General features: G+C 38.1%; 2 protein-coding genes across 2 annotated transcripts in view; both read right to left on the bottom strand.

The window, feature by feature from the left end:
• Positions 1 to 20,662, bottom strand: part of LOC122802037 (collagenase 3-like) — a 121,217-nt gene extending 100,555 nt beyond the window's left edge. Inside the window, exon 1 of the mRNA XM_044071769.1 lies at positions 20,482 to 20,662. Coding sequence (XP_043927704.1) covers positions 20,482 to 20,598 — 117 coding nt within the window. The 5' untranslated portion in view covers positions 20,599 to 20,662. The remainder of the gene's footprint in view (positions 1 to 20,481) is intronic.
• A 25,849-nt stretch (positions 20,663 to 46,511) lies between these two features.
• LOC122802036 (collagenase 3-like) lies at positions 46,512 to 154,823 on the bottom strand. The gene is made up of 6 exons (XM_044071768.1): positions 154,678 to 154,823; positions 123,453 to 123,682; positions 99,435 to 99,583; positions 92,136 to 92,261; positions 61,078 to 61,239; positions 46,512 to 47,065 (listed from the first exon to the last, which is right to left on the bottom strand). Exons 1-6 carry the CDS (start codon positions 154,783 to 154,785, stop codon positions 47,049 to 47,051), a joined length of 792 nt encoding a protein of 263 aa, XP_043927703.1. The 5' UTR covers positions 154,786 to 154,823; the 3' UTR covers positions 46,512 to 47,048.
• Positions 154,824 to 282,819: the final 127,996 nt, after the last annotated feature.

The following is a 282,819-nucleotide window of genomic DNA, read 5'->3' as shown; positions in this document are numbered from 1 at the left end:
CAATGATAGTATGAACAAGCACATTTCCCAAGTTCAGAGAGTGACATGACATAAACTTTCAGTTAGAGCTCCTGTACTTGACTTCACAGACTTTTCCTTACTCAGCAATAATTGTAACACATATACAACTGATGTCTACCTTGCATTTCACACTGTCAGTACACCTCCAACAACCTCAGTCAGCTACTCTGCCCTTTTATCACAACCACTCCAGTATAATGAACCTCATATGGAATATGCTGATGTACATATTTCATACTGGACCCAACACTTGCAAACCCTGACTACTTTGAACTACAACTTCCCAAAATGGTACCCCCCCCCCCCGTTGCTTGTCTTGTTTCTCATTGAAGACGAACAGGCGGGGTAGTTCATGTATATGCTTTATTACAAAGAAATACAAAGAAACACATTAGGATGGATAGCAGCAGGAAAAAAATATAAGCAAACTGATTAACTGACAGACTACAGAGACATACATGCTTACATCTCAACAGCTTACTACAAAATGGCCGTCAGACTCACACATGCTCAATATTTATACACTTGTGCAAGCCCCTAGAAAGCTTCTTAAAGGTATATATACATATTGGTCTGCATCCATCCTTTAATGAATTGCCCACAATACAATCACATTTGAAAAGAAACATGCAATTGTACAGACAATAAGAATAAACCACAACATTCATGCTCAAGTTGACGTGTATCTGGAAGATGGTCTGAAAATATGACCTGATCTAGTAATATAGCAATCCGAAGTGGGGTTAGCAACAGGGGTAGTCATTGCTGAGCAACTTACCTCATGAGTTTCGGGATTCTTTTCAGGAATAGGGATAGTTACTGGAATATCCTCTGGAACTGGACCTGGAATGCTGGATAACTCACTCTGAGGTATAGAGACTTTCTCACAGGTATGATACTGCAAAACAGGCTCAGACATCAGGATTAAATGTTTCTGAATCCACCTAAATTCTGTTCCTTGCAATTCCACAGTGTACCATCTCAGCTTTGGACATGTACTTTTTATGGCACCAATCTGATCAAAACCTTTGGATGTTTGCATCCTCACTATCCCTCCTCGTAATGGATTAAGCTGTTTAATGATCTTATCATAATAGGACTTCTGGGATAAGCGCTTCGTTAACAGATTGGCTTTCACTGATCTGTTATTCTTGACACATGGAACCGATAATGAACTACTAATTGGTAGTGTGGTTCTGGTTTGTCTTGACAGAAGTCTCTGTACAGGTGAACCAAGATATCACACCACAAGTTCCAGGCCAGATGTTTATCACAAGGAACATTTCTGAGATTCAAGAAAACATTGCTATTGTCTCATTTCGACTTCTCTAGTAATTGTTACGCACTTTGAACTGCATGTTCTGCAAAACCATTTGACTGGGGATACTCTGGGCTACTCATGACATGAGTAAAGTCCCACTCATCAGCAAATCTTTTGAACTGCTGGCTTGTAAACTGTGTACCATTGTCAGAAATAACTTTGTGTGGATTACCATGGATTACAAAATGCCATTTCATCTTAGTAATGACAGTACTGGACACTAGATTAGGAAGTAGGTCAGTCTTGAACCAATTTGAATAAGAGTCTACTAACACCAAGTAATGTTGACCATTCCATTTGAAAATGTCTGTGGCTACTGTCGACCCAGGTAGTTCAGGAATCTGGTTTAGCTGAAATGGTTCTTTCTGTTGATGTGGCTTAGTACTATTACATACAGAACACGATGAATGTGCATTCTCTAAATATTCTGTGGCATAGAAGGCCAAAATACTAGGTCTCTCACTCTTCTTTTGGTAGAATCTGCTCCTGGGTGGCCACAATATAAGATGGTCATGTACTCTTGCTGCAAGGACTTTGGAACAATTACTTTTGTACCTTTCATGATGATACCATTGTCAAACAAAATCTCATCTCTGTAAGGAAAATAAGGCTGCACTTCCACTGGTAAGCAAGATTACTTTGATGGCCATCCTCAACTGATAAAGTGGTTGAGCTTCGGAAGAACCGAATCTGTGGCTGTATGACTTCTAAGCTCATCAAGAAGTGTGGAAGAAAAACTTCTCACTTCCATGACTTCAAAATCAAGTTTCTTATTTTCATGCTGTTCAGTGGTATTTCTGGGTGATCTAGATAACATATCAACAAGATAAAGAAGTTTGCCTTTCATGTAGACAAAATTGAAATTATACTTTTGCAATTTTAACATCATGCATGACACTCTAGCTGGAGCTGTATGCATAGGCTTTCTCAAAATAGTGACTAGAGGTTAGTGACCTGCCTCAATCTGGATAGGTCTACCATAAATCTATTCATGGAACTTTGAACATGCAAACACAATTGCCAAGAGTTCTTATTCTATCTGTGTATACTGCATTTCAGTTTGGGTTAGAGTTCAGGACACATAGGTTATTGATTTATCCTCTTGAAGAATGACTGCACCAACACCAAACTTTGAAGCATCACAAGAAAGAGTAACTGGTTTGTGAACATCATAGTATCTGAGAGGTGGTGGACTGGCAATTCTCTGTTTCAGGACATCAAATACTCTCTGGTGTTGTTCTGACCATGACCAAGATACATCTTTGCAAGTTACCTTTCTAAGTAGTGCTGAAAGTTGGCTCAAGTCTGGAATGAACTTGCCTAGGTAGTTAACCATGCCAAGAAAACAATGTAGGGCATGAATATTGTCTAGAGCTAGCATCTTGAGAATAGCAGTTTGCTTGGAAGGATCTGATCGTAAACCTGAATTGGTAAAGAAATGACTAACATAAGCAACTTCTTGTAGCCTGAATTTGCACTACTGAAGAGTCAGCTTAAGATTCACTTCACAAGCTCTTTCCAGAACTTTCTTAAGGTTTCTGTCAGGCTCAGCTTCACCATTACCTCCTACTAGAATATCATGTACTATAATAGCACATGGATACCCAGAAAAAAATTGTTCCATTGCACGCTGGAAGACTTCCTGGCAGAATTTATCCCAAGTGGCATTCTCAAAAATCTGTACCTGCCAAAAGGAGTACTGAAAGTGGTTAGCAATGAAGATTTTCAATCAAGCAAAATTTGCCAAAATGAATTCTTTGCATCCAAGACAAAAAAAAACAAACAAAACAGTGGCATTTGGCATAAGAGCAGTGACTTCTTTGACTGTACTCATTGGGTGATGAGGTCTTTTCAGTGCCTTGTTCAAATCTTGTGGATCAATACATATTCTGATGTCATCTGAGCTTTTCTTATGAGCTACCACCATGGAAGATACCCATTCAGTAGGTTCTTCAACTGGACAAATTACACCTTGTTACACCATTTTATCCAGCTCAGCCTTGACTCTATACTGCATAGCTACTGGAACTTTCTGGGCAGGCCTAACAACTGGACTGACTTCGGGGTCTAGCTTCATGAAGTACACAACTGGTAGTTTGCCTAGCTTGCCTTCGAAAAGATCAGCATGGATAGAAAACACAGACCGGGTGAAATTAAAACAGCGGTCTTTCAATCTTACATGGTGGACTTCCTTATTAAATGAAAGCAGTCCCAATTTCAAACTGTCTCTGAGGCCTAATAATGACTGTACATGCCTTTTGACCGATTAAATTGCAAGTCATAGCTGTTCTCAGCAGAGTAACATGAAAGTACTAACAAACTTTTGGTTTGAATTTCTTCGCCACCATAAGCAAGAAGCTTTGCACACTTCACCAAATCAAGCTCCTTGCCTGCACATACTCTAGCAAATGTTTCTGCTGACATAACATTGCAGTTTGAACCTATGTCAGCTTTGAGCTCTATGAGTCTTCCCAAATAGTACAAAATACTTCATTCTTTGCCCATAAATCTACATCAGTGACTGTTTCATTAAGGAGAGACACACTATCAACATAAAAAAAGTAGGGTCACAGCTTTCTAATTGATCAACTTGTCTTTTTGAATGTTCTTTTTTAATAAAAGAATGGCCCTTATTTGATTTACAAAACTTTTTGTAATGATTCCATTTATTGCATTTGTGGCACTGTTGACCAAAAGCTAAGCACTTTTCTCTTTTGGGTTCATGATTTGCACCACAATTATGACAGTTGACTATGAAATCCGGTAGAGACACATTTTTTTGAGTTTGCTGACTCACTCTTGTGCTTCACTGAGACTCTGGAATTTTCTAGATAAGTATGGGGTTTCCCAGTGACTGTTGCAGTGCTTACATTTGCTGCCATGTGCTTGGGCCTTTTTCTTTTAACCATGTGCTGCATACTATCAACATGAGCAATGGAAGATACTGGAAGCATGCATTTCTCATTTGTAAGCATATTTGTGTGCTTTTCTGTGAGCTCGTATATCTGACAAATCTCAATGGCCTTATTCAAAGTTAAATCACTGTCACAAAGCAAATTCTTTCTCACAGCATCATCTTTAATACCACACACAAGTCTGTCTTTTATCAACTCGTCCCTTAAATCATCAAATCTGCATGTTTTAGCTATATTTCTCAAGTCAATTATATATGCTGCAAACGTTTCCCCATGCTTTTGATCTCTTGTGTAAAATAAGTGCTTTTCCATTGTAATATTAATTTGGGGGTTACACATTTCTCTAAACATATGTTTCAAGCATTCAGGGTCTTCCCTTGACTCAGCCGGTACAACTATATGACAGTTTCCCCCTCCGCTGCAAACACAGCAGATTCATACACAAATGAATGCTCTCTTCCTATGGCTTATGAACCAGCTAAATTGAGCAGAATAAATACCTTTGTACAGTCATCTTTATCAGAAAATGCAGCTTGTATGAAAATATCATACTCTTGCTCAAACACTCCCCAGTTCTCTGCAATATTATTATCAAAGACAAGTGGAGCTGGTCTATGAAATCCATCAGCCATGCCAACAAATTATAGTAAAACACAACAAAAACCAGGTCCACTGCAAATATGGCCCCTGTAATTATGTATGAACTGCACACACAGCCAGTACTTGTAATAACATTCAAATGCACAATAAACTCTTCAAAATACTGTACTTTGTGAAATATGCTTTGAAATGACTGTATTTTTGTGGAATAACTATACTGTAATACTGCACAAACATGGAAACACTTTATACACCGGATATCTTGAATAGCTTTAATTAATGTGAAAAAGTACATGCTATGAGCTACTTTGAAAAAATTGTAGTTGTTCTCCTTATTTCATTAATTTTATGTGATTCGGACTTTATTTCAAACATTTTCCATATTTATTTGAATATTTTCTCAATATGTCAAAGTTTCGGACATTTCATTTACTTAAAAATGTGTTTAGAGCATTCTGAATGCTTTGTTTTGTATCTTGCGAATAAGAAATCATTTAAGTAAGCTTTGATAACTGAAGTACGTTTTTGAACTGTTTTTGCAGACTAAACTTGCAGTCGGGGATGATCCATTCCTCTGTATTCCTTCACCTTTAACTGAGTGCCTTCTCAGTCTAGAATCCAGATTCCTGGATCCCATTCTGACACCATGTCACTCATCTTGTTTTTCATTGAAGACAAACAGGTGGGGTAGCTCGTTCATGTGCTTTATTACAAAATACATCAGGATGGATAGCAGTAGTACAAAATATAAACAAACTATTTAACTGACAGACTACACAGACGAACATGCTTACAGCTCAGTGGCTTACTACAAAATGGCAGTCAGGTTCGCATGTGTTCAGTATTTATACACTTGTGCAAGCCACTAGAAAGCTTTTTAAAGGTATACATACATATTGATCTACAGCCTCCCCCCCAAAAAAACTTACTATTCTCTCCCTCAGCCCCTGTGCAGATTTCCATTTTATCAACTGCTTTCTTTCTCACCCTCCTGTCTACAGATCTAATCTCATTTTCATTTAGCTGTAAACCTCCAGCAGTCTAGTTTTACCTTCAGCCCGTAGACCATTGTATACACTTACCTTATCTAGAGTACTCTTTTCTACATTCTCTTAATCTTCAATACAGCAAACAATCTTTTATAAGCATCCTGTCTTTTAAATGAATCTCTACAACGCTCATCAGATCCATCATTCCTTCTTCCTCATCCAGAGTCCTCTGCCTATACATCCCACCAAGGTTCCACCTCTTCAGTAATCTGATCACTACTTTCTCCTTTAAAGACTTCATGCAAGACCATTTCTCCATAGTGCCTGTATTTCAATAACCAACCAACATGCAAGCTTTCATCTCACTTCATCTAGAAAATATATTAAAGCTGCCAGGTGAAAGGCTAATATTGCCACAAATTGATCTTGTAAATTGATTAATTGAGCTGGAAAAAATAATTTAAAGAATATTTTAAAGAAACAGTTCAACATTATAAAACTTCATTAAAACACATATAAATATATTGGATAAAATGTTAATGTGTTAAATAAAAAGTGTATATTGAAAATTAATAATTATTTTTTAAAAATATAAATACCATGATAAATATTTAAAAAAATAACTGACCTTATATTTAACAAAGGTTATAAGGATACATATTAATTTAAGCCAGCGTTACCTTCCTGTGTTTTAGTTGTTTTTGTAACGCTGCACTTTGTATTGTAAGTTGTTTTTGTGGCTGTGTTCAGGAGATGGATTTAATAGACAATATCCCTTCTGTTTTTTTGCCTGTGCAACGAGCAGAGATTGATTGAGTGCAATCCGAGTTGGCCATTGTAAAGGGCGAATTAACTCACCTTATTGAGCTTTTCACCCAACCAGAAAGAGGATCTGCGACAAGGTGGGACTTGCACGCCTCTTCTGTGTTAGCTCTGAATGGAGGACACTGCACTGAGATCCCAGGTGTGGAGGCTGGTGCTGTGGAAGCAAACAACTTAAGCAGTATGGATGAAAGGAATGGTGAATTTATAGTTTGCATCACGCAAACGGGAAAACCTGATGAATCTGAGTGTTCAAAGAGATGTACTGTACCCTAAAAAACGTATGAAGCAGTTGTTTCTTCTGGATTTTCTCTCCAATCTAAAACTGGTCAAGATGTAACTCAAATTAATGGCAATGAGATTACCAATGGTTATGGTACAAATAACTTTAGTAGCAATAATATGGCTCGGCAAGCTGATATTTTTGAAGGAAGAGACGCTTCTAATTTTCAGCAGATTATTGACAAAACTTTTGACTTTTCTTGTGGTGTGACTGGTTTCGAACAGCTTAATGTCTGTCTTAAGTGCAATATTGGTAGTTCACTGAAAGAACGATGTATAGGCTAGAGAAGAAAATGGTGAAAATGTAAATGTTACAGATTGACAATGGTTACTTACGAAGGGGGTTATTCCTCAGGGACTTTGAGTGTATACATTTCCTTTTGGGATTCATTATAGTGATGTTAGGTATGATGATTTCATACAGATGTTTATACAGATGTTTGATCATCACAGCTTCGAGTTGCTGGAGAAAATTATTACGTTTAATGAAGCCAATTTGTGGCAATATTAGCCTATATAAGGGGACGGAATTTGTATGTAGTCCTGATGAAGTCCTGTTTTTAGGATGAAAGCGCTCAAGCTATATTTTATCTTGGTTTTTGGAATGAAATAAATTATTTACAAGGGATTCAAGGTGCTGAATCTTTTGTTCTTGCCCACTAGTGTTACCTTCCTGTGTTTTAATATGGTAATAACCTACTACAGATGCTGTATGTTAGGGGCACTGTATATTAGGGCTGCTGTATATTAGGGCTGCCAGGTGAAAGAGTACCATACCAGTGACTGGCACTCCAATATGCAGTCTCTAGAATATGATTCCTGGATTTTGCTTTTAACTCCATCGATAGATAAATAGATAAACTGATTTTGGTATTATTGTCTCTCATGGATTTTTCTTTACACTAAGACTAGTGTCCCTAGCCTTAAGCAGCATTCTACTGTCACCCAGAATAATGCCTCAATACAAATAGAAAATTATTGACTTTAGTTTCTGGTGTCATTCAAAGGGGATTCAGTACCTGACAGCCTGGGATGACATGATTTACAAGCCACAATGCTTTGTCAGAGATGGCCTGCATCTGTCTCCCTTGGGCTTCAGGCTCCTGGCAAAGGGTCTTGCCTCTCACTTAATGCCTTTTTTAGGCAATGCCATGAGGTCAAAACTACCAACATGAAAATTTCATCAAAACAAAAATTAAAGGTCATGCTGCTAAACAGGAGTCTAAACATGAAACTGCACTCATTGCAAGCATTCTTAAAAATGGAAGAAGCTGACATTTTGCAGTCACAGAAACCTGGTTCAAAGCTGTGGAGAGCACCCCAGCCATACCAGGTTACTCATCCTATCATTCATTCAGACACCAAGCTGTGGGCAGCAAAACAAAAGGAGGTGGAGCTGCAATATATATAAAAGACATACACACCTCTAGGCTGGTCAAACAGTATGATGCACAGGAAATAGTCCAGGTGCAGTTAACAATTGACAAGACCCCTATTCAAATCTTAGCTAGCTACAGGCCTTCAAATCTGATTCAAGATGCCCACTCCACCTATCTGGACTTCTTTGAATCTATCAAGATTCAACCCTTTACCCTGATCCTGGGTGACTTTAACTATCCAACCATAGATTGGAAGAAATACTCATGCCAAAACACGAATGTCCAAAGATTCCTTGATTTTTGTCAATGAAAATGCCTTGGACCAATTGGCTGACACCCCCACAAGAGGTGAAAATATCTTGGACTTGGTATTAATTAACATGAGTAACCTCTGCAGCATCCTTACAGTGTTTTAATCACTGGTAAGATCGGACCACAAAGCAGTCACTTTCAAAGTCACCATTTCCCCCCTCCCCCAGCTAGGGTCAAATAAAAAAAACTTCTACAAAGCTGATTACAGCCTCCTGAGGGAAGATATAAACAGCTTTACAGCCCCCTCCCCCTCCACAGAAACTGGCACATATGTCCAAACTTACACCAAGTTATTTTTATAGTTTTTTTAAATTTTAAATATTAGTGAAATGTTGTTTACATTATTAATTAATCATGTAATTTTGCAATTAAGTATTTAACGAGGGGGATTAGAACCATGATTTTGTCTGAAGAAGTTCATTTTACTGGAGTGAACGAAAGCGCTTATAAACGGTTTTTGGATTATCTCTTTTGCCAGCACCTGTTTTCTTTAGTTTTTTATAATGATGACTTTGCTAGTTCGGAGACCTGCACTAAACTTTTCTATCTATAACTGAACTGTTAGCCTTACACTGTTCCTAAACCAAGTCCTTAATTCTTTTTTGCAGGGATGATCTGAAATCCTCTGCATACTATGTGAAGGGCAGAGCAATACAATTAAAATTACAAACTGCTGAAAATGAAAAACTGCTAATCCACACCAAAGAATCCTGAGTAGACTTGTATCACACACCAGTTGAGTCCAGCTAGATCCACAAAAAGCAGTATTTATTAAGCTCAAAAATGATGACACTTTTCGTTAATCCACAATAGATTTTAGACTTGGTTAAAATGTGTGTATTTGTAAACACTTGTTATATCAAATTTTAGTGTAACAGTAACATGGTTGCTTGTTTGTTTGAAAAACAGTACTTGTTTTAAGTATTTTATTGGTATTTTAAATATGTATTGATTATTTCTGTATTTTTGAACTGCAGTGTGTTGCATTCAGTGAATCTTTCACTTGTATGCATTTATATGCATACATTGACACATTTTTATTAAACTGGATATTTTTTTTTGCGTTACAAAATTAGCGTTTGTGCTTCAGAGGGAAGGGTTCCTTTTAGGAGTGCTAGCTGCCACACCCAACAATCTTTGGTTGTAGACCATGTGGTGTGACAAGTGGGTTATTTAAACTCTTGCTTCTAAGGAAGTGTGTATCTGATGAAGTTAAACTATTGTGGATTAACGAAAAGTGTAATCATTTTTGAGCTTAATAAATACTGCTTTTGTGGATCTAGTTGGACTCAACTGGTCTGTGATACAGGTCTACTCACAATTAAAATTACGATAACCTGTAGAACAGCATTCACAATTCCATGATTCTCAAACACGGCAGATCCTAAAGAAAAGTTAAGAAATAGAAGCTCTGAAAAGCATGTCTTCATCTGAGTCCCTTTATGATAACTGGGACTAAAGATAATTTTTGTAGTGAGGACTTAAAAACTTAGCATTAATAAATGGCTGCCAATATGTCCAAAACACTTGAAATATGATTCACATTTTACAGTAATCCATACTGAGTATTATATGGTGCTAAAACATTTGTTGGCACTGAAGAGCTGTATAGATATATTAAAACTGTTCCAAGTTAGAAAATGACTGAACCTCTATAGTTCTGTCTTTGACTGGATTTTTCAGGGATTGTAAGAGGTCTATAGACACTGTGCTACAAAATATATATCAAAATAAAAATAAAACTCCAAGTCTGGACAGCACTAAGGCATGAGGGTACCTGAACGCAGTCATTACTTTAAAAAGGATAAGTACTAAATAAAATTAGATGAGGACTGCACATTAGTTGTGCAAGTCTATTTTGAATGAAAAAGAAAATATTCACAGTATTATTTAGTGCAATGCAGAAAAATAAATATTGGTCACTGAGAAAATTATTATATTTTCATTCAGATCATAAAATAAATGACACAAATTATCAATATTATTCATATTATGACAATGAAGCCGCGGTGGTACAGCAGTAGTGTTGTTGCCTCACAGCAAGAGGTTTCTCCTGTTCGATTCTCGGCTGGAGTGCCTTCTGTGTGGAGTCTGCATGTCCTCCCCGTGGTCGAGTGGCCTCCGAAAGACATGCGCAAATGGCATGCCTTCGCTGAAGGTTGGGTGTCGGGCTGGCAACTCGGCACCATAAAAATCTACTGCCAGTCATTAGCGGACTGAAGTTCTGCTGTGGTGACCCCTAACCGGGAAAAAGCTGAAAAGACAAACATTCATATTATTCCACAATAACAAACAGAAAATAAAATAAGCAGAATGTATACAACAAGAAATGTTGACATTTCTGCTACCGAAGTACAAATGGTCAAATTATACTAAATGGGGCACTATATTTTAAAATTAGTGCTTTCATCTTGATTTGCTGAAGAAATGAGAAATTCAAACATTTGATACTTATAGTATAAAATTAGGAATTTGCCTTCTTTTCAAGTGCTGGCAATCTTGGAGATTAGCTTAAGTAGCAGCATATCTGTTAGCATATCCCCACATGTGGCATTTTATAGGCTCATAGGTAGGTACTAGGCTATCTGCCTGAGGGCATTTATAAGCCTAGCCAGAGTGTGTCGGCTTTCACTGCCCCATTGATTAATTAACTGAGCCTCTGTCAAGCAGAGCCAATGAAATGATCCCAGGGGTGTATTTTCTGTTACCCATCCACTCGTCAAGGCTTCTCTTGAAGAGTGTTAGTGAGGGGCTCTGCCTAATGTAGTTAGGAATTTTGTTCCTAAGCATGGGGAGTCTCTGTGACAGGAGTCTATCCCTCCAGCATGTTCTATTTATTGTTGTGGCGAGGTTTAGCTCACTAGACCGCGTGGCTCACAGTGACTTGGATTTCTTTAGGTGGAACATGCCCTTCAATTCTGAGTTGGACATGGCTTTGTAAGTCAGGCAGAGATCACCTTTGAGTAAGCGATATGCCACTGAGTACAGCCAGAGTTTTTTCAGTCGGGCTGCATAGGACATATGTTTGAGGTCAGTAATCCTCTTGGTGAGGTGCTTTTGTGGTCTTTCCAGCTATTGGAAGTGTCTTGTGAGGTACACCCCAAATGGGGCATTGTACTCTATGATGGGTCTGATGAGTGACGAGTAGAGGAGCACTATAACCTCTTTATTTCTAGATGTGAACCCCTTTAATAATTAGATGGGCCACATAGAAGGATTTCCTAACTACTTTGGCAATATGATTGTCAAAGGAGAGATTACCATCTACCTGGGTCCCCAGATCTCTTATTACCTCTTCTGTATTAAGAGGGCTGCCGCCTATGTGGTAATTCATGGGTGTTTTGTTTTTCCCAAATGGGATGACATTTTTTTGGCATTTAGCTTGAGGCCATGACTTTGACACCAGGTGTCTGTCTCAGTAAGGCCTTTTTGAAGGATGACCGTGTCAGCCGGAGAGTCAGTTATGGCTCCCAGTTTGCAGTAATTAGAGAACTTGGTTAGCCATAGTCCTCTTGTGTTTGCCTGTACTTCTGAGAAATATATGCCGAACAGTAGGGGTCCCAGAACCGAGCCTTGCGGGACACCACTTGTGACTGTTTTAGAGTCGGACCTGGAGCCCGCTATTCTTACTGTGTGAGTTCTGTCTTTTAAGTGCTTTGAACTTTATAAAATATGAAAATTTGCTTACATTTCCATTTTCAGTCTGCTGTTCATAATTTTGTGCATTCATGGCAGAATTGTTAATATTTAGGGAGCTCAAAAATTGTATAAGCTAGATAACAAATGCTGGAAATGTGATAGAAAAGAAAATGGTAACTGTGAACATGATTTTGGTTGTGTAATGAGCTAAAAGATTTTAAAATGTGTCTCCTAAATATTCTGTCAGAAATTTTGTGGGAACAAATGGCTGATAACTGACAACATGATTCATTTGAGCTGTGACACAAGATCTGAACTGCCTATACCCAGTCAAACCTTACAAAATTGAATGCTATTGGCTGCCAAAAAAGCAATTACTAAAAAATGGAAATCAAAATCTAAACCAACTGTAACTGAAGTAGTGAGAGTTGTAAAGGAAATAAAAGAACTCAAGGCGGTATCTTTAGAAAAGGGAAGAAGCGAATTACACAGAAATAAATGGAATTTGTGGGAAGAATATGTGTAGGATAAAGCTCCAGAAGAGGAGTCCATTTTAAGGCATGGCAGAAATGTCATTAGTTTCTTTATATTAGCTGCTTTGTTGTTGCTTGTGCATAGTGCATCATCGTGCACCACCTTGCAGAGGGGGTATCTCTTGTTGCTTATTGACACAAAAGCACCACTAGAAGTATTTTCCCTTGGAAGCAGCTGCTGTCTAGCAGAGCAGTTCTTGAATAACTCTCAGCTGTTCAAAGGACCACCCAGCAGAGATTTTACCTCTTACTTACCAACATCAGACCCTATAGAGCCCCTCTTTTGTAGACCTCCTACTATACACCCCATAGGTTAGTCACCCTAAAATACCTCCTTGGTTGATACCCCCATCTTTTTCTCCTTATTTGCTGAGATACCAGGTTCAAATCTTGCATTATGGACTGTCAGTTTCTCTCTGTTTCACCTGCCTGCCTGGTGGACATGGGTTTTTAGGCAGTGCAGCAATTGCCTCATGTACACTGACAATTCCTTACTCCTAAATCACACAAGTACAATTTGGCAAAGGTGCTCCTACACTAAGAATCTGGAATCAATGCTCTCTTCAAGGCTAAGAACACAGCCTCCATGGGATCAGATGAAATTCTGGGCTGCATTCTTAATGTTCTAAAACAAGAGCTAGCGCTTCCATTAGGCACTCTATTCAACCACAGCCTGAGTACTGGCTTTGTCTCCACTGAATAGAAAACAGCGACTGTTATCCCCCTCCACAAGGGTGACTTGACAACATACCCGGGTAACTATAGACCCATAAGTTTAAACAGCCTCATTTGTAAGGCAATGGAACAAATCATCATGGACCTCATAAATAAGGATATAGGTGACTTCCAATCCCTGGATCCATCCCAGTTCAGTTTTGTAAAGGGTAGGTCATGCCTTCTAAACCTGAGTGTCTTCTTCGAGAACATGACCAGAGCCATAGACAAGGGAAAAGCCATGCACACAGCCGATCTTGAATTAGCCAGGGCCTTTAACACTAGCCCACATTCAGGCAACATTGATAAACTAATCCAGTTGACTATCAATGTTGTCAGGTTGGTTGCAAACTGGCTCACAGATTGACAACACATAGTTAAAGTGGGAAACTTTACCTCTACCAGCAGACCTGTTAACAGTGGGGTCCCATAAGGGTCAGTGCTGGGACCCAAATGTAATGGAAATGCTGCACATTCATAAGCCAAATGGGACTAGAGTCACCTGTTCCAAGGACCTCAATCTAGTCTGCAACATAAACAAGACCTGCTGGAGAGACAGATACATCTCTGTACTTGTGCGGACCATTTTCTGCTCCGCACCAAATGCCGCAAAGCTTTACCAAGATACCCAAGCAGCCTTTTCCTCTGTGGAAACTTGGCTTCATACTAATCATCTCTCTCTTAACCCACAAAAAACTAAACTTATGATTTTCACCCCCAAAAAACACTCCCATATAAATAAACCCGATTTCAACATCTACTCTGTCAACACGACAACAAATCAGTTAGTGGCCCACACCAAATTGATAGGAGTAATAAAAGATGAAAACCTCAGATTTGATTTACACATTCAAAATAATATATCTAAGAACCATAAGAAGCTAGGTATGCTCTATCAGCATAGTAAGTACATCTCCCTCACATACAAACTAACTTTAGCACAAGCATTCATGTTGCCTTCTCTAACTTATGGTGCTCCACTGCTCATCAATCTGCATTCTTCCCTACAATTAAAATTAGAAATATGCTACAATAAAATTGCTAAATTCACTACAAACACCCACCACTTAACTCATCACTGCATTGCCCTAAAAGGATACAATGGTCTGAATTTCCTCAATACCTACTATTCCTCCAGCTTACAGTTGTTCATAGACTTATTTACAAACCTCAACTCTGCCCCACACTACATTTGCTAGTCACCATCTACAACCCCACTAGACCACTACGCTTGGAACAACAGCAGCTTCTACAAGTCCTTAAACCTAAATTACCCACAGGACAGTTACTATACTCTTGGTCCAAAATCTTAACTACTTTAAAACTGCTCTTCAAAACCACTTCCTCACCAACTAGATATGTAACTGCTCCAGTTCAACTTTTGCCATTACGTAATTTGTCTACTGAACTCAGTCATTCTTCCTCTAGCCTGTGTTAATATCTTTTTTTTTTCCTGCACTAAGTTATTTTACCATATTCCCTCTAATCTACCTCCATTCTCAACCCTAATACCTTTCCTAAACAACTTGTACCTCTGCCTGTCTGCTTCTTTTACATGCATTCTAACTTCAGCAATTTTATCTAGTACTTTAATTTAATGCTGTCTTTCAACCAATCCATACCTTATCATTCATTTATTTCTAGTATTGTCTAAAACCTATTGATGTCACTCAAATCATTACTCCATTACTGTAAATATTTTCACCTATATAATTGTACCACAACCCTTATCCATCTAATTGAATGATTTTTTGTATACTATTTCTTTCAAGCAAATTATCTTATGTTAGTCTTATAAAATGTCTTTAAAGAATTGTATGTGTTATGTACAATCTTGGAGCTTCTCTCCCTTGGCCTCCCGAAAATGGGCTTTTCTTAGCCCAGTGGATTTTCCCGGTAATCAAATGCCAATAAATAAATAAATCAATTAATACAAATCTCTCAGAGGTTGACACTCCTCTGGAATGGGCTTCCAATTCATATCAAGCAGAACACCTCCATGACCCTCTTTAAGCCCAACCCGGATGACTGGATGGGAAACTGTAAATTTCTGCCTTGGATTGCCACAGCTTCCCTCCTGGGCACTTGTAGTGCTTGCTAGAAAAACCCTGGGTATAGATTATATCTCTCATCTAGTATTATATTGGGATTTAATGGCTAGGCTTGTAAAGACCCCCAGGTCAATAGCCTAGTAACATCTTATGACACTATGAACCCACGAACCAATTTTTGTAATGTTAGAATGAATAATTTTCAAAAAGAAAGCAAATGTACATGTAATGATTAATGTAAGAATATGACAAGTGTTAACTATGGCTTGTTTATTTTCTAGTAATGTATGTGTGCCTATATCTTAAGCATACCTCTCAACCTCTTAGCACAAGAAATCTGGATAAAGCCAAATATAATGGAGGGATAAAGGCCCAAAAATAAAGATACAGTTTAAATATTCTCATATAAACTTAGAAATATGCTAGATTAAAAGGAGTAGGGTTATCATGCATTTTCTGAAGGATCTAAAGTTTGAAACTCAAATGCTTGCCATAATTTAGTGACTTCAGTCCTCAGTGATTTACCAGAAAACCACAAATTTTATGAGGAACAGGCTTAAAATATGAGGCAAAAATCTGGACATTCTGTGAAAATCTGGACAATTGACAGGTATGCTGTAAAGTCATAATTTAATAAAGGTATTTAAAAACAAAAAAATATATATTCAAATAAGAAAAAATATAATAGAATAAAAATGTTAAATTTAAATAGTAATAAGTAAACTGTTATTGAGTTACTGTAATGTTTAAATCATTCAGGAAAAGAATGAAGCTGTTCTGGCCATTGGGAAAGATGTCAGAATCTTAATGTTTTTCAGATAGTACAATATAATGTGAAAGATTTTGGAATGCACACCAGAAAGTATAAGCAAATCAGTGTTAATGGTGTATTGCCAAGCACCAAAATCATTGTTTAGGGAAAGATATGTAGGCATTTACAAGTGCTCCTCTCCCAAATATAAGGAAATTACCCTTGCCTTGGATGAGTGTGAATCAGATAAGGTTGTAACTTGATGAGTAGAGATCCAGTATTTCAAATTGCTCTTCACTGTTTCGCACTGAAAATTACAAGTTGGTATAACTGTTCTATCCATGATTCAAAGTTTGTGGACTTTACAGTTTTTATATTGGTTATGTAACGATGGAGTTAGTATATTTAGATAAAAGGTGTGCAGAGGGCAAATCCTTCAACAAAAAAAGCTGTACAGGGGGATTGCCCCTTGTAAAACATGTGTATTGTGTTTGTCATGCATTTGAAGTTTTGATTAATTTGTGTTATCAGGCTTCTGCCTCAGCCAGATGTTACTTAATTTGCCATTAGGAGAACCATAAAAACTCACTGCTGTAAGTTGTGACAGTAACTGACGCACTCTTCCATTTCACAATCTCTGTATGGAATAAGGACATACAGCAACTATTTGTTTCATATTTACTCTTCTTTTTTAATTGAAATTCATGGTGTTTTCCATTTTCTGTACCTATGCCACTCATTGCTCTATTATTCGATTCTTTTAACATGTATTTGCTCACACTTTTTAAATGCAGCATTGGATAATGATTTAAGCGATTATATATTATGTTTGGGGCCAGCATCTGCTCTATGAACCTTCCTTCATCCAGATGACTCATTTGTTCCTCTATCATGGAGAGAGCACTCTGACCCATTCATTCCTCAGTGTAGGCAAAAATGGGGGGCTAGTGAGTAGGTCAGTCTGTCAGTTCAACAGACATTTCTTTTCCCACACATTGGCAGCTTATGTTTTCCAGAACAGTTACCTTGGAAGGTGTATGCATGCTATGTCATGTGTGACCTCCTGGCTAAGTGGCTCACTTCCATTCAGAATTATTGTACATGCACAACTTCTTGGATAAACAGCTCAACATTTTGCAGTATGGGTAGGCTAAGCTCCCTGTTGTGGCTGATACATGCATTGAGTCCAGCTGCCTTTCTTCCCCAAGGTGGGCAAGTTGCTGGTTTCCCCTTAAACCCATCTTCCACCCCTTTGTTCCTCTAGTGTCCATGCCACTAATGAAACATTTCACATTTTCATCACAATCCTGTCTTAATTGCCCTGCACCGTGGGTCATTCTGTCAAGTTTTAGGTGAACATCTACTTGTAAAGAAAACATAAACCATCCATATTTATAGTTTTCAAGCTATAACATGACAGTAATAGAGGAACACGCTTAATTACTGGTACTGTCCGGTTTGTGAAAATGTATGATCTGTTATTGCCTGAAAGAAGAAACAATTCTGATTTTAAAGTGACCTCTCTAATAAACAACTCAAAATGGAGGATCTGACTTGATAAGCAATTAACATGGAAACTGCTGCATTTTTCTGTTTGGCCATTCACAAGAAGAGATATGTTGTGTTCAGAGGACTGTTTTATTTTTGTTGGAATACAGGTGTGCTATATTGGAATAGTCTGTTATAAAACAATGCAGTCATATTTCATGATTAAAAGTATTCATTAATCATTTTTTAACCAGGCAGAAAGACTAATCGTCTTTTATTCTGATCAGTTTGCTTACCCATTTAATAAACAATTTAACACCAACATCCCTCAAGCTTGATTGTATAGCCATAATTTCTAATACAACATGAATGACTACTACAGGGGCAAAAAAATATTTTGTATAGCACCCCAGTATCCACAGGTGAAAGGGTAGTATTTCATTTGCTTCATTTTCTTATGCCAGTGTTTATGGTACCATAGACATGATGAAATTTTTTCAGAATAATAACATTTTAAATACTGGTAAAGAGCAACCTTTTCTCCCCCTCTTGATGTACATGGGAGTGATACTGTGACAGTAACACAGTTTGTGTTTCCTTTAATCTTTATCAGAATAATTTTCTTTCATTTTCAGTCCTTCCATGAACAGGCCTCATTCACTCTGGGAAAATAATGCCTACTCAGAAAAAAAAAAACAGAAGATAGAAATGTGTATAATAAGAGCAGACACCTGTGACACAGGACGGTTATAATATGAAAGAAAAAAAAATAAAATACAGGGCTGTGACAGAGCAAACTGAAAGGGGAAGATGGTATTCTGGTATAAAAATCAAAGTACATAATGTGAGAAAAGAATGAAAGACAACAAAGCCTTCATTAGAAGAAGAACACCAGTAAGGCTGGATTTGTTTAACCCAGTGGATTAGAAAATAATAATATAAATAACATTTTCTTCAGTGAATACAATAATGATGAGCTGTTTCAAGTCAAACGATTTATAAAGGAAGTCGTAAGAAGCATCTGAGCTACTAAAACATCACTGGCATGTAAAGCGAGGATTCGTGGCTACACTTTAATGATGTAGTAAGACGTAGAAAATGACAGGGCAAACGAAAAACTGTATTACTTTTTATTAAAGTTTAGAGAAACCAGCATGTATCTCTGCAAATACATCATCAGGAAAAAAAATATCAGTTGGAAAAACTGAATTCCAACTGCCTAGCCATATTGTTAAGGTGTGGTTGCCAGAAATTGGCTTATTATTACCTGTGGCACAACTGCATGTGATGAAGAGGAACTAACAAATCAGAAAGCTAGATTTGGCCCTTTTGGTTAATATGAAACAGCACTCAACCTGGAAAATTACATATTTATTTATATTAGCCCCCTTTGCCATCATTTCATCACTGTAAATGCATTTTAATGAAATTATAAATTCATACAGTTCTCTTACATACGGATAGCATCTTGAAATGTAGTTTACTACTCAGGCAGCACCTCCTGCATTTCAGCAGGAGTTTCTTTCTAAAGTGGCATTAAACAGAACAGCATATAATTTTTGCAATGAAAGATATTGCCTTATTCTTCTCCTTTCAGCTTCTCCTGTTAGGGGTCGCCATAGGGAACAATGGTCTACACAACGATTGGCAGTGGAGTTTTACGGTGTTTAGGTGCCAGCCCAATACCCAACTGTCCACAGAACACACACACATGCACACACTCACACCTAGGGACAATTTAGAGTGTCCAATCTACCTGCAGCATGAATACAATACCAAATCGTATTGGTAAGAATTCATAAAATAAGATCTCTATACAAAATTCCAAATATCTTACTTAAATATCAAACACAGAGAAGTACTACTAAAATATTTTATTTCTAGCACCTAAATTTTATTGTATTTACTGATGCCAACAGATGCCATGCTGTAGCATTACAACGGATTTCATAACTACCCAATTCTAAATGACTGCCTTATATTATCGTACTTATTAATTTAATGTATCGTATTTTTTAATTAATTACAGACTCCTTTATAATATACGCATTTAGATATTTCCACAGAATATGTTAATGCTTAAGTTAAAGTCTTTTCAGAGAGAATGGGACTTGACTTTTCTCATGTAACATTGCACCCACAGGGACTAATTAAGTCACACATTAACAAAGGTTTTAGTTGTACACGATTTTTGTATAAATACATCTAGAAATATGTTTTTGATTATCAGTCTAAAATTAATGAGGATAAAAATTTATAGAGCTGTGCTGGTAATGGATAGTTGAACACATGCCACACAAACACACACACACACACACACACACACACACACACACACACACACACACACACACACACACACACACACACACACACACTATTTCAAGGAAACACTAAGAAATCAAATTAAACTTGCCTTGTTTTGCCTAAAACAATCCTTACAGGCAATAGTTAATATTATCCCAGAAATGTGAGTCTTGTAATCTCAGACCCTACTGTTATGGATTTCTCTGTGTGATGCCCCTGTCAGACAGTGGCATAGGTAGATAATCACAGCTGCTGCATATGAAGGATATAGATATTAAACTAATGGCTGCAAACAAAATTTGTGCATCATAAATGAGTAGCAGTTTTAAATGGTGGAGAATATAGCCATACAAATACCTCTGCAAAATAATTTTTGTTCTCATCTGGTCTGTCATATCCAGGGGAAACTGGTGCAGCTGATAAGCATTCCGCAAAGAACACGATAATCACTGCAGACAAGCAAATGACTGCCATCTTCTAAAATCGGTAATTCAGCTGATATATACTGCTACACACTGATTCCACTTTTGCTTTTGTATACTGCAAGTAAACTTGGTACTTTGGGTTACCTTTATAAGGCTGGCAATGACACCTGTCAGTTGTTGATAGTTGCATTTATTAACATCAAGTTGACTCGTGTTTGCATAATGCAAACTTCTGATCTCTTGAAAGCTATAGAATTACAGGACACACAGATTTCAGAAGATTAAACATAATGAGATGATGCATCATGTACGCATCCTTGACAATATATGGAGGAATGTAAATATATTAATACTATTAATGATATGTTGTGAAACATATGTTGCTCAAACTGCATTATGTGAGGTTTCTGACTCATTATTTCATACCATTAGCCACTGCACAACAGTATATACCACATGTGTAATATTAAATGGAATGAACAGAAAACAATCCTGGAATGATGTAGCTACAGGTTATTAGGCAAGCTAAAACACCAAACAATAATATGTAATTAAAGTTACTGATAATTTTAGAGCCACTGTAATAGTTTTGTATTTCGACATGTTGATTAAGTCTGAACCTCTCCAATCATATTTAACTCTAGAAAACAAACTCTACCAGAAATCAGTTGTGATTTATTTTCATTAGCTCATAATGCTCAGGCAAATGTATATTTACTTATTTATTCGTCAAATGTGTTGAATTTTTCGTATAGTAAAAAGCACATCAATTATAAGACAAGGGAAAAAAGGGTAAATGAACTGTGCTGGAGGATGTACAAAACAGAAATATTGCTCTTATATTTGCTTAAAGAGAAAAGATGTTAAGTGAACAAAATTTTATTATTAAAGTAGAATACAGAAATTTCACAGGTTCACTATAAAAAATGCTGCATTCAAAGAAGTCAATATTGAAAAAATAATGCCTGACTGAAATCTCTTATACACATCAACAAATTAAATTATAGTACAGTTTGATAAATCTATGTGACAATAAGGTTATCTTCTAATAAAGTCAACGTAAGCTCGTTAACTCTGCCAGCTAAAGAAGACATTTTTATATCCACTTACAATACCTAACCATAAATGACTAAACAAAAACAACTACCACTTTACAAATGATACATGACAAATCACAAAAGTATGACATAGTGAATATTAAGATGTCTCAAAAAGGGCTCTCTCATTAAGTTAGGCTGAACATTCCAGAGACTACAAACAATAATATATGGGATATTTCCTACTCAGAAATCAGGCTGGAATCCGAGAAAAGATTGCTGGAGTGCCATTAGGGTTTTGTGGAGGACATTATTAGCAATACAAGGATAAAAAAACAGTTCATTAGCATGTCTTTGACCTGAACACTGCAAGGTCATCAGTATCTGCCCTTGAGTTCATTCTACCCACCCATGCAACTCTGTTGCACAGGTACCTATAAACACTTACACACAAACACACACACACACACACACACACACACACACACACACACACACACACACACACACACACACTTGCATGTGTGCTCGCTCTGACACACAACACACACACACACACACACACACACACACACACACACACACACACACACACACACACACACACACACACACACACACACACACGCACACACACACACATATGTACACATATATGTGCTCACCCTTACACATACACACACGTGCATGCGGATGCACTTGAGTATGCTCACTCGGACACACACACACACACACACACACACACACACACACACACACACACACACACACACACACACACACGCACACACAGTACTTACCTGCTGTGACTCCAACAGCCCCGCTCCTGCCATTGACATGACTGGGTGTACACTGTCAAAAGACATGTGATACATGTACTTGTAGGGAGATTGCTGGTCAATGTGCTGCCTTGTGTAGCAGTCTTCCCACCCAGAGGTAAGGTTAGGGCATGCAAATTCCCTCACTGACAGGATGCTAGTGAGGGTACAAGCGATCCTCATAATTGCCGGGATCTGTGTCAGAATGTCAACTACACAAATAGTCGACATTCAAAACACTGATCTCACAATATTGAAATGATCAGAACATTGCAACTGAGCCAAAAAGCATAAAATGCCATTTTTTTCTGGGGGGGGGGGCTAAGCCCCCCATGTAGAGAGCAGTGCCCCTAACACCACCCCACTATGTATGTATATGAACTCTGAGATTGTACTAGAAAGTGGAAAGATAAAAAAAATGCTCTCAGCTGTACTGTGATCTCAGAAATGAGCTACCAATATTTGTCAGCCTACCAAATTTGATATTTTTAATTTGATATTCTGAAGGTCAACATTTTCATTCGTCAGTCATCTTACAGGGAGCTGACTGCCTGTGTAAAAGCTCTTTTGGATGGTTTCCACCCCACATTGTGCTAGGATAACCCCCTAATATGGCAGAGTGAAGCAGTGTAGTCTGATTCAAAGAGTCTTGATAGTCAGCAGGCATGACGGCAAAAACTGTCTAGAAAAAAATAAGGAAGTCTTTTAAGTGAAATTTCACTAGAATACTTTAGACCACTTCCCCATAGTCTTTGCATAACCTCCCTATCTCTCAGTCATACACTATAAATCACTGACAATCACACATAGTCTAGCTGCACATATTGTCATCTTTCACTTCAACTTAATGGTGGACTTCATTGGGAATACATTGGTTACCTTCTGAGAGTAAAAAAATATAAAAGCTTCCAGTCCATTTACCTCTTCAGGTTTGAAACTCTTCCATAAACAATTCTCTGTCTAGTCCTTATATATTGACTCCTGGGCTGTTTTCAGTGAGTGACAGAAAGTTATAGGTTTAGAGGAAGGTAAAGAGACAGAGCATTCATTAAAGAAAAAAAGGTCTTTTTCTTAGTCTAACCCACTTAGACATTCTTCAAATGAAGTATCTCTTGTGTAACTAACTGATAATTAAGTGTCAGAATTGCAGGTGTTTGAAAGGGTCTACTTCAGTAGACCAAACTTTCACTTACCCGACTTTCATAATGCTGAGATGAAAACATTGACAACCCCACATCATGAACGTCCCAGAACACCAACTTTGCACTCCAGGTAAGTAACCACTTGACCACCCTAAAAACAAAATGAAACCAGAGCAAAGCAAACCCACCCATGTGGGGGGCTTCACCCCCACAGCCCTTAACTAAATATACCAAGTCCGAGATCACACTACTGCAGGGGTAAGGGGCAAAGTTCAACATGGTGGCAAAGTGGTTACTTACCTGAAGTGGAAAGTTGATGTTTTGGGACATCTGTGATGTGGGGTTGTCGGCGTTTTTGTCTCAGCGATATGAAAGTTGGGTAAGTGAACGTTCAGTCTACTGAAGTAGACCCATTTGAAAGTACTGAAAATCCCAATATTTTATATTAAATTCTTGCTAAAGGTCAATAAAAAACTGAAGTGTAGCTTTTTTGGTTTTGACCTGCCCACGAAATGATGAATTTAAGAATACTGCAATCCTGATGACTCTCATGTATCATTTTATTTCCTGATCAGGAAAAGTGATATTAAAATAAATATGTATATTGAACTTTAAAAAGAAAATCTTAGGAATCTATTGTGAGGAACTGTAAAGGATATAGGGAAATATGGGATAGACAAGCAGAAAATTAAGATAAATGGGGATACATATATCAATCAGGAAATAATGACAGATGAATTCTGATGTAAGTAATAGGAAAAGTTTACATATGTTAATGATTTACTATTGAGTATAAGAAATGTAATAGAGTATCATGGAAGTTAAAGGGATCAAAGCAGTCAGGCATACCTGAAAGTCACAAAATAAGGTATCCTATGGGTGTTAGAGAGAAGGTATGGTTCTGTAAGTAGGCATGATATAAATAATAAGATGGGCTAATATAGTTATTCACAGGAATCCTAGGAATCATAGGACACACAAGGCAACTTAGTGTTTGACCATTTGCACCTAGCCATTGCCTACCCTTAGACTGTACCTCCTTTTTTGAGTATGGCTAGGCCAGACAAACCAGGGTGAATTTGTGAATACTTATCCAGTCATCCAGCTCCCATATGAAATAAGGTAAACTATCACACTATTTGATTTGCAGCAGAAGTCTATTCCATAGGTGGGAATGTACTGCATAATCAACCTATCTCACCACCATGTTATATTTATTTACTGATGAAAATTTAGATCCCTGGTGTTCATATTTGTGGGACTATTTGATTTGCAGAGATGCAAGAGATCCAAGACCACTGTGTTGGTAATGTCATAAAAGAAGGCAAAGCAAAGATTTCCCCTCAGAAGTTTATAAGCTACTGAATAAAGGGACCAATTTTCCATTGTTTCGTATAGTGCACAGTTCTTAAGCCATTGATATTCTTATTTAGGACACCCTGGGGTCATTCTTGTTGTTTGATGTGTCTAATGAAGTACATCCCAAAGCAGGTATTGTATTCAATAACTGGCAAATCAATAATTAATATAAAGGTGAGAATGACATGTAGATCGGAATTATATTCCTTTGGCAAATAACATCACTAAGTTGAAGGACTTTCTGTCTACTGTTGTTACATGATGATCAAATGAGAGGGAATTATCAACCCAACTTCCCAGGTCTTTAACAACATTTTCCTTTCAGAGTGAGGTGTTGTCTATGTTGTATGTTGGGGTATGGGTTGTTGACAAAATTTGATAATATTTCACTTGTTAGTATTTAATTTGAGCTCATTTTAGTACACCAGTTGTTTACAATTATATGTTCTTGCTGAAGGGCTTTGGCATCAGAGGAGACATGACAAAGACTCCTAGTTTACAATCATCTCCAGACTTGTTAGCCAGAGGTCTTAGTTCCAAGTCTCCTGATCACAAAAGTAAATGCTTAAGAAAAAGGGTCCCAACACCAAGCACTGTGCAACACTATGTGTCACCTTCATACTCTCTAAGACACCTGCTGCCTGCACTTTATGGGTTCTTTCTTTTAACCAATTTGCTATCTAACTTACTACATAGGGATCTATTTGTAATGCATAGTGATCTGTTTGTAATGCATTAAGCTTGCAAACTATTATAGCATGGGGGATGGTGTCAAACACCTTGGACACATCAAGGTACTCTGGACAGCATGACTGCTGACAACAGCCTGTGTTTATCTTTCAAAAGTTTTGTCCAGATTCATTAGACTATGCTTGACAAAGCCAAACGGCTGTGGGTCTAGGCTGATAAAATTTTAATATCATAGTTTATCAGGTCAGTTGTAATATGTTTAATGGATTTGCAAATAAGACTTCTCAGGCTGATGGGCCTATAATTCCTAGAGTCATTGGTGGGGCCAGCCTTGTGCTGTAGTATCACTGCTATGCACCAAATCTCAGGGACAAAACCAGTAGCTTAACTCAGGTTAAACATTTTAAGGAGTGGCTATGCCAGGGTTTGTTTAGTACTGTTTTTAAAAAGCCAGAAAAATTGTTGGGTTCCATAGAGGAAGTTGTTTTAGTCATAGAATCACCTTCAATACATGTTCTTTAGTGATGATAGTGGGGTCTGAGAGATTCAGGGATAAGTGGGGTTTGGATGGTTATTTAAGGGGTTAACATTTGCTCAGTGGCAGTTCTTGCTATTGGGCTGCAGGACTGCAGCCCCCCCCCCAGCTGTGAAGAATGAAAAGAACATTTTAACAATAAAAAATAAGTATTATTAATTATTTAAATGTTACTAGCTGTCTAGCTGGCTGAAAGCTCCAAATGAGTCCGACTTGCAAAGTCCCCGAACTCGAACTGCACATGTTCACCAAGTTCCGGGTTTTTTTTTTTTAATTAGCCTCTGTAAATTAAATCTGGACTGCTGTAAAAGTAGTTTAGATTAAGGAAAAAAGGCATCGGTGTGATGCCCTGAAGTCTATGCGGTTTAATCCACACAGTTAAATGGAAGGGGATTGGACTGCCATGTCCACAGTTACGTACATGATGTGGACAGCCTGGATGGCTACTGATTGGTTCTTGCTCTCTTCTCGAAAAAAAGAGCGAGAAACAATCGGTATTGTTACAGTACTACTAGCACAGTTGGTTTGTTGTTGGTGTTACATGGAGTCACAAGTTAACTATTGCTAAAAAACAACTTTTTTGGCTTGCCTAGTTGCCTTGCATGTGTGAGATAGTCAGATTATCAGAGGGAGACAGATGAACAATCACTCAACTTATTTTTTTAACTTTAAAATCGAGGTAAGTGACCGTGTTGGTTCTTACTTGAGTTACGTTAGTTACTGCAGCATGGCTGAAGGTTGTTTACCTCTCTACTAGGAAAGTAAGGAAACACGTCCGTACAAAGCAGTTGTACACACTTGTTTTGTTTCCTGTGCATTTTCTGTATGTGCCTAGACACCTGTTGGCATCCAGTGATGTTAAGAACACACACACACATTCATACACAGTCTCTTCTCTTCAGAAAATGCATTCTATTGCAAAGCCTGTTCTTCTAGCAGCTTAAGTGCAATATTTAAAATTCGTCTCTAATCTGGGTTGTTTGCCTTCATTATTTGTTGGATTTGTCCCTGATTCTTGTGGTAAAAAAAGGCTGATATCTAGTAAGTAGCAATTATGACAGTGGTCATTTGCATTTTTACATATAGTAGGAACATTAGTACAACCTTTACATTTTGATAGCTGTTGTGAAGTTGAAATGAAACCATGCTCTTTTCAAAAACACTAACCTTCAGCACTACGTGGAGGGGATTTCTGGATATGTTAAGATGGCATAATTTAATTAGTTTAGGAATGTCTTGTACGTTTGCTTTTTTATATGTTTAATTAACATTCTACTTGTATGTGTGTAGCATATATTTTACTTGCACTTTCTACATGGTGCAAAAAAATAAATGTGGCATATTTAAACAGTTGAAAGCTTCAGCAGTGTCTAGCTAATTTTTTGCGGCTTATATAATGGGTCCTAATTTTAACGGTAGCACCTCCCTGAGACAGCAAATTATCCATTATATCCCTAAGCCCCAGAAGCATGAATTTCAACATAAGCACATTTTAAGTGCTATGATTTTGGACCTTCTGCTAAGGTTTTTGATGGTCTCCTGTTATGATTTTGTCAGCTGCTCAAGTTAACAGTACTAATATTACAAAAGTGTCCCTTCTTTGACAGGTTCCCAGCTGTATTGTGTGGCTAGTTTATATTTTTGCATCACATTTTTGGTCCACTTTTCATAAAATTTTGGTTTTCTGACAAATTAGTGGCAAATCATTAAAGATTGAAGTTAAAAAATATGACAGACATTTGAGTTTCAGATTTCGTACCCTTCAGAAAATCTATACTAATGCAAGACCTACTATTCTATTATCTTTCTAAGTTTATAGGAGCAATATTTAAAAAATTGTCCTTATTTTTGGGCCTTTCTCCCACTTCCATGTATGGCTTTGTCCAGATTTCTTGCTGTGAGGTTGAGAGGTATGACAAATGTGTCAGGGTCATCACAGTCAGCCAAAGACATTTCAAATTGTGACATACTTGTTGCACGCCACTCCCCCATGTAGTGACTCTGGGTATGTCCAAGCAAGGCAAGGAGCAGTTAAGTGTGCACAAGTACTACAGTGGCTTTTCATCCGTCCTTGATTTTGCAGAATGTTCTGGTTTTCTGTCATATTTTTATACTGTTGATTTATGCTTCTTATTATTCAGAAAGTGCCTGTTGCTCTGTGTTTAAGAAGCAATGCTTTAATGACCATCAGGTAAGCTTGTCTGAGATTGTAAGATGCAAGTAAGCTTTAATAAGCATACTGTTAAAGAATTACCAACATTGAAAGCCTTTTTGTTGTTGCCATGCAGAGAATACTTACATAACTAGATAACGTATAAGCCTTGGGTATTGAAATGCATATGACAGTATTTGTAATAAAGGACAGGATTACAGTATTTTAAGAAGCTCATTACATTTGTTGGAGACTTGCAGTCATCTTTGCAGGCTTTACCTGTAAACTAAACAGAATGCCAATCTATGATGTGTGGTCCATAACCTGTGTAGTAATCCTTTAAGCAATTTATCTTGAGCTTGTTTCTTGTTTGCTATTCATTTTTTTGCTTTGATCATGTTTTCTCCATGAAACATGTAGATAGTTGTTGTCAGGCAGCAGGTCGTTTTTGGATAAGAACCATTTTTACAAGTGGGGGTATCACAGAGATTGCTACTTTCAGCATGTTACTTGGTAGTTTTATAAAGCTGAATATAAATTATAATTAGAACTGCAGTGCAAGGAGATGTGGTTTGAGTTGAGTGCTGCTTGTTTTTCTTATATTTGATTTTGACTGGCATTCCAGTAATGTATTTAAAAAGTAATTTATTTTTTCATGCCTCACAACCTTTTTGTTTCCATCTAGATATTAAGTAAGCTGTCATGAAGCCAATGCATTGAACTATTTTTTTCTTCTACACTTCATTTTGTCTTGATTGGACTGTCATAATGACAGTTTGGTACCCAGGGCAGCGTATTTAATTAAAGTTCCAGTTTTTGTGGTTTTGAGCATAGTTCCACCCCTTTCTAGTTGGCTGTACACCTTCCCATTGACTCCACTCATTCATCTATCTTCTGCAGCCCCACCCCCTTTAATTTGAAGTCACCAGCCGACACTGCATTTGCTTGCTATTATACTGGAAATGCCTACTGGATCAGAGCACGTGGTGCCTTTTTTGAATAATTTAAGAAAACAGTTGGGTGTTATTTCTTTGCTTTCTAATACATCTAAAGAAGGATTTGTAATTGTCCATAGCTTCAGATGTTAACCAAAGTTCATGGGCTGCTTTAGTATACCTAGTAGTATTTTTCATGCTTGTAGTCAATTTCATGATATTATGCTTGATATGGGGGTCTCTGAACGTTTTTCTTTTACTTGAGAGTTTATTTATTTATGTTATTGGATCACTAAGGAGGTTTGCTTTTAAATTCTGCATTATTCTAGATCTGATTGGATTGCTAGTTCTACAAATTTATCTAAGTGGGTACAAAATTCCTTTATGAAAGTACCTGCCATGGCAATGTCTGGGGTAATGCTGCTATAAGTCAATTTTGAAACTTCAGCATAGCATTTGATGAGATTAGTACATTTAAGATCCTTGAATTCAGGCTGAGATACTGATTTCAGTAGGGCTAGATATTTGGAAAGTGAAGGTAACTAGCCTATGATCGGACTTAACTGGAGAAAGAGAAACCAGGGGAATAATTGATGAAGATGCTTTAGTAATACAGATCATGGCAAGCATACTATGCCTTCTGGTAAGTTTGTTAAAAATCTGATCCAGGGAATTTTTGTTTATTAAATTTAAGAACGTTTGAGAATACCCTATATTGGAGGTATAGGATCTCCCGTTTACTAAGGAGGTAGTTTAAGTCTCTCAAAATAATGGAGTTCTTGTTTATAGAAAGTACATCGAGTACATTTAAACTTAAATTATTTTCAGGGTACAAACTGATAGTTGGTACTGTTTAGTGTGATATGGAGTTCCATCAGTGGGTCTCTGGGGTGATATGGTGCTTAACAACTAATGAGATGCTACCACACTTCCATCAGGTCTGAAAACATAGTAGGTACAAAACCCAGGTACTGACAGAGTACTATATAAACATTTAAACCATGTTTCAGTAACTACACAATATGAATGCACATTAGAGTGTCAGGATAAGGCAGTTTGCTACAAAGGAGGGTAGCTTTTAAAGAAACTTATGAAAATATTTGGCATGGAAGATGTGAATTTAGTACTAGGAGTTTGGAGTGAACTCACATTTTATTCCCCAAGATACAAAAACTGGGCTGGGCTAGACAAAAGTAGAAATTACTTAGGAGCTATTAGAGAAGATAGAAATTTCTTAGAAAAATATAGCTAGGAAGTGCAGTAAAATTAAAGATGAGCTTAAAAATAGGGTGGAAATAAAAGAAAGGGAGATATGGTTCAGAAGTAACAATAATTGTTTAGAGGGACTGACACATGTTCAAGATTTCTCGCTTGGTGCTCTTGTCGACACAGTACCAGTCTGCTTTCTTGGTGTCACAGAGGGAATACAATTCCTACACCTCCCAGGGCAATGTTGCACACTGTCAGCAAAGCAGCTGCAAGAGCTCCTCTTACAGATGCACAATTACAATGGCTCTGGCAACCCCAGGCATATTTACACAATGTACTCTCCCTGAACACAGGCATATGGCTGAGATCAAAAGTAAGCTGAGCATAGAATTGTTGTGTGGCCTTTAAAAATTTCTGAACTGCTCTGCCATGTTTTTTGCCTCATTAGCACACAAGACACTTCATTATACTGTCATTAGCATATAGCACAGCAGACTACATTATTTGCCCTGGCCTTCCCTGTGAGCTGCACCTCATTGAAGAAATTGCTTACTGCAATGCAGCATAATATTCTGAATTTGACCCATATTAATAAATTCTTACCATGATTTTTAGCGACATATTTTGTTAAGTGTCTTTTTCAGAATGCCTGAATTGGGACTTTTTGTGCTTAACTTTGACATTTCAGGAGATTTTGGGAGAAAGGGGTATACTTGTGTGAGATAAAGCTATATTCTTAAAGCTGCAGCAAACTTTCAAAAATCATGGTTATGCCTCTGCTCAAGTAAGGATTTTTGCTTTGTTTCAATTTGCACACCTTTGCCTTAAATACATTCATTATATTTTTGAATTATATACATTATCATTAAAATTGTTTCTCAGTTGAGGATATCTGTTTTGTGCATCTGTAAATGTTCTTGAGCCAAATGCAATTCATCTATTTTCCTGTAAGATCACATCTCTTGTTTCAACAGGATGTAACACAACTCATTTATTTATATTCTTGTTTCATAATGATTGTTGTTGTTACTAGTTTCTTAAGCCTCTTAAAATGCTGCCTCTCAAAATGCTTGTGCTGTTCTTAGTGCCACTATCAGACTATGTCTTGCTCCAGCAGGTTTCTGTAAAGTATAGTTATATCAGACATAGCTTGTCAAGCATAAACTTGGCAAGAAACTGTATTATACCATGACCCCCCATTAATATTCCAAAACGTGCACGCTGTTTGGTCAGCGTGCACATTGTAAATCGACTTATACTAATGGAAAAAGGTCCGGTCGCCCGGACTTTTTCCATTAGTGTAAGTCTCTTTTAAAACACTGTCTCGCTATGTGAAAAGAGTTTAACATAGCGACACAGGTTTAAAAAAAGCAACGGAGATCTCCGTTGCTTTTTTTAAAGCTGTTTCGCTATGTTAAACTCCTTTAACATAGTGACACAGTGTGTAAAAAGCAACGGAGATCTTGCTTTCTCTGTTGCTTTTTTTTTAAACCTGTCTCGCTATGTTAAATGGGTTTAACATAACGAGACAGCTTTAAAATAAGCAACGGAGATCTCCGTTACTTTTTTAAACCTGTGGGTAAATCCTGCATTACCCACACCCAGGCGTGGGTTATTGCTATATTATCCACCCACCCCCAAAAAACTCTTAATGCCTGTTTGTCTTCTGCCTTTGTTGACTTTATCTCCTTCTAGCTTTAGGCCCTCTGAATTAGAGTCTTTATAATGTGGCTAATATTTAGATTCTTATTTTACAATTGTTTTTATTTAATTCAAGATTGCAGTATCTCATTTGATTTAGTAGCTTAACTGTACCAGTCTCTTGTTGTGCTCTTCTTATGTTTGACTGCACACTAATTATGTTCATAATACCTTCTCAGCCCTCAGTTATTTTTGCAGCTATATTTGAAATAGTATAAGATACTCAATGGAAGTCTTAGACATTTGTCTCTTCTAAATGCTTGTTAAATGTACAGAACTTGAAACATTTTTATCTAGAATTATCTGCCAGAATCCCAGGTTTTCATCAAGCACAGAAAAGAACTTCAGATTTGGAATTGTATCTACTTTTTCATTTCTAAACAGTGAATAATGATCTCCTTTAATAATCATTGCAGATAAATTTAAATGTGAATCTTGTTCTCCTTAATATCAGTGGCTATACTATTCAGCCATTCAGTTGACTGTCTCCTTCTTAGAAACACCTCATTTGCTTTGCTTCATACCGAATTCTAGTCCCCACAGCTACTGGGATTTTCATCAGAATGTTAATTGGTTGAATAATATCCGGACCCAATTTGAAATGGTAGTCTCCTAACAAGCTACTTAACTCCAGGTGCAGCTGAGTATAGTCATATAATTCTCATTTGCTGTTTATTTTTATGTGTCTTAAATAGTTTTTTTTCCCCATTCTTGGGAATGTGAAATCTCACAGCAGGTAGGGTACTGTGCATACACAGAGTTACATTTTTTTCAAAATAAAGTAACTCAATCTAATTACTGTCTGGTCTGTTTTTAAAACAGCCCAGCATTTAGGCATGATTCCCCTTTAAAAATGAGGCAGTTACATTATTGCACTTTCTCTTGATGTTTTGGGGTAAAGCAGAAAATTGGATTGGGTGGGTTGCTCCATTAAGGTATAAAAGTTACTACTACAAATGTAGATGTTAGATGTTAGGGATCTTGCTGCAGTCCTGACATATGGGTATTCCGCTGTCCACCATCGTCCACCGAGAAAAGGGCTAGGACAGCGTCGGTCATCGGCCGAGAGACTGACGTCAGTGCGTGTCAGTAAAAAATGCGCATGACCCGACGCCATAACCTCAGTCTTTCGAGATACCATTGTAGCTTCCTCATATGCAGTTTGGCATTGGCAGAAAGGCAGAAGAACAAAGAGAAGTAACAGGGCCCTGAGAGGAAGCCCTACCCTCTACCCCTCCTCGACCTGCCCCCTAGATGATAATCCAAAGAGGAAAAGACCATCCCTTAGCAGGCCAATTCCTACTGAACAGGAGTATCTATCTGGTACGGGGGGGAGGCAGAGAAGAGAATCTTAGGGGCAGCCTCAGAAAACACACATCCTGAACAACATCCACAGGAAGGAATAGCCAAGGGCCTATGCTGAGGCAAAACAAAAATTCTTAGTCTTTATGAGAGAAGAAGAATAATAATCCCCTCCCTCCCATTTTGAAATGTCATGGAATGCAATGTCTCAGAGAAAAGAAAAAATCTTCTGGAGGGGACGAGGGAGTAGAGTCCTCAGCCCATCTGTTTTCAATTTCCTTAGGCTGCATCATGTGGCTGATGCCTCAGGCATCCTGCAATCAGAAGTGAAAGAAAAATGTGAGTATTTGGGTTTACTTTTAGATGGAGTAACTTGCTTTTAAGTGGAAGGACTTTTTTTTTTTTTTTAATTGAACAGTACTCTGCAGTGATATGTGACAGCTTGTAAGGAAATTACATATATTTTCAAGTAATTTATTCATTCATATATGGCAGCAAATAACACTAAGTGGACATGCTGAGGTTTTGCATGTTAGTGGGCAAGCAACAATATAATGCATAATAACTAGCACTGAATCTGAATGCTGAACAAGCCATAAAACACATAAAGCAGAGTAATAACATTTAACTTAAGTCACTGTACAGTAACATAAGAATTAATGCTCATGGAATGCAGTAACACATGTACTAGTCAGTAGCAAAGAATGGTGCATAGTTTAGGGTTTTGTCCAGAATGATATTATGAACTATGTATGTATGCTGTCTTATTCTTTGTATTGCTGTTCTCATATCCTAGTCTATGTTTTGTTTAAGGATGAAAACATCAATAAAATAATTTAAGAATTAAAAACATTGGTTCCTGGTAACTAAAACAAACCATGTTGTGAAGGGGATGGCTAAGCTAAAGAAAGTGCAGAGAACTAGAAAAAAAGACACTGGATGGTCGGTATGAGCTTATTTTAAATCTTACAGTTTTAAATGGTAAAAGTAAAATTTTTTTACAGAACTGAAAGTGAACAGGTTTTAGTAATCTTTATTCTGTTAATGAGTTCGGTAGAAAAGTGAAACAGTATGAAATGTAATGCATAACAGATAATGTGAATCAGAAATGAAACTGCATAGTATATTTTATTTGGCTTCAAAGAGGATTTGCCTTAGTCAGTGATGCCTTCCTGTGAACTTTTTTTAGTTTATGCCCTCCAAGTGACAACATCTGAAGTGCAGGCCAAAAAAATTCCTTTAATATGTTCAGTCTTTTCATCATCAAATGTCTTATGAGGCTTCCTCATACAAAGACATAATGATAAAACTCCATGTTTTATATTGGTGAATGTGAACATGTAAATGGAAAAAAGCGACATACACAAAATATATAATCACTTGCTTAAAAATAATACTGAAATGTTTCATGTATTAAAAAAAAAGACTCTTTCAAAATCTATTCATTCTTACCTGTGCATCTAATTTCAAAATACATCATATAGAGACCAAGTCACTGATACCAGGATGCACAGTGGCATTTACAAATTTTGCCATTCTAATGCTCATTTTTCCAAAATGGAAGTAAAGTCTCCACCGCTGGTATCTAAATCAACACTATCTAAATAAACAAAGAGAAATTTCCTAAAGTCATCATATGTCTTTGAGGACTATAAACAACATTATCTACCTGTTTATAAATCCTTTGACTTACTTTACGTTTAGTCTTATCCTCACAAAATGCCTCACATTTTTAACACTTAAGTGTACCACTCCTTTTGCTGTATAAGGGAAATGTTGATTAGCCATTATAACTTTGTAGTAACCTACAATGGTGATATATGGGAGTTCATTGACAAAACATCATTGTTGACAATATCACAGTTACGTGTATCTCTACTTTTCTAAGACCAATCTTTTCTGGTGTCATTTCTTTCTAATAGATTTTTAAAATTTCAAGTTTTTTTATGGCAAAAATTGAAAAGCAATTAACCACTTCAAACAGATCTCTGTGCTCTATTACAAGATCCCCACTGTCCTAACAGTATTTGTAATATATATGTGACACCATCACTATATGTCATAGCCATTGCTGAGGTCAAAGGCCTTTGATTTTTGCTCTTACATGTTTTCAATAATGTTGGAAATAGACAAAATGGGGTGGTACCAATGGTTCCTTTTCACTTTGTTGAAAATGGAATTAACCACACTTTCTTTGTAGTCTCTTTCAATAAACATTTATTTGAAAACATCCAGGTCTTTATCAAATATATTGTCATCCAAAATTAATTTAGCATATCTGACTGCCTAACTTTGTATAACTTTGTTCTTTATATACAGTGGACAACTACTTGAAGCACTTGGTCTTTCTTATGCTACAAAACAAAAGTGTGAAAACCGCATTACTCTGCAACTAACAATTTACACAAGGCCCGAAGCTGAGTAACACAAAGTACCAGGGTTATGTGTCATCTCTATAATATATGGGTCATCTTACAACTGCTTATGGGGTTACAGCCAGATGCTAATAAAACACATGCCATTGTAAATACGTGAGCTTTCATAGACAAAACCCTCATTAATGTGATTTTTGAGGATGGTATGATACCTGTCTCAGTTTATACAACAATTGTCAGATATAGCCATAGGTCTAAGGTCAGTAATTGCACAGGGTGGAGACTGGAGTTGGTCAGAAGATCAAGAAAGTTAGTTTGAACTACTAAAGAGACTGTCAACAGCTGCATCTACACTCAAGAGTTATCACATAGCCTTAGTAATGACATTACAAGTGGACAAGTGGATGGAAGTCAAAAGGGGTTAGAAGTAGTACTAAGGAGGATAGGCTTTTTGCCTACACATCCAGAGCCCTGACAGTTACACAGACAAGGTATGCACAGACTTAGAAGGCAAAGCTCACAATAGTCTTTGGTTGTTAGAAATGTCATAAATGTGTATTAGTATCGAAACATGCAGAATTGCATTATAGTGCAAGATCTATCAGTGACCGATTAACTGAAATCTTACAAATATTTTCAAGTAGTCACTTCACAAAACACCAGCTAGACTGAGTAGAATGTTGGTAACTCATTGAAAGTGATGCTTGAGGACAGTATAAACCTGAAAAGCGACTAAAGCTGATCAGAATGACTGCATTGACTATCTGCCAGAATGTGTCAAGTTTAGGGTGAGTGACATTTGTGGGTGTGTGAAGTTCACTTGAATTTTGAACTTTCAAAGCCCAGTTCATTGAAACAAACTGACTGAACCAGAAGCTTTTTGCAAACTGGGACCCTGGAAATACTGCAGGTTGTTTTTGCAAGAGGCAGGGGCAATTTTGTACCTCTTATTTAAGGCTTTGTGACCCTGGATTTGGTATACTTAAAGCAGCATGACGGTGCAGGTCACTTGTCCCTCTAGCAGAATTACTTTTTAGTGATACCACAACACCTGTTTTGAAGAAATACACATCTCTTCAGTTAAGTTTAATAAACCTGGATTCTGCAGTGCATTGTTAAATGACTCATTCGTAACCCTTTTTTTGCTGGGGCTTAAATGGTTCTCTTTCTTGCATGTCTCAAATATAGTAGTTTCAGAAAATTTTGTTTTTGTATAGTACATGTTAAAACAAACCATACTCAGAAAATAGAAAAAAACCACAGTAAAATATTTTTATAGGAGGCAAGCTCTTTTCAACTGCATCATGGGGAGATGCACCACCACTAGACCTGCACTGCTTATATATGCCAACTCTAAGACCTCTGAACTGTCCCTGTTTTGTGGGGATACCATTGATGTTTCTCAAATTTTTGTTCCATTCCTCCTAAAACTGGAAACCATTTTGAGAATTTCTAAGATAATAGTGCCGACATTTAAAATGTCCCTAATTTGTGGCCTTTTCCTTAGTTCTTTTTTACATTGTTCCAAGTTCTGTTGGTAAAATTTGAGAGCTCTTGTATCTCAGGAAAAGGAGGAATCTCTGCAATATCACTACCTTGATAAATGTAACAGCAAGTATTCACACATTAGGGATCACATATAACAGTATTAATCACTAATGTGTTGAATACAAGCCTGACACCCCTTAATATGTTATTGTTTATCTTTGTGAAGTTATCAGTTAATAAATGGTGTCTCAGTCTCTCACTGCTTTCAATGGTGAGATTAGACATTAGACACCAATGAATCTGGAGCTAAGGTATTCTACAACTCTTTTACCAATACGAATGGATCGAATTTGAGTCCAATTACGTAATGAAATAATTCCCAACAGGGTGGGCATTGCAGGGAAAGATCAGTTGACCCTGAGGTGTGTGAGACTTTACTATCTCCTCACCCTTGAAATGCTTGTTATTTTCTTATAACTCCCACCCTTAAGGCATTGTTATGTTTAAAAAAGACTCTGCGTTTCCTTTTTATTGTATATTCTTTTTCTTTAAAGGGTGTTTTTCATCCTTTTTGTTATTTATTTACAGTTGATTATCTCACATAATATGCTTTAAAATGACTGGATAGTTGTGACTGAATATTTGCACCTAATAGCAAATCTGCATGAAATATGTACTTTGTTTCTGTTTGCCCATACATATATCCATCTGTTTACTTCTGGGTGTCTGAGTGTGTGTGTGTGTGTGTGTGTGTGTGTGTGTGTGTGTGTGTGTGTGTGTGTGTGTGTGTGTGTGTCTGTGTGCGTATGTCTGCAACAATGACATTCTATTTTGTATTTTACTGGACAGAACACACAGTTGACAACATTGCAGTATTCTGTGGTAATAATCATTGTTCTGAAATAACCAGTTGTACTTCTGTAAATGGAGCTGTAACCCAGTCACTGGGGATGCACAAGCCAGTGCAGTTCTTTGTGCCAGTCCCAAGCCCGGATAAATGGGGAGGGTTGCGTGCGGACACCAGTAAATATTTCCATACCAGATCGGTCGTGGCCCGGGTTAACAACAACCGCCACCAGTACTGTTAGCCAACAGGGTGCTGGCAGAAATTGACTACTGTTGACCGAAGGAGGAGAAGAGGCAGAAGGCATGGCTGAAGGCAGGAAGAGAGGAGAAAGGCTAGGACTGTGGTAGTGAGGGTCGGAACTTTGAATGTTGGCAGTATGACTGGTATAGGGAGAGAGCTAGCTGATATAATGGACAGAAGGACAGTTGGTATATTGCGTGTGCAAGAGACCAGATGGAAGGGGAGTAAGGCTAGGTGTATCGGAGGTGGGTTCAAATTGTTTTATCATGGTGTGGATGGGAGGAGAAATGGTGTAGGAGTTATCCTGAAGAAACAGCATGCTAAGAGTGGAGGTGAAAAGAGTGTCGGATAGAGTGATGTTTATGAAGCTGGAAATTGATGGTGTAATGATGAATGTTGTTAGTGCATATGCTCCACAAGTTGGGTGTGCAATAGATGAGAAAGAAAATTTTTGGAGTGAGTTGGATGAAGTGGTGATGACTGCACCCAAGGGTGAGAGAGTGGTGATTGGAGCAGATTTCAATGGGCATGTTGGTGAAGGGAACAGAGGGGATGATGAAGTGATGGGTAGGTATGGTGTTAAACAAAGGAATGCAGAAGATCAGATGGTAGTGGATTTTGTGAAAAGGATGGACATGGCTGTGGCAAATACGTATTTTAACAAGAGGGAGGGGCATAGGGTGACATACAAGAGTTGAGGAAGATGCCCACAGATGGATTATATCTTATTTAGGAGGGCCAGTTTGAAGGAGATTGGAGACTGTAAAGTGGTGACCGGGGAAAGTGTAGTTAGGCAGCATAGGATGGTGGTTTGTAGGATGACGTTGGTGATCAAGAAGAGGAGGAGGAGTGTAAGGGCAGCACCAAGGATCAAATGGTGGAAATTGAAAAAGGGTAATTGTAAGGTGGAGTTCAGGGATGAGTTAAGACAGGCACTGGGTGGCAGTGAAGAGTTACCAAATAGCTGGGTAACTACAGCAGAGCTAGTAAGGGAGATGGCTAGAAAGGTGCTTGGTATGACATCTGGACAAAGGAAGGACAAAAAGGAGACATGGTGGTGGAATGAGGAAGTACAGGAGAATATACAGAGAAAGAGGTTGGCAAAGAAGAAGTGGGATTGTCAGAGAGATGAAGAAAGTGGACAGGAGTATAAGGAGATGAGGTGCATGGCAAAGAGAGAGGTGGCAAAGGCTAAGGATAAGGCATATGAAGAGTTGTATGAAAGGTTGGACACTAAAGAGGGAGAAAAGGACCTGTACCAATTAGCTAGACAGAGGGACTGAGCTAGGAAAGATGTGCAGCAGGTAAAGGTGATAAAGGATAATGAGGGAAACATACTCACAAGTGAGGAGAGTGTGCTGAGGAGCTGGAAAGAGTACTTTGAGGGGTTGATGAATGAAGAGAATGAGAGGGAGAGAAGGTCGGATGATGTGGGGATAGTGAATCATGAAGCACAATGGATTAGCAAGGAGGAAGTAAGGATAGCTATGAAGAGGATGAAGAATGGAAAGGCTGTTGGTCCAGATGACATACCTGTAGAAGCATGGAGGTGTTTAGGAGAAATGGCAGTGGAGTTTTTAACCAGATTGTTTAATGAAATCTTGGAAAGTGAGAGGATGCCTGAGGATTGGAAAAAGAGTTTTGGTACCAATTTTTAAGAATAAGGGTGATGTGCACAGCTGTAGTAACTACAGAGGGATTAAATTGATCAGTCACAGCATGAAGTTATGGGAAAAAGTAGTGGAAGCTAGGTTAAGAAGGGACATGATGATTAGTGATCAGCAGTATGGTTTCATGCTGGGAAAGAGCACTACAGATGCCATTTGTTCTGAGAGTGTTGATGGAGAAGTACAGAGAAGGTCAGAAGCAGTTGCATTGTGTTTTTGTAGACTTAGAGAAAGCATATGACAGGGTGCCTAGAGAGGTGTTGTGGTATTGTATGAGGAAGTCAGGAGTGTCAGAGAAATGTGTAAGAGTGGTACAGGATATGTACGAGGGTAGTGTGACAGCGGTGTGGTCTACAGTGGGAGTGACGGATGTGTTTAAGGTGGAGGTGGGATTACATCAAGGATTAGCTCTGAGTCCTTTCTTATTTGCAATGGTGATGGACAGGTTGACAGACGAGAGCAGACAGGAATCCCTGTGGACTATGTTGTTTGCAGATGACATTGTGATCTGTAGTGAGAGTAGGGAACAGGTAGAGGAGACTCCTGAGAGATGGAAATATGCTGTAGAGAGAAGAGGAATGAAGGTCAGCAGGACTAAGACAGAATATATGTGTGTGAATGAGAGGGAGGATAGAAGAATTTTGAGGATACAAGGAGTAAAGGTGGTGAAGGTGGATGAGTTGAAATACTTGGGATCAATAGTTCAGAGTAACGGTGAGTGTGGAAGAGAGGTGAAGAAGAGAGTACAGGCAGGATGGAGTGGGTGGAGAAGAGTGTTAGGAGTGATTTGTGACAGGCGAGTACCAGTAAGAGTGAAAGGGAAGGTCTACAAGAGGGTAGTGAGACCAGCTATGTTATATGGGTTGGAGACAGTGGCATTGACAAAAAGACAGGACTTTAAGCTGGATGTGGCATTGTTAAAGATGTTAAAATTTGCACTGGGTGTGACGAGGGTGGACAGGATTAGGAATAAGTATATTAGAGGGTTAGCCCAGGTTGGAAGGTTTGGAGACAAAGCCAGAGAGACAAGATTACATTGGTTTGGACATGTGCTGAGGAGGGATGCTGAGTATATTGGGAAAAAGATGCTAAGGATGAAGCTACCAGGTAAGAGGAAAAAAGGAAGGCCTAAGATAAGGTTTATGGATGTGGTGAGAGGGGACATGCAGGTGAATGGTGTGACAGAGCAAGATGCAGAGGACAGGAAGAAATGGAAACAGATGATTCACTGTGGTGACCCCTAACTGGAACAGCTGAAAGAAGATGATGATGACTTCTCTAAATGGAGCTGTGGCATGCTATAACATTTTGTATTGTACTTTTTTGGCAACAGGAAAGAAGAATGCATAAAAAGGGATGTTATTTGGATGTTGCCTGGCAACACTGAAACAATTTGCTAATTTTTTTTTTTTTTGGCAACTGCAAGATTCAGCATTTGGAAAACATTTTAATTACAGTTGAAACATCATTATTAGGGCAGAATAATTCAAACATATATGTGTGTTTGTCTGTGTGTGTGTGTGTGTGTGTGTGTGTGTGTGTGTGTGTGTGTGTGTGTGTGTGTGTGTGTGTATGGTGTGCACACACGTGCATGCAGGTGTCGCTAGGTATGCATGACTGTGAGTGGAAGGTGGATGAGAGTGGGTACTGTGAGTTTAATGGTGTGCTAATAATACAAATCTTGAATTAAAATAAGTATGGAAAACAAAAGCAACCTGTCCATTCTAAAGACTGTATTCCCAACAGGGGATGTTTAGCAACTCTTGTCACTTTAGCCAGACTTCTATATCAGACTTGACTGTGGAACACATGCAGGATATTCTTTATGATTGATATCATGTAGCAGGATCCCGTGCCTTATCCCTGTGCCTGTCATTTATATTCTGCCACGTATACCATCCACTTCTTGTTATTGCTGTTTTTCATGGAGAGTTCCCAGATTCACTGGTAAGAGGTTTAAGCTGTCAGATACAATCATGTGGTTTACAAATCAGGACTCAAGATCTGGCATTGCCTGTGGGCCAGCACAGTGTAAAGCACTGTCACAACTCCCAGTGTTTCTACCCAGCCACCCGTGGATGCAGTAAGAAGACAGTCCAAGTCTACCTTCTTCTTTATAAGATGGCAACATTTGAAAGTGCTCACCACATACCAGATCATCATAGGAATTTAACCCTTTGGGGTTAATAATGTCTGTGAGATGACCTTACCTGTTGCCACTTGCCTTTGTCTTTTGAGAGAAAATGTTAGATAGAATATAGAACTTTGTGTGAATGTTAGGGGGGAGAAGGGTACACCATACTAAATGCTAGATGGCATTGTTATAGGGAAATGGCAATGTATGGTGTTTGGCTGTTTGAATTATTTAGGGAAGATGAGGTACTTCTAAGTGATTTAATTTCTTTGGAATCCCTAAGCCACATAAAAATAGAGAAAACCCTCCTTACAGGCCAGTGTTGCAAGCGGGGGGTCCCTGGCTGAAGCTGCTACCATCTACCTTGATTTTTTTGTTACAGCCTCTGGCTGAGAAGAACATTTCACACATAAAAGACTCTAATGATTTTTTAAGGAAAATAAAAAGTATTACAATTGATGCTGACAGCATTTTATTAACAACAGACGTTGAATCATTATACACTGTACTTCCACATAATTATTTTATAGAAACAGTGATTGATTTGTACAGGAAAAACAGCAATGGCACACCAGCCCAACATGAAAGAAAAGGTAAACTTTTAGATATGGTGTTTAGCTACAACTTTTTTATGTTTAATGGAAATTACTATAAACAAAAGACTGGTATAGGCATGGGGCAGCTATGGCCCCTTGCCTAGCCAACATAGCACTAAGTAAGTGAGAGGAGGATTATGTTTTTAACAACCGAGAATATGTGCAACATATCACAGTGTATCTGAGCTTTATTAATGACATCTTTATTGTGTGGAAAGGAGACAGTGCTAAATTAGAAGATTTTATCAAATATCTGACTCAAACCACCAGCTTCCTGCATTCCACCTCTTCCTACAGCCTCACCTCGGCAGTCTTGTTAGATATGCAGATTGCTAAAGTCTTGGATCAAGGGAAAATGGACACAGAACTTTACAGAAAACCTACCAGAGTAAACCTACTCCTACATAATACGAGTCGCTATTCCAATAGGACAAAATATAACATTGTTAAGTCCCAGGACTACAGGTTGGCTAGGATCAGCATGCAAATGGAACCCTTCCTTAAGAACCTAAATGATCCTGAAAATGATTTTTTGGTAAAGAGATATGAGAGCAATATGTTAAGAAGCATTCTGGAACCTATAATTGAACTAAAAAGTACAAATGCACCAGCACTTAACAGTCCTTATAGGAGGGTACTAAAGAAATCTATGGACAACAAATCTAAAGACAGTTGTATCTTGACTTTTACTGTTGACTACCACAGCATCATTAATATTATTAGAGAGAACTGGGCCATAATTACTGAAAGCTCGTATTTAATGGATATCCTTAGAGAAGCTCCTTCCTTTGTGTATATGAAAGCCAGCGATATCAGGGGTTGGGTGAAAGCAAACCCAGACCATTGGATGCATGCACCAATAAATGTGGAGCCAACTATGTCTTTTGCCAGCACATTCAGGGGGATGCATGTTTTTCTGTCCTTATTTAAAAAAAAAGTGATTAAAACAAAAGCAGGAGATGACTGTAACTCAATGCAGCTAGTTTACAGAGAAGCTACAATGATTGTGAAGCATTTTATGGAGGAAAATGCTCAACAGATTTAAAAGAAGGATTTCTGTCCATCTTTCTGAAATTAAGTACAAGAATAATGCACTGGCTCAGCACCTGCAGCTTCACAAAAGACACACTGGCTTTAAATTTCAAATTACTGATCAAGTGGACCTTTTGTAACTGGAAGGAGACACCCCTAATCTTTTAGAAAAGCGTGAACTACTGTGGTAGCTGAAACTGAACTCTTTTAGAAAAGCGGGGCTTAATCATTATTGCTCCATAAAAAGCATACTAGAACTCAGAAAACTGCCCCTCTGTTGAAAAGACTATTAAAAGTTTGATATGGGACTGATTAATGCTGACATTACATGCTAATATTGTTAAAAACAAATATTAAACATTGTAAATAGTTTACAATGAAAATAACTGAAATTGGTGCTGTTTTCTGATACTCTTGTGTGTACTTTTATTCATTTAAACTAAGTGCTTTCTTAGTTGCCACACTTGAACAGATCCCCAGGGCCTTAATACTTTATTTTTACAATTTTTCACTATTTTTCCACCTTATCAATTATAGCTATGATTCTCTGCCTACTTAGGTGTTCACTTGTGGATTTATACACGTGTTCATTCATATTATGGTACGTTTTTTACACACAAACCTGATGAAGTATTTATTTGGCATGAAAGTGATCTTTGTTAATAGTGTTTTGTTTGTATGTATTAATATTTATGCTGATAGATGTCTAGTGGTCGATATTCTTGTTATTTAATTAGTCATTTTGTTAGTAAGTTAGTTTCTTAGTTAATAAAGTTTGGATTAGTAGGTTAACCAGTATAAAGTGTTAATAAGCTGTTCTTATATTATATATTTTAATTTGTCTCTATCTTTTTAGTTTCACTTTTATGGTAGCACAGTCTATGGTGTTAAGGAGGAAGGGGGACTTGGCTAAAGGAATGATTTTAATGCTTTTATTGCTCGTAACAGAACCACCCTCTGTAACCACTCCCTTGCTCCAAACAACCTGATTATATATAAATAAGGAATATTTTTGATACTTTTCATTATACTCAACTAGGATTGCTTGTTTGTGTGCTTCAATAAAGGATATTCCATTTTTGACTCAGCTGTGGACTACCTACTATTTTCTATTTGATTATTTTGTAGCACATATTTTATGGTTTGATTTTTATTAGTGAGCAAGGTGCATAACATATTTCAAGGAATAAACTTCATACCCTCCACACTGAGAAGTTTATGCTTGGTTTGTTTATGTTTAATACTGCAATGCTTAATGTTTTACTTATTTATTGCAAATAAATGTATAGGCAGGCTAATGGGGTATGCTTTCATTTAGAATAACATAGGCATTGTATTAAAAATAAACAGTTCTGAATAGTTATGTTCTAAACCTGTATACAAGTCCACACGTAAAGAATAAAATATACCATGAGCAACCACATCTCATTTATGTATGTGTGCATGTATGTATTTATGTATGTATGTACATATGTATGTATGTACTTATGTATGTATGTATTTATTTATTTATTGGGTTTTACAAGAGAAAAGAATAGAGTGCAATATAATGTGTTCATATATTTTCTTGTTCTCCTATGTTGCCCACATGCCTGCTGAAAATCAAACTTCCCCCAGTCAGACATGCCCATTTGTTCTCCATCCACTGGGAATGTTGACCAATTGTTGGGGTCAGAAGTGATAGGAGGGTCATTTATTTAGGCAAACATTACAGTACATTCTGCCCTTGTTTAGATATTAGTTATGAGGATATTTTGTATGCAGCCAAACCCCCACTCCTGAGCAGGTGGACATGTTACTACCATCATTCTAGTGGCCCACACCACCATCTTTTTGGAGGTGTATGCTTTAGTACACATGATGCAGAGGCTTTCAACAAGTGGAATTTTAGTTAGCCAAAAACCTACCCCATTGATACTCCCTGGCATCACCCCTCCTCTAAAGGAATGTAGCAATATGTGACTTGGTATCCCCCACTGCTCCAACAAACAGCCAAACACTAATCAAACCTGAGACACTGTGGCTTTACTTAGGATTTTATCCCTGCATGCCAAAAGAGTTGTTGAATTACACTGTTCTAACATTAAGTAACTCTAAATTTGATTTTATATTAATTAAACTTTTTTATTCTTTTTTCTGTCGTCATCATTTTATACTTGTGAATTAATGACAAGTATAGTATGATTTTGTGTGTGTGTGTGTGTGTGTGTGTGTGTGTGTGTGTGTGTGTGTGTGTGTGTGTGTGTGTATGTATGTGTTATGCTGTAATGGCCAGAGCTGTTTTATAGATTTGTTATAAAATGCATTCATTTATTCCTTTCCCCGATATCACTTAAGCCTGTTCAAGGTCATGGTGAACCACATCCTATGTTGGCATTCACTGGGCATAAGTTAGAGAAATTAATTCTGGATGCAGCAACAGTCCAGCACAGGATGCATGCACACACTGCACACAAACTCACTCACTTATTGTATGCACACCTATGAGAACTTTGGAAGCATGGCTTTAGAACAAGGGAAGGAATGTAAGCATGTAGTGAAAACCTGCATGAGCATAGTGGGAGTACAGGGACTCCAAATTAATGACAACCGTGTAAGAGAAAGAACCGAAGATCCAATGTTTGTGTCAGTAAAAACATGACTCAACTAACATATTTTTTCATACATTTTAATGATTTGCACATTCTTTTACAACAACTAGACATTTTGTTTTATACAACATTACTCTGCACATTATTTTTTCATTTATTTGTGCTTCTGGGAAATAAGTTGTACGAAGTTTCATTTGATGGCTCTGACACCAGTCATTTCACAAAGACAGTCATTGTAAACTGACAAAGAAGTAAAATGAATGTGCAATACTACAAGTGGAATACAAAACTAACATATGTATTCCACATAAATCATGCACTTGTGATACTATTCATTTAAAGAGAAATTATCATTTTAATTAACATTTATGGGTGTGGCATTCTTTAAAATGTTTCTAATAGCATTTTTTGCTATAGTTAAAAGAAGATCTAAGTTAAGAAATGTTACATTTCTAAATTCTACATGAAAGATGAACTAGAGAAAAAAAGAACTTCAGATGCATTTTTATGCAAGATGGAAGCATAAAGGTTCTTTCTGCTTTATTAAGGTTAAGGTCGAAGGTTACGTTTCCTAGTTGATTCATTGCTGAGTTTTCATGTCCTTGTAGTATTTCTGTGCATGCTAATGCTGCAGTGATGTGCCATGCGATTAACCAGCACGTGATCCTAAAAAACACAGAAAATATTAACAAGTTAGGATATGACGAGGTAATTAACATTCTTCTTGTACTGAATGTGTTATGAAATAATAGCCATAAAATCATATTGAGAAATAATATTTCAAAGGATCATGCAGATTTTATTATATAGTATTTACAGTCAGCCTACTTATATGTCAAAGTTTATGAATTATGTTTTTTTATCTATTATATATGCAAACATACAACTGACCTGGACTTTTCATTTAAGTCCAAGTTACAGCCACTAAATTGTGCTTATTTGAATAAATAAATATTTTTTTAGTCGAAAGTACAAGGAGAGAATCTTTTTTTTTTTCTGGGAGAGCCCTCTTGTAAGCAGCTCATGATTATTTGGGTTCTTTTGTTTACACTGGATGTCACAGAGGATTTGTATAAAGTTTCTACAATAACTCCATCATATGGTTTCAATTATGACATCCAGTTACTATCTTTGCACAGACTGCATGTTCTCTACATGCATATATGCACTTTATTCATCACATTTCTTTCTTCCTTCCTCTTTAAATTATGCTTGTTGAGAGAGTACTGTGATCTGCCTTATACCCAGAATATGGATAAATGTGTTCCACAAAGAAAAAATTTTCATCTGAATAGTTAAAAAAATAAGTCAAGTGAATAAATATTCAATGGGGGTATTTACCAACTGTTAGGTGCAAACTTAATTTCCACTGCCGAAAACCTATTGAGAATATGGTTTCTTATTAACAGATTTATGTGTCTGTTTAAGCCAAACATATGCACATCTCTACTTTCTTTATAATTATTTCATGCATGTAGCTGTTATTATATTTGTTCTACCTCACTTGATTTTAGGTTATAGATTATTAATTGCTGAGTGTTTATAAAGGTTTGTGTTTTTTGCTATGATACATTAGGTTCTGAAGAAGTTAACTGAAGTATATAGTTGAGGAAAGCATTTAATCTTGTATCATCTGGGCTTTGTATTTCTTGGACAATAGCTTGCAGATATTGCTAAGCTTGTTTTTTGTCTTCTCCGCCCTTGCTTGTAGGTGAGATGTGGATTTACTGCATTGAATATTCCAGTGAGGGATTACTTCTGCATATTCTATTTTTCGATTATCTCAATATACCCTTATCTAGAACATACAATGATTAAAAGCATTATAAGCAGAGTATATTTGGCTGTTGTACTTCTTCTGATGACCATTAATTTGTGGATGCATCAGTGTAGAGCTGTGGTCATACAAGGCTTGTTGCCAATGACAATTCAATATCTGTGTTGATTCACATCGAGACCCACTATTTATGTGTGTGTGTGTGTGTGTGTGTGTGTGTGTGTGTGTGTGTGTGTGTGTGCGTGTGTGTGTGTGTGTGTGTGTGTGTGTGTGTGTGTGTGTGTGTGTGTGTCTGTGTGTGTGTGTGTGTGTGTGTGTGTGTGTGTGTGTGTGTGTGTGTGTGTGTGTGTGTATGTGTGTGTGTGTGTGTGTGTGTGTGTGTGTGTTTCGGAATAGAAAACTGGACTGTTGATATCATGGAGGTACCACAGAAGGAGTCTATCGTCAAGAGCACATGACCCATTTATAACCGACATAATGACATTTTATGTTCCCTTGCTAAGTACATATACTGCCTGGATTGATGCCACGAGCATGCTCACACTGAACACACTGTCTGCTATTCTTGGCAAATGGGCTTCTGGTGAAAGAATGTTATGTGCTGACTGTACTTGCCTGAACCCTACTAACTTGCATAACTACCTGGCTGTCAGAAAGGGTCTATGTTATATTTTCCAAAGTTTCAAACATCGAACACCATATGAGCGATGTTTGAATTTCAAAAATATATTAAAAAAATAAAAATAAAAAAACTATACTTACCTAAATGCCCCCCCCTGCACCCCCCACACCCTCGCTACTTAAATATTCCTACTCTGAAATTGCACTGCATTGAAGTAAAGGGAAAATATTCCCTAGTGTGATTTCCGTGTTACGTGCACGACGTTTTGACCAATTGGGTTCGCTCAATACACGCTCGCCATTTACAATTTTCGATGACGCAATAGGAACCCGTCAGAAACCCTTCTGTCTGGTAATATTGCCTGAATGACTTTTGATATATCTGTTGTTGTGCAGGGATAGGAATACCCGTTCAGCACTAAGGAAACAGTAACTGATTATTTTGAAGTGGGGTAATGTCATATGATGTATTCAGTAAAATAAATACCTCTGATATAGCCTTAGGCAAGCCAAAAAATATGAAATATCACATATGTATCGGAACAAACTTTCTGGACTCATGTTTTTTGTGTTTTGCCAATGTTTATTATGCTGAGCTCCATTAATAAAGGAATTCATTACTTTTACTTGTATTTGAAACACTTTGCCATTCCAACTGCTTGTACTCTTGGAAGCTGAATGTGAAACAATTTAGCATTGATCTTGGGATAAGTAATAGCAGTTCATGTAGTCAGGAACTAAGATGCTGATTGCAGAAAGATGGCACAGATTAAATGTCCTGGTGATCTGGCCACCAGAAAAGACCACACAGACACATGAGAAACTGCTTAACAGGTGACAAATGGATTGCAAAAAGTTTTCTTAATATTAAGAAAAGCAGTTTTTTAGTATGTTAATGTATACACCCCCCCATTTTGGGGGGAGGGGGCTGTGGTCACTACACCACTGTTTGTTACATATACTAACTCTGAGATGGAAAAATAGGAATAAAGGGACACAATTGCTAATATATAAATGTAGGCTGTTGGGAGATGGTATAATGGTTAAGGTGTTAACCTAACAGACACCAGATACAGGGTTTGATTCTCACATTTGGAAGGGAAATTGACTAGGCTTAAAATGGCCCACAAAGGCAGCTAACCTAGTACTTACCTATGAGCCTCTGTAATAGTAACTATTTCCCTTCATCATGCATGCACTATTTCCAAGTCAACAAGCTAATGGTTCAGTCATGCTGGTTAGTAATTGTGACTTAAGTATCACTAGATGCACTTTGCAACAGTGACTTTTGATAGGGACCAATGAAATTGCATTCACTCATCTGGATGGTATTCCCATTCAGCACTATAAACTAAGTAAAGCATTACTAAAAAAAAAAATATATATATATATATATATATATATATATATATATATATATATATATATATATATATATAAAATATAGGTTTACTATCAAAACTTGGAAACTGTATCATTTGACCAGCATGTGGTGGATTTGCAGTTTCCAAGTCAGCAGAATGTTGAACCACAATCGATCAACTACACTAAAGCGAACGGGTAGTGTAGGTCGAATGTTTGGATTCAACATTATGCAAGGAGGTCACGGTTCAGTGAGGAACAGGGAATTAGCCCATTTCCTCACTGTAGTGTTATCTCAGAGTTGGGGCATAACCCCACTGCAAAATAGTAGAACGAACGTACCATTGACTGTAGAGTTCAACAGTAAGTTAATGTGCATAGCAGGACATGAGTGACATCACCTCCTGCTATGTCGAATACATCGAACCATGGTGGTCAATGTAGTCATGGTGGTCAGTGTAGTCATTTTTGCTTTGGTTTACTTTTCAGAATTTCAAATTCAGCATTTAGGATCGACATTTTAAACGATCGACTGAAGCTGATTCGAGATTCCAACAGTAAACCATATATATATATATATATATATATATATATATATATATATATATATATATATGCATATACATACATACATACATACATAAGTATTGCCGTGTGCCTCCTAAACTGGAAACATCAGCCATTCTTCTAACTCAGAAATCAACAGGTACAAAATGCAAAAGATCATTGCCAGTAAGTTAAATTAATTAATTTGCTCATTTTTATATATGTTTTCCTTTTCCTCTGCCAATCAGTGAGCTATCAGAGGAATTTTCCATTTAAGACCTGACATTCCCTGGCACACACCCAAATCAGTCTAAGGGGTGATTGTGTACAGGGAAATTAAAAGGGCTTTGTCACTATCTATTGCAAGTGATATTATCACCAAAAGCCTGTTCTTCCCTGGCTGGTAGATCAAACCACGAGAGCTAAAGATTTAAACCTCAGCACAAATATGAATAGGACATGCTGGAGGGACAGATTCATAACTCAGAGGGTTCCCATACTCTGGAACAGAATCCCATTCATGTTAGGCAGAGCCCCTCACTGACTCTCTTCAAGAGAAATCTTGACGAGTGGATGGGAGATCGTAGGTTTACCCCAGGGGTCATCTCTGTGTCACTACTAGACAGAGGCACAGTAAACTAATTCTATTATGTAAGGGGGTCTTCACTGTGTCACTACTAGACAGAGGCACAGTATTCTAAATCTATTCTGTACACTTTTGTACCATTACATGTGGTGGCGAAAGCCACATCACTATGGCTAGGCTTATAAATGCCCCAGGGCAGATAGCCTAGTACTAAACTATGAAACTATGAAACTATCCCTGGTCTTCATCAATGACTGGCACATCACACTTTTCAAGACAAACCCTCTCCCCTGACAGAATGAGGCACTTCATCCTTGTCATATATCTCCCTGTTTAGCTGGTTGAGCTAGTATCCAGGCACCTAACTGAATCCTGGTGATTGGGTCATACTCAGAGGTCCATATTGCTATGAAAGAGTGTGACACAAATTCATTCATTCATTCATTCATTCATTCATTCATTCATTCATTCATACATTCATTCATTCATTCATTTGTTCAGTCATTTATTCATTCCATGCTGCCTGAAAACAGATTTGCCTTTTTCAAGTTTGTGACAAAGTGGATATTATCCCAACAATCAATTCACATAAGGTAGCAAACCAGTTTTGGGTGGCATGCCAATCCCTCATGATACTCATATATATATCTATATCTATATATCTATATATATCTATATCTATATCTATATATATATATATATATATATATATATATATATATATATATATATATATAGGTCTAGGACACATGCTCGACTAGCATATGTCTGAATCACAAAACATCGAACACACATAGTCGGAAGCTCTTGTCGATGTTAAGCACTTTTGTGTATGTGTGTTCGATGTTTTGTGATTTGAACATATGCTAGTCAAGCATGTGTCTGGATCCCATATATATATATATATATATATATATATATATATATATATATATATATATATATGTGTATATATGTGGGTCTACTTCACTTCACCTAAAACTCATTTGACCGACACCTAAATTACCTAAATTTCAAATGACTGATGATTCATTTGACTGACTCTTATTTCACAGACAGCTTACAATGCTAATTTTCAACATACTAAATCTTAAACCATAGACATGCACACTTAGAACACCAATAAATAACTCTTTCCAGAACTTAAAAACTACTTACTTACCCTCTTAACAGAAACTGGACAATGTACAAACAAACTAGGTGGGGGGCTGAGCGTACTAACTCCAGGATCGCACTACAGTGGGGAAAGGGGCATATACCTTTAACTTGCCTTACAGTACTCTGCATGCCACAACTACTGCTGGGAATGCACGAAGCATTCGCAAAATTACTTTAGATACTTCCCATAAAAATTTAAAGAGACAAACCCACATTTACAAACACTACAACTCTACTTTCTACAAGACTATCGGTATTCTGACAGTCAGCACTGTTTTAGGTGAAGTGACGAAGACCCATATATATATATATATATATATATATATATATATATATATATATATATATATATATATATATATATATATATATATATATATGGGTCCCCTTCACATGGTCAACATTTCAGAAAGCCAAAGACCATATCGCTGAGACTATATGATCGACTTTTGAAATGTCGACCACACGGAATGGGCATGGCAATCTCAGAGTTGGTATATTTAAGTTCCCGGGTGGTGTGGGGACATAGCCCCCCATGGGGGGTGCAGAGGGCTTGCATCCCTGCTAGCAATGTGAAGGTAAGTGATTGTTGTGTTTTTTTTTTTTTATATAATCAACATTTCAAAAGTCAATCATGTGGTCTTGGCCATATGGTCTTCGGCTTTCTGAAATGTTGACCATGTAAAGTAGATCCGTATATATATATATATATATATATATATATATATATATATATATATTTGTGTGTGTGTGTGTGTGTGTGTGTGCATCTGCCAGACATTAAAGTAAGGCAGATAAAGGTGAATGCACAGCTTTTGTTGTATAATTAGATTATTTTCTAATATATTCTTAAATGTTTATTATTAATTGCATTCATAGATAAATCTTCAGTGCTTACCAAACAAACACAGAAAAATACACACGTCGGTGTCAGGTAAGTAAAACACATTCTGCATTGTCTGAATATTTGTTAACCAAAAGGAAGAGCTGCAGATCATAGTTAATCCACAGGATAATTCTGCAATTACCTCCACAAGAATTTCACAGTATCTTGTTCATGCATTTTTGAATTTCCTTATCATTGTAATCACTTAATATTGTCAGCATGTCTGATTCATGAATCTGTCATCAACTTTGTTGAACAAAGTTACCTTGCTCAGTGAATGACACATCTGTTGTTCATTTTTGAACTATATCATCTTGCTTTTTTTATGCATCATATCTTCAGGAAGACATAGACTCCTGTCAGATATCTACCAGTTTTTGACATGCAAGTCTGTTCCTCCTTTCCACAGGTGATCATATTAACAGTTTGTAAAGCCTATAACTAGACTTATGGCTTGTATCTACAGTTTACACCAGGTGAGTTGCTGTCTGTTAAGCTATATCCATCCTATCGAGATCTTTATGAAGAAGAGAGTTTTAAAATGTACATAACATTTCAGAAGACAGCCAATAATTTTAGCTTATTGTGTACTTTCTATACCTCTAACTAGATATTTTAGTATAGTCCAAGAAAGGTTCGTGCTATGCTGAAATCCAGTGGATCGTAACAACCAAAAGAGAATCCAAACTAAAACAAAAACGATACTGGATACTGCTGTAGTCAAAACTTTTAAAATTTTATTGTAACAAAGAGCATGTAAAAGATGAGCGCTTTCGGGCTAAATATAAGTATAGGCATGTTAAGGCTAATCCAACACACAGTTTTAGGTTTAGGATTATAGTTAATATAAAACTCAACAGCAGGGGGGGGGGTGATATCAGACAGGTAACAGAGTTAGCAGAATCCAAATGGATCCTGGAATTAACAGCCCATAGAAATCCAGGGCTGAATGACATAGTACCGCTCAAGCCAGCCCTCAAAAACAGGCAGGTTTTTTATTAACTTTTCATTGGTCAATGTGGCTTTTAAAATAAATCTGTTTGTAAGCAGAGTTTTATCTGAGGAAGGGCTTAGCCCGAAAGCGCTCATCTTTTACATGCTCTTTGTTACAATAAAATTTTAAAAGTTTTGACTACAGCAGTATCCAGTATTGTTTTTGTTTTCGTTTAGATATTTTAGTATTCATTGCCTTCTTGGCTGAATTTATTTACATTGTTTCCTGTTTTCCTCTCATATTTTGCTATCATGCCTCATTACGTTACTTGTGTTGTCATTCATATTTCTTCACTGCTCCTGGAGCTGTTTCTGCCTTCCCTATATATTACTTTATACTTCTTTGTATTGAAGCAATGTAGTTATATTTCTGACACTTCTTCTAATGTTCGCATATTCCTTTTCATTTTTGTTAACATCCTTATGCATCTGTCGTCTTACAAATATTTCTTCTGTCAGCATAATTGTTACTTCCTCATTAAAGGTTGTCTTTAGTGTTGCTTAGAATTACATTAAGAAATATAGTTAGTATGGTTCATTGTTGTAATGGTAAGAAACAATTAGCAGCAGCATGGAATTTCTCATCAGGGTGGAAACATACAAAAAATGAGATATACTGGATTAGCTCTGACAAATAAATGCCAGGTATGCTATTTACGGCCCCAGGTTCATTAGCCTAGTAACAATCTATGAATCTATGAATCAATGATGACAAATAAAGTGATTTGTACATCAAAGAATGAGGGGTCAAAATGATGAAAAAGGACAAGTTAAGTGATACCTTTGGTGGTTTCTAATTTTTTATACTTCAATTTTGATGCCCTTTCCACAGCTATCCCCTATCTGCTGTATGCTGGTTCTTCTCCTAAAACTTCCTAACACAGCTGAGAGGGGAATATTGGAATACAGTACCACCCTGAAGCACAAGGAAACTTTTCTACATTTTGGCCTACTGTTAAGCGTCATCCTCCATGCACATTGTGCAATAACATCAGTACAGTTTACATGCATATATCCCATGCTTACTCTCTACTAAGGTTGTAACTATGATTCTTGGACTTGTATGCTAGCTTTCTGAATTACTCCCTTTCTCTCGAGTTTAACTCATGAAAAAAAAAACTAAGTGTCAAACTTAAGAAAAAATACTTTTGGCTAACTTGACATTCTGAAACAGAATATCTATATCTATATCTATATCTATATCTATATCAATATCTAGACAGCTATAAACCATGACAGATATACATATATGGCATTTTTTTAATTTCAATTGTAACATATCGCAGAGCACAGAGTAAGTAAATTATGTTTAAAAAGTTTACAGTCTGATGTGTATGGTGCTTGCCTGGCTATGTTCACTTCTGCATGCTACGACAGATGATTTTCCTTGACTTAATATATACTTTTTGTTTGTCTGAGATAGTATCACTGAACCCCATTAGCAGCTGTAGCCAGGCAGAATATGTGCCCTTCTTCCAAGAAGGGAGCATTTAAGCTACTGATTTACCAGGACAGCTCCTCTTGTGTCTAGACCCGTTACTCAAACCCAGGTCTCCTGTGTCTGCCTATTTATTCCACTGGTTTCTGATATTTTTACCACAAAATGTTCAGCATACTTGTTTTTCAGTGATATCCCATAAAATAAAGTAATGAAAATTATATTATTTTGTTTTGATTTTATGACTGCAGAAAAAAATGCCTTTTGGCTTGTCAGAATGTAATTTTTGAACAGTAAACAAGCAAATGTCAGAGGTAATCAAGTCCAAAGATAAATGATAATGCAGCTTTTCATGTAATTATTTATTAAAATCATTAGATCAAAGAAGACATCCTGTCAGCACTAAATTACTTCAGGCTCATTACTTTAAGTGAGACTGACGTAACCATAGACAATTACAGACAAACAAGACTTACTGCCTTGTTTTTCCTCATAATACATGAGCTTTTATTATCCAAAATTATCCCTACACCTGAGTGCTAATACACTTATACATGTATATTAATATTGGTTCAAAATATTACTTATGCTACACAGTCCAAATGAATTACTCTGAAAAAATATTTCATTTCAAGATTCTGGGTGTTTGAAACATACAGCTTTTTCAGGGCTGTAAAACAACAATAGGGTATACCCAACTATAATGATTTGTTGGCTGATAACGCACTCAAGAGGCTGGATTCAGAATTGATGAACAAAGAGAAAAAACTGTTTGAAAAAGAAATACAGTAACTTGGTGTAAAGTAATTATAAGTTGCCTTCAAGGATCTGTTTGAATTAATTATTGTTTATATTTCACTCCTTACCAGTGTAGCACAGCCTAGAATAATGCAAGACAATACACCAGGCTTTTAACCCTCTCAAACTAGTTTTCAGTTTCCCCTCCTTTGATTTCTTTCTTTCTTGTACATATCTGAATAAAGGCTTGTTTTTTTCTCTTAATGTTCCTACCTTAACATTACTCAATCTAACAAGTCTCCTTTTTAACCTGAACAACAGATGAAAAATCCATTCAATTTATTATACCTCTAGCGCTTCGGCAAATGCCTTCAAGGAGTATAAAACATACAAAATCAGCTCAGTTTAAATACCATAGCAAACAAGACAACCTGCCCTGCTGCCTTTCTTCTAACTTCCATTTATGCTTCTCAATGATTCATTCCTTGTTCTTTCAGTATTTGAATCTCCATTTATTTATTTGACATTATTCTACATTATTTTACATCATACCTGACCTCACATTCTTGGTGAAACCCTCTGGCTTTCTCCAACTATTAGCCTTAACCACATTCTTAAGTCCATTTCATCCCTCCAGAGATTGATTGTCTCATTCATAGTTTCTCCTAGAATCCTTTAATGAACAGCCTACTACTTCAATGATTTGCCATACACCTCCTATTTTGCTATAGTAGAGTCCCTTACAGCTTTAGGCCTTATTGTTATTTTTCTTTGTTGTCTTCTTTATAGCCAAGGAAAAGTAAACTACCGTGTGATCATTGTTAGATGTGGATTCCTGTCCAGTAGATCTCTGTTTTCATCCATTAATTCCATTCAGTGAAAAACTTTCTTTTCTAGTTCTAACCTGAACAATTGCTAAAAACTTCCAGGGAAAATATTTCAGTCAGTCTGTTCACTGTACTTACCATGGGTATAGGGATATTAATAACTGCATCTAGAAGGCTCGGGTCCACCATCACAACAAACTTATTTTTCTCATCTCCATCCCTCATTTTAATGATTAAATAGTTAATCATCTCTTATATTTCCTGTTGGTGTTCTCGAGTGGCTTTGGTTTTCTCCCTTTACTCTGAGCAGTATTATTACTAAGACATTTACTGTTAGTTCTTAATGTCCTTCTGCTTCGTTATCTCATCTTATATATATTTTTTATCTCTATAACATGTCATTTTTATCCTTCTCTTTAACATACTGGCACCCATCTTCCATTCTTGTCCAGTTTCTCCTTTTTGACTTTACTGAACTCTGATATTACAGTGTTCCAGCCCTTTTGTGAAGGCCCACATGTCTATCTCACCTTTAAAAGGACAATAATCCTATTATATCTTTCCAGCCCCTGGATTAGGCATACAGGTCCATGGGATCTGAGATGACGGTTGTCCTATTAAACAACACTTCATCCTTTCATACTGTCTTTACAACTTGTCTACTAGCACCATATATATCACTGTTCTATGCTGTTCACCAAATTTCTGAATCAGCAATTAAATGGCTTGATGCTTTCCTGTTTCCAAAGGCTGTGTTTCAGTGCTAGGCTTTTGAATTGATAGCGTACTTAGGTTAACAGGTAAATGCCAGGCAATCAGTCTGCAGACTATTATACACTTAGCCTATATCCAGATAGGGCGGCCGCAGTGGTGCAGTGGTTAGCATTGCCGCCTCACAGCTGGGGTGCCTTCTGTGTGGAGTCTGCATGTCCTCCCTGTGGTTGCGTGGGTTTCCTCCGGATGCTCTGGTTTCCTCCCACATCCCAAAGACATGCTGTAGGTGGATTGGACACTCTAAAATTGGCCCTAGGTGTGAGTGCGTGCATGTGTGTGCCTTCTGTGGAAGGTTGGGCACCAGGCTTGCAACTCAACACCATAAAACTCCACTGCAAATCATGAGCAGACAGGTGATCTGCTGTGGCAACCCCTAACTGGGAAAAGCCGAAAGAAGAAGAAGCCTATATCCAGATATTGACAAAAGGGAGAATCAAACTTGTACCTTTTGTATGTGAGGTAAATGCCTTAACCACTATGCCAAGTCCCAACCTCCCTTAGCAATAATACTTCACAAACACCAGAAAATGCTGTTGTCTCGACCTTTCTTTACTATTGTGTATGGTTCAATCAGCCAGTTCATTCATTCTCACATGGAGCACTGTATGTAGGCATTCCTCTTCCTTCATGACTTGCTAGTCATTACAGAATCCCTTCTAGTAAAGATTAAGATTTTGAAAATATCCACCTTCAGTAAAATTTTCCTTTAACTTTTATTCTAAAATTGCATCAAGTGAGTGAATCTTCGAGGACTAGTACCCCTTTAGCCCCTCATATGTTTTGGTAACTGTCTCTCTTCTCATTCTATTATGCCTGTTGTGCTTTTCCTCCTATCTTGATATTACTTCCCCTTCAGTCTCCCTTTTGTTACTTTCTTCCCAGTCTCCCTCTGATGTTTGTCTTGCTAGGTGTCCTCTAATTCTGGTTTATTTATTTTAATTTCTTTCATTTTTCATCAGGTACACCTGCTTAGCCCAAGTGCTCTTTTCAGGGACAACCCAGAAATACTGTCTGGTATGACTTCCTCAGATGCCCTCGGCTTACAAGTAAAGACCAACTGGATCAAACTGTGACTACACGGTGAAACCCATTAGCTTACTTTTCCCTTTGTCATTGGTCTGACCCTACCATTCTGTCATGGCTGTTCCTTTTTTTAATTCCATTCCATCACATATACCTTTGCCTGCCTTGTGTATCCTTTTGTGTGAATTTTTTTTTGCAGTACACATATAATTACACCTGTTCATGCTGTCTTTGCACTACTTCCTTACCTTACCTACCTACTTCCATCTTCTTTGTTCCAATCCTGTTGTCTTCTTCGATCTTCCAGTTATTAAACATTTTCTCTCTAATCTATCAAATCACTGCCTTCTGCAGCACCTGAGTGCTTCATAAGGGCCTCCAGTTCTATTGCAAACCCAGTATCCTTATCCACATCAAGGTCCTTTAGGTCCGCCACTTCCCATCCCACATACCAAACATCTGTCCACCACTTTCGTTATCTGATTTCTCGTCTTCTGTCTGACACTCTTCCCAGTCTTCCTGCATACTGATTAGTGAAGCTTGTTTACATGCCCTCTTGGTTCCCCTCCTTAGTCCTTGCCTTATTCTCTTCCTTTCCTAAGTCTCTCCTTTCTTCTCCTATATGCCCCATTTTCTTACTCTATCTTCCTTCATTCCTTTGAGCTGTCTTGCTCTATTGCATGAAGCCGTGTTATGACTGACCTTTTCTTTGCTCTGCCCTAGATCTTGGTGCTGGTCTGTACTACCTTGTGTGGAAGACTGCTATGCAATGATATGCTGGCCATTCCTTCTCCTGGTACAGATAAGCGCTTATGTTCCTGTCATTGCTAGCTGTTCTCCTGACAGCCCACTTTGCCCACTTGATTCTCTTCTGTTCACTACACAAGCAGAGACTATAACCCCCTAAAGGGCTACTCAAAGCCCTCTGCATCTCACCTATCACCTTATCAAAGCTATTGCACCCTATTGGTCACGTCTCTTACAACCTTTGTACCTGTCTTTGCTGGCCCTACTAGCCTCTTCTGTCACCTAAGTTAAATCCCACTTGGTGCAGCTATACCTCTTGATTTGCCTGTTTGAAGTCCTCAGCTCTTCTCCTAAAATCTGCTAAAGCACAGAGAATGTGGCCCTTCTTTGTCAGCCTACTCCTTCGCTCTTTTGATCTTATGAATACTGTTATTGCTAAACTTTTAGCCAAGCACTGAACAGCACATTACACGTCTCTCTGTTGTTCTGCTTATTTTTTGTATTTCTCCTCCTTTAACCAAATTTGAGGACAACGTTAAGCTGGAGTTAATAATCACCAGCATGTTTGCAACAGGAAACCTTTAAAAATCTTAATCTTCTTATTTTGTTAAGTAATCTGACCATGTTGTTTTAATCCTAATGCATATAACATTTGTTAAATTGAACTAGTTCTGATTTTCTAGAATTCTGACACAACTCACTGTACTTTCATTACTAAGATAATTCAGGATTTGTTCCTCTGTAAATAGACTAGTATTATTCCCAGATTCCACCGTGAATTATTTATTGATTTGATTTTCTATTTAATATTTTTTTACTGGGAAAGAGCCCATTTTCAGCAGGGATCCAGGGAGAAACACTCTAAATGCATATTTTTTTAATGTGGGAGGAAACTGCAGCATCTGAAGGAAACTCATGTGAATACAAAGAGGACATGCAGACTCTGCACAAATTGCGCTCCAGCTAAGAATCACACTGGGAGACCTCTTGCTTTGAGGTGACAATGCTAACTACTGCACCACTTCTCCACCCCATGGTGGTATTATCCTTAAATTCCAGTATAAGTGGAAGTATTATCCCAAAATTTAGTATACTGTTGTTTATTGGTTTACAGATATCTCTTATTTACAGCACAGAATTAAAAGTAAGTATAGCTTCATATCTTATAGTACAGTGTAATATGATATAATATAATGTCTTACCATACAGAGACTGTATTCCGAGAATATCATCATAGGAAAGACGGAAGTTTGACTTTGAAATATACTGGTATATAGGATACATTATACTTGTTGTATAGGATGAATGATCCAGCCCCAGTGAATGACCAAACTCATGGACTGCAACATCAAAGAAATTATAGTCTGAAAAGAAAAAGCAGACAGGTTGGTTAGCAATCCTTCTCTTTAAGGAACTTGCAGTGTATATTTATGAACATTGCAAATTGTAGTAACTGTTGCAAGAAAGGCAAAAAGAGATAGCTTTGTAATCGATCTAAGTGCAGTTTCAATTATTTATTCATATAAAATACTGATATAGAATGTACCAATATCCCCAAAGCAGAGTTAAATTCACTATATATTATATCAAAGAGATTTGTTATGCTAAAACACAAGTCCTCATATTGTACTAATTCATGCACTGTGTTTCTAAAACTGTATTTTTCTTACACTTTGCATTAGAAAGGAGAAAGGTGGCCACCTGAGCTTTTTGTAAAAAAACATGTATTTTTATGTAAGTAATGATAGAAGTAGAGGTGATTATATTAATTCGCAGGAGTTGTTTAGGTTCATAGGTTCATAGGTTCATAGATTACTACTAGGCTAACTACCCTTGTGAGCCATTTTAAGCCTAGCCAATTATCCCATTTGAGAATCAAACCCTGCACCTTGTATTTGTAAGGCAGGCTCCTTAACCATTATGCCAAACCTAACCCCCTTTAGGCCAGGGGGTTAGGGTTGCCACCTTTTCAAATGGCCAAAGTGGGACATTTTTGGTACAAACATCAGATTTTACAGGCTGACACATACCCACGGTCAGTGCAAAGGTTAGAACTTAACTTTTTTTCCTAAATAAAAGCTTATTCTTGTAGCATTTTAAAAACAACAAAGTCACCGAACAAACAGCTTTTACCTCTGCTGAAAAAATACAATCCACATGAAAATCCAAGCAGCAAAGGTATGGCTCCAGTATAAACAGTCACTAATTCCAGAAGGTATGTAGTTCCAAAGAATAAAAGGCAGAGAAGATAGTCTTTGAGCTCAGCTTTAATGACACTAGCGCTTTCACATACAGCTTCATCAGGTGTTTAACATTTGCTGACATAAACCACCTATATATACCCATTCAAAACATCACGTGATCAAAAAGCAATTCAAATTTAAAGTAACAGCACATTTAAAATATATGAATACCATAGTTAAAAATACAGATAAAAAATATAGTACATATCACTTGCGTAAAGGTCTCTTATGTAATATAGGTTTTATAGGGACATGGTCATTAAGACCATGACCATGATTCGCCCTAAGTCTGACTGTCCAAGTAGCCTCCAACTCTTCCGTTCTGGACCTAATATCCCCACGTCTCACATTATCATATGTCCTATCTAAAACTAAAAATTTAAAAGTATGTAATTCATTTGTATTCACTACATGTTTAGCAAGTGCATTAATAAGGTTCTTTTTCTTAATATTATATAGGTGCTCTCTAATTCTTTCTTTTAATGAGCGATCAGTTTTACCTACATAATATTTATTACATAATGTACATATAGCAAGATATACCACATGCATGGTATTGCATGTTGCACCGACCTTAATATAAAAATCCTTGGTTGTATCTGGATGTTTAAAAACTATATCTGTGCAAACATAAGTACAATAATTACAGCTGCCACAAGGCTTAGTTCCAGGGACACTAGCTACTGGATTTTTAGATATGTTATAACATAATCTTTTCTTAAGTGAATTCTTATTCTTAAAAGAAAATTGTGGTCTCACACCCACAATTGTCTTAATATGTTCATCAGTTGTTAAAATATTCCAATGAGAATTGATGATATCTATATACTTAGCTATGTCCCTAGTATAATGTAAGGACATTCTAAGTTTATTATTCACTACTTTTCTAGTCCTTGGTCTGCTCTCAGAGAAGTAAGGTTTAGCTGTAGTAGACCTTAATGTATCCACTACACCAGAGGTATTTTGAATCAAATGTTGTTCATATCCTCTTTCAAATAATTAATTCTCAGTTTGAGTCCTAAATTTCTGATAGTCTTCGTCATTAACATTTAGTCTTGATGCTCTAAAGAATTGATTCTTAGCTACATTTCTAAAAACAAAATTAGGATGCATGCTACATCTATTAAGTAGCTGATTAGCATGACATTCTTTCCTATACAAACTACTAATCAATTTACCACTAACATCTCTAGAAATATATACATCCAAGAAATTTATACCTATGGTAGAGAAATTCAAAGTAAAATGCAAAAAGTTAGATGATGTATTAATATACTCCATAAATTCAAACAATATTTCTTCACTTCCTCTCCATAGGATAAACAAATCATCTACAAATCTTTTATAAAAGGAGATACAAGCAGTGAAGGGACCATTTACTATATATTTGGTTTCCCATATACTCATCACAGCATTTGCATAACTGTTGGAGCAAGAGCTCCCCATAGCAACTCCATTTCGTTGCCAATATACTTTCTGGTCATACACAAATATATTATTACGTAATACAAGACTCAATAGAGTCTGTGATAAATATATATCCTTTTCATTAAAGTCTCCCATCATATTCAATAATTGTACTACATACTCAATACCTATGTCATTTGGTATGACAGTAAAGAGAGATGCTACATCTAAAGTAACAAATATGAACTTATCCAAGGAAGTAATATCTCTTGAGTAATTATACAATTCACTTAGAAATTGTTCTGTGTCTCTTAATATTATACAAGATTTATTCATTATTGGTTTAATACGCTTATCAATATATATAGACAATGACTCAGTACACCAATTATTACCAGCAACTATTGGTCTCATAGGAGGCCTAGTATGATTTTTGTGTATTTTAGGCAGTCCTTGTATAACTGGAAGAGTTGGAGGCTACTTGGATAGTCAGACTTAGGGTGAATCATGGTCATGGCCTTAATGACCATGTCCCTATAAGACCTATATTACATAAGAGACCTTTACGCAAGTGATATGTACTATGTTTTTATATCTGTATTTTTAACTATGGTATTCATATATTTTAAATGTGCTGTTACTTTAAATTTGAATTGCTTTTTGATCACATGGTGTTTTGAATGGGTATATATAGGTGGTTTATGTCAGCAAATGTTAAACACCTGATGAAGCTGTATGTGAAAGCGCTAGTGTCATTAAAGCTGAGCTCAAAGACTATCTTCTCTGCCTTTTATTCTTTGGAACTACATACCTTCTGGAATTAGTGACTGTTTATACTGGAGCCATACCTTTGCTGCTTGGATTTTCATGTGGATTGTATTTTTTCAGCAGAGGTAAAAGCTGTTTGTTTGGTGACTTTGTTGTTTTTACTGCTGTGTGCTTTTGTTACACCAAACAACTACTTGACTATGGCTGCAAGTAATGAAATCTCTGAAATCTCTGAAATTGCTGATGTTGAGGAAACTAATGAACGATTACTCTGGTCTGAGGTGAATGTTCATACTTTCATCTCTAGAATTGTTGAAAAAGTGAATCCTCTCATGACTGATTTTACACCTACTTCAGGGGAAGTAGATGCTTCCTTTGATTTTTTGGCACTGAAAAGTGACTTATTACTTCTAGAGAAGGATTTGTGTAAACTTAAAAGAGTGCAATATGAAAAATTCCATTTACAACTTTGTTTGCAAGAACAAATTATACCTTGTGGTCTGAGGATTTTGAAAATGCCTGCACAAATTGACTGTGACTCCACTCTATTATCAGAGTGGCAACAGCTGAATCTTTCAACTAGCATGGGTTATTTGAAGTTACTAACTGCCTTGGCGAGTAGGCAAGAGAACAAATTTCTGGATGGTATTCAGAGTCGATACCTAGCGCTTTGTTCCAAGTATCGCTCAACTGTTCTAAATAAACCTATGAATGATACCTTGGACAATGTTCTTGGTTATGGCAGAAAATTAATTCAGACTAAAATGAATAAAATTGTTCGGGACTGTAAGGCTTTTTCAATGGGTAACATCTTTACTTGGCCACGTGATACCGATGACCAATCACGTAGCACGCTCTAACCACGACGCACTAACATCACGCAGCATGAAGCTGGAGAACTGTCGGAGATTTCAAATCAAGAGTTGCAAGCTGGTAAACTTTTTTCTGATGTTATAAATGTACAGTCTTCTACTAATGTTATATCCAATGCTCCAGGAGCAGTAGTCGACAAGGGTACTAATAGAAAAACACTTGTTACAACGGCGGAAGTACATAAAACCGCTGATGCGGCTTTTCCTCCACTGGTATCACCCTGTGAGCAGGGAAATGTCTTGAACTTTGATAGAAGTAATTTTTTACTAGCCACAAAAAATATGGGACTCAGTTTTCCTCTCCCAGTGAGGGAGAGATCTATAAGTCGAGTGAGACAAGGACAACAAAAGTTACAACAGAGAGGCAGAAGTGCCACGAGATACAAACGCAAATTGGGCGATGCTTCTACAAGCCCTTTAAAGATAAAGAAAGCATTTCAACAAGTGAAACGTTGATTGTTAATTTATCTGCTCATAGTTTAACTAAAGATGAAATGAGTGTGTTGAGCAAAGGTTTAATGTTTATTCCCTCTGTGGACATGCAAATATCTGATATTGTTTTTGACATTAAAATGTTTACACGCAATCTTACACTTAGAAATATGTACAATGATACTCATGTGATGTCTGATAACTCTTTTAGAAGACCTAGCTTGTTAATTCCTAAGCAGAATTCTTTAATTAATGCATTTGAGCAACTGTGCATCTCTAGTATGTATGAAGTGTATAATAAGCGAAACATCAACAGCAAATTATATAGGAATTACAATTTAACTAAGGAAGAACATGGAGCCTTGATAACATTACAAAATAATGAAAATTTGGTTATCAGACCCGCTGATAAAGGCGGTCAGATAGTGTTAATGGATAGATCTGATTATGCTAGAGCAATGCAAGATATGTTATCTGATGCTAATTTTTATGAAAATATTACAACAGCTAGAGTTGATTCTATGATACAGACTGTCCAAAATACTATTAAATGGCTACAATATACTTCTGTTATTGACCAAGATCTGGCTAAATATATGTATATATCTAATCCCACTATTCCAGTTATACAAGGACTGCCTAAAATACACAAAAATCATACTAGGCCTCCTATGAGACCAATAGTTGCTGGTAATAATTGGTGTACTGAGTCATTGTCTATATATATATTGATAAGCGTATTAAACCGATAATGAATAAATCTTGTATAATATTAAGAGACACAGAACAATTTCTAAGTGAATTGTATAATTACTTGAGAGATATTACTTCCTTGGATAAGTTCATATTTGTTACTTTAGATGTAACATCTCTCTTTACTGTCATACCAAATGACATAGGTATTGAGTATATAGTACAATTATTGAATATGATGGGAGACTTTAATGAAAAGGATATATATTTATTACAGACTCTATTGAGTCTTGTATTACGTAATAATATATTTGTGTATGACCAGAAAGTATATTGGCAACGAAATGGAGTTGCTATGGGGAGCTCTTGCTCCAACAGTTATGCAAATGCTGTGATGAGTATATGGGAAACCAAATATATAGTAAATGGTCCCTTCACTGCTTGTATCTCCTTTTATAAAAGATTTGTAGATGATTTGTTTATCCTATGGAGAGGAAGTGAAGAAATATTGTTTGAATTTATGGAGTATATTAATACATCATCTAACTTTTTGCATTTTTACTTTGAATTTCTCTACCATAGGTATAAATTTCTTGGATGTATATATTTCTAGAGATGTTAGTGGTAAATTGATTAGTAGTTTGTATAGGAAAGAATGTCATGCTAATCAGCTACTTAATAGATGTAGCATGCATCCTAATTTTGTTTTTAGAAATGTAGCTAAGAATCAATTCTTTAGAGCATCAAGACTAAATGTTAATGACGAAGACTATCAGAAATTTAGGACTCAAACTGAGAATGAATTATTTGAAAGAGGATATGAACAACATTTGATTCAACATACCTCTGGTGTGGTGGTTACATTAAGGTCTACTACAGCTAAACCTTACTTCTCTGAGAGCAGAACAAGGACTAGAAAAGTAGTGAATAATAAACTTAGAATGTCCTTACATTATACCAGGGACATAGCTAAGTATATAGATGTCATCAATTCTCATTGGAATATTTTAACAACTGATGAACATATTGAGACAATTGTGGGTGTGAGACCACAATTTTCTTTTAAGAATAAGAATTCACTTAAGAAAAGATTATGTTATAACATATCTAAAATCCAGTAGCTAGTGTCCCTGGAACTAAGCCTTGTGGCAGCTGTAATTATTGTACTTATGTTTGCACAGATATAGTTTTTAAACATCCAGATACAACCAAGAATTTTTATATTAAGGTCGGTGCAACATGCAATACCATGCATGTGGTATATCTTGCTATATGTACATTATGTAATAAATATTATGTAGGTAAAACTGATCGCTCATTAAAAGAAAGAATTAGAGAGCACCTATATAATATTAAGAAAAAGAACCTTATTAATGCACTTGCTAAACATGTAGTGAATACAAATTAATTACATACTTTTAAATTTTTAGTTTTAGATAGGACATATGATAATGTGAGACGTGGGGATATTAGGTCCAGAACGGAAGAGTTGGAGGCTACTTGGATAGTTAGACTTAGGGCGAATCATGGTCATGGTCTTAATGACCATGTCCCTATAAGACCTATATTACATAAGAGACCTTTACGCAAGTGATATGTACTGTGTTTTTATATCTGTATTTTTAACTATGGTATTCATATATTTTAAATGTGCTGTTACTTTAAATTTGAATTGCTTTTTGATCACATGATGTTTTGAATAGGTATATATAGGTGGTTTATGTCAGCAAATGTTAAACACCTGATGAAGCTGTATGTGAAAGCGCTAGTGTCATTAAAGCTGAGCTCAAAGACTATCTTCTCTGCCTTTTATTCTTTGGAACTACATACCTTCTGGAATTAGTGACTGTTTATACTGGAGCCATACCTTTGCTGCTTGGATTTTCTTGTAGCATTTTAGTTGCTTATTCTGTTTTTTATAACATTTAGGTATTTTAGATACAGAATAACTGTTTCATGCAACTATTACATAAAATATAGGAAATAATTTTGTCCTAAAATCTCAGGACATTTGCCATTTTTACAATTTTTGTCAGGACATAACTGCCCAAAGAGGGACTGTCCCTTGCAAAGTGGGACAGGTGGTAACCCTACAGGGGGTGTCTTGCCTCTCCATAAACTATTAACTATAGGTAAATATTGAGTAATAACCTTCTAACACTTTTGTGCCTTTGAGATGGAACATTTGGCACTTTTTGGAAGCTCCACTCAGGAGCCTCATAATCCTTCCCATTGCAAAAGCTGAGGCATTAATTGTATCAGGGAAGAATATATGTCAAACTATTCAATGGATTTGAAGTTAAAGTTGTGTTACAACAGTGGAATGTGTAGATAGTACATGTTGCCAAGTTGTGGTGTGGTTGTGGCAAGGTATTTATCTCACAAACACAAAATGCAGAGTTTGTGTTTCATTGTGGGCAGGCTGTCAATAGTTTCTGTCAGTTACTACTGATATTTAGCCATGCTCTGTTCACTTTAAATGACATCTACCATCATATTTTCCTGGGTGTAAATATTGCAGTGATAGAGACTGATCTAAGCGGAGAAATGATGCCTTCTAAGGTATGTAAAAAATAAAAATAATTGTATGCAAGGCAAGCACTGACAAAACCATTGTCATTGTCTTACTGCTTAACCATTCCTGACGCTACATCAAAAAAAGTGCCAACACTTACAGTGTACAAAAGTAGTATATGCACACCAGCAGCACAGTTACTCTTTCTCTTCCCTTCTCACCAAGTGTACAACTTTTCACACGTAATGATTGCGGCAGACAGTGTGTTTATTCTTCCACCTCAGTTGTTCCTGTTGTGTCAGAGAACATTTAATACAATTGTGTATCTCTTCCAGAATAAAATTACTCCTACATTTCTGTGAACTCACTTTGATGAACGAACTTGATAATTACAATTTTTCATGCTATCTTACAGAAATCTGGTTTAAGGCACAATAATGTGTGGACTTGATCATTTTTTTCTTGCTGTCTGACAGAAATGTATTTTAAGGCATAAGCCACAGCATGAGTTGAGCGGTCAGGTGTCATAGCGTTGACCACAGTTACAAAGCGTAAGATTATAATGTTTAACTAAATATCCCAGCTACATGGTTAATATTAAATATTATAACAGCGGGTATCTAGTGGCAGAATGAAGTTTAACCACAGTCTGACAGAATGCTTGAATGTCTCAAACACAATGAAATTTCAGTTACCATGATTAGTGCTATAAGTAAAACCGCATGTATCAGTTGCAGGAACAAAACAATGGCATTACATGTATCAGTTGCATGAACAAAACAATGGCATCGTAGTTCTATTTTGGCTTACATGAGCTGTTAAGACATTAAGGTACACATCACTGAGAAACCACTGCAATACATTGCAGCATTCACATGATGTTTCACTAAATTTCACTTTGATAGTAGGACAATTATCAACCTATTTTAATAACATTGTAATGTACAGATGAAACCAATGAAATTCAGTAGATCCAGCTGAAAGCGCCATATGACTGCCTGTTTTTTATGAAATGTAAATTGTAATATGAAGCAGGAACTTATTGTCTGTAGGTCTTAAAATCTTCATTTTTTGGGAACCAGTTTCACCAGACAGCATATTAAGCACACAACAATGCCACCACAGGTGGTAGTTGCAGGGAAGTAGCAGACTGCCTAGTAGTATTGTGAGGCCTAACACCACATGGGGAGGGCCTCACCACCCCAGGAACATTTAATATTTCCTTGTCACACCGATACGGGTTGGTATTATTGGGTTTAGAAATATTAACTTATTTTAAAGTTGCTTTGGATGTATAGGTGTTGGGTTACTGGATGTCAAGCATTATCATGTTTGCTCCACAGTTTTCATGCAGTATACCCTTGTATATATTATAGTTTTATTTGTAGGTTTATTATAAGATGTTAGAGGTAACGTTACTCCAGCAGATTTAATTTCTAGGTCAGAATTATTTAAGAAAAAATATTCTTTCTCACTACAGAAGGAAAATCCTTAGATCCATCATATTGTTCACTAAGTAGTAATGTTGGGATGAATTAAAGTATCTTATAAGAGCACTCTGAATGGGATATCTTACAAGTGTTAAAAATGGCTCTTTCAAAGGTTTTGGATCACATGCCATACGCAGGTGCTCCTGTGTTTTGGTCTCTTCCTTACAATAATCCATTCCTTTGGAACTTTGAGTAAACATTTGGATTGTAGTTTTTAAGAGAATATTTTCTAAACAAGCAATTATGTCCTTCAGGAAATCATCATCATCATCATCAACCACATTTTTCCCATTTTCTACATTAGGTAGGGGTGCCACTTAAACTGTTGTCATCTCTTGCTATTCAATGACACTCTCCTGCCTTCTTCAACACTCATACCTGACTGTCACAGGTGCTCTCTCACACAGTCCATTCACATCTTTGCTGGATGCCCTCATTTCCTCTTGCCTTCTTCTTGTCTGTCCCAAATCTTCTTCACCAAGTTGTCTTCTGCTTTTCTGCACATGTGCTCAGACCACTGTAATCTATTCTCTTTGACCTTTTATGCAGTTGGAGCTACTTTGGCTTCTGCTATGTCCTCATTTCTTCATGTATCCCACATTGTGCATCCTTCCACCTGTTTTAGGCACTTCATCTCCATCACCTCTAGCTTTATAGTTTCATAGTTTCATAGTAGTGTACTAGGCTATCTGCCCGGGGGCATTTATAAGCCTAGCCAACAGTGATGTGGCTTTACACCACCCCATACTATATAGTTGCACCTCTCTAGTAGTGACACATGTGGGACCCCATTATTTAGTAAACTATACCTCTGTCTAGTAGTGACACTGAGGTGATTCATCTCCCATCCATGCATCGAGATTTTTCTTGAACAGTGCCAATGACGGGCTCTGTCTCACATGAACAGGGATTTTGTTCCAGAGTATGGGTAACCTCTGTGTTATGAATCTATCCCTCCAGCATGTCCTATTCAAATTTGTGCAGAGGTTGAAATCTTTAGCTCGTGTGGTTCTGGTGGATTTGGATTTTTTGAGATGGAGCATGTCCATCAATTCCTGGTTGGACATGGCCCTGTATGTTAGGCACAAATCACCTCTGAGCAGGCGGTATGCTACTGAATAGAGCTGGAGTTTCTTTAATCTAGCTGGATAAGGCACATGTTTGAGACCTATGATCCTCTTGGTGAGGTACTTCTGGGGTCTCTCCAGTTGCTGCATGTGTCGTGTGAGATACATCCCAAATGGAGCATTATATTCAATCATGGGCCTGACAAGGGAGGAATATAGAGGTACAATGACCTCCTTTGATCTGGATGAGAATCCCTTCATGATGAGATGGGCAAGGTAGAATGTCTTTCTGACCACTTTGGCAACATGGTTGTCAAAGGAGAGGTCACTGTCGACTTGAGTCCCCAGGTCTCTGATTACTTCTTCCGTATTAAGTGGGTTATTGTCTACGTGATAATTTGTGGGTACTTTGTTTTTCCCAAAGGGGATGACTATACATTTTGGCGTTAAGTTTGAGGCCATGATTCCGGCACCAGTTGTCCGTTTCAGTGAGACCTTTCTGTAGGATGTGTGTGTCAGCGGGTGAATCAACTATGGCACCCAGTTTGCAGTCATCTGCAAACTTTGTCAGCCATAATCCTTCCATATTTGCTTTCACATCTGAGAAGTAAATGCCGAATAGGAGTGAACCCAAGACTGAGCCCTGTGGGACACCACTTGTGACTGGTTTTGAGTCTGACATGGCTCCAGCAATTTTAACCTTATGGGTTCTGTTTTTTAGCTTTCTTAACTACTCTGCCTATACTGCCCAGGTTTCTGTGCCATACAGTAGTACTGGTTGCACCACTGTTTTGTACACCTTTCTTTTCAGCTTCTTTGACATTATTCTGTCATATACTACACCTGACACTCTGTGCCAGTTGGCTGCAGCTCCTCTGATTTTAACACTGACTTCTTCATTCAGACTTCTTTTCTCCTCAGTACCCCTTCCAGATACTTGAAGCTGTTTACCTGTTTCACTATTTTCCCTTCTATCTCAATTTTCAGCTTCTTCTGAACTCCGCCATTTGCTGCCATTACAACTGTCTTATCAGACTCATACCATGTACCTTACATTTTGTATTCCAGTCCCCATATCCTTTGCTGAAATTCTTGTTCAAGTCTGCCTGTAATACCACATCATCTGCATACAGCAACTCTGTTGATCTGTCTTCTCTGACCTGCTTTTTAATGTAGTCTGTTACCAGTATAAATAGAAGTGGGATCAAAACTGAAAACTGTTGCACCCACACCAACTGGGAACAACCTCTGTGAAACAGTGTTCATACTGAGTCATAGGGTCCTTGTATATTGCTCAATGTTTCTAGGACTTAGAACCACCACTGGACTGCCCAAATCAGCTTTCATGGGACTTTGTTATTTGCTCTCTCTCAGTCTAGGAATGCCCAGTTGGTGTCTTTCTTATAAATCTCTAGCTTCTTCTCAACTATCTGTCTCACTGAAAACATTAGGTCAGTTGTTCTATATCCTGATCTGAATTCAAACTGCCCATCTCCCATCTTACTTTTGACTACTCTGGATATTTGTTTATCAAACACCCTCTCCGGAACTTTCAAGCAATGTGACAGGAGTTTGATACCTCTAAAGTGCCCACAGTTGTGAAAGTCCATTTTTTCTTCAATACTGGCACTAGTGGGCTTATTCTCCAGTCATCTGAGATATGCTTTTCTCTCCACACTGCTCTGTGTGTCCTCGGGAGCCATTTGTACCCCATTTTAAACCAGCATCTTTATCATGTCTGACTTAACCTCATCTGATTGTGCTGCTTTCCTTGACTTCTTTTTCCTTAGTACTGTTCTTGCTTCTTCTAGGGTGAGCTCCTCTTCTTCTTTCATCATAGGCTGTGTCTGGGACAGTACAGCTCCTGTGGGGTTTTCTTCATTTAGAAGCTGGAGGAAGTACTCCTTCCATCTGCCTTTGATATCTTGTGGACTGGTGAGCAGGTTGTTGCTGGCACCCTTATGGAGTGTCTCTGATTATTTCTTTATCTTTATGTCTTTGCCTTGCAAACTGATATAGTTTCTTTGTGTGATCTACTGACTTACTTTCCAGAAGCTGGAAGAGTGCCTGTGGTGCCTTGCTCCTTGCTACTGCAACTCATTTCTTAGCTTCTTTGTTTGCCAACCAGTATTTCTTCCTAGGCTGGTCTGTCTTTTCTATCTTCCACTTTTTTCTACACTTCTTCATTCTTTTGATGAGTTCCGGGACTTCTGCATTCCACCATCAGCTTTCATTGTGTACCTGATTTCCATACCTGGCTCAACCATTTTTCTGATCTGTCCTGTAGTCCTCACACATGCTGTTTTGATGAGCTGCCATTCTTCTTCAAGTCCACCTATTTCCGCTTCTTTTGTTTGTGCTTTCCCTCCAGTTGACTTTCAGGTTGTTCTCTGTTGACTTTAAAGCCTTCTCTGACAACTGCTTGCAGCTGATGAGGCAACCAGTGGTTTATGCTGTGGGATGACTGTTTCACTGTGGATGACCTTACAATCACTGATTCTATCCCACCATCCTTTCCTTACTAGAAGGAAGTCTACCCGAGTTACATATTGGCCAATCTTATATGTGATCTTGTGACTATCTCTCTGAACTATGTCTTGACTATTATCACATTATTTGCCAAACAGAAGTCTAGAATGGTCTCTCCTTATTTATTTCTGTTGCCCCACCCATGTGGACCCAGGCAATCCTCATCTCCTGCTCTATCTGTCCAGATATGTGCATTCAAGCCATCCATTATCAACATTAATTCATGTTGTCCTGCTTTATTTACTAGGTCCTGCCACTGCTGCCTGAATGCACTCTTTTTCTGAATATCACAACCGTGCTGTGAGGCATATGCTGAGATTATGTATATTGCCCTTTCATTAGGCTGGAGTCTGATTGCCATGACTCTGTTATTAAATTGGATGATCTCCCTTTTTGTCTTCTGAATAGTCTCCCTCAGCAAAATTCCCACACCATTTTTAGCCTGAACTCTTCCTGAATATTAGACTCTGGATCCTAAGCCAAGTAGTTTTGCTGAACTGTCCTAACATCTTGTCTCCTGGATACACAGGATGTTCAGTCTCCTCCTTATCATTATGTCATCCACTTCCAAGCTGTGTCCTATCAGTGAACCCAAATTGAGTGTAACAGTTCTTAGTTTATGTTTAGCAGGTTGATTGATTTTACAGAGCTATCTCAGGTAAACCAAGCTAGGCAACTGGACACTGGGCCAGCCAGTGGCTTATTGACCCAAGACTGCTGGGCTTTATGACAGGCACACAATGGCCAGTATGGGGGCATACACCCCTTCCATCATTAGTATAGGTCCCTGGCAAAGGTTGGAGTAGGCTGGGTTCTCAATCCACTTATCACTGACAAATACCCATGCCCATTTTGCAGTATTAGTTAACATAACTGAATCACTGTTGATTGGCGAGCCCTGTCACGGCACACAGTCTATGATCCATGTTTTCCTATCAGGAGGATACTCCACTCCACAGTAGATACTGCATATCACAGTAGATGCCCAAAGCAGTTGGTTTATACAACTATTCTGCCAAAAGTGCATCATGTAAACACTCAGCATGTTGTTTTTGGAGGTGGGAGGAATCACAGAGTGACAAAGGGAGAATATGCAAACTCCAAACAGGCAGTGGCCAGAGGTCAGGAACATTGTACTTTGTGCATGTGATGTGAAGACTTTAATCATTATGGTCTCCATGAATGGTTCACATAGGAGTGTTGTAATGCCTAACATTACAGAACAAAGGGGATCTCCACCCTTGGAGGTTTATTATTTCTCTGCAATAACCTGTCTGGGGAACATTTTTGTGATTAGAAAATGGGTTTCCTGTTGCCTTTGTTTGCTTTCTTCTATTACTGTTTGTATGTACATAAAATAATTATTTAAGCAAATGTTCAAGTGTTCGAAAACTGGCGTAGAATGCATATTTGGTGAAGTAGTTTAATACACACACACACACACATACACACACACACACACAAACACACACACACACACACACACACACACACACACATACACACACACACACACACAGATGCACGCACACACACACACACACACACACACACACATGTATGGCTATTTGTGTATATATATATATATACATATATATCACACACACGTGTATGGGTATTTATGTATGTATGTATATATATATATATATATATATATATATATATATATATATATATATATATACATATATGGTCTACTTAAATGGATCAGAATTTCACAACATCAAACCTCTGATCATCAAAGACCAGATGATCGATGTTGTGAAACAAACAAAAAAACTAATAGCTAAATATGCCTTCTTTCACATTTTTGCAGGAGATCAAGCCCCTATGCACCCTCCCCCGGTCTTCACAAATCAGAGGTTTGATGTAAAATTGTGATCCTTATATATATATATATATATATATATATATATAATATATATATATATATATATATATATATATATATATATATATATATATATATATATGTATATATATATATATATATATATATATATATATATATGGTTTCACTTCATAATCTTGAAATGTTGAAATCTCGAATTTTAGCATTTCGAGACTATAAAGCTGAAACTGTGCAAGCCGAAACTTCACAAACCTGAAACCATAAACTTGAACACATAGCCTACACCACACCACACACAAACCACAACATCCATATAAAAAAAAAATACACTCAAAAAAACAAAACACCAAACACGCAAATACCTACACTACTTATATATACTATCTCCGAGATTGTACAAATAGTAACAGACAGAACACTCACACAAAAACATTCCACAGTCCCTCGCACGCACACACACACACACACACACACACACACACACGCTCGCGCACACACACACACACACACACACACACACACACACACACCAACACATCCAAGAATTACACACTCATACGTTAACCTACCTACCCTAACCCACACATACAACTTAAAAACAATCTAACACACATTCAAACTCCCACCCAAAACCCTTAAAAAACAGTCACTTACCTTACACTCCACACAAATCCATACACCACATCAAACTGCATCCAACGTAAACACCGCACATCACGTAACGTAAAGCCATAACCGCAAATTCGAGATACTTGAATATGTGATTATGCACTTTCCACATTTTGAAACTCGGCTTTATAGTCTTGAAATGCTGAAATTCAGGATTTCAACATTTCAAGATTATAAAGTCAAACATATATATATATATATATAGTTTACTATTATTTGTTCGAACAGCAAAACATTTGCCATTCGAAACAACGAAAAGTAAACCGGAAGACAAACATTCCAACCGGTCACAATGTCGACCCAAATGATCAACACATTTGAGATCATATGATAGCGCTGATGTAAATCAGACTCCTATATGACATATCACGTTTTTGCAGGGGGGGTAAGCCCCCCTGTGCCCCCACACCCACCCACAAATATATTTTAACTCTGAGACTGCTCTACAGTGGGGATATGGATGAATTTCCAATCCCCACTGTACTGCGATCTCCGTGCAGACAGTCGAATTCACTTATGCGAATGCACTACTGCATTCTCCATTTATGTTTTGTGTACAACATTCTGATTTTCAGCAGCAGTGCTGCTGACGGACTGTTGTTCACACAAACCATAGTAAACCAATATATATATATATATATATATATATATATATATATATATATATTTATATAGATAGTGTGATTCATCAACATATAATTTAGTAAAGATTGCAAAAAAAAAGAAATTGCTTGAAAGAATGTTCCTGTGTTCAGTGGTTTAGTTGTGATTTAATATAGATGTTTGTATAAAAAAAATCCTTCTACTGATTTTTTTTGTCTGTTTTACCTGTCTGAAAAAGCAGGCTTACTTCTTACTTCTGAAATCTTTTGCTTCATCTTTTTTATATTAATTAATTCTAAAACTATTCATTTTATGTGTTATAAACGTCACCTCACTCATTTATCTGTTGAACTCTACCTTCATCACTTTCACCGTTATCTACCATTCTAGTCTAATATTAATATCTTTAAAAGTATTCCAATTTCTTATTCTTTTCATGTACTCACTGTTCTTTTAGTAACTTTACATACATGTAAAAATAAATAAATTCTGCAGGCTCTGTTCTAATTCATTAAATTCCCCTTTACAAGTGCAAGCAGTAACCAGTATTTTCTGTCTCATTCATCTTTCATTCAAAACATCCTATAGGCGTGTATCACCAAAGCAAGATGTTATATATAGGGATACAAATGCATGTATCACAGAGAGTACCACATCTATGGAACTGTCTTCTATTCCACATAAAGCAAAATACTTATTTTACTCTATTCAAATGTAATTTTGACGGCAGGCTGGGTAACCACAAATTCTCTCCTTGTTTAGTACCCTTGTCCCTCAGGGGTAAGTTAAACTTATAAAGATCCCAACATATCACTGTTTGGTCCATTTCTGTGTTATTCATATGCAAAATATAAGGATAAGAAATTACCATAGGAATGTCAGACTGTCTTCTTAACGTACTCACTGATCCATAGTGAAATAAGTACCTATGAACCTATAAGGGCTAAGTGAAAATGTATTAAATCAAAATTAAAAATTGTACCATTGCTATGATTTGAAAATGGATCCAGGTAGTGTGAGAGTCTGGCATTTATAGGGCAGGGATCACACAACTCTACTGTATCATCACTTGAAGGAAAGCAGGAATGGCTTGGAATATGCAGTCATGCCCATGGAAAAAAGGAAGGGAGATGTCCAGAATTTCTACAATATTATTATTATAATACATTTATTCATAATGTGAGAGGGCCATGGAGGAATTTTATTTCTCATTTCTGAAGGATACCTTGTAATGATACCACATATAAATCTCATGTAGATCCTGATTATTTCCTGAGACCTTGTGCCATTAAACTCAATTTACATGCACATGTTATGGTAAAGGCATCTTCATATGGCCTAAGTGGGACATATGGGCAGGAACTGTTTTTTTTTATGTAGAAGGACTTAAACTTGGGTACAAAGTTTGATTTGCATTTTTTGTAACTGTCTTTTTACCCAGTCCTAACAAACTTCAAGACATAGAATACTACTTATTTGATATTGCCTGAGGAATCTGGGCATTTTTAAGAATCATTACTCTCTCCAATTTTCAATTATTAGTCCATAGACCTTTGAAGAAGTTACTAATCTCTTTCCAGAAAGCTCTACCTTTTTTTTTTACAAATTAGAAGCATATGTACCCAGTCAGCTTTTTCTGTTTCATTGCATCTTGAACAAATTGTATTATCTTCTTTCTTATGTTTTTGAGATTTTTATGAGGAGTATCAAAGACTCTGTGGATATATTTCCACATAAATATTCTCCACAAACTTGAACTTTGACAATTAACCTTAACAATATACTGTTATTCTTGCTGTTTATTAGATCATTTAAATGATTGGCTTCTAGGAAGTTTCAATAATTCTAATCAAAGTTATTGTTTGAGTGAATCATTTTATATTGTTTAGATAAGTTTTCTTTGTAAGAAATATTACCACTTGGAATTGAAATATATATTCAAAGAGTTTTGGAATACATTTTTCATTCCTGTTCTAACTAAACTAATAATTATTTAACATGTTTTACTGTTAAAACAGCAGTGTATGAGAATTATCAGAGATTATTTCTTTTAAACCTTTCACCAATGGGATTATTACCCCAATTTTATTCCATTATGCCACATTAACCTACCTATACTTCATGTATCTCCATTGTTTTATAAATGAAAGATTCCAACTAACCTAAAGCGTACACTATAGGAAAGATAATGAATTTTTATTTTTTTAAGTTGGATTCTTATAAATATAATTTATGAAGGATTTCCTGCTTATTGTTATAAAAAAAGAGTTCATTTAATAAATAGATTGTCATTCAAAATAATTGAACTGATTCTCAAGAAAACTCTTAATTATTTATTTCACGTTAATTTTGATTCACTAAAATATAGAGGGCTTTACCAAAATATAATCATACTTAAGTTTTCTGCTATAGAATATGACTCAAAATCACAAAAGTTAATTACTCAACATTTCCATTGCCTGATATGATTTTTGTATGATTTTTATTTTGTTTTGCAGGATGCCATAAAACATTTTTTTCCTTTTGATTATTTTTTTTCTCAGGAATTAATGACATTGATTATAATAAGTAGAGAATATTTTGGGAGAATAATAATCTTAATGAGCAACAATCTATCCTCAAATGTAAAACACATGTTGTTCCATTGTTTGATGAGACCAGATATATCTTTAATAAGATTTATATAGTTATTATTAATCTTCTTCTGGCTTTTCCTGGTTAGGGGTCACCACAGAGGATCACCTGTCCGCTCATGATTGGCAGTGGAGTTTTACAGTGTCGAGTTGCCAGCCCAGTGCCCAAACCTTCCACAGAAGGCACACACACAAACGCACTCACACCTAGGGCCAATTTAGAGTGTCCAAGCCAACTAATGCATGTCTTTGGGATGTGGGAGGAAACCGGATCACCTGGAGGAAACCCACACAACCACAGGGAGGGCATGCAGACTCCGCACAGAAGGCACCAAGGATTGAACTGGAGAACCTCTTGCTGTCAGGTGACAATGCTAACCACTGCACCACCATAGCCGCCCCATAGTTATTATTAATAATTGAGTTAATATCACTATGGATTTTTATTTCCAAATGTTTTATTTGTTATCCCACATAAATTCATGTTTTTGTTTCTTTAATAAGTGATTTATTTGCTGATTTATTAAAATAGTTGTGGCTTTCTTTTTATTAAACATCACAAAGGAAATCCACTGGACTTTAGCTCATCAATTAAATTATTTAAATTTCTTTATGTCAAAAGAATGTCATCAGCAAAAAAGTTGGATTTTCAAGTCTAAAAGACTATTTGTTTTGAATGCCTCCATTTATTTTGATTTGATCTAATGCTGCAAGATAATGTTTCAGTTACACTGGCAAATCATAAAAAGGGAAACTATGCTTAGTCACTTTATTCAAATAAATGTTTGGAAAATAAAAGGTACTATCTGAATAAATGCCTTAGAATCCACATATAAATTACTAATAATTTTAATGAATTCATCTGGGAATCCAAGCAGTTTTGCATTTGAAACAAATATAACCACTCAACAGTATCAAATGCTCTCTCAGTGTCTAAGCTTATTAACACTAGATCATTGTTTGTATTCTTAGCCATCTCAATTAATGTTATTACTCTTCTACTATTATCAAATTTAAGACTATTAATAATGAAGCCTCTTTAATCCTTATTAATAATATTATCCATTATATCTCTTATTGATAAAATGAATGTAAGAAGATTGTAGTCTACATTATGGAGAGTTAAGCTTGTCTATATGAAGAAACTATTTTTTCTTTCCCTTATTTATGATGTATACCTCTGAGTGGGTGAAATATGGTTATAACATTGTACTAGTTGAAATATTAAATGCATTAAACATATAACATTGAGGGGAAATTCTTATATCTTGCCATTCAGACCTGGAGCATTAATATTCTGCAAAATTTTATAACATACTTAATTTCTTTTAGTGAAATTGGTTTAAGATTATCCTTTGATATTCATTAAGTTTAGTATTTGTATTTTGTAATAAGTAATTAATAAGTAAGTAATCTTGATGTTTCATTGCTATTTAGTTTTTCATAATAATATTTAAAGATTAATAACAGTTCATCAATGTCTAAAGACTCATTTTATATCAAGGTTTAAGAAATTACTAATTTTATCCTCTTTTTAATGTTTTATTCCAATTATCTAATATATGAAAATGCATTAGTCATTAAATAAGTATGTAATTTATGATTTTCTAATCCACTTCATTTTTATGAGATAAAATATTTTGACAATCTGCAGTTATTTTTTTAAATTATCCAGATTATCTATTATTATTTTCTGAAGTTCTAGTTTAGAATTTTGCGAGTTTTCTTGAATTTTTAAAATTTCTATATCTCATTCCCTTATTTTTTTCTAAATCATCTCCTCATTTTGCTACTGATATGTACTTTAATGGAATGCCAGAGTATAACCTTGTTAACCAAAAAAATATTAAAGGAAGGGAATACTTCAATTTGATCCTTAATGTATTTGCAAAATGATTTTAATTTGGTCATAAAAGTTTGAATTCTATATACAGTATTAAACTTTTTTCCAAACATTACTAAGCCAATGCTTATTGAGTTTTGAATAAAAATAGGCAGATGATAGTTCTGAAATGTAAAATTTTCTCATCAGATCTAATGAAACATAGATTATATCTATCTAATTTTATGTCCCATGAACATATGAGTAATAAGTATAGAATAAGGCATCATTACCAAATTTACCTGTAAGATCTTTTAGGTTATTTATTATCCATATGCTCATAATCTTTGCAGATGCTGATATTTCAAGATTTTGGCTTAAACTGAATCTGATTTGCTTAGAATACAATTAAAATTACCTGCCAAAGTTAAGCTATCTTTCCATATAGTTTGAATAATTTCCAAATGTTCCTTTATTACATTAATTCCCATATGAGGGATCCAATAAAAGTTGGCTAGAGTGTACAAATTATTATTAAATGTAGTCATGATGCTGGAATATATTCCTTTAATGTTAATTTTACTTATAATTTTAGGTACAATCTGAAATGTTTTCAATACAATAGCTGTACCTCTTCTATTTTCCTTGTGCATAAAGCAACTATAATCTTATAACCAGTATTGGTCAGCAGGTTATCCTCCTTTTCTATCAAATTAATTTCTTGCAAATAAATAATAACCCTTGTATTTGTCTTTCATTATCTCATCAATGCATTTATTTTATTACGAAAGTTTAATCCATTAACATATCTAGATTAAATATTTATTACATTCATACTTTAAGTATAAGAGAATTAAAATGTGTTGAATAATGCTGGGAGCTGTAATCATAGTTTTATTCACTATTGAATAATTTTGTAATATAAAGATTATTTGCACATATAGATACAATACAGTTTTATGTTCTTTTTAAAATCTACTAATAAAAAGACAATTACTAACTTCTGAAACTAGTATTATGCTATAACTATTTACACTGTCAAACCCAATAAACATGGATACCACCCTTCCAAGCTCACATATGTGTCTAGACAAACTATCTGTCACAAGCAATGTTAATCATATTGATCACTGTTGAAGCAGCGTAAACTGTATGGATTATATCTTACATAGGATATAACACCTGACCAGCTTCCAAAGCTTCAGGGCATCTTCCACACATGCAAACCTTTAGCTGACTAAAAGACAGACTTGAGTGTCAAACCCTTCAGAGCTTCCCTGAAGCTGAAGAAAGGGCACCTCTGGAGGCTTTCAAGGGTCATTGGTTAGCTTGTGGTGACCCCTTTGGGGAAAAATCTTCCACATACCAGCCCAGCCTCCAGTGCCCAATGTCCATGCTGGGTCTTTCCCAGGAGTTACTTCATTTTTGCTGGGGCCAGTCATGGATACTGAGGGTGCCCTGAGGGCTAGCCTCATGTGTGCTCCCATCCAAGGATTTTTTTTATAATCTACCCATTTCCTTTTCCCCATGCACCATGCTCACTCTTTACATATGAGGGCAACTTCCCTTTCTGTATCACACCTCCCTTAGGGAATGTATCAGTTAGCATCTTCCCAACTGGAATGGACATGCCCATCCCTTTTCTGACACTCCATGTCTGTCACCTGAGCTGCTAATCATACCTGGGTTAGGCTGGGCTGTAGTCAGGGCTTTATCCATCTACACCACCACAGCAGCTTCTACATATAATTTTAAGGCCTAAAATTAGTTTCCTGTGCAGGAAAGTATATTTTAAATTAGGAATATGTGTTTTTATTTATTGTCATGTGACTTCACTGCATCTTTAAACAGGAGAGCATTTTTGTTTCTGACAGTTTAAAAATCAATTTAGGCATTCTAAAACATATTTTGTCTGTTGAGAAACTGTGTTTAAATTACTTTTGAGGATGAAAAGTGTGTTAGAGTGATTTTTATTGTATTTCTACTGGGAAAAGTGACTTTTTAATACTTTTAAATGTTAGCAGTGTGTGCTGCTTAGTTTCCAGGGGAAATCAGCACCATTTCAGCTTAATGATTGAACAAACTACCTGTTCCACAGCTGGTCTTTCTTCCAGCCACAAATAGAAAAGTTAACTTAGCCTTTATCCCACACAGCAGGCTAGCAGTTTGCCTTAGTAGTAGGTGGGGTGACTGCTGTGGCCAAAACTGGCTCCTCAGGCCATTCATCTTTTTCACCAGATCCTTGTATTGATATCCAGACAACCACTATGGGCCAGAGGTTATCCACATCCTCTGCAGCTGTTGGGATCCTCTTAATGGGCAATGGGGAGACACTGATATCAGTATTGGGAGAAGTGTTAAGGAAAGTGCCCCTGCTTAGCCAGAATGCTGTACCCATCCCTGAGGAAGCTGCTGTTGCCATTAATAATCATGTTTTCCCAACTTTCCTGTCAAAAAGAAACAGAAAACTAAACATGTATATTTTTCTGCACCAGCTTCCCTGGACAGGAGTAATTTCTTAAGTCTATCACAGGGTCTTGTACAGACTATTGACCTTTCTTATCGGGTAATTTCTGGTAAAAGAAAAAGGGATTATTCTTTTCCTAAAGATATTCAAGAAATTGAAACTGGAAAGGAACATGATGGGACAAATATAGTTTTTTTTCTCAGATTTCTGATTCAGACTTAGAGGAAAGCATGTTGTCTGAATTTCCTTGGCAATGATTCTCTTTCTTTGACACTATTTCAAGAAAGTGTTAGCATTTTCAGTGGGAGAAAACTGAGGTTTCTCAGGCCTTCAGAAAAAAAAACTATGAATTGTTTAAACTGGAATTCCCAGAACTTCCTCCCAATCCCCAATTCCCCCTGTCAGTATTAGAAAAAAAAGTGAATGCTTCTGCAACTTTAATTTTTAGAATTTTGAATTGCCAGGCTTATGTGTCAAAGTTTATTCTGACTAATTATGAAGGTATGAGGAATGTTTTATATGCAGTTCCCTCCTGTGAGAAAAAAATACACTTTATGTGGCTGAGTTTCTTTAATTTCTCAGGTCACTACTCGTTGTTCAAAGTGTGTTGATAACTATGTGGATACTACATCCAGGGCTATTGTCACTGATACTATGTTGAGGAGGTTTGCTTGGTTCCATTCTCAGAAAATGTAAAAAAAAAATGATATTTTAAATTCAACTTTGGATAGAGATTTAGTTTTTGGAACCTCTGCTGCCGATGTTATCAAAAATGTGATGAGATGGGTAAGCAAATATAGGGAATGTGAGACTTTTCAGTTTTCCTTCTCCAAATTTTCCTAGGGATTTTCTGCTTCCTCATCTAATCAATCTCAGCAAAATGCTGGTAAATAGATATTTAAAAATTTCAAGGTGGTTTAAAAAAGAAAAACAGTAACCCCCAGAATAAAGGGCAGTCAGATAAGGCAGAATGCCTGTATACGGGACCTTACCCTGCACCCAACCCCAACAGTCCATTTTCCCTTCCAGAATGTCTGAACCTCCACTCCTCCCTTTGACAACATATTGTTTCAGACAAATGGGTCCCAAGATTGATAAGCAGGGTTACAGATGGCAGTGGGAAGAAATTCTTCCCTCCCAGGAAATTATTACACATCCACCAGACCACACCCCTCTGTTCCCTACTGTCCTACAGCACATGCTTTCACAGGGGGTAATAGAAACAGTTTATCCATCCCAGTTGGGAAAAGGTTTCTATTCAAGAATGATTTTGGTGCCAAAGATCAAAAAAGCCAGTAGACCAGTTCTGGATCTTTCTTTCCTAAACCAGTGAGTGATAGTGCCCAAGTTCAAAATGCTTTCATCTCACTATCTATTATCCCCTTCTACCTCATTTGAGTTTTTTAGTAACCTTAGAGTTAAAATTTAAAGATGCTTATCATCAAATTCCTATTCATCCAGATTTCAGATGATTTTTAAGGTTTTATGTGTCAGAATGACATTAGCTATTTTCTGCCTTACACTATCTACTGCTCCAAGAGTGTTTACAAAGTGTCTAGCCCATCACAAACCGTTGCAGACTGCAGGGAATCCACATTTTTTTCATATTTAGATGACCTACTTATCCTGGCAGAGTCTTTTCAAAGTGTCTGACACAAATTAAAGATCATGTGACTTTTTAAACTTTTAAATTTTTGTATTTAAGGTAACGGTTTGAGGGAGACACTGTTTTATCTGTTTTCTGATGAAGTTGGAGTGTGTCCGATGAAAAGCTTGTATCAGTGCTTAAAATAAATTTTTTTGACTTTTGAATTTACGGACAGTGTGTTTTCGCATATTTGAACAACTTGCTGGTATTGGAGCGTATCCAGTTTGTTTTTCTTCAGTTTTTCCTGTTTTACCGAGTTTGTCTCTTTTCAAAGTGTCAAATATCTCTCACTTGGGTGAGAGATCCCTATGCTGGCTGGAATTCCAAGAGGAAATTCAAAAGTCTCTTTTTTTACTCCATCACACAAGATTTTGTTCCTGGGGTGTCTGCTAGACACCTCACCATAGAGCATTTCTTGCACAGGAAAAAACAGTTCTATATTTAGATCCTATGTCATCCATTATACTCATGATGCTATGGCAAGAGTCCACATGAAAAAAATACAGTGGCAAATGAAGCCCCTTTGGTCCCAGCACCAGCACCTATTATCTTTTCAGAATCCATTACTAGAATTTGTGAGACAACAAATCACTTGATGGGGACATCAAATATCCCTGAATCCAGGTGTCCCCTTCTCCCTTTCTGCTGCATAACAAACACCACAAACGCCTCAGACTTTGATTGGGGAGCAGTGTCAAGAAGGATAACAGTGCAAAGGTATCTGGGACAACAAAGATGGACAGAAGTGTATAAATATAAGAGAGATGCTCACCCTTACCAAGGCACTCAACCTCTGTATCACCTCTGGTCCTCAAGACCAGTTCAAGTTGTTACAGACAATACCACAGTGCACTTCAAGTTGTTACAGACAATACCACAGTGCACTTCAAGTTGTTACAGACAATACCACAGTGCACTTCAAGTTGTTACAGACAATACCACAGTGCACTTCAAGTTGTTACAGACAATACCACAGTAATGTGATACATAAATAAGAAAGGGAAAATCGATCTTACCTCCTATGCAGACTCACCATGTTAGCATAGGGTATAGCTTCACAGCACTGTCCCACACTACAGGCTTCCTACATTCCATCAGAGAAAAACTGTACAGCAGACAAACTGAGCAGGACAAAGACAGACCCTCGTGAAGGAAAGTAGATCAGGGGGTCTTCCAAGATTTGATCTGTTTGTGGGGAGTTCCTCAAGTAACCAAAAGCACAAGGCTGTAGACAAAACCAAAAGCAAAGCAGATCCGGGAACAATAAAGGTTGTCTTCTAGATTCCAATGTGTAATACCAAACAAGTCCAAGACGAATAATCCAATGGAGTAAAAAAGTTTAATAACACACCAAATAAATCGAAACAAAACAAAAAATAGAAATATATATTATATATTACATCAACTGATTAAGCGCTTTTGTCTCCGTTCGGAGACTTCTTCAGAATCAATTAACAAGAGTCCTATCATCTTTTATATTCAAAAAATGGGCTGGCAATCAAAATTGAATAATCAGTATTAGTTATCTTAAAGAACCACCTTATATGCAGGTCCGATCAATAGGTACATATTAATATTCTTGAACATATCATAGATAATGGATAAAGGGTAAAACCTACCCAGGAATTGCAGACCGCCACAGGCCAGATGACGTCAGATGCCAGGAGCGATTGACAAGGAAGGGAGAACATACAGAATAGCGTCCAAATGGGTTCAAATGGCAGGTCTACACAATATTGCTACTAACAAAAGTAATAAAAGTTATAGAGGCCAGGAGATACCAGATATTTACAAGGACTTGGATTTTCAGACATGGTTCAATCAATTGCTTAGACTTAGTAGCAAAGAGAAGATAAATGAAAATCATGGAGGTTCAACATATAAAGAAAAATGTAAGACTTTCAAATCTTTGCTATTGAAATACAAATCCTTGGCCGTTAATTGATTCTGAAGAAGTCTCTGAACGGAGACGAAAGCGCTTAATCAGTTGATGTAATATATAATATATATTTCTATTTTTTGATTTGTTTTATTTGGTGTGTTATTAAACTTTTTTACTCCATTGGATTATTCGTCTTGGTCTTGTTTGGTATTACACATTGGAATCTAGAAGACAACTTTTATTGTTCCCGGAGCTGCTTTGCTTTTGGAGTTCCTCAAGTAGACCGTTTTGTCTCCTGTCCAAGCAATCAGCTGGCAAAACTCTACTCCAGGACCCCATACAAGAAAGTCTGGAAGACAGATGCCTTTTCTTTTTCTTAGATAAGAATGCTCCTGAATACTTTTTAACCCTTTCCACTGATATCTTGGGTACTTCTAAATATTCAGAAGGAGCCCCACAAGAACATTGCGGTGACTCCCTTCTATCCCAGGAAACAGTGATTCTGTCTTTTTTTGGACTTGGCCAGGGGCAATTGCCACAATCTTTCTCAAATAGTAGGTCTATTCACACATGAACAGAGATGTTTGAAATATCCTGAACCCAAACAACTTCAACTGACTGCCTGGATGATATAGCGGTTAATAATCTTTAGGCATCTGTTTACTGAGGATGTGCAGCAAGAACTAATGAGACAAGAAAATCTGCTACTATAAAATCATACATAAGCAAATGGTTTCTAGTTGTTGCCAGTGACATAACCAAACACCTATTCTGGGATAATGTTTCTATGGTTTCACAATATTTGTGTGAGTTACTTTCCTATGGCCTGTCTTAATCCTCTGCCAAGGTTCATTTGTCAGCTATTTCAGCATGTCTGCCCATAGATCCCCCTCTTTCAAGGCATTCTCATCTCAAAATGTTTTTGAAAGTGGTTTGCATAAAAGCCCTCCCACAAAATGGTGGCTCTTTCTAGGGATCTTAATTTTGTGTTAGGAAAGATAACACTTGCTCCATTTGAATCAGTTCATCTGGCTGACTTGAGGTTCTTAACATGGAAAACACTTTTACTGATTGCTCTGACCTCTGCATGCAAAGTATCTGAGTTGCAAACTCTTATAGTGAGTCAACCTTGTTTTCCAGGGTTTCTTTGACAACTAATCCTTCTGTTTAATGCAGTATCCGAGTTAATTTTAAGCCAAAATATCCATCTCACGGTGTTCTTTCCTAAAACCAAAACTGAAGGAGAATGGATACTTCATACCTTGGATATCCTCAGATAATCCAGGTACTATTTTGACAGAGCAAACTCTTTTAGAACTTCCAAACAATTATTAATTTCTTGTGAAGGTAAGAAAAAAGGGACAATCTGTGTCAAAACAGATTGTTTCCAAATGGCTGTCTCTTTCTGTTAACTTTTGTTATTCCTACCAAAACAAAACTATTCCATGCAGGGTTAGAAACATTCTACTAGGGCCTTGTCTTCATCTATGTCTTTTTGAAAAGGGTTGGACTAAGCAGCAGCAGTTTGTGCCCTTGTACCACTTTTACAAAGCTCAACAAGCTAGATTTATTTTCCAGGTCTATGTCAGATTTTGCAAGGACCATTTTCTGGACCATTCCCCTTCCATCTACCAGTTTTCAAAGCTTCTACACATATAGCTTAGGGCATTGCAGCACTGATCAATATGATGAACATTGTATAGTTGTACTGCAGCAGTAGCCTCTCCCTCCCTCACTGCCCCCTTGTTTTTTTTGTATTTTTGATGCAAGAGTGTGGACATTTTATTTTGTTCTTAGCAATGTGTCTTTTCAGGCTGAGCATCCCTCTCTCAGTTGGCATGAAAACTCTGAAGAGTTTTGCATCCAAACTTGTCTTTTAGTCAGCTCAGCTTGTGCTGACTAATGGTTTGGACTCATGGAATGTGCCCTAATACTTTGGAAGATGGCTAGCTGTTATATCCAGTGCAGGATATAATCTATATAGCGCTGTGATCATCTTGACATCTACTGTTATGTTAACTTTACTTATACAACTGCACTTTCATCCAACAAATGCAACTGTAACTTAAAAATAAATACTATAACAACTAATCAAAATCAGAAATTACAAATGGTTCATTCTGAGCAACTTTGATATACTAATACTATTGGAATGAAAAAAAAAAACAATCATTATGTAAATATATACCATATTATCATTTCATCTAATTTCTATTTATGATTAAGTAAGAAAGAGTTGCAATATCTATATAGTAAATAGCTGTTTATATATATATATATATATATATATATATATATATATATATATATATATATATATATATGTATATATATATTAATGTGATAGTAGATACAAATAAAGAAAAATGTTGCTTAGTTACTTATTTATGTATTAAGCAAAAGAAAAGGAATGTATCATATAAGTATAATAATTATATTAATAATTATACAGTCAATAAATAATTCCTTTATAATAAAGATATGTTGATTGAAGGTTCAGTAGTATATTTGTATGTGAAGGAACAGAAATAAACCTTTTTTAGACCTTGTAAGAATGCAAATTTAAAACTTCCTGTAATGAAAAATGTCTAGTAGTATAGTGTACAACAGTTAGTTGCTAAAACTGTTTTAAAGAAGTTCATGACTATTTAATAGATTTAAGTAATAATATAAATTGAAAAACATAAAATCAAACAGTTTAAAAGTGAAATGTTTACCTCTAGAATCAATATAGTTTACCAGTCTACTTATAATGAAATGATGGGAGCCTCTGTTATTATTTATACAAAGTGAAGATTGACATATTGTCAGTAAAATTAGAATTATAGCATGCATATTTAAGTTTAGCTAGCAGCTTTCTAATAGTAGCAATTCCTTTCCAAACTATTTTATATTGTTACAACTTTGAGAGAAATTTATATTAAGACTGACATTGTTCTGCTTAAAGTTGTTAAGATGTAACATGTATATAGCATTAGAATATTGGATTAAATTTAAAAGTAATACATAAAGAAAGTGTTAATTGGTAATAATTAGAGGTAAAGATATGCTATATTCAATCATATTTTAGCATCAGATGTCATTGATAGGTTACATATATACACAGAGATTTAATAATTTGAAAACAACTCTTTTTTTTCCAAGATTAGAACTAAGCTAAAGTAAAATCTAAACATTAAATCAATTAAAAGTTCACAAATGCATGCTACATAAATCTTCAGTCAATCAAAATACTAATATAATTATAAAAAATAAAGAAATGTAATATCTATTATTTAAAATAGCACCAGGAACATTTATCACCTAGAAGATAAAACATCAGATGAACTTCAGATATACTGCTTATAAAATGAGTACTCATCCTTTCTTTGCTACAGCACAAAGAATAGTTCATTGTTGTCTATAGAAGGATTTCAACCTTTATATAGCATGTATTCATATAAACATGCCTTAATGATCAACTTTTCTCTTATAGAGTCTAATTAAGATTTCATTTAATGTCCAATGTTACCTTAGAATTTTGAAGGAAAGGTTAATGTAAAAATATTGGTATTAACTTGTTAAAATACATGCAAAGAAAGATATCCACAACAACAATGAAATGTCATGGCTGAATGACAATTTATATAAAATTCAGAGTGGACACATTACAAATGCTTACCTAACAAATTTTTCATTAAATCGCCACCAACATAATTGAGATGTATTACTTTCAAATGCATTTTCCCTTTCTATTTTACTTTATTTTATAATTTTTATATAATTTACTTCACTCAGCATGAATGCTAGACTAAGTTGAAAGAAAAAAACATGCATCAAAAAATGAAACAGGGTGACTGTCCTTTTATCCTTGTTTGTCATACGTAATGACCTTAAATATTTCCAATGTAGTTGCTCAAGTAACCAATCTGCTTGAGTTGCTCATTCTAATGGTAAGAGAATCATTTTATTTTTTATTTTTTTAATTAAATCACAAAGCAGACTTCATCTCATGTATGCATGCATTATAATAGTCAGTTACTGAAGCAATGTACATAACAAAGAACCCAAGTTCCTCATGCTGAAAATATAAGGTCTAGCCAACCATTCCAGCAGCAGCAAAGTCCAAACACGGCTTATGTTAATCACTACCATTTTTAAACCTTTGACACAAACAAAACCATCAAGTGGAATACAGGAGACATCAAAACAACATGTTAACCAGTTGTGCTGTATTGTACCAACAAACCAGATTATGCCATAACAAATATCACACAGTAAAGCTATATCACCTCTCTTTCCCATTCAGACTAAGTATCCAGCTCCGTCACAACTAAGGGTCACAATATAACATTATTTAAATAAACAAAATGACTAAAGTTTAATCAGCCAAACTTTAAAACAGAAAGAGAAATTGCAGGGTTTGCCTCCCAGTTTCAAAACATTAATTTCTAATACTTTTATATCAAAACTAATACATAAACCATTTATTTTATATCAACTGCTACATAAGCAATGAAAGTAAATGAATGATAATCAATTCAATAGTGTTGTTACCTATTTAATCAAAATATTTAACCAGGCTGTTTTTAATGCTAAGTCTTTTTTAGTGCTAGTAACAAGCTTGAGAAATTACCATCATATATATATGAGCAAATCAGTACTATAATCACTCCTCGAAATGCTTACTTCTTGAATCTGCTGTCCATGTCTCATCTTCATCAAAATGGGCATCACCTCCAATTCCAGGTCCTGGGGCAAAAGCATGAGCCAAGGTTCCTGAAGGACCATCAAACGGATAACCATCTCCATGTTCTAATAGGAAATAAAAAAGGTATGATAAAAAATAAAGTATTGAAGTAGCACTGAGAACAATATATGGATGTCATCATTATTACTGGATCAAGCAATGTTAGGAACTGGGGAACCTATCATGTTTCAAACTGCATACTGATGAAACTCAACTTTGAATATGAAATTATAAAATGTTTACAACCTTAATAGACCTACTGCTCAAAATCAAATGCTTAAAGCTGTAGCAGTTTATAAATTATCTGAAGAAAAGTTTAAGACATACTTAAACCTTACGTAGCTTCACAAGTATAACAAGACACTGAATTAGAACTGTCAATACAATGTAAAGTGAACCTAGCCAGGAATATAACATTTAATCAATTGCAGTTTATATATAATAGAGCAGCTTCCAGTTATAAAGGTAATTAGTCATGTCCTTATAAAACAGAGGCTTAAAAGAGATGTAAAATATGCTGTTGTACAGACAGTACTGGCAGTGTACAGTAAAAATATTGCAGTTTAATAGTGGCCATAAAAGAAATTATATATCTTTTCTCATGGGCACTGCCCTGTCTGTCCCCAAATAAGTGAGTCAATGTCCACACAATTTAGCTAAGTATACTATTTCAAATATTGTACAGTAAAATGAATATCTGATTTGATGACAGACATTATATGTATTCTAAAGAAATATGACCTTGGAGTTAATATTTTAGTTAGCAGGTTGGGAGAGTGGTAGCTGCAGAAGACTGCAGTCCCCCTGAAAAATTAACTTTTAAACTGTAACTTGTTTTTTGATGCAGTAACTTCATTATTTTACTGTACGAGGCAATTCATCATTAAGTTAAAATGGTTTAAAATCATGAAATGCATCTTTTCAGACTTAATATTTGATTTTTCATAAACAGATGACTTTTAGATATAAGACATATGGTACAACATGACTTAAACATTGCTACTGCCTAGGATATACCTCACTACCTAAAATTGCCGATATCTAATTACATAAAGTTTAAGTTACAGAGTGTGTGTTTGTGTGTGTGTGTGTGTGTGTGTGTGTGTGTGTGTGTGTGTGTGTGTGTGTGTGTGTGTGTGTGTGTGTGTGTGTGTGTGTGTGTGTGTGTGTGTGTGTATGCAGTGGGTGCCTTTGCAAACACAATGCATTGTGCTGCTAGAGAGAACACTACCACTCTCAGGTGTGACAGTGATAGTGTTTGTTACACTGCAATTCAGAGACATGATAATGATCCAGTAATGAAATTGTTCTCATTGTGGTCATTGCTGTCTCTGAATCATGTTTTCTCACTGTTGTAGTAATTGACCTGCCTGTGGTTGGCAGTGACCACAAGTGGTGAAGTTTTTTTCTAAATTCCAGGGGAGGAGTTATATCTAAATGAAGTGCAAAGAACTAGAAGATGGAACAGAAAGTCAAGATATCTCTTCAAATAGAGGGCAATGTTAAGAGAAAGTACAAGTTGTTAAAAAGTGGTGACAAGAATATGAGATTACTATAAAAGGAGGATCCTAACATCTCAGATAAATACAGTGATATGTTTTCTGATCTAGAGCTGGACATCCTACAGAGTGAAACCAAATGGCCCTAGAAAACCTTGCTAATAACAAGATAACAGGAAGTGATGGCAGTCCATCAGAATTGCTTAAAATCCTTCAAAATGGCATAGTTTGTGAGCTGTTTGTAATCTGTAAGCAATTTTGGAAAATACAGCAGTGGTCATTGGATTATAAAAAGATCACTTTGTATTCTAATCTCAAGAAAAGGCAATGTTAAAGAGTGGCCAATCTATCAAACAATTGCACTTGTTTCACTTGCTAATAAATTAATGCTTAACATCCTAGCACAACTGCACTTGTTTCACATGCTTGTAAATTAATGCTTAACATCCTCACAAGGTGGACTCCATCAATATTCACAATGAGAAATACCAGACATGTAAGTTAGTTTTAGAAAAGGTAGAGGAATCTGAAATAATATTGTCAACATTTGCTATTAAATATTGAAGGCAGGGAGGTATTTCAAAAAAATTCCTTTTCCTTTATTGATTTATCCGTAATTGAATGGACTATAATACTCTATGCCAAGTTGTTAGAGAAATGGGGACCCCAAATTACCTTATTTAGCTCTTGAGGAATTGATATGCAGACCAAGAGGAAACAGTTAAAGCCAACTATGGAATAACTAATTGGTCCAAGATTTGGAATGGCACGCAATAAGGTTTTCTATTGCCACCCTACTTATTGAAATTATACTTTGTTTCATACAATATGCTACATATGGAGAATCAGATGTTGGGATCAAAATTGTCAGCACAAATATTAATAGCTTTGCCACGCTGATGGCTAAAAGCACAGAGGAGGTAAAGAACCTGTGGATAAAGGTGAACATAAAAGGTACAAATACTGATTTGCTACTCAGAATTAAAAAGTATATACTTATGTCATCTAGCTATATCAGCTGTTTATAAATACATGACAGAAATGTAGGCAATGACATATTCAGTTTTCCCTGGGCTCAACAATAGCACAAAGATCTAATGATCTCCTAACAATGTGGACATCCTACAAAAGGGCCTGACTGAGACAGATGCCTGGTGTCAAAGCCATGGCCTCAAGCTCAATGCCAAAAAGTGCATTGCCATCCCTTTTGGTAAAAACTCTGTACCCATGAACTACCACATAGGCGGTAGTCTACTTAACACCAAAAGTGTGATAAGAGACCTTGGGACACAAGTGGACAGTAGTCTCTCCTGTGATAATCACATAGCCACAGTAGTCAGGAAATCCTTCTACATGGCACACCTCATCACAAAAGTTTTCTCATCCAGGAAAAAAGAGGTCATTGTTCCCCTGTTCTCATCACTCATTAGACCCATTATAGAGTACAACGCCCATTGTGGTATGTACCTCACAAGACATCTACAACAACTGGAAAGGCCACAGAAATACCTCACAAAGAGGATTACCAGCCTCAAACAGATGTCCTATGCAGACCATCTCAAAAAACTCCAGCTTTACTCTGTTGCATATCGCCTACTCAGAGGCGATCTCTGCCTAACATACAAAGCTATGTCACACCCAGAGCTGTTGGACATGTTCCATGTAAAGAAATCCCAATCCTTCCATGCTACACGCTCTAGGGACCTAAATCTTGTCACCACAATAAACAGAACATGCTGGAGGGATAGATTCCTGTCCCAGAGACTTCCCATACTCTGGAACAAACTACCTATCTATATCAAACAAAGCTCCTCATTAGCATTCTTCAAGAAAAATCTTAATGATTGTATGGAAGATAGGAAATCCACCCTGGGGATCACTTCTGTGGCTCTGCTTGACAGGGGCACAGGAAAATAATTTTCTTGGGTGGCAAAAGCCAGGATACCATTTGGCTAGGCTTATATAGGCCCTAGGGTCAATAGCCTAGTACCTACCTATGAACCTATAAGATTGCTACTGATGGTGAATGTAACCACCTGGGTAGGAAAGCTTTAACAAATTTGAATAAGCTGTTAAAGTGCAAAGACTTCATGTTGTCAAATAAGGCCTATTTTAGCAAAGCAGTGATTTTCCATGTAATAACGTATGGTTGTGAGTATTGAAAATTAAGAAAGGTTTCGAACTAGAGAACTGATGTTTTTGAACTATGGTTTTGTGAATAACTATTGAGAATATTGTAAACTGCAAGACCAAATCCGTCAATATTTGAAATAAATCCAGACTATTTATTGGAAGGTATGATAGGCAAATTTAAACTCACACTCTTCGGCCACATAATGAGAAGCCAGGATTTACTGGAAAATGTACTGATAATGGGAAAGACTGAAGGCAAAAGATGAAGAGGAAGCAAAGATTAAGGTGTATAGACAGTATTACTGTGGTAATGAATGTGAATTTACAAGAATTTTTGGTTATTTTTTTCTTTTTACATCAGCATCCATCACATGCCTCCTCTCTGCATGCTCACTAACTCATTCATTTCATTTATTTGTTCCTCGAAAGAGGTGGACCTGAACACGGGACCTGAACAGCAGAGAATGGAGCCATTGCTTAAGCAAGGTCAAGCAGCTTGTACTTTAAGGCTTTTCTCTTCCCACCATGCATGACCAGAATTATCCCAAGCTTCAACATGCAGTGATGGTTTGCTAGTCACTTATAGAAACAAGGTAATCTTTCTCATGACAGACTTGACCTCATGAAACCAGTACTCCCTTAGGATGTTCTGTCTCCACTGAAAATTCTGCAATAGGGTTGCACATACACCTATCCCCCTCCCCTGAAATGAGAAGCAGTACAGCAAACCTATGTCACTCATCTCTTCTCCCCCACACCAGCTCCAACAGGTGACTGAGCTAGTATTTAAACCTGGGTCATATGGATTTGATTATGGATTCCCCTTTCTATAACAGTGGAACTGACTTAAGTTTACAAAAACTTGGAAAATCAGTTGTAGCCTGAGAGGCATAGTGCACTAATGTTCTTGCGATCACAAAAAAGTTCGACTCAGCTGAATGACTAATCAATAATAACAACAGCAATTCACCTAGCAGCACTTATTTTGGATGTGGAAGAAGAAGTACACATCTAGCAAAACCCTCTCACATATAAAGAGGACTTGGAGATTTCGCACAAGAAAAGTCTCATAGCTATAAATGAACTGGAAAAAGTACTGTTGTGAAACAGCACCAGTAGTTAATGCAGAGTATAAAATAAATAAAAGATAAAGAAACAATATGAAATGTGTGAATATAAAATAAAGGAGGAATGGAGAAACACTTTGAAAGAATAATAAGGAAAATAAACAAATAACTGTAGAGACTAGATTGCGCATGTATGTAATAGGCATTTTAGGTGTTGGGACCCTGCTTATGTGACTAAACGCTTTATCACTTGCCTCATAACTTTTAACATACCCTTCCACCCTTATTGTATCAGATATTAAGCATTTCTCTCACCTGACTTGTATATTTAATCTGTAGTTCTGCTTACTTGTATTATAAATAAGAAATATATAGGATATATGGAAACTGATTTAAGCTGTTGTAGACGGAATGAAAAACAGAGAATCTTTCAACCTAATGACATTTAAATACTTAGTCTTCTGTATCAGCTGCTAATTTCACTGCCATATTAAATGGTATTCCCTGATCCAAATTCTGGAGAGGAAACTGATAAATGAATAAGCAGAGTAGTAGAAAGTAAGATAAGAGATCAGCGGTTTAGCTTCAAATCAGGATGCAATGCAACTGGCTCGATGTTTTTATTAAGACGGATAGTTAAACAGAAGCTAGAGATGAGGAAAGAATCCAATTGGCCATTCCTAGACTTGGGGAAAGCTAATGACAAGGTCCCAAGGAAGATGATTTGAGCAGTTATGTGATGGAGCTAAGTCATGGAAACATTGGCAGAATTAGTGTAGGCTATGTACAAGAACCCATTGACATAAGTACGAACAGTGTTCAGACTCACAGAGGTGTTCCCAGATGGAGTGAGTGTGCATCAGGGGTCAGCTCTCTGTCCACTGCTGTTTATTGTGGTGTTGAACTATATTAGCAAACAGGTCAAAGGGGACAGACAACAAAGTTGCAGAATGCAGATGATGTGGCATTGCAGGCAGACACCGAACAAGAACTTCAGCAATGGATAGGGGACTGGAATGCAGAACTGTAGGCACAAGGAATGAAACGGAGTACAGATAAGACAGCTGTAATGGCAACCAATAGGGGAAATCAAAAGAAGCTAAGAAATGAGACAGAAAGGAAGATAGTGGACCAAGTTAACCACTTTAAGTACCTGGGAGGGGTGGCTGAGAAGAAAAAAAGTCTGACTGAGGAGGTCAAAGCTAGAATTATATGGGCTACAGCCAAATGGCACAGAGTGTCAGGGTTAGTATATGACAGAGGAATGCCAAAGAAGCTGAAAAGTAAGGTATACAAAGCAATTGTGAGACCAGTATTACTGTATGGTACAGAAACTAGAGCAAAATAGTTGAGGAAGCTAGATGTGATGGAGATGAAGTGTCTCAGACAGGTATCAGGATGTACACTGTGGAATAGACAAAGAAATGAGGACATCAGAGTAGTAGGCCAAGTAGCTCCAATTGCAGAGAAAGTTAAATAAAACAGATTACAGTGGTTCAGGCACATATTCACATATGATTTGGGATATACAGGTAGAAGAGACGAGGAAATGAGGGCATCAAGCAAAAAGATGGATGGATTTTGTGAGAGAAGACCTATGACAGTCAGACATGACTGTTGAAGAAGGTAGGAGGCTGACATTTAATGAGATAGATGGTGTCAGTTGACATAACATCCCAGTCCCATGTAGAAAAAAAATGGGAAAAAGGGGATTGATGATGGCGACGATGATGATATAAGCAACATCCTGTATCGAGTCCGCCATACTTTAGTGTTCTCGTGCTTTCTCTTTAGCTTCCTTAATAGCTCATGCCATTTGCCGTTACTATTTCCTTGTGTGGCATTATGTTACTTTAGCTTGTAAATAAACTTGTCTTTCTACAATTTAACAGTACATAAAAAAACTTTCAAAGTTGAAATTTTAGGACAATAGCAATTTACCCTTTTCAGAAGTACAATATCTCTCAAAATATTCTTGGCAAAGTTACTATTATTTGTATAGGATTGAGTGCATTATTAGGATCATTTCATCATAGCAATCCTCCTCCTCCTCCTCATCATTATTATTATTATTATTATGATTATCATTAATAATAATAATAGTAATAATATTAATAGTATTACTATTATGACAATTGTAATGTCATTTCTAGCTATCCAGAACATCCTGATTTGGCTTGTCTACAATTCAGCAAAGCACTTCCTGACAAGGAGGCCTTAGTATGATTTTCTTCTGTCGTTCATCGAAACCACAGTTACTTGTATGTAACAAACTAGCACCAACCACAGATTTTTTTTTACTTTTCTCCACCGGAGTGTAATAATGGAATTAATATGTATTAGAGGGTTGTTGGAAGAAGTTCTTCAAGTGGTAGATACAGCAATATTTCCTTTTATTTTATTTTTTAAGTTAAACATGCTCAAAAATGAAAAACTGTTGAAGTGTGACTCAGCTGTGGATGATTCAAATAAACTTAGGTAAAAACCTGCTTTCTTTATTAATAGTCAACAAAAAATTTAAAACAGAAAATATGCCTACCTCCTTGTCCAAAGGAGATATAGATGTCAGCAGTTCCAGAAAGAACTCTGGTAAAGGTGATTGGGATCATATTACTCCAAACCTGGAAGGCATCCCTTATGTCTTGGATAACAGTGCTGGCTGAAATATCAGGAGTGAAGTTCAGAATCCTATGAAAAAATACAGTTTCAGAATACAAATATTTACATACATTTTTATTTATATATTTTTTTCTAAAAAGGAAACAATATTTGAGGCATTAACTTTCAATAATGCTAGAATCCAAATAAAATACATTTAATATCATTTTTGAAAGATTTTGCAACTACTAAACACTATAAAGTAAAAACAATATAATAGTTGCAAGAAATCCACATCATGTAAAATGCATGGTCTGATAAAAATAATCAAAAGAAAAAAAGTTGTTGTTAACAGAATTTACAAATTGTCCCAGTAAAGAGAACAGTAATAAGTCATAGTAAAAATGTATTTTAAGAAATTGAATAAAGTTGTAGTTTATTAAATTACATTTTGTTTAGGTTTTTAGGTATAAACCCTAGAATAAATTTGAAATAGGGCTTGAATGATTTAAAAATTCTTTAATCATTGATGTGGCAATGTCTGTATGTGCCATATATTTATTTTCATAGGTTCATAGGTTCATAGGTTGGTACTAGGCTATCAGCCCTAGGGCCTATACAAGCCTAGCCATAACAATTCCCTGGCTATTTCTTCCCACATTATTTACTTTCCTGGACCCCTGTCTAGCAGGGCGACTGACGTGATCCCTGGGGTGAATTTCCTTTCTCCCATCCAATCGTCAAGGTTCCTCTTGAAGAGGTCCAAAGAGGCACTCTGCTTGACATGTATGGGCAATTTATTCCAGAGTCTGGGGAGTCTCTGGGTCAGGAACCTATCCCTCCAGCATGTTTTGTTTATTGTGATGACAAAGTTTAGATCCCTGGAGCGTGTAGCTCTGAGGGATTGGGATTTCGTTAAGTGTAGCATGTCCAACAGCTCTGGGTTTGACATGGCCTTGTATGTTAAGCAGAGATCGCCTCTGAGTAGATGATATGTGACAGACTATAGCTGGAGTTTTTTAAGGCGGTCAGCGTAGGGCATCTGCTTTAGGCCTGTGATTCTTTTAGTGAGGTATTTCTGAGGCCTTTCCAGTTGTTGCAGATGTCTTGAGAGGTACATACCAAATGGGGCGATGTATTCTATAATGGGTCTAATGAGGGATGAGTACAGTGGGACAATGACCTCCTTTTTTCTGGATGAAAAGCCCTTCGTGATGAGGTGTGCCACATAGAAGGATTTCCTGATTGTTGTGGCGATGTGGTTATCGAAGGTGAGACCACTGTCCACCTGTGTCCCTAAGTCTCTTATCACACTTTCTGTGTTTAGTGTACTGCCACCTATATGGTAATTCATGGATACATGTTTTTTCCCAAAGGGGATAACAATACATTTCTTGGCATTGAGCTTGAGCCCATGGCTCTGGCACCAAGCATCTGTTTCTGTAAGGCCCTTTTGTAGAGTATCCACATCATTTGGGGATTCAATAATGGCTCCCAGTTTGCAGTCATCTGCAAACTTTGTTAGCCAGAGTCCCTTAGTTTTTTATTTTTGTTTTATTTGACAATGACTCTTTTTTAACAGTATTCTAGCAATAACAAAAATAAACAAACACATTTATTTATTTTTGTATGTATACATTTATGCAGTTTGTTTAGTGGAGTTGTACACTGATCAAAATAGATCATTTGCAGCTGTAGCCCAAGTTATTAATACATTGATAACTAGAATTGATTAAAACAAAAGAAAAAAAAACTGCTATAATATAACAAAGCTGGCATAGTGAACAACCATAATTTGCTGTAACAGACATAATATAGTTTGCCTAAGAAACAAAAACATTAATTACCATGAGTGGAAACAAAATCATCATGACTGCCAGAGCTGTCAAAGGGTAACTAGGATGGATGTCTTTCAGGGAGACTAACTAATAACAGATGTTGCAAATGTTGCAAATGAACAAATGAGAGTAAAGCATAATGTTGAAATGCACAAAACAACTTGCAGAATAGTGTTGTAGAGTGGTCTAGGTGAAGATGTTTATATGCTTTTCCTTGTAGGCGAGCACCTATTTCTTCAGTACAGTGACACAAACAAAGGGAACATTGTTTAGTATAATGCTTCATGTGCATTCTTGTTCCTGCTACCTGCCAAGTTCCTCTTCCTCTTAAAATCAGATTCATGACATTAACCATTTTGCTTTTAGTTTTTTTTCTCTGCTCCCATCTTTGAAACCTTACTTATAAATTTCAGTTGCCAAAAAAAAAAAAAAAATTCAAGGGGGTATACTGCTTATTATACCATGACCCCCCCAAAACGTGCACGCTGATTGGCCAGCGTGCACATTGTAAATCGAGTTATACTAATGGAAAAAGGTCCAGTCGCCCGGACTTTTTTCCATTAGTATAACTCTACTTTTAAAACACTGTCTCGCTGTGTTAAATGGGTTTAACATAGCGAGACAGTTTTAAAATAAGCAACGGACAACTCTGTTGCTTATTTTAACACTGTCTCGCTATGTTAAACCCATTTAACATAGCAAAATAAAAAGCAACGGAGATCTTGCTTTCTCCGTTGCTTTTGCCCACAACTCTGATGTACTGCGCAGGCATGCAGTACATCAGAACTGCCTTGGATGCCAGACATCTGCGGAAGGGCAGTAAACAGGCATTATACTATGCCATTATTTAAGAAAAGTAATAGTTTCTTTTCTTAAATAATGTCATATATAATAGCAATAACCGCCTGGGTGTGGGTAATGCTATGTTACCCACGGTTGGCTTTGTTTGGTCCCTCGGGCTTCATCCTTGGGACCAAACCATGCCAACCGTGGGTAAATCCAGCATTACCCACACCCAGGCTTGGGTTATTGCTATAATGATGCATCTGTTTAATCAGTGCATACTTTAATTTTACTCTTTGCAAATTAAAACAAACAGAAATTTTGTGGCTTAAGAAAACTTTAAACATATCATATAAGTTGTCAGCTTCTCACATTAAAGTGATTCAATGGTGTAATGCAGTTGTTGAACTTACAAATAAACTAATACAATAATGATAAGAAATTGCTAAGTCTGCCTCAGCTTATATTAAACAAAACTGGTAAAAGTGGAGGAATGATTCTTTGCAGTTACAAACAGAAGGATAAGTGGATGAAAAAGAGTTAAATAAATAAATAACAGAGTTAATACAATATAAAGCTGCACCCTGCAAGAGCTAACCCAGCATTTATGGGAGAGCCATAATATCCATTGTTATACCCACATTTTTACTAGCTTTGTTGGGGAAAACAATTTCAATAAAGAATATGAACTGAAAAAAATATTTGCTTAAGAAATATTGCTGGATGGTATTAAAGGGTTTAAAAGATTTAAATCAAGGTGCATAAAAGCAGAAATATATTTAATATGTATACAATTAAAAGGCTCTGACAGACATCACAGGCGTTACTGGCTGTAGATGTTGATCTTGTAACCTGAATATTATTTTACAGTACTGTGGATATCTGAAAACACCAAGCTATTTAACATCTTCTTTTATTAAACATACAGAACAATGTACTATCTCCTCAGAATAACTTGTCTGATCTCTCCACATCCACCTATGATGCATTCCTCCCAGTTTACTAATGTAACAATAAATACTGATGTAAATTCCTGATACACCTTACTGATTCTTTATGTAATGAATTTCTTTTCTTCAGCTTTTGGGTTGATAAAGTGTCACTTCACTGACTCACATTTTAATATTTTTTTTTTCATTTAAAATAATCAAGATTATCAGGTATTCATCCTTATTACATCTCTTCCCACGTTATATGCACCAAAAGATGTGGATGACCGTAGAGCTATAGCCATTTTCCAAACTTTAAATAAGCTTCCTGAGGAGCTGGTTTGTATCTGCTTTTTAATGTATCATGGTGAAAGTGTTGTTGGGGTTCAGTGCAATACTGCTGCAGAAAGTCTATTGCACTTTGGTCATCAACGGTTCTAACAATACTTTTTGTGTGCTTGCCGAGTCTCTCATTAAGCATACTTGGATAACAAATAGTGACTTTCCCTAGTTTAATGCAGGCACCGTATTTTCACACTAGGTTTTTTAAATATGCTGGTACAGCTCAAAACTTCATCGGCCATATCCGCTAATTTAGAGATCCCTCTAGTTACAGTTGATGCTGCTATATCACCCTTCATATTGCATGCAGAGCAGGTTTTCTTAATAGTTGTGATCACTTACTTCTAGCTTACTGCCCCATAACCCTCTCATTCTCAATCTCATTAAATAATGGGGTCACTACTCTCATAAGGTCTGTGATAACTCACAGTCTAGGAGAATGTTGTTTCTTTGTGCTTTAGGCCTACATTGGAACCTTGCACTATATACATTAAGGTACACTCAGAATCGCTTTCCTTTTATATCAATTAAGGAACAGAAAAAAAAACAACTATTACTATCAGTGTAGTGCTCCTGATTGTATGCCTTTGTAAACAACATACACAACAATCTTATTTCTTATTACTGCATAATATTTGTTGCTTCATATTGGATATTATGGGTAGAATACACATGTTTTCATTTTCATTTATTCTTCTGCTATAATGCCTTCCAATAAAAGTTTATTAGGGACAAAAGAGCTATATGCACTATGCACTTACTTAAGCTACTTAAAATTAGTTATTTTCTTGTATGACAGAGAGGAAAACATTGTCTGAATTTTGCAGTTCTCTGCACAGATGCTTGAATCAAAATACAAGTGGAACTAGAGAGCATATTGTCTACTTAAGCTAGGCATATTTATTCATAGCTTCCCTGTATCTGGCTTGGACACCTGTGACTACAAGACCTTGGGTTCATCTAAAACAATCTGTGGATCTACAAAACTGATTTAAGTATTTTTTGTTTGCACTTGCTTTAAAAAGTGCTACTTAACAGTTCTTTGCTACATGTATTTATTTATACATGTATTTATCTGGTTGAATTTGTCACTGTTTTAAGCCTGCACTTGATAAAGAAATACCATAACACCATCTGTTTGTTATTATACTGCTCTTAGGTTGTTTGAACAGTATTTTGATATCCTCTGATACCTCAAATTTTTGAGTTTCTGCCAAAATATTTTTTAAGTTTATTTTTTTTTTTTTTTTTGTTGTGTTTTCTCTTATGTCTCTTGTATTTTTTTTTTTTTTCATTGAACTTTTTTCAGGGTATATGAACTTATTTCCAAGGATTCCTGATACTACAGGAGTTCTGCATTTTGTTGTAAAGCATTTGTTACTGCACTAGATTTCAAAACCAGTTATTTTTTTACATTAAGAAGGTTTTATTCTGCACTATGGTGGGAACAGAGGGCTGATTCAACCCATCTAAGTTGGAAACTACTGTCTAAAAATCTAAAGGATTGCTGATACTGCAGGAGTTCTGCCTTTTGTTGTAAGGCATTTGTTACTGTACATGAACTAAAAACAGTTGGTTTTACTTTAAGAAGGTTTTTTCCACACTCTTGAGGGAGGAGAGGGCTGATTCAATCCATCAGAGTTGGGAACTGCTGGTGGAAGGCTTAATGTGTGTTTATCTGATTGGCCTGAGGGCTTATCTGTGTAAAAGGCTTTCATCCTGGTGATATAAAAGTCTCACATTTGTGCATCATGCAAGCATGGTTATCCATGTCTTGAATATTAAGGACATCTCTCCAGTTTAAAATCCTGCATAGGAAAAACTCTCCATAGTCTCCCACTGCTCACAGCTGCTTGAAGAGCTGCCAGTTTGCACAAAGGGCAATGCCACTGTGGGTCATTTAATAGTATACTACTAAACACTCTCACTTAGACCTTTAAGTGACTCTCCCCTACTCATTCCCATCTACTAAGGATCTTCTATAATGGACATGTGCTTCCATGTCATCTCTGTTAGTGGCCTGGTACACATGGCCCCCTGAGGCAGTGTAGTAACTGCCTCATGTTCACTGACAACAATTTTATTTTAGAACAGACAAACACAGTGTGTGAGAGATGTGGATATACAATGTCATTGGAGGCAAAGCTTTCACATACACACACAAAAATGCAAATTTGTTTGTCAGTGTTACACCCAGAACACTCACTACCAACACTAAGTAACAAACACGTAGACCCACATATGTGGAGGTACTCACTTGTAATTTACCCAAACCTCCAAGATGTCCTACAAGCATCTCTCAGTAGCCCCAAGCACACTGAAAAAAGACAGCACTTTACACAACACCTAACTCTGAAAATCATAGTAACCTCGCTTCCAAGTCAACAATGCAGCACACCACACAACCAAACATTCTAATTATTGGGAATTCCATTGTAAGACATACTGATGTCCCCCTTACCAGGCTAAACAAGGAAAATATCATAGTAAGCTGTCCATTTGGAGCCAGGATCTGCCAGATCGCACATGCACTTAGGTCTTTAAACCACAAGTACCAGTATGACACGGTCATAGTCCATGTGGGCATAAATGACCTAAGACATATCTCACTGGACTATATGAAGAGAGGGTTCCCTATCAGAAGCCTGAAACACTATAAGCTTGAAAATCAAAATCCTGAAACCAAAATCCTGAAAACTCAAAATCCCGAAAACCCAAATCCTGAAACTCAAAATCCTGAAAACACAAATAATGCTAATATGCCAATATAAAGACACTAATATCTACCGACTGACCCTGACCCTAACCCTAACCCTAAGGTCCGTCACTATCGCACACTCACCTGACCCGCGCCCTAACCCTAACTCACTTAAACCGCCCCTAACCCTAATTTTTGTCACTATTGCATACATGCCTAACCTGCGCCCTAACCCTAACTCACTTAAACCGCCCCTAACCCTAACATAAAACCAACCGCACACTTACCTGAACCCAACGCATGACCTAACACCACAGGGCTAACAATAGCAAAGCCACAATGACGTCAGTATGTCTATTTTGTGTTTTCAGGATTTTAAGTTTCAGGATTTTGGGTTTTTGGGATTTTGAGTTTTCAGGCTTTTGGTTTCAGGATTTTGATTTTCAAGCTTATAGTGTTTCAGGCTTCTGATAGGGAACCGAAGAGAGACATGATGGAGTGCTCTGAGTATGGATCCCAGACAGGTATGAATCTATCTTTCAGTAGCATCCTACATTCACCAATGAAGATGCCACAGTACCAGCAAAAAATGACTGACTTCAACAAATGGCTTAGTTTTAAGTGTCATAAAAAAGGATAAAATATCTGTCAGCCTGGGGAGACACAATTGATAAACCACAATGCTTTGTCAGAGATGGTTTGCACTTGTCACCACTTAGCTTCTAGATACTGGTAAAAACTTTATCTATCCCCATTGTGATTTGTTTAGGTCATCCCAAGTTGTTAAACCTGCCAACATAACATAAATGACTTACGACTACCTAAAGGTACTGATATTCTGTGGTAAGAGTTTAAATAAAAAAAATGCTCTCCCTGGAAGCACTCCTCACCCTGGAGAATGCAGACATGTGTGCAGTCACAAAAACATGGTTCAAACCATGGAAATCATCCTGGCTATCAAAGGCTACAATCTCTTTTATACATTTTGATCCCCTTCAGCTTAGGATAAAACGAAGGGAGGACGTGCATCAGTGTTCATAAAGGACAAGTACACTGCTGGACCTGTCCATGCCCAGTTAACCACAGGTATGACCCCACTATCATATCTTTGCTAACTACAGAGCATCTAATATGAGTCTAGAAAACCACAAATCCTAAGTAAACCTACTGGAATCCCTTAACATTCAGCCTAACACCTTACTTATGGATGACTTCAACTACCCTTCCATAAAGTGGGAGATTTATACTACCCATAATTCACTTGTTCAGAGTTTTTTGGACTTTGTCAAAGCAAACACCCTCGAACAATTAGTTAGCTTCCCAATCAGAAGTACAAATATCCTAGATCTAGTACTCACGAACATGGGGGTATGCTACTCCCTTCCATGCATTAACTCTTCCCTGGTAAGATCTGACCACAAAATGATTTATTTTAGTATTAAAACTAACCTTGCACTTCCATCAAACTCCAGACCTGTTAAGAACTTTGCTAAGGCCAATTACCTCAAAATAAGTGACAGGTTATTAAACTTGCAAAGACAAAAGAACTCATAAACTAAAACTGCTTAAAAACAATGCATTTTTGTAAAAACAATAAATGTATATATTAAAGTTTTGAGACAACTCTTCTTCAATGCTTTCAGCAATTATAAAATTCAATCCCTATTTAAACATCACAGGTGACAACATTTAACCAATCAGAATGCAGCCAGAATAATTCAATAAAACACTGGACACTGTCCGATGTTATGATTATCAATTTTGTAAATACATTAATAAAAATAATTAGGTTATACATCCAGCCACTAAGAAAGTTTTTTTGTTGTTGTTTTGTAACTTGCAAAACTGGGAATGTTTCATATTTAGCATGTGAGAATTGTTTCTTTTTTATGTAGGAAAGACTAACAGGATGATAAATGAACATATTGCAGAACATCATTCAGATATACATAAGAAAGTTGATAGTAATGCTTTAGCAAAGCATATACTAGAGATGCAAGAGTACTATAGATTCACTTTTAGAGTGATTAATATTGTAAATGGAAACATTTGAGGGGTGATATAGTATTAAATATTGAGTGTATTAAATATAAATGGATCGGCTATTTCCATGCAGATGCCCATCCAGGGCTAAACGAGACTGTTAGTATTAAACCTCTTTTAAAGAAGAGAACTTTCTAATTTCAGTTTGTTAGTTAATTTATTGATTGTTTTATTGAATTATTCTAGCTGCATTCTGATTGGTTGCCAAAGCAAACTATGAGGCAAAGATAGCCTCCCAGGTGAAAGATAACCATAAGGATGTCTTTAATTATGTCCAGAACCTCAAGGGAAACACTGAGCAATGTACCAAGTTAATCATGAAGGGAAACATTTACATCCAGCCTGAAACTATAGCAAACCTGCTGGCCAACAAGTTAATTTCAAACTTCTCCTCCCCATCATCTCCCACCACACCTAAGAAAATACCCACTGTCATCCCCCTACTTGCCATGATGAGTGAGGAGGTCCTCACTGCACTCGCTAAAGCCAAAAACACAGCTTCTATGGACCCCAACTATGTTCCAGGATGCTTCTTAAATAGCTTAAAAGAGAATCTATCAGGGTCACTAGAAAACCTCTTTAACCACAGCCCCTGGATGGGCTTTGTCCCAGAGGAATGGAGGAATGTAACAGTTGTCCCTCTGTACAAGGAATGCCCATCAACTGACCCAGGGAACTGCACACCCTTAAGCTTACCCAGTCTTATATGTAAAACCATGGAGAGCATTATCATGGACCTGATCAATAACAATATAGGAACTCTCCAAACACTAGCCCAGACCCAATTTGGCTTTGTTAAAGTGAGGTCTTGCCTTCTTAATTTGGTGGACTTCTTTAAGAAAGTCACCAGGGTCATGGATGAGTGTAAACCAATACACATGGCTTATCTAGACCTGGCCAAAGTGTTCGATACAATCCCCCACATGGGGGTCATGGATAAACTTTCTGTGTTAAACATAAACTTTACATAATCAGATGGATAGCAAACTGGCTCACTGACAGGAGACATGTTGTCCGGATAGGTAAATACACTTGTTAAGAAATCTATTACTAGCATTGTCCCACAGGACTCAGTGGTGGGATTCCTCCTGTTTGGTATATACTTCTCTGAAATGAAGGGCAATGCTGGTGGCCTCTGGCTCACCAATTTCACGTATGATTATAAGCTGGGAACAATCATTAAATCTCCTACTCAATGACAAGCAGGCCTAAAAATAACAAAAGACAAGTGCCAAAACGACGGTCTGAGACTAAGTGGTAAGAAATGTGCAATAGCCTTTGGTAAGTCAGATATCCCTGCAAATTATAATATTGATAGCTGACCCCCAATAGCAGACCCAGTGATGAAGGTCATAGGAACACAGATAGATAGTAACCTAAACTTTGACCAGCAGGTAGCTATGGTAGTGAGGAAATCCTTTTATGTGGCTCATTTTGTAAGTAAAGGCATGGCATTGAGATTAAAGGAAGCCATAGTACCATTATACTTGGCTCTCAACAGGCCCATAATTGAGTACAATGCTCCTTTCTGCATGCACCTAACCAGGGACTTACACCAATTGGAGCAGCCCCAGAGGTTTGTCACTAAAAAAATACAAAGCATAAGACACATGTCTTATGCAGACTGACTAAAGGTGCTATCCCTTTACTCTGTCTCATATCGTTTATTGACAGGTGACTTATGCCTGACCTACAAGGCATTGTTTGATCCAGCCCTGATGAAAATGTTGCATATTATATGAGGGTTACTTGTTCCATTGACCTGGACCTTATCTGTGACTTTAACAGAACTTGCTGGCAAGACAGATTCATATCCCAAAGGATACCTTGTCTGTGTAATAAACTTCCCATCTTCGTAAAACAAAACCCATCTCTCACTCCCTTCAAAAAGAATATGGTCAAATAAATTCACTCTTGGGATACTGCCCATGTCCATTATGGACAAAGCCAGTTTGTGAAATGGCTCAGAGCTCCAAGAACCCAAAGACTCACTACCCTGATACTACACCATCCCATATCAGGGGAATTAAGCTATAATACTGTCATATCCTGGGCATTTTTGACTAGGCTTGTAAAGGCTCTTGTGCCATTAGCCTAGCAGTCACCTATGAAACTATCAACCTATGGACATAATTTCTTTTATAATTTATTTAGGTTCATAGTTTCATAGGTACTTGTCAGGCTATTGATTCACAAGGATCTTTAGAAGCCTAGGCCTGCATTTAGGGTTGCCACCTTTTCAAATGGCCAAAGTGGGAAATTTTTGGTACAAACATCAGATTTTACAGGGCGACACATACCCGTGAGCAGTACAAAGGATAAAACTTAACTTTTTTGCCTAAAATAAAAGCTTATTCTTGTAGCATTTTAGTTGCTTATTCTATTTCTTATAACATTAGGTATTTTTAGATACAGAGTAACTGTTTTATGCAACTATTACATAAAATATAGGAAAGAATTTTGTCCTAAAATCTCAGGACATTTGCTATTTTTTTTAATTTTTTGTCAGGACACAACTGCCCAAAGAGGGACTGTCCCTCGCAAAGTGGGACAGGTGGTAACCCTACCTGCATTCCAATGAAGATTTTAGCCCTTATAATTTAAGTATGAAAACCCAGAGCTGGAGAGAACATTTGCATGTTACCCCATCCATAATGGACAAGGATGCTAAACCAGGGGAGAATTTGTGGAATGCAATTCATTCATCTTAATTACATTTGAATAGAGTAAGGGAAGTAATTTGCTTTATCTAGAGAGGAAGGCAATTCCAAAAAATGTGGTATTCACTGTGAGACATATATATCCTTCCAACATGTTCTGTTTATGCTGCAATATAAATTAAGATCTCCTAAGTGAGTGTTTATGCCACCATGGACTTGTAAACATGCAGTAGATCTGAGAAGGATAGGGTTCGCTAAGGCTCTGTACGTGAGGCAGAGATCACCTCTTAGTAGTCTGTATAAGACCATAAATATGAACAAAGCTCATGATCAGCATAGTTTTCATGATTCAAACCCTTGATTTATTTGGTGAGAAAGTATTGTAGCCATTCAAGTTGTGTTAAATGTTTGGACAGGTACATATCAAAAGGGGCATTATACTCAATGACTGGCCTAAAAAGTGCCAAATACAGTAGAATGAGCAGAATGATCACATCCCTGGACCTAGACACCATATCCTTGTTAATGTACTGTGTAATGAAAAAGGACTTGAGGATATTTTCTTACAATATTGAGTACATGGTGACTGAAGGACAATTTGTTGTCCACATAGGTGTCCATGTCTCGAACTACCGGATCGATTTTCAGGGGGGTGCATTGCCAATATAATAGTTACAGGGGATTTGTTTGGGAAAGGCCCTATTTGAGGATCTTGGTGTCTTCTGGAGAGTTTATGATGGCACTAAGTTTACAGTCATCTGCAAACTTGGTCATCCATAAACCCATAACATTATATTTAACCATAGAGAAGTAAATGTCAAAGAGGAATGGCCCAAGCAATGAACCCTGGGCTACATGACTAGTGACAAGTCTGTTGTAGGAGGTAAAGTCTCCTACACCAATTTCCTGGGTTTTATTTGTGAGGCAATTTGATATTCAATGAGTTACATGGGGGTTAACATTTATCTGGGAGAGTTTGTCAACAATATCTGAGAGTAGGATGGGGCTGAACACCTTTATAACGTCTGCATATGTGGCATGCCATGATTTTCCTCTCTCCATTCCTTCAGTAACCTTTTTGAAGAAGTCATCATAGGATCATGGTATCATAGATTAGTACTAGGCTAACTGCCTTATGGGCCATTTTAAGCCTAGCCAATTACCCCATGTAAGAATGAAATCTTGCTTCTTGTGTCTGTAAGGTAAACACCTTTACTATTATACCAACCTCCCCCCCCCAAAGGTGTGGATGCTGCTAGATTCAAACCATCAACACCATCACCCATTCTAATGTCCCTAGCCCACTGAGGAACACATGCCGTCATCCAGGTTAAACAGGTAGGATTTGCCCTTGACAAATCTAAATTGGCTTAGGTCAAGAGTCTGTAGGTTATTTATATATTTAATTATTATTTCTATAATAATCCTCTCCATAGCCTTATAGATGAGGCTGGTTATACATATTGCTGTAGAATTACCTAAATCTGTTGATGTTGCAACTTTGTGCAAGGAAATGATTGATGCTGTCCTCCAATCATCTGGCACAAAGCCTGTTTGGAGGCTGATATTGAATAGTCTGTTGGGGCAGTTGCAGGTCCTATTTTAGACTGGCCAGTAGGCAGCCTGGTATGCTAGCTGACCCCTTAGAAACAGTGTCCTTGGCCTTGAAAACTGCTTTGAGAATTTGTTCTTGGGAAATATGTGGTGGGGTGTAGATGCAGATACATTATCTGGGAATGTGGTTGGGGAGAGAGAGGAGTGAAATTAGAGCTAAATTTATCTACTAGCAGATATGCTATATTGTCAGGGTCTGAGTATGTGACATCTTTTACTGTTATCTCTTTGCACTGTTGGGCATTTTTTTTGAAGTTTCTCATACAGTTAAAGAATGCTTCATTGTTGCCTTTTTTGCTTGAGTAGCTATTTTTACCTCATATCTTGTTTTGGTTAATTTAATCATGGACTGAAGTTGTTTGTTAAGTTTAGCAAGAACATTTTTGACATCTTGAGAGTTAAATGTATTACTGCATGTAATGAATTTTTTTTCTTTCCTTTTATTGTAGAACCTGTTTATATTTTTGTTCCACCATATTGGTTTATTTTTTAAATTTAGCATTATATTTACTTTGAAGAGGGAAAAATACATTTATGCAGCTGCTCATATGTGCAAGGGATAGGGACGTAAAAGATTCAGCACATGTAGTACAGTCATCAGATTGGAAGGGGATGTTGAATTTCATCAGGTCATCATTCAAGTTTAGATTACCTTTGTCATAGTCTCTGACTACTGAGGTATTTGAAGATGCTTTTAGCTTCAATCTTATGGTGAATGTAACTGATTTATGTTCTGATATGACTACTTAGGACATTACAACTGGTGGGAGCAGACCTGTTGAGGACCAAGTCCAGGATTTTGTCTCTCCTAGATGGGGTGCAGACTAACTTGTCCAAAGTGTTTGTATTTCTTAAGTCCATAAATCTCTGGGCATACTTGTTAGGGGATATATAATTCTCCCAGTTGATGGAGGGATGAATGAAGTCCCTGAGGAGAATAGTATTTGGCCTAATGCATAGAGGCTAATACTAGTCAGGTAGGAAGTATGGGCCAGACAAGGCATATAGTTGGGTCCTATAGTTAGTTATGATGCATCAGTGTTTTTATTAATGGTAAGCTGGACATGCAAGAGATCCGGGTCATTATTCTGCCTCATGAGCATGGAGGTGAGATTTTGTTTTACAAATATAAAGACACCTTCACCTTTAGTGCCTTTTCCTAATGTATTGGCCTGAACATGTGGTAGGTGTTGAAACCCTACATTGATGGGGTGTTCTCAATTGTTTTGAACCACATCTCCATGATGATGTCTATATAAATGCATTCTAGGGTAAGCAGTGCCTATAGGGAGTGTAATTTTTAGTTAAGGCTCCTAGCATGGTGCAGCAATACATTTATATTATCTTAATACTGTTGTGTTAAGTTGGGAGCTTTTCAAACCTGACATTGCCTAAAGAGGCATTATATACGTAGACAAGGTTTTAGCCAATAAATGAAAGCATCGGGAAGACAGGTGCAGGCCATTCCGGGCAAAAAACTTATGACTGTCTACCATCTCCTCCCAGGGTGATATATATTGGAACTCCCCTTGAATGACGCTAGAAGATAAGCCAGTTGTTGAAGTCAATAATCTTTTGTTTGTATTGCAGCATCATTCTTGGTGATGGTAAAATGCTGTTCAAGGCTAGGTTTATTCCAAGAGCTCCATTATGTCTTGCTTCATGTAGTCAACGGGGTATGTCTCAAGTCGTTTACTCTCATGTGTACTATGACTGTGCCATATGTGTATTTGTGGTGCACAGATCTTTGTGCATGTGTTATATGACAAATTGTGGTACCCAATAGGCCACTAACAGCGATATTTTGCTTATTTATTCTGGTCGGTGGCGCATCAGTGTGTCTTAACATGGAGTCACCTATGAGTAGAATGCTGGAATATCTGCAGGTTTGCCTCATGGGCTTTTGAGTTGAGACACAGCATATGTTGGTCTACTTGATTTGTCTGTTCTGTGTGTGATATATTGCAGAATGGTTTTGTGTATTACTGACAACCTGTTTGCTGTTTCTAGTAGCTGTATAAGAGTGCTCTCTCTCCCATAACTTTCTAAAACTGCATCATCTCACACATGGTGTCAGTTTGTTTACGTAGTAGTATGTGGTAGTCAGTAAACATGAGACAATTGCTACTTTGTTTCAGATTGCTAATTCCAACCAGGCTGGCTATAGAGGTAGTTGGAAAGTACAAATCCAACACAGTTGCACACTGCTAAGAATCAATGATGCTTTGTTCCTTCTCTTGCTAGAATTAAAAAGCAGTTCTAGTTAGAAGCTACTTACTGAGAAGTAATATTAATCTAACTGGTGGTGGGTTTAATACACTTTAAAAAGTCTTCTCTTGGTAGATACCCTGTATAGAACCCACAACAGAAAGCCAAACTATACAAAGGCCCTGAGGAGGTTCTCAGAGAAACTGCAACAGACCACTCAGTGAAGTATGTCCTGCACATACTGCCCAGTCCGAGACCAGCAGGAATCAGTGCACCTTTGCCTCTTCAGTCCTGGGGTATAGTCAGTGTATTCCATTTTGTAGTCAAAGATGCTTACTGCTGCCCTCAACCTATCTGGAATTTAAAAAAAGTGGTCATTCTACTCAAGCTGTTGCCCCCCTCCAACTTAATGTATGTAACATTTTCAGCTGCTCAGTCAAAACTATTAGAGGTATTGTTTTTAGATTTGCAGTCCACTCTGTAAGCAAGCTATGTACATATTGTTAGAGGCATTAATTTAGATGGTTATAGACATATGGCTTGATAAAGGCCCAATGCTTCTAACATGCTCAGAAAAAACTATACTCTTTAGACTACAAAGTGTAAGGCTGGTTACACCCTTGCTTCAGCTGCTAGGAGCAAAACAGATGCACCAGTCTAAAACTAGTCTCTGAAAAGCAGTGCCTCGTCTCTCCAGTGATTAGTGTAGACTAGTCTATATGTTACAGACTTTAAAAGTAAGATGGCAAAAAAATATACAAACCTGAATATTACAGTGAACAATAAATGAATGGAATTATATGAAACAGAGGCTAACTCAAGCTTTAAGAGATGAAAGGGTGGGCCTTACCAGTTTCATCTTTCAGTGCCCAGTAGAATGAATAGATGAGACTGGGAGGATCTTTCAAAGCTAGAAGGGAGGCCAGCTCAAAAAACATGAAGTTTAAGAGCACAACAGGGACAGGGCAGGTGGGTGTATGAGAAAAATCACCAGCAAAAAGAAAAATACTGATTACATGTGATCATGTGATGCAGGGTTATTGAAACCTAGCTAAAGACAAGACCAAGCTATACTCTGTGTAATAAGCATCACTCTAGGGCACAAAATACCCAAATGAAAAGCAAGTGAAATCTGAAGCCAAAGTACAACATTTTACCCAATATCTGCCATAATCTGTATATCTCTCACTTAGAACAAACCATGATTTAAATCCAAGAATCCCAAAATAAATCAGACCGAAGAGTTTCATCGGAACAGAAAATAAAATGCATAAATAGTAACAGGCAATGCAGAAAACACTTCTAAATGGCTATTATAATCTTGAAGAAGTGGTTTGTGGGACAGGACAACTCAATGTGTGACCACTAGGTGAGCAGTTCTTTTGTTTTGATTTTTTTTATTTCTTCATCTGTACACATTTAAAATGTAATAATCCTAATTGTAATACCTATCAAATTTATTTCCTAATTTGACTTTGGTTACCAGGAAAGTCTGTCTGGATAAATACCCCTTTCAGTTGAGGCGAAGGGAAAAAAACTTCATATTAGATATATTTGTACAGGTGGTTAGCATGAGACTGCAGTATAACATGTATTTTATAACTGACACAAAACTCACAATTTTTCTATTCAGTAGAGTTATGGGATCATTTTAGCCTCATCCTCTCTCTCTCTCTCTCTTATAGGAATTGTGAAGGCTGCCAGCCTAGCTAGATATAATTTTGTTGATAATTTTGTCATTTGTAAATATTAATATAAGCCACAGGCTTGTTCTCTTAAATGTAAGAAAATTGTGTTAAATGTTGAACGTCAAAAATGTAACAACAGTGCACTCTGCTGGAAGAAAGCTGATAAGTCAAGCATTGTATGACTGATCTCAAACTCAGAGCCGTGATGCCTGGACCAACACATTCTTTATTTTGCTTTGAGACTAGAGTTAATTGTTAGATTTTACATATATAATGTTGTGGTTTCCTGACCAGGTGCAAGATCAAAGCTATGTTAAACTCTGAGTTTCTGTTAGCCTGGGAATCAGAGAAGAATGATGTAATCTAAAATGAGTCAGCAGTGATGTATTATCAATTTAAAAGACTGTCTGAGAGAGAGGGAGAGAGAGAGAGAGAGAGAGAGAGAGAGAGAGAGAGAGAGAGAGAGAGAGAGAGAGAGAGAGAGAGAGAGAGAGAGAGAGAGAATTTTTGGATTTTGTCTAAAGATGACAACAACTCACCAGTACTCTGCTTTTGCTCTATATGTAAGTTTATTTAGAACAGTGATTGCTCTTAGGAAAAGTTAGAAAATAGTAAGTTTAGTCTAGCCTTTTTATATATTTATGTCAGAACTATTCTACAGTATTATTTTAAGCATTTTCCTGTGATGTCTGAACTCTTGAATAGCACTGTGTAGTAAGAAGTATTGTCTTGTATTTTTATTATTTATTATTAAATATTTTCAAACCATTCAACTGTGGCTGTTTTGTGCAGAGATAATTTAAGCTCTAGAGTACATTGCATGTATATAATGATATTGTACAAAGCCACTCCAATAGTTTTGCTCCTCAGTCACACTTACTATTTGGATATCAGTAATATTACATAGTGAAATTGGTCACACTTTGGGAAGGGCCTTAGAGTAGCTGATAAGTAAGGGTCCTGGTGGCAGTGATTTTTACCTTATGGTCTGGGGAGAAGGGCCATAGCTGGAGAACCTGTGCCAGACTTCCCCAGGAGGGTTTGTGTGTTTGTATATAATTAATTTCTCAAAGTGTGTGTGTGTGTGTGTGTGTGTGTGTGTGTGTGTGTGTGTGTGTGTGTGTGTGTGTGTGTGTGTGTGTGTGTGTGTGTGTGTGTGTGTGTGTGTGTCAGCTACTTGGGCAGGGACATGAAGCACTGGTTGGACAGAGAGAGTGCTATGAGGACTTGGCTTGGGACCCTGGCTAAGGACCCCACTCTATAGCTGTGCCAGTGGGGAGTCTTACTGGGGATCTGGAGAGAAAGGGAGAAACCAGCCCCAGACTAACTGTGATCTCTATGTCCCCTTAAGGGAAATTGTACTTTACTGTGTGTGTACTTGTTATCCTTCCCAATGTGGATGCCCCTCATGGGTGTTAGTGGTGAGGATTGAGGCTCCTTGATTACTGGGCCACTGCACGGGTGTCACAGGAATTTTAACTTACAGGTTTTGTCACTTTCAAGAAAAGGGTCTAGAATTAATTAGGCACCTGCTTTTTGGTAATCTATGAGTTTCATTAGTTAACTGAATGCCATTAAGCTTTGACATATATGTATATAATGTATATAAATGTATTTGCCTAGTATTCCTATCTTGTATTTTTTTTTCATATGTCACTATGACTAATGATCTGATGTGATATTTTTATGTATCAGCTCATGCTGTGTTTCGTACTCGCTGCATGGTTTGTTTTTACATGTTTATGGCTGCTCCTTTTTCCAACAAAAAGTTATAAATAATAAACTTTAAATAGTTAAAACAGCACTGGTGTCATCTTGCAGACAGCAATTAAAGATCAAAGTTAGAGCCAGATACCGTCTGGTGAATGAAAAGTTGTTACACTTAAAGTATCTTCTGGAAATCAAACCATAATATATATGTGTGTGTATACGGGTCTGCCTTGTTTAACTGAAAACACAAATCTAGTAAATAAAAATAAGTGGTCAGTGTGCCCAAACTCACACTGGTAAACTCAAAAGACAGGCACAGCAGATCAGCAAGAGATGTTTATTTTCACTCCACGAACAAACCTCAGTACAGAAACAAAAACAATAATGCTGCTACAGTTCTCAGCGCGTTTTTGTCGACATGCACTTCATCAGAAAAGCTAAACAGTGTTCAGTGTGCTAAATATAATACATAAAAATGTACCTGTGTGCAAAATGTTTGAAAAACATATAAAACATGTAAAACATTTTTTTATGTATTAATTAAAATGGTTTTTAGAGCATACAATATTTATATACATTTTACTATGTATTCCTGCCTGTAAAGTTTTTGTTGCACCACTAGATGGTAATATTGTTTCTTTGATTTTGTTAAGAAATCTGTAATTTCAGTAACAAGGATGTTAACATTTTAATTAATTAGGAGACACCATTGGTAGATTCAAATAACATCTGACTTATAAATTTATTGTTTTTGTTTCTGTACTGTGAGGTTTGTTCGTGGAGTGAAAATAAACATATCTTGCTGATCTGCTGTGCCTGTCTTTTGAGTTTTTCACTGAAAACACACTTCACTGAAACTCATTTCATTGAAAACTCATTTCACTGAAAATCAGTTGCCTGAGCACAATTCACTAAACGCTCACTTCACTGAAAACTCATTTGACTGAAACTCATTTTGTTGAAAGGTATATGCCCTATTCCCCACTGTAGTGTGATCCTGTAGTTAGTATATATATAATAAGAGGGGTGTGGGGAGCACGGCCTCCCACACTGGGGGGCTGTGGGGAGCATAGCCACCCACCTATTTTAAACGTTGGAAACCATAGACATGGATACTTTACAAGCTGAATGAATGACTTTTTCCAGAAAATAATATATACCCAAACTATGTGGGTGGCTATGCCCCCCACACCCCCCAATATGGGGGGCAGTGTCCCCAACACCACCCCTTATTATATATACTGACTCCAGGATTGCACAACAGTGGGGAACAGGGCATATACCTTTCAACAAAATGAGTTTCAGTCAAATAAGTTTTCAGTGAAGTGAGCTTTCAGTGAATTGTGCTCAGGCAACTGATTTTCAGTGAAATGAGATTTCAACTAAATGAGTTTCAGTGAAGTGTGTTTTCAGTGAAATGAAGTAGACCTGTGTATACATATATATAGGTATTCACCTTGTTAAAATAGCGTATATAGTATTTATAGCACATTAAAGTCATACACATCTGCAGGACATTCAATATTATAGTGTTTGTAGATAGTTACATTGTAGTTTTTGCACACAGACATTAGATGAAGCTTAAGCTTATTTTATCTAGACAGTTACTCACTTGGGATCTGCAAACAGAAGACAAAGTATACGAATCTTACTAGATTTGTTTGATTTGGCTGTAGAAGGAGAGGGCTTAGTACTGGGGATACTACAAGGTAACACCGTTTTGCTGACAGATATTATTTACTTTACTGAACATAGAGTCCATGATTTACTACTTCAAAGAAATGCCTCACATAAACAGTGATATTGGTTTGAAACTTGTTACTTTGTAGCAGCTGACAAAAGATAACTTGAATGAATGAAGTTATATATGTAATGACATAAGTATAATAATATTGTTTAGAAGTCAGGTTGATTTTATCAAATATGTTCTTCATTTCTAAACAGTGGAAATTAGATTTAACAATTAAGCTGTTTGCATAAATTGTTGCTGGGTGTTGCCATCTGTAAACAACATAACTGAATGTTTTTGCATTCAGTGTAGAGAATTGGTCTACACTTTATAATAACACATAATTAAGACAGCATATAGAGACATCTTTTATTTACAGAAATGGGTACATATATGCACAGGTAATATAGATATATGTTTATAGTTGCATTTGAGACTTTGGGTAGGTGCAACGCAAATACAGTAAATTAATTCCAAGTGGTATATTGGTTAATATCATTGTATGCTATTAGTTTTAGGATGATATATAATTACCTATTAGCTTGTTTATTTGTAGCTGTGCTAGTTTTTAGTATATATTTTGAGACAGACCATTAGACTGCTAGTCCCGTTCTTTACCCTTTGTCGTAGGAACAGATAACACTTATTGCCCTCTGTTAATTGCTGTTTAATTTGGTTCTTTGATATTTTATAATTGTGTTGCTTTCTAAGATACCAATGCAAAAAATACTAAAGCTGATGTCAAAGTTCTCCAAGGTGATTTATAAAAATGCATGCCTGAAGCAGTAGCAGAGATGTCAATTTTGATGTCAGCAAATATTTCTATTGAGAGAATTAGCAAAAAATGAAATAAATTCTAATTACAAGATAAATTATCATATCACAAAAATGATGTCACCATTAATGATCTAAGAAAATTTAAATTTCAGTCAGTGTATATATATATATATATATATATATATATATATATATATATATATATAAAAGTCAGAAGAACATGTTCTATAGCTTGTCTAATTGTAAAAGGCATGACTAATCATTTCAGGGGGAGCTCCTTGCCATTTTATTCTTTAGGAGTATAACACATTATTGAAAACAATATTGAATTTTGTAGCTTATGAATAAATCCTTAAAAATAATACTGATTCCCACACCTCTCAGCTGTACAGATTTTCACAAAAACATCCATATTTTTGCATCATATTTTTTGTCTGTTCCTCATTAAAATTTTTTTTTGACAAATCACAGGGATAATCTGAGGATTAAAGTCATTAAATAAATTATATGCATTTGAATTTCTGACTTCATATCCCTCAAAAATGCACGCTAACACAAATCCTGTTGGTCTAGCAACTTTCTAAGTTTATAAGAGCATTATTTAAAATGTGTCCCTATTTTTGGGCCTTTGTCCCCCCATTATGTCAGGCTTTGCCCAGATTTCTTGTGCTGAGAGGTTGAGAGGTATGCCGGTGATTCCTTATTTAGAAAAATCAATGTTTTTTTCATTATACTACTGGGGAAGGGGATTCAGGAATGTCATTATATTCTGTTCCCTATAGGTAAATCATATGACATCACTGCTTAGCTTTTAAGGCATGTCTGACCTAATACTGTCTGAAAGAATATGTTTGGAATATACAACTGGGGAGCTAACATCATACTGGGTGATATAATATTAAATGCAAACATCAATAATGCTAAAATATATACAAGCAGCAAAGAGGAAATTATCCATCCCCACAGTGCTTTTTCAGGCTTTTTCAAATTCCCTAACAAAAAGAAATGAAAAAATATCAGAAATAGAATGAGTGCTAAACAATACAGCAGGTAATTTAAATGCTTTTCTCTGCTTCATAGATATTGATCTCTATTAAGATAAGATTTCAGACTAACATTTTTCTAATGTTAAGCACGACAAAAGTACAAACAATATTTTTATGTAGGCATCATTAGTAACATCAGTTAATTGGTAGACAGTAGCTGAAGGGATTAAATATGTTGAAAAGCAACTGAAAGCCATATTATGTAAGCAAAAAGGGAGTGAGGGTAGTCAATATAAACGCAATTAAAAAATAGAAAAAGACACTACTGGTGTAACACACATTGAATGGATTGTTAGTGGATTAACTGAAACCCTGACTAATCACAGATGTCTTCAGAAAAAGCCAATTTTTTGAAAAAGAAATGTCATTTACTGAAGAAAAAAATGAATAATAAAATTATTTTTAATAGATGGATGAGCTCAAAAACTCCGCTTACAATTTTATTGCAGCCAGTTATGTATTATAACTTTGGGGTAAGGTAAACTCCAAGCAAGGCAGCAGCTATATATTTTGATCAGCTATGCCTCTCTCAGGAATTATGTGATCAAATGCTGTGTAATAAACTGAATGACCCCTTGCATGTTCCATCTATTTACATTTACCAATTAATTTCAATGAAAAGCACACCAGTGCTATATATTATGTCTCACAATAAATGGTCTAGAGCATGAAAAGGTCAGATTAAAAGATTAAATATGTAAGCAGTTACAAGGTGGAAATTACCATGTTTTCTGTTATTTATGATGAATGAATGAATTTTACCACTGATGATAAAACTCACCACAATGCTCTACAGTGACAAGAACTTTTTTGATGAGTGAATGAATGAATGAATAATACCACTGATGATAAAACTCACCACAATGCTCTACAGTGACATGAACTGAATAATTTACATTCTTATAAATTTTGGTATTCTTTGTATTTTATTTTACATTTTGTAACATTTTTGTCCTGTGGTCAGGAAACCCCCCCAAGAACAGGTTTTACCAGTGTCAAACTTATGACAAATTCTAACAGCCTTAAAATCAGCCTCAGATATTATTTTTTATGTTATGTTATTTTTTATTTTTATTTATTTATTTATTTTTTACTTTTTATTTTTTACTTTTTCTTTTTTGGCCCTACTCTTGATGTCTGCCATCGCCATATCCCAGAGTCCTCAGTTATCTGCTGTTCTTGCATGTTAGGTACCTGTGCAGCTTAAGGAAAAGCTTAGTGTACCTGAAAAGCAGAAAGATGGAGAGGATATCAGGGCATCTTTTAGAGTGACTTCCTGACAGTTGTGAATGGCCTTTTGTTAAGGCCTTCCCTCTGTCTTACTCAGTATGTAATGCAGCTGCCTCCAGACTGCTGTCCTGTATCTCAACCAAGAACTGTTAGCCCTTAGATGGAAAACCTACTCTCTCCCCCTGAAGAAAGTAAGCTAGCAAACATGCTGCTCAATCCTTATTCACTCAATGAAGCCCTCAGAGACTTGGTTCACTAAATGGCACCAAGTTGTCTGGGCTGCAATCAGGGCTCCATCTCTATGCAACATGGAGCCAGCAGCCTCACAGATTCTGGTTGGTGGAGTGTGCTGACAACAGCAGAAGGCCTTTAACTAAACTGTTTGAGAAAACTACCTTTCAAACAAACATTCCATTGTCTGTATTAGCATCTATGAATGAATAGTAAATACTTTGCAAAAGCTTCACATTTGCAGTTTATTTAATTTGTCTTCTAGTTTAACTATATACATAAAATTAAAGCTGTGAATATCTGAGTACTTCCATATTGAGTTCTGACCAATATGGCTGTGCAGATTATTGAATAAATATTTTTCATTGCTTCAAATCACAGATGTAATAAAATACATGGCTATCAAAAAAGTGATGTTGCCTGATGATAGTACCTGTATGTAACTGTTGACTTTGACCACTTAGGACTATTGGGGAATGTGGAATATTGTCCTTTGTCTGGCATACCACATCTTGGTTTCTTCATAGCATTTACTGTTTCATTATCCAACTTTCCAGTGACATTCAGTTTCAAGAACATTTGCATTTCTTTGAGTTTATCTTCCATGACTTTGTCACTTCGGCCTTTGGTTGCATCCATACCATAATATTTTGTCAGAAAGTCCTGGTAAAAACAATAGCACAAGTCAGATTGTTTGATGCAAACTGGTGATATATTTAAAAAAACAGTACAAAACGTATCTTTCTGAATTTGCAAATATTGCTATAGCAGAAAACGCGCATTGTTTTTATTTACATTTCTTTCTCAAGGGAAACTTTATTCAGTGTGTCAATTGCACTAGAGTGTGGAGCCACAGTTTTCTAGGTCAAATCTTTTACTCTGACTTCAGCTTTTCTAAACGCTTTTTCAATAAAATGCAAAATGTACAGATAGTTAAATAACAGAAATGAAACATCCCACTTTCTTCATAGACATTGGGTGCAGTCACATAAATGATTTGTGCTTGTTTGGTGGTATCCAACATTCACACATTAGAAAGATTCAAAACAGAGAATCAAGCTCATGGCATCCAATTGATAGCAGTACACCATCTGAGTATACTGGAATCAAGCTCATGATAGCTAGTGGATAGCAGTACACCATCTGAGTATACTGGAATCAAGCTCATGATAGCTAGTGGATAGCAGTACACCATCTGAGTATACTGGAATCAAGCTCATGACATCCAATGGATAGCAGTACACTATCTGAGTATACTGGAATCAAGCTCATGACATCCAATGGATAGCAGTACACCATCTGAGTATACTGGAATCAAGCTCATGATAGCTAGTGGATAGCAGTACACCATCTGAGTATACTGGAATCAAGCTCATGATAGCTAGTGGATAGCAGTACACCATCTGAGTATACTGGAATCAAGCTCATGATAGCTAGTGGATAGCAGTACACCATCTGAGTATACTGGAATCAAGCTCATGACATCCAGTGGATAGCAGTACACTATCTGAGTATACTGGAATCAAGCTCATGATATCTAGTGGATAGCAGTACACCATCTGAGTATACTGGAATCAAGCTCATGACATCCAATGGATAGCAGTACACCATCTGAGTATACTGGAATCAAGCTCATGATATCTAGTGGATAGCAGTACACCATCTGAGTATACTGGAATCAAGCTCATGATAGCTAGTGGATAGCAGTACACCATCTGAGTATACTGGAATCAAGCTCATGACATCCAATGGATAGCAGTACACCATCTGAGTATACTGGAATCAAGCTCATGATAGCTAGTGGATAGCAGTACACCATCTGAGTATACTGGAATCAAGCTCATGATAGTTGGTGGATAGCAGTACACCATCTGAGTATACTGGAATCAAGCTCATGACATCCAATGGATAGCAGTACACCATCTGAGTATACTGGAATCAAGCTCATGATAGCTAGTGGATAGCAGTACACCATCTGAGTATACTGGAATCAAGCTCATGACATCCAATGGATAGCAGCACACCATCTGAGTATACTGGAATCAAGCTCATGATAGCTAGTGGATAGCAGTACACCATCTGAGTATACTGGAATCAAGCTCATGATAGTTGGTGGATAGCAGTACACCATCTGAGTATACTGGAATCAAGCTCATGACATCCAATGGATAGCAGCACACCATCTGAGTATACTGGAATCAAGCTCATGATAGCTAGTGGATAGCAGTTCACCATCTGAGTATACTGGAATCAAGCTCATGATAGCTAGTGGATAGCAGTACACCATCTGAGTATACTGGCAGAAGGAGTAGCACTTCATATATTCCATAACCCAGATATAAACACTTAGGACATTTGTAGTATGAAGGTTGTATAACTGGTGACAACACAACAGAAAAGATGTTAATTTCATATTCATCACAAAGTTTAAACTGTAGTCTAAAGACTCATCTGACATAACCAGACATCTGCAAGTATTGAAGAGACCACAGAGGTTTCTCGCTGAGATATTACAGGGTACTCAAAACAAGTCTTATCTGGTAAGATTGGAAGCACTTCACTGTATTCTCTCTCCTACAGGTTCCTAAGGGGTGACCTGTACCTGGCTTACAGGGTAGTGTCTGACCTGGCCCTGATAGAAAATGCTACACATACATAATTCAAACTGCACAAAGGTCATTCGCCCCAGGGATCTTAACCTAGCCTCTGACATGAACAGGTCATGCTGGAGAGATAAATACATCTCCCAGAGACTGCCACTTCTCTGCAACAAGCTTCCAGTTCACATGAAACAGAGCCCCTCTCTGACCCTCTTCAAACACAACCTAGATCAATGGATGGGTTACCGCAAATTCCCTCCTGAGGTAGTGCCCATGTCTGTCCTGGACAGAGGAAGTCTTATTAACTATCATAGACCCTTACCTGTGCAAATTTTGCTCACCTAGCCACCGACAATTGAGGCAACTCAGGATAAATATGGCTAGGCTTGTAAGGCACTAGGGCTGTTAGCCTAGTAACCGTCTATGAACATATGAACCTATAACATTTTATCTTCTTTGCACATTACCTATGATTATTGTCTTCACTGTGGACAATTTTTCTTTTTTCACCATAGTTGTTTGACTCTGGGGTTGGTTTATATAAGTAAGCGGGAGGTGTAGCCAGGTCATTTTTCATCCTGGCCAGTTTCTTATGCTGGCACCCTGCTCAATCCAAAAAAAGATTTTCCCAAAGTTTAGGATCAAAAAGAAAACTGTAACTGCAACAAACACATTGCTACAGTCATCATTCATTTAAGATTTTGCAATATCACTAGCTACTTCTTGCAAGGATACCAGTACTACAGTTGTACCATATTGACAACTGCTCATCATGTCCCTTAACAATGTATTTAGGGCAGCTGTCCCCCTTCTCTGTGCCCTATTTACAGATCTGGTCTAAGAGTACCTACCGCCACCCCACCCCCCCCACGCACACACATACACACATACACACATGCACAACTTACTCCAGTTTTCAAATAAAAGTTTCTTTGTCATTTTTAACTTTGTAAACATTTTGATAGTTTACTTTTGACACTGACTGAGAGGGCAATTCAAATCCCGTGGACATTCCGTATTATGGAGAGCATCCCTTAATTGTGTTGAATGCAAAAGCAAAAATAAGCTCTATATGTGCAAATAATGCAAGATTTCAGAGCATTGTTGATGAAACAAACTCTATATGGTTTAATGGCAAATCGGTCTACATCTCATTTTTAAAAAAGTTTTCATTTCCACTTCATATTAGAGCTCCTTTAGATTCAAACTCAAAATAACTTGCATATATGTACCTGAATATATATGTATACAGACACATACAGTAAAACAGGCAGTTGTTAGTATATATTACTGGGCAATACAGCTGTTGGTGAAACAACTTATAGGTTCATAGGTTCATTGGTTTTTACTAGGCTAATGACCACAAGGGCCTTTTTAAGCCTAGCTATGCATCCCAAATCTCTGACAAGTCCTGATTCCCTTGATAAGTGTAAGCATGGGCTTGGGAGATGAACCACTTACAGATTACCTGTTTGCATTAGAGGCATAGGTGCCAAATCAGGGATGAACTTTTGAGTCACAATCCAGTTGTCCAAGTTGCACTTGAATTGGGTTAGGGAGGAACTCTGCCTCACATGGATGGGGAGCCTGTTCCATTGATGGGGTAGTCTCTGGGATGCATACGCAAGGTTTAAGTCTTTAGAACTGGTAATTCTTGTGTTGTTAGTTTTGTGGATATGCAGGAGGTTCATCAGAATGGGTTCTGACAATGCCCTGCACGCCAGGTATAGATCTCCCCTCAAAAGCCTGTAGGAGACAAAATACAGGGATAGGGCCTTGAGGCAGTCTGCATAGGACGTATTACTTATGCCCTGTATTCTTTTAGTAAGGAACCTCTGTGGATGCTCCAGTTGTTGGATATGCCAGGTTAGGTACATACCAAAGGGGGCATTGTACTCAATGATAGGTCTAATGAATGCCAAGTACAGTTAAACTATGACTTCCTTGGACTTAGATGCCATACCTTTGTTTATAAGTTGCGCAGCATAGAATGATTTCCTCTTCACTGTAGACACATGATGATCAAAGGCTAGATTACTATCTATGTGAGTCCCTAAGTCCCTGATTACTGGGTCAACTCTAAGGGGTGTGTTGTCAATATGATAGTTACCAGCGATGGATGACTTCCCCAAGGATACTATTACGCATTCCTTGGCATTTAGTTTTAATCCATGGCTCTGACACCAGTTGTTTGTCTGTGTCAGCCCCTCTTGGAGAACATTTGTGTCAGTGTAAGATTCAGATATAAATATAGAAAATTGCCATTAAGCACATTGAAAGCTGAATGACAAAATGCTGAAGTTCCCCACTTAAAAGATGCAAGGGTTTGTCCTCGTCTAAAAAAGCCTTTATTTTTCTCTTTTTTCATGTGGATGAAACTGCAGTTGGTTATAGCTTTGACTGGATTTAAGTCAATGAACCATGGCAAAACTAACTGTATCATTAGTAAGTGTCTGTACTATTTGCGCTTCCACAGAAGAACATTTAAACAGGTTCTAGAAAAAGAAACATTCCCTTTCCTGCTTATAATGCCCTGGTGCATGTTTGCTGTCAGATCTAAATGTTGAATCTCCTCTGGTTAAATTATATTATACAACGACTCCCGATTAATATTCAAAAATGTGCATGCTGATAGGTCAGCGTGCATGTTGTAAATCAGAGTTATAGTAATGGAAAAAGGTCCGTTCGCCCAAACTTTTTCCATTACTATAACTCTTTTTTTTAACAGCAATGGAGAATGCAAGATCTCCATTGATTCAAACTGTCTCGCTATGTTAAACGAGTTTAACATAGCGAGACAGCTTTAAAAAAAGCAACGGAGATTCTCCTTTGCTTTTTATAAAGCTGTCTCGCTATGTTAAACTCCTTTACATAGCAAGACAGTTTGTAAAAAGCAACGGAGATCTTGCTTTCTCCGTTGCTTTTTTCAAAACTGTCTCGCTATGTTAAATGGGTTTAACATAGCGAGACAGCTTTTAAAAAAGCAATGGAGATTCTCCGTTGCTTTTTTTAAAGCTGTCTCGCTATGTTAAACCCATTTAACATAGCGAAACAGTTTGTAAAAAGCAACAGAGATCTTGCTTTCTCTGTTGCTTTTGCCCGCAGCTCTGATGTACTTGCATAGGCATATGCATGCGCAGTACATCAGAACTGCCACAGAATACCAGACAGCTACGGAAGGGCAGCAAGAAGGCATTATACAATGCCATTATTTAAGAAAAGTAATTTTTTTTTTTTTAAATAATGTCATTGTATAATAGCAATAACCCACTTCTGGGTGTGGGTAATGCTGGATTTACCCATGGTTGGCTTTGTTTGGCCACTCGAGCTTCATCCTCGTGACCAAACCACACCAACCGTGGGTACATCCAGCATTACCCACACCCAGGTGTGGGTTATTGCTATAATAAAACATGGTCCAAATATTCCAGGTTCTCAGTTCAACTTGGCTAATGGTGTAGGTTAGGCGGGATAAGATATAAGATAACACTCAAACTAACCACAAAGACAGAATGGAGTACATATGGTATAAAAAATAATAAGAAAACCCAAATCATAGCCTAGATTAATACCTTAAATGACAAAAACAGAATTTATTTAAATGCATTATTTTAATTTAGCATATATGTATACATGCCCTGTAGAATTATTTTGAATAAGCATGTTCGATATACATGATATATACTTTTAAATATTTCCCTTTTAAATGTAAAATGAGTTGTTTAATTGACAGTGAGATTTGTATATATATAGCAGTCCTTGTGTTATTCCATATAGACCTGAGGAAGCTAGTTATAGCGAAAGCGCTTGTCTGAATTTGTTTAATATCAATAAAGAAGTATTTATTCACCATTGAATCAAAGAGGTATCTGTTCACTACAGTATCGAAGTGTTCTTTTTGGAATTTGGACATTACACTGAAGTCAACTGTTTGCCTCGCTCCAAGCCAGCCTTTCTTGCTTAGTTTTTACTTTATTTCCGTTTGGCTTGTGAGCGTTCATTCGCAGAGGTGACTGATTTTTCATTTTAATCTGACTTTTAGTTTTATAGTCACCTCACGGAGCAAGCAGTACTTTAATATTTTACCGGACAGTTAATGAAGCAAGCAGCACTCTAATATTGGACACTAATATTGGACAGTTATTTGGGACACCAACACTTGAACATTTGTTTGAGTTATTCATTGTTTTGGCACTTTTTTGTGGCAATTCCTACAATGGCAAGCATAGAACTTGATTACGTTCCTCGTGGTGAACACCAAAGGAACGGACCACCACACCAGAGGAACGGACCATTACACAATCGCTTTAAGCAATACTTGAGCTGCACAGCTATTTCGGCTTGGCGCCTTGAAGCATTGACGCCGAGAGATGACATCAATCTGAGGGAAACAAACATGGAGCGTCTACACCAACTCTTGGATAGCATGGAATGGAGTTTTTGCAAACTGAAAAGATTGCAGGTACAACGCATGCACTTGCGGTACTGTTTAGATGCTAATATTATACCACGAGGGCTACGCATTTTTAACATGCCCAGTCAAGGGCGTGATTATCCTGAACTTTTATTGGCGTGGCAGAAATTAAATATTGAATTTAGTCGCAAATATCTGGAGCTACTAATTAACTTTTTCATACCAGAGGAAGAAGTGCTAATACAGGACATAAATAGTAAACATTCAACTATATTTGAAGAGTTCCCTGAAGGTATTGTTTCTTCACTTTTTGAAAATGTACTAGATAGTGTATCAGCTTTAGAGAGAAAGCTGATACAGCAGAAGAAGCATAAAATTAACAGGGACCTTAACGACTTTAAATTAGGTCATGTGTTCACTTGGCCTAGGTACAATCATAATAATAATCGTGGTGATGATGTTAGTGCCACATTTTGTAACCATGATAATGCTGTCAATGTTAGTGCCACAGTTTGTAACCATGATAATGCTGTCAATGTTGAATATATGCCTGCAAATGCAAATATGAATATGTCTGGTGTCATAGCACATAGTAACAGTAATGTAAATACTAAGCATTCTACATTAGATAATGTGGGCACATTAGGGCCTAATAGGAATATGAACTCAAATTATGCCAATAGAACAACAGGCAAAAGTGGCATTAAATACAATAATGGTAATGCCAAGGTATGTGATCATGATTTAATTAGTAGAAATGTCTCTAATACTCATGGCATTATTCATGTCGATAATAGTAGTCAATGTGATAAGTTAGACACACCTGATGTAGATAAGAGCAAGAGTGTGAATTATATAAATAATAGTAATAGTGAGCTGAGAGTTGCAACAGATGAACACTGTGTCATTGAATTAATGAATTCAGACGGAGATAATATAGACACACAAGTCACTGTTGTGCAGGAAGTTCATCCTAGAGACAGTAATAAAGATATGAATAGTGAGAACCATATGGATGACTCTAATGATGTAATACATATTATGCATCCTAGTATGCAGGAAGAAATTAATTTATATCCTGTAGTAAAAGTGGTTAAAAACAAACCAACTGTTGATAATGTTGACAACAGTGCAGTTGTTAGACGGAAAGTTCAAGGTAGTCAGATAATGACATACCATGATACAGACTTGAATGTTTCTTTTCCCCTCCCTGTGAGGATGGAGAAAGGTCCCAGGCGTATGCGATCTATGAGTCGCGGACGTCAGAAATGGAAATATTCCGAGGAGTTCCCACAGAATCAAATGCTGAAGAAAATGTGGAAAAAATGAGTCAATCAGTGTATAACTTATCTAACAGAGTATTAACTGACAATGACATCAATCTATTAAGTAAAGGAATGAATTTCATACCCAGGAGTAGTAGTACTATCACAGAAACAGTAACAGATCTTAAAATGTTTTGCAGAAATGTCATGTTGAAGTTAATTTTCAAGGATGATGTTTCTATACCACACACAGACAGAAAGTTCACATTTAAGAAACTAAGTGACTTTATTCCTGTCAATCATCCAGTTATAGAGACATACCAGCGCTTGACTGAAGAAGAACTACATAAATATTATAATGAAAAAGGTAGTAAATATCATTTCATTGATAATCTTACCCATAGTGAAAGACTAAGTCTCAAGAACTTGCAGAATGACAGCACTATTGTAGTCAGGCCTGCAGACAAAGGAGGACGAGTGGTAGTCATGGACATTGACCACTACCATACAGCTATGAAGCAGATGTTGGATGATAGTTTTTATCAAATTATCCTACCATCTACCATAGAAAATATAATTAGGTCAATTAGGAACATGTTACAGGATTTGTATCAGGGCAAGCTAATAGACGAAGATTTATATGGGTATTTGTTCATCAAAGATCCTCTCATACCTATCATGCATGGACTTCCGAAAATCCACAAAGATTTAAAAGATCCTCCCATGAGACCGATAGTCTCAGGACGAGGATGGATAACAGAACATTTATCTGTGTATATTGAAAAGAATCTTAGACCAATACTAAATGACAATAGGTACGTCCTTAGAGATTCTAAACAGTTTTTACTTGACTTGTATGGTTGCATTGGTGAACAAATTGAAATAGAGTCATGTATATTTGTCACTCTTGACATTCAGTCATTGTTCACAGTTATACCGAATGTGTTAGGCCTGACTTTTATTTCTGAGTATTTAAAAGAGCATAGTAACTATGATTCAATGAAGATAGATTTAATTCTACAATTTCTGGAACTAGTACTTGATAATAATATTTTCATGTTTGATGATGTTACTTATAAGCAGGTGGATGGTGTTGCAATGGGCACACCATGCGCTAATAGTTACGCAAACATGTTTTTGGCCCGATGGGAGGAAAATATCCTGTACAAGACAGAGCTATATGAAAAATATGTAATATTTTTCAGACATTTTGTAGATGATGTTTTTATTTTATGGAAAGGGACAGTGGAGCAGTTAGAGTTGTTTTTAGAAACTATAAATACTTTGACTGATTTTCTTAGATTTACCATGAACTATTCTATGAACAGGATAGAGTTCCTGGACTTGTATATTGAGAGACTACCAAATGGCTTGGTGAATACTGGCATATTCAGAAAGAATTGCTATTGCAATTCTTTATTAATGAGATCAAGTATGCACCCCTCATTTGTCTTCAAAAATATTGTGAGAGGACAGGGAATAAGGGCATCTAGACTTAACCCTACTAATGAAGGTTTTGGTAATGAACTTCATAGTCTGAGGGACAGACTATTTGAGAGAGGCTATGATAGACAAGAAATAGATAGTAATCTAAAAGATGTACCTAAGTTAAGATGTACTACTGCCATACCATATTTTGGACCACAGGCATATGGAAGTGAACAGGATATGAGGATACACAATACCGCCAATGTGAAATTTATGACCTCATATACATCAGATTGGTATATAGTCAGGAACATTGTAAGTAGATTTTGGACTGTTTTTCAAATAGATGAGGATATCAAGAATATTGTAGGTGATACACCGAAATTCCAGTATAGGAACAAAAAGAACCTTAAGAGGATGTTATGCTATACCAATGTGAGCAGTAACAGTAGGAAGTTAGGTAATACTACACCGTGTGGTAAATGCAATTTCTGCATGTATATAGATACCATTTCAACCTTTGTACACCCGGATACAGGAAAGAATTTTAAAACAACAACCATAGCTGATTGTATGACCTGTAATATAGTGTATCTTGCTGTATGTCAAGTATGTGCCAGCTTTTATGTAGGCAAGACTAACCGCAAATTCAGGGATCGTATCAGAGAACATATTTACAACATAAGGAAAGGGTCCCCTAATAATGCCCTAGCTAAACATGTGATTGATAATGACCCATCACATAATTTTCTGTTTAGAGTATTGGAAGTTATACCCATCAATGTGAGAGGAGGAGATATTAACAACCATACTGAGGATAGAGAGAATGATTGGATCATACGCTTAAGGGCAGATCATGGGTCAGGTTTGAATGAAAGAGTATCCATTAAACCAAGACTAAGAAAGAGGAGGAAAATTAAATAAGGTGTTTTATATAACATGATATGTATCTAGGTATAAGTAAATATGTACATAAATATTTGAAAATTTTTATATATATATATATATATATATATATATATATATATATATATATATATATATACATTTTTTATCATATTTCTTAGCATGTCTTAGACATGCTATTATTAGTACTCATACAAAATGCACTTTAATATATAGTCATATGTAACATTTTTTATATATTTTTTATGGTTTTATATATACATGAAACATTGAATTGATTTTAACAAAGTTAATTTATATTATACCAGTACTATATTAAATCTAGAAGCTTATTATCTTTTATTAGGTACGTATATATTATTATTATGTATTATTGTTGACTTACATATATGAATCATAAGATACTATCAGGAATGCATCATATTAATATACATAAATATAAGTATATGCATAGATATTTACTAATGTATTATTTATTCTGTATAAATGCATTATTTTAATTTAGCATATATGTATACATGCCCTGTAGAATTATTTTGAATAAGCATGTTCGATATACATGATATATACTTTTAAGTATTTCCCTTTTAAATGTAAAATGAGTTGTTTAATTGACAGTGAGATTTGTATATATATAGCAGTCCTTGTGTTATTCCATATAGACCTGAGGAAGCTAGTTATAGTGAAAGCGCTTGTCTGAATTTGTTTAATATCAATAAAGAAGTATTTATTCACCATTGAATCAAAGAGGTATCTGTTCACTACAGTATCGAAGTGTTCTTTTTGGAATTTGGACATTACACTGAAGTCAACTGTTTGCCTCGCTCCAAGCCAGCCTTTCTTGTTTAGAATTTATTTAGTGCTTTCATCCAACTGTTGAAGAACTTCATCAGAATAAAACTTACATTGTACAGAACGTGAATAAATATCGAAATCTTAGAACATTACATTGTCAGTTAGGAAATTATATCATCAAATGCTATACAAACTGCATCTGAAAGGCTTAAATCTGTCATTTATCATAAACCAACTTTTTATGATGCGTATTTGCATTTGAATAGCAGCCATACTTTTAAACAAAAACATTATATTGTCAAGGGGCAGATGGTTAGATCATCAAGGCTAATTTTTGAAATTTTGATGACAAGCTATTTTATCATAAATTTGACATTTTAAGCGGTATATTTTTAAATAGAAGTTATCCACTTGACTTCATTAACAGTATAAAAAGCATATTAGTGATTCTAGGATTTTAAATATGAGTTTTAGTGGTAATTGATGAAATAACAATGTTTTATCCATATACATAACAGCTATAGTTTTCACTTTTTCTCTAGAATCACATAAAATAAGAAGCATCATTTCCATTAACTGTTAATTTGGTATCCAATATTAAGGTGGCTGTAGACAAACATGATTTAGTACCACACTTTACTTATAAATTGAGTGAGAATATTTAGGCCATGGTCAAAACTGACACTTCTGAGTGTTCTCTGACATTTACCAGTAATTATATGATCAGATGTAGTTCTTGCCTCGAGTGTCAATTTATTCACAAGGGACCTAATATCAGCCTAGATAATTAATATAAAGACATTCTATATACCAGCGACTATAATTGTAAAACCTCATGTGTGATTTATGACGTGTAGCACCTGTGAAGCAATTTATACTCGTAAGCTGGGAGGAGATACAAAGTCAAATATAATGAACATATTTGCATCTTTAAAAATCACAACATGAGCAGTGTAATATGATTGGTTAAACAGGATGACGCCCTGGAGCTCATCCACATCCAAGTCTCCACAGGCAAGGTTCCCTACCATGTTCTGGCCAGCTACAGGTCACTCTCTATGACCCATGAATTTCACAACTCTTACCTAGGGAAGTAAATATTGTGGGAAGAAATAGCCAGGGAATTGTTGTGGCTAGGCTTGTACAGGCCCTAGGGCTGATGGCCTAGTACCAACCTATGAACCTATGAACCTAGACCTACTAGAGGTGTGCATCATCCAACCAAATACCCTATTCATAGGCCACCTTAACTACCCCTCTATAGACTGGGAAATGTACACTACCTCTAACTCACAGGCACAATGTTTCCTGGACTTTATCTAATGGACAGAGGTCAATAAGGTAATCCTCAAGTAACATACTCGCCCACATATCATTTAACTACTGCTTTACTTTCATAATCCACCATATAAGCATCCAAGGAACTTGTGGACAAAACTGGGTTGGGTTTCCCAACTAGGCTTGTAAAGACCATGCTGGTTGTTAACCTAATATAAACCTATGAACCTATGAACTTATAAACACACCAGGGCACGTTCAGGGTTCTAAATTATACACTATTTTATTTTGGAATGTGAATATGGAAAACTACAATCCACCCTGTTACAGGCCCCATGAGGAGTTCAGTGTCTCTCCAACCCAACACCACTTTAAGTATTCAGCTGCGGTACCATCTTTATCATTCTTATAAGAAAAGCGCAGTCCAGGTCTGAACTGTCTGCAAACAGCTAAAGTTAACTTTGAACCTAACACCACTCTAAGTATTGAACTGCGGTACCACCTTTATCATTCTTATAAGAAAAGCGCAGTCCGGGTCTGAACTGTCTGCAAAACTTTGAGAACGTGTCTACCTGTTTGATCCAATATTCATTATCCCCTGGAGAGCCCTCTGCCTTGGCTTGTAAGGAGCCCCCCCACACACATACACTCATCTTCCATTTTCTCTCTTATTCCCTTCTGTTAGCAAATAGTATCCATAACTGATAAATACTGTGTGTTTGTTAATTTAAACTGAGACCACAGTAGCCTACTGATACAAGGTTATCCTGTTTTTCCACCTGAGAAATGGTTAAGAAATGACTTACAGTTTCAGAGCAGTCCTTGGACAATTCTGATTGTTTCTTAAACACAAACTTGTCTTTGCTTTGGCTCATTAGCAGAAGTACAAAAGAACTGCCTGCTCACACCCTTGTTCTCCCCCTCCCCCTTCCCTGTTTACTACCTTAAGCCAATCCCAAAGTTAATAAATATTACCTGTGGCAGACACCATTTTTAAAACTACAACCACCCTTTGAGCACCTCATGCTCGGCTCTGCCATAAAACTTATTAAAACTGCCTGAACTGGGGCACAGCTAACTGATAGTTTGTGGAAATACAGGGTACCTACCTGAGTCTCCACATTCACGATCATATGTTCTTTTATCAGTTTACTCTGTTACCTGATTGTTTCCAGCCCCCTATTCTCTCCCGCCCCCAGTGGTCCTACCTTTATTACACTCACAAACCCCTCCCATCTTTCCAATAGCCAACCACGGCACTAAACCTAACACTACCTCCACCATTTCCCGCTACTATCACTCCTCCTCAGCTAACATGTATAAGCATACCACACATATGCTCACTGCATGCACTCTCCTTGCATATCTTACATCCTACCAAAACTCCATCTTTCCCCCACTCAATCACTACCACTGTACTACTACTCACACCACCACTCATGTCTCACCCTCACTCAGCTCCCCTCCCATCAACTCAAGAACCATCCCTATGCACCCCTCGCATATTCTAGCAACTATATTACTCAAACATAAAGCATCCCTACAACTTAACATAGTAACCCTCCCACCATACCTATTACCCACAGAGCACAATCATAAAGTTTCCCTAGTAAGCAAACACATTCAAAAACTGAGAAGACTAATAACCTCATTCATATCAAAACTAGCCCTAAGTGGAGACATACACCCCAACCCTGGCCCTACCATCTCCAACCCCAATCTTCATAATCAGACTAGAATCCACAACTTCTTCCATATCACAGCCAATAGAAAGCCAAGTGACTTCCTTCTACTAAGCCTAAATATTAGAAGTATATCCAACAAAATCCATGAACTCCATGCCACCATAGACTTGTATTCCCCAGATATAGTCACCTGACAGAAACTTGGCCAAAACCTCACATTACCAGTGAGCAGATCCTCCCTACCGGTTACGGCATACTAAGAGTAGACCAGTTAAACAAGAAAGGAGGCGCTGCAGCTATAATATTTAAACAGCATCTAAACAGCCAGATCTTAAAATCATCAGCTCCACAAATAGGCAATGAAGAAATAATATATACCAACCTCAAAATAAACCAAAACAAAACCATCAACATAATTGGATGCTACTACCCACCTGGCCAAAACATCCCTCCACTAGAAAACCTCCTCAGCTGGTCTACCCACCATCTTCCCCAAGAAACTATAATTTTAGGTGATTTCGATATTGACTGGCAATCCTGTTCTGGCAACCATCCAACCCATCATGTAAACCTTCTTGGCTTCACCCAACTAATCCAGTTGCCAACCAGGATAAATAAAAACTCCAACAAGCACACTACCCTGGATTGGATACTAGTCAGTAAGAGACCCCAGTTATATATAACAGGCTGCATATCAGATAGCCTCAGTGATCACTCCCCAACATTCCTACTCAAAAAATACCTATACCAAGCTAAACCTGTCATCTACCATCAAATACGTAAAAAACTAAACTTTAACCAACTCACATTCATCTCATCCCTCAAAAAGATTAACTGGCATCCTCTAAAGTACCTCAGTCTTGATGACGCAGTTGAATTTTTTAATACTGCCTTCCTGAGCATCCTTAATTACCATGCCCCCATAACGCTTTCCAGAACCAAAGCACAGCCCTCCCCATGGCTACAGAAAACCACTAAGTCAGAAATGAAAAACAGGGATAAAGCCTGGGAGCACTGGCACAAAACCGAAACCTCCTCAACTAGATAGAAATTCCTAGAACTACGCAATAGAGTCAAAAAGCTAATAAAACAGGACAAATTCCAATACTACCAGTCTGCCCTAGACTCCTCCCAACACAGCCCCAAACAATTCTGGTCCTCCATAAACTCCATCCTCCGCCCAGGTAAAGTCAGTACCCCTCCTCCTAACATCCCTCACTCCTCCAAAAATATTGCTACCTCATTCAACACACACTTCACACAAACCATACTCTTACTAACTACACAACACAACCCCCCTCCCCTCCAACCCACACCTTCAACTAGTAATCTCCCCACTGCCTTCTCTTTTTCTCCTGTGCCTACCTCCAACATAAAAAAACTCTTAACTAAACTTAAGCCCACCAAATTAGCAGCAGACAACCTCCCAAGTGAATAGCTGCAAATCGCAGCTGATGATCTGGCCTACCCAGTATCCATCTTGATTAACCAATTTCTGTCAGAAAGTTACATTCCCACACTATGGAAAGTATCACATATAATTCCCCTCCACAAAGGTGGCCCCTCCACAGAACTAACCAACTACCGCCCCATAGCTATTCTCTCTCCACTCTCCAAAATACCAGAGAGATGCATTCACTCTCAGGTCTCAGACTACCTCCTTACTAACAACATCCTTTCCAATACTCAACATGGTTTCCGACCAAACCATAGCACCACCACTGCCTTACTCTCCTTTACTAACACTATCCTTCAGCATAAAAACAATGGCTATCTCTCCTCTGCTACTTTCCTAGACCTATCTAAAGCATTTGACATGGTCCCACACAAACAGCTCATCTCTGTCCTCAATAACCTATCCTTCTCTCAATCAGTCACCAACTGGTTTCAGAGTTACCTGTCTGACTGCCAACAATCCATTGTTTGGCAGAATGACATATCTCCCCAACTACCCTGTCTCTATAGGGGTTCCCCAAGGATCCATCCTTGGACCCCTACTCTTCTCTATTTTCACCAATAATCTAGCCTCTGCCACCAAACATGGCACACTCATACAATACGCAGATGACCCAACCATCATCTGCTCAGCCCAGTCCCTACCCAAACTGCAAAAAGTCACACAGGAAGCCTTTTCCTCTGTTGAAACTTGGTTATCCGATGCCCAATTAATGCTCAACCCAAACAAAACTAAACTACTCATCTTCCAACCCACCAAACATACTCAAAACAACTCTCACCTTAACATCACAGTAAAAGACACCACTATACACCCAACAGAATACACAAAATTGCTAGGAGTGGAAATAGACAATAAACTAAAATTTGACATTCACATATCCATGACCATAAAAAAGTCAACAAAAAACTAGGAGCATTATACAGAAATAAGCAACTTCTCACCAAAGCAGCAAAGATTTCAGTAGCAAATTCCCACCTTATCTCCACCCTACTTTATGCCTCTCCAATATATACCAACCTAAGGCAATGCGATCTAAGCAAGCTAGAGACCTGCTACAACTAAATCGGCAAATTCGCCACAGGGGCATCCTACCATAGTCACCACTGTCTCTCACTTGCTGAACTGGGCTGGCTTGAACTCCCTCACCTCCTTCAATGGTATCAACTCACACTCGCCCACAAACTAGTTAACCATCCACTAAATGTCCCATCCCTCCAGAATCTACTCCAACCCTATCGCACCAACAGACCACTAAGATCCAGCAACAAAAATCACTTGCAGATCACTAAGGCCAATAACTCCCACCCACAATTACCTCTGTACCATTGTGCACGCACTTCAAAACTTTACTAAAAACGCACCTAAAAACATGCTGGCTATGCCCTTGCAACTCTCACTCTAATATCACCCACCCCATCCACCCACCCACTACCTTTCTTTCCACCCCACTACCTACCTTGATTATAGCAAGCTTGGATGCTCATAAGCCTACTACTTATTATACAGCAGGAACTTCTTATTGTAACAATTGTTAATGTCTGTTATGTACTTCGCAGATAAAGATTCTAGTTGTCTACTGATGTACTATGTTCTTCATCTGTAACTATGTTTGTAATTGTTAATTGCTATGTTAATCAAATTGTTAATTGCTATGTAAATCCAGTGTAACTACTGTCTGTATATTTTAACTGTGGAGCTTTTCTCCCCGGGCCTCTGCTGAAAATGGACCTACATCCAGTCGGACGCTCCCGGTCAACAAATGTAAACAAATAAATAAATTAATATGAAATATAAGGGGTGGAAACTGAGTGGGCATTGCTGAGGATAGAAAAATGACTTGGCGATTATGGCTCAGTGACAGATCTTCCCCAGGGTTGAATTAATATATCTCTATTAATGGTATTCTGCTGTTATATTCACTTAGTTTTTATTAGTATTCTTGTATTTATCTGTTTCAAGATGTATTATATAATGTTTGCATTTTTGTTTAATATTTTGATGATGTAATTTCCTGATTGATGACATATTTCTTTTGATTTTGAAATATTTTCATGCTTTGTAAATTAATGATCATTCTGATGAAGTCCTTCAATAATTGGATGAAAACTCTAAATAAATTATTTTTCTTGCCATTCAAAGTATTAATCTTGGCTATGATTGCTGTTGTGTTTTGGTGTTCAGGATAAGATCATACTGTACACAGTCCTTTTTAGTTCACAGCCTCAGCATTGTGAAAATTTACCTTTACCACTGAAACATTGCTACCTGATTAATAACAGGCAGCAGTCAGGAATTTCAGTGAAGTGTAAATATATCTATGGAGCTCTTTTCTTTGTTGCTTGCTCTTCTAATTAGCCAGTACCTTCTACACTATATTTGGCAGCAAAGGTATTACATGGAATTGCTGATTCCATAAGGAGCTCATGTGTGACAAATATCTTCTTGTTTGCAACACAAGCCGTGCCCCTTCACAACCCCCCTTCAAACGTTTCAGACTTACCTCACTGTCAATTCACCTATTTTCTCATAAACCTCATTCCCAACCTCCCCTCTGCCTTCATCCAGTCACAGATTCCATTTTTCAAACATTTCCTAAACTTTGTAATTTTTCTGTTGGGAAGCTGATGGAAAAATGTTTCTCAGAGCATTGCAGGTAGTCAGCGTCACATTTTCCGAAACTGTGATCTACCTAGTTTCTGATGAAAATGAATGAGATAGATCTGCAACAGGAAGGGGTATCCAGTTGGCATAGCATATAGTAGCAGGATGTGGCAGATGTCAGAGGCAAGCAGATAAGACAAAATAAGGGTAAAAATAGACAACTGCAACTGAACAGGCAAGGTGTTCAATTTATGTATCTTATCATCTAGGACCAGTGACTGTACCTTCCCTGAACTTAATACAGCAGCAGGTTTGCTAAGAAACACTGAACACATTTATTAAAAATGCATAAAGTTAGCATTCCCTCATTTCCCTGTCAGTATCAAGTATCACAGGAATTTCAAAAACAAATCACACTGGTTGCCTATCATAATACACAAACTATACAATAAAAGAAAGAAAGCTCTTAAATTATTTAGCATATACACCCTATCTTTTTAGTGATGATATCAAAAGCATTACAAAAACATCTGAAAACCACTATGAGGTCCATTAAAGGAGTCCATGAACATAGGGTGGCCTCTGAAGCCAAAGGCAATTATAAATCCTTCTTTTTCCATGTTGGAAAACTAAATAACAATACCCTGCATTACTCAACAAGTATTCATAGTGATTCCTTCTATTCTGACCCAGTTGCTATTGCCAATATTTTTCCCAAAACAATTGTGCCAGCTTCATCCCAATGACTTCTATTCAAAGCCCCAAAATGTCTGAATCCCTTGTTCTACATCTAACTCTAAAGATAATTTACTGAAAGTACTAACCAAGGACAAAAATACTTCCTTCGTGGAAAATGACAATATACATAATTGCTTAATTAATAGGGTTAAACTTGACCTTCAGACACACACCTCAAACTGTTTGAGCAAAGTTTTCCTTTGTTTTTTGTTTTTTTCACTGAAGAGTGAGTCCCTGCAGAGGTGATGTCACCCTTGCAACCAACCTTGGTAATTACAGACCTATCAGCCTTGCAAGCCTTATCCACAAAGCCATTGAATGTATTATAACTGACATCATGAACTGCAATATCAAGAATTTTGTTAGACTTGACTCCCAACAGTTTGGTTTTATGAAGGGTGAATCCTGTCTACTTAATCTAATAAACTTCTTCTAAAGGGTTATGGAGGCTGTAGATGATGGCTATATAGTGCATATGACACATGTTAATCTGGTCAAGGGCTTTGACACCATTGCCCATACTGACATCATACAAAAGCTAAATGCTTTAAAAGTTGACTCATATGTGGTAAGATGAATACCAAACTGGCTGAAAGACAGACCCATCCCACACAATGTGAGTAGCAGGTATCTCATTAGAAAGTATGAGAGAGACTAGTAGTGTCCCTCAAGGCTTGGTGCTTGTATTTACTCCTTAGATCTCAAAACAAAGAGACAAGACTTCTGGCTAACAAAGTCTACAGAGAACTGCAAACTTAGAGCTATTGTTACATCTCACTATGATACTCAAGTCCTCTAGAATGAACTCTCCCTAGAAAACTGTTGTACTGAAAATTTGCAAAAAATAAATGCTAAAAAGTGTAGTATCATCAGTTTTCATAGACAAGCCTGCCCCTCATCATATTGTATAGACATCCGATGACTATAATATGAAAACGTACTTAGGGACTTAGGCATCTGGGTTGATAGCTCTCTCCTTCACTTCTGACACTCGTGACAATGGTTGTTAGAATATCCTTTGGCTTAGCCCAAATAATTGCCAAAGGAATATCATCAAGGTCTAAAGAGGTAATGCACACAATTTAAAAAGCTACTAACAACTAACTTAAACAATGCTTGGCTATGAAACTGTAACTCTCCTGGCTAATACTAACCTCTGTATAGGTAACCATATACTGCACATTGTGTGGTATTATACCCTCTGTATAGGTAACCATATACTGCTCATTGTGTGGTATTATACCCTCTGTATAGGTAACCATATACTGCTCATTGTGTGCTATTATACCCTCTGTATAGGTAACCGCATGCTGCTCATTATGTGCTATTATACCCTCTGTATAGGTAACCATATACTGCTCATTGTGTGCTATTATACCCTCTGTATAGGTAACCATATACTGCTCATTGTGTGCTATTATACCCTCTGTATAGGTAACCACATGCTGTTCATTGTGTGCTATTATACTACTCTTCCTGAACTCACTTGCGCAGCAACTTGCTAAAATCTAATTTAGTTTTGTTCTGTGTATAATGTTGATGTTACCTCTGGTAAACTGTATTTCTCCTCATTGTATAAATACTATTATTTGCTTATAGCAACAAGCAAAAAAGGGAGAAAACACCAAAAGCAATAATCCAAGCACAGTTCCAGAATGTCAGCCTGATGTGTTAGTGTCCCCAGAGAGGAGACATGTTCATTACAAAGTACCCAGATTAGTTGCCAAGTCCAATACAAGAAAAAAGATAAAGACCCATAAGATGGTATAGGTAGGTACACCACCGCCACAGGAAGACACACAAAACAGGGAAGATACAACAAACCTTCATCACATTTCGACAGCAACAATCCCAATGATATTGGAATATTATTGTATATTAATGGACAGGAATGGGAAACATTCAAGGCATTTCAACAACCTGCCCAATTGAAATGCAAAAGAAATTCAAGTAGGGCAGAAATATAAGAGCTTGTTGGAGCAAGCTTGAGAGAGCAACAACACACAACACATAAGGGGACATATAAATGTGACATATAATCACGGTGCCAATACACAATGCCCTTACATAACACAAGATGACAAAGCCTTGAAACAATAATTTCATCAGAGTCGAATATATAGGAATATTTCCAACTGCAACAGTCAAGGAGTAGTATATCTGGACAGAATGCCATCATGCCATATCTGCAAAAACAGAGCCAAGACAGATACTACACTTATAGGATATTAACATATGCAATACCACATAGAAGCTAAATAAAAACAACGCTTTGTACAAACACACAAACACCAGATACAGCAGATATATTTTTTTTTGTGGGAAGAAAGTATACCTAGGAACAGGGGGGGGGGGGGGAGGAAAGGTTGGAACAAAAGGAGACTCACTGGCAAATTTTCAAAAAAAAAAAAAAAAAAAAATTAAAACATTTACATTTCCATATTACCTTAATTATTAAAACTTTATATCTATAATAAATATATATATATATTTTTTTATTTATTTATTTTTTTTTTTTATCAAGTACTACAGTTCACTGTTGGCTACTGTTGGCATTAGTGGTAAACCTGTATAAGTATTTATAAGTATTTAGTATGTATGTTTAGTATGGTAGAGTACACAGAATACAGTTTTTTTTTTATTTATTTTATTTTTTTTTTATTTGGGATTTTATTGATTATGTTAGTGCATTTTAAATTTGATACTCAAGAGTTTTTATTGTTTGAAGAAGAAGAAGTTTGATCAAAAAACGTGTATTGGTTACCTGTTGGACCAGCTAATAATAAAAAGTTTTATTTTCAGTACTTTTTGCACTTTTCTCTTGGATTATCTATTGGCAATCCCCCCGCTTGTGCTTGGATTATTTGTATTATTTACTTATGTATTGCCATTGCTAGTTTGTCAATTTATACAATGATATTTTTGTGCTTTTCTACCCTGGCCTCCACTGAAAAAGGACCTGTGTCCAATCAGACATTCCCAATAAACAAATGTAAAATAATAAAATAATAATAAAAGTACATGTTAAGTTACCTTGTTCTTGTCTTAAAATGTTTTAATAGGAAGCAGATTAACCGTTATATTGCCACATCCTTAAAATTGTAGGAGATGTCATTTTAGCAAAAGTAGACAGCATTTTCGGATAGAACTGAGCAAAGGATATCACACTTAACAAATAACATTCTGGGACTTTTTATTATGCTCTGATTAAATGTAAAATGTTTATCCTGAGTTTACTGAAGGGATGTACTATTCAAATCATTTGGTCATTGTCAGTAAACATATGGTATGCACGGTTTACTCGTGGAAGAAGTGGATAGCTCGTACTTTAGCTGAAGAAATGCATAGTTACATAAGATGATTCCAGCAGGAAATATATGCTCCTCTAAGTCTATTAATATGTATTTAATCCAAATGAAACTTTTCTTTACCTGATGGGGTCATTACTTCCCCTAACTGGCTCATTACTTTCCATGACTGTCTCATTACTTTCAGTGACTGGTTTATTACTTCACCTGACTGGCTCTTTGCTTATTCCAGTGGTTGTGGCATACGTGAGTACCTGTGTTGAACTGCACGCTACTTCTGAGAATGGATCCCCATATCTGCTGCTCATTCTCTGATTCAGTTTTTTTCTTGAATATGTACTGAATTACCCCCTCAGTTTGTCTGCCACCCATATCCCATCTTCTCCCCATCTTTTATTCAATCTCTACCTTTCCCACCTTGTTCCTGAAATGTGGCTTGTTCATTTACATTATTGGTTTAATTTCACTTTTATCAGAAATATGCGTGTAAAGCATTAGGAGCCTTCCCATTCCTTATTTCCTCCATGCCTTTCAAAATTTTCATGTCATCATTTCATGCTGTTTACTAACACAGTTCACTTGCTTTCTAACAAAATGGCTAATGCAATAAATGTAGGTACTACTGAGTATGCTCAGATGAGATATATGGACATACACCAGGCAATGCCTTTCTGTACAGTTAAAACAATAAACAGCACAAAACTTGTTTTCTTGTCTGGTGTGTCTTTATTTAATATAATTTTTGTAAATGTAACCAAAGTCAGATAGAATTCATTTCACGAAATGCCAACTAGGCACATTGATGAATGTCACCAACTCCAAGCAAAAATCTAAGATGGGTAGAGTCAAGAAAGCAAAAATCATTTTTCATCTGGTAGAATAACTGTCATGCTAGCAAATATGGAAGCTGGTGGACTGAGTAATATCTATGTTGGATGACAGAGATCATCAGAAGCAAAGTTTTGGAATGGCAAAAGACAATTTAAAAACTCTGCTGGGGAAATTAATCAAATAAGAGAAAATAGTGCACAAATAAGTACTTGCATTACTGCATTTTGTGTTTAAACCTTTCTCCATACTTACATGATGAGCCCCCATTCGCCTGCAGAGGCCCTGTAATTAGAAATGTGACATGAGCTTGGCAGAAATCCCTGCCCATTCTCCAGCATGGTCACACCCATCCTTCTTGACTGCCCCCATGGCATTAGTTGATGTCAGCTGACCTAGGCTATATTCAGGGATTTAGCCCTTTATGCCACTGGTGCAGGCTTAGAGAAGCACTTGTTTGACAAAAAGCAAAATAAGTTGTACAAAACTACTTACATTATGTACACTTTGTGTGAAAAGTAGTTTCGCAAAACAGTGCAAATATATTTGCCATATTCAATGAGACTATATTTTGAATATATCAAAATAAAATATGTGTTGATTTTTTCCATAGCAAGGTAGTATTTATATAGGGGAAATTGTTCGCTGCAGATACAGTTTGTCAAAACTGAAACTCATCCAAACATTCCTTTATCCCTATATGTATATATATATATATATATATATATATATATATATATATATATACATATATCATGTGTATGTGTGCATTTATATAGTATTTGTAAACGCTAAACTGATCATGGAGCAAACAATAACTTGTGCATGTGTGCATTCTGGAAACCTTTGTGAGCAAATAGTCAGGGTGTTGTTAACTGAATTGCACATTTTGCAGCATGATAGTATGATTGTAGTGTGGGTGCATTTATTATCAGTGTGGAACACTGATAAAGAGATGTGAAAAAATGTGGCTCTACTACATCTGCAAAAAAATTTATGTCACAAAGATATTGTAATTTATACCATGTAATCTAAGACGGGTAGTATTTCCCATAAGTTAGGCTAACTTTAGCTTCCTTCAAAACTGCATGTGTTTTGCAGAACCACTTCATTCAAGACCATCCATACTAAAAATGTGTTGCTATCACATTTGAAATAAATATAAAGTAATTTTGATTATGTAGTAGAGCTACATAGATTGATAAAGCATTGTTAGGTTCAAGATGGACTGACTAAGACACTTAGTGACAGGTTAGTGTGTGGCACATACCTAAAACATTGCTGCTGAAATCAAATATAAGCTAAGATAAAGCAATAAAAATTGCAGTGCCCTTGAGAACAGCTGTGAAGGTTGCAAAATTAATTATAAGACTGAATTGTCAATGCTGCAGATACTGAGCTTATTCAAGGAGCAACATTGATTTCTTTATTGTCTCAAAAAGGAAACACTGACAAGGCTTATAGAGGTAGACATGGTGATGATGACTGTCCTGGTACTTTGTTTGGAAAGGCATGCAAAAGCAGCACCTATAAGTAAAGATGTGAAGGAAATGCAGAAGGTTTGTTATCGATTTGTACAGATGGGAATGTTTCTTTCCTGCCTAGTTTGTAATGAATAATCATTTTCCTGAAACACTCTACTGTCTCCGTATTTTTAATACTTCACCATAGTTTTGTCAGGACCAACTGTTTCTGCTGGCTGGTTTGCCTCTTTACTAATAAAGGTCTTGGCTTCTTTCTCATGGACAGATTTGGAGCATACACATGGTATGCCCTTTCAGTTAACAATCCCTGCTGTGGAATACCAGTCCAGTTGCTTATTTGTGCCCTTATAAATTTAGGTTTATAGATTCGCACTAGACTAACCGCCCTTGTAGGCCATTTCAAACTTAGCCAATTACTCCATGTAAGGATCAAACCCTGTACTTTGTGTCTACAAGGTAAATACCCTAACCATTATGCCAAACTCCTACATTTGGTGCCTTCTGGTTTCTCTGGAAGGACAGAAAATCTCATTTTTTCCATATGTGCTTTCTCTTCTAATGCTACCATGTGAAGCATCTCTTCTTGAGCAGTCTCATACTCCACCAGCCTTTTCTTCATTTCAACCTCTGATTTTTGCAGTTTTATCAGCTCATCTGAATATCTGTTTAAAGCTTCTTCCATTGTTTTCCACCTTTTGTTATCTGAGTTGATATACATGGTCAGTGTTTCATTTATTGCAATCAGCTCTGAACACATTTGACTTATTTTTTCCTCTAGGTTATTGGAAGTCATGTCTTGCACCAAAGCTGCAGCTTGAACTACTTTTAGCTGAACACCTGCAGGATTCTTTCGAGTCACCGTTTACTCCTCAATTTTTTAAGTTGATTTTCTTTCAGGCTCTCTTAGTTTCTTCTTTGCAGCGGTAATCGTTGCTGCCTCACAGCAAGAGGTTCTCCGGTTCAATCCTCTGCTGAGGTGCCTTCTGTGCGGAGTCTGCATGTCCTCCCTGTGGTCGCGTGGGTTTTCTCTGTGTATTCTGGTTTCCTCCCACATCCCAAAGACATGCTGTAGGTGGATTGGACACTCTAAATTGGCCCTAGGTGTGAGTGTGTGCATGTGTGTGCCTTCTGTGGAAGGTTGGGGATTGGGCTGGCAACTCAACACTGTAAAAACTCCACTGCCAATCATGGCCAGACAGGTGATCTGCTATTGCGACCCCTAACTGGGAAAAGCCAAAAGAAGAAAAAGGCATCCAGGCAATATACTTACTTGCCAGTAACTGAATTTTACTTAAACTTACAATATCACTGGCTGTTGTCTCTCAGTTTTTGTTTTCAGGCTGGGAGAGCTGAAGTTAAACTGCTGATCAGTGTGCAGCCATCTTGGAAGTCTTAAAGCTATGGGTTATTGAGCCAGCTTTCAGCTGATGAAAATTAAGTGACTCTTTGGTGATGTGTTGTAGAGTAATTGAGTTACTGGCTGTACAGAGTTAAGTGGAGTTATCTGCATATTGTATGAGGGATACTAAATGTTTACATAGGTGTTTTTATACCCCAAGTAGACTCCAGAGAATTTTTCCTCAGGTAGACAGCAAATGGTAGAGGTGTTACAGGGAAGAAAGACATACTTGGGAATATATTTTCTGGGAGTACAGTGGGTTGGTGGACTTTAAGGATTCCGGGGTGCAGTGTTGGAGATGCTGGGTGGGCAGATTGGTGTGATGAGGGGGATGATTTTTCTGACCTGATACAGAATCGGAATTGCCTAGACATGGTAAGGCCTTGCTGTGTCTAATTATGGTGGCTGCCAAAAAACAATTACTAGAAAATGGAAATCAAAATCTAAACCAACTGTATTAGAAGTAGTGAATATAGTAACAGAGATAAAACAACTGGAACTGAGATCTTTAGAAAAGGGTAGGAGCAAACTACATAGGAAAACAATAGGAATCATGGAAACAATACATGCATAGGAGAAATGAGGTTTAAAAGAAGGCAGGACTTAAATGAACTATGTAATGTTTGACTGAAAATGATTGGGTAGATTATAAGTGATGTATAATGTTTGCAACTAGCAGTGTGTCAGTATGGTTTCTGATATAAATCCTTGCAACTAGGATTGTGTCAGTGTGGTTCCTTTTCATTTATATAAATGCATGATTGCTTATTTTGTAAGTGATGGTTTAATAAAGATGTTTCTTGTTTCAAAAACGGGGGCAGGAATTGAATAATTTATGTAATGTTAATTAGGTTATATGATAAGCAATATATGTGAAGTATAATGTTTGTTAATGTTAATTTGTTAATACAATTTGATTACTTTTGCATAAATGTAAATTTGCCTATGTCACAGGCAATAATTCAATAAATGCGTTAGAAAACAAACAAAACATTTGGTGTAGTGTAGGTTGTTGGTAAATATGTTGAAAAACAGGAGACCCAGCATGGAATTTTGGGGAACAACTGCTTTGATGGGTAGAAAGGATGAGTAGGAATTAATACATTTAACAGGTTGGAGTCTATTGGAAAGACAGCTGTAGAAACAGTTGGTGGAGGTGTTTGATAGGTCAAGTGAAGAGACTCGTTTTAGAAGTAGGCTATGGGCAATGTTTTTGAAGGTCTTGAACAGATCCACAAACATGGCAGGAACCAGTTGGCCTTTGTCCCTGGCTAGGTTAATAGCGTAAGTGAAGTTTAGGAAGGCTGTTGTAGTGCTATTCCCTGGTATGAAACCATTTTGAGTGGGGACAAAGATATTGTTTGTTTGTTTGTTTGTTTGTTTGTAAAGGAGTCATTCATTGATTATGAATACATTTTTACAGGATTTTTGAAAGAGGGATGGGAATGGTAATGGGACTAAAGTTGAATATCACTGGGGATCCCACCCTTGTAAAGTGGGATTATGTAAAAGAGGGATGGGAATGGTAATGGGACTAAAGTTGAATATCACTGGAGATCCCACCCTTGTAAAGTGGGATTATGTAAGATAGGGATGGGAATGGTAATGGGACTAAAGTTGAATATCACTGGGGATCCCACCCTTGTAAAGTGGGATTATGTAAAAGAGGGATGGGAATGGTAATGGGACTAAAGTTGAATATCAGTGGGGATCCCACCCTTGTAAAGTGGGATTATGTAAATGGTTTTCCATAGGGCTGGGACATGTGATTCCTTATAGACCTAGTTATGAAAACACATACTGAAAAGGAAAATGAGCTGGCTGCTGTTTTTAGGAAACCACCAGGAATTTCATCTGGAGCTAGTGTACTCATTTTAATTTGTTTGTGGTATTTCTTGATTGCTGTGGTAGATACTGGCTGAAAGAAAAAAAAAGACTTGAGTATTAATGTAATTGGGAGATGAGAATGAGTGGGTTGCTGTCAGATTATTAGAAGAGGTCGATTTGTTTTGAGTTTGGTTGTGAAGTAGTTTAGCGATGCTACAGATATAGTTATCACTGAAAGCATTAGCTGTATTTCCCTGTGAGCAGTTTGGGTTTGGTTTCATTGTCCATTTGAGCCAGGGTGTAGTATTTTAGATATGGTGGCCCAATTCTTGTAGCATCTCTTCTGCAAATTGAAGTAATAATGTTTCTTGACACAACAAATACACCAGCTAGAACTTGTGTAAAAAGCAATAAATTTCCTCATACCACCACAAAGCAAGAAGAGGTACGAATGCTCAAGACAATAAAAATATAAAACTATATTGTTGCTTAACTATATTTCCATATTAAATTAATTATTTATTCATTTTGTTGTGAAACAGTTTTATAATTCTTTACTCTTGAACATTCATGGCTCTGCTTGACTTTTGTTGGTGTATAAAGTTTCTTGTCGAGTTTGATCCCGAATTTGGCTTTATTTCTTATGTATTTATAGCAATGAAGATTGTTTTCTGCTTTATTACTGAGCCATGCCTTCCAGACTTTATTTCTACTCTTCATTAATTTCCTCATGGTAAGAGTAAGCCAAGGAGCAGGGTGGTTTTGCTCTCTTTTAAGCCTGGGGGAGGGGTAGGGGCATGCTGTTTAGTAGTTCCATATATATGCTATTAAAACACACAACAGCATCATCTTGTGGTAAGATTGGTAGGATATTCTAGCTGTGAGATTGTAGTGAGCCGTTTTTAAACAGTTTTGGATCAAATTTGTTCATGTTGCAGGATGATTTATATGTGTGTTCCCTGGGAGATATATGGCATTCTGTTGTGGCCTGTATGGGCAGATTGTCACTAAATATGTTTGCAAAGGTGCCAAGGGAACTTAAATTGTTAGGGTGACTTCTTAATAACCAGTCAAGGCTGGTAGTTTTACCATTTTTCAGGTTGATCCTGGATCAGTGATAAATTGGAGAAAATGCATAGATTTGTTCTCGAAATAAATGGTTATCAGAGATGTGAGACTTGACCAGTCAATGTTAACATCTCCTACCATAATTGTCTCTGTGTATACATAATGGGGTAGCCAGGATAGGATGTCCTCCAGTATACTGCATCTGGTATATTTTAGTTGGGCGAAAAACAATCTGAGAACATTTCCTTACTGCAGAAAATCATTTTTATACAGTTTAACTTTTATTATTGCTGTTTTTATTACCCTAAAATGTATAGGTTAACTTCAAAATTGTTAGATGTAGCTTCTTTCTATGAAATAGGGAAAATATATATGCATAACTAGGAAAACTAGACAGTTAGTGTTGGGGGAGGAGTGATGCACTATTCTAATGGGAGGGTGAATAACTGGCAGATTACATTTGAAAAAGGCACTAATAACTGGTATTTCATGATTTTTCTGAAAAAACCTGTAGAACCAAATATTAAAAAAAAGGAAGGCACGTATATTAAGATAAACTGAATTAGACGAATGGGGAGCAAACTGACAAATAATCTATAAAACAATCAGGCACATGCATGTCTGCGCTGGAGTATATGACCACAAGACCTACATAAATTCAAATAATACTGATGAGGTTAAGAAACTTATGTGGTAGGGTACACTCTGTGGTGCCCATGGGTCATCAGTTGTTTTTTTTTTTCTTGGCATATTTTTAAGGTATTTCTATACATACATAAGCCAGTCACAAAAAGTTGTATTGCTATACATGGATAGGTTTTTGAGAGCAAATATGACAGAACCCCTTGTTAGATAATTAAGAATATATTATATTAGTTGCATTTGATACCTCTATCAGACTTTTACTGGAGTAGCTTTGCAGATTGCAGATGTGTTTGCTATAACAGATCTTCTATAAAACTTAATAAAAGATTATTCAGAAAGGGAATGTGAGTTGCTAATGAATTTTGACTACAGTTTTAAGAATTAGACAGCTAATAATGCCTTTAATATTGAATAGCTCTAAGGATGTTTTTTAGTAAGAGCAAAGCATTTTGTTAGCCCAGAAAACAGCATTTGGGTCTAGATGGTCTCAACAACTGAAATTAATAGATCAAATACTAAATGCCTATTAAAATTATATATATATCTACACACTTTATTCACAATCTGTATAGTATTTTAGTGCTTGAACGTTCTTGTTTTTCGCTACATTCCCCATTTGTTTATAGAAAAGCTATAATATCCTTTGCCTTCAGAACGTCTTATGTGTGTTGAAAGGTAATTGCTGAATGTCTTCTTGACTAGTTCCAGTGCAGTTCTCCTATATGGAAACATTTTCCTTAAACCACTGTCACCTCTTCTTGTACTTTCTATTGATTTATCAGCAGTTTAGCTTGTTTATTCTGACTGTTTGCACTGACCTTGTCAATTTATTTACACTGGTATAAACCATTAGATGATATCTGTCCACATGGCTACACAGAGTCTTGCTTAATTGCATCTAGAACTGCAATTCCTAAAAATTAAATCGCACACTTTCTGTGAACAGTAGCTTGAAAAATCTGATTCATGCACCTTGCAAATAATTATGCTGTCTCTCATTGGTTGGCAAAGCAGCTAAGCTGTCCAGTTACATAGAGTGAAACTGAATTCACCCACAATAGGTGGTTCATTTCTACTTCTCATGAACTGGAGTTCTAGCAGAATGGACGACCTTTCCTCAGCTTGTGTCAGACATCAGGGGATCAGGCACTTACAAACTGTCACAGTACTCCCCGTCACTTGGGGTGTCATTCAGGACATATATTCCTTTCCTCAACTCTCTTAAGACTATGGCCTTTATGTTCCTCTTATAATAATGCAAAACTGCTCAGTCCTGCTCCTTATGTTTCTAAACTCTCCCAAAGTTCTAGATTATTACTTTTCTTTCATTAACTTATTCTGTTGTTCTCATACTGTTGAACATGTTGGACATCAGTCTACGTATGATCAAAAGGAAACTTTCTGAGAAAAAAAAAACTGATGTTTCTATTTGTTTAACATAATGATATATTTCTGAATAGTATTATTGTTGCTGTTTGCATTTATGTTAAAACTCAAGACCTCTGTCTTCACTTGCTGCTTATCACTGAAAATAAAATGTTTTCCTTAAGTCAGTTGTACATTAGCACTGAGATATGTTAGTTACCCAAACATGTGAGTTTATTATATCGTTGATGTGTCGTTAGACTACTCTATATGTCTGTGAGCTTAATGCATTCAATGTTCTTAATGCAGATAATTATTTTATGGAATGTTTTCTTCAGTCTTTTTCCAAAAATGGGGTCTGTGGATGCCCATGTTAAAAAAAAAAAAGTAGCACAACTGCTTTGTAACCATGTTCCCATTTTAGAAATGTTTGAAACAGTGCTGCAATTTCCATATTTACTTGTGTTAAAATTTCAAAGATGGATAGAAAGTCTATGGATTAAACACAATGTACATGCAGAAAACATTAATTGTTAATAATTATCCCTCAAAAAGTATATATTACCTCTGCAAGCTTTTGGTTGCTTCCATCTTGGTTAACAGGGACTGGCACCGCTGATGAATGTGCTACAAAGAACACAGCTATCACTAGCAAACAGGAAATTTCCTTCATGGTTTTGATGAGCTGGGAGCAGAAGCAGAAATAATAGAATTGTCTCTTCTTCCACTACCACCCAAATGGATTCCATGCAGCTTTTATAGACCTCACCATCTATTCAGTATTAATGGGCCAATGAAAATGTTATGCGTGTGCCAACACAAGGAAATATTTCCACCCCTTAAAGAACAAGCATTCTAGGATTATGTGGTAATACCATGAAGATCAAGCTAAATCCTGGAACAACATACAGCTAAATATCATGTAAAAAATGTTGTCCAACCAGTACCGTGGTAAAGGTTTTTTCTTCTGCGGCTTTCTATTTAGGGTGTAAAAATGAGAGATCTTATCACGTATGCTTTTCAGACATGCTGCTAGTAAATATTTTACATGGCTAATTCTTGTTTTTTTCCAATAATTTTTATTTTCATTTTGCATTTATAAAAGAGACAACATTTTTCATATTTACAACATGACCATAAGAGAAAGTTATACATTGTAGTCAATATAGAAACATGAAGGTCATATAACAAACCTATTTACACTATATACATAAATGCTTTCTCAAAGTTTAAACAATGTAAAGACAACACATACATTAATGTTTGCAATACCATATTTTGTTGTGAGTTGTGGGTATATTGCTAGGTTCCCTTATAACACGTTACTCTATAGTGTGCATGATGTTTTATGCTAGCATGATATTAAAGGTTTGTTCCCAAGTTGCTCGACTTTACACTTAAATTTATAAATCTTGATTGTTTATTGGGAAGTAAACTAAATTAATTAAATCAATTACAGCTGCTGATCTGGATAATACACTAATGTCAACACTTTTGTAACTTTCCCAAGGTGGGTTGTAGGTCTGAATAATTTTATATTTTTATGTCCAGGGTATCATTGCCTTTCAGCTTTAGTACTTAACATGTCATTTTTTTTTCTTTTTGTGAACCATAGTCATCATTTTAAGACTAATAAACAATACATTATGGCATCTAGTAAAAGAGAAAGGACTATTTGCATTTTAAAACTATGAGTAATAATATGATCTTATTTTATGTATTTATATTTCTTTACAGGGGTAGTGCACTGATCAGTATTGACCAATATCAGGCTCAGCCCGGGTAAAAGACAAAATATTTCACAAACAAATAATACAGAAATGAAAGCAATAACAGACGCTGCATCTTATGTAGCTACCATAAAATTAATAACATCTCTACATCATCTGGTTTTATAGAACGGGTAATTGGCTCCGAATGGTGTATGCAAAGACTGCCTTCTGTATATCTCATCAAGGGTAACTTGGATAAAGTTCCTTCTGACCATACCTCTCAACCTCTTAGAGCAAACAAACTGAACAAAGCCTAAAATGATGGGGGGACAAATAGGGACAGATTTTAAATATTGCCCTTACAAACTCAACAAGTTGATAGAATAATAGGTTTTGCGTTAGCATTAATTTTCTGAAGGATGTGGAGTCTTAAACTCAAATATTTGTCATTATGTAATGACTTCAGTCCTCAGATGTTTGCCAGAAAGGAACAGATTTTAGGAGGAACACACCAAAATATCAGGCAAAAATCTGGATATTCTGTACAAATGTGTACAGTTGAGAGGTATGCTTCTGACTAAGTTTATCTCCACAATAATGAGCACACTGATCTCTGATTTCTATAAGAAATCACTGCTGGGGTACTTTCTAAGACTGTGCTGGCAGTAATTCCTTTTGTTTTTGAAGTTTTTCCTTTCGTCACTATTTGTACAATCATGGAAGATATACGTTCAGGCGGTATGGGGGGTATAAAGAAACAGTTATTTTAAAAAGTATTCATTAATTGAAATCCTCAGTAAGTTTATCTCAGCAAGGCAAGACCTTGTTGAGTTGAACAATGTGACTTTAAGGTGAGTACCAAAATTCCAATACAATAATTATGATCTACTATATAAAGGAACTGTAAAAGAAAATGTGGAGGAATATATTTGCTAGAATAGTTCTTCTTCTCTGGGTACAATGAGCCTAGAGTTAGTAAATGTAAGTATCAGGGGTATGGGGGGGCAAATGTCCCCTCACATCAGTAGTACCTGGGACAAAGCCTCTTATGTAAAATGCTTTAAAGGTATTTTCAAGAGTTTCAGATTTTTTTCCTATTATTGGAACATATTTCTTCAAAGGGATGTGGCTCTCAATATCGGGTGACATGCATCTGCAAGGGAGGTAATTATGTACTGCATTTAATATTAATTTTAATGGATGCAGCCATGGAAATTTAAAATGAAAGCAAACATTATCTTTTTGTACTTGGCAAGCAGTCTCTTAGCCTCCAGCATGTCAAAGTGTGCATCCATAGATTGTCTTTGCAATTAGATCAAAAGTGCAGTACCATAAAATAAAACATCCAGAAATGTGCACACAAATAACTACACTGACAAAAAATAACTGGGAAGCTAAGATTGCCACATGTGTATGTCATGTTTTAGGTTGAATGGTAAAGAGTAGGCTGACTGCTCTGAAGGGCTATTTTAAGCCTAGCTAATAACCTGAGGTTAGTATCAAACATTGTACTTTCTGCCTCTGGTGTGGGGATCTTAACCATTATGCCAAACCCACTTTGCAATATGGTGCACTGAAGTCTAATAGGAAAAGTATTCACATAATTATTTCAGTGTGTTATGCACGTGTATGGGTTTTTGGAGTTGTTATGTTTTGGTGCATATCTGTGGTTTGTATGGGGTGTCTGCTTATGTATTTTTGCTCATGTGCATGTCTGCAGCTCATGATGGTTGTCAGCAGATATGGATCCATAAGACTATGTTAATTGTACTAATGCTATACCAGACTATTAAGTCAAATGAACACTGATATAATAGTAACACTGATGTCCATAAACAAGGAACTAAGCATTTTCTGTAGTGGTCAAGTCCCTCTTCATACTCCATGTTGGGGGCTTTGTTTCTTAATACCATTTTACTTTAATATACTAATTGAATGTGCAGAGTCTGCATGTCCTCCCTGTGGTCGTGTGGGTCTCCTCCTGGTGCTCCAGTTTCTGACCACATCCCAAAGACTTGGTGTAGGTGGATTGGACACTCTAAATTAGCCCTAGGAGTGAGTGTGTGCATAGCTGACCACTGGACCATGATGGTTAGCATTGCCCTGTATAGTAGCAAACACCAAGACAGTAAACACACACACAGATTGTCTTATGCTGGAACACTTAAAAGAAACCTGCCCAAATCTCAGTGACCTCCAAAGCCACCTCATGGCAGCACTGCTCCTCAGCAGTCACTAAAATACACACCAAAGGCAACAACAAGCATCTCACATAAGCCTACACTTAATGGTCCTCCAGGTGCAAATCCCATAAGGCAAGCATACACTTTACCTAATACTCTTGTCCCTGGGGACTCTATTAGGTGACACACAGATGACCCACTCACTAGGTTGGACAAGGAGAAGATAATGGTTAGTTACTTATCTGGAGTTAGGATCCATAATATGACAAATGCTCTCAGGGTACTGCATCCCAGGTACCAATATGATTCTATCCTAGTCAATATGGGTGTAAATGACTCAAGACATACCTCAATGGACTATATGAAAAGAGTCATAATGGGTCTCTCCGAATATATGTCACAGACAGGTATGACCCTTGCATTGGGCAGCATTCTACCTTCCCCAAGGATGATGCCACAGTATGAACATAAATTGATTGATTTTAATAATCGGCTTAGTTTCTGGCATTATGAAAGCATGTAACAAATAAATATGATAGAAGCAACACAATCATAATTTTTTGAAGTTAATGAAGCATTGTCTGCCAAAATATGCTGTTAGTTACAGGGAAAAAAAGGTGTAGCAGTGCAATGTGTTTTACAGTAATTAAAGCTGCAACGCTTAGCACTGCTACGCCACATAGGTAGCCAACAACTTTAAAATTTGTTAACACTTCACACTTCCACAGTTCTTTCTGTGTGGCAATGCACAGAATATTACAGCTTTTGAAACTGTAAAATGTACTTCTGATGCTGTTCGGCAGTGCTTGCTTTATGTGCTACACAAAGTGAGACCCAGTAATAAAAAGCTTTAGAACCTTGACAAGTGGATGGGAAACAGACAATTTACCCTGGGGATCACTTCAATGGCTCTGCTGGACAGTGGCACAGGGAACTAATCTAGGGGGCGGCGAAAGCCAACACATTCTGGCTAGGCTTATAAATGCCTTCGGGCAGATAGCCTAGTACCTACCTATGAAGCTAAGAAAGTGCATAAAGCACCTTTATAAGCTGCTATGAGAAGCCTCATGCTGTAACAGTGTATAACTGGCTTGTTACACATTGCGTACCTATTATGAATGGCATGTAGACTGTAGCAAGAAGGTAAAGATAACAAGAAAGTACTCAGAGAAAATAGTGACCAAAAGGTGCATTTGCCACAAATATAATCAAATCTAATATTTGTTCATATTCCTATCCTTTGGTGACCTTACAGAAATAATAATCAACATACTTGTTTGGGCATGCTTGTTTCCCCTACAATGAAACTTTTTTTTTTTTGGCAGTTATCAAAGCAAGCTTTTGATTTCCTCATGTTGGTGTTTTCAATACAGTTTTTATTATTTCACCTTCATTTCCTAACCATTTATGAAAGTATTGGTGTCATCATCTTTATGCATCTTTCCATGTAAATGTTTGTATCGTGTTAGCATGGTCAGGACATACATGTGTTTCTTTGCCCATGTCCTCATGGCTCTTTGTGCTAGTCAGAACATGTAAACATTTCCTAAAGCACATGTTTGCGGCTTATAAGAAATGTCAGCAAATTTGTGTTTGGATGCACACTTCTACACATTTGTGATTTATTAGGGTTGCCAGGATGTATGGAGTCCTTTTTGTGTGTATATCTGTTGGGTGTTCAGACTATCAGTAAATATACATTCTTAAAAGAAATGTGTACATGGGAGTTTGTATGACTACCATACAGTAAAAGCAAACACTGTTTTCTTACAGATGTGTGGAACAGTAAAGACATCCTACTTGTTACATATCAGAAATGTTTGAATAACAGAACTTCATGAAAAATGCATTCATCAAAGGAAGGTGCTGCATTTGCACTTTGCCCTTTGCTCAGAAGTGCAGTGATCTTAGAGATGATTATAAAGTCCAGGTTTGCAAGTGTGAAACCCTTTGCACAGGAACCGCGGATAGTTTAGTCATCAGAGGGGAAAAAAAAACAAGCCAGCTGGAAAAATTAAATCAATTTCTTTATCACTTTTTGATTAATCGAATGTCAATAGACTGTATTGGATCCAGGAAGCATTATCCTACCAACTATGTCAAAACCAATTATTTTACTAGTTCCACTTGACCAAGACATGCATTCCTTTAAGGAGGTGGCCAAAAAGTTCACAAATTCTAGAAGTTGATGAGGCAAAGCCACTCACAGAAAGAAGATAATTTCAAAGTCTGATTAAGTTGCTTTATTTTTTACTTTCATTGATATAACTGTATACAGATTGATACAGAAGCAATTCAGACATCAGTAGGTACAGAAGGATGTATTCTTGTTATGATTTCTGCTGCAATCCTAAAACCCATATTTCATAAGAAAAGACGATCTATCATACTGATAAATGAGAACCATGCTTGAGAAACTAGATCAAATAATTATATCATCTTCTGAAGTGGAGAATGAAATGTTCATGCTATAGCTTCACCTTGTTTTTTTAGTTCATGCCATATTCATACTAGATCAGTTTGTTGGTACTGTTAGAAAAATTTCAGTTCAGCGCAAGAAATTTAGTGACATTAAATTCCAGGATAAGTTTCAATTTCAGTTTAAAAAAAGGCAGTGGACATTATGGGTGCTTTGCTCTCCAAATACCCTAAACTTAAATATATTAACTTTGTAGCCACACATCTTTGAAGAAAACATGAATACTTGGTCTGGCAAATAGGCCAAATCTCCCCATTTCACTCTTGTTGTGTAGTTTGTAGGATGAATATTCATTCATTAACCTGCCAAACAATAATTTATATATTCATGCATGGGCATATCACAAAACAAGTGTTTGACGAAAGGCGGATTCTAGCTGGCTGCATAGCAGTCAAAGATATCAAGTTCCTGAGCTAGTCTTGATTCAAAATGTGGCACAGTTGTACAACTTAAAAATGTGTTGTTTACCTTTTGTTTTCTTTTACTGCCTAGTTAGTACCTCATATATCATATTTCTCCTTCTCATACTAATGTTATTGTTCTGAGACATGTGCACTGTTTTTGGCACTGGACTACAGATTATTTGTCTCTGAGGCATGGAATCTAGACAAAGGACTCTACCTGTTAAATAATAATGCATATATTTATGCATCGGCACATCAGAAAATAAGTGTTTGACAAAAGACAGATTCTTACTGCCTCCGCAGCAAACAGAGGTATTATGTTCATGTGTCAGACATATGTAGTGCATTTGTATAACTAAAAAATGCATTCTATGTGGGAAAAACGTCAAGGAAGCTTAAAGAACGTATTACTGAACATAAATCAGAGATTAGGAGAATGAATGATAAAAATGCTCTGTATAAACACATAAGTGCTTGTGGTTCTAATCACAGGTTTAGATTTAGAGTTATAGATAATGTGCATACCAATATAAGAGGTGGGGATATTAATAATTTAATTGAGACTAAGGAATATGAATGGATACTTAGATTTGCTGCGGATCGTTCACCAGGGTTAAATTCCATGGATACATTAAAACCTATTCTTATAAAATTTCAACAAACTAAGTTACACTGCTAGTTTGAGTTTTGTTTATTATGTTTTAATATGTTTTTATGTATATGATTTTACGTTGGTCATATGACTTTGGGCTGCATGTCATGTGACACTCTGATTTGTATTTAAACTCACCTGTTTTTAGAGTTTGTATTAGCATTGAGAAAGGGTTATACCCGAAAGCTTTGCTGTTTGCTTTTCTATAAAATGTGGTTTTCTCTAACAACTGTGTCGATATAACTAAAAAATGTGCCTTTTACCTTTTGTGTTTCCTGTGTTGTAATTCTTCTCATTGCAGTAATATTGCAGTGAGACCTTTATGCACTATTTTTGACAGTGAACTACAAATTGTTTTTACCTTTTTTTGAAGAAACATATTTTAAAATTCATGGATTTTAATGATCTGCATATTAAAAATATCATGATATTTAATAGAATTTTGCATTCTAGACCACAAACTCACTCACCATAGCTTTTTAAGTGCCAACAGGACATCTAGTTAAACCACATTTCCTGGCAATTTAGCACACACAATCAATAATGCTCATTTTTTTCTCTAGAAGACTCATGAATATAATAAAGTGGCAGTTATTAAAGCAGTAAAGATAAGAAGAAATAAATATTTTGTGGTGTGAACAGTCTCCTTGTTTAATGTCTAAAATCGGACAGTTCTTTTCTTTGGTAAGCATGTTTATACCCTTTCAGAAAATGTTTGAATCATCTAACGTGATAATGGGTTGCTTTTAAAAATAATCTTTCTTACCTCTGTTGCTGTCATCAAACAGCTCTTCATAATAGATCTTTAGGTATGGACATCTAGTGGGAGACAATCAATTGTACATGGCCAACATACTTCATTTTATTTCTGGCCTCATACTAATGCACTAATCATTTCTAGCATAGTCATTTATTCACCTCCTTCTATGTAGAAGGGACGTGTTAAGGACCTAAAAGAGGAAGGAGGAGGAACAGGGACAAAGTACAGGACATCTTTAGTCATAGGAATGGTTTTGGCAAGTGACCAGCTAACATCATTAAACTGATAAATAATGTCAACCACAATAACCTTTGAAACATCTTTACACACAAAGGTTTTGAGCTGACCTGGTTATTTTGAAGCAGTCATCTTTTATGCAAAAAAAAAAAAAAAAAAACTATCATCTGGAATATAACACCATTTACCAAATGCGCTCTGAAATTTCTGTATGGAATTAGGAGGGGTGGCTCATGGTACTGGCTGCTGGGTTGCAGTCCCCCTATTTTAAAAAAGAAAAAGAAATTGTATTCAAATGGTAAATGATTAAAAAGGGAAACCTTTACTGTTAAACTGAAAATAAAGGTCGACTTTGACTTTTTCTCTTCTTTCATGTTTGGAAATCCACGCATGCACAGACTTCTGATTATTTCTGAGACAAAAAATAAAATAAATTTAAATCAACTTATTTAGTTTGCTGGGCTATTTTCAAAACAACCTGGCATTACACTTATCCCACCAATGCACTGACTTGTTGAGGATGTCATAAATGTCACTCAACAAAGCATCTTATTGGGCTGCTGCATGAAGCAGACATCAGCTATTCCTATTAGATCAGGCTATCTCAGATGACTAGGAAGACAACCTGAGACCAAAAGTGAAAAACATGGTAAACACTGGGTAAATATGCATGAGCTCAGGAGCCATTTTTAAAAATCATTGTTCTTTACTTTTCTTTTTTTATAACTGCCATCTATCTGCTACTACCATCATGTAAAAAGGGAAGTTGTTGTTGTGACTTTCGGCTTTTTCCCAGTTAGGGGTCGCCACAGCGGAACTCCAGTCCGCTAATGATTGGCAGTTGATTTTTACGTACCGAGTTGCCAGCCCTGACACACAACCTTCAACGAAGGTACGCCCATTACTTTATTTAAATCCGTGTTTGTGCGAGAGCGCATGCGGGTGCATTCATGTGTGTGTGTGTGTGTGTGTGTGTGTGTGTGTGTGTGTGTGTGTGTGTGTGTGTGTGTATGTGTGTATAAATGTATGTATATATGCATGGATGCAAGTGTATATGTGAGGGGTGTAGATGCCCTCAACTGATCTTGTATATGAGTTTCTGACAATAATATTCAAACAAGCATACGAAAACAGAGTCTGATATTGTGGTGTTTCCTTTGCCTAATACTATTTTTATCTTATTTATTTTTTTTTTTTGAGCAAAGAAATTGGGGGTTGTCTGGGCAGAAGGTTGCAGTAGTTTTCATGCTGTATTCCGTGACAGTGATAGAAGATAATAAATTCCTCTGTGGAAGTTATTTATGCATTTATTCATTCAACTGATGCAATCAAAATCTGAGGTATACAGCCACTGTCATACAAGTGGCTGCTCTTGATGGCCACGAGTTTGTGTGTGTATGTGTTTGTGTGTGTGTGTGTGTGTGTGTGCGTGTATGTGTGTGCGTGTGTGTGTGTGTGTGTGTGTGTGTGTGTGTGTGTGTGTGTGTGTGTGTGTGTGTGTGTGTGTGTGTGTGGGCATACAGGCATGTACATACTGCTCTCAACTGTATTGGATTTTGCATAATGTTTTTGAATTTTTGCCTCATATTTTGCTCTGTTCCTTGTAAATGTGTTTTATCTGGCAACTCATTGAGCATTGCAGCCACTAAATATTGATGACAAATATTAAAGTTTCATACTTAATATTCTTCAAAAAAGGCATGATAATGGAAGACCTTTTATTCTAGCAAGTTTCTAACTGTATAAAGGCATTAGCTGTCTGATTTTGGTCCTTTGCCTACCATTATTTTAACTTTCTTTGAGTCTTGAGCAAATAGGATGAAAGTTATGTTGGGGGTGGGGTGCACTGGCTTTCTTACTGTATTATGACAGCAGTGAGCAGAGGTGATAAATTCCTGGGTGGCTATTATATATGAACTTATGTATTCAATTAATCAAAATCAAATATTTGAGGTGTGCAGTCACAGTCCTACAAGTGGCTGTAATCATGGTTATATTTTTGTATATGTGTGCATGTGTGCTGGGGGTAAAATAAATAATTACAGCCAGTTCTTATTATTTATTACATTCTGATATTTTAGGTGCATACAGTCAATAAAGATGGTTTTAATTTTTGATTTAGGGGCCATCTGTAGATGAAAGTGATTAATGCTGTTGGCATTTGCTCTTGTTAAGCAGTTATTATTATGACTTTTCAGATGTAATGTACATTTATGTGAAGTCAGCTGTTTTAAAACAATCAGCTGAGGTGTGCACAGTCAATAAAGTGGCTGTAACTGATGAATATGGAGATTGTGTGCAATAAAAATGACTGTGTATATGCATGTATGTATGCGTGCGTTGGGGGGAGGTTTGTTGCTATGTATTGAAAAGCAGCAATTTGGCCATAATTTGTTTTTTCAGTTTTAATCACAGTATAACATCAGCATTGCACAAATAAATTAATATCTGTGGTGGTCTAGGCAGAACATGTGTGATAATGACTGATCATTGGCAGAGCGATGCATCAAGAAGTGTTACCTTGTAAGAGCACTTGGTTCCCTGGTTGGGTTTTTGGCTGTGATTCCTTCTGTATGGACTCTGCATGTACTACCTATCTCTGTCTGGGTTTTATTCATGTGCTTATGTTTTGTTTCTTCTCATAGACCCTCAGCTGTATAATAAATGCCTGTGGCCATTCTTTTCTTTTGTTCTCCTCCCAGTCTAACAACAAAGGGGATCACAGAAAATATCTATGTTCTTTGGAGGAGTACGGTGGCATGCACCATTCTTAGATAGAATGTACAAATCCTTGCAATCACCTGTCTTCTCAGTTCAAGTCACTTAACCAAACATTGCTCCTGAGCTGCCCTTGAAAAGGGACTGTATGGTCTATGGGTCTCCCTGGTTAACAAATGGTTAAATTATTATTATTATTATTATTATTATTATTATTATTATTATTATTCTATGTTGTTGGCTATTGCAAATTAGACTGTAGGCACAACTTATTTTTGTTGAAAGAAAAAAAAATAAGACTGAATTTTTTTACTAGCTTATGATTTTTTTTATTTAGGCAATTGTTAGATCAAACAGTTACAAAAGAAGTCTGAGATATCCCTTATGGCATCTAGAACCCTTTGACATCTTGGGATCACTACTCCAACTTATTTTAATAACTTCCTCCAAGCTTATTTCAGTGGAGTTATGGCTCATTAGAGTGTGCTAAAGGCATGGTGGAAAGCTAACTAGTAGGGCAAACTGAAAACAAAAAACAAGAAATACATAATCTATTGATATAGTGTGAAACCAGGATGATGGGAAATGAAGGAGGAATACTGGAGAGGTACCAGGATAATAGCTGGCATCGGGGGATCCTTAGAGTAATTTTTGTTTAGCGCACCATTTCACCTAAGACTGGTTTTGTCAATTACAAATTAGATGTATTAGGTATATATAGTCAGTAAACTGGCTGTAATGAGTGGACACATACATAGGCAATCTGTAGATGAAAGTAAATAACACAATATGTTGTTTGATTGCAAACAACATACCCCTCAGCTGTTCAGATTTTCACAGAATGTCCAGATTTTTGTCTCATTCTTATCTGTTTCTCATAAAATTTGTGTTCTATGGCAAACTATTGAGGATTTGAGTCACTTAATAATGACAGACATTTGAGTTTCAGACTTCATATCCTTCAAAAAATGCATATTATCACCAAACCTTTTATTCTAGCACCTTCCTAAGTTGATAAGAGTTATATTTAATACTGTCTGTATGTTTGGGCCTCAACCCTCCCCCCCATTATTTTTGACTTTGTCCAAATTTCTTGCACTAAGAGGTTGAGAGTTATGGCAGGTAATGGTCATTGACTTGCTGTAATACAGCCCCATTCCAGTTTCCTTGTCCATTCATTTGCTTCTTGCAGCTCTCCCTTGATTTGAAGTCAGCAGTCTCTACTGGGAATTATTCGTGGAAGCTGGTAATACCATGGTTCATAGTACTTCGTAGATACAGAGATAACCCAATGACAATCATTTTATTTATTTATTTAATCTTTCAGATGAACAGAGCAAACCATTTAGAAGCAAGGGCATAACCAAGTTAACCATTTATAGCTACATTTATCCTTTCTGGAAGTTACCATCTTAACTCAATTCATGGTCATGGGTGAACTGTAACCTGTCCTAGCACTGGGTGGAACGCAAAGAAACTGTACTTGGACATCTAGATATAAATAGATGCAGACCCACTCACCCACATGTTGTTGTTGTTGAATTGCTAGATTGCTGTTTTGTGTAGGAATCAGTGCTACTTTGGTTTCTATGTGAATGCTTGCAGTAACTCCATTTTGGAGACATTTCCCATTATTCATGTTTCTGTAACCAGTGAGTTGGTATATAGTTCTGGGGGCAATATAAACTTATGGGATATAGGAGTATTAAAACACAACATTTTATTTATTTATTTATTTATTTATTTTTCATGTTGAGTTCCTGTCTGACCAACTGAAATTAGTGAGGTGGTTCACTGTTGAGGCATAAAACTATATGTCATAGTGGAAGTGGGCTACGATAAAAGAGGTTTGTGGTTTAGACTATACAAGATTTAATGCTAGAGCATATGCTGACAAACCTTTTTTGTAGATTGCTGTTACTATTAATATTTTTGGCATTTTATTGCATGCTATAAAATTGTAACTACTGTATGGATGCTGTAAAATTCAGCAACTTGAAATTTTCAGGGACTAAAGTACAACATTCGTAACGTGGGCTGAATAGTCTATGATTCAGAAGTCATTTTGACTATTACAACTACTCAAGGAAGTACATATGATAGTGCTGACGTGAACTTATAATATTTGTTTAATCTGAGATTAGGAAATTAATGTATAGAATGTTTAGAAAATCCCATTGAATTAACTTTCATGAAAATACTGTCATCAGTATCTTAAGTGCTATGAGGAATGGCTGAAAAGGATTGTTAGACCAGTCTGTCCACTCAGTTACTGAATAATAAGTACATGAACATAGAGTGATCCGAATGATAGCGTGCAAAGTGCTGTATGTCATTTTTAGGAACTTGCTTCATACATGCTGTCACTAACATTTGTTTAAAGTGATAAATGTCCTGTTAAAATAGTGAAGAACTGATCAGGTCATTTATTCTCATTTTCAGGGTGAGTAAAAAGTTCTGCAGTTCTCTGCATTCAATGGAATTTAATGTGGCTTTGCTGTAATTTACTGTAACTAAAACATTCCTTCATCTACATATTAAAAATGCATATGGTGTGGCATGAGAAACAGAACAACTGATAATTTATGACCCAGTGCTTAAAAACAACACCCCACAAGATAATCCTTCAGCAGTGTTAAGACATTCCTAGAAATTAGAGTTCATAAATTTTTTGTTGTTTCTATCTCACCAACTTTAGATAACATGAGACTAAACACTTATAAAAGAGAGAAATAGCATAGTAGTGCTTCTAAAAAAAGACAGTTTCATTAGTTTAGCAGTTTTGTGTTTTACTTGAAACCTGAGTTTCATAGCCCATTACCCATATATAATCAACAGTGCATTATACAACATGAAGAAATTCACAAAAAGTCACACAGACAGTATAGGTAAATTAAAAAGAGTTGACACAGGTTCTACAACTCCATACTATTCTTACTCTCTTTTTATTAGAATTTCATATTTGTATCTCGTATCAGTAGTTGAGGCTTTATTAATAATCCTCTTTAAACCACAAAGCACACATAGATGATGTCTCTCTTTTTTTTTTTTTTTTACTGTGGCCTGGCCTCCAAGCAATGATATCACTTTCCAGACCACAGCTTAGGCTAAAAGAAATGTGACCCATATTTGAATGACCTAGAGTCAGTGTGGCACTCTCTGGCATCTGATGTGAATGGCCAAGAACATGAAGAGGCATAGTTTCTAGTTAACCACACAATGTGCAGTGTACTTTTTTGTTTAAATCCTATACTGTGGATTTTTTTCTGGGGTCTAGCCAGTATGATTATCAGAGTAGCACAATGCTAAAGTCCACCCAATGAAATTATGAAGAACAACACTTTCCCGACTATATGTTGCTTGGTATATGATGTTAAGTAATCTGAGTCTTCCTAAGGAAGCGTACTAATAAATGGTATGCACGGAATCCCCAATAAGTGCATGCTCTCCTCATTGTTACAAATGGAAGATCACGCTTCGTTCGTTTGTAAAAATCCAACACTTTAATGCCCAAAACAAGATAAATGTAGAAAATACATCCAACAAAATCTAGTGAAACCAAAGATTTCAATAATCCATAATAATGAGAAACAGTATTTGAGCGCTTTCACCTGAATATCGGGCTTCTTCAGAACACTGTATTGCAAAAGAAAAACTCCTTAAATAAATTTTTTGGTGACAAAAATATTTCAAAATATTAAAGGGACAGTGCCCTGTTATTGTGCTTAAAATGGATGTTTACATTAGCTTCAATACCCTAAGCGATCTCCGTTAACATAAAATAACCTTAAAAAGCCCTTAAAAAGATGCACAAATATAAAATTCTATGTGGAACACAACTGATAAATTAAATGACAAATGGTTCCAATAACATTGTAAACCTTCAATGTACGAATAACATGTTTACCATTTGTCAAAACCATACTGTCACATAACAATAGTCTATCCATTTCATAATGATGTATTAGCAATTAATACTTTTTCCTTTAAACATAATTGTGTATATAAATTTGGTGTGCCTTAATAAACCTAAAACGCTGTTAAAAACATGTGCTAGGGTTTTATTTACAATCAAGACATATCAGATCGTTCCACTAAGAGTCTAAGAACCACTTAAAAATATTGACCTAACAAACTGTAGGCCCTGCAGAGCCTATAAAAACTTATTTTTAAAATAAAAATAGAAAATAATAAATAAACAATGTACTTATTATGACCATAGATGGCCATTGGGTGGATGCGTTCTCTGATTATAAATTTAACTAACTGTGTGCTGACACCACGAAGCTGTACACGATGTTCCATTATGAAACAAATGATGCTGCAATTCATTCTGTCATTATTACTACGTGAAATAATGGGTGTACTTTCATCCTACACCACTTCATATACTAAATGTATGTTTGATTATACCTCCCGACTATAAGAAATCCTGCCTTTAACTTAACTGTATCATTTGAAAAACTTAATGATCTATGTTCAAGCAAAAAGTAAATGTAGGAAAAATATAAACATTCGAAAACTCCTATTGTATATGTTTAGAAAATGGACCCATAAAAAGAACTACAAAACTGTCAAACAACTATTTGTTTCTTACTTGACTTTGATTGACCTATTCCATACCTTGTTAATAAAATTGTACACCAACAAAATTTCAGTCCTACATAAAAAATAACAAAAAATAATAAGAAATAATGTATAACATATACACTAATAATCTGTAACTAGTAATCTGAGTCTAACAAAACTTAATCTTGCATATAAAAGTATGATAAAGTCGTAAAAGTCTACAAATTTAGCTTAGTGATACTTCACTTGACAATAGCCATTTCAATAAGTAAAAATGTCACTTGTACTCATATGCACTGTAGACTGAAAAAAAAAAAACTGCTGTCAGTCCTGTTGTATGACCTTACTTTTCTGATTAACTGGCAGTTTGTGCCAAGCTACACTTCCTGTGGTACAGGGTTTGATTCCTGCTTCTCTAGTTTGCCTATGGTGTGACTTTGAGCAAGTCACTTAACCACTTAATTGCTCCTGGGTCACCCCTCAAAAGGGACTGTGTGCCCAGTGTGCCTACCTGCTTAATAAATTGAAATATAATTATCCTCTCTCCCCCCTTCTGAATACTATAGCCACATTTATTAGGTCATTCAAAAATGTGCTAGAAGTCTAACTGGTCAGGGATCGAACCCCTTTGACTAATCACATGAAAGGCTCAGACTGCCTATGCGCGCGCGCGCGCACACACACACACACACACACACACACACACACACACACACACACACACACACACACACACGCACACACAGTTTACCTATTTCTGACAGAAGCACATTTTTTAAATCATATTCAGTAAAAATTAAACACCACCCTAATTTATACATACCAGTTCTATGGTCACACACCAGTCATGAAAATGGCAAAAGCCATTGGGAGTCAGGTCAGTGTTACAATATTGCATGTTGTTGTGGTAGGTACATGGAGATAGGACTCTAAATGTACATAGGAAGGATATCTTAGAAGCATCTTTTCTACTTTCTAATTGTTTTATATTTGCAGATCAAAAACAGAACACCAAATGAAATGTAAGAAATGAAAGTGTCCTCAATTTTATGAAAGATTCCAAAATGCCTTGATTTTTTTCAAATTGGTGAAATAAATCATATGCATCAATGGCCTGGGCATTATGATATTAGTTCACTGAGTTTAATTCTTGACTTGTAGCTGTATTTCATGGGGGAATTTGAAGTTACACCCTGACCCCATGTGCAAAAATGGGGAAAGGGGGTTCTGGATGGCTGTTACATTAAGATGTGCAGAAGTTTATTTGAATATTGGACACCCAGAATTTATGCCTGAGTGAAAATTATCAAAGATTGTGCATTTAAAATGCACAGTCTGCCTTTCACTACTTTTTGACCTGAAATAATATCAGGAGTGGGGTTAGTATGACACAAATATTGCATATGGCATACCCTTAATTGACTATACTGTCAAGGTGACATGACAAAATAGTTTCAAGCTCAGTATCAAAAACCAGTGTGATGGCTCAGAAAAATGTGCGACTCACATAATCTCCTTTTTGTTGGATTGCTATTTGATAACAAATCAGATAACACATTTTTTGTGAGTAAAACAATCTGAGTATTTTTTTTTGATTTATAAAAATACTTAGAAAAATAATTTTCTGTCACAGTGCTAGATATTTTGTCCATTCCTAAAGCTTATTGAGATTGTTTTAATACTCTAAAACTTATATCTAAAACACATCTGCTCCTCACATTGGAAATGAAGAAATCATATATGCCAACCTCAAACTAAACCCAAAAAAACAATCAACATCATAGGATGCTACTTCCCACCTGGTTAAAACTTTTCACCCCTGGAAAACCTCCTGAACTGGGCTAACCATTCCCTACCCCAGGAAACCATAATCCTAGGTGACTTTATTAACTGGCTATCGTGTAGTAACAGTCATCCAGCCCAGCACCTAAACCTTCATGGTTTCTCCCAGCTAATACAGTCACCTACCCAGATAAATAAAAACTCTAACAAACATATTACTCTCAACTGGATATTAGTTAGTAAAGACCCTCACTCATACTTAGCTGGCTGTCTACCATACAGCCTCAGTGACCACACTCCAACATTCCTTCTGAGACACCACTTAAATTGTGCTAAACCCATTATCTATAGGCAAATTCAAAATAGGGTAAACTTTAACCCTCTCTCCTTTATCTCATCCCTTCAAAAATGTGACTGGACACCACTAAAGTACCTCATTGTGGATGAAGCCATCCACTTCTTCAACAGCACCTTCCTAAACATCCTAAACACACATGCCCCCATAAGAAATGCCAGAATCAAAACACAGTACTCCCCTTGGCTACAAAAAAGCACCAGGGCACTAATGAAAATCAGAGATAAGGCCTGAGAGTACTGGCGTTTAACAAAACCCCCTCCTCTAGACAGTCATTCCTAGAGTTGTGCAACAAGGTCTAAAAGCAAATAAAAGAAGAAAAAAAACAATATTATCAGTCTGCCCTAAACTCCTCCCATCACAACCCTAAGCAGTTCTGGTCCACAATAAACTCCATTCTCCACCCAAGTAAAGTAGGCACACCTCCCCCACCTACCACTCTTCCTTCCTCCAGCAGTATTGCTGACACTTTCAATAAACATTTTACTGAAGCCATTCTGTCTTTGACTAAACCACACAACCCTCTACCCACCCTCCCTACATCAAAACCAAATACTCTGCCCACAGTCTTTTCTTTTTCATCAGTGCCTACTTCCTATATAAAAAAACTTCTATTGAAACTTAAACCTACAAAACATGCAGCTGACAATCTCCCCTCTGAATACCTAAAAATAGCAGCAGAAGCTTTAGCTTATCTAGTCTCTATTTTAATTAAGCAGTCCTTATCAGAAAGCTATGTCCCTACACTGTGGAAAATATCCCACATTATTTCCCTCCATAAAGATGGCTCCTCCCCTGAACTTTCCAATTACCGCCCCATAGCCATCCTTTCTCCACTTTCCAAGATACTTGAGCAATGCATCCATTCTCAAGTCTTAGACTACCTCTTAGCTAGTAACCTCCTCTCCAGTACCTAGCATGGCTTCAGGCAATACCACAGCAGTACTACTGCCTTGCCCTCTTTCACTAATGCTATCCTTCATCATAAAAATAATGGCCTGTTCTCCTCTGCTCTATTTCTGGATCTATCCAAGGCTTTTGACATGGTTTCACACAAACTACTAATCTCTGTTCTCACTATCCTATCCTTTTCCCAATCAGCTACTGATTGGTTTCACAGCTATTTAACTGGCCACCAACAATCAGTTGTTTGGCATAATGACCTAGCTCCTCGACTTTCTGCAACACTCGGTGTTCCCCAAGGCTCCATCCTTGGTCCCCTACTATTCTCACTCTTCACCAATGATCTATTCACAGCCACCAAGCATGCTTCTCTTATACAGTATGCAGATGACTCCACCCTCATCTGCTCAGCCCCAGCTATACCTGAACTTCATAAGATCACACAGGAAGCCTTTTCATCTGGAGAAAACTGGCTATCTAATGCCCAGTTATTACTCAACCTGAGCAAAACTAAACTCCTTATCTTCCAATCCACTAAATATAACTCAGTTATCCCCCACTTTAATATTCCAGCCAAAGACAATACCGTCAGCTCCCCAACAGAACACACCAGACTACTTGGTGTTGAGATTGATAACAATCTCAGATTTGACACTCACATTTCTCTTACCAAAAAAAGGTTAAAAAAAACTAGGTGCATTGTACAGAAACAAACAATTCTTCCTCCTAAACAGTTTTCTAACTATCTATACACACACAGAGAGATAGTCAAGTATGCATGAAATATGGAAGTTCACTCCAGAGTCCAACACACTTACAGAAAACGCATCCTTGCTGAGTTTTGTTTGTATAATGACAATAAGTGCAAGCTATCTTAGGGCAGAAAGGAGAAAGAATTACGTGTTTTGGTGGGATCGAAAAGAAAAATAATACAAGCAAAAATATGAAATTAGCAGTGCAGATATCTGGCAGCTGCAATGAGACAAAAGTATTGCATAACCTGTTCATCCTTGCTAAGGAAGGGCAGTAATAATTACAGAAGTGTGACAGCAGGGAAGTATAGAAGACTTATTTCTTTAGGGTTTAAACTTTGAAGTAGGTAAAAGATGTGACAATGAGGGAAGGAAGAAAAAATTCAGTAACAGGAGTTGCCATTCTAGGGAGGCTGTTGTATAAAATGATGTAACAATGTCTTAGCTGAGACAATAGTTTGATCTCTAGGAAGAAGATGTTGACCTTAAGTGGGAGTAGGGGGTTGAACCGCACTCATGGATCACTAAAGAGGATGAATTTTAATGTTGCACGGGAATGCTGTGTCTATGTTCTACTTGGAATGAGCTACTTGAAGCCTCTCAGGGGTCCGTAGATTACTGTTTTGGTTTGCTAAAGCTAGTGGCCATTATAATTCACTGGCGATGCAGTTCTTCTGCTAATCTTTACCAGTGCAGAAATTTATTTTGTATCAAAATGTTCCTGATGGCTGAATTTTGTATCAAAATATTCCTGATTCCTGAATTTAAAACACTGATATTTCGGAAACTGATGCCATCTTCTACTCATACATGAAAACATACGGAAATCAAATAGCACACTTAAAAACTACAGTGCAGTAGAGTATCATATTGAACATTAGTAGCATATGCTATGGCAACATTTAAATGCTTGCTAAGCTTATGAGAGTATCATGACACTAGCTACATGTACTATATATAACATGCCCTACTTCTATTTAGTTTTAACCAGACCAGCTCATGTATGACATAGGCTATGACACTGAAAATCCTTATTTCTGAAAACACAATAAACCTGAAGAAATAACACCCCACCACCAAAATATACTGACTATACAGTCACAATGTTAATGCCCCATATAGTCTCCTGGATAGCTCTTTATGTTTCCAGCCAAATGGTGAGCATTCCGTTAAGTATTCCGGCATGATGCAGACTTTGCATGCTGAGATTGTCTGCTGGAAGATCAAAACATAAACAAGTGAGGCAATCTGTGAAACAGAGATATTCCATATGTTTGCAGATTGCATTTTAGTGTTGCTGGATTTTTTCATTTCACTATACTTAAATTAATTTAATACAAAAATAAAATGTGCAGTTTTGCATTAATATTGTTTACATAATATGACTGAACATTTTAGTGCTATAAGTTGGAATTAGATAGGTTTGCCAAACTTCAATTATATCAACGCTTTTGGCAGTAATCTACAGTCCTGTCAACATTCCTCATTGCTAGAAAAAAATGATAGCTTTGTTGATGACCAGTTGCTGTGCTGAGTACTCATTTAGTTTTTATAGTATAATACCATTGTGTTTGTTCATGCGGCATGCACACCTTATGTGTTACACTAACATATATTCTGAGATCCAAATGGACCCTTCAGTTAGTGATTGCCTATATACAAGCTTCTCTCTTGGGGTTATGGCCACATTTCAATGTACCATTAAAAGAAGGTCAACAACTTGGGTAGTGATGGAATATCTGGTAATGCATTTAGACCATATGACATCATTTCACATCCACACAGTGCTGGAAATGGTTTTCATGTCTTTGTTGTGTCTCTTTCCAGAATAGCATTGTTTTCTGTGTCTGAAGCTACCTTGGTTACATAGATAGAACTGTGTTTTTATAAGCATTCTGATGTCAAATGTTAATGCCAGGCTGAAGAAAAAAAGAGTCAAAAATATAAGGCATTTTGTCTTTCTCTGCTGTCTAATTCATCTGTAATCAGTGCATCTATTCTTGTGACTTTGATATACTAGTTCCCATGGCTTAGAAAGGAATGCCATTTATATTTTTGAATATAAAAGGACAAATGGACAAGAAATGTCTTTATCTCCAGACTTGCTGACTTCTCTTGTGAATATGACAAAAAGAGATGAAAAAGCAGAAACTCATGGACTTGATGTCTTGTATATCACTAAGCCACGCCAGTGTGGACTGTATATGTATTGGTTATATTATTGCAGACTGATATGATTAAGCCTTCAGAAGAACTGATCTAACTACTTGTTTTTCTTCAGGCCAGCAGTAGGAATATAATGCCATATGCTGAACATGGGTGCTGGGAAACATTGCATGGAACTGTGTAGCATGATTTTCTATGATAAGAAGATGTAATCTTCACTTATCTGTGTGGTTGTTCCACCTGGAAAAGGAATCTACATTTTGTGCACGCACACACACACACACACACACACACACACACACACACACACACACACACACACACACACATTTTACTCCAATTATTATGCATAGTGATACTACAGATTAGGTGACTAGAAGATGTGTGCATGTGTGTGTGTGTGTGTGTGTGTGTGTGTGTATGTGTGTGTGTGTGTGTGTGTGTGTGTGTGTGTGTGTGTGTGTGTGTGTGTGTGTGTGTGTGTGTGTGTGTGTGTGTGTGTGTGTGTGTGTGTGTGCATTTGTGTGTGTGTGTTTGTGTTTCATTTTGTCTTTGTAGTGTGTGTTATGTAAAATAAAATTCACCATTAACCTAACAAATGATTAGCTATATAAAGAGGGGTACCAGAAAGAAATGTAAAAAATCATTAGACCCTAATGGTATAGTTTTCAAGCAATTCATATAAATTGAAACAGGATGGCCCACCTGAGAAACATTAAATATTATGTCAGTGGTCTTTAAAAATCATACCACAGGGTTAGAAAGAGGTGAGTTTTCTTCTTGTTTGGAATAAAATGTTTTTCAGATACCAGGCATCATATATTTAGTGATAAGAGCAATACACTTAATTCAGTTATTTAGTATTGAATGCACCCTTTATCAGGTATAACTTTGTGCAGAATCCAATCAATGTAAGAGGACCAAGGCTAAATCAAAGAAAAAAAAAATCATAGTGCTATACCTAATTCATTCCATCTAGAATATATGAACAGCAGTATAGTTTGTGTCTTTCGGCTTTTCCTGGTTAGGGGTCACCACAGCGGAACTCCAGTCCGCTAATGGTTGGTAGTTGATTTATATGTGCTGAGTTACCAGCCCTGACACACAACCTTCAACAAAGGCACGCCCATTCACGCATATCTCCACGGAGAAGACGCTCTAGCTGAGAATCGAACCGGATAGCGTCTTACTGTGAGGCGACAACGCTACCGCAGCACCACAACCGTGGGTGCACGAACAGCAGTATTCAGAAACAATGCTCATATTGGTTTTGAGAATTATAGGAAACCAATACCAGATGTAAAATACCAATGAAGTTTACTTCATAAAGGCACTGAAATTATATTGCTAGTTCTATTTAGGATTTAATTAAGGTTTACACTATATGAACAGCAGTATAGTGTAAACCTTAATTAAATCCTAAATGGAACTAGCAATATAATTTCACTGCCTTCTTGAAGTAAACTTCATTGGTATTTTACATCTGGTATTGGTTTCCTATAATTCTCAAAACCAATATGAGCATTGTTTCTGAATTGCCACTAAGATTTAAACATAATACTGAAATAATTATCTATCATAGGTAATTACTAGGCCAGCTGCCTTTGTAGGCCATTTTAAGCTTAGATAATTTCCCTCGTAAAGATCAGGATCCAGCCTTGTACTTTATGTCTGTGAGGTAAACCCCTTAACCATTATGCCAGACTCACCTCCCTGCTATCTTTCTATACATAAAATTAACTTACTAAAAATAAATAATATATATATATAAGCAAATTAAAAATACTAGCATTATACAATATTAAGAAATGTCTTATATAGCAAACAAATAGATATGCAGCGACCAGTAATGTCATGCTGTGATAATTGCTATCCTTGGTATCAGCTTTCATAAATAAATTAAACCAGCCGATTTTCAGGCCACAGTGAAGATTAAATAAAAAATAGTAGATCATCCTATTGTTTTAAACATCAACAACGTATCATACAAGGAAATGTGACCTTAGTTAATGTCATTGAAGGTCGTGAGACTTGACGCTGTTAATCACTAGCCTGTGTGTACATTATGATTACAAACTGGAGACAGTATCAGAGCAGCCTTCTTTCATCATTCACAATGCACAGAAGTTTCATGCCGTAAGATAAGCTACTTACTGAACAAGAGAACAACAAGTCAGGTTCACCTTTAACATTGACAGAGAAGCTTAAAAGTTATATTGTTTACTTAAAAACAGGAAACCTGAAGATAAAAGGACATTAACACATACACAAATAGCAGAGTGTTTATGTCATCATGTTATTATGGGTAGACATGTGACTGAGGGAGGCCTTGCCTTGAAGGCATACAAGTGAATCTCTTTGTAAACTTTTGAATTCCAGCAGGCCCCCGACATCACAGGAAGAATTTTCTGCATACTGGTTTTCCTTGTTCATAATCAACAGATTTATTGCCTTGGTAAAAATGCACATAATTTGAACATCGCCCATTCATTGTGAAAACTACCTTTCATCAATTACCTTTGTGTTCACTTATCTTTGTACTGGATGTGTTGACAGATATTGTAGGGGGAAAATGACAGCATTCATCCTAGTAATAGTGGCACTGATAAATTGTTGATTTTCGTATGGAGTCACTAAATGGAGGCTAATTTTAATGTGTTTGCTGCTATATGAGTAACATATATGATTGAGTATAAAAAGAAATTTCCATGATAACATAACGAAAAAAAAGATGCCAAGTTGCATCTTCTTATGCATTTGTACACATTCAGATACTGTGTTCTAGAAGTAACAACAATGGTGAGTAACACATAAGCTTTCCTTTAGAACACTATGTCATAAGAGACAAACAGAACAAGTGTTCTACAATTTCTGTTGGAGAAAAGTGAAAAAAAAAACACCCCTGAGTTATACATAAACATGCATACAGACATTGTGCATATCTGTATTTGTACTCCCTCAAGGTGATTCAGAGAAGAGACTTACCTTAATATCAGAGTATGTTCATACTTAGTCCCCTCCCCTTGACACACACATCATTAGTGGTCAGCTGGATCACACACAGAGTACAATGTCCTCTTGGAGATATACTTGGCCAGATCAGGGTTGCCAGATTTCTTAAGGGCCAGGTAGGGACAAAAAAATGTTCTTTCACATTAAGTGAAGACCAAAAAAAAGGTCTTTCATTTGTGCGAAACAGCAGAGCAACCAGTTCTGCATTAAGTAGAAGAGGCTTTGCTGTGCGATTCTTGATTGGCTCGTATACCGATATACGAGACAATCAAAATTCACACAGCAGAGCCTCTTCTGTTCAATACTGAACAGCCACAGCCTGCTGTTCCGCATTGAACAGAAGAGACTCTGCTGTGCAGTTTGTGATTGGCTCATATGCCGGTGTGCAAGCCAATCAAAAATTGCACAACGGAGCCTCTTCTGTTCAATATGGAACAGCCTGCTGTTCCACATTGAACACAAGTGGCTCTGCTTTGCGATTTATGATTGGCTCATTTACCGGCATACAGGCCATTCATAAATGTCAAAGTGGAGGCTGTTTCACCGGGATTTTATCTGACAGTGCAGGACTCAGGATTGGGCTGCTGATCCCAGGACAGTCACACTAAAATAGGGATGTCTGGCAACCCTGGGCCAGATACATAAAGCAGCTAGAAAGACCACAGAGGTTTCTAGCCAAAAAGATCAAGGGGATAAAAAACTGAGTTACTAAAGGAGACTGGAAGCTCTAGCCCTGTATTCAATATAATATAGACTCCTTAAAGGTGATTAGTTCCTCTGTCATTGGACCATAGGGGATTCAGTTGTACAAAACCTGTTATATCTTTATGAATCAAACAGTCCTGCAAATACTAGAACCAGAGACCTAAAAGTACTTTAACAAATAAACAAAATGAAATGGAGAGATAGATTTGTCATGCCAACTCTAACCTCTTCTTGGGAACAGACTTCCTCTCCAAATTAAACAGTGTGATTCATCATCTTCCTTCAAAAAGGATGCTAAATAATTTGATGAGCATTCATAAAGTCACCCTGGTATGATTGGTCTGTCCCTCCATAAAACGGTAGCTAAGGCCTAGATTGGGAAATGGCATACTGGTCTAGTTGCTTTGTATATCGGTATGAGTGATTAGATCACTACTATGTCCTCTCCTCCCTGTGAGGGATTCCTATAAACAATTTGCTAATGCATTTGTTAAAACTGGCATATGTTCAATGATAAGAAGCTGCCCTTGTAGACCATTCTAAGCCTAGTTAATTTTCCCTCAAAAGTTTGCATTAAACCCTGTACCTTGTGTATGCGAGATAAATACCTAAACCATTATGCCAACCCATAACCAAAAGATAGATACATAACTACACCAAACAATTCCTGAACAAGTGAAAATTAAAGGGACATAATGGACCATTGTGTTGTGGGTATTGTGAAACCTGTTATTATGTTAGGCTTTGGTTCCAAAACACCTTGTGCTAAAAGTCAGTGACTGACTTTATAGTAATGTCATCAGACCTATGGGTATATATATTACAGTTTGCTTATATATCTAACTGCTGCACATCTGATGCAATAGCTATAGCACTTCATGAATCCTTGGCACATCTAGAGAACACAAATTGCTATGCCAGAATGCTGTTCACTGATTTAAGTTCTGCATTTACACTGTCATCCCCCACAGGATCTGATATTGAAGTTGATCCAGCTGAGCATCAAGACCTGCTATGTTACTGGATACTGGACTGTCTTATCAACAGACCCCAAAAAGTATCTACGGGAAATAACAGTTCAATCAGTATTACACTGTGCATGGGTGTCCCTTGGGGCTGCATCCTGAGTCCACTGCTGTTCAACTTGTTGATGCATGACTGTATGGCCAAGCCTGAATCCAACAAAATCAGCAAGTTCATGGATGATACCACTGTCATAGGTCTTGTCAGAAATGGTGAGGAAACAGCCTACAGGAATGAAGTGGAGCATCTGATAGGCTTATGTGACAGCAACAATCTGGCCTTAAATGTAAGCAAGACCAAAGAATTAATAGTGGACTTCAGGAGAACTCAGGAGATACATCAGCCTCTGGAAATTAAGGGGGTTGCAGTGGAAAGAGTAAAAACACCAAGTTCTTGGGGTTGCATATCTCAGATGACCTATCCTGGTTGACTCATATTAGCCACACTGTGAAGAAGGCACAGCAGTGTCTGCACTTCCTATGGAAACTGAGGAAGGAAAACCTTTCTCAGTCCATCCTCAAAGTTTTCTACAGGGGGACCATTGAGAGAATCCTCTCAAATAACATCATAGTTTGGTATGGTAACTGCAAAGCATCTGACCACAAGGCTCTCCTGATGGTTGTGAAGACAGCAGAAAAAGTCTTTGGTTCCTCATTCCCATCCATGGATGATCTGCACGAGACTCTGTGTGTGGGAAGGGCTAGGAAGATAATCAATTATCTCACTCACCCTGCCCATGGCATGTACTTCTGCCTTTCCTCAGGCAGGCGGTGTCATAGCTTACACTATAAAGCATCTAGACTGAACAGGAGCTTCTTCCCTCTATCCATAAGGCTGCTGAACTTGAATGCTAGATATGACAGTGAATATTTAGATGAATACGCCACTTGCTATGAAGTATTAGCTATAGTAATCACTCTGGCAAATTGCTTCAATAACTGGTACAGTTAGCCTGATTTCTTATGCGATTACTTCCTGAATGTGCAATAGACAGGACTGAGTTACCACTACATACATGTGCAATATGAACATCAGAATGTATCATACTACAACTGATGAATTGCAATATTCTAAACAATTACAATGTGAAGTCATAGTCTTGCAATACCTACTAGTATAATATTGTCTAAGGTCTTCTTCTCCAATTGTGGTAATTTATTGTGTTGTTAATATTTTAACTATTACTGTATATGCATTAGTCTTTTATCATTCAAACTATGTGTTTCATTGTTATATCTTGCATGGAAACCAAAGCGACGTCATTTTGTTCAAATTGTACTGCTGTGTATATCTGATCGACAAAAAGGTTTACTTTGACTTTGACTTGCTATATTCTTGAAATTAAGATCAAGAGAGAAGATGAGCTGTCAGCCAATCACTACTTAGTGGTAAAACAAGTCAGAGGAACAGGTTAACACCTAGGCAGAGTTGGGAAACCAAACATGTAGATTAGGTGTCCTGGAAATGCTTCGCTGATGCTTCTGTGTGAGATGACATCATCTCTCTCCTCTAGAAAAGCTTCTCCAGTATAAATGGAGCATATCCAATACTTCAACTGTTGAGGAAGTAACAAGATGCTATGGGTGAAAATTAATCATTGCTTCTCATAATAGTAACCCTAGGAACTGCTGGCAAATTGCAGTAATGAGTAAACTTGTCACATTAATGGAAGGTGTTTTCTGTGTCTCTACATGACTGATGGTACTGTCAAGCCTGGGAGTCATCAGCACATTCACTGTATTCTTTTAAGATCAATCATCCCCTTGTGTATTATTTTGTGCTAGTGGTGTGGATCTGAATCCTGTCCCATCACATGCAAATTAGTAGCAATGTGGATCATGAGACTGTAGCACTCCCATTCATCACATTATTGCAAAGACTTGTGCACCCGAGTGTGCACACACACACATATATGCACAAATGTATGTGCAAATGCATGCACAGATAGATATACACACATATATAAACACACAAGGAGGGATGGACAGATATGGATACGTGTGTATGTATGTTTATATTTTTTTAACTACAATTTTTCTTAATTTTATCAAGATTTTTTACATATAGAAATGTTGAGTATAAAAAAGTACGGCAAAAGCAACAATGTAAAAAGTGGTAACCGATAACTTTGCCAATAACTGCCCGGCTCGAACAGATGACAAAAAATTTACCAGACTTTGGAGTGTTTGAGTATAAAAAACAGGTATATATGAATATACTGATTTTAGAAAAGCAGAAAAGTAAAAAAGAGAAGTCTCTTTAAGTAGTAGTTGTACATAACATGAAGAAAGGTCATTTTTTGACTGACTGAAAATGTGTAGTTGATAATCACAAGCAGGAGCTTGATGTGTTTTGCTGTCTTTTAAAGCCCTTGAAAGCTGGTAAAACATATTAGTGCTGTCAGACAGATAGCAGGTATTACAGAAGTATTCATCTGAAGAATGAAGATCTTTAAAAGCCATTACACACTTTGTTCTTCTACACTTTTGGTTTGTTAAGTATGGTACAGTGATGTTCTACCAGCCCTTTAAAACAGATTTACCTCCTGCTGCTGTTCTTTACTAGCTGGCATTGCTCCTGCTCATCCCTAATCTAAGACCTGATGTTAACAGTGCTTTGGTGTGCTTAACACAAGCTTATTAAACACATTTCAGACCTATAAAGAACTAAGGAATCAAATAAAGAAAATTATCAACAAAGACAAGATCAACTTCTATGCAAACCATCCCACTACCCTAAAATTTGACCCTAAAAAATTCTGGAACTCAATCAATCAGATACTGCATCCAGGAAACCCTTCCCCTCCTAACCCATGGCCGCGTAAAACTTCTGAAGAAACTGCCACTGCATTTAACAATCATTTTATTAACTCAATAACTACCATAATTAATGACATCCCCCACTAGAAAAAATACTAATAACCACACATTCTCAACTTCCCCTACTCTTTTTCCCTTACATCTGTCTCAACTAACTATATTAAATCCCTACTCTCTAAACTCAAACCCTGCTCCCCCTCAGCTGTTAATCTACCTTCTTACTTCCTACAGATTGTTGCTGAACCCCTAGCCGATCCAGTATCCATCCTGATCAACCAATCTATATCTGAATCACATGTTCCAACAATATGGAAAACATTCTACATATTACCCAAACATAAAGGAGGTAATTCTTCTGATATAACAAACTTCAGACCAATTGCTATACTGTCTCCCCTCTCCAAGATTCTTGAGAAATGCATTCACAAGCAGATAATGCAGTACCTTCTCCAACAGAACCTTCTAACACACACACAACATAGATTTCATCCTAAACACAGCACTACAACTGCATTAATATCTTTCATCAATACTGTATCACTGACCCGTGACAACAATAAACTAGTTACATGTCTTTTCCTCGACCTGTCCAAGGCCTTTGACACTGTCTCCCATCTCCTCCTCCTAGACAAACTCTCTCACTTAAGATTCTCTCCTCCCACCATATCCTGGTTTTCTAAGTATCCCTCTAACCACCAGTAAGCTGTTAAATGGCACTCTGCTCTATCCCCCCCAACTGTCCCAATGGATGTCCCCCAAGGATCCATACTTTGGCCACTGCTCTTCAATATTTTTACCAGCCTATTTTACACTTCTTGTCCCAACTCCACACTTGTACAATATGCTGATGATTCAACGGTCATCACCATTGTGATGATCCATCTGACCTCCACTCTACTATCCAAGCATCATTCAACACCATAGAGACATGGCTTCGTGATAACAAATTAATTTTCAACTCTAAAAAAACAAAGCTCCTACTGTCCCTCCCAAAAAACCTCATCAATCTCAAAACTACATTTTCCATCCTATCTAGCAATAGCACTATCATTATTGCTGAACCTAGCACTAAACTGCTAGGAGTCATAATAGTCGATCAGCTTAAATTTGATCTCCAAGTCGCTACCTCTATCAAAAGGACTCACCAGAAACTTGGACTCCTTTACCATAACAAAATACATCTAACCAATACAGCCAGAATAACTCTCTCCCATGCATTTCTTCTTCCCACACTTCTCTACACTCATAACCAAACTTGAAACTACCTATAATAAGGTTGCTAGATTTACTGCAAACCAAACCTACAAGTCACACCATTGCCTATCTCTTAAACAATTGGACTGGCTCAAATTCCCTCATTTGCTGCTACTACATCAGCTGCTAATTATCCACTCCATCCTCTATCTACCATCTTTCTGCCCTAGCCTTCTATCTATTGTATCTAAATATTCCCCTACCAGGACACTATGTAGCTCAGACCAGGATTTCCTACAGATCTATAAACCCAAAAACCAAAACAGGGTGTTTACTCTATAACTATAATCCTGCTGCAACTTGGAACCAACTACCCCTAGAAATTAGGTCACTTGACCAAATCAAGCATTTCAAACTAGCTACTTAGCGATACCTAATAAATAAATGGTCCTACCACTGTAATCATCCTCCCTGAAACTACCCAACCTTAGCTTTTATCCCTCACCCTCCATTTCTCTTCCAACGTCTAGCTTAATAAATATCTACCCCTCTGTCTCTTTGCTTAACCACTTCATCCCCTTACTACTCCTTCTGTACCTATACAGTATATAACCACTTAGGAATTATGAACACTGTATTCCTATCATGACATTGTACCTTAGTTTTTGTGGTATGATTTCTGACATTGTACCCAACTGTGTTCTGTATGATTTATTGTAAATGTTATCTCTCTGACTACTTGTTTAGCTGCAAATGAAAATGTCTTACTGACTGTAAGTAAAATGTAAATATTGACTGTGGAGCTTTTCTCCTCGGGTCTCCACTGAAAACGAGCAAAACGCTCAGCTGGACTAACCCGGTAAACAAATGTAAAATAAAATAAATAAATAAAATAAATAATTTCTGACATTAAAAGTTGCTTAATAAGCTTGTATTTGTTCCTGATTTCAGCACATAATGACAGTGCTAAGTGCACGATGCATTGCAAATTAATAAGGAATATAATTGGATCTAAGAAACTAGTATTAACAGGGTAAAAGAAGTTATTAATTACAACAAAACAGAGTAGATTTTTTTTATTTTTGGTTCTCTACCACTGCACATCATTCTTACTGCCCTAGCCTGGCCCCCAGTCCACCATGTCCATGCCAAGTCTACCACATTCTCTCCTACCGCTTTGGACTTACTGTAGAATTGCTAGGACTGTGTGTGGATCTTAAGGGAGTTCTGATGGCTTGGCCATCTTTGCTTCTATATGTATTTTGTTCTTTTATATGCTGTATGGTGCTGCGGTAGCATTGTCGCCTCATAGCAAGACGTTGTCCCGTTCGATTCTCAGCTAGAGCATCTTCTGTGTGGAGGCATACGTGAATGGGGCATGCCTTCGTTGAAGGTTGTGCATCAGGGCTGGTAACCCGGTACATACAAATCCACTACCAATCATTAGCGGACCGGAGTTCTGCTGTGGCGACCCCTAACCGGAAAAAGCCGAAAGACACAAACAAATATGCTTTACTCACTTCTCTTTCCCCACCTCCCCTTATTGACTACATCCAAGGGCAACTGGCCTCTGTGGAACACATCTCCCCTTAGACAGCATCAACATCAAGTGCCCCTCCATCCAGGATATAGGAACATCCATTCCTCCTTGTTGCTCCATCAGTCTCCTGAGCCACCATTTGATCTTGGGTCAGATGGGCCATATTCAGGGCTTTATCCACTGTGCGCTGCCAAAGAGGCTCCAAAATAGAACACAATTTGAGGCTGTTTAATTAACTTACAGAGGCATATAAAACATTTTCTGGATAAAAAAATTAATCACAGAAACCCTTGGTATGTCAACAGTTATGTTTGGTCTAATGACAAAGACACATATGTGCAAGGCATTGAAGTGACTTTGTTTTATTTTGCGGAAAAGTAAATAGTCTTGTTTAAAACTCTAGGAGGGAGTCTAAATTTCTATAGCTTGCAGGAAGACTATTACACATACACCATTATAAGTAGTTGTATGTATCTTTCAGAAGGCATGCTCTGCTTTATCTAGGCCTAGTACAGGTTTTCCTTTGTTACATGGCTCCTTGGTTTTGTGGTCTAAGTGAATGTGAAGTGTCATAAGCATTACAAACTTTGCAGCAAAATAGAGTGTGAAGATGTCAAGTTTAAATGCTCATATATTGGTGAAGAAAGGAGTGTTGTTGCCTATTTGGAAACTGGTAAATGAATGTACAATGGGTGTTGATATATTCTTAGGTTAGATAAAATAATAAAATGACATATTTTGTTTAAAGAGCTACTGTCATACACAAACACAATTATAGGAATAGCATATTCTAACTTAGATATAAGTGGATACTTCACAATAACTTTATTACATATCTAGTCTAGCTTTGTGTATTTCCTCATTCCAAAAATATGTAGGTACAGTTATATACCCACTGTGTAAGTTCACAGTTATGAATATTTCATACATGATTACTGCTTCCATGGGGATACTGCTCTATGCTCTAAGCAAATGCACTTTGATGTAAAAAGGCTCAGAGCTATCAGACATAAATAGTAATGCTAAATTAATCATGCCCATTTGCTTCAGGGAGAAGACTACATCTTTTCCATTTACTCTGACAATGACATTCTCGTGTGGGTAGATTTAAATAATGACAGATTTATCTCAGAATTGTTTTACAAAGCTGTGTATGTTTGTTGGCTGCATGGTGCATAAAGATAAAGCCCCGACTCCTGTTCAGATACAAGGAGTGTTATTAACAATCAGGGCACTGGAAGAGCTGATGAGGGAGGAGGGGAGAGAGAGAGACTTAGCCTGATTCAGTCATTCTGGGGGCAGTACTATGTTACAAGTCTGACTGTTGCTGCGAAGAGAAAGTACAGTATGAAGCATGCAGTATGTGGGCCAGGATAATCTGCATGGCTCTAGCAAGCTGTTATAAGCAATAGTTTTTGGTGGGATATGTGGAGGAACACGAATAATACCATAGAGGAGAAACAGTAGCAGACCATAGCAGGCATCAGCTATGGTAGGGTAGGGGGCGGGGGTTTGACCAGACAGAAAACACTGATGTCTGCCTGGATGATGGTTCATAAATTCATAGGTACATTTCCTGCCTCTGTCTGTCAGATACATGGGGGTCAGACTGAGATTTGAGGGATGAGGAATTCCAATTTCCTATTCTTTGGTCAAGTTTACACTCAAATACAGTCCCTCATAATTGGCACTTGCTCTCAGGGGGAATCTATCAGATGATCAGTTGTAGGAGACGTGCTGGACTGGCAGGAACGAGGGAGAAAAAGAACAGAAAAAAACATACAGTATTGTATCAATTTTTAACATAGAATGATCATTCACCTTTATCTGAGAGAGGCTTTACTCTTTGGAAGAAATTATGAAAGCCTAAACCTGACATGTACTCATGTAATTTATGGCTAAACACAAAATATCTACTTTTTCTTTGTTCCTCCTTTGTTTGCACAGTTGTTATTCTGTGATTTTTCTAGTTGATCACTGTATTAGCTGTACAAGAGCAAATATTTTTATTTTTTGCCATAACCTTTTCCAAGACTATCTCTCTTTCTTTTTCAAAGACGCTGCCCTTATGTACCCTATAAAGTCTTATAAATAATTGAGAATTTCTGTGGTATGCTGGTATCCCTCAGAAGTGCATTAAAACTTCAGGACATAAAAGGTTAATTTATTTTTGCAATTTATTTATTATGATTGGGGGGCAAGCTTATAGAACAGGAAACATAAATGTTTCTGTTGTTGCAATCTACAAATGCGAGATCTTGGCAAGGTATTAATATATATATATATATATATATATATATATATATATATATATATATATATATATATATATATATATCACGTACAATATTTCAAATTTCCAAAAGAATTTGATTGAAAGATAAAATTGCCATATTCAGATAGTGTTCAGCAGAAATTTTCATCAGTGCAAACTTGTGGCAAGTTAACTAGAAACAAAGAAAAAAAAGTTTACATCATAAATATGAGTCCTCCTCCATGAATGGATTTGTGAGAAAAGTGTTTGCTTTCTAAGGAAAACATAATGTTATTAAAACAGAGTATTTTTTTCAAGGTTTTGGAAAGTAGTAAACATATTATTTCTTAGCACAGAAAAGCAAAGAGTTTAGTTTGAAGACAGAGTACGCATTTATTTTTCTGACATATGCTCTGAGAATGCTATATTCTGAAGTGATTATGTATATGCTCACAGCTGGATTTAAATGTGGTCTAGTAAATGTGTCTTCTTAGACAATTTTCACTTGTATGGGTGATATGATTGCTGAAATTCGAAGGTGCGGGTCATATTTAAGGGTCTTATATAGTGTTTTCAGACTTAAGGGATTATTTTACAGAATAAGTCTGCTACATGGCTGTGATGATTGGGGAGAGATGGGTGAAGGCTGCCAGCCTAGTCAAATAGAATATGATATATAATTCTAGCATTTGTAAATAAATGTGAAAATACAGGCATGTTTTCTTGAGTGTAAAAGAATCCTGTGAAATGTGGAACTGCAAAATGTGTGAAAAAATTGCACTCTACTGGCCCAGTGAGGCATGTTGTGACCCTTTCATGTTACAAGTCGGCTCCAGTGCATCTGGATGAAGATTTCATGTCCATTGTTTTAAGGCTAAAGTTTATTACCAGAATTTAGATGTGGAATGTGCTTTATTGCTCTGGTTTCTGTTAGAGTATACACGTGAAATGACTTATATTGTTGTAAGTTTCTGAGCAGGTGTTAGATTACTAAATAATGCAGTTTGTGGCCTGAGAACTCCAGACTAAGTGTCAAAAATGATGTAATTTGGCAGGGCCTTAGAGACATGTTTGTTAGTAATGTTTAAATACCTTTTCTCACAAGAGACTGAGAGCATTTTGATCTTGATATACAACTTATCAGCACTCTGCCTTATGCTCACATGTAAGTTTTAGCATTGTGATTTCTTGTAGGAATAGTTAAAGCTAGTAAAGATTAATTAGGTATTTTTCTTTGAAATCAGACCTGTCCTACTGTATAATTTTAAGTTTCTGTGTGATCTCTGAACTCTTAGATATCTCTGTAGTGTAGTAGTTTTGTCTTGTGTTTTAATTATTTATTATTAAAGATTTTTTTAAAATCTTCTACCTGTGGCGTGTTTATGTAGAGATAAAGTATGCTTTAGAGTACATTATATATTTATAGAGTTTACTGTCTAAGCCCTTCCAATAAGCCTAGACTGAATAGTCACATTACCATTGGATAACAATAATATTGCACAGTAATAATTGGACACCCTTTTAAGGGCCTTTTAGTAGTTGATATTATTAGCTGGGTGGTGGCAGAGATTACTACCATATGGTCTGGGTAAAGGGGCACAGCTGGAGAACCTGTGTCAGCCTTTTCCCAGGAAAGTCTGTATGGTTGTATAACCTCTTCTCAAAGTGTGTGTGTGTGCATATGTATCAGCTACCTGGGCAGAGATATGAAGCACTGGTTGGACAGAGAGGGTACTGGAGGTTTTAGCTTGCCCAGTTAGACTGAGACCTGGTCCCTATAGCTGTATCAGTGGGGAGTCCTATTGGGGACCTGGTGAGCAAAGGAGCAACCAGCCCCTGACTGGCTGTGATCTCTCTGCACTTAAGGGAAATTGTACTTTACTATGTGTATTAGTTATCCTTTCCACTCTTCTAGGAGATGACCTCCCTGGTGTTAGCGGTGAGGACTGAGGCTCATTGATTGCTGTGCCAGGACACAGTCATCACAAGTGGTGGCAGTGGTGGGATCTACTTCACATACTAATTGGCTTGTAGTGGTATAGGGAGAGCAAATTCCTGTAGCTTATGTACTGTGATCTCTAAAATTGTTGTGTACTCTAAAATAGCCATGCAGTGTATACTCAGAGTTCAGATCACAATTGTTTTATTTCTTTCGTTAGTTTAGTGTTAGCCAGAGTGAGCAGGCAGCATGTTAGCAGAAGAGTATGGAAAACTGACAAGGAGCCAGCTGGCGCAGATGTGCCAGGCTAGGGGACTGGTGCATGGAAATCTGACTAAAGCAGACCTGATTGCAGTCTTGGTTACAGCTGCATCAGAAAACAGCAGCCTGGAGGACAATCAGACTGACAGTAGAGATACAATATCCTCGGAGAATGGACAGCTTAACCTTTCTGCAGTGGACTTAAAAATTCTGCTGGAGCCAAAGAGACTTGAGTTGGAGGCCAGGCATATGGAACTAGAAGCAGCCAAGAATATGAGGAGTCTACAAGCTGAGGAAAATGAACAGCAGAGATGACATGAGAGAAATGCTGACTCTTCATCAGAGTCATTGAGGTAATGGGAAAGGGAGTAACTGGACCCCAGAAGCATAAAAGGTCAGTCAATTTCTTCCACAGTTTAAAGAGGGGGATAATTTTGATAGCTTCATTCATATGTTTGACCAGGTATGTAAACTGTATGAAGTTGACCAAGGGCACTGGGTATGGTTCCTGACCCCCTTACTCCATGGTAAAGCTGTAACTTCTTTAGCCAAAATGCATGACACTGACTGTTTTGATTATACTGCTGAAAAAGACACTTGTTGGAATGTTTTAAGCTAACACCTGAAATGTATAGGAAAAAGTTCCCTGAGCATAGATGCAAGGCAGATGAAAATGTATGTGAATATGTTGTTGAACTGAGCACTTATTTTCATAGCTGGGTGAGTGGATGTCAGGTCACCACTTCTGAAGGGCTGGCAGACTTTTTGGTGAGGGAATAAGCCCTTAGCACTTTTCCTGAGGACATGAGGATCTGGTTAACTGATAGACAATGTGCTACTTCAGAGGATTTGGGGAAGGAGGGAGAACTATACCTATCAAGCAGGGCAGCCCTTCATAGGAAAGGGACCCCCAGTACTGCTCCTGGGACTAAAGGAACCCATGGTGGGCAGCACAGACAGCCCCAACAGATTCTGTTGGGGTTGTCTGTGCTGCCCACCACCATGGTGGGCAGCACAGACAGCCTCAACAGAATCTGCCAGTAGCAGGGGAAGCCACTAATCCAGATACATGTCCAGGAGCTAGGGTTAAATGTTTTGAATGCAACCAGTAGGGCCATGTGGCATACAGATGTCCACAGAGGCAAAGTGGGGAACCAAAGGTGAGGGAGCCAGTAAGTGGGAAAGACAAAATGCCAACAGTGGGTTGTCTTGAGACAACAGGGTTATGGAACTACCATCCTGCAGATGTCCAGAGAGGGAAGGATTTGGATGAGGCAGTACTATGTACTTATGCAGTTACATGCAGTGAGGCTAGGCGACAAGCATCTGGGTCTAGTAGCCTGAGGGAGACCCAGACAGACTGCACACTTGCAGCCGGGACTGCTGAGGTGGTTACTTCAGGGAGGGAGCTGCTCTGTAGCAGTGAGACTGAATGTAAGCCACAGCTACTTGTGGGTACTGATGTTCCCTTGGACAGGGTAACTGCAAAGGTAGTGGTGAGTAGTAGTACCCAGGCTGACAGTGAGGCACCGCTGTCAGAGGATGCCAGACTTTCTGTGGAAGGGGAGCTGGGAAGGGTTACAAGGAGAGACTTGAGACAGGCTCAGCTCTCAGACCCTACATTGCAAGGCCTGAGGCAGGTAGCTAGGGAGGCACCTGATTCTCAAGGGAAGGGGGAATCTGTATACTGGAACAAAGGGTTACTGTACAGAGAGTGGACCCCTGAGGGAGGGCTAGAAGGTGAGAGAGTACAGCAGTTGGTAGTGCCTAGAGCTTACTGTCTGGAGCTTCTAGCCATAGCTCATGATATTCCCTTTGCAGGTTATATCGGCATAAAACGTACAAAGAGGAGTATTATGCAAAACTTCTATTGGCCTGGAATTTCCAGAGATGTAACAGGGTACTGCAGGACCTGTGAGCAGTGCCAAAAGGTAGGCAAGGCAGGAGACAAGGTGAGAGCTCCTTTGATGCCTTTGCCTGTGATTGATGAGCCATTTCAGAGGGTAGCTATGGATATTGTGGGTCCTCTGAATACCCCAAGTTCCACAGAGAAAACGTATATCCTAGTGATTGTAGATTATGCTACATGATACCCTGAGGCAGTGGCTTTGTCCTCCATTGAGGCAGAGAAGGTGGCAAATGCTTTGCTAGAGATTTTCAGCAGAGTAGGTTTCCCAAAGGAAATACTGTCTGACAGAGGTGCCAATTTTATGTCAGACCTGCTGGCTAGTCTGTGGAATTCTTGTGGGGTGAAGCACATAAAGACCACCCCTTACCATCCCCAGACTAATGGTCTTGTTGAGAGGTTAAACTCTACAATCAAGTCCATGCTAAGGGCATTTGCAGATCAGTTTAAGAAGGAGTGGGACAATATTTTCCACATCTGTTGTTTGCTTACAGAGAGGTTCCCCAAGAAAACACAGATTTTTCATCCTTTGAGTTGCTGTATGGGCATAGGTTGAGGGGACCTCTAGATTTAATTTGAGATGAGTGGGAAGGTGAGTGTGAGTCTCACAAGGAGTCTGTTGTGGCATATGTCCTAAACCTCAGGACAAGGCTCAGGCAACTCATGGGCCTGGCCCAGGAGAACCAGGCAGAAGCCCAACAACAGAAAAAGGTGTGATATGACAGGAATGCTTGAGCTAGAGAGTATGATGTAGGGCAGCAGGTGATAGTTCTCATTCCTATCAGACACAACAAGTTGCAGGTAGCTTGGGAGGGACCCTACAAGGTGGTAATAAAGGTAAGTGATGTTAACTACATGGTGGAAGTGCTAGGCAGACAGCAAGGGCACAAATTGTACCATGTTAACATGATGAAACCTTACCATGATAGGGAGGCCCTTGTGTTGAGCATTTGCAGTGGATTGCAGGAGGAGTCTGAGAGAGATCTTGTGACTAATCTCCTCAGTGAGGCTCAGGCTGACACCTTGGTGGAAGGGGTAGCAATGTCTCAGCAGCTATCTCCTACCCAGGTTCAAGAAATCCGAGCAGTGTTGCAGGAATTTGGGGACATGTTCACTGGGAAACCAGGGAGCACCCACCTGGTGCAGCACCAGGTGGATACAGGACACCAAAGGCCTATTAGGCAGGCCCCTTATAGGGTGCCTGAGAGAGTCAAACAGACTCTGAGGGAAGAGGTACAGGAGATGTTGGAACTAGGGGTGATTGAAGAGTCCAACAGTCCCTAGGCCTCACCAGTGGTGTTGGTGCCAAAGAAGGATTGCAGCACCAGGTTCTGTGTGGATTACAGGAAATTAAATTATCACACAGAGGCAGATGCTTGCCCCATGCCTAGGACAGATGAGGCCCTAGAGCAGCTGGATGGGGCTAGGTATCTTACAACCATTGATCTTACCAAGGGTTACTGGCAGGTGCCCTTGACTCCCAGTGCTAGAGAAAAGTCAGCCTTGGTGACTCATTTTGGCTTATATGAGTTCACAAAGATGCCCTTTGGGATGAAGATTTCCCCAGCGACTTTCCAGAGGCTGGTAGATTGTATCTTAGCAGGAGCAGGAGGGTTTGCCCTTGCTTACATGGATGATATTGCTATCTACAGCCATTCCTGGCAGGAGCACCTTCAGCATGTTAGGGAGGTGCTGGGCAGACTACAGAGGGCAAGGTTGACCATTAAGCCGAGCAAATGTCAGGTGGGTATAGCAGAGATCTCCTACCTATGACATAGAGTGGGGAGTGGTAAGATAAGGCTAGAACCTAACAAAGTGGAAGCTATTCAGGCATGGCCTGCACCTGTTACCAAAAAGCAGGTGAGGGCATTCTTGGGGACAGCAGGGTACTACAGATAGTTTGTTCCCAATTATAGACCCCTCACAGACCTGACAAGGAAGAACAGGACAGATAAGGTAGTGCAGACCCTAGCATGTGAGCAAGCATTTCAGAAGCTTAAGGAAGCTTTGGGAGGACCCCCTGTGTTAGTCAGTCCAGACTACAACAAAGTCTTTGTTGTGCAGGTGGATGCTTCAAACTATGGGGTGGGGGCTGTGCATAGCTAGATTTCTTCAGAGGAAGAAGAGCACCCAGTGGTTTGTCTCAGTCATGGGCTCCAATCCAGGGAGGAATGCTATGCAGTGGTAGGAAAGGAATGTCTAGCCACAGTGTGGGCACTACAAAAGCTTCAGCCTTATCTGTATGGAAGAAAATTCACTGTGATGACTAAACAGAGCCAGTCAGCAAAATGCCAAGTTACTAAGATGGAGCCTGGGGTTGCAAGCATATGATATGTCAGTGCAGCACCGCAGTGGCAGTAGCAATGCCAATGCAGAATGGGCTCTCAAGACAGGGAATAGGGTGAGGTACACCCAGATAGACATGACACTCTCAAGCAATGTTTCTCAAGGGACACTTGGAAAACTTTCTTGAGTTCCCCGGGGTGGGGTGGGGTGGGGGGCAGATGTGACGATTGGGGAGAGATGAGCGAAGGCTGTCAGCCCAGTCAAATAGAATTTGATATATAATTCTGGCATTTGTAAATAAATGTAAAAATACAGGCATGTTTACTTGAGTGTAAAAGAATACTGTGAAATGTGGAACTGCAAAATATGTGACAACATTACACTCTACTGGCCCAGTGAAGCATGTTCTGCCCCTTTCATGTTACAAGTCAGCTCCAGTGTGTCTGGATGAAGGTTTCATGTCCATTGTTTTAAGGCTAAAGTTTATGACTGGAATTTAGATGTGGAATGTGCTTTATTGCTCTGGTTTCTGTTAGAGTATACATGTGAGATTACTTATATTGTTGTAAGTTTCTGAGCAGGTGTTAGATTGCAAAATAATGCAGTTTGTGGCCTGATAACTCCAGACTAAGTGTCAAAAATTATGTGATTTGGGAGGGCCTTAGAGACATGTTTGTTAGTAATGTTTAAATACTATTTCTCACAAGAGACTGAGAGCATTTTGATCTTGACATCCAACTTATCAGCACTCTGCCTTATGCTCACATGTATGTTTTAGCACTGTGATTTCTTGTAGGAATAGTTAAAGCTAGCAAAGATTAATTAGGCATTTTTCTTTGAAACCAGACCTGTCCTACTGTATAATTTTAGGTTTCTGTGTGATCTCTGAACTCTTAGATATCTCTTAGATATCTCTGTGGTGTAGTAGTTTTATCTTGTGTTTTAATTATTTATTGTTAAATATTTTTTAAAACCTTCTACCTGTGGCTGGTTTATGTAGAGATAAATTATGTTTTAGAGTACATTATATATTTATAGAGTTTACTGTCTAAGCCCTTCCAATAAGCCTAGACTGAATAGTCACATTACCATTGGATGATAATATTGCACAGTAATAATTGAACACCCTTTTAGGGGCCTTTTAATAGCTGATATTATTAGCTGGGTGGTGGCAGGGATTACTATCGTATGGTCTGGGTAAAGGGGCACATCTGGAGAACCTGTGCCAGCCTTTTCCCTGGAAAGTCTGTGTGGTTGTATAACCTCTTCTCAAAGTGTGTGTGTGTGTGTGTGTGTGTGTGTGTGTGTGTGTGTGTGTGTGTGTGTGTGTGTGTGTGTGTATGTGTATCAGCTACCTGGGCAGAGACATGAAGCACTGGTTGGACAGAGAGGGTACTGGAGGTTTTAGCTTGCCCAGTTAGGCTGAGACCTGGACCCTATAGCTGTGCCAGTGGGGAGTCTTATTGGGGACCTGGTGAGCAAAGGAGCAACCAGCCCCAGACTGACTGTAATTTCTGTGTGCACTTAAAGGAAATTGTGCTTTATTGTGTGTATTAGTTATCCTTTCCTCTCTTCTAGGAGATGATCTCCCTGGTGATAGTAGTGAGGATTGAGGCTCCTTGATTGCTGGGCCAGGGCACAGTCGTCACAATGGTACAGCTTTATCTTATACAGTGTTTTTAGACTAACAATATTATTTTATTGAATACATATGTTACCCAGTACAACTTTATCTTATATAGTGTTTTCAGACTTATATGATCATTTTATTGAATAAATATGTTACCTGGTACAGCTTTATATTATATAGTGTTTTCAGACTTATGAATTTATTTTATTGAATATATATATATATATATATATATATATATATATATATATATATATATATATATGTTGCCCAGTACAGTTTTATTGCATTAACTTTCTACAAGTTGGCAGAATTTCTTAAAGTTTGGAACATTCCTGTGTGAAATTAGATCTGCATCAACAAGCTCACTGAATTACCTCTGGGGTCACATCTATTCTACACTTTCTTCCCCATCAAAGTGCTGCAAAATGATGCCACAGAGTTCTGCCTTGAGGCCATTGCTGTTCTCAAGCATCATTAATTTTCTTACCCTGAACTTCTAGAGAGCTGTACTTTTCTTTATACAGGCATCTCAGCCCTAGTATGAACTCTGACTCAGTCCTTAACAACATTGCTTGGACGGACTTTAACTAACAAGAAACATCCATGATTTAGTCATAGTCAAAGTAAACGTTATTATTGAACAGATATACACAGCAGTGCAAGCTGAACAAAATTATGTTGCTTTGATGCCCGTGCAAGACATAACAATCAAAACATAGTTTGAGTGACAGCAAGACTAATGCACATATAGTAATAATTAAAATATTAACAACACAACTGGACAGGAAGACATTAGACAATATTATACTAGCAGGTATTGCAAAGGCTATGACTTCACATTGTGACTGCTTAGGACATTGCACTTTATCAGTTGTAGAATGATATATTCTGATGTTCATACTGCACATGTATGGAGTAGTGACTCAGTCCTGACTATTGCACATTTAGCAATTAATAGAGCAGGAATATTAGTAATAGCCTTAGCAAATCAGTGACTGGCTTAGAGGGGTTCATCCATACTGTTGTGTTAGCTTCTTCACCACCAAACCCATTAACAACTAATACTCTCTTTAGAGAACTTCAGTCTGACTGCAGCACAAAACTGCCGATCTTGATCATACGTCTCAACCTCCTAGTGCAAGAAATCTGGATAAAGCTAAATAATAGGGGTATAAAGGCCCCAAAATAGGGACAGATTTAAAATATTGCTCTCACAAGCTCATAAAGTTGCTAGAATTACAAGATTGCTGTTAGCATGCATTTTCTGGAGGATATGAAGTCTCAAACTGAAGTGCATTTCATTATACCATGACCCCCCATTAATATTCCAAAGCATGCACGCTGATTGGCCAGCGTGCACGTTGTAAATCGACTTATTCTAATGGAAAAAGGTCCGGTCGCCCGGACATTTTCCATTAGTACAAGTCTCTTTTAAAACACTGTCTCACTATGTTAAAAGAGTTTAACATAGCGACACAGGTTTAAAAAAAGCAACGGAAATTTTTTAAAGCTGTCTCGCTATGTTAAACTCCTTTAACATAGTGACACAGTGTGTAAAAAGCAACGGAAATCTTTCTTTCTCTGTTGTTTTTTTTTTTAAACCTGTCTCGCTATGTTAAATGGGTTTAACATAGAGAGACAGCTTTGAAATAAGCAACAGACTCCGTTGCTTATTTTAAAGCTGTCTCGCTATGTTAAACCCATTTAACATAGCGAGACAGGTTTAAAAAAAAAAAAAGCAACGGAGAAAGCAAGATCTCCATTGCTTTTACCGTTTCACTATGTTAAATGGGTTTAACATAGTGAGACAGCTTTAAAATAAGCAACGGACATCTCCGTTGCTTATTTTAAAGCTGTCTTGCTATGTTAAACCCATTTAACATAGCGAAACAGTAAAAAGCAACGGAGATCTTGCTTTCTCCATTGCTTTTGGCCATAGCTCTGATGTACTCGGTAGGCATGCGCAGTACATCAGAACTGCCTTGGATACCAGCCAGCTGTGGAAGGGCAGCAAAGAGGCATTATACAATGCCATTATTTAAGAAAAGTAATTTCTTTTCTTAAATAATGTCATAGTATATTAGCAATAACTTCTGGGTGTGGGTAATGCGGGATTTACCCATGGTTGTCTTTGTTTGGTCTGTCGGGCTTCAGCCTCGGGACCAAACCATGCCAACCATGGGTAAATCCCGCATTACCCACACCCAGGCGTGGGTTATTGCTATATTATTTATTGACTTCAGTCCTTACTGACTTGTCAGAAAAGCATAAATTTTATGAGGAACAGACTAAAAATATGAGGCAAAATTTGGACATTCTGAGAAAATCTGGGCAGGTCAGAAGCATGATCTTGATGGCTTAAAACATTTGCCACTTTTCTTTGGCTGCTCATTTAAGACTCAAACAACTACCATGCACAATTAGCCTCAATAAACATCTTTGTTATAAAAAGGTTTGAAGTAACACACAGTGAGCACCTTCTACAAAAAAAATGTGCCTATTCTCACATGAAATACTGGTGAATGAAATCTTTCATTGGGGTTGTCATTCACTTTACCCTCCTTAAATGTGGCACTTAAAAAGCAACAGTTAGAGAGCAAAAAAAGAAAAAAAACGTGCTAGTCTGACTAATGCAAGTAACTACAACAGCAGTTGCAGGGACCTGGCATTTCTTTTCTCCGCATTAAACACAGGACTAAAGCAACTAACTTCAGTAGCAGTTACCAGAATATATGTGTGTGTGTGTGTGTGTGTGTGTGTGTGGGGGTGTGGGTATATGTTTGTTCATGTGTAATAGTCTTGTAATTGTTCGGACTGTGCATAATAGCAATGGGTTAAAATAAATTATAGTAGCTCTTATTTATGTATGACATCCTTCAATTGATGACGATCAGATACTGGAGCTATGCATAGTCAACAAAGTGAAAATATTTGTGTGTGTGTGTGTGTGTGTGTGTGTGTGTGTGTGTGTGTGTGTGTGTGTGTGTGTGTGTGTGTGTGTGTGTGTATAAGAGAGAGAGAGAGAGAGAGAAGAAAAGTATGAGAAAGACTGCATGCTTGTGTGTGTGCATATCTATGAGTGTGTGTGTGTATCTGAGTTTCTCTATATATGTCACAGACTGTAACTCACTGTTTCTATGCATATATATATATATATATATATATATATATATATATATATATATATAAAAATATGAGTTTTTGTGTGTGTGTTGGTTTGAAGTCATTATTAAATAGTTTCATACTTTATATTTTCGTTGTAAAATGCTTCCTCCAACAACAATTATATATCACACACCAACTTTTAAACACTAGGCAGAGGAAATATTTTACATCAAAAATATAAAAACTATGCACATGCTGGTAACAAAACAAATATTAAGCAATTTATCAGGTAGCCCATTTTCTAAGCACTATAATTCTTGGCTCCCTGTTGCAATGTTGGTACTTGAAATACTGAGTGCTGACAAGCCAAAAAAAAAAAAAAAAGACCAAAAACACAGCAGAAGAGCAAATCTCAAAAATTGCTCTTCTCCCTTAAACTTTTTGCAAGGGTTGCAAACCCTCCACACCCCCCAAACTTAAATATACTGACACAGAGATCGTCATAACTTGGAGAAAATGGTATATTCCGAGAAAAGACATCTCAGACTTAATAAATATATGTCTGTTCTTTCAGCCTTTCAGTATCTATATTTCAGTACTCAAAATAGCAGGTCCTGACATGTCAAATGGTTACCTAATTCTCTGTAGGGTGGGCATCACAGTGAAATAATTGATCTAAGGATCAGGATGCCCTCTGCTTGTAGCAATATTACTTGTTGTTAAAACTACATAGTACTATATGTTACACCCCTCTTTTTTGACAAAAATACACATACTGTGTGATTATAAAGCTGTTTCCAGTTCCATATATAGATACTTTAGCATTAACTTTACAGCTATGCAAGCATGTTGCTGGTATCTTTTCTATAAAGACCCTGCATTTTGAAATGAAACTTTTTACCTTTTAGTATTTACCAGAACTCTAGATGAAATGCATGAGCTGTCCATATACTAGGACAGTCTTTTAATTACTCGACTATCTTATTTTCATTGCGCCACTCACATTCAATCCGGTTTCAGTTCTGGATTTGCTCTAGAACAGTCTGATTGCTTAAATGACAGTGAAGGTGCAGCAAAAGTGATACCTTCATGCAAGACTACTTCTTAAATGGATATAACACATTTTCATGATTATGCGTTTTCTCAGCTTGCATAAGATTCTGGACTAGGTAAGCTTATTTTGAAGATTTTTATATCTCCTATCTAGCCCACCATCTTATGTTTGAGCCACAAAGAGTGTCGATTTAGTACAAAACCACATGCTACAACTTCAGACTGCTGTTCCTGCCATGACTTCAGGATTTTCTCTCTGTGTCCTCTTTGTAATTCTGTCTATAACCTTTCTAAAATTCTGGGAGTCTTCTTGAGTACATATTATAGTATAGTTATCCCTTTGATGATTTTGTTCTAAAATCTTCTTTACCTTGTCTTGATGTTCTGGCATTCGTAAGGTAGTGGAAGTAAATAATTTGCTTTTTAATGTTCTTTAAGAAATAAAGTTAATTTCAACTGTGTAAGTATGTAACCTGATTAACCCTGCATATCATTACTGGAGCCTTCCTGTGTCCTAACAGAGTGCTCTTCAAACTATCTGGAGATATACAGAGCTAAGTTTAATTGTTGCTTGACTAATTGTATATCATTGCTGGCTGACTTCAGAGTTGTGCACTGCTATTTTTGCTTCACTGTATAGTTTTTCAGATCTCTGCTGAAGCTGTTGGTTTTCCCCACCTCCCCCTATTTCTCTGGGTCTTAAGTTGGTATAACTGGTTTTACATCTTGTGTGTTATCTGACTATCTCAAGGATTACTTGCATAAAATTAGGCCCTTTTAGTAACAGCCTGCATATCATTGCTGGAGCGGTCCTGACAGAGTGCTCTTCAAACTATCTGGAGATATACAGAGCTAAGTATATTTTTCTGGCACTTCAGAGTTGTGTACTGTTAATTGTTGCTTGACTAATTTTATATCATTGCTGGCTGACTTCAGAGTTGTGCAGTTATTTTATAGTTTTTCAGATCTCTGCTGAAGGTGTTGGTTTTCCCCTACCCACTCTCCCTAGTCCTGTCTTATTGTTTTAATTTGGAGGCTTTTGCAGTTGCCTGCCCCTACTGTAGATTTGATCTGGGACACTCCCCCCAGTCCCATCTCTTTACCTCATTCTACCTAATAGACTCCTCCTGCACTTGTTTTTAGTTATTTTTTAATTTAATTTCATTTTTTTAAACTGTTTGATCTAACATTGCTACATACTCAAGTGTGCTAGCTTGCACTGCATTTGAATTGTTTTACTGCTGTTTCAGCTACTTTTCCGTATAAAAAAAATCTAAACCTGTTTCCTACCTTTCCTGTAACTAGTGTAGTCCAGATTCAGATTTGCTGTATCCAGGACTGTATGTAAGCTTCTGAGCCCCCCAAGCTTTCTGTGTTGGAGGGAAGCTTTCTAGCTTATCAGTGGGAGTGGTAAGCACTAGGTAACCTATCTACCACATAAGGAGTGGTTCTGACCCAGAAACTGTAGTTATTGGCCGTTTGGGCAGTTTTTCCATATCACTCAACTTTCTGATTTAAAAGCCCACATTTGCACTTGTTCCCTCCCCCCTTCCTGTAACTAGTTTAGTCCAGATACAGATTCTTAGTTTTAGCACTTGAATTTGCTTATTCGTGATCAGCACTTGTTCAGAACTTGTTGTAAGCAGTAAATAAGGTACTAATTACTACAGCACTCAACCTTCCTCGTAGGTTCATAGGTTCATAGGTTTATACTAGGCTATCTGCCCTAAGGCATTTATAAGCCTAGCCCAGAGTTTTTGTGGCTTACGCCACCCCTTATGTTAAAAAATACTGTGCCCATTAGTTTGTTGTGCCTCTGTCCAGCAGTGACACAGAGATGATTCCCGGGGTAAACCTACGATCTCCCATCCACCGGTCAAGATTTCTCTTGAACAGAGCCAGCGAGGTGCACTGCCTCACATGGACCGGGATTTTATTCCACAACATAGGGAGTCTCTGGGTGACAAATCTATCCCTCTAGCATGTCCTATTTATATCCGTGCTAAGGTTTAAGTCGCTTGCTCTAGTGGATCTGGTAGATTTGGATTTTTTGAGGTGGAGCATGTCCATTAATTCCGGGTTGGACATGGCCTTGTATGTCAGGCACAGGTCACCTCTGAGCAGACGGTATGCGACTGAATAGAGCTGGAGTTTCTTCAGTCTGGCAGCATATGACAGATTTTGGAGTCCCTTTATCCTTTTGGTGAGGAACTTTTGGGGTCTCTCCAATTGCTGCAGGTGTCGGGTGAGATACATCCCGAATGGGGCATTGTACTCGATCATTGGTCTGATAAGTGAAGAGTACAGGGGAACAATGACCTCACTTGATCTGGATGTGAATCCCTTCATGATCAGGTGGGCAATGTAGAAGGTTTTTCTAACCACTTTAGCAATGTGAGTGTCAAAAGAAAGGCCACTGTCAACCTGGGTCCCCAGGTCCCTGATAACCTCTTCTGTGCTTAGTGGATTGCCACCTATATGGTAGCTTGGGGTTACCTTGTTTTTCCCGAAGGGTATGACTATACATGTTTTGGCATTTAACTTCAGGCCATGGCTCTGGCACCAGCTATCAGTTTCCGTGAGACCCCTCTGAAGGATATCTGTGTCCGATGTACTTTCCACTATGGCTCCCAGTTTGCAGTCATCTGCAAACTTTGTCAGCCATAGTCCTCCTATGTTAGCCTGTACTTCTGAGAAACAGACGCCAAACAACAGGGGGCCAAGGACTGAGCCCTGTGGGACACTACTTGTGACCGGCTTGGAGTCTGACATGGCGCCAGCTACTCTAACCCTGTGGGTTCTGTCCTTTAGCCAGTTTGCAACCCATCTTGTGACATATGGGTTTACATTTAAGCTGGTAAGTTTCTCTATAATACCCGAGTGGGGTATTGTGTCGAAAGCTTTTGCAAGGTCAAGGTAGGCTGTATGGACTGCCTTTCCCTCATCAATGGCCTTGGTGACTGTTTCGAAGAAGTCGACCAAGTTCAAAAGGCATGATCTGCCCTTGACAAAGCCAAACTGGGTCGGGTCCAATGTCTGCAAGTCCCCTATGTCTTTGTTTATGAGTTCCATTATGATCCTCTCCATAGCTTTGCAGACCAGGCTTGTTAAGCTTATGGGGTGGTAATTACCAGGGTCCATAGAGGCACCGCCTTTGTGGAGTGAGACCACAGTTGCCGTGCACCACTCCTTGGGCATGTATCCTGTGGTAAGGCTAATATTAAACAGCTGCCTTATGTGCGGGTTTAGTTCCTCATTGAGTTCATGTAGCCCACAGCCGGGGACACCATCCGGTCCCATTGATGCTGTGTTTTTAGCTTTAGAGAGAGCAGCTTTCACCTGCGCATTGGAGATGTCTGGGAGGCTGCACTCCGCTGGGATAGTTATCTCTCCTTTTGGGGGGGAGAGGGGGGTGAAGTTTGCACTGAACCTGTCTGCCAGTATGTTGGCAATGTCTGTGGGTTCAGTGATTTGTGTATCATTTTGGACTAATTCTGAGCATATCTGGGAGTTTCCACCCAGGTTTCTAACATAGCTGAAGAAGGCCTTATGATTGTCTTTTGAATCTAGGGCAATTTTTCTCTCAAAGTTGGCCTTGGATGATTTTATGAGTGCTCGTATTTTTTTACTAATAATGATCAAAGGTGTCTTCTCTTTTATGGATTTTGCTCTATCATGTAACAGCTTTCTCCTCTTATTGTAAAGTTTGTTTATGGCTGGGGTCCACCAGACTGGACGTTTGCCCTTGGTGGAAAGAGTCTTGGTTTTATTAGGGATTGCCTGATCCATGCAGTCCTGGAGATGTTCGTAGAAGGCATTTGTAAGGGCTTCCGCAGCTTGGGTTGTGGTTTCCACTGGCTCGGGGGCCTTGAAGGATACCACACCAGTCTTGAGTAGTGTGAAGTTTGCTTTAGAGAAGTTCTTCACTGTGGTCTTTTTTGTTTGGGGTGGGGGCGGGATGTGGATATCCAGTGAGATTAGTTTATGATCTGATCTCACCAATGAGGGATATACTTCCGGTGTAGAGCATTTTGTCCCCATGTTTGTAATGATGAGATCTAGTATATTTTCTCCTCTTGTGGGAACAGTGACTAGTTGTTCCATGGCATTTGAATTTATGAACTCCAGGAACCTTTGGGCTAGAAAGTTTGGGCTTGAGTAATGTTCCCAGTCTGTATTCGGGTAGTTAAAGTCACCCAATATAATGGTGTTTGGAGATACTTTTATACCCTCCAGTGTCTTCAGGAAGGCTGTGTGGGGTTCCTGAGTTTGAGAGGGTGGCCTGTAGCATGCTGCAAATTGTAGAGCAGTTTTGCCTATGGTTAATTGCACCTGGATGGTTTCCGATGCTTCGTGCATTGCCACCAACCTGGAGGTGTGAGTATCCTTGATGAATATGGATACACCCCCTCCTTTTGTGGTGTGGTCCAGGTTTTGGGGCCGAAACGCATGATATGAGGTAAAACCTGATAGTGCTGGGGTGCTCTCAGGAGCCTTAAACCAGGTTTCAGTCACAGCACAGACATCGATGTTCTCCATACTGAGAAGAGCCTCGAGTGCGTGCATTTTGAGATTTAGACTTCTGGCATTGAGCAGCATTACCCTTAGTTTCTTCCCATTTTTGTTTTCTAGGGTGGTAGGTTTAGAATTTGAGCCTTGCCTAAAAAAGGCACTATGGGTGTGGCAAGAGCCTTAGCCAATATCCGGAATCCCAGGGGTGACAGGTGCAAGCCGTCCCTTGCGAAGCAGCGTGGCTTGTCAAGCATGTCATCCCAGGCAGACAGACACTGGATCCCCTTTGAATGACACCAGAAATTTAGCCAATTGTTAAAGCTGATCATCTTGTCTCTATGTTGTGGCATCATTCTTGGTGAAGGAAGGATGCTGCTCAGGGTCAGGGTCATACCTGCCTGGGCTACATAATCAGAGAGCTCCTCTATGTCTCTTTTCATGTAGTCCAGGAAGGTACGTCTCAGGTCGTTCACACCAGCATGGACAATGACTGTGTCATATTTGTACTTGTTGTGGAGTGACCCGAGTGCTTGTGTTATGTGGCGGATCCTAGCACCTGATAGGCAGCTTACTGTGACCCTCTCCTTGTTCAGCCTGGTGAGTGGGACGTCAGTGTGTCTGACTATGGAGTCACCTATGACAAGTATGTTTGGTGTTGTATTTGGCCTTAAGGGCTGTGACTGCTTTGCACACTGATTTTGTGTTTTATGTGTTGCCTGTGGTGTGTCATGTGGTGGCGGTTGCTTGGGTATCTGCTTTGGAGGCCTCTGCTGTTTAGGTAAATTTTTGCTCAGAGCCTCCGAGTATGTCTTTGTGTGTTTATGTGTTTGTTTCATTGTTGTGATAGCTTTATGTGAAACTGGTTTTGTGGTGTGTGTAGTTGCCTTCTCCTCCTGTCTGGTCTTGCCAGTCCTGAGTTGAGAGAGCTCAGCCTCCAGTTTGGCTAAATAGCTGCATCTCTCACAAGTATTTGTGTTATGTGGGAGGAGGAGAGGGTTGTCTGCGTACATGAGGCAATTGTAACATTGCCTCAATATTCCCAGATTCACCAACTGGACAGGAGAGGATGCCAGCATCTGGCCCTTCGACATGCTAGAGAAATTAAGAAGTTTGGGGTGTAACTGAATGAGAGAGGACTTAGTAAGGAAGTGGGTACTCCTGGGGGGGGTTTCGCTAGTGAGGGACTTTGTATAATGCAGAAGTGCTAAGCCCGAAAAGAAGATGCTTTTAAGACAAGTGCTGTGCTTTTTAGTTAAGGGATATACTGTTTAGATTACTAGTAGAGCAGTTCTAAGAGAAAAAAATGAAGAACAGACTTTATGGAGCCAGAAAATGTTTAACCTTGTTAAACCGGCGCTGCCCGATGCTGCTCTAGTGGCAACTCCGTGCTAAATCGCACTAAAGCATGCTTGATAGCAGGGGCTGGAAAGAGCCAGGAATTGACCCAATATGGCCAATAAAACTACAGTTTCAAGTCAGTAACCACTCCCACGGGGGCAGGGGAGCTGCTCAATGTTTTTCACTGCCACTGATCAACAGAGAGACTTCCCCTTAGCCCAAGCAAAAATGGCCTCACAGAAACTTACAAGGAACAGCAAGCCTGTAACTGAACTTTTTTAAATCTCAGAAAAGTGGGAAAAAAGCAAGATTTTTTTTTTGTTTTTGTTTTTTCAGAGATAGCAGAGGTTCACAAGTAATATCAAGTTATAACAGTGCAGTAAATGACCCCACACAAGAACATAGCTCTCAACCTTCCATCTCCAAAATGAGGAACACTCGCCTTCATAATTTGGAACAAATGGGCAAATGTGGAACACATACTAAGGGTTTGCTATCAACTTCAACTAGGAAGGTCATAGGATGGTTAAAATATGCTGGTTTTACTTATAAAGAAGATCCTTTAATGAATTAATATGATTAATTTCTATTTACCATGGATTTCACTTAAATAAATTCCTAACACTGAATGTGTGACAGACTCTTTCAATGTGGAACTTTGAGGAACTTCGAGGAACATGAACTTTTTAAGACCCCAAATGAGGTACGTTCCTCGTAATGAGGCACACTTGAGAGGTATGCACAAGAGTGCTAGGTCAAAGACAGAAAATATGCAAGTTTTGAGAAAAAACGATTTTAAAATTAAGTGCAAACAGGAAATTCAGTAAACAGCTTTTGGTTGTGCTCTAAATACAGCTACTAATGCAGAAATCAAGTTTAACAAGCCAGAAAATGCTCAAACTAGGCAACTATGCAGAAAAACTTAGCAAATAAACAGAGAAAAAATACTTAAAATCTCAAAAGTGGCTCCCTTCTTCTCTCAGCGTTTTCTCCTCTTGGTGGGTGCTTCACCAACAGCCAACAAGCCTGAAAAGACGCCAAACCCACGAGGCAACTAGGTTTTAAGAGAGGAAGATGAAGGAGTTTTGGAAATGACCCCTACTGGTCAATAAAACTACAGTTTCAAGTCAGTAACCACTCCCACGGGGAGCAGGGGAGCTGCTCAATGTTTTTCACTGCCACTGATCAACAGAGAGACTTTCCCTTAGCCCAAGCAAAAATGGCCTCACAGAAACTTGCAAACAGTTCAGGAACAGCAAGCCTGTAACTGAACTTTTTTAAATCTCAGAAAAGTGGGAAAAAAGCAAGATTTTTTTTTTGTTACCTAGAGGAAAACAGCTCTTGTACTCACTTTCCTCATTTATCTAGAGGAAAATAGTTTTTTATTCAAGCATGTCCAAGGGTCGGCTCCCAGTGTTCTCTCCTGTCTATCTGATGAATCTGGGCATCTTGGGGCAATGTAGAAATTGCCTCATGTACACAGAAAACCCTCTCCTCCTACCGTCTAGTACTACAACCTGTGAGAGATGCACTCATCTAGCCAAACTGGAGGTAAAGCTCTCTCCAACCAAGACTGAACTTGACAGTCAAGAGGAGAAGTTAAACACCTGCACCACATCACACTCATCACATAGTCTCACTAAATCTACACCACCAAAATCCAAACATAGAAACACAAAAACATTCACAGAGGCTCTCAATAATAATCTGCTCAAGCAACAGAGACCTCCAAAGCAGAAATACAAGCAACCTCCACCCCTCAACACAACTCAACACAACCCAAATGACACATAGCCCGTAGACTCAGTGTGCCACTCAACCACAGCCAATAAGGCAAAACAACGTACCCAACACAGTAGTCATAGGTGACTCTATAGTCAGGCACATTGAGATCCCACTCACCAGGCTAAACAAGGAGAAAGTTACTGTCAGCTGCCTGTCGGGTGCCAGGATCCACCACATAACCCACGCACTCAGGTCACTCCACAACAAGTACAAATATGACTCTGTCATTGTCCATGTTGGTGTGAACAACCTGAGATGTACCTCCCTGGACTACATGAAAAGAGACATGGAAGAGCTCTCCGATCTTGTAGCCCAGGCAGGTATGACCCTAGCCCTGAGTAGCATTCTGCCATCACCCAGAATGATACCGCAGTACCAGGACAAAATGCTTGACTTCAACAATTGGCTAAGCGTCTGGTGTCATTATAAAGGGATCCAGTATCTGTCTGCCTGGGATGACATGGTCGACAGACCACGATGCTTTGCCAGAGATGGCCTGCACCTGTCACCCCTGGGATTCTGGATACTGGATAAGGATCTTGCTACCCCTACAGTGCCTTTTTTAGGCAAGGTCCAAATGACAAATTCACCACCATAGCAGGAACAGGCTACTCAATGCTAAAAGTCTAAATCTCAAAATGCACTTGCACGCCTTAAAATGGAGAACATCGATAACTGTGCAGTGACTGAGACCTGGTTCAAGGCTCCAGAGAGCACCCCTGCACTACTAGGCTATAACTCATACCACACTTTTTGGCCATGTAACCTGAACTTGAACACCAAAGGTGGAGGTGTGTCCATATTCATTAAGGATATCCTCACCTCCAGGCTAGTTGCTCAGCATAATGCAGCCGAGGTTATCTAAGTGCAACTAACTCTGGGCAAAACTGCAATCCAAATTGTAGCTTGCTGCAGATCCCCCACCATGCTCCAGGATTCCTTCTCTTCTTTTCTTGATGTACTGGAAAATATTAAGGTTCAACCAAACACCCTAATCATGGGCGATTTCAACTACCCCACCATTAACTGGGAAAACTATTCATGTACCAACTCCTTTCCTCAATGCTTTCTGGAATTCATAAACTCCAATGCCCTGGATCAACTTAGCCACACCCCCACCAGGGGCAACAATATCCTAGAGCTAGTCATTACCAACATGAGTGACCAGTGTTCCACACCTGAAGTTAACACCTCATTGGTCTGGTGTGACCATAAGCTAATTACCCTAGATATCCACATCCTGCCCCCACCCCCCATTAAGAAAACCACGGTAAAATATTTCTCCAAAACCAACTTCATGCTTCTTAAGACAGAAGTGGTGAATGTCATGACACCCATGCAGATGAACAATATAGTACGACTACTGAATCCTACACAATTGCACTTTATAAACACTTACATGAGTGCATGGATCGTGCTATCCCAAACAGAACCAAGACGTTATCCTCCAAAAAAAGGAAGCCAATCTGGTGGTCCCCTGCCATAAACAAACTGTACAACAGAATGGAGAAACTGTTGCAAAAGAGAGTAAAATCCCATGAGTGGAGGAGCTCCCTGGTCAGCCTCAGTAAGAAGCTGCTATCCCTGATAAAATCCTCCAAAGCTAGTTATGAAAACAAAATCACTACTGATTCTAAAGACAACCACAAAGCATTCTATTGCTATGTCAAGAATCTCAGTGGCAACACTCAGATCTGCTCTGAGTTACAGCACAATGGTACAAAATATACAGACCCAACTGATATTGCCAACATCCTGGCAGATAGGTTCAGTGCTAACTTTACCCCCTTCTCACCCCCTAAAGAGCCCATCTCTATACCGGAAGAATGCAAAGTTCCTGTAATCATGGCTGCACAAGTAAAAACCACACTCTCCGAAGCCAAGAACACAGCATCCATGGGACCAGACAACATCCCAGACTGCGTTCTACATGAACTACAGAATTAACTGGAACCCCACCTAAATAGCATGTTCAATCATAGCCTCACCTCAGGCTTTGTGCCCACTGAATGGTGCACAGCGACTGTTATCCCACTCCACAAGGGGGGAGCCACCACGGACCCTGGGAACTACTGCCCCATTAGCCTGACAAGCCTGGTCTGCAAGGCCATGGAACGTATCATCATGGAACTTATAAACAAAGACATTGGTAATCTCCAAACTCTGGACCCCACCCAGTTCGGGTTTGTAAAAGGCAGATCATGTCTGCTAAACCTGATGGACTTCCTTGAAGCAGTCACCAAAGCCGTAGACGAGGATAAGGTGGTTCACACAGCCTATCTAGATCTTGCCAAGGCTTTTTACATCATCCCTCACTCTGGAATTATAGATAAACTCATTAAACTAGGTATAAATCCCTATGTCACAAGATGGGTTGCCAAATGGCTCACTGACAGAACCCACACTGTGAAAGTAGCAGACTCCAAATCCAACTTCAGACCAGTGACAAGTGGAGTACCACAGGGTTCAGTCCTGGGTCATCTCCTGTTTAGTATCTACTTCACTGAAGTACAGGCTAACACAGAAGGTCTTTGGCTAATGAAGTTCACAGATGACTGCAGACTAGGAGCCATAATCGAAACTCCCAACGATGTGGACATCCTACAAAAGGGGCTCACTGAGACAGATGGTCAAAGCCATGGCTTCAAGCTCAATGCCAAAAAGTGCATTGTCATCCCTTTTGGTAAAAACTCTGTACCCATGAACTACAACATAGGCGGTAGTATACTTAACACCAAAAGTGTGATAAGAGACCTTGGGACACAGGTGGACAGTAGTCTCTCCTTTGATAATCACATTGCCACAGTAGTCAGGAAATCCTTCTACATGGCACACCTCATCACAAAAGGTTTCTCATACAGAAAAAAAGAGGTCATTGTTCCCCTCTACTCATCACTCATTAGACCCATTATAATGTACAACGCCCCTTTTGGTATGTACCTCACAAGACATCTACAACACCTGGAAAGGCCGCAGAAATACCTCACAAAGAGGATTACTGGCCTCAAACAGACACACTACACAGACTATCTCAAAAACCTCCAGCTTTATTCCATCGCATATCGCCTGCTCAGGGGCGATCTCTGCCTAACATACAAAGCTATGTCAAACCCAGAGCTGTTGGACATGCTCCAGTTAAAGAAGTCCCAATCCCTCTGAGCTACATGCTCTAGGGACCTAAACCTTGTCATCACAATACACAGAACATGCCGGAGGGATAGATTCCTGTCCCAGAGACTTCCCATATTCTGGAATAAACTACCTATCTATATCAAACAAAGCTCCTCATTAGTACTCTTCATGAAAAATCTTGATGATTGGATGGGAAATAGGAACTTCACCCCAAGAATCACTTCTGTGGCTCTGCTCAACAGTGGCACAGGAAAATCGTTTTCTTGGGTGGCAAAAGCCAGGGTACCTTTTTGGCTGGTCTGGTATAGACCCTAAGGCTGATAGCCTAGCACTTACCTATGAACCTATGAACCAGTTGCTTTATCGCTATAGAGCATTACCTTAGAATTCCCCCACTGAGACATTTTTTAAGTGTTCTCACTGTTAAGTGTTCTATGGTCTACAGATCAAAGGTCTGCACTATATGTCTCATGTATATAAGATATATGCTTGTCATTGTTTTGCATAATGTATTTAAATTGTGCATGTATTTACTTGTTTCTGTTTCTCTCTTAGTCTGAATACAGCCTTGGCTACTCTGTTCCAAGCCTCAGTATTATAGTGAGACCCAGTATAGTCCCCTAGCAGCAGCCTATGGTTGTAGCACTTCACATGGAGTGCCACAGATATCCTGGACACCTCAACATCCCACCATCATCTCCCTCACCAGCCATGCCTGCAGAAGTCAAGCAGCATCTGTCTGAATTAGCACCAAATTCCAATCTCACATTAATGGCTAGTGCACAAAAGCACTACTATGTCAACTGCATTTGTGCAGTGGAAAGCACAGAGAAGCATTTGCAAAACAAAGAAGAATGTATTGTACCAATCAGCAATGAAGATATGAAGCAAGTGTGTGATGCTCACCCAATTCACACTTTTTCATATGGTCGACACTTACAGGCTTCATGGTTTTGCTTGTTATCCTTGGTGTTCTGGACGTTAAATAGAATGACTTGGCACATAATTCTCTGGAATTACACACTGTAAAAAGTTATTTAATCAAAAGTAAGGAAGAAATAATGCATACATTTCAGTGAAGGTGATTATGTGTCAGGGCTACAGGAAAACCCCCTCTGAATTATCTTCATTACAGATAAACTGAAGTCAGTATGAATGGAGTTTTACTCCACATAGGCCTGTATGTGTGTGACTTTAGGAAGTCCTGTGAAATGCATTCACATGAAAGAGACAATATTACTGCTTGTAAATGCATGTCAGATGGATAGCTCATGTCATGAGATGATTAATACAGGAGTTTGATACATGCATACTTCATTACAAATACTGTCTCAAACACAGACGTAGGCTATGTGAGTAGAGAAGATGATTCTAACTTAAGTATTCTGTCTGTCATAGATATGCAAGTGCATTTTATTCCGTTATCAAAAATATCATGCTTAAACAATTAAACACTTATTCAATGGTGTTTCATAACTAAATCAGTAATGGCATATGCTACACAGAAAAATTAATTTATCAAAGCATTAATAAGATGTATTGCAATAAACATAATTATGATAGCCATTTGCATGTAGTGTTATCTTCCTAATCAAAGTGTTTTTAGAAAATGCATGATGATACCCATTGTAAAAAATAAGTGCTAACTGGATTGGAACCCTGCCTCACCTGTGCTCTGCCTCTAAAGTCAGTGCACTTATACTTTATGTCACAGAGACAGTTACAAAGTAGCTGGGTGTTCTCCACTCAGCTCTATCTTGAGTGCTGACATCTGTGCATTACTGCTTAAGTCTGTTTGCACTACAGAAGGCTAACCAAATAAAATGTTTCACTTTTTTCCTTAAGGAAAGCATGATTGCATGATGCTCAGCAGTGAGCAAATGCACTAGGCAGAAAACATACACTAAAAACAAAGCATATAAAGATCTAATGAAAGTAAGTCATACATCTGGAGTAATAATTTACATATTCCCTTCACACAGCATAGATTGGAACCCCAGAACAAATCTGTTAAGGTGCAAAGGTCAATGCACTTACAGTTAGTAATACTGTCCAGCAGTGACAAAACCGTTTATGCTAATGGAGATTACAGAAATGGCATTGTTCACTCTTTCCTTCACCTGTGATCCCTGTTTGTTCTCTATTAAGCAGTGCTGAAATTACACAGGCAAAAAAACATATATAACAATTTATATTCTACACAATAAAACACAAACTGCATTTTCACATCTGCTGCAAGCATTCCAAGCAGCATGTGGCTTCAACCCCTGTATCTTCTTTCCTTTTTATTTAAAATCCTTTCATTTAACCCATGTGCTACAATGATATGAATGCAATGTAGAATTTCATCTCTTACTGCTGTTCAGTTTGCTCACTCCTTTGAAATGCTGCCACTCAAGACTGTTCTCTGCCAGAATACACACAAATGAGGAACACAAAAAATAAAATAAAATAATAAAATAACTAACTAAATAAATAAATAAACAATAGACAATTGTTAGCTGTTACAAATATAGGGGAATAATAATGAAAAAGAAGAATTGTTACATTTCTTAGATATGTGTGTGGTACAACCTGAACATATGCATTAATTCTGTCAGACAGAACACTAGTTGGATTCAAACCCACGAGTCAGTGCAATAATACACTCACTTGTGTTTGGTATCCCTCTTTGCCACTGACACAGAACCAGGAAACAATATGTTCTCATTTGCTTGAACATGCCTTCATCAATGTGATTCTGACAAATACTTTAAGCTAATAATAGCTCATATCATATTAATGTCAGGTTGCCAAAACTGTCTGAAATTTCTTCTCTTTATTTTCTGAGCATCTTCCCCTCCTCTTAGCTTAACTACAGAAATGCAACGTCATGGCAATTTATTTGCAACTTTGTTTCAATGTGTAATATAGCTAATTAGCATTTCAGACACATTTTTTGCAGAGGATGGACAGTGTACTCTTTTACTATAAGATCACCATATCTCAGTAGTGAACTCTTTGCTTGCTCTGTCTCTTGTCATTTCAGACTATGGCCACTAGGTGTCACCCCATTCACTAGATAACTATATACTCCCTAATCCTTACATAGAGTTTTTTTGTTTTTCCTGCTATCTTTCTAGTCTTAACCCCTTTCTATTTCTGTACTACATCCATCTTTAATACCTCACCTAGCTTCCAAACTATTATTTTATCTCTCACAATCTACCTATATTCCTCCCTTTACTTTATCTTACAGTCCACTATTACCTGCACTGAACACTGTGCCTCTTTCACGTCTCACTGATTGTTTTCTGCGCCTTGGTCCCCTCTCTGGCTCTTCCCTACAATTTCTTGATTTATTATAGCTGCACCTCTGCCTATACTGCACTACCTTAGTCTCTTTTACTCTTCCTCTTGTTTATTCTTCCTCTCTTTTCTCTAACTCTAAGACCTCTCTTCCCTTCTGCCTATACTGCTCTAGCTTAGTCCTCTACACTACCTTTAGATTACGCCTACTCTATCCTAGGTCGACGTCATCTCTTCCGTACTATGCCTAGATTACCCCTGTCCTTCTCTCGTTTCTAACCTATACTACCTGTAGTCTCTTCTTAGAACCCATAACTATTATACCCCTTTTTTTCCTGGGCCCTGTGAGCTTCTTAGTTCAAGAACTTGCGATCACTGTTATCCTCTTCTGCTCTCTATTAACCCTGGGCCACCCCTTCCCTTCTTTCCCCTCCCCATTGGATCCATTTCCGGTCTCATATTACAAATATACCCCCCTCTAAGCGGCTCCTTCCCTATTACTCTCCCCTTAGGCTGCTGTTTGTCTCGGGCTTGAAGTGAATATCCGCATGTGAGTACATAGCTGCATTCTTATGTTGGTGTTCTTTATGTTGTTTAATTAAATGCAACACTCATTTGTATTTTTCTGGTAAATTAAATGTACCTCACATTGATTGTTGGTCACACATTTACTGAACCTGTAACTCTAGAATCTAATTCTAGTCTACCTTTAGTAAGACGACTGCGTCACTGGGACCCACATGGAGTGCGTTTTAACTGGGTATTAACTAAGCCGGTAAACCTCTACCACTTTATATCTGGCTCTGCTTAGGCGTTCTATTAGCGGTTTTTCAATCGGCAACAATATAGTTGGTAAACTTGCTCTCTTTTGGTGGCTTATTTGAGACATGTTGTTTTGTAGGCAACTACAGTGAGTACCGAGCCAGTAAACCTCTACTACTTTATATCTGGCTCTGCTTAGGCACTCTGTTGGTGGTTTTTCATTTGGAAACATTATAGCTGGTAATTTTTGCTCTCTCTTGGTGGCTTATTTGAGACATGTTGTATTGTAGGCAACTGCAGTGAGTACTGAGCCGGTAAACCTCTACTACTTTATACCTGGCTCTACTTATGAGTTCTGTTGGTGGTTTTTCAATCGGAAACATTATAGCTGGTAAATTGGTTCACTGTTAGTGACTTATTTGAGACATGTTGTTTTGTAGGCAACTACAGTGAGCACACGACTTTGATATAACTCCCATCCAAGCAGCTTCTATAGCGGGTGATGTGTATCGCAACGCTTATTCTAGCGTACACGTGCTTTCTCTACGAAACACCCTTGTAAGCAACTTCTATATTCAGGCTGTGTATGTTTTGCCGCTTATCTAGCATTCAAGTGGCTCCCAACTACACAGTGTCTATATTCTAAGGCTGGAAGTGATATTTAATATATAATACTTGCTATGCTAACAAGTGTAAGCTGATTTAATAATAATACTGTTACATTCATGTCTAGTGGATAATACCGCTGATTTTTCTAGCTCCCTTATAGCTCCTAACTTCTTAGTTTAGGTGTTTGTGGCCAGATATTTGATGTTAGCTAAGGCTAAATTTATTTTGGTACCTAAACAGACATTTTGCAAACAACTGTACCCTGATTGTATGTTCTACTGATTGTATGTTCTACTGATAGTATGATAATTGCTAAGGCTAAAGTTATTTTGTACCTAAACAAACATTTTGCAAACAACTGTACCCTGTTTGTATGTTCTGCTCTGTAGCAACCCTTCTCTGGCATGCTTATTTTACACTATGGTAAGGGGTCAGTCTTTCTGTTCTAACTCTAGACTTAGGATGTAAGGTACTATGTTTGGTTGTCTCTTATCTACACCCTTTGACTGTTGTATATACCTAATTATCTTCTCTCTCTTCCTCATATTTTACCAGCCCTGCGAACCTGAGTTCCTGCCTTTTCCATTCTTAGAAGCCCCGTGGAATCCAAGTTAAGGAACAGAGTCCTGAAGAGGATTTGTTCTTCCTTTCCACTAAGACTTACTACCCTGAATAGTCCTTGTTTGAAAGTATGTCCTGCTAATGTATTTTTAACTTAGAATACTCCAGGTTATTTGACTTCCCTCCCAAGTTAACCAGCAGCCTACCAACCCCCCGGCCGGTAGCGGTTAAGTGTCCCTCTCTCACCCTCTTTCTACATCTTTGTCGTTAGGATAACACTCACCTCTAGATCACCATATCTCAGTAGTGAACTCTTTGCTTGCTCTGTCTCTAGTCATTTCAGACTATGGCCACTAGGTGGCACCCCATTCACTAGATAACTATATACTCCCTAATCCTTACACTAGAGCTTTTTTGTTTTTCCTGCTATATTTCTAGTCTTAACCCCTTTCTATTTATGTACTACATCCATCTTTAAAACCTCACCTAGCTTCCAAACTATTATTTTATCTCTCCCAATCTACCTATATTCCTCCCTTTACTTTATCTTACAGTCCACTATTACCTGCACTGAACACTGTGCCTCTTTCACTTCTCACTGATTGTTTTCTGCACCTTGGTCCCCTCTCTGGCTCTTCCCACTCCGTTCGCCCTGCGGGCTCTCTCTGCTCCCCTACCCTACCCCCAATTCCCACCCACCCCCAGTAGCCTTAACCTTATACTTGCTCAGCCACACCCCCAACCTACTCACATATTATCATATTTCCTGCATCATTCACACCTACTAACTCTCCACTCCCATCTTATTACCACACCCCATTCCATACCATCCTAGTACTACTAATTTCCAACCTTGCTAAGCTCTCCAAAATAAATATGCCCCTGACTTTTAAACTACTTTATTTACTCCTACTCCTTAACATTCCACTCTTATACTATACACTTACTTCCTACGAACACCACACCCTTAGCAGATCTCCTAGTTCAGCTAAACACACAAGCTCTGTCCTTCCTCTAGCTGAACAAACCTATATTAACCTCCTGGCATCTTACTCTTACCTACCCCCTCACTATCACAGGATACTCCATAACAAATATCACACTACTAGAAAGTTCTACCTAATACCCTCTAAAAATTCAAAAATAATTCCATTCCCTCAAAGACTCTTACTCTCACATGGGGACATTCACCGCAACCCTGGCCCACACAATTCCCTCCTCCACACCCTCTCAAACCAAACTACTAACAACTTGAGCTCACCTTTCTCTTCTAACTCCCTTTCAATAGCATACCTAAATATTCGTAGCATCGACAATAAAATTACACAACTCCATGCTTTAATTGACCTCTACTCATTTGATATCCTCTGTCTTACTGAGACCTGGCTTAAACCAGGTACCAAAGACAATGAAATTATTCCTCCTGGCTATAACATTTTAAGGCAGGATCGTCTAAACAAAAAGGGTGGGGGAGTTGCCTTACTTTATAAATCTGAACTGCAAGTGACCTCCCTTGCCAATGCTGAAATACTCTGTAGCAAACTCCAAGTAAATAAAAGCAAATCCATATATATAATATGTTCCTATATCTCTCCTGGCAACAGCTTAAATACACTTGAAAACATTCTTAGCTGGCTCTCCTGTAACTTCCTACAGGAAATTGTTATCTTAGGAGACTTTAATATCGATTGGAACTCCTGTATATCCCTAAAACCCACCCATCACCTCAACCTCTTTAGTTTTCAACAAACCATAAATTCCCCTACTAGGATTCACAAATCTACCAATAAACATGCCATTTTGGACTGGATATTGGTCAACAATAATCCCCTCTCATATAAAACAAGAATACTCCCAGACAATATCAGCGACCATCTTCTTACGTACATAACTAAACAAAAAAATAACAATCTCAAGCAGGCTATCTATCGTACTATACATAACAAAAAAACTTTAACCTTCCAACTTTCCTTAATGAACTTAATGCATGCAACTGGTCAGCTCTAAAACACCTCCCACTTGATGAAGCAGTTACCCATTTTAATAACACATTCCTCCAAATTCTTGAGCGTCATGCCCCCTCTCGCTTAATTAGAACAAGATCCAAAGCTGCCCCTTGGCTTTCTAAAGAAACCAAACAAACACTGCTATTAAGGAATAAACTATGGGCAACATGGAGATCTACTAAAAACCCAACTGGCCATCAAAACTTCAAACACCTCAGAAATACTACAAAAAAACTCACCCATCTTGATAAAAAAAATTATTACCTTCAATATCAACACAATCAAAACCATAACCCCAACAAATTCTGGTCAGGAATTAATAAACTGCTCCATCCAGGGAATACCAAAACACCTACTCCAGCTAACTTAGCTCAGACCCCTCCCAATACACTAGCCAATACGTTCAATAACTTCTTCTCGGAAACAGTCACCTCTCTAGCAAAGACCATGACTCCCCTCACCTCCCTTCAAAATACCTCTCCTCAAAATAACACCCCCACTCTAAAATTTAGTGCAGTCTCCACAACCCATATACGTAAGTTACTCTCAAAACTTAAACCATGCACCCCTTCAGCTGACCAACTACCAGCTGAATATATGAAGCTAGCAGCAGCAGAACTAGCATACCCAGTCTCTATCTTAATTAACAGAACTATAACCAAATCCACTATTCCTTCCCTCTGGAAGGTCTCCCATATCATTCCCCTGCATAAAGGGGGTAACACTAATGAACTTTCTGATTTCCGTCCTATAGCCTTACTATCACCTCTATCTAAAATTATGGAACGTTGTATACACCAACAACTCTTATACCATCTTTTACATAATAGTCTACTTGCAGATTCCCAACATGGTTTTAGACCTTTCCATAGTACTTCCACTGCACTTCTCTCCTTCACAGATACTGTTAACAAAAATCGCAATAACAACCAATTTTCCTCTGCTTTATTTCTTGACCTCTCTAAAGCCTTTGATATGGTGAACCATCAACTTTTGCTAGACACTCTGAAATCTCTTTCACTTGACTCTTCAGCATTGCACTGGTTTGACTCTTATTTGAAAGATAGAAAACAAGCAGTCCTTTGGGACAGTCATCTATCCTCTCAGCTCCCAGTCACTATCGGTGTCCCTCAAGGTTCCATCTTAGGTCCCCTTCTCTTCTCCATATTTATAAATAACCTGTCTAGTTCACTCCCAACATCCACATGTATTCAGTATGCAGATGATTCAACTCTCATCTGTTCTGCTGTTTCTCCAGCTGAACTTCATTCTACCACCCAAAAAGTCTTTACAGCAGCAGAAAAATGGTTCCAACATATCTGTCTCCTCCTGAATCTCCAAAAAATCAAATTATTACTCTTCTCCCCAACCCTTAAGTCTGCCCCTTTCTCCTTTTCTATCGTGTCTAATAATGGCACTATCATTACACCTGATTCTTCCACTAAACTTCTAGGCTTTACAATAGATAATCAACTAAACTTTGATTGCCACATTGACCTAACCATCAAAACAGTTAACAAAAAGATAGGTGCCCTCTATAGACTTAAGCCCTTTCTTACACCTACCACCAGGGTGTCTCTAGCCCAAACTCATCTCATCTCTACATTATTGTATGCTTCTCCTTCTCTCATAAACCTTTCAAAATCTAACCTTCAGAAACTTGCCACAGCCTACCATAGCATTGCCAGGTTTGCCACAGGTTCCCCATTTCGAACCCATCATTGAGTTAATCTCAAAAAGCTTGACTGGCTCGAACTCCAAAATCTTATTCTCCTACATCAACTAGTTATCACCTATAAAATTCTCCATTATCCTACTAATACTCCCATACTTAATAACCTTATTGCCCCTTACAGGAATCTTACTTCCCTCCGCTCAGCTAACAAACTACTAGTTGCCACTTTCAAATCACACAATAAAGCTGGTGACTCCTTGTTTACAAATAGTGTTGGCTCATACTGGAATAAACTTCCCACAGAACTGACCACTCTAGGCTCTCCACAACTTTTCAAGAAACAACTAAAGAACTATTTCAAATCTCACTGGCTATGCCCTTGCTCTAATCTTGACTGACCTCAGCATCCAACTCTCTTTACAGTTCCCTCCTTTACTCTTCTACTTCTCTCTATCACTAGTACTACCCCTCCTCTGTAGCTCACCTTGAATATCACTTGCATTTTACATTCCTACAACATCCCTTTTTTCATTCTACTTGATATATTACTGCAACCAGTCATCTCTCCATTTATTTAAACCTTATCCTGCTCCCTGATGTGCTAACTGTTTCTTTATAACTAGGGCTCTGGTACTAAATTTTTATCATTATTGTTAATACTGTACATATTATATAGACTCTTGGGCGAGTCACTATTCTCGCTCTCTCTTCAACTTTAATATTCTTGCCTTGTAAAGAATATGGGATTAGGAATCCTCACTGTATTTTAGATTTTGTTGAATTTGCTTCTGTTCTGTTACTATGTTAATAGTTCTTTACATGCCTATAATTTGTTATCTTACTGTGCTGTTTTCATGTTTTTTTATGATTTACTAGTATATAGTGGAGCTTTTCTCCTCGGGCCTGTGCTGAAAATGGACATGTATCCAGCCAGACTAGCCCGGTCAACAAATGTAAAATAAATAAAAATAAATAAATAAGGCTATCAATTTGATTAAGGGTGTTCTCATAGCTTTCAAGGTGCTTACACTTTTTATTTTAAGTTTACTCTGCATGTTACAAACACTTCAGAAACAAGAGTCACTTTGGTATTGCTTATTGTTATAGTCAGAACAATCAGCCATTAACAGCTAACAGCAAACAATTGTCATTGCTCCACTCATATGGCCCATGGCAACCTCCACAACAATGGAACTTGTATGGGTGGTTGGACTTTTGAATTGTTGCCTGGTTATTGATAATACTGTCATCAAGCAGACATTTACACAATTGCTGTCATCATTCAGACATGTTAACAGAATGGATGTAATGATAATTTATTCATATTTATGTTTTATATGCTCCGGCTCATTTATCTTGTGTGTTCTGTGAAATGAGTGCTGTGTGTTCAATTGTTTTGTGTTGAGGATGAGTGCACTGATTTGGTCGAGAAGAATGCTTTCTGTATATGCTACATTTTTTAATGATTCATGTCATACAGGATTATGAGACCCTGACCAACTCGTCCATGAAAACCACTATTTAGTGATGCAGAGAATGAGGTCATCATTGAAGCCTTACACCGCCATGTATCCTTCCTACTTGTCAGAAGCAGAGGTGATATGTCAGTCAGAAAAAAGCATATGGAAGCAGGTGGTTGTTGACATAAATACAGTGGGTGGCTGTGCCAGGAATTATAATTAGGTGTGACACCATGCCGCTGATATGATTACAGCCACACACAGGAGAGAACAGATGGCTACAGGTGGGGTTCCTGGTACGAAACCACCACTCACTGAAAATTAACATTTCCTATCCACTATCAGAGATCCAGACAGCTCAGCAGAGGGTTTACACAGACTCCTTGATGCTGGTGCTGATGTAAAAAACAGGCCAAGCAGGACCCAAGAAGAAATCCAAGGTATGCCATAAAGATATATATATATATATATATATATATATATATATATATATATATATATATATATATATATATATATATATATATGTGTGTGTGTGTCATGTAATGCCATTCTAGACATCATTGTGTTACTATTTCTACAGTAGAAAATATCAATACATGTGCCTTACAAGAGAGAAGAGTCCAATAGCGATTATGTTGTGGGAGGGTGGTTAGTCTCATTGATTTTGAGATATTTCATAAGGGGTAGATAGGCAGAACATTATTCTCCTTCCCTTGTGCCATTTCATTGTGATGCTTATTAGTCTTCTTTCTACTGGCTTCTCCTTTTTTGAGGGACGTATGAAAGACCACCTGCAGATGGTAAGCACAAACGTTCTTTGATTTGTAATAACCATTACTTAGATGTAAATCTGACGAGACAGTAAATAGTACTGTGTTCCTTTAACATCTGAAATTGTTTAACATGAGTGTGTAGAATGAAGTATGGATCATTTCCACTCATTATTTATGCCCTGCTTGTGTTAATTTATTATTATCACAGGTGATCCTGACAGTGGCAGTGTAAAACTCATACCACCTGATGTCAGAGTATTGGTAGCCTTTGATAATGATGGTGGTGATAACTAGGCACAGTCAGGGGGTGCAGAGGTTCAGTCTGACAATGGGATTGTGGCTTACACATTCACTGGCCTTATTTTGGACACAGACAGTATGATTATGCATACTCATTCCACTCAGGTCTCAGATATAGGATAGATTGAGGGTGAAATGGTTGATCAAGGTAGTGTGATTACTCCAGTTGTAGACCTGTTTGAGTCTGCCTGTAGCCATTATGAGGATGTGGTAGGGTTGCTACAGGTGCTCAGAAGAGGCCTACTATCCACCTTCATTCTGATACTGTTGTGTCTTTACATGCCACCATACGTATGTGTAATGGCATCATGGAGGTACAGGCATGTTCCGCAAGGGCCTTGGAAGTGATTGTGAGAGTCTAAACATGGAGCATTCTGTTGTGAGTGGCTACCTCAACCTTGTGGATGACTCATTGAATAGGATGAGTGACATACTGGATTGGTCTGTGATGGAACATCTGCTGGTTGAGGGGCGACATCTTCATGTCAGTAGAGCTGCAGCATCCTCTGATGTTAGCCAAAGTGTCCATGCCAGATCTCACTCCCATAGTGGCACTACTTCCACTCTTCCATCAGTGATTAACTTGTTCACACTCAGATGTTATAGGCCATGGGGTCTTGCTCATGGACATAGTCATGAAGACAGCTTGTCCAGCAGGCATCGTTCACATTCAGACAGCATACCCACTTCAAACTAGGGACATGAAAGTGGCAGTGCAACTCCTGGCAGAGGCAGTTGACATGGTCAGGTGCAGTGATGCTGAACTGGTAACTCTACAATGCATGGCTCACACCTGTCCAACATGGCAAGATGCAATGCTAACACAGAGCTTGATTGTGTTCATGCAGAAACATACACTTTTCACAAAAACTGCCCAGTACTGACCTACACACATGCACGCTAAGAAAACCTTAATGTTGATTGGGATATATCACCTATTAGTGGCCCTGAGATACTTCCTACTTTACTGAATGTTCTGTGCTTCTTACTAACACACACACACTACTTTTGTGTCCTCCTTGACCTACTGCACCCCCTTCCACACATACACACACACACACACACACACACACACACACACACACACACACACACACACACACACACACACACACACAAATGATGACATTGACAGAGCAAACTTAGGGTTGCATGTATGTCTGATGCAGGCTGGATAGTTAAAAGAGTCTTTCTCAGTATGTTGATTATATGCATATTTAGTATACAACAGGATTGTGGATATTTTTGTAAATACTCATTTCAAAAGGCTTTTTTTCATTTAGTATTGTAATTCATGCATTCAAACCAATGATATTGGATTCCTGCTTATTGCTCTACTTGTGAAACTGTTGATCATTTTGTGTACAGTAGATAAGTTTCTGGCTTGATGCCAGTTATTGTGTACAATGCATACATGTATATTGCAGATATCATTCCTATAAGCCAAGAATGCCATTGGTGGACATCTCACAGGTTCTAATAGAGTGTATTTATCCAGCAGTTTATCCTCTTACACATTTGTTCATATAATACAGATTCTGCACTTACCTTGCCATTACTGTAGTTATGAGTCATGTGCTTTGGGGCTGTCTCTTTCTGATGTTATCCATGCACAGACATTACATGGGTAAATGAAGTTTGTGGGCATCAATTTTAATATTTGTATGTGCTTAGGTTTTTATGTATATTCCTTTGCTGGCGTGTGTGCTATAATTTGCCTCTTAATTGCTGAGTGTATGCTTATTAACTTTTGAGTCCTAGAAGGTGAATGCATGTGCTGTCCTTTCCTCTTAGCTAGGGCAAGGGCATATTATGCACACCAATGTCTGCCAGGTACCTCTGCAGCTGGATGCTCTCCTTAAGTATCCTCATCTGTGTGTGCTGGAAGAGTTGGCCCTACCTCTGATACAGGAATGTGTGGTCCTGGGCCTTGCTGTCCCTGTTGCAGCTGTTTCCTGAAGATATTGTGCAACATGTCACAGACTGTGACAATTTCTGAGCAGATACCAGGGTTGTACTGCAGGGCACTCTCTGATATGTCCAGGCAGCAGAATCATGACTTCAGCATGGCAAATACATGTTCTGTGATGTTTCTACTTTGAGCATGGGCATTGTTGCATCCTTCTCCTGTGGGTGTGTGTGCATTTCTGATGTGTGTCATGAGTCACAGTTCCAGTTCATAACCTGCATCACCCAGTAGATGACCTTGTGGAACATCACCCCTAGCAAACTTTATGTAAAGCTGAGAGGTTTGCCATATGTGTGAGTCATGGTAACTGCCTAGGTTGCCTGCACAGACATTGAGGATGTTTCCTTAGGCATTACAGACAGCCTGACAGTTTATTGAATGGAACCCCTTCCTATTGATGTATGTCCTTCCCTGTTCACCAGGTTGGGCTTTTGTTTCTACATGAGTGCAGTCTATGCCCCACAAGCCTTTAGGGAAGTGTGCTTCAGCATATAATTCTGGCATTGTTCTTGCTCTCTCATCTGAAGTATGTGAAAAATAGATGTACTCCTTTTCATGTGCTATTATAGCATGGAGACACTGGAGAAATATTCTAGAGGCTAGGGCCTGGGACATCCCTAGTACAGCCTCTGTAGGTCTCTGGAATGTACCATTAGCTATTATCCTTAATGGTACATGTACCTTAGTTTCCACTGGTATAGGTTATTTTCAATTTCCCCTCGGTCTGAGGTGGGGATGCCAGAGGTTGTGGAGTTCCTGTAGTGTTTCCCTACCAACCCGGTTTTGTTCTACTGCTTCAGTGTCATGCAGTCCAGGATATCTTACACAGGGTGTGAACATCCTTCTTCTTCTTGGAGAAGTCTATCATCATCAGCAGCTGCAGTATAGATTTGAACCTGTTGCACATGCGAATGCAAGGGGGCAGCAGCAGCCCCTAACATTGCTTTTTTCCTAAGTGTGATGGTGGCTGTATTCCAATACGTTTTGGTGTTCATAACAAAGGGCTACATGGTTACATTGTAGCTTCGTGAATGGCTCTGCCATATTGGATTGGTTCATTTGTATGTAATTCAGCTGATTGTGCTTTCATTACCATACTCTACTGTTTACCTTTGTTTGGCAACACTACATGAAATATAGAGCTGTTTAATGAATACAAAATGACACACTATCATGTGTACATCATGGTGCACACATGACAGCAGCATGGAAATTACCCATTCATGAATCTAGCCCCAGGTATATGCATCTTCCAGCTCTTGCTGGAGCTGATTAGTATCAGTGGATAAGTTGATAAACAGTACCCAGCTTCTTGTTATCAGCAGTTTTGGTCAATCACACCTCTGGGATATTGGCTTGCATATCTGCAAAATAAATGCCAAACAGAAGAGGGCCTGTCAAGGATCCCTCTGGCACGCCCACTCTGTACAACTTCATTCATAGAGCATACTAGCGACTTGCAGAACTAGGCATCTGTGGGATAGCCAATTTGCAATTCAGCAGACAATGTAGCAATTTACATGAATTTAATCTAACTTTTCAGTAACTCCATCTTGATGAATAATATGAAAAGTCTTAACCAGGTCAAGACAATCAGTGTGTCCATTGTCTTCATCCTCTGTAACCTTTTCAAAAAGTTTACTAGGTTCATGAGGCAGCATCTGCTCTTCACAAAATCAAACTGAGTGGGGTATGATTTGGTGAAGTTGCCTATGACTTCATAAATGAGTTCTGCTGTGATAACGTTCCATGACTTTGCATATAATGCTAATGAAGCTAATGGACCCATAAATCTCTGGGGCTGTTGAGGCGTACAGTCTTGTGTACAGGAGCCAGAGTGGCAGAGGTAAAACAGCTAACATAGAGGCTTGGATAGTGGATAACTGGCACTGATGAGAATGCATTCTGGTATATTATCTGTTCCCAAACAGGAATTCTAATACTTGTTCCAGTGTGGTTACAAGGGAATCTAAATTATCGAGGATGGGGGGCAACAATATGTGGGTAGGAAAGGTACAGTTAGCTCTAAACTTGTCTGCTAATATGTTAGCTATATCCTTGGAATCAGAATGGCAATATTATTGTGGAAGAGACCAGTGCATTATTGGACATTATCCCTTAATTTTCTGACATAAGTAAAGAAAGATTTGTAGTTTCTTTTGGAAACTGTAGTAGCCTTAAGTTCATACTCTGTTTTACATCTTGTAGCAGTAGTGTTATTAAGTTTCTTGCTGGCATATTTCAGTGTAGTCTTGTGGTAGGGGGGTGGGAATTTCTCGTAACATAATTCATTTTCCTTCTTTTGTTATACAATTTATCTATACAGGTGTTCCACTAGAGAGTTTTCTTCCCAAATTTACCATTATATTTAGGCAGGGGAGTTCTGACTTTTCTATGCAGCTGTTTAGGTACTGTGAAAAGTTGCTGGTGAATGCATCAGCTCTCTCATTTCAGTCTACTGGTAAGGGACTGTTGAAAATTTGGATATGTGTTCTACAAGTTGAAGTAGGTTTGCTATTGAGAAGCCCCTAAAGATTGTCTTATTTTTTTAGCACTTTTTGCTACCCTGCTTCATCCTACTGCATACTCTAGTGCCCACATCCATTGACAAGTGTGCCAGCCCCTCCTATCTCCCCTGCACTGTTTTTGGGTTAGGGCCTCCATGTAACCTAAGGATATCTTGCGAGGCCATGCTGTCATCTTTTGCCTTAGGGGAATTTTGTAGCCTAATCCTTTCCCCTATGTACGTCTCTGTAATGTCTGAGGGGCACGAGTGCAATGGTGGCATGCAGCATACCATCCCCACATCAGAAGTGATTCAGCCAATTTCAACATCCCTTCCCCTCTTTTGACATTGCCCCGCCCTGCATCCTCAGACAATGCTGTAGATCAGAATGAGGAATGACCGGGAAACACCCTTCCCTAATTGATGAGAATGCTCATCCTTCTCCATGCCAACACCTCAGACACCCAAGCCACTAATAATAGAACATTGGTCACCTGGTACAAAGTCATGGCTTTAACCTTCTGTGCCACAGCACTGGTTTATAGATGGTCTCATTTGTTGATGAGGTAGTACAACTAAGCCTGACAGTCCACTTTGTGGTCAGGTTTAAGTAAGGATGAGGAGATGTGCAGTGGTGTACAAGGGGCTAGGTTGGTAAAGACCAGTTGAGAAGGTTAGAACATCTAGTTGGTAGTTTACGACTGGCTAATGCAAAACCTGTTATTCTGGTAACTGTCTACGTTTATAAGAGCTATATTTAAAATCTGTCCCTGATTGTGGGTCGGTGCTCCCCCATTATTTTTGTCCAGATTTTTTTGCTAAAAAGTTAAGCTGTATGTCCCTTGTAATTACCCCCCCCCCCCCCCCAGTAAACTACTGATGATTACAGTTGGTCAAGAGGGCCAGACATTAGAGTTCTGTGCCTTTTTCATTAGAAAGTGTTTGTAGATGCAAACTTTATAGTTTGACTGAGTAAATGAATTCAAGTAACATGAAAATGCTAGCCTGTCTCTGGGTGAATATAGCTAACAGCTGCATTTTGCTTGTTATTCTGACTTTGCAGGATTACTGTGATATGTGAAAAGTAACATACATCTTGTTGTTTGTTCAGTTTAAACAGTAACCATCTGACTTTCAGGACTAGTGTTCATTTGTGCAAAGTAAGACGGACTCCTTAACTTAATATTTGAAATATGAACAAATTAGCTGTAATTGTTGGTGTTGTGTGTAGAGGAAATGGCCGGCTGCCTGTTGTTGCTTCCTCATTATTTTGACTTTGCAGGAATAATGTGTACTGTGTGAAGCAACTTGAATATTTCAATGTATGGCAGTTATTTGTTGGAGCAAAAGTGAACTATATTACATGGTTTTCCTCTCATATCTCAATCAGATATCTGAACTGTACACAGAAGTTGCTATAACTGACAGGTGGGGGAGGCAGGGTATCTGGATGAAAGTAACTGACCCTTTGTGATATGCTCATTTTAAATCATTCTTTCAAAACAGTAAGGCATAAAATGCATCACAAAACATCCAGACCTTTACTGTTTCTGGGGGCTGGTTGCCCTCATTTTCCAAGTGCTGTAGAAGTAGATTTTGACACATGCTTGTTAGTAGCCTCTGCCCTGAGCCCCACCGAGTCTAAATAGGCCCTTTTCAGAGGTGTGCACAGGAGGTCACTGTACATTCTGGGGGGGGGGTGTTAGGGTTCTCTTCCCAAGCCTTAGAGGTATGCACAGGTCACCATGTGTTAGGTGGGGGACAGTGTGGTCATTATTTCCCTAACTTTTCTTACAAACAACAGAGGTGTGCACAAAGATTCACTATAGCTTGTATAGGAGCAGCTTACTACCTAGGAGTAACAAGTTGGAAACATTACTGTGAACGTTTTTTTTTCACTTTTCTTACAATCAAACATCAACTGTATATACAGGTGGCTATATTTTGTGAGAGTATAAGGTGATGTACTGTTTATACGTCTGACAGAAACAGGTTGAAATATGTGCTATTTTTTCAATTTATTCCAAGTCTGACATTGAAATACACAGACAGTAATTGTCTTTTGGGGATAGGGATGTAATCTTTCATATCTACCTGAGCTACCACTAACTCACAGGGCCTTGTTTTAATGTCTCATCAGAAGGACAGCACAATCAGGAGTGTAGCACACTTATGATGCACTGTAGTGTTAGCACTGGAAACTAATCCATCGACCTGGTGTGAGAATAGAAACCTCAGCATTCTGCACCAAAGATGACCTACTGAGAGTGCTTAAAGCTTTGATCTCTGTACCTTTGACAACAAGAGCAGGAGCATTAACCCTCTACCCAAACTGAGGAGTTAGTGAAAGAGTTCCATATCATTGCACAGTCATTTGCATACTCTGTGTACTACTCTATTTTTAAGCAAGTGCGGCTTCACTGTTTATGACTTCAAATCACTTCCTCCCAGTATGCCACCTCTTTCCACTCTAATTTGCACTGTGCATTGTCTATAGATACCAAACTGATTCAAAAGTCCTGTGAAGTATCTTGCATTTGAAAGCCACATAAAGAAAGAACATATTTACATATCAAGAGTTGAACGTGATACTAAGAAATGAATTTCTACAATTGTTAAAATGCTTGTGGAGAGGTATACACGATTTTATTTGATTTCCATTAATGTAGTGGTACTGCTTCTCTAGAATAATAAGTAAAGTAATGCAAGCAAGCACATACAATATGTATGCAAGTATATCATATTATGCATATGTTATGCAAGGACATACAATATGTATGCAAGTATATCATATTATGCATATGTTATGCAAGCACATACAATATGTATGCAAGCATATCATATTATGCATATGTTATGCAAGGACATACAATATGTATGCAAGTATATCATATTATGCATATGTTATGCAAGGACATACAATATGTATGCAAGTATATCATATTATGCATATGTTATGCAAGCACATGCAATATGTATGCAAGTATATCATATTATGCATATGTTATGCAAGGACATACAATATGTATGCAAGTATATCATATTATGCATATGTTATGCAAGCACATGCAATATGTATGCAAATATATCATATTATGCATATGTTATGCAAGCACATACAATATGTATGCAAATATATCATATTATGCATATGTTATAACAAACAACTTAATAGGTAGTATATGATGCATGATGGATTAAATGTGTAAATCAAGTCATGTTTCTGGAGTATTCTCTTCACTGTAGGTGGGATATTGATATGTCAGCTGTTTTGCAAAAAGTATAACTTTCTTTGTAATATGGTTTTACAAACTGATTGATTGTTTTTTTTTTTAATTTTATTTAATAAGCATACAGATGCAAGAAGTGTCCTTTTTCAGGGAGCAGTCTTTAAATAAATGACTGGCATAATAGGCAAATGGAGTTTGAGAAAATCAAGCCTGAGCCTAAATCCTGTACAAGAACTGCCAGATGTTACATGCTCAAATATGTATTTCAAATGTTTCTACTTTAAATTTTCACTAATTTAAATAAAGATCTGATGTTGTTAATCTTCATTCATTCCTTACTGATGGGTGTTGGTTCCATCCTTGGAACTGAGTTGGCCTTATACCAAGCTCGTTCCAGCCAAACATTTTCAAGCTAAGCTTTACCCATAGTGCCCTTCTCCCAGTTACCCCAGATCTTGTTTGCCATATTGCAAAAAAGCTGTGTCAAGCCAGCTCTTGACTAAGCCTAGGTAAATAAATAAGTTTATCACCCAAACAAAATTCTCGATGGTCACGATTCAGTCCATTCTTCCATTCTTGGAAAAGGATGATTGGATGTGCTATTTGGAACTTCAGGATGTGTATTACCACATAAAAATGGACATTCAGTCCAGAAAGTTCCTTTGGTTCTGGCTAGGAGCCAATCATTACCAATTCTGGGTTCTGCCCTTCAGGCTCTCTACAGCTGCCAGAGTGCTCACAAAATGTATAGCAGTGGTTACAGCTCACTTGAGACTACAAGGATTCCGAGTGCTTCCATACTTAGACAATTGTTTTTTCACTGCCCCCACCAAGCTTCTCCTGGAAAAAGCCCTGGACTATACCCTGACACTGACAAAAATCCTGGGGATCTCTGTAAATTGGGAGAAAAGCAACCTAACCCCTACTCAGAGCTTAGACTTCATAGGAGTGGTTTTCAATACTCAATCTTCCGAAGTATCTCCCCCAGATCACAGATTGCAAATACTTAGGGCTCATCTCCAAGTGATACTCTGTCAGGGCATGGCCTCGGCTCAGGAGGTCCTCCAACTTCTAGATGCAATGGCTGCAGCAATCTTCATTGTCCTATTCATGAGAGTACACATGAGACTCATTCAATGGCTTCTTTTGTCTCAGTATTAACTGAATCATCATCCATTATCTTACCAAATACAGATGACAGAATAGTGCAAAAAAGACCTTTGGTGGTGGATGAAGCCAGATGCAAATCTTTGGATTTGTCCTTTTTCTCCACCTTGACCCAAGGGCACTGTGACCACTGACATTTCTCAGATAGGGTGGGGGGGCATTTTCAGGGTATGACTGTCCAAAGCACATGGTCATCCATAGAGGCCAATCTGCATATCAGTGTACTAGAACTGAGGGCAGTGCTTCAAGTGTTACAGGCATTTCACTCTGTCCTTCCATCTGGAACAATTGCCATTCAATCAGACAACATGGCAGTTGTCTGGTATATCAACAAACAAGGGGGAACCAAGTCCTACCCATTGTATCGAGAGGCCATGAGAGTGTGGCAATGGGCGATAACTTACAACCTCTTTCTGATTGCAATGCACATTCCCGGGGATTCCAATGTGATTGCGGACAAACTGAGCAGATGTATCCTTCTGTCTCATGAGTGGTCCCTCAACTTAACAATAACAGTGAAAATCTTCAGCCATTGGGGCCAGCCTTGCTGCAATCTTTTTGCCTCCTCAACAAACCACAAGTGCAGCAACTATTTCACCCTGATACTCCTGTGGGGGGCCCCTGAGAGACGCTCTGATTCACGATTGACCCACAGGACTTCTATATGCTTAGCTCCATCTTCCCCTAATCCCAAAATTGCTGAAGAAAGCCCTCCAGTTGAAAAGCAAAGTGATCCTCATTGCACCCTATTGGCCCCAACAAGTATGGTTCCCCTTTCTTTGGCCTCACCTGCTAGACAAACCATGGATCCTGGATCCACCTCTGGATCTGATTTCTCACCCCCAAGGGTTGATTCACCCAAACATAGCCAATGTCAAGCTGACAGCTTGGTTTCTCCTCTTCCAGTAATTGCCAGGCAGAACAATCTTTCTTCCCCAGCCTGTGACATTATACTGGCTTTGTATAAACTATCCACCAGAAAAATTTATCGTAGTAAGTGGAACAGATTCTTAATATGGTCCAAGCAAAGAAAAATTGACCCTTATTCAGCTCCAGTTAATGCAGTTTTAGATTATTTGTCAATTTCCTCCAAAGCAGGAGCTGCTGCATCAACCATCCATGTCCATTTAGCTGTCATCTCCAATTTTCATAATGGTTTCAAGGACTCTTCTTTAATCTCCCATCGTCTTTACAAAACCTTCCTAAAGGGGATATCTCATATTAGGCCATCCATTAATGAACCCACCGAACCATGGAGTCTCACATTAGTTCTTCAAACTTTAACGCAACCTTCCTTTGAACCTGCTGCTACCTGCAATATCAAATTCTTATCCTGGAAGTCCTTATTCTTAGCAGCCATTACCTCAGCTAGATATATTTCTGAGCTTTAGGCCCTATGTACTAAATGTCCTTATATATTCCGTCATAAGGACAGAGTATCACTTCAGACAAATCCTTCTATCCTACCCAAATTTGTTTCAGAATTCACAGTAAACCAGTCTATTAACCTACCAGTTTTCTTTCCTAACTTCTTGAACAAAGGAGAATATTGCCTCCACCTTTTAGATGTACATAGACAATTGAGATTTTATCTGGACAGTACAAAGGAAATCCACAAATCAGACCAATTGTTTGTATCCTTTTCAGGCCCAAATCTGGGGAAAGATATCTCTTAAGTAACTCTATCCAAATGGCTAAGAGATTGCATACTGCTGGTGTATCAAAGTTCAAAAACCCCTTTACCAGGAAAATCAAAGCACATTCCACCAGATATGTGGCAATTTCAATAGCTTTTCATTCAAGGGCATCCATGGATGATATCTGTGCAGCTGCAACATGGGCTACTCTCCATACCTTTATCTCTCACTACAAGTTGGATCTGGTCTCCAGGGGAAGAGCTTCCTTTGGTTGGATGGTGCTCAAGAATGTTCTTCCATAGGGGCCACCTAGGGCATATAAGGTAGCTAGGGACTCTATCCCATCAGTAAGGAATGAATGAAGATTAACAACATCAGATAAAGAATTTATGTCTTACCATAATGTTCCATCTGTGTTGTTCATCTTCATTCATTCATTATGTCCCACCCTCCTTCCTCCTCCTAGAGGATCCTGGGGGATTGCCTGGGTCCAATGTTACTCGAGAGAAATTGCTCAGATATAGCCTCTGCTTTTCTTGTCATGGTCAAACTCAATCTCTGGTAACTGGGAGACGGGCACTATGGGTAAAGCTTAGCTCGAGAGTTTTTGGCTGGCGGGAGCTTGGTACAAGGCTGACTCGGTTCCTAGGACGGAACCGACACCCATCAGTAATGAATGAATGAAGATGAACAACACAGATGGAATGTTATGATAAGACATAACTTCTTTTTTCTTCCTTAGTTTATGTTGAAAATGGGCTTTGCCCAATCAAAATTCTCAGTTGACAACTAAATTAAAATATCAAATTATGAAACACAGTGATACCTTCTGAACTGAATTCACTTCATGCACAGTCTGTCTGATTAAAAAATATAGAGAGATAGACTAATATATTACATAAAAATGAAAAACAGAAACAATGAAAGTCGGCAACAAAACAAAGTAAATTAATAATAGAGAAACTGTTTACTGTGAGCGCTTTCAGCTAGGTGATACCTGGCCTTCATCAGACAAAACAGTTGTAAAAAGCAAATAGGTTCTTTTCATACTTAATTGGGCAGCACTATCAAATTAACCAACCCAATCAAGAACAATTAAAGCTACATATTCACTTTAAAATCAACAATACTAGTCAAAGTGTCGCAAAAAACACTGCATTATAAAAACTAGTTCCTAAATCATTAAAATACCTTATTTGAATAAAAACAACAAAATATATAAATATAGATGTTACAAAAACAACTTATATGATTGAGATGGTACTTATCGTAAAACGCTATTACAGCTTGACTCGCAGTATTAAGTGCTATGTTGTTCGGTTCATACAACTAGACCCAAAATAACAAACTGAAACTGATAAACCTAAATATACATAATTTGGTCAATGTGTTCTTACTAAAATAAAAATCTTTATCTACTTCCTTCAATATTTTTAAATACACAGAATGTCTTCACAGAAAAGGACACCCAGTTTACATAGTATGACCATTTTTGTGGCAAGTTGTAGCTGATCTGAAGCATTCGTACTATTACTTATTTAGAAAAGCTACATATACATTCAACAAATGTTTCTTCTATCACTCTACTATTTCAGCTTCTTGAGTTATTGCTTGCAGTTACTATAAAATTTGTAAAGTTTGCCAATAAATATACGTGGTAGAAGTTAGCAATGAGTATATAATGATATATAATTCATGAGTAAGAAGTTCTGATTAGAGTGAAACAGCAGGAAATGATTATTTTAATTTACGCAAATAACTACCACTAAGCACTGTGTCCTGAGGTGACATTTAAATATGTCAGTAGGATTTAATCTGCTTGCTCACTGGCAAGGTAACTGGAGATTAAGTTGCATAAAAATGTTGGCACAATCAGCAAGCCATTGGTCTCATTACTCATTTTAAAGATATCCTGTAAGGAAAGAAAACATATATGCTTTTTGTGTTGACAGAAGTAATTACAAGGCATACACACACAAGAGTGTGTGTGCTCTTGTGGGCGCATGCGCACGCTCACACACACACACACACACACACACACACACACACACACACACACACACACACACACACACACACACACACGTGCACATTTTTCTATGAGAAAAGTCTTGTGATAACATAATACTGGGAATGACTGTAGAAGGCAGTAGTGAAACTTGTAAGTCACATCATTCTGATAATGATTTTCCAATGTACAAATGGTAATATAATTGGACATAGTATAGGCATTCAAAATATCTGAGGAGCAGTTTCAAATTAGGTTGTCTCTTCCAATTCTGAGGTTAATTTTTGTTTTACTAAATACTACTTAAATATATGTAAAATCTTTTTCTGACCAAAGAAACATTTATTTTCAAATCCAGCTATGCAGTTTTCCATTCCTGTTTAACATTGAGTCCAGTTCAGCTTGTTAACAGAGTTTTTTTGCTGTGTTCTGTGTAAAACAAAGGGGTAACCTACTGATGGATGAAGACTGTACTCTCAAGTATCATTTGCCTGAAGTTCAACCCCCCCCCTCCCCAAGGATCGAAGATCCTTCATAGAAAATGAACTGTGTGAGCTGTGTTGACAGTGATGCCCTTTGGGGGGTAATTCCCCCCCCCCTTATTCAAGTTAGTGCAAACATGGAATTGATAAGTTCTGTGGTATGGGGGGGCTTCCCCCTCATCAAGAGGTGCTTGGTGACTTGCCTCCCCTGCAAAAATACTTTAAAAAGTGTTTTCTGCTTTTTGGCTGTTGTTTCAGGGAATGCAGTTCAGGCATTCCAATCCTTTGCATCCTGAAAGTTCACTCACAGTGGAAGCAAAATAAAACAAGGGAGTTATGCTGACATATGTAATACCATTTCAGTTTAAATTTAGTTTTTTTTGTGTATATTGAAAGCCATTTCCTGAAACTGAATGGAAAAATAACATGCATATTTACTATGTTTGAACAATAGTTACAGTATTTATGCGGATTCTTTGAAATGGAAATCTTGGCATCTGTACTTTCCTACAACTAACTGATGATTTTGCATCTTTCTGTTTTTAACATGTCTGCTGTTTCCCTTCTCATGTTACTTTTATATCCACTCTAGGACTAACAAGCTCGCAAGGAATGTGGCATTGACCCTGCCCTTACAGCTTATGTCTGTACAAGTACCAAGATAAAGGGGTAGCGCTAATTGACAAGCTATTTGTTTTCAGTGGTTATAGGACATTACAAAAGAAAGTGACAGGTGCCAAGAAGTATGTGGTGTGGTTGGCAAGCTGGAAAACTTAGCACTTTGAACCACATGACAATAGATACAGACTTTGGGGATAGCAGAAATATTGGATATATATGGATACTGAGATTTTCTTTGGTATGAACATTGTCAGGGTTGCTCTGAGATGTAGAACCTGTATCACAGGTACAATGCTGCAATATAATTTCTGATACAGGAAGAAGATGCCTGCGTTTTCTCCTGTATTCTATACCTTCAGATTCCACTAAGTAGAAACTTAGCTCAGCACATATACCTCTCACATGACCAATTTGATCAAAGCCTTTCATGTTTGCATCCTCACTGTCTCTCCTTCTTTTAACTTTTGAAGAAAACTGCTCATTTTATCATAGCTGGACTTCTGAGAAGAATGCTTTTTAAAAAGTTAGGCTTTGATTGCTCTGTTGGTTTTAGCATTAGGCACCAACAAACTAGAACTGATAGGCAAGCTTTGTTTGCCTAGATAGAAGACTCTGAGCAGACGAGCCAAGTAGGTTGTCATGGGGTATATTTCTGAGATTGAGTAAATTCAAGAAGATATTGGTATTGTCACACTTTGACCTCTCCAGTAATTGCTTTACACGCTGTACTGCACATTCAGCAAGGACATTTGACTGAGGATATTCAGGACTGCTAGTAACATGGATAAAGTCCCACTCTTTAGCAAATCTCTGAAATAATTGACTGGTAAACTGAGAATCATTGTCAGAAATAACTTTGTATGGACTACCATGAACTGAGAAATGACATTTTATCTTAGTAATAACAGGACTGGACTTAAGATTAGGTAGCAAATTGATCTCAAACCAGTTTGAATAAAAGTGTACTAAGTAATGTTGACTGTTCCACTCAAATATATCAGTTGCTACTGTTGACCAAGATAGTTCAGGAATTTGGCTTAGCTGAAGTTGCTCTTTTTGCAAATGTGGCTTACTATTGTTGCACAGTGAACAAGAAAAAAATCACTTTATCAATGCCTTTTGCTAGAGAAGGCCAAAATACTAGTGCTCTTGCCTCTTGTGGCCACAATGTAAAATCTGAATCTATTCACATTGTAAGGAAGTAGGAAGAATAAGTTTTGGATTTTTGAAAATGATACCATCTTCCATCAGCATTTTGTGTCTGTATGGAAAGTAAGATTGTTACTCTGGTGGTACACAGGATTGATTTGATGGCTGTCCTATACTGATAAAGTGATTGAGCTTTTGCAAAATTGGATCAGTCTTTGTATGACCTCTTAACTCATCAAGTATCACGGTAGAAAAATTATGCACTCCAATGACATCACAATCCAAATTCTCTGCATCAAGCTGTTCCATGGTATTTCTGGGTGATCTGGATAAGGAATCAGCCATATAATGAAGTTTACCTTTTCTATAGACCATTTTGAAATTGTACCTTTGTAATTTAACATCCTTCTTTGTAGTTTTGTTGGAGCAGAGTGCATAGGCTTCTTTAGTAACAAGAAGTTGATGGTCAGTATCTATCTGAATTGCTCGGCCATAAATATAATCATGGAACTTCGAACATGTGAACATAATTGTCAAAAGTTCCTTCTCAATTTGGACAAACTGCATCTCAGTTTGGGTTGGACTTCTAGATGCATAGGTAACAGGTCTACCCAATTGAAGAATAACTGCACCAAGACCAAACTTTGAAGCATCACAGGAAAAAAATACTGGTTTATGGATACTACAGTATCTTAATGTAGGCGGGTGAGCAATTTGCTGTTTGAAGTTATCAAAGGCTCTGTGGTGTTGTTCTTACCATGCAACATTTTTGCATGCCAGCTCTCCTAAAGGTGCTGATAACTCACTAAAGTCAGGGATAAATTTGCCCAAATAGTTAACCATACCAATAAAATGCTGTAGAGCTTGGACAGTGACTGGAGGTAGCATCCCAAGAATGGCTGCTTGTTTAGACAGATCTGGTTGTAAGCCTGTACTGGTAAATAAAAGACCTACATAAGTAACTTCTGGTAATCTGAATTTTCACTTCAGAGGATTGAGCTTTAAATTCATTTCACATGCCTTGTCCAGACCTTTCCTGAAGTTTCTGTCATACTCTGCTTCACCATTACCACCAACTAGTAAATTATCAACTATTATTGCACACGGGTAGCTTGAAAAAAATTGCTTCATTGCACTCTGAAAGACTACACTGGCAGAATTTATTCCAAAAGGCATCTTGAGGAATCTATCTACCAAATGGGGTACATAATGTATTCAGTAGTTAAGATCTGTGATCAAGCATCACTTGCCAAAATAAACTCTTTGCATCTAACACAGAAAAAACTGTGGCATTTGGCATGAGGGTTGCAATCTCCTCGACTGTATGCATAGGATGATGAGGTCTTTTTAATGCCTTGTTCAAGTCTCTTGGGTCAACGCATTTTCTGATTTCATCTGAATTTTTCTTATGAGCAGCTACCATGGAAGACACCCATTCAGTTGGTTCTGTGACTGGACAAATCACACCTTGCTGGACTATTTTGTTTAACTGGACTTTGACCTTGTCCTGCATAGCTATTGGAAATCTTCTTGCTGGCCTGACCACTGGACTGACCTCTGGGTCTAACTTCATCGAGTATACAACTTGAAATTTGCTTAGCTTGTCATTGAAAACATCAGCATACCCTGAGAAAAGAGTGTCAGTGAAGCTGGAACTGCGACATGTGCTTACATGATGGACTTCTTTGGTAAAATAAAGCAGTTTCAGAATGAAACTCTCTCTGAGACATAGTAATGACTGCACGGGTCTTCAGACTACATAAAATTGGAAGCTGTAACTTTTCCCAGCCAAATAGCATGAAAGCACTGCTGAGCCTTTGGTATGAATTTCTTCATCTGCATAAGCAACAAGCTTCACACAACTGACCAAATTAAGTTGCTCACCAGCCCTCACTTTAGCAAATGTTTCTGCTGACATTACATTGCACTTTGAACCAGTGTCTATTTTGAACTCTGTGTTTTTGCCATTGATTGGGACACTACAAAATACTTCATTCTTTGGCAACAAATCCACTGTATTAACCTTTTCATTGACCACTGATACACCAACAACATAAAAAGTAGAGTTGCAGTTCTCTATATGATTAACTTGCTTTTTTGAGTGACCTTTCTTAATAACTGAATGAGGCTTGCCTAAGACTTGACTTGGGTTTTGCTGACTCACTCTTATAGTGAACTAAGCATGCTCCTTTCACTAAGCTAGTCTTGGAACTTGGTAGAAAGCTCCTGGTTTTCCTTGCCACACCCACACAGGTTGCTGCTGTCATGTGTTTAGGCCTGTTTCTACTGTCACGTGTTGCATTCTGTCTATGTTTGCTCTAGATACTGCTGAAACCATGCTCTTATTACTTGTAAGCATACTTGTGTGTTTTTCTTTGAGCTCATGAATTTGACAAATATCTATGACTTTGCTTAATGTTAAATGACTGTCACAAAGCAAAATCTTTCTCACTGGAGCACTATTAACACCACACACAAGCCTGTCCTTTATTAACTCATCTTCCAAGTCACCAAATCTGCATGTTTTAGCGTTGTTTCAAAAGTCAGTGATATAAGCTACAAAAGTTTCACCTGGCTTTAGGTCTCTTATATAAAATAAGTGCCTCTCTAATGTAACATTTGTGTGGGGGTTGCACATTTCTCTAAATTTATGTTTAAACACTCAGGGTCTTCCCTTGATTCAGTCAGTACTACAATATGACGGTTTACCCCTTCTCCTGCATATACTTCTGATGAATACACAAATGAATGCTCTCTTTCAATAGCTTTTGACCTAGCTAAGTTAAGCAAGATGAATGCCCTTACACTTGCATCTTAGTCAGAAAAAGCTGCTTGTATGAAAATATTGTATTCCTGCTCAAATACTCTCCAGTTCTCTGCTACATTATGATCAAACAAAAGTGGACATGGTCTGTGAAATGCCTCTGCCATAGCAACATACAGTAGTGAAGGTGTTTGAAATTATGTACGAGCATACACACACACACACACACACACACACACACACACACACACACATATATATATATTTCAGTTAAGTTATGTTTTACTAGAGGGTTTGGGTAGGGATTTTAGTGTGTGAGTGTGTTTGGAGTTTTGAGGTGTGGGTTAGGGTAGGTAGGTAAGATTGTGAGTGTGTAAGTGTTGCGAGTGGTGGTATTTGTACGTATGTGATGTGTGTTTGTGCAAGGGGAGCATAGAATGTATAGTGGTGGGTTTTGTGTGTTTGTGTTTTTAGTGCAACCTCGGAGTTAGTATATATCAGTAGCAGGGGTGTGGGATGCACAGCCCCCAACATGGGTGGTGCAGGGGGGCCTGCTCCACTTCTTATATGTAGGGTCAGCCTTGTGTTTGTTTTTTTTATGTTTGTGTTTGTTTTGTTGGTTTATAGTGTAGGGAGGAAGGTGTATGTATGCTTGTTTGTGTGTGGAGTGTCTATGTGGGTAGTCGTGAATTTGAATTTCGCAATTTTGGGGTTTCGGGTTTTTCAATTTTTGGCTTTACACTCTGGAGATACTGAATTTCGATATTTTAGTATTTCGGTATTGTAAAGTGAAACCCTCTGCATAAACACAGACACACACACACATACGCACATGCACACACACGCACACACGCACACAAACACGTGCACACACACACACACACACACACACACACACACACACACACACACACACACACACACACAAAAGCCACACACCCACTGACTCTGGCCCTTCAGCGTATTAGCACCCACCAAACAAGTTCTTACAATAAATGTAAATGCACATTTTGTTTTGCTACACCTCAGTACTCAGAAGCACATGCTTCCCTTTGCAAGATCTGCACTCCTGTACTTCCTTCCCCACCTATGAAAATGATGATAACTGTGTTCTGCCCTTAGTACATTGTTACTTGGTTTGCCTAAGTCTGATTCACAGTGTGACTAGCCTATGCATGGGTAAGAGCAGCCTGGTGTTTTTGCATGGATCATTTCCACAGAATGTAGCTGCTTAGTTCTTGTATAGTCATATTGCATGGCTATGTGCAATGCACTGCTTCTTTGCTAGTGCCATGGCATATTATGCCCAACTCTGTGTGGTACAGTCATGCCCTATTACTGGCTCCTCCTCTGACTAATCATCTGTCTCTGCTGTCACTTCCTAGGGTGCTGGTAACTGCGGTCCATGCAAGAGCCACCCTGCTGTAACTACTTCCTAACTGTCATGATTTGTAACAGTATTTTTGCACATAAGGTGGCGTCATACTTAAAGGCACCATTGGATGTATTCAGACAGCAAAAGCATGGCTTCAGCAGCCCAAACACATGCTCTGCAATATTTCTGGTTTGCAATAGTGCACAGTTATACCCCTGGTTAGTGTGATTGTGTGTAATTCTGATGGGTGTCATGAGACAGATTTCTAAGGCATATCCAGCATTACTCACACTCACAAGTGAGAAGTCACTTCTTGCAAGCCATTGATAAAGTCACAGGTGTGTCATATGTGGGAGTCATGAAGATTGCCTGAGTGCCTGTACACACATTTTGAATAGTATTCTGTGCATTATAGACCACCTGGCATTTTATGGAGTGATGCCCTTTTCAGTTTATGTACTTCCATCCCAGCTCACCAGGTGGGACCTTTATTTCAATGCAGGTACAGTGCATGGCCTCCGAAATGTCAGGGAGATGGGCTACATGGAAACTGCATATGCTCCTCATATGCTAAATCATAGAATGAAGCTACTGATGCAGTATTCTCGAAGCAGATGCCTGAGATACCCCCAGTGTCCTCAGTAGGTTGCTGAAAGGTACCTATAACTAACATAGGTAAAGCCACACATAGCTTAGTATCCACTGGGAGAAGTACCCTACAACTTCCATGGGGCTAGATATGAGGCCAACACATGTTGATAATTGTCTGCATGGTGTCCCTGTCCACACAGTACCAGTCATCTATGTCGTTCTTGGACGATGACATGTATCATCATCTGCAGAGCCTGCTATTAACAGCGTCTTGCAGCTACATATTTACAATAGCTGTGGAAACCCCTAACACTGTACACTACTTTACCTGCATGCGGGCATATGACTATGTACAAATCTAAAGCAGGCACAGCATCACTGTTTGGTGTTTAATGGTGTCTGAATCATTCTGCCATGTTGTTTTGCCTAATTAGCATACATATTATACAGTCATTAGCCTATAACATGGCTAATCATGTTATTTTAGCTGGATGCATTGTGTTGATTGGTTTTCAGAACTGCAGGCACCATGCTCGTCTCTGCTTTTCACTTCAGATTTGCTTAGCATGATACAGCAGTTTTTCTGAAATTACCTTTATGGTGTTCATAAGGGTAATTTGAATATATCACATGTGCCTCTGATTGAAGAGGTTTGAGAGGTCACTCATTCAAAGTTTCAGCTTGGCTGGAGTTTTCATTTAGTTTTTATTGATTGGTTTTTCAGTGTGACCTTCTCAGTTATGGTTTTAGTTTGAAATCTTCTAATAAAAAAGTTCACAGAAAGAAAGAGCATTGCCTTGATACTTAGAGCTGAGTAGATTATAAAGACAGAATTCATTATTTTGTCATTTAAATAAAAAAATACAGTAAACCTTTATATACATAAAAGTTTAATGCGATAGCTTACTAATGCAAAAGTAAATTGACAGATAAAGTGTAGGTAGACTACAGTGTTCAATGATCAGAATTTAGAATTTGAAGGAAGACTGAAAAATTAAAAAAAAAATGATGCATGTTTTTTCCTGACATGCTGCAAATCTGAAAGTGGAGCTGAGCATCCACCCTCCCACCTAAACTAAATATACTAACTCTGAGATCACATAGCCTTAGAAATAGAATTTTCTTGATGTTTGTAGAATATATTCCCATTGTTTCCATAGTAACATCAGGTAGTTAGTGTATTTATTTTGGACAATATGAGGATACAAGGAGGCACATCCCACTGCTCACATACATATGTTAAAACTGCTTTGCCTGTTGTATTTTAAGTAAGTTTTAATTTCTGTTTTAATAGCTGTGATTCAGATTTCTGCATTTGAATTTAATTAACTCATTCCTTCCATTGGAACTCTTTTGAGTTTGTACTCAAACTCCCAGGGGGCGCGGCCTGACCCCTGCCTCATAGTTAATTCAAATAAATGTTCTTCCATCCATCTTCAACCCCTTTTTCCATGTGGGGTCAGTGTCACTTTCAATAGTGACAATCACCTCGAGCCAAGGTTTACACTGCCAGGTGGCTAGCCCTGCTGCAGTAGTTCATCCATACCACTCATTCGCACAGCCAATTTAGAATGTCCAATCCACCTACTGCACATCTTTGGAATGTGGGAGGAAATCGGAGCACCCAGAGAAAACCCACACAACCATAGGGAGGACATGCAGACTCCACACAGAAGGCACCCCAGCTGAGAATCATACTGCAGAACCTCTTACTGTGTGGTAACAATGCTAACCACTGCACCACCACATCCACCTATTCAAAAAAATGTTCATATCTCTAGAACCATAACTGTGACTAAAAAAATGTGAATGGCAAACTATTCAGCATAAAGTTACCTTTACAATGGTTACATTCATTCAGTTCTAGGTCTTAAAATAAATTTTATAAGCCACTATAACCACAGTAAGTATGACTTCTGTTGTTGTTGTTGTTGTTGTGTCTTTCGGCTTTTCCCGGTTAGGGGTCGCCACAGCGGAAACTTCGGTCTGCTAATGAGTGGCAGTTGATTTTTACGTGCCGAGTTGCCAGCCCTGACGCACAACCTTCATGCTGTATAAACACCTTTAGATGTCTCAGTAACCATTTAAGCAACATATATATTGCCAACAGCATTTTCTTCATACTGCTTAGTGCTTTCATATGAGGCTAGGCAGTTTTGTCTGTGTCACTTGATTGTTAGAGAAATATGCAATGTATTACAATACAAATTGTATGCAATTAATGTTCAATATCTCTTTATCTGTACTAGACACAGATGAAATATCAATGCAGTTCTATTTGTCATTTTATAAGCTTTAAGATGAAATATTTTAATACATTGTAAGTAGCAAGCATTGGAATTATTAATGTAAATATGAACAAACAATAATTAACGCCTAGAGGTGTCAGTAGGACGTAAGCGCAGAAACACCTGGAGACATCACTAGGCTGTAATGAGTTAAGAAAGTTGACTGAGTGATGCTTGATTACTGGTCATCTATCGACTTTTCTGACATATACATTGAACTACGATATCATCATCATCATTATTGATTGCACTGAGTGTTTATTTAGAATAAACATAAAGTAATGAAGAAAAATGATTTGCATTACTCTGATATGCAGAATGCATTTAGTACATGGAATTCAGAGTGCATTTAGTATATGGAATGCTTCAAACATCAAAGCACAAAACATCAACCACTCAAGGTTGATACACACAAAACTGAAGCTATATTGCTACTGCTTTTTTAGTAGCACCAAATAGCTGGCAATGTGTTTTTTTGGTACAGCATTGACTGTTTTTTTTTCTTTTCCCCAATGTAGTGTGATCTTGGAGTTGGCATATATAATTAGCACAGGGTCTGGAGACATAGCGAAGACAATGGTTTAAGTGGCTTCGATGTTGTGTGTTTTGACCTTTCATAGTCTATGTTTTGTATTTTGACATTGGCAGCTTCCAGTATTATGAGTGTACACCTCATTATTCCAAATTCTTTGAAACAAGCCTCAAATAGTGCACGTTATATTATTTTCAGTTTAAAGATGCAGAATGACTTTCGTAGTCATAAATATGCTAACTAATTTTATGCCCCTTTATAGTGAAGCATTTCTCTCCACATCCACTGATAAAAAGCCTGTCCTATACTGATTAAGCTGGTTAACAAAATGTATGTTATTTTGTAAGCATACTTTGTCAACAGTATTAACTGTTTCTGGTTTTTCAAGTAACTATATTAGAGTTGGGATTTTTTTTTTGCGGTCTGCAGGATTGGTCTAATGACCTCCCTTCCTGTACACAAATGACCCATTTGGTCTTCCATCAGGATAAAAGCTCTTCAGCCTGTTTTTTCCCCAGTAGAGGTGATATTTGGGTGTTAAACAGTGAGCCAGCCTGCAGATCCTGTGGTCTGTCGTATCCTCACTCTTTAATAGCCTTGTGAGTTCCAGTATAGTTGTTTCAAGAAGTGCATGTGCATGCCCAAGCATGTGTAAACTGCTGACCAAGTGGTGCATCTCATGCAGTGTCAGCATGCTATGCTCGTCATGCCTCTGTGATATATCTGCATTTCCACAGGTGTCACCAATGTAGTGAGTCACACTGTCCCTTCCTAGGATGGGCAAATTAATATTGGCTGTTCACACCTCCTCATCTCCTGCCCTGTTCCTCCAGCACCTGTGCTGTTAGTTGAACATCAGGGTTTTATCCCTCTGCACCATACGGCCAGGTGGGGGAAGAATTCTTAAGTTAGTTAATGAGATTGTCTCTTCTCAGAGTTCATGGCGCAAATCTACAAACTGGCTGACAAAACTGATTAACTAGAACTCTCTTCTACTCTCTACTCACCCTTTCATTAAGCTAAAGCTAAACAACGTGAGTGTCTGCACAGTAACTTTCCACACTAGTTACAGTTTTGTTTGTTAATCCAATGCATACTTAGGTTTTGCTGTTGTATTTAGCAAAAAATGCCATATAATGCTTTACTTTCTGATTTTGGCTAAATCCTGGCTTGCTGTTAACTAGTTAAACAGGGGCTTAAAATAGATCCGGCTTAAAAGAGATCCAGCTTTATTCCATTCCCCCCTTTTGTGGTAGTTGTAGGCTGAGCATGCTGATTAGGTTGGGCTCCAGTTGTGTCACTAGAAATCCATATGGTCATTCTTTTATTCCAACACTACCAACTTGGATGGGGAGTTACCTAAGTTTACAAACATGGATAAGTATCTTGTGTGTGGCATGAAAGATGGAAGGCAATGCAAGAAGGATGGAATGCAATACAGAACAGCATCTTATTTGTTTATTTATTCATTGACATTTGATTACCGGGAAAGTCTGACTGGGTAGAAGTCCATTTTCAGTGGAGGCCCAGGGAGAAAAACTCCAAATTATTACAAAACATTGTAAGAACAATAATTTTACAGTCTACAAAAATAAAACAAAACATCTGCAGTTTAAATAATTGTAACAAATTAGTAATATTATAAAAACATTGGTTCAGAATCAATACAAGTACATGACAATTATTCAGTAGTTACAGAAATTTTAGACAGTTTGTAGAGAAATTAAAGGTAGGCTAGTCTAATGCAAACAGGAATTGCAATATAAAGTGAGGGAAAAACAGGCTTATGGTATATTTAGAGAGAAAGTCAGCAAAGAAAACTTGATAGAAGTAAGAAAGTAAATGAAGAAGGGAGAGTAAGGATTTATAAGGAATGAAAAGATACTTGGTCACATTTAAGGATATAGTTTATCCTGGTTTTGAACAAGAACAAAGCCAGATTTTAGTTAAGTAGTCTTTCAGAGTGGTTTTGAAGGATGGAAGGGAGGGTATTGACCTAATAGATACAGGTAAGGAGTTCTAGGCCTTAGCAACCTTGTACAAGTACAGACAGTGCCCAGAAGATATATATAGCTGACAGGATGAGTAGAAATATTTTTTCTACAATCTTCATGTGGCACCACTGAGGGTAGATGATCAGTAGTCTGTGGGACGTCAGTTGCAGAACTGTACAGAAACATTGGGAGAGTACTATACTTTGAAAATGTATACAATATGTAGACACTGATAATGTTTTGTTGATAATATAGCTTACTTTCCTTAAAGGGATACCTAAAAAATGATGTTAAATAATTTATTAGTGACTTTGTCCTTGAAATCAGAATAAGTCTAGAAATATTTTTTAGACACTTGAAATGTACATTTTTTTTTAGATTTCAAAGAACAATATAATTTTTAAAGAATGATAATATTTTATTAGTATTTAAACAGCTAGCCTCACAACAAGCAGAAAACTTTTTTTTATTTGGTTGGCATGTTTTTCCAAATAGTACATCTGCTGACTACATAATGCTTCATAAATGGTTGTGTAGTCAACTTTCTGACATCAGTCTTGTTATGAACAGAGGTTACAGTTTCATGATCTGCAATGCTGCCACTAAATAATATGTCATTGTACAATCTATCAATGTATGCCACTGTCACCAATACAAACTGGTCTTCTGGAACTAAACCTTGAATTCAACTCCAAAAAGCTTCTGTTAATCCTCCATTCAAAACAAGGCGGTGTTCTTTAGTGCTAAGAAAAGACTTTCCAAGGTTCCCAGCTCCCTCAAGGTTTCTGACCAATACAATAACCCTATCAATGCCAGCACTTTATTCAGATACCTGGGCATCTTTCTTGTTCAGTCCCTTAACTTTCAGGAGAATATTAAAAAACTTATGTCTAAAATAAACGTCCTTTTCTTTTCTCAGAAAACGTCTCAACTCCATTCATTACCAGCAAGGGCAGCCATTGGGAAAGGTATCTTGCTCACACAACTTGAGTATGGCTTACCCTTGTTTGCCACCTCCTCTAACAAAGTACATCAACACTGCAGACCTTATTTAATAAAATATTCTGCTTCATCAATAGTTCCCCTCATTCTGAACACAATTGCCTTACTTTATCCATGGTAAGTTCTCTCCCAGAACAAGCCAGTTCTAACCAACTTCTCGGCCCCTAACTCTTCAAATTATTTCACCAAGATGCCTCTTCACTACTTGCAATGAAACATATCACTAACAACCCAACTTATAACTAAAGACATCAGGGTACAGTTGGGTCTATGCTCCAAACTCCATCTACTAAAATACTCTCTTATTTTAGTTTCTCTGTACTTGCTCCATAACTGTACCAATCCCTTTCTTTATTTTAGTTTCTCTGTACTTGCTCCATAACTGTACCAATCCCTTTCTTTATTTTAGTTTCTCTGTACTTGCTCCATAACTGTACCAATCCCTTTCTTTATTTTAGTTTCTCTGTACTTGTTCCATAACTGTACCAATCCCTTTCTTTATTTTAGTTTCTCTGTACTTGCCCCATAACTGTACCAATCCCTTTCTTTATTTTAGTTTCTCTGTACTTGCTCCATAACTGTACCAATCCCTTTCTTTATTTTAGTTTCTCTGTACTTGCTCCATAACTGTACCAATCCCTTTCTTTATTTTAGTTTCTCTGTACTTGCTCCATAACTGTACCAATCCCTTTCTTTATTTTAGTTTCTCTGTACTTGCTCCATAACTGTACCAATCCCTTTCTTTATTTTAGTTTCTCTGTACTTGCTCCATAACTGTACCAATCCCTTTCTTTATTTTAGTTTCTCTGTACTTGCTCCATAACTGTACCAATCCCTTTCTTTATTTTAGTTTCTCTGTACTTGCTCCATAACTGTACCAATCCCTTTCTTTATTTTAGTTTCTCTGTACTTGCTCCATAACTGTACCAATCCCTTTCTTTATTTTAGTTTCTCTGTACTTGCTCCATAACTGTACCAATCCCTTTCTTTATTTTAGTTTCTCTGTACTTGCTCCATAACTGTACCAATCCCTTTCTTTATTTTAGTTTCTCTGTACTTGCTCCATAACTGTACCAATCCCTTTCTTTATTTTAGTTTCTCTGTACTTGCTCCATAACTGTACCAATCCCTTTCTTTATTTTAGTTTCTCTGTACTTGCTCCATAACTGTACCAATCCCTTTCTTTATTTTAGTTTCTCTGTACTTGCTCCATAACTGTACCAATCCCTTTCTTTATTTTAGTTTCTCTGTACTTGCTCCATAACTGTACCAATCCCTTTCTTTATTTTAGTTTCTCTGTACTTGCTCCATAACTGTACCAATCCCTTTCTTTATTTTAGTTTCTCTGTACTTGCTCCATAACTGTACCAATCCCTTTCTTTATTTTAGTTTCTCTGTACTTGCTCCATAACTGTACCAATCCCTTTCTTTATTTTAGTTTCTCTGTACTTGCTCCATAACTGTACCAATCCCTTTCTTTATTTTAGTTTCTCTGTACTTGCTCCATAACTGTACCAATCCCTTTCTTTATTTTAGTTTCTCTGTACTTGCTCCATAACTGTACCAATCCCTTTCTTTATTTTAGTTTCTCTGTACTTGCTCCATAACTGTACCAATCCCTTTCTTTATTTTAGTTTCTCTGTACTTGCTCCATAACTGTACCAATCCCTTTCTTTATTTTAGTTTCTCTGTACTTGCTCCATAACTGTACCAATCCCTTTCTTTATTTTAGTTTCTCTGTACTTGCTCCATAACTGTACCAATCCCTTTCTTTATTTTAGTTTCTCTGTACTTGCTCCATAACTGTACCAATCCCTTTCTTTATTTTAGTTTCTCTGTACTTGCTCCATAACTGTACCAATCCCTTTCTTTATTTTAGTTTCTCTGTACTTGCTCCATAACTGTACCAATCCCTTTCTTTATTTTAGTTTCTCTGTACTTGCTCCATAACTGTACCAATCCCTTTCTTTATTTTAGTTTCTCTGTACTTGCTCCATAACTGTACCAATCCCTTTCTTTATTTTAGTTTCTCTGTACTTGCTCCATAACTGTACCAAATCCTTTCTTTATTTTAGTTTCTCTGTACTTGCTCCATAACTGTACCAATCCCTTTCTTTATTTTAGTTTCTCTGTACTTGCTCCATAACTGTACCAATCCCTTTCTTTATTTTAGTTTCTCTGTACTTGCTCCATAACTGTACCAATCCCTTTCTTTTTTTTTGTTTCTCTGTACTTGCTCCATAACTGTACCAATCCCTTTCTTTATTTTAGTTTCTCTGTACTTGCTCCATAACTGTACCAATCCCTTTCTTTATTTTAGTTTCTCTGTACTTGCTCCATAACTGTACCAATCCCTTTCTTTATTTTAGTTTCTCTGTACTTGCTCCATAACTGTACCAATCCTTTCTTTATTTTAGTTTCTCTGTACTTGCTCCATAACTGTACCAATCCCTTTCTTTATTTTAGTTTCTCTGTACTTGCTCCATAACTGTACCAATCCCTTTCTTTATTTTAGTTTCTCTGTACTTGCTCCATAACTGTACCAATCCCTTTCTTTATTTTAGTTTCTCTGTACTTGCTCCATAACTGTACCAATCCTTTCTTTATTTTAGTTTCTCTGTACTTGCTCCATAACTGTACCAATCCCTTTCTTTATTTTAGTTTCTCTGTACTTGCTCCATAACTGTACCAATCCCTTTCTTTATTTTAGTTTCTCTGTACTTGCTCCATAACTGTACCAATCCCTTTCTTTATTTTAGTTTCTCTGTACTTGCTCCATAACTGTACCAATCCCTTTCTTTATTTTAGTTTCTCTGTACTTGCTCCATAACTGTACCAATCCCTTTCTTTATTTTAGTTTCTCTGTACTTGCTCCATAACTGTACCAATCCCTTTCTTTATTTTAGTTTCTCTGTACTTGCTCCATAACTGTACCAATCCCTTTCTTTATTTTAGTTTCTCTGTACTTGCTCCATAACTGTACCAATCCCTTTCTTTATTTTAGTTTCTCTGTACTTGCTCCATAACTGTACCAATCCCTTTCTTTATTTTAGTTTCTCTGTACTTGCTCCATAACTGTACCAATCCCTTTCTTTATTTTAGTTTCTCTGTACTTGCTCCATAACTGTACCAATCCCTTTCTTTATTTTAGTTTCTCTGTACTTGCTCCATAACTGTACCAATCCCTTTCTTTATTTTAGTTTCTCTGTACTTGCTCCATAACTGTACCAATCCCTTTCTTTATTTTAGTTTCTCTGTACTTGCTCCATAACTGTACCAATCCCTTTCTTTATTTTAGTTTCTCTGTACTTGCTCCATAACTGTACCAATCCCTTTCTTTATTTTAGTTTCTCTGTACTTGCTCCATAACTGTACCAATCCCTTTCTTTATTTTAGTTTCTCTGTACTTGCTCCATAACTGTACCAATCCCTTTCTTTATTTTAGTTTCTCTGTACTTGCTCCATAACTGTACCAATCCCTTTCTTTATTTTAGTTTCTCTGTACTTGCTCCATAACTGTACCAATCCCTTTCTTTATTTTAGTTTCTCTGTACTTGCTCCATAACTGTACCAATCCCTTTCTTTATTTTAGTTTCTCTGTACTTGCTCCATAACTGTACCAATCCCTTTCTTTATTTTAGTTTCTCTGTACTTGCTCCATAACTGTACCAATCCCTTTCTTTATTTTAGTTTCTCTGTACTTGCTCCATAACTGTACCAATCCCTTTCTTTATTTTAGTTTCTCTGTACTTGCTCCATAACTGTACCAATCCCTTTCTTTATTTTAGTTTCTCTGTACTTGCTCCATAACTGTACCAATCCCTTTCTTTATTTTAGTTTCTCTGTACTTGCTCCATAACTGTACCAATCCCTTTCTTTATTTTAGTTTCTCTGTACTTGCTCCATAACTGTACCAATCCCTTTCTTTATTTTAGTTTCTCTGTACTTGCTCCATAACTGTACCAATCCCTTTCTTTATTTTAGTTTCTCTGTACTTGCTCCATAACTGTACCAATCCCTTTCTTTATTTTAGTTTCTCTGTACTTGCTCCATAACTGTACCAATCCCTTTCTTTATTTTAGTTTCTCTGTACTTGCTCCATAACTGTACCAATCCCTTTCTTTATTTTAGTTTCTCTGTACTTGCTCCATAACTGTACCAATCCCTTTCTTTATTTTAGTTTCTCTGTACTTGCTCCATAACTGTACCAATCCCTTTCTTTATTTTAGTTTCTCTGTACTTGCTCCATAACTGTACCAATCCCTTTCTTTATTTTAGTTTCTCTGTACTTGCTCCATAACTGTACCAATCCCTTTCTTTATTTTAGTTTCTCTGTACTTGCTCCATAACTGTACCAATCCCTTTCTTTATTTTAGTTTCTCTGTACTTGCTCCATAACTGTACCAATCCCTTTCTTTATTTTAGTTTCTCTGTACTTGCTCCATAACTGTACCAATCCCTTTCTTTATTTTAGTTTCTCTGTACTTGCTCCATAACTGTACCAATCCCTTTCTTTATTTTAGTTTCTCTGTACTTGCTCCATAACTGTACCAATCCCTTTCTTTATTTTAGTTTCTCTGTACTTGCTCCATAACTGTACCAATCCCTTTCTTTATTTTAGTTTCTCTGTACTTGCTCCATAACTGTACCAATCCCTTTCTTTATTTTAGTTTCTCTGTACTTGCTCCATAACTGTACCAATCCCTTTCTTTATTTTAGTTTCTCTGTACTTGCTCCATAACTGTACCAATCCCTTTCTTTATTTTAGTTTCTCTGTACTTGCTCCATAACTGTACCAATCCCTTTCTTTATTTTAGTTTCTCTGTACTTGCTCCATAACTGTACCAATCCCTTTCTTTATTTTAGTTTCTCTGTACTTGCTGCATAACTGTACCAATCCCTTTCTTTATTTTAGTTTCTCTGTACTTGCTCCATAACTGTACCAATCCCTTTCTTTATTTTAGTTTCTCTGTACTTGCTCCATAACTGTACCAATCCCTTTCTTTATTTTAGTTTCTCTGTACTTGCTCCATAACTGTACCAATCCCTTTCTTTATTTTAGTTTCTCTGTACTTGCTCCATAACTGTACCAATCCCTTTCTTTATTTTAGTTTCTCTGTACTTGCTCCATAACTGTACCAATCCCTTTCTTTATTTTAGTTTCTCTGTACTTGCTCCATAACTGTACCAATCCCTTTCTTTATTTTAGTTTCTCTGTACTTGCTCCATAACTGTACCAATCCCTTTCTTTATTTTAGTTTCTCTGTACTTGCTCCATAACTGTACCAATCCCTTTCTTTATTTTAGTTTCTCTGTACTTGCTCCATAACTGTACCAATCCCTTTCTTTATTTTAGTTTCTCTGTACTTGCTCCATAACTGTACCAATCCCTTTCTTTATTTTAGTTTCTCTGTACTTGCTCCATAACTGTACCAATCCCTTTCTTTATTTTAGTTTCTCTGTACTTGCTCCATAACTGTACCAATCCCTTTCTTTATTTTAGTTTCTCTGTACTTGCTCCATAACTGTACCAATCCCTTTCTTTATTTTAGTTTCTCTGTACTTGCTCCATAACTGTACCAATCCCTTTCTTTATTTTAGTTTCTCTGTACTTGCTCCATAACTGTACCAATCCCTTTCTTTATTTTAGTTTCTCTGTACTTGCTCCATAACTGTACCAATCCCTTTCTTTATTTTAGTTTCTCTGTACTTGCTCCATAACTGTACCAATCCCTTTCTTTATTTTAGTTTCTCTGTACTTGCTCCATAACTGTACCAATCCCTTTCTTTATTTTAGTTTCTCTGTACTTGCTCCATAACTGTACCAATCCCTTTCTTTATTTTAGTTTCTCTGTACTTGCTCCATAACTGTACCAATCCCTTTCTTTATTTTAGTTTCTCTGTACTTGCTCCATAACTGTACCAATCCCTTTCTTTATTTTAGTTTCTCTGTACTTGCTCCATAACTGTACCAATCCCTTTCTTTATTTTAGTTTCTCTGTACTTGCTCCATAACTGTACCAATCCCTTTCTTTATTTTAGTTTCTCTGTACTTGCTCCATAACTGTACCAATCCCTTTCTTTATTTTAGTTTCTCTGTACTTGCTCCATAACTGTACCAATCCCTTTCTTTATTTTAGTTTCTCTGTACTTGCTCCATAACTGTACCAATCCCTTTCTTTATTTTAGTTTCTCTGTACTTGCTCCATAACTGTACCAATCCCTTTCTTTATTTTAGTTTCTCTGTACTTGCTCCATAACTGTACCAATCCCTTTCTTTATTTTAGTTTCTCTGTACTTGCTCCATAACTGTACCAATCCTTTCTTTATTTTAGTTTCTCTGTACTTGCTCCATAACTGTACCAATCCCTTTCTTTATTTTAGTTTCTCTGTACTTGCTCCATAACTGTACCAATCCCTTTCTTTATTTTAGTTTCTCTGTACTTGCTCCATAACTGTACCAATCCCTTTCTTTATTTTAGTTTCTCTGTACTTGCTCCATAACTGTACCAATCCCTTTCTTTATTTTAGTTTCTCTGTACTTGCTCCATAACTGTACCAATCCCTTTCTTTATTTTAGTTTCTCTGTACTTGCTCCATAACTGTACCAATCCCTTTCTTTATTTTAGTTTCTCTGTACTTGCTCCATAACTGTACCAATCCCTTTCTTTATTTTAGTTTCTCTGTACTTGCTCCATAACTGTACCAATCCCTTTCTTTATTTTAGTTTCTCTGTACTTGCTCCATAACTGTACCAATCCCTTTCTTTATTTTAGTTTCTCTGTACTTGCTCCATAACTGTACCAATCCCTTTCTTTATTTTAGTTTCTCTGTACTTGCTCCATAACTGTACCAATCCCTTTCTTTATTTTAGTTTCTCTGTACTTGCTCCATAACTGTACCAATCCCTTTCTTTATTTTAGTTTCTCTGTACTTGCTCCATAACTGTACCAATCCCTTTCTTTATTTTAGTTTCTCTGTACTTGCTCCATAACTGTACCAATCCCTTTCTTTATTTTTAGTTTCTCTGTACTTGCTCCATAACTGTACCAATCCCTTTCTTTATTTTAGTTTCTCTGTACTTGCTCCATAACTGTACCAATCCCTTTCTTTATTTTAGTTTCTCTGTACTTGCTCCATAACTGTACCAATCCCTTTCTTTATTTTAGTTTCTCTGTACTTGCTCCATAACTGTACCAATCCCTTTCTTTATTTTAGTTTCTCTGTACTTGCTCCATAACTGTACCAATCCCTTTCTTTATTTTAGTTTCTCTGTACTTGCTCCATAACTGTACCAATCCCTTTCTTTATTTTAGTTTCTCTGTACTTGCTCCATAACTGTACCAATCCTTTCTTTATTTTAGTTTCTCTGTACTTGCTCCATAACTGTACCAATCCCTTTCTTTATTTTAGTTTCTCTGTACTTGCTCCATAACTGTACCAATCCCTTTCTTTATTTTAGTTTCTCTGTACTTGCTCCATAACTGTACCAATCCCTTTCTTTATTTTAGTTTCTCTGTACTTGCTCCATAACTGTACCAATCCCTTTCTTTATTTTAGTTTCTCTGTACTTGCTCCATAACTGTACCAATCCCTTTCTTTATTTTAGTTTCTCTGTACTTGCTCCATAACTGTACCAATCCCTTTCTTTATTTTAGTTTCTCTGTACTTGCTCCATAACTGTACCAATCCCTTTCTTTATTTTAGTTTCTCTGTACTTGCTCCATAACTGTACCAATCCCTTTCTTTATTTTAGTTTCTCTGTACTTGCTCCATAACTGTACCAATCCCTTTCTTTATTTTGGTTTCTCTGTACTTGCTCCATAACTGTACCAATCCCTTTCTTTATTTTAGTTTCTCTGTACTTGCTCCATAACTGTACCAATCCCTTTCTTTATTTTAGTTTCTCTGTACTTGATCCATAACTGTACCAATCCCTTTCTTTATTTTAGTTTCTCTGTACTTGCTCCATAACTGTACCAATCCCTTTCTTTATTTTAGTTTCTCTGTACTTGCTCCATAACTGTACCAATCCCTTTCTTTATTTTAGTTTCTCTGTACTTGCTCCATAACTGTACCAATCCCTTTCTTTATTTTAGTTTCTCTGTACTTGCTCCATAACTGTACCAATCCCTTTCTTTATTTTAGTTTCTCTGTACTTGCTCCATAACTGTACCAATCCCTTTCTTTATTTTAGTTTCTCTGTACTTGCTCCATAACTGTACCAATCCCTTTCTTTATTTTAGTTTCTCTGTACTTGCTCCATAACTGTACCAATCCCTTTCTTTATTTTAGTTTCTCTGTACTTGCTCCATAACTGTACCATTCCCTTTCTTTATTTTAGTTTCTCTGTACTTGCTCCATAACTGTACCAATCCCTTTCTTTATTTTAGTTTCTCTGTACTTGCTCCATAACTGTACCAATCCCTTTCTTTATTTTAGTTTCTCTGTACTTGCTCCATAATTGTACCAATCCCTTTCTTTATTTTAGTTTCTCTGTACTTGCTCCATAACTGTACCAATCCCTTTCTTTATTTTAGTTTCTCTGTACTTGCTCCATAACTGTACCAATCCCTTTCTTTATTTTAGTTTCTCTGTACTTGCTCCATAACTGTACCAATCTCTTTCTCAGTTTCTTACTAAACATACTGACTATATTAAGTTCAGGGCCCAACTCAAAGAGCAATATAAACGCAAATGCCAGAATGCAGGAGTAAATAAACATTACTCTGCACTAGGTTAATTCCCTTACGTGTCACCTCATTAAAGCACTACTCTATTAGTTACCACTATGTGTCTGTTTCCTGTAAATATGTACATAACACTCCCAGTGACATTGTGAGGTATCAGCTTGAAGGATGAGTGTCTTACAAGTTCTCAGGAGAGCATATCTGTCTGCACAAAATACCCCTATGAAGACTTTATTGCATTTAAAAATTAGTTCTGTTTTCCATACCTGAGACACTGTTCCCCTTAAATTAGCAGCTCTTGTATTTTTGACCTATACCCTGTCATTTTCTTTCCAGAAACTCAACTTACCTTTCTAGATGACCATTGGCTTCATCCATTGAGGTTATGGGTGGGGGAATTTTCATTTTTTTACTTTATTTAAACTTAAAATTTCTCCACAGATTTTTTTCAAATCATTATAATCAGTCTCTTTTTACTACTATGCTTCCCTATCATATGACCAATCATATTCCGATCCTACATTTTTAACACCCTCCCAGTTTTGATCCAGCTGACCTGTTATCCCTGCCCCCATGACATAATTGTCAGTAGTTAAATTGCAAGCTCAGGCATAGACTATACCTGATGATGTCTACATTTAAAATGAGGCACACACACTCTTGTGTTTGTTGACAACACACAAGATAAATTCAGTGAAGTGTTCTGCTGAATGCTATTCTATTGCCTGTGGGCCTAGATTGTATGTCGCAACTGTCAAGATTTTCACAGAATGTCCAGATTTTTGCCTCATAATTTTGGTCTGCCCTCTTAAAACATGTGTTTTTCTGGTAAATCATTAAGGATTTAAGTCAGTAAATAATGACAGGCATTTGAGTTTCAGACTTCATGCCCTGTGGAAAATGCGTGCTAATGCAAAATATGTTACTATATCAACTTTCTAATTTTATAAGAGCAATATTCAAACTTGTCCTTGTTTTTGGGCTTTTGACCACCAATTAATTTTGGCTTGTCCAACGTTATTACACTATGAGGTTGAGCGGTATATCTTAGATGACTCTGATGGTCTGTCTGAAAGTGGGACCCTGGCTTTATAAAAAAATATGTGCTGTGGAGTTCTAACTTGCACTTGCAAAGTGAGGTATGTTTCCAAGTCTAGTATGATAACTAGGCTATTTTTTTCTTTTATTATGTAGCAGACATTAGACACAGTGGTCTAGACTCATTGAATTATTATATAATGAAACTGTGACTAGCCATTGTGACTCCCATGATGCTTTTTAAGAAATATGTCCTGACTCTGTCTGTGGCTGATAATCTGTGGTGTAAAATGGTTTGGTTCCGAGGAAGTGGATTTCTCTTCTTGGTATTCAAATAGCTAGCCGTTGGTCTACACAGCCACATTGTTTTATTTATTTAACATTTTAAGAGCTTTGCACTAAGTTCTCAGCCCCATCAGCATGTGTTGAATGAAGCTGATCGACCCATACCCTTACCTCTTAACAGCCCTGAATTGTACAGAATGCCAATGTCCCTGATTTTGAACTGTCCCTTGTAAAATGTTTGATTTTGTGGTAACCCACTAAAGACTGCAATCTATTAACAATGCCAGACATTGGATGTGCAAGTTTATGCACATGGAGGTAGACATTATGATCCATATAAACCCACCCACACAGACATGCTTTAAAGTTAGTTCTCATCTTTAAATGTTGCAATATTAGATTTTGATCCTCTAGGTTTATATGCCAAAATGTATAGGAGAAATATATAGCTGAACTAGACCTCCTTGTACAGAAAGACTACCTAAGTAAAGAAATCGATGCATCCCGAGGTCTGATGACAGGAATGCATCAGAGATCTTCTTAAATGGAGGGCCCACAGGTACTGTAACTGATAACTCAGGGTGAACCAAGCGTTTCTAGAAGTATTGCTGCAGCACATGAGAACCTCCATGATGGATATAGAACACATAAACTCATTGACAGGCAGCTATGATGCTCAGTTAGAAGCTATTGTAACTTGTATGTATTGGCAACTTGTCAGTAGAGTTGTCCACATATAGGTTCATAGGCTAAAACCCACTAAAGCCCTTACAGACATAGTCATGTACCCTAAACCATTTGACTCACAAGTATCATATGGGGGACAGTGGGCAGGTAGTTAAGGATTTGTAGGGTGGGGTGTTAGTTAGGATAATACTTTAATTATTGATGGCCACTGTCGATAAGGGACATGGGAGGCCAGACTGGGGGTAAATTTACAATTTCTCATCCAGTTGTCAAGGTTTTATTTGAATAAGGTCACAGATAAACTTTATTTACATGGATGGGAAGTCTATTTCCATAGTGTGGGGATCCTTTGAGACACATATGTTTTTCCAGCACATTCTGTTTATGTCACAGGCAAGTTCTAATCCCTGAATCTAATGATGTTCTTCGTGTTTCACTGTTGCAGTCATCACACTTGGGTTATCCTGCCAGGGGTAGCCTTCAGTCACCCCGAATACCAGAGGGGTAGTATTTCTGCATCGGTTGTTGTCGCTCCAGGACTGAAGTCAGGTCGTCAGTGGTATAAAATCTGGCAGCCGACGCTATTACATCAGTCTTTCTTGAAGAGGATCCCAAAGCAGAAGCAGCTTGCATGAGTGCTGGTCGGCCGCTACCTGAGTTTTCGTTTCCTAACTGAAGTTGAAGTCTTCTAAAGCTAAGTACCCTGTTGGGGATCCTTTTTTCTTGCTCTAACTGATGTCAGAAAAAGTTAATAATTGTCTCGCCTGTGGAAAACAAATACCACACCAAGACTTCCATTATTACTGCATCACCTGCTTAGGCCCAGACCATGATGTCCCTCACTGTCGCTTTTGTACTTTGTTCAACGCCAGAACTATATGCCATCAGGCCCTTATTTTAGCTAAATAGTTTCGCTCTCAGTCCTCGTTTTCTGATATGGCTTCTGTAAGCCATCTGACTACTGAGCTTCCGCAAAAATGGATAAAGACAGAGACAGACCACACAGGTGCAAAACTGCTGACAACGCTTCCATTAAGCTAGCCGTCAGTTCTCCGGTCCTCAGTGAGGCGCTTTTGCAGCCCCTGATGTCCGCTTCTGTGGATTCACAGGCCACTACCGAGACCCATTTGGAGTCTGGTATGCTGTGAGACTCTTCTTTGACTAAGGATCCTGCGGATGTCTCTACCTTGGATGGGTCCGGAGTCGCTGAGCAGGCACTGGCTTCTGAGGAAGTTCTTTGCAATACCGATACATGACTTCTTTTGCGTCTTCAATTCTTTCTAAAACTACTGAGTTTCTAAGGCCCAGGGTACAAAACTATGCTTAAAAAAATGACGACCCAAGCTCAGGCACCTGCTTCCATGCCTCAATCTCAAATGCTTAAAATGGTGGAAGACCTTATTATGCTTATTAGGGGAAGCCAGGCTACCCCTTCCAAAAGAAAAAGAGACTTATCCCCAATAGTTTTAACTGAACAGGAGTCCGATGACTCTGAGGTTTATGAATATGAAGACATGCAACCCCTCTCTGCTTATGAGGATTCTGATGCAGAGGAAACCATTCCTTCTGCCTCTCCTCCCAAGAATTTTTCATTTGGTGAAACCCTACATACTTTAAGGGAGCATTTCCAATGGGAATGTCAGGACTATCCTCAGTCAGAAAGAGACTCAGGGAATACTTAGATCTTCCACAGCGCAGACCTTTGGCCATTCCTCCTGTCCTGGATGTTGTAGATGATGTTTTTATGGAATCCAGTTTGACTCTTGACACCCTCCCTCCTGCTCCCAGGAAACCTGACAGGTATTACAGAGTCCCTGACTCTCACAAATTCCTTTTTAAAAATCCTATTGCTGACCCAGAGATCATCTCCCAATGACCTAAAGAAATTAAACAACTTCTGCTAAGAATCCCAACCCCTCAGATAGGGATTCCCGAGCATTAGACAGATGGGGTAAAAAAGATACACCTCTGCAACTCTTGCTATTTGAGCACTAAATTGTCAGTTCCACATGCTGAAATATCAGCAGCATACCATGGAACTCCTCAAATAAAAAATATCTTCCTTTCCTGTTTGTGCAGAAAATAAAGAATTACAAGAGCTTATGCATTCTGCAAGCCAAGTTACTAAGCACACCTTGCAATGTGGCTTTGACACCCTAGAAGCATCTTGCAGGGCAGCAGTCACTGGTTCTGTCCTTAGAAGGCATGCTTGGCTTAAGGAACAGACTTTGCCAGATCATGTCAAATCAAATTTATTGGACGCACCATTGAACAAAGACAATTTGTTTGGCACCAAGGTAGAAGAGGTCTTAAAAAAGATGGAAGAAAAAGCTAAATCTATGCAGACAGTCAAAGACTTTTTACAGGTCCAGCCTCTGACGTTCAGTAGGCATTGCTCCTCCAAGCACTGGTCCTTTCCAGCCTCCTTCCAGACCAACTCCGCCAAGATCCAGGAGAAGCAGACCCCCCCCAGACAGCAGTCCCAGGGAATGCAGATATCTAAGCAATTGAGTTCCTCCTCTTCAAAAACAGGGAGTGCTAAGCCACCCCCTTATGGTAAAAACTCACAATGGCATTACACCCCCATCCCTTATCTCTGCCCACCTACTTGTGCCCCTAGGAGGAAAACTCTCCTTCCATGGAAACAAGTGGGCCTCTATTGCCAATGACCGATGGGTCCTCAACATAGGGCCCCAGGGATACAAATTTTATTTCCACACTCTGCCAACCCCAAAAGGGTTCCCAGATCTTCCTCCAAACCAGTGGGCAGGATCCAAAAAGCAAGTCCATTCCCTGCTCTGCATGAGGGCAATACAGCATGCTCCTGTAGATCAGATAGGCCAAGGTTTTGATTCCAGACACTTACTGGTGCCCAGAAAAGAGGGCACATGACACCCAATCCTCGATCTAGCCATTCTAAACACCTTTCTGGTGATACCAAATTTCAAAATGCTCACCCTCCAGCAGCTTCTTTCTATGCTTTCCAAGGATGCTTGGTTAGCCAACCTAGACCTATAAGAGGCCTACCTATGCATCCCAATCAAGGAATTATGCAGGAAATATCTCAGTTTCAGGGCAGGATCTATACAGTTTAAGTTCTCTGTGCTTTCCTTTGGCTTATCCACTGCTCTCAGAGTTTTCACAAAATGCCTGGGTCCAGCCATTGCCTTTTGCAGACAAAGAAATATTCAAATTTACCCCTACTTAGATGATTGCCTGATTCAGGCAGACAGTCAGGAAAAGCTGTTATAGCACCTGGCCTTTGTAAAGGACCTACTGACCTGCTTGGGGTATACTATCAACGAAAAGAAATCAAAACTAGTCCCCACACAAAAAATTGTATTCCTAGGAGCAAGCCTGGACACAGCATCCTAGATGACATTCCTTACTCCAGAAAAACAAGCCTATCTGACAGGCTACTTCTCTCAACTAGCCACCAGAACCCAGTTATCTGCAAGGAAAATCCTGCAATCTCTAGGGTTCATGGCCTCCTGCTACTCATTCCATATGCCAGACTGCATATGAGAAAACTACAGTGGTACCTAAAAAGCCTTTGGTGTCAACACTCTCAAGATGTGGAAACTATCTTACCTACAATAACCTGTCTAAGGAAAGATTTTCTTTGGTGGGCAGCAGCATGCGACCACAACAAGAGACTTCCCTTCTCACAACTCCATGTTGCCCAGACCATCACCACAGATGCATCAGACTATGCCTGGTGTGCACACCTGGATGGTAAGTGCATTCAGGGCCATTTGAGCCCAAATCAAATACATCTGTACATCAGCCAAAAAGAGATGCTAGCTGTTCAGCATGCCCTGACAGCTTTCAGACCCCTACTCTCCCCGGGGTCTCTAGTGATCAAAATGGGCAACACCAGAGTGATGTGGTATATCAACAAGCAGGGAGGGACTCACTCTTATCCTCTCTGCAGGCTTGCCATGACCCTTTGGCACACAGCCTCACCCATGCAAATTCACCTGCTAGCACAATTCCTGCCAGGCTTCCTAAACTCTCTGGGAGACAACTTAAGCAGAAACCTGCTAGACTCACAAGTGTGGCAGCTAGACCACAGAACCCTCAACTTTGTAACCCAGAAATGGGGCACCCCAAAGGTGGACCTCTTTGCCTCACATTCCAATCATCAGCTCAGCAAATTCTGCACCAGGGAACCTCACAGCAAGGCCTGGAAAGCGGATGCTCTATCCTTCCAACGGGTAAACCTCTCAATCTATGCATTTCCCCCTCTAAGACTCATTTCAAGGGTGCTGCTCAAAATAAGGAAGGAAAAACAAAGGGCAATCTTGATTCCCCCAGACTGGCCACACCAGCACTGGTACCCACTGCTGCACAGCCTGTCACCCCTGCCACCATGGCACCTACCTCAGATCCCAACACTCCTGACCCAGAAGAATGGAGAATTCATGCATCCACAATTGCATACCCTGAACCTGGCAGCCTGGCTTATCCCCTGAGCTGTCCTCCAGCTGCCAGCCTAAGCAAACAAGCCCTGGATGTTATATGTGAGGTCAGATGCCCCAGCAGTAGAAAATCCTATGCTGACAAGTGGAAAAGGTTTTGCACCTGGATCCAGGCTGAGGGAGCCAAAACAGCACAGCTCTCCCTACCTCTCATCCTGGATTACCTAGCAGACTTACTACACAGGGGTGTAGCCTTCTCTTCTATTAAAATTCATGCTACTGCCATCTCTGCTCATTACAGCACAGAACCACCTCTCTTCTCACACCCTCTTATCAAAAAGTTCCTAAGAGGGGCTAACAACTTAAGGCCACACAGAAGAGCTCCTACCCCAGCTTGGGACCTTAACTTTGTGTTGGAAAAGCTTACCCAAACCCCCCTTTGAGCCTGCAGCTTCAGCAGAGTTAAAACTCCTCTCTTGGAAAACAGCCTTGCTTCTGGCCATCACTTCAGCTAGAAGGGTTTCAGAGCTACAAACACTCATGGCTGTAGGGCCCTTCATCATTTTCCATGCTGATAGGGTCCCCCTCAGGACTAACCCTTCCTTCATGCTGAAAGTGGTGTCCAGTGTGGCTCTCAACCAATCCATTCACTTGCCCACCTTTTTCCCTAACCCTCAAAACAAGGGGGAAAGGATTCTGCACTCTCTAGATGTGCACAGAGAGCTCAGATTATATCTGGATAATAGGACTAAATCTTTTAGAAAAACTGAACAATTGCTAGTCAGCTTTACAGCAGGGATGGAGGGCAAGCCCATATCCAAATAAACAATCTCTAAATGGATAGCACACTGGCATCCATTTCTGCTGCAAACAGCATGGGAAACCACCCACAAGGGGGGGGGGGGTCAGGATGCATTCCACCAGGGCAACCTTCACCTCTGCAGCTTTTCTCACAGGGGTCCCCACCAGGGACATCCTGGAGGCTGCAACATGGACTTCTGTTCATACGTTCATCAAGCATTACCGTCTGCCTATCTTCTCCAAATCCAGGGCAGACTTTGTCACCACAGTCTTGCAGGACATCCTTGCCAGCCCCCAGCCTTCTTGACTGCCTCCACCCTTTTCTTCAGCTTTGGGAATCAACCCAAGTGTGATGACTGCAACAGTGAAACACAAAGAACATAGTACAGTTGTGTGCACTTACCATAAATGTAGATGTTCAAGTGTATTCACTGTTGCAGTCCTGGTTTCCCTCCCTCCATCCTCCGTCTCTCTCCCTCTCTCTATTCCTCTCTTCTTACAGGGAATTTTTGGTATTTACTTTCTAATGGTGGTGTTCTTCCACCATAACCTAGGTCCCTATTTGGGGGCTCCTGACAGTTGGGGCAAGATAAACTGATGTAATGGTATTGGCTGCTTGATTTTATACCACTGACGACCTGACGTCAGTCCTGGAGAAACAGCAACTGATACAGAAATACTATGCCTCTGGTATTCAGGCTGACTGAGGGCTACTCCTGTCAGGATAACCCAAGTGTGATGACTGCAACAGTAAATACACTCGAACATCTACATTTATGGTAAGTGTACACAACTGTACTTTTTTGGTGCTGTTTGTTTTGCACATGTACAAGGTATCCATCAGGGCTGTCTGAGGAAGTCCTGCAAGCCAGGCAAAAATCCCCTGTCAGCAGCCTGTAGGAGACTAAATACAGAGACAGAGCCTTTAGGAGACTAATGTACAACATAGTATTCATGCCATAAATTCTCCTGGTGAGAAACCTTTGTGGTGTTCCAAATGTTGCAAGCGTCTGGTTAGATACTTGCCAAAGGAGACATTGTATTTAATGATATTTTGATAAGGGCCAAGTAGAGTGGTACTATAACTTCCTTGGACCTGGATGTCATACCCTTACCTATAAGCTGGGCAACATATAATGATTTTCATATATCTTAACTACATGTTTATCAAAGGGCACAGATAACTGTCTATATATGTTCCCAGATCTCTTCTACTGGGTTGACTTTTAAGGACATTTTATCAATGGAGTAATTAATTTGCATTGATAGTTTCCCAACAGTCATTATAATGCATTTTTGACATTGAGTTTTAGGCCATGGCTTTGGCACCAATAATTTGTCTGTGTTAAACCTACTTGCAAAATGTTTGTGTCTTGGGCAATCTATCACTCCCAGTTTACAGTCATTTGTGGACTTGGTGAGCCAGAGGCCTTTAACATTAACCTTGCCTTCCCAGAAAGGCTCATCCAGACTCTGCTACACTTTGCTGTGAAGGAAAGGTTAGTTTGCTGTTATTTTTTGTATTTCTGTATTGCCTTTCTATATTTTGAATACTGTAGTTTGTTTTCTTTACCTTGTGTTTTGCTTGCATTCTGTTTTAACAGCATATTAAAACTTCAAAAGAGACCACAGCTCTCTCTGTTCTGAGTCAGGCAGAATTTTTTCCTCCCTCCCACCCATTTAAGTTGTCTTGTTAAATACCACTGTCTTTCTAGTTGCCCGCCTCTCTTGTTAATCTGACCATATATCTCATTTCTCTCTACTTTCACTGCTTATGTGAGTAATCACAAAACCATCACTTTTGAAATCCCACCCCTTCAATTATTTAAATTTATTGGCCATCCTACAGTATTTCATAGTACCAAAATACAAAAGTGACCACCCCTTTCAGTCCATCTTGCTGTTTTAAAAATAGTAACTCTCCACTAAACCTTAACTTTTTAAACAGGTAAAACTCAAGTTACCTACTTTCACATCTAACTTCTCTAGTGCATACTGCAGAGTGCATTCTTTTCAATCTTACCTTTAAGCATCCCTATGACTAGCACTTTCTCTAATACCTGCTGGAAAGCACTAGCAAGCCTTAAACTCATACAAACACTGCACTCTCCTTGTTAACAAGGAGAAATTAATAGTAGGCACTAAACAGCCTATAATTGCAAAGTACCTTGCTAAGGAAACAGCTCCTATACTTTACAAAGAAAAAAAAAGCCCCAAACCAGGCATGTCCAAGGGTCAGCTTCCAGTGATTTCTCCTGTCCACCTGGTGAATCTGGGCATACTGGGGCAATGCAGCAATTGCCTCATGTACACAGACAACCCTCTCCTCCTACCACCCAACACTACAACCTGTGAGAGATGCACTTATATAGCCAATATGGAAGCAAAGCTCTCTCCACCCAAGATTGTGCTAAACAGTCAAGAGGAGAAGGTTAACACCCACACTACACCTCAAGCAACACATAGCCCTTCTAAACCCGCACCACCAACACCCACATATAGCAACACTAAATCCACATATGCAGAGGCCCTTAACTGTAACCTGCCCAAGCAACAAAGACCTCTGAAGCTGAAACGCAAACAAACACCAATCACAACCAATGTGTCACATAGTTCACAACACCAGTGTGCCACCCAGCAACAGCCCCTAAAGCAAGACAATGTACCTAACACTTTAGTCATAGGTGACTCTATAGTCCGCACACTGATGTCCCTCTCACCAGGTTGAATAAGGAGAAAGTTACAGTCAGCTGCCTGTCGGGTGCCAGGATCCGCCACATAACGCATGCACTCAAGTCACTCCACAACAAGTACAAATATGACTCTGTCATTGTCCATGTTGGAGTGAATGACTTGAGACGCCTCCCTGGACTACATGAAAAGAGACATGGAAGCGCTCTCGGATCATGTGGCCCAGGCAGGTATGACCCTAGCCCTGAGTAGCACCTGCCTTCACCCAGAATGATACCACAATATAAGGATAAAATGATTGACTTCAACAATTGGCTAAGCTTATGGTGTCATTCAAAGGGGATCCAGTATCTGTCTGCCTGGGATGACATGATTGACAGACCACGATGCTTTGCCAGAGATGGACTGCACCTATTGTCCTGGGATTCAGGTTACTGGCTAAGGTTCTTGCCACCCCTATAGTGCCTTTTTTAGGCAAACTTCAAATGACAAAACCACCACCATAACAGGTACAAGCATGCAAAATCTGAAGGTAATGCTACTCAATGCTAGAAGTCTAAACCTCAAAATGCACTCTCTCGAGGCACTCCTAAAATGGAGAACATCGATATCTGTGCAGTAACTGAGACCTGGTTCAAGGCTCCAGAGAGCACCCCTGCAATACTAGGCTACAACTCTTACCACACTTTTCGCCACCAAACCAGGACCGAAACACTAAAGGAGGAGGAGTGTCAATATTCACCAAGGATATTCACACCACCAGGCTAGTTGGCCAACACAATGTGTCTGAAATTCTCCAAGTGCAACTAACACTAGGTAAGACTGCAATCCAAATTGTAGCTTGCTACAGATCCCCCACCATACCCCAAGATTCTCACTACACCTTTCTAAACATACTGGAAAATATTAAGATAGAACCAAACACCCTAATACTGGGTGATTTTAACTACCCTGCCATTAACTGGGAAAACTACTCATGTCCCAACACCTTTGCGCAACAGTTCTTGGAATTCATAAATTCCAACGCCCTGGATCAACTAATCCATAGTCCCACCAGGGGCTCCAATATCCTAGACCTGGTCATTACCAACATGGGAAATCAATGCTCCATACCTATGGTCACCCCTCGTTAGTCAGGTCTGACCATAAGCTAATCACCCTTAACATCCACATCCCACCCCACCCCCAGTAAAGAAACCACCATAAAAACTTCTCTAAAGCCAACTTCATGCTTCTCAAGTCAGAAGTGACAAACTTCATGACACCCATGCAGACGGGAATTGAAAGTTCAACTGCTGAATCCTACACTACGGCACTGTACGAGCACATCCACTCATGCATGAATCGTGCCATCCCAAATAGAACCAAAATGCTCTCATTCAAAAAAGGAAGCCAATCTGGTGGTCCCCTGCCATAAACAAACTTTACAACAAAAGGAAGAAACTTTTGCAGAAAAGAGGAAAATCCCAGGATGCAAAAACTCCCTTACTAGCCTCAGTAAGAAACTGAGATGCCTCATAAAATCCTCCAAAGCTAGTCACGAAAATAAAATTGCCAAAGATTCCAAAGACAACCACAAAGCATTCTATAATTATGTCAAGAATCTAAATGGCAATGCTCAGATCTGCTCTGAGCTAAAACAGAATGGCATTAAATATACTGATCTGAAGGATATTGCCAATATCCTGGCAGATCGATTCAGTGCCAACTTCACCCCACTCTCACCCCCTAAATGGCCCATCTCAATACCGGAAGATTGCCAAATTCCAGTAATAACGGCCACACAGGTACAAAACGCACTGTCTAAAGCCAAGAATACAGCATCCATGGGACCAGATGACATCCCAGGCTGTGTACTACATGAACTACAATATGAACTGGCACCTCACCTAAGTGTCATGTTTAATCATAGCCTCACCTCAGGTTTCGTGCCCACTGAGTGGCGCAGAGCTATAGTTATCCCAATCCACAAGGGGGGATCCACCTTGGATCCCGGAAACTACCGTCCCATCAGTCTGACAAGCCTTATCTGCAAGGCCATGGAGCGTATTATCATGGAACTTATAAACAAAGACATTGGCAACCTTCAAACACTGGACCACACCCAGTTTGGGTTTGTGAAGGGCCGATCTTGTCTCCTGAACCTGATTGACTTCTTTGAATCAGTCTCCAGAGCCATGGACAAGGGTAAGGTGGTCCACACAGCCTATCTAGACCTTGCCAAGGCCTTTGACACCACCCCCCACTTTGGAATCATAGATAAACTTACTAAGTTGGGCATTAATCCCTATGTCACCCAATGGGTTGCTAAATGGCTTACTGATAGAACCCACACTGTAAAAGTAGCCGACTCCAAATCCAGCTCCAGACAAGTGACAAGTGGAGTACCTCAGGGTTCAGTCCTGGGGCCGCTCTTGTTTGGCATCTACTTCTCTGAAGTACAGGTCAACACTAAGGGACTCTGGCTAACAAAGTTTGCAGATGACTGCAAACTGGGAGCCATTATTGAATCCCCAAATGATGTGGATATTCTACAAAAGGGCCTTACAGAAACAGATGCTTGGTGCCAGAGCCATGGGCTCAAGCTCAATGCCAAGAAATGTATTGTTATCCCCTTTGGGAAAAAACATGTATCCATGAATTACCATATAGGTGGCAGTACACTAAACACAGAAAGTGTGATAAGAGACTTAGGGACACAGGTGGACAGTGGTCTCACCTTTGATAACCACATCGCCACAACAGTCAGGAAATCCTTCTATGTGGCACACCTCATCACGAAGGGCTTTTCATCCAGAAAAAGGAGGTCATTGTCCCACTGTACTCATCCCTCATTAGACCCATTATAGAATACAATGCCCCATTTGGTATGTACCTCTCAAGACATCTGCAACAACTGGAAAGGCCTCAGAAATACCTCACTAAAAGAATCACAGGCCTAAAGCAGATGCCCTATGCTGACCGCCTTAAAAAACTCCAGCTATACTCTGTCGCATATCGTCTACTCAGAGGCGATCTCTGCTTAACATACAAGGCCATGTCAAACCCAGAGCTGTTGGACATGCTACACTTAAAGAAATCCCAATCCCTCAGAGCTACACGCTCCAGGGATCTAAACCTTGTCATCACAATAAACAAAACATGTTGGAGGGATAGGTTCCTGACCCAGAGACTCCCCAGACTCTGGAATAGATTGCCCATAAATGTCAAGCAGAGTGCCTCTTTGGACCTCTTCAAGAGGAACCTTGATGATTGGATGGGAGAAAGGAAATTCACCCCAGGGATCACGTCAGTCGCCCTGCTAGACAGGGGTCCAGGAAAGTAAATAATGTGGGAAGAAATATTCAGGGAATTGTTATGGCTAGGCTTGTATAGGCCCTAGGGCTGATAGCCTAGTACTAACCTATGAACCTATGAAGAAATATATGCCAAGTAGGAGCGGGCCCAGCAGAGAGCCCTGGGGTATTCCACATGGAGACTCGTCTCATGGTGGAGGTGATCTCACTAAATGACTTCTTGGGTCCTGTCTGTAAGACACCCAGCAATCCAGCGAGTTATGAAAGGGTTCACACCTAGCTCAGAGAGCTTATCAAGAATGCCTGATTGGAGTATAGTATCAAATGCTTTAGCCAGGTCAAGATGCACATTATGCACTGTTTACCCATATCCATTGCCTTGGTGACCCTTTCAAAGAGGTCTACCAGGTTAAGTAGGCATGACCTTCTCTTAACCAAGCCAAAGTGGTATGGATCCAGTGTCTGTAGGTTTCAAATATCATTGTTTATCATTTCCATGATGATTCATTCCAAGGCTTTGCATATTAGGCTTGTTAGACTGATGGGTTTGTAGTTCCCCTGGGTTGGTTGATGGTCTGCCCTAGTGAAGAGAAATGACTTTTGCGCTCCTCCATTCACTTGATACATAACCTGTTTCAAGGCTGTAGTTGAAGATTGCCTCAAGTGATCCTGATAGGTTATGTTTTAGACTGTTCAGGAGGCAGATAGAGATGTTGTCAGGATCCACAGAGGAGGTGCTCTTGGTTTTAGCAAGTGCCACCAGCACTTGGTCATTTCTGATAGCTGGGGAAATATGCTGGAGGAGATTTCACTGGTGGAGCTGAAGGGGGTTTGGGTAAAGTTTGAGCTGAATTTATTAGCCAGTAGATTTGCTATGTCACCCTGATTGGTGTAGGTGGTACCATTCACCACCAATTCATCTTACTATTGTGTGTTACCTCTAAGGTTCTGGATGTAGCTGAATAAGGCCTTCTGATTGTTCTTAGCCTGTGAGGCTATCCTGAGCTCATAACCAACATTGTTGGACTTAATTAGACCTCTTAGTTTCTTGTTTAGTTATATAAGTAAACATTCGTCTTTAAGGGAGTTACTTTTCCTGATTTTGACCACAGGTTTTCTTCTTTTATTGCGTATCCTGTTTAGGTGAGGATTTCACCAGTGGTGTTTGTTTTTCGGATTTGTTTTGGATTTATTTTTAGCAGGTACAGCAGCCTCTGTGCAGCCATTCACATGTTTGTATAGTGACTCTGTGAATAATTCTGCATAGGTAGCTGTGGTCTCAGGATTGGAGGAAGCCTTGAATCTTGGCAGACTGTCACTTAATAAGATGTAGTGTACTTTTGAATAGTTCCTAACTGTTACAGGTTTAGCTGGATTTTCTGGGTTGATTTTTACTTCAAGTGAGACAGATTTGTGATCTGACCTCACTAGTGAGGAAATGACATGGGGGTGGGGGGTGCAATGGTCAAGTTACACCACTTACCTAGGTTACAGATTAGATGTTAGTGATAATTACAGATTAGGCAATGTAGAAATAATGTTTTATGCTTATGCACTGACCAGTCAGATATAATTTCTAGTGTGCCATGTAGCAACTATAATGGAGGGGGGGGGGCCTTCTTCCATTCTACCATGAGTCTAAAAATGCTGTGCCAGCTTGTTAGAGATACCTCAGAGGTAAATTTTCCAGAATTAAATCAAAAATGGAAATTGTTTTATAATAAACACTTAGGCAGCAAGCAACGGCAAACCTGCTTGGAATTTATGGTAGAGAATTGATTATCCCACTTTATCACTATTCACATATAAAGAGCTGTTGCACTTTTGCACTATTGACATGTTACCCCTACTGAACTTCATCAGAAGAACTCCCGAATAACAGTGTATTGTTGAGGAAGCTGATCATTGCCACATGTTTTGGAACTGCCCCAAAATATATTGCATTTGGTCGCATATGATAAAAGGCATTTATGACGTCACTCTGACTCCATTATCAAGTATTATAAATGTAGTGTTCTGGTTGCTACACATAAAACTTGATTACATAAATATACAGCTTACACATTATCTTTGGATCTGCAATGTGGAATTTACTTTGGTGGCTTTAATATTCCAACAATGGAAAATTGTTTCTGAAGATTCAGTTACAAAGTTTCTTTTGCTAAGTTACAAGCTACAGACCTTGTCTTGAACACAGCTGAATATGGTTACTTGGGACCAGTTCTTATTTCTAATGGACTTGGGCAATATCTTATAAATCTGAATAAGATTATACATAAAACAAAATATGCAGCACTCCATGAGATAAATGCTTTGCCACTAGTGTAAATAAGAAAATAAAATCCACTTGTATAACATAGTGAGTTATCTTAAAAAAAGCAACAGAGATGTTCCTTTCTCCATTGCTACCGCTGCAGAGCAAAAAAAAGTTTAAAAAAATCAGGAGATATAGTGACTGTATCTTTTTTCCATTAGTATATTCTCTGATTTACAACGGGCACGCTGGTTGGGCTAGACAATCAGCGTGCTCGTTTTTTGAATATTAATGGCCAGTCATTGTATAATAACATTTAACTAATTCACTCCAATGGAGCTCAGGAAGTTTGCAATGGGAGGAGCCATAGCCTTTAGACAGAATCAAATTATGTCCTCAGATTTCAAACAAATGTTCATATCTCTGGAACCATAGGGGTTATGAAAGAGGAATAATTGGCAAACTCTTCAGAACAAACTATTTTTATAGGGTAGTATTCTTTAGGTTCTAGGTCTTAAAACTGAATTTTATGAGTCACAGTAAACACAGTAATTATTAAATTTGTAATATTTTGAAAACAACTAAAAAAAATCTCAGCAACCACTAATGTTACACAAATTGTCAGCAACATTTTATTCATCTAGCTGAGAGCTTCTATTTGGGGCTAAGGAGTTCTGTCTGTGTTACTTGGTTTGTTGTGATATTTAGAAAAATAATAAAATTATATCTATATAAAGTAATATCGTAATAACAACAGTTAATATCTATGTATCTGCGCTAGACAGAGGTCAATTAATGCAGTTGAGTTTGCCATTGTGTAAGCTTTAAGATGAAATCTTTTAAAACCTTATAATTAGCATTGTTTTGGAAGTACAGATATAAATATGAAAAAGCAATATTTGACACCTAGAGGCATCAGTAGGGGTTAACTGCAGATGCACCTGGAGGCGTTGTTTGTCCTTGATATTGTTGCCCCATTATTATTGACTTTGTCCAAATTTCTTTAGCAAAGAAGAGGTATTTTGGTTTGTGTCTTGTACATTTCATGGTTTCTTGGTAAATTGTTGTTGCTTGCATTCATTAAATAATGAAGGGCCTCAGTTTAAAACTTTGCATCTTTTAGAAAATGCCTGATAGTGCAAAGCTTCCTATTCCAGCAATTTCTAAGCATATAAAAGACATATTTAAAATCTGATTTTGGGTCTTTGTCTCTAGTTCTTTAGTTAAGAAGTTGAAAGGGCAAAAAGAAAGTGGGAATACATTTCTGGGCCATTATATATGTATTTATTAATTTGATCTTTAGCAGATATCTATGCACAGTCTTACATGTGACTATAATTGATGATTGCATTTGTGTGTGTGTGTGTGTGTGTGTGTGTGTGTGTGTGTGTGTGTGTGTATGCAGTGCCATACCTCTCAACCTCTTAGAGCAAGAAATCTGGACAAAGCTATAAATAAAAGTGGTACAAAGGCCCAAAAATAGAGAATTTTTAAATATTGCTCTTACAAACATAAAGTTGATAAAATAACAGGTTTTACATTAGCATGAATTTTCTGAAGGGTATAAAGCCTGAAACTCAAATGTATGTCTTTATTTTCTAATTTCATTCTTTAATGATTTGCTACTAATTTGCAAGAAAACCTCATTTTTATGAAAAAAATGGACCAAAATATGAGACAAAAATCTGGACATTCTGTGAAAATCTGTACAGTTGAGAGGTGTGTGCAGCGCTCATGAGCATGCACATGTGCCCAGGGCAGTAGTTTTAACTGTCCCCGGTTTTGCCTCCTATTTGTGGTCTGCTAGTGCAAACATGTTATGCAAAATCTTTTATACTAACAACTTGCTAAGTATGTAAGAGGAATATTTAAAATCTGTGCCTGATTTGGGGTCTTTGTTTCTGATTTTTGAGCTAAGAGGTTGGGAGGACATAGGGGTGCAGTGGTTTGCACTATACATTTATTTATTATTTATTTATTGCATTTGTTAACTGGGAAAGTCCACTGGGCCTAGAAAGTGCCAATTTCCAGTAGAGGCCCAGGGAGAAAAGCTCCAGATTAATTGCATATAGAGAAATTTAACACAAAGAACAAAGTATGTCGAGCAGTACTATCACATTCAATGAGAATAAGAGCAACAGCAGTGAGGATGTATACGATCAAGGTATAAATACAGAAGTAACAGATGGCATAAATGCAATAAGACAAGTATAAATAGATCTGCAGAATTCTTAGCAGAGGAGAGTTGACTTCAGGGTAAGAAAGGAGGGGACTGAAATGCTAAAGGAGGAAGAGTCGAGCTAAGGTGACAGTAAGTACGGCAGAGAGAAGGAGAAGTTAGTTAGTTAGTTGTTAAATGGTTAAATTCGAGAAGCTAGAGAGAGGAGTCAGATGTTGGGGTTATATGTTGGGGAGCAGGAGCATAGCCAGTGAAAGGAGAAATGTAGTTTAAGGGATTTTTTAAAGGAGGCAGGATTGCTGATAGTCCTGAGTGAAGGAGGGAGATTAAACCATAGCTTGGAGGGGTCTATATCAAAATCATGAAGAGGTGTTTCAATGAACGCCTCTTCATCAACACATACTGAATGAATGCACTAAACCGTGATCGTTCACAGCAGTGATTTCGTTTGCCATTTCATTTTCTCCACTGTAGTGCGATCACGGAGTTGGTATATTTAGTTGGGGGGGTGGGGGGCACAGCTCCCACATTGGGATGTGTGGGGGGTGAAGACTCCCACTTTGTTTTGTTTTATGTGGTGTGTTCGTGGTTTGAGGGCAAGTGATTTCTTTCCCAGGGAAAGAAATCGCTGTTCTGAATGATTGCGATTTAGTGCATTTGTTCAGTATGTGTCAATGAAGAGGCGTTCACTGAAATGCCTCTTTGAGATTTTAATATAGACCCACTTAGAGACAGTATAAGAATACAGCATTTGGCCGGCTGACAGCTTGGATTTCTCAACAGATAGTAGCATTTTGTTTTCAGACCTGAGGTGTCGATTAGGATGGTACATGGTCAGTATGGTGGAGAGGGAAGGGCAAGTTTCTGGAAGGTAGATAATCTTGTGGGCTGTAGTTAATTGTAGGCAAGTGAGATGGTGAGGGGATTCTAGCCAATTTAGTTGATGCAGAGAGGAGGAGTGGTGGGTAGAACATTTTGCATTTGTAACAAATTTGGCGACTTTGTTGCAGCAAGAGTCTAGCTTTGATTTTAAGGAGGACTGTAGATTAGCAAGGATGGGGCCGCCGTATAGAAGAGTTGGAAGTAGGAAGGATGAGGCCAGGTATAAGTTTCACAGCAGTAATAACAAATATATTCCAATTTTCTGCGGTGGTACGGCGGTAGCATTGTTACTTCAAAGCAAGAGGTTCTCCCGTTCGATTCTCGACTTGGCTTGGGAATGCCTTCTGTGTGGAGTCTGCATGTCCTCCCTGCGGTTGGGTAGCATTTGAAAGACATGCGTGCGTAAATGGCCGTGCCTTCTTTGAAGGTTGGGCGTCGAGCTGGCACCTCGGCATTTCGTAAAAATCTACTGCCAATCATTAGTGGACCGGAGTTCCGTTGTGGCGATCCCTTACTGGGAAAAAGCAAAAAGACAAACAACAACAACCCTATGCATTTGTTCTTTCTTTTTAAGGCAAGAAAGCATTTGAAAATGTGAACAGTCACACAAACGGCTGTAATTGATGATCATATCAAGTGTGTGTGTGTGTGTGTGTGTGTGTGTGTGTGTGTCTTTGTGCATGTGGGCATGTGTGTGTGTGTGTGTGTGTGTGTGTGTGTGTGTGTGTGTGTGTGTGTGTGTGTGTGTGTGTGTGTGTGTGTGTGTATCTGTTTTGGTTCCTTCATCCCAGATTAGGTAAAAGGAATTAATTGTAATAAACCAGAGCATTATAAACTGAACCAAATTCTTTGGCTACAATCCTTAGATTTCTTGTTTTATTGACGTTTGCATATTATTTAGTTGTGAATAAAGTGGACAACGTGATGTATGTATGTTTAATATTCATATTATAACTGAATACATTTTTAATTTGCTTGTTTTTTTGAAGGCATGTGGGTGTGAATTGCACTGTGTTGAGCTACAGCAGTGGCAGTATGACTATTTTTACAGATGAGTAAGACTATGAGCTGTGTTTTGTAGTGCAGGGTTTGATTCCCTCAACCTTTGTTTGTTACTGTTTGACTCCAATCAAGTGACTTCACCAGACAATGCTTCTGGACTTCCCCTGCAGAGGCACACATGCACTGAATGGGCTGGCCCAGATTATTAGTAAACATTTCCCGGGATTCATTAAACCCTGCACGACGTGCAGGAATAGTGCAGGAGCTGCTGCATGCAATATGTCTGCTGAGCGAATCAGTATAGAGCTCCCGGGACATGCATGAGCACTCCTACACTTTTCCTGCATGAACACCACTGCCTTATGCTAATGACCTCATTTGCTGGTGAAAACCATGCAAATGAGGTGAATTAGTGATTCAACAAGCAGGCAGGTGTTCGTGCAGGAATAGTGTAACCTACAGAACTCTATTCAGTTACTAGCTGAATACATTTCTGCAAATAAGAAAATGGAGGCATGACAGCCTCACATAAACTATGCATTCTATTTATTAGGCATGCCAATTGTCAAATATATGGTCATTGCCATGAAAAATAGTTTTAAATTTTTAAAATAAAACTTTTTTTTTTTTGGCCATTCTTGGCCATTTAAGCATAGGGCAGCGGCACGCAAACAGGATCATGCCGAAAATATAAAAAAAAAGGGAGAAAAGTAAATTTTGCGAGAAATCTGCATTTTGCCATTGTAGTCAATGGCATGCAGAATGAAAATAATACCAGGGAATAGTGGTTGCTAAGGGAAAAAGCTCAGTGTAAGCATAGTAACTCTGGAGTAAGGCAGTGGTGTATGCAAATGCTTGGATTTATACTGAATCACAAATTTCTTCTAAGAGTCAGACTGCACCTATCCGTGTAGGTGTTCTAATGTCACCGTGTAGACAGGAAGAGCAGCTAACATGAAAAGCGGGTGTGTCATGCTTGCTGTAAACACACTGGAGCACAATGGCCCGTGTTTGCCCTTAGCTAAGTATAGCTAAGGAAGGGTGTGTGTCTCAGGCTGTATTTTCTTATTCCATGAAATGCAGACCATTTTTGCGTCCAGGGAGGGCCAGTTCTGCTTAGAACTGTTTACTTTAGCTAAACAGGTGTGCATGGTGTGCACCGGGTGTAAAACAAAACAAAACAAAAAACATAGGGGATAGCAGAACTGTTTACATTTGAGCACTGGGAATGCACAGAGTGCATCAGAGCTTAAACAGGGAGGAAATGGGAAGGGGAAACAGCAGAAGGAAGGGAATCAAGAACTACCATAGCTGGCAGGTGGAATGTATCAGAATAAGCCAATTACATAGGCAGCAGCACAGCACACTACTATAAACTATGCAAACACCTTTCAGTCTGTTTTTTGCCACAAACTATACACCACTGGTATATACGTTCGGGGGAATTTTAAACTGACAAAACTAATGAAACATGTTAGGGGCTGCTGTTGCTTTGCTCTATCAGTATGTGCAAGAGACTTAGGGTGGTGAGGAGGATAATGCTGACAACTAACTTAAACTGAGGAGGAAGACCCTGGGTAACCTACCAGGGCTACATGATGTGGAGATAGTAGAGCACTACAGGGTGGACAGGAACATACGTCAGCAACTTGTTGAGCTGTGCTGGCCTCGCCTCAGACCCAGGACCAACAGAGGGCAACCCATCCCAGTGGATACCAAGGTATGTGTATACTAGCTGCAGGTACTTTACGAAGACCAACTGGGGATACCATGGGGGTCTCACAGGCATCTGCATCCAGGATACTCCACCAGTTTCTGGATGCCATACGACTGCATGCCGCTGAGCACATTTACTTCCCCAGCACCCATGAGGAGAGGACCAGCAATATGTGTCTTTTCCACCATGTAGCAGAATACCTGGAGGTACTGAGTGTTCTAGACTGCACGCACATCCACATCAAACCACCACCTGGTTACCAGGGTAGGGTCTACCTAAACCACAAGGGGTTCCACTCCATCAACTGCCAGGTTGTGTGTGATGCCCAGGGCATTATCATGAATGTGTGTGATGGCAGCACTGGAAGCTATCACGACTCCCACATCTGGCATTCATCACAGCTGTAATGGGCATTTGCCAGTGGGGACATCCCATATAGTCATCTGGTAGTGGATGCTGGCTACACACTGGAGCCATGGATAATGACACCCATCAGAAATGCACACACACCCACACATGAACAGCATAATCAGGCACATGCACAAACCAAGATCATTCTAGAGCATGTGTTTGGGATGCTCAAGTCACGGTTCTACAGACTTGACATATCCAATGGAGCCTTGCAGTGCTCTCCAGCCACATGTGCACACATGTTCATAGTATGTACCATGCTACACAATATGATCCTGTGGAAACAGAGGCAGCAGGAGCAAAACGGGGAAGGTACACACAGCCCCCCACCATTGCCAAGGTCTCCACAGGCACAGAGAGACTCGGAGGAGGAGCATCATGTGCCTGCCCCACTAGGCAGATGGAGGTGTGCCCAGTATGCCCTGGCCTTGGCAAAGAGGCAATGCATAGCACATACACTGACACTGTAGGACCCAAGGGACTGATTTCTCTCTCTGACTGGCACACACAGTAAAATGGATGCCAAACAACACACCACCTATACCCTACCATGTATAGGCAGTGTACTGTGTGCATCTGACATAGTCAGTCCTCAAGCACCATCCTCACAACAGCCTCAGGTGCAAAGTAAGTCAGTCTCCTTAAAAATTAATGAATGGAGTGGAATGTTCTGATAGCATATCTATAGTATTGATTCAAGCATGCAAGGGAATGGGGTAGCTTACTAGGATAGCAGAAGACAACTGACAGCTCTGTGGGACAGCAGGAAGTGTACCCCCAGTACTGGCCTACCCACACCATGCAGTACCACCCTAGTTGACAAATACCACTGCAGTATATGTGGTGAGCCAAATAACTGGGAGGGTCATAGGTCACATGCATGGATGTCAAAGTGGGGGTCCCATACTCACCCCCAGCCTGACCCAGCAGATCAGCTGTAGAAAAACCATACAATAATGCCTGGCAAAGGCCCCCACATGGCAACATCCATGAAATCCCCACCTGCAGACTTTTGCACAGTGATATCACAGTAGGTCTGGCAGTCACAGTATGGCTTTGAAAGGTAAGAAGTCTGAAACTACAAATGTCTATGCCAGAACAATTTGGCCTGTGGTTGATACCGCTATGCTTGTAGTCTGAAAGATAGGGCATACCACGCTGCTAAATGGGACCAAAATGTTAAGCAAATATCAGCATAGTCTCTTCAAATGTGTATTGTGTACAGATGTGTCACCTCCCCATAGTCCCATAGAAATGAAGTAACATGTCCCTAGCCTTAAGCAGCATACAGCCATCAGCTAGAGTGATGGCTCAACACAAACAGAAAGCAATTGTCAGTAACACCAACTGAAAAACTTATTGGTACCATCTCAAGGTTGTCCACTGCTGGCAGCCTGGGAACATATGATCATCAAAACGCACTGCCTTGCTACAGATGGTTTGTATCTGTCACACCTTGCCTACAGGCCTGTGGCAAATGCCCATGCCTCACCCACAGTGCCCTGTTAGGGAGTGTCATGGGGTCCATAACACCAACATACCACAGTATAAAAAAGGCAAAGAAAGGCCATGCTGCTAACAGCTAGGAGAAAACCTGCCAGTGTCAGAGAGCCAGAAATCTGGCCAAAGCCATGAATAATGGGGTAAAAAAGGTCCAAAGAGAAGGGCACCTTTGAAATACTACTCTAATAATGGAATAAAGCTGATGGAATGATTATAGTAGCATGGAATGTCTGATGGGTACGAAGTCAGAAACTGCAATGTCAAATGTCAGTAATATCTGACTTCAACCCTGAGTGACTTATAAAACATTTTTCCTTGAAAAACACACTTGTTTGCATAACCAACAAGATATGAGTCATGAATGTGGGCATTCTGTGATACTCTGTACAGTTGACAGGTAGGGCTTGGAGTCTGAACATGGGAATGCACTCATTGCAGGCAGTCCTAACCCTGGAAGATGGTGACATGTCTGCATCCACAGAACCTTGGCCCACAGTCATGGGAGTAACACACACTTCCTTGATCACTCATCCTATGCAACATCCTGACCCCAAAATGTGGCCAGCCAAGCAAAATGAGGTGAGCTATACATATCTGTCAGACAAACACACACCTTCAGACTGGACAAACAGTCTGACACACACAAGACCCTCAATGTGCAGTCAACCTTTGAGCAGACCCCTATGCAAAGCACTGGTAGCTATAGGCAAACATATTTGACCTAGGATACCCCCCATATCTTGTCCCCTACAAATCTATCTGGAGTCTTTCTGTCACCCTAATCCAGTCTGAATTATACTACCCAACCATGGACTGGAAATCAGACCAGGCCAGAGCAGAAATGCACAGAGATTCCACTATTGTAATATATCACCAATGTGCTGGACTGTTTCCACAGTTCCAGCAGTCAATTGCTCATAGTCACACCTCTCAACAGGCTGGATTGTGCAAGAATGCATAGAATTTGGCCCATAAGTTTAATGTGTGCATCATCCATCCTGTATTCCTTTGATAAATCACTGTGATGATCTGAAGAGGTATGTCACGAGGTACTGAAACAATACATGACAGTGTCAAACAGCATATATGTCAGATGTCTGCTAAAACAAGCCCTGTAACCCTAGCAACCGATGCATTACTGATAGAAATAGTCACAATCACCGTATGATACACCAGTTGTCCCCCCATTTTGATAGGCTATCTCCAGATATCCTGCACCAAGTTGAGAGGTATTGCTGTAGCACAAAATAAACTGGACTGGAGTACAACAATCCCTGGAATTGAGTCCCACATGTACTATAGAAGGTCACACTGGGCATGCTCATACACTTAGAGAAATGACAGTAAGATCTAGGAATGAACAGACCTTCCCCACCCATTGCACTTCCCATTGCCCTACTTTAGCTGTCCTGAAGATGTCTGTCACCATAGAAGTACCTTTCGTCAGACTTCAGCCCTAAAGCTCTGTGGTGTGTGCGATAACTGTGTAACACTATAGTACAAATAACTAGTTAGGTAGGAGTCATACCTCTCAACTGTCCCGAATTACTCGGTTATTACTGAGTTTTGAGGTCCAAATAATGAGGTGCCACAATTCCTGAGTGGCACCCCTTCATTTCTGATTTATTCACGCTTTGTTTTTTATTTTTTTAATTTTCGCGCTTCATGAGCTGACGTCATCACATGCGCGATGACATCAGCTCCACCCGCCTGTCAGACTTCAGCTCGCACTTGTACATAGCACATATTTCCGGCTCTGGTTCAAATGCTTTTGTGAGTGGCAAGTCACCAGAGTCTGAAAGGATTTTGCTGGCTGGATCTATTTATTTCGAAGATGCTCGAGGAAAGGATTTTGCTGGCTGGATTTTATTTAGAAGATGTGGCTCGAGGAAAGATTTTATTTAGAAGATGTGGATTACACTCGCTGTTTTTCTGGATGTATTTAGAGGTAAGGGGTGTGGGTGTATTTATTTCGAAGATGCTCAAGGACTGGATGGATTTTTTTTAGAAGATGTGGATGACACTCGAGGAAGGATTTTATTTAGCTCACTGTTTTTCTGGATGTATTTAGAGATAAAGGGTGTGTGTGTGTGTGTGTGTGTGTGTGTGTGTGTGTGTGTGTGTGTGTGTGTGTGTGTTCATGTATATATGTAATTGTTTTTCAAATAACTGGGAAAAGATGCAGACTGGAATAGAAATTGGTGATTTATGAAACTAAACTGATTTGTTTACTAGCGGATGTAAACTTCTCTAACTTTATCTTTCTGTTAGAGATTGGTTTAAAGACAGCAGCAGTGAAGTTGATTGTGTTTTCTGTTACTGTTGCTCTCAAAAAAACAAAACATCAGAAACATTTTTTTCTCTGCCATTACACAGTGCAAAGTCTGCAGATGATTATCATGAAAAATCCAGAAATACGGTGTCAGACTTGTGGTAAAAATAATGGATTTAACAACTAAGAGCAGGAATATATTTTCTAGTGGGAAAGCACTCTTAAATAAGCTATAACTCCAGTCATGACCAATACTTAAGTCTCCACTGAAAATGCTTTCTCTGTGGTTGGATCCACAATGAACCTAAATTTCACAACCTACCTTTTCCCTGAACCTATTTTCACATGTTGTCCCTCACGACTTGCATCCAGCTCTGAGTGATCCTACAAACAGCCACTGTTACCTACTAGCCACCTGTAAATCCAGTCTCACACTCCATTTACTTACAGCAGCTAATTGTACATGGTTGTAACCCAATAAGTACAGCCCCTTTCCACTCTCAGATATAATTCATATAATCAAACCTTCCATACTGTACTTCAGTGTAACTAACTCACAATACTAAGTACTCCTACACAAATAATCCTTCAGCCACCATTAGCACAGCTTAATGCATTAGCTCTTTTTAAGTGATCTGTAACTGATTGGCACTGTCT

Source organism: Protopterus annectens, chromosome 5.part0 (assembly GCF_019279795.1).
Source record: "Protopterus annectens isolate FY-2018-M chromosome 5.part0, PAN1.0, whole genome shotgun sequence".
Classification (NCBI taxonomy): domain Eukaryota; kingdom Metazoa; phylum Chordata; order Ceratodontiformes; family Protopteridae; genus Protopterus; species Protopterus annectens.
The sequence above is the reverse complement of the archived record's forward strand: the minus strand, read 5'-3'. Positions and strand labels throughout refer to the sequence as shown.

What these genes read in the sequence shown, in the direction of transcription:
- LOC122802036 (XM_044071768.1), bottom strand. Translation starts at nt 154,785, where the DNA reads ATGAAGGAAATTTCCTGTTTGCTAGTGATAGCTGTGTTCTTTGTAGCA. An exon ending in AAGTCAACAGTTACATACAG is followed by an intron (nt 99,584 to 123,452) that starts GTACTATCATCA and finishes ATTTTTTCATAG; the next exon opens with GATTCTGAACTTCACTCCTG. An exon ending in TATCTCCTTTGGACAAGGAG is followed by an intron (nt 92,262 to 99,434) that starts GTAGGCATATTT and finishes ATTTCCTATTAG; the next exon opens with AACATGGAGATGGTTATCCG.